This window comes from Phalacrocorax carbo, chromosome 1, assembly GCF_963921805.1.
Source record: "Phalacrocorax carbo chromosome 1, bPhaCar2.1, whole genome shotgun sequence".
In the NCBI taxonomy this organism is placed as follows: domain Eukaryota; kingdom Metazoa; phylum Chordata; class Aves; order Suliformes; family Phalacrocoracidae; genus Phalacrocorax; species Phalacrocorax carbo.
The window spans coordinates 118,096,782-118,374,827 of record NC_087513.1 but is presented as its reverse complement, the minus strand read 5'-3'; the positions used below and the strand labels follow the sequence as shown (position 1 = coordinate 118,374,827).

Sequence of the window (278,046 nt, the reverse complement as noted above, 5' to 3'; positions counted from 1 at the left end):
CACTGCTTTCAGCCTTGGTGTGTGACCAACATTTTCCTCCATTTTGGACACAATGGCAAAACAGTGTGTGACAAGTCACAGGCTATAGTATTAAGCTCTCAGTAGTATACTGTCTATAATTGCATTTTATGCTGAAAGCTCTTTCAGTCAGAGACTATCTTTTCATTCTGCCTCTGTGCTAGTTCTGCATTGATAAAAATATCAGAGTCATCATTCAGATTATATTTTTTTACTTTTCTGAGTAATGGAGATCAGAAACACTAAATACATATACCCGTCCTATCTCCTTGTCAATCCAAAAAAGATAACAGCAGCACACTAAATAACATCCAACTTAATTTAATAATACCCTTTAACAACATCTAATAAAATCATTATTATAACAGTGCACATTCATAACATCTTAATAACATCCAAAGAAATGACCTTCCCTTTCAAAGCCTTTTTTGTCAGAGGCTACTGACAGGCAAACGGGCCTCCCTACCACCATGTTTTCCTCACAGGCAACTTAAATTTTGCTTTAGGCCCTTCTGCCCCTTTCAGCCTCTCCCAGACACCTCACTGCCCCTTGCTTTTTGTAGGTTTCACCTTTGCAAAAGGCTCTGTCCCCTCCCTGGCACTGCCCATAGTTCTGCAAGTCAAGGTCCTGACATTTTTCCTCATAAACTATTACTCTGTCCCCTTTCTCTGTGCGTTGATATTTGTTGGGGTAGCCCTGCTGAGTACAAGTGAAGTTATGTGAAGTTTCCCCCTCTTTTTTTTTTTTTTTTTTTTTTTTTTTTTTTTTTTGTCCTGTATGATGGCATTTAAAGGCTTCCCCACACGAGGTTTGCTACATCTATGCCATCTTCTGGATGTTCAGTGAATCATCCTTATCCCAGAGTATGTCTGGTAGTTGCATGTTCTAAGGTGTAAATCTTTTTAACAAATGTTACCGCTTCCTGAGATCAGAAAAGGACAGACTAATTGTATTGGGAGGGGGACAAGGTTTTAGGGCCAAGGTCACAGCTTCAGATGTGTATCCTTTGTTTACTGTCTGTATGCAAGGAAAAGTGATCGCTCTGTTGCTCAGTGAACTGTCACTTCTATGCTAGGAAGAGTTACTGAATTTAGCAAAAAGTTCCTCTAAGAGGAAAGTTGCTTTCACTCATTTAAACATTATCAAATGCCTTTTTTTATGCATAGAACACCTGTTTAGAATTTTATCACTTTTTTGTTGTAAAATGTTTAAGTTATAATTTCCTTTCCACCTTTTATATCTGGGTTTCATATCACTTTTTCATCAACACCTATAGCTAGCCCTATTTCAAGTGTTCTAGAAACAATTGTATCTGAATGATGTACAATTAATTATTTCCCTGGGTGATGAAGGAACATCCTCATTTTGGTCATTCTTCTGCTATTAGTTATATATAAATTGAAATTAAAATAATACCCTGGTTTACTTTGATGAAAACTGGTTAGAGTCCTTCAACAGTCTCTCTTGTATGGAGCCCAGAATTAGTGATGACTTCAGTCAATAAACTAATTCTTTCTTGCATATTTAAATGTTAGCAACATGCTTAAATGACTTGCTAAATCACAGACTGGATAGCAAAGAGGCAGGGAGATAATTTCAGCTTTAGACAGAGAAGACGAATAATACCCATTACTTACAGTTTCCACTTAGTCTTCTCCATTGTCTAGAGAAGTGCAAATAATTCATTGGAAAAACAGAGAAACAATAGGCTATTCTATTATTTTTAATGCTGCTTTTAACAAGCAAGTAATTATAGACTGACCAGTGAGGCTGTCCTGCTGTATAACAATTTCTTGATTTCAAAGTCAAAAATGAAACTGTTTGGTTTTAGGAATTAATATCACAGTTACTACAAAGTGAGATTTCTTATGTAAGTTGCCTATCTTGGATATTAAAAAACAAACATATAAAGAAATCAAGTTTTCATTGCCAGAAAGCAATTACAGTAACTTACTGTTGAATGGTACTTTCATAGATTGATGATTCTTACAATCAGTTGAAAGAACATCATTTTCACTCAGTCATAGGTTCAGATTATGGCCAGGAATGAAAGTGTCGAAATTCCTCAATAAAAGTTAAGCTTTTTCCCAGATTATTGGAAGCACAGAGCATTGCAATATTACATTTCTGTCACTTTTTTGCAGATGAAGGACTTCAGCTATATATCAGAGACCTTAAACTTCTGACCTGCCAGGGACTGACAGCCAGAACAAACTTTGAAATCTTTTTGACTTCATGAATAGTGGTGAGTGGAAAATGCCAGCCTCACACAGCAACATGGGCTGTGTGATCTCGTTTGACGACTTAAGGAACTCCTGACACAGAGATGGCAGAACCCAGGCAGAGCTCTGGGACCACTGAAATAAGGACTACTGGGATGGTCCTGGCAAATTCTACGTGCACACCCTGGGTTACTAACTTGATTCCTCTTCTGCTTCTAGGAGGGTTTCTCCCTAAACACATATGTTTCAGTTTCACTTTCTTGTGAAACACATTCCAGAAATTAGAAAGATGATTCACATTCCAGCTCACATTCACTTGCAAAGACTCAGAATCCTATATCCTACTTATTCTACTCCACAGATGAAGGTAAAGATGTGGACATTAAAACATTCCTGGCTCAAGTCCTGGATCTCAAGTACAAGGCTGGACGACTACAAGCCTCAGAACGCTCAGAATGATCCTGCTGTTGTCCAGCTCGCTGTTATCTCAAGCCAAAGCCCAAACCTTCTCTTCAAGGAGCATTTGGACAGCAGGCTGACCTCTTACACATTGTGCTTATCCCTTTTAATAAGGAGCTTGACCAGGGTGAGATAAATCAGGAGTAAAAGATTCAGATATTCTGGCTGCCGCTCCCAACGTGCACAGCTCCCACCATGCTAAATCCCTCCTAGACCAAATGTTGATTATATCTTGTGGTATTAGGACCAGAACAATGTATTTTGCATGAGGTACATCACCTGCAAACAAGAGAGCTTGCTAAGTTGGGGTATATAACATAGTTAGTATACTTGACAGCACGGGACAGCAGTTTGTAGCTAGCAGACAGGAAGATAATAGAAACACAAAGATATGTGAGAATGAAGATGAAACTGCTTGGCTGTAGCACACATGTCCAGGATTTCAAAACACTTGACAAACTCCAATTTAGCTATCTGACAACTGTAGATGGAGAGAACAGATAGAGGTTAAGGGCAGCATTTCTGAAGCGTCTGCTTCTTTTTGTGCTCTCATTGCTTTTAGAGCTTACCTTTGGGTTCACATGCCAGGAACTTAGACTGAAGAGAAGAATTCAGACATTACACACCTAGTTTTCTAAGGGGCTGAGCATCAAGTCTTCATTTATAGAGTAGACCTCTGTTGCTGACTACCTCTGAATATCAGATAGCTCTCTGGGCATTTTGGAAAGGTGAAGCATGGGGATGTATCACCATCCTAGGAAAGTGCAAGCAAGGAGAGCGAAAAATTTCCCCTCACAGTCCACACCAGGGTGCAATTCATCTTACCCAATTAACTGCATAAATGGGTGATCTTTGCACTCTCCAGAGGCTGTGTGGACTGGGAACTCCAAGGGGCAACCCACTCCACCTAATTTAGACATCTACTTCAGCAGGAGTTTACCAGCCTAGTCTAGAAGCTTAACTGGTGGTTGGCAAAAGTTAGGTGGGATGAGACCTACCTTATATAAATTCACCTAGAGATTTTAATGGTTGGTAAAGATTAAATAGAGAAAATGAAAGAATAAATGTTGGTGCAGATTAAGAAAGTTATTACACTTAGAAAGCAGTCTGGAGAACTCAAAGATAGAAAAAGAGAGAGAGCCCCCATCTTCTCCCCTGTGAGAGAGAAATGGGGAAGGGGACAGACATAGCAGAAGGTTCATAAAACCAAGCCAGCTATACCTCTTAAAAGAATGCTAATCCCCCTGCTCTGAATTATATAATGTCTTTACCTAAAGTGAAACAGCTAACAATCCGTCATGATGGTTTGTGGTGCTCTAAGTGTAAGAATAATACATTTCACTCCAAAATGAGTCATAAACTTCTGGAAGGAGGATTGTAAACAGGACCACTCAATATTCAGCCCGTTGCATTTTTCTGTAAAGAACCATCTCTAATCTAATGATCTGATCTAGTATATTTATGGTGCTGCTCACAAATCCACTTTGTATGGCTAACAGATTATTTCTGTGTAAGTAATGGGGCTGTCTCTTGTTTGCTGTTTATTCATTATTCCTCAAGTAATTGGTGTTAAACCCACAGACTTTTGGATGAAAGCTCTGGTAGATTTGCTCTAGGTTTGCAAACAAGTGTTATAATCCCCTGAATACCCTTTTATTTTCAGTCTACATGAAAAAGCTGTGCGGCTAACTCATGTTATGCAGTAGAGATTCATGTTTTTAAGACCCATGCAGCAGGAATTAGTCTGGTCACAACTGACTAAACACAGAAAATCAAGTGTCTTGCCCAAGTTCCCACGCTAAGGGCTTGATCTTGTGAGGCGGTAGGCATGCCTTCACATGCACAGCAGTCAAATAAAGCACAAGATATCCTTAATAAAATCTCAACCCAATCTAGTCTTTCTCTTACCTTAAAATGCCCAGAGCACTAGTGGACTATGAAAGAGAGAAAAAGTGAAATATATATGAGTGAGGAGTGGAGATTCCCACTCATAGCAAGGTCTGTATTTGTATCTGGTTAACCAAAGAAATCAAAGTCACATTAAGCATTCACTGTTCTCTAAGAAACCCAAATGCTTTAAGAGGTTTCTTGCATTAGTGGGAAGGCAAGGTTTGGGCGTTGTGCAGGAAGACAGCTCCTGACTCATGTTCCTCATTGCTGTGTTCCTCAGGGAACAATTTCTACCAAGGCATGGAGGTTGGTAGGTCAGATGCCTCCTTTGTATCAAAATGTACTGGATTAAAGCAAATACACAAGACAGAGAAGCTGACCCAATGTTGGTTTACAGCCACCCTGATTAACAAAGAAGCCTTCATCGTCATGTGTGGAGCCAAATGGCAAGTGCAGTTCTACACAGAGCAAGTTTGGTAAAAAAATTGTCAATATTCGGGATTTTAAGTTAACAATCATACCGCCCTTATTTCCAGAAGGTCCATATATGTATATGCAAAACACTTGCTACCTCTGTGCTCATAAATTCAAAGTGCCCAGGACTGTTCTTTGGCACCGGGGCTAAAAGGCATGGAACAGCCGCATTTGTACTAATGAACTGTCAGCCTCTCTGTCAACTCTGCTACATGCAAACTATTTACTGGGAACTCCTGGGGCATGATAACTCCCAAACAGGGACTAAGAGATACTTGGGAAAGTCGTATCTGTCTGAGACTGAAACCTTATTATGGACTGCTCTAAAAGTTATACTGAACAGGAGACAGATTTACAGCAGCTGAGAATGTTTCCTGGCACTGTTTAATTTGCTGGTAGAGATGTAGCCTCTATAAAAAGACATGGTTAGCAATCTATATAAAATACACCCCACAAATTTAATGTTATAGAAGGTTTTAAAAAAGAGATAAATACGTAGTAGGAGTGACAGTCAAACTGGATTAGAAGGGATCGTTCTCTGCTTTATTTTTTAGCTTGAACAACTAGTGTAATTTCCTTTCAATGATTTATTCTTCACATGGAAGATGAGATTTTGGCTAGAAGCCTGTTGTAACTGGAAATGAATTTTACATGCTGCAGCACACCGAAACTCTCTGACTCTTCAGCACAGATAAAGAGAAAAAGAGATATACCTAACTCACCTTAGCAGCTTCCAGTGAGTTTCCCTCTGAGATTTGCAAACCTGGCTAGCTGGCCATAAATGCTGCACTGTGTCCCTCCTCATTACTCAGCACAGATGGAGTAGTTAACTACCTGGGTCTGCTGTGCTCCTGGATATATGGTTCCCAGCTTAAATTTCTATTGGTTTACTGGGATTTGGAATAAGGCCTGCAACAACAAAACCAAGAATCTACTGCTCCCCTTATCAGGGGCAGAATTCTATGCCATCGCAGAAAAAGGGTGGCATATTTTATGATGAAAGACTTATAATTCAGCATGCAAATATTCATACAGAGGTAAGGTTTTATTAACACCTTCAACCACTGGGTAAGATCCAGAGAAATTCCTGTTTAACAGCTACAGGACTAAGGCTCCTGAGGACTTCTGAAGAGGAAAGGCTCTTAAAGCACTGCTATTCCATTTTTGACATGGTAAACGGTGCCAATAATGACACAGTCTATACAGAACAGGGAAATGAAAGCAGCACCTAGACCTCCCAATGTCCTACTCCTTAGCTCTGCTGGCTCAGCAGGAATCAGAGCAAGTCCGATGAATGAAGTATTCCTATTATTTTTATTCTAAAAGCTAGCTACTGATTCATCTTTCTATAGCAAGTGTAAAATTCTGTGTGATCTTGTGGAGAGCTGAAAGATTCATATTTTAGTAAAAGTGGTTTTTTTCTTACCTTTTTAGTCAAATTATCTGGAGGCTGAAGAACCTGCTAGTTCCATAAATGCTCCCTCCTTCTCCATTGAGTCGTAGCTGGAGGATAAGATTACTTCTTGCATCCATTCTTAAGAATTCATTAAGGAAAAACCACATAGATATAGACATACACACAATATGCATTTTTTAATGCACAAACACACCCTGCAGTGGTCAGAAAGGGTACAGAAGTACCAATAGAACTGTTTGCAAGCTTCAGAACAGTTATTTCTTATGCAGCTTGACTGAGGTCAGGATATGGCCCTGAAGTGGCCCTATACAACAGCAGCCCATGCCAATGCAGTTCAGTGACTTTGTACACAACTACATGAAGTAGAGTTATGAAAAACTGTCAGACTCCAAATGAGGTACTGTCACTGTTTCTTTCCACCTTGAATTACACCTATGCAGTTGCACTGCACTCAGCAGGGACAGTAAAGGCTCATTACAGGCAGAAACTAAAAAGTCAGCAGACACCATCAGCCACACATCCATATGCAGGCAACAGTGTGTCCAGTGTTAAAAATTATTTTCATGCCTTTGCCATAGAAAACAGAACTTGGTTTTGAAGCCAATGGCATTTGGCGACAGTCCTCCGATAGTGCTGTTAACAAATCTGAAGCAAGCAAAGCAAAACTTGCAATTGTTTTCAGTAAAGTCTCACATTCCTTCTCCCCCTCAATCCTCTGCTCATTACAAATTGCTTTTCTTTCTGATAAATAAAATCAATTTACCATGTTTTCTTTCCAGCTTATTTACATACATGAAACAGACTGAGGATGAAAATATTATGCGCACCACCCAGCTGCTGTTTTGCTTGCTACTCAGGGCTGGCAGGATCTGAATTGCTGCTGTAACCACTGACAGAGCTCTTGCCAGACAGGAAAGATTACTTATATCAAAGCAGAATCCGTAAGGTAAGACAATCTACCCAGTGTGCTTAGATAGTACTGTTCATCTCTAGGAGAAAGCTTCAAAGGCAAGTTATGAGACCAGGCTGTGAGACTGAGGAAAAGAATTCAGTAGTTTTTGAAGTTTATATAAGCCACAGTGACTAGAAAACAAGCCTTAGCTAATCAGCTGTGGGTGTAAAAATGGATGGGGCACCGGTTGGTGAAGAGCATTACTCTTTGTCAGCATCATCATGAAATGCAGTGCAACAGGAGCAAAGCAGCTGTTGCTGAAAACTTCCAGATTCACGAAAATTTCAGCATCTGTGTACAGCTTCTGGTTCAAAGGATCCTGTTCTGACAGAGAATTCGCCAGTGTCTTACAGGTATTGTTATTATTGCTACTACTTTGCTCTTAGGGTCTTTTGATAAGGATTCAAAGCAATGGCTCATGGCAGCTCTTCCACCTAGTTATTGGCCCAGCTGGACATACTGGACAGAATCACACACATGACTTAGGCTGCAGAGGGTTTTGGCTTTGCAGTTGTTTTGCAAACTGAGGTGGTTTTGGGGGTTGGTTTTTTTTTTCCCATCAGCATCAGCTCAGGTTTGATTTCTATATTTTTTGAGCAATAACAGTAATAGTAATAATGAAAATTCCTCCCTTATATTTATACTCTAAAGTTTCCAGAGAGGAGGGAAAAAGCCAACATCCATTCCTTTTGCCTTTTATTTTTTCCCGTCTGTACACAAAGTGTTAATGACCAGTTCTTAAATAAATGACCTGAAAAATATCTTGGCAAGTTTATGGCCAGGCCAAGCATTGGTCCACTTCCAGCAGAGGAGGAAGAAGAAAGACCAAAAGAAATAGCTACAGAAGGAATAAAGAAAAGCTGCACTATTGCAAAAGCAAACAAAGCAGGCTGAGAGAAGCAGTCCTTGCTGTCCAGGCAAAGAGTGAAGTATAAATAATACCTCTGACACAGAACAAGTCTGCTGCAGAGTAAACTGCAGCAAGCACCGAGCAAAACAAAGCTCTTAACTGAGAACTGGGAAAAAAATAATCTATGTCTATCTGCTCTTGGAAAACAACCTACTACTGACAAGGATGTCAGCATCAGAAATCCTTCCTTTCCCCCAGTTTGAATAGCTCCCAACCATTTTCTTTTCAGCTGGTGTTGCCAGTGACTTGGCTGCTTGAGTCAGTGGGGCAGAAATAATTTCCACTACTATTACAAGAGACTTGCCTAGCAGAATAATACTTAGAACCCTTAAAACTTTTCGGTCTCCCTCACACTAATAGTTAAACTTTTCTTCCGTGCCAACGGTGGGGAAGCCAGTTGCTGACAACACATCAGCCACATGTCGTCCTGTGGTGCAGCTGGTTTCTGGAGTCTTGCTTGTACCATTGGTAACATAAGCTCAGCTACAGGAGATGACAGAAGAAACAGCCTTTGCCTGTAACCACCATCTTATGCAAAGGGGCATCTTGTTCATGCTCAGCAGACGTCTGGAGCATCATATGAAATAACAACACTCTCTCCTGCAGCCACGGGGGCAGCAGTTCACTTCCCTTAGGAGCTGTCTTTACCATGATGGAAAGGTTCTGGTGTGAGCAGCAATGGATGACTTGCAAAATTTCTTTAGCACAGATGGAACTCCAAGGAGTTGAGGAGCTCTTCCATCATCAAAATATGTTCACCTGCAGAGGTAATTAGAGACTTGATCAACCTGAGAACATAAGGGCCAAGTTCAACAAGAAACTTCACCATTCTGAAGACACAAAATGCCTTTAATGTTTTTAGTTTCTGACTCCCACAGGTGGGATCTATAATCCTGATTTTGGCATCAAGGCCCTCCTTACAGAGTGCTGGGAGGTAGAGTCTGGCTGAAATGGTCAGTTTCCAGTGTAATGATCTTACAGAAGAAGTCACATGGGACCCTCAGTCCTAGCACAAGGAGCCTGGAGATCTGCCTCTTGTGCAGAAAAGCAGAGCCAGATCCATTCCCCCACATCCAGGTCTTTCTGCAACTCAAGTCAGCACATTTAAGCTCTTGGAGGACAAAATGATTAGGCTTTGCTGCTAATAAGAAGAGATGCCCTAGCGCTGCTTCAGGACCAGGCACTTGAGTAACTATTTATAGATGAGAGAAGAGCAGCAACAGGGAAAAGGAAGGAAAAATGGAACTAGCTGAATGTGCGAGCAACATTTTTCATTTTTAAATTATATATCTGCTAAGTGATCTCAGGAGCTAGAAGCTCACATTCCATTCTCCAAATATCTGATTTCATCAAGAAGTTTTAAGGACTTTAGAATCACTTCATTTACAGTTGTGGATTAAGAAGAAAGAATAAATATATACATAATGGTCTGGACCTTCAAAGCCGTCAGTGGCTGCTGATGCAGTGACCCTTGCTATAGTCTTTTGATGTGGGAAGTGAACACTGGTACTGTTTAATGGTCAACAATCACATGGAGGCAGTCCTGTCCTCAAGACCAGCTTTCACACCTTGGGTTTCCAAGCAAAGTCCCTATGAATAATTCAGGGAAAAGACTGTGGTGCTCTAAACTGAAGTCAGTGAAGCAGCCTTCCGGAGACTGATCTGGAGTGGGGATTGTTGAGGAAAGAGCTGAACTCCAGGGCACTTTCTCAGAGCTCTAGAGCCACTCAGTGGCTCCTGCTATTTCACCTCACCCTCCCCACATCTCTGCTACCCATTGGTGTACAGTCGTGTATTCCCTCCTGCACCCTGACCAGTGCAGCACAATCAGGAGCTATATCCCTAACACTTATTATATGTAGATTAATTTGGTCTTGCAGGCATCACATGGTCAGCTATTAACATGCTTTGCAAAAAAAAATAGAAGTGCGATACTGAGATACTGATGTAAGGCTGAAATCAGTCCCCTCCACTTTAGGTTTGGAAGGTGGCTAATTCACAGCCAGCCTAAACATCTCCATATTTAAATCCATCTCATGGTATAGACCTTAACTGTCTATCATCTTTTCTCAGAAAATGGGCTACTCAGGGGTGGACACCGTTTCATTTGCTCCTATTGAACCTGTTTTGCTTGTCATCAGCCCAGAGGGATAAAGCAGGAGAGGGAGGAAGAGAATGACTCCCTGTGTCTGAGGCTGGACTTTCCCAGGACTTTCCACAGCGGGATTTCCCCTCCCAACCCCAGGCTTCAAGCATCCTGAGTATGGCTGGTTTCCAGTACAACTGTCAGCAGTTCGGGAATCAGGGCAAGCACAAATCACTTTTTTTTCCCCATCTTATTGAAGGCTTTGGCACTTGGCGACCTGGTCCGGTGTCACTGTATGTCCCCATCGCAGGCATGCGTGTGGCTCTGGGGCTCAGCTGTCGGCATCAGCTCATCGGCAGCATCGGCTGCGGTAGGAAGGGGACGGTGACTGCCCCCAGGGCGCCGTGAGGTGCCAGGACCGTCTCCTCCTGCAGAGGAATTCAGCAGCTCTTTCCACTAGATGGCATCTCCGTCCTGCAAACACCTCCGGCTCCCTTGGCGTTATCTAACCCTCCTGGATTTACACGGCTTATGGAACATCATTCTAGCATTTAGCAATTAAGGATGGGCAAACATTTCGTTAGTCTGAATCAATTTATATACCACACAAAAAGAACCACAGACTAGCGGCATTGGAGTGTTCTCCTTTCAAACATCCCTTCCAAAACACTGATACTGCTTTAAATGATCTCCTGGTGACAAAGAGTTTGTTATTTCAGTACATCAGCACATTTATTTCCAGAGATGCTTCCCGATTTGGGCCATATTTTCAATGTTGATAGCAAATTTTTTAGATTTGTCATACTTAGGGGCTAATCTGTCAGGTCAAACGGTAGCAGAACAAGGTGTTTATTCACACTGCAAAAATCCATCTGTGGATTGCACTATAACATGTCCAAGCTATATAGTTTGAGCTGTGACTAGTTTCGTGAACAAAAGATCAGCTGTAAAAGACCCCTCTAAGTCTCCTGCATTATGGCCTCATCAGAACCTGTGTTGTCTGAAACTTGTAATAAATGCCCAAGCTGATGTGTCTGGAGCAACAAGGGTAGGTCATTGAAACTGGGTCTGCAATAACTGGTCTGTTTGCTGCACCAGGAGGGCTAAAGGGCCTTCCTTTGGTTAACTGGGTTTGTCAAAGTACCTGCAGCTCTGCTGCAACCGACAGCACTATCCTGGAGCCAAAGGAAGATGTTTTGATGAACACTCTTAAGGACACCAACGCACTATGTGCTTCCCCTCTCCTCTACCACATTATTTATATACTTTGGGTACCAGTGAAGTACACCTAGACTAACAGAAGAGAAGCAGGTCCAAAGAAACTTGAAACAGATTCATTAAAATTACCTGTCAAGGTAGGATATATAAACTAAACACGAGGAATAGTGCAGATGCCATAGTAACGTTAATCAAAAAAGAGTTTAAGCTGTAACTTTCCTCATGACTATATTATGGCTAGAAGAGCAAGGAAGCGATATAGATGCAGTAATACAACACTGTGGTCATGGTTGGGTGGGCACAGGTTATAAACTATAGAACTGAAATACAGGATAAAGTAATTTGATATCATAGCATTTCCAGTGATTTAAGGATTGCATACTATGCAGGAACCCTGGTACCCCCACCCTCCTCATTCTTGCAGATCATAATGAGAGTGACAACAGAAATATTGTGATGAGAAACAAATGCTATCCAAACCTCATATGCCAGGTGACAGCCTAACGAAGCATCACAGGTGAGTTACTGAAACATCAGGCTGGAAGCCTCAGGGCCTACACTTAAGTTTTCACGTGCCTCTGGCAGATCTTATCCCTTGAGGCACCTCTTTGTACACCTCCATGCTTCGATTTCCACCAGCATCCGGGATGTTGGGCAATTCTTAAGCCCTAAGTGTGACCCTCACCTGATGGGCACCTCTCACACAAGTGAGGGTGTCCTCCTGCAATTTCTTGCTACATGAGGTACCTGTGGTTTCAAGTACAGAGGGGGCAAAGCTCCCACAGCAACAAGTCATTTTCCAATTGCAATCTCAAGGCCACAACAGGTATGGAGGATGTTACTATTCCTTCCCCCAGGCTCACATCCTTGGGAGGAGGGGAAGATTATTCTGCCAGCTTAGTGCTAAAATTTTTCATCACTTTTACTGCCTCCAGCAGGGATCCAATGGATTAGGTATGAAGAGAAAAATACTTCCATTGAGTTTACAACCTTGAGGGTCTATCTGAATTTGAAATCCTCTCAAGTCTGCTCTGTGCTAGCATATCACTAAAAACATTGCTCAAAGAAAATTTGCTTCAAAAAAACTCTTTCTTTCTGTGGGGATCTCTATTGTGATGGTAATGCTGATTTGATATGGTTAACAGCATAAGCACTTATTCATTCATATACCTAGTTCTAAATAAACAATATGTCAGATTTCAGGTATGTTCTTCTGTGAGAAAAAATTGTGCCCCAAGCCCACTGTAATTGGTTTGACTTTTTCACTTGGGTAGACAATTCCTTAGAAAAATTAGGAGTATAATGAAGGAAAATGTCACCATCTGTCTGAAACTGGCATACAGAGTGAAATGCTTTAAAAATGCATATTATTCCCAAAAGCAATTTATCATTTTGACCCAAAGATAAAGAAAAATTACTATGAACCCAGCATTATACTAGTCACAAAATCTGTCTGCTTAGAGGCTTTGAACCATTTTTATTTCTTCTAGGCATTTGCCAGCACCTGCTGATGTCAGAGCCAGTAGGAAAGCACTGCAGGTGGAGAAAGCAACAGATAAATCAGAAAAGGCAAAACAGAACATGGGGAGCCTGAAACTTCTGACTCTTAGCACAACACTGGTAATTCCCCTGGAATGCTTTCCCATATAAGCAAGGTCTGTATGCATCCTGCTGTGGGATGATTTGTGTGGCCCGCTATGCCCAAGCAAGCTGCAAGACTGAGGCACTACTTTTGAAGTTAAATCATTACTGTAGGTAGGGAAGACAAACAAGTCCTGATCAAATAAGAAGAAGTAAGAGCACTTCATAACTCTCCTGCCTTGTCTTTCCTTTTCAATGCAGTAGGCTTTGTGCTTTCCCTTTGGTTTTTTTTTTTTCCCCTTCTTTTGATTACAGCCTAGCTGAAATAATAAACCTCTGTGTGGGAAAACATTGGTAGGAATTTTATGTCCTGTCCCTAGCGGCACAACATGTTGCCAAAGTTGTAAAGCATTATGTGGGAACTTTTGGATTCAGTGAAGTCCATGGCGGTCTTCCTGATAATTCTTAGGATTACCCTTGATTTCTTCAACATGCCAGACCTCCATATCTCTGACTCTAGAGGCCATTTCTAAGGACAATGCCTTAGAAAACTGTCTCATTTCAAGATGTGGCTTCTTTAGGAGAAAGAGTCACCGTTCCTGGTGCGAGACACGTAGCGAACAGTTGTATCACAAGAAGCTGTACTTGTATTTGCCACGTGTCACCACTGTATGTTATGACCAGTCCTCTGATTTTGTCAGCTCTACTGAAGCTATAGACAACAAGCAAGTAACTTCAGGGCTGTCTGGAACATCTTGATTCCATGGGGACCCTGCTTGAATTTCTTCCCTCTGTTTACTTCCATATTCTGAAGTTAGAGTGAAATACATACATAGAAAGGAAGAAAAATGTGAAAAAGAAGAAACATAAAACGGATATTAATATTTTCTCACACAAATGCCTGTCCATCCACAAATCCCACATTGAAATAGAGATAACACTGGGAGTCTCAAGAACTGTAGCATTCATATATGACTTTTGATATTCATAAAATCTCACTGAGCTTTACAAAGGAGGTAAATTCAATCTGCAGTGTTTTATACATGAAGAAAGTATGGAAGAGAAATAACTTACTCAAGAATACACAGCAAGTACACAGCAGGACTGAGACTAGGGCACAGATACCCCATGGCATTTCCCACCAACTCAGTCCTGACAATGTATTGCACTTCCACAGAGATCCCATTGAGCTCCAACCACCTTCAGAGCCCAAAGATGATTCAGGGCAGTTATTATAAGTTATCACTGCCTGAACATTTTCATTATGACGATAAGTTTTTGGTCACTGATAACTCTTTAGTGATTCATCCTTTGTGTCCATTTCTTCACAGCTCTGGTTCTGATTTCTATCACAGCGGTCACATTTTGTATCAGTGTACATCTGTCATCCATCAGGAATTTTGCCAGAGACTACATAATTCACAGTTCACAAATCAAGCCTTTGGGCTCTTCCTAAAAGTGCGGAAGCTGAGAGGTTTCCCAGCCAGCAGGTGGGAAGGGTTGTTTGGCACATAATGTTACTGCAGCCGCCTCCAGTCTGCCCTGAGGAGACCCCATCAGACAGGCTGAATGGCCCACGGTGACCCCAAGATGTCACTGGGAGCCTGAGAGTCTGGCCCAGATAGCAGAGAATGAACAGTACCAAGTAAGAGATGATCAGACCCGTAAGCATTTCTGATGCAGTGGTCTACCTAAATCTGCAGGAAGCTGGTCTTTGCCACTGCTCAGACCTGAAGCTCAGTCCTGATACAAGACAGAACTGTGCCTTTATGATCAGCTACTTCCCTTGCACTCTCTTGGCTTGCTGCTTTGCTGCCAGGATGCTGAATTGCTTTAATCAGATGTGTAACAAAGACTGGATATCCTCCCAGAGCACTCCAGGCTTGTCCTGCCCTAGAGCAATCACCTACAATCACAGCAGTCAGGCACTTTAGAAGCAGAACTGGGAGTAAATGGCTTTTCCTGGCAGTTTGTTAAGGGAATAAGGGAACAGGCATGGAGTAGAAAGCAGGACTGCACAGCCCAGAAGGAAGCAGCAGAGGAAGAGAAGATGCACTCCTGTCATTTTCCTGGGCAGAAATTTTAGAGGTTGAGAAGAGCAAAGGAGCATGAGCTCTGGATTCAAAGCCAGTTCAAGCTGTTTACAACTGCAACAAATCTCTGCTAGCAAGCGAGGGAGTGGCAGAAGCTCCCAGAGCATAGCTGAACCCAGTATGAATCAGGAGAGTCGTGCTGGCTTCTGGCCAGGCTGCATCACATCACAATCTGCCTGTGAAATGGGGCCCACAGAACTGGGACTGCACACTGCACTGGGGGCGATTAGTGTTTCCTCCACCTTTTCACCTTACTGCTGTGCCTGCATGTGGCCACTTAAGGTAGAGTCGAAGCAGGAACAATCATATTAGAAAGCAAGCAGGTTTTCCATCAGATTTACACTGGGAGGTGTAAAGAAAGCTAGCTCAGGCAGATTATTGCAAGCCTTCACTGCTCACAACATCATTCTCTTTCTCATTTGCTCCTCAGCTGCTGAAATCTCTCTCCTGTTTTACTTTCTCATCACTCTTTTAAGAAACTCCATCTCTCCCCTGCAATGAGTTTAGTATTACTCGGGACAGATCTATGAAACCTGCAGACAATCCTCCTCTTTCCCTCCACTTTCACATTTGATCTAAAATCATAGCTGCTAGGTGGTGGCAACAACGTAGGGTTTGCCATTGCCCTTTCACTGTCGTGCAGCGACTTTGCACAGCTCAGGCTCCTGCCTTAAAATCTCACCTCAGCATATAATAAACAAAAATAACAAAATTAATTAGCAAGGGTATCTTTGAAGTTGGCTCCTGGGATGTTGAGATTATTTCTACATCATTTTATTTCAAAAAAAGGATCGACAGCAATTAAGTATGGAATGAAAAATAAAAAAAAATATCAAAAGCAGTTTACAGAAGGGAATTCTTTTGTCTCACATACATGACTCTTTTATGAGCACAAAGGATTTCCTTTGTTAAAAATCAGATTTGATCCCTAGATTAATGTAGTAAAAGCCATCTTTACATGCACAACTCCAGAGGGGTGTAACCATATACAGACTCGGAGAAGGGGACTTGTAGGGGATTAAGTTTCTTTATTGTTTGGCAGGCTGAAATAGGTTTGGCAAGAAGAGTCTTACAGACTTTGCATAGCTTCTGGGGATGAAAGAGGGGAAATCAAAACAAATGGGAGAGAAGACGAGTCCAAACTCATCAGTTACGCAAGAACATTGGAAAGGTATTTCACAGGCAGAACAATCACCTGTTGTGGTGGTTGACCTTGTCCAGCTGCCAGTCACCCACCCAGCTGCTCTCCCATTCCCCCTCCTCCTTCTCTGCCCTTGGTGCTGCAGGATTGCTTCCCACATATTTTTATCCTCACTCCTTTCTCTCACAGCTGCCACACAGTGGTTTTTTACCTTTTCTTAAATATATTTGCACAGAGGTGCCACCAGCTTGGCAGGTAGGCTCAGCTTTGGTGAGTGGTGGGTCAATTTTGGAGCTACTGGGAATGGGCTGCGTGTGACACAGGGCAGCCCCTAGCCTCATGTCACAGAGGTCACCCCTGCAGCACCCCTCACTACCAAAACTTATCACCTGTAAACTTGGCAAATCTTGGAGAAAGTCAGCAAGAGCTGAATGGGTTTCCAATATTGGCTATCATGGATCTGTTTTCTTCTACATATGTCTTGTATCATATATCTCTCCAAGTCCCCTTTCAGAGAAACAAACCCTTTACTTCCAGCCCTATGCCGGGGTGCAGTACATCGCCCTCCAGCAGCCAGCCAAGAAGCAGGCTCACTGTTAACCAGATGAATATTTGGATTGCTGTGCTTTGCAGAGTCTCTGTGTGTACATTTGTACACATTCATCAGCTGTCTTCAAGAAAGCCTAGAGTTTCTAAACCCAAGGGGAGATAATTCCTACAACTGGGGGTTACTCTGCATTATGAAATGGAACAGATTGCTGGAGAGGGCAGCAACTCTCCAAGTCCAGCCATGTAAGAGATGCTGTAGTGGAATTCCCACTCAGATTGTTGATTTACAAGCTGGTCCTACGTTCAAGTAAAATGAATCCAGAGTTCATTTTAAGGGCAACTAACCTCATTGAGCAAGCAATGTACAATAAAGCAAAAAGAGCAAAGGCAATCAAAAGTCATTTGCCCTTGTGTTCAGCAATCTTTTTCTGATCTACTGAGATGTATTGACCAAACCTGTGCATGAGCATGGACAGGTCCCAGGGGATAAGCTACCCTGCACAACCTGTTACAGATGGTTCATTGATCAGACAATCAGGGATGATTAGCCAGATTTCTTATGAGCATATCACTCTTAGTTCAGAGGTTAAAATGAAAACCATGCAACATGAAACAAAAGGCTACAGTCAGTCTGGTTTTTTGGCAAAAAAATAGAGTCAGATGAATGTGCTTGGAAAGGGGGAGCTGTGAAACACATGGGATTTCAGACTCTCACTGGTGTTTAGCAGCCTTTTCTAGTGCAGCAGAGTCCAAGACCTGCCCCTGTCTGAAGGGCAAAGTGGGACCAGAATGGTGGGAGAAGAAAGATGTGACTTGTCCAAAGGCCACCCAGCTCTTGGCTGTGTTGGGTCAAGCTTGCAGCCTCTGCTGGTAGGTTCTCTCCACATGGTCCCTCCTGTGCTCTGACTCCTGTGCTTAGAAAGGGGGAAAGGTGGATGGGGTTACATTATTATTGAACTCCTATTTCAGTCAAGTGTGACTTTCTGTTAACATCATATATATTACCAGGATCTAAGCCAGATAGCTCTGAAATAACTTGTGAAATAAATTCTCACACTGGACCAGAACGTTTGGATGTAATGTAAAAGATTTTAGGAGGAAATGAGGTGATTCCCTAGACAGCAGATCCGGATTTGAACAGCTTAAGGAAGTTCAGGATTACAATTGTTTTCTTACTTTTTATTTCTGGCAAGTTCGAAGAAAAAGAAGAGACTCGTTTTGGGTGGAGGGAGAGCTTTGCAGAACTGTTTAAAGAAATATGTATAATCATCTGAAAATTAATACAATTAAATTGTATTGCAGGCTTTCATGGTTCTTATCTTTCATTGGTCCCATTCCAAATTTGCCAGCTTTCCCAGTAGAGAGTGTGGTTTTTTTCTTCTTTCATTCTCTGTACAAAATAAAACCAACCAACTAAGCTGACAAATCCAAACAACACTTGAGTAGAAGAAAACTCTGAAGTCAGCTAGGAAACTTCTGCCCTTCCACAAGCCCCAGGCTAAAACTCCTGCAATTGCTGCTGTGAGAAATGAAACAGAGGGTTCTCTAACATAGCTTGTTTTCTGTACAGAGGTTACCCTGTTTTCTAGAAAGGCTGGGCTTACTGTCTCCTATTGCCCTGGAAAACGGTTACTATTCCTAGAAAACTAAAGATAAGGCCACAAATGGGAAACCTGACACAGAAATTTATAGATGCCAGGAAACAGAATTTAAAATTCAGTATTTTAGCTGACTATAAATGGGGGGGAAACAGCAGAAAACCTTGCCTGTCAACATTTTAAAACAAGGTTTTAAACAGCAGCTGAGCAGGGAGGGGTTACAATAACATTGTCCTAAAAATTGGTGCATCTTCTACCCCTGACCCACACAGAAGGAAAGCCCCAGTTTATTTGAAATTAAAACCAAGCCCTTCATGCCTGTGTCTGGCAGAGCTCCCACGATAATGTCCCAGTGCTCACAGCCCTGGTCCAGCTCAGACCCTGCTTGGGGGTGCTCCTTTGTATGGCTGGTTGGACAAAGGGGACTAGAGCTCTTGGGCTAATAAGAAATAGTTCTAGTAACACCTCCAGTTTCAGGGCTAGGAAATACACCTGCTGTCATTAGACAGGTAGAAATGGCTTTAGAGTGAGATTCATCTCATCTGTTTTTAATTTAAAGACGGGAGGAAATCCCACAGGAAATGCCAATTTCTCTCTCATGGAAGAAACTCAGATAATTGCCTTACATGAGACACCTACCTTGCAATTGGGCAAGATAATCCCACAGACAATTATGATCTTAAGAAGCCTCACAGAAAATCTCCCCTGTTATTGGATCTCCAGGTGTAATTAAAACAATTCCCTGTGGTTGTGGGAACAAACTCTTTATCTTGCAGAGAAAAGACACTCAAGAGGCACAGCTTATAGATGTTTGTAAACTGGTCGCACGCCATGGCCAAACCAATTCAGTGCATGAGCCCTTGCACTGACAGCAAAGATTTTCATTAAGGACTTGTTTAAACAAGAAGATCTCTGTGAAATCAAATATGGGATGAAGAACAGAAGCTACATATAGAAACTATTTGCATGTAGGCACTCTTCAGTTTCCCTACATTTTCAAACATTTAAAAGATGGTCATATTTTAAGCCCTAATTTTTTGCATTCCCCAGGGACTATGAACACATTTTCTACCAGTTTTTGGGGAACAAAAATGTCAAGGCACTTGAGTCAATTTCAAACTTCAGTTGATGTTCACTTAACCCAGTGTTCAGCTGTGAAGTCTCAGCTTCTTAGCATAGCTGGAGGGAAAGTTGAAAGTAGTTGAAGGCTACAGTTATATTCCTGCTGACCTTAGGGCAGCTGAACTGTGGGCTGTTTCTATCAGTGTCATAGTCACTCGCCAAACTCCAAGTCCCTTTTGTGAAGAGGCTAGATTTTTTAGCTGTGTGACTCTTTTGTGTCACCAAAGTGGTGTAAAGAAGTGAAAGGATATCATAGTGCTGGCTCAGAGCTTCTGTGGAAGGTGGGTGCAAAGGTGTCTCTCCTAAATCCACAGTCTTCTGGGGACCCCAGAACAAACATGGCAGCGGCTCAGATTTATCCAGAGGACAGCCTCTAGTCTCAGTGCAAATGTATAGATTTGCACAAGATATTATAGTGTGGACAGACCTTAAACCTGCATGCTACAAACCCAGAAAGTCTTTTTTTTGCCTTGAGCAGACAGCTAAAATATAAATTTTTTTCTTTCACTTCCTAAACAGAAAGACCACGGTAGCAATGAGTAATTTGCTTAAAAACAGCCTGAATCACCCAGAGAAATATGGTACAGTGGAGGAACATCACAGTACACAGCACAGCAAGCAGGTAGCATGCAGAGACGCAGCTTCTACTGAAAAAATACAACCCACTGCAGCAAGTTGCAATAGCCAAAAGAGGGAGAGCGGTCTTCTCTTGCATTGCTCACAGCAAGAGCTGTGTACAGAGGACTGATTTTTTCCCTTCAAGTCTGAGCACCTTAACAGGCCAACACTGTTAACCACTTCACAGCTGGCAGCACGTTAAGTAAAGATGACTGAAGGCTTCACCAAGGGTAGGACTCATCTCAGCAGGTGAAGCATCCTGGGGAAACAGCTAGTCTAAACTGGCACCTGCTGTAGTCAGTAGGGCAGGATCAACAGCAGAGGTGTGTACTGGCACCATTGGCAGAGACAAACCTGACTTATTTCTCCTTAAAATCAAGTTGCTACACCAGGCAGAGGGTCTGGGGGAAAGGGGATGCCAAGCTCGGTGAATGTGGCAGATTTTTTACGAACGCTGTTTAGCCCATTGGAAATTGTTATCCCTTTTTTTAGCCAAGGGAAGTGGGACATAGCTTGATTTTAAATGTCAGATAGATAGATAGATGTATAGATAAAGATATGTGTTGAATGAGGAAGATGAGACAAAAAATGTATTACTTTTTATCTGCTTGATTTAATCCTGGCCCAGGAGCAACCAAGAGGGAGAAAACATCATGCTTTTCTGCAGCAGAGCCTAGCAGAAACAAGCCCCGAGTGCTCTTTCAGCCTGAAAGCTAGAGGAAAACTGAACATGTTTTCTCTGAAGTACCTGCATTGCCAACAGTGGAAAATGCTCAGGGTTTCTGAAAGTTACTACTGTGGATAGTTTGGCCAAAGCTGGCACTTGAAAGACAAATTACCCAGAATAAACAGACACTGTCCTGAACCTTCAGGCTAGTTTATCACAGGAAGCTGATGGATAAGCTGAACATCAGAGCAATAAAGGAAAGGTAAAACTGAGTCTTTAACCGAAGTTTTGCACAGGGGTTGTGTGACACAGCCTGAAAACAGGGATTAGGCAGGGCTTAAGAAATCCATGAACTTGATGCTGTGTGTCTAGCTCTGTTTAAACCAACGAAACAAAGCCATATATGTATTACCAAGCTGATAACTAAAGTGACCTATCTCCCTTGTGTGACCCAGTGTTCATCTTTTGTAGAAGTTTAGTAATACATAAGTGGATTTAATGGATACAACCCTTGTGCTGACAACCTGCTTAAATCAGTACAGAAGTATATATACCTGTCTAGCTACTGCAATCATCTACAGCTGTGCAAGTGTATTCACCCCCCCCAGAGCTGCACTAGTTTCACTGTATTTTTATAAAACATATATCCATATATAGTAACAAAAAACATTAATGATTTATGAAGAACTATCATTATGGTGTAGCTAAACTTAGGCTAAACTAATTGAAGTGAACATTCAAGGATAACATGTAAATTCAGAAGTGTAAAGGCTACACCAGTGTTTCATTTCTACAGCACTCGAATAATCTTTTCTTCCCACCATCTTCAGTTCTCTGTCTTTTCCCCTCTCCAATTTTTGTACAACCTCCTGTGCCATCTGAGTAGCTCCTGGTCTCCCCTGAAATCTCTCTTAGAGTTCCTTCATTGTTCTTTATGTCTAGGTACTCCAGAAAGCCATGCAAAGTGTTTTTATTCATGAAGAGGGGTGGGAAGGTCTACACCAATTAAATCAACTCTAACCCTACAATTTCACAACAGGCAGGAAGAAAAGCATGAAAAACAGAGTCTAGAGATGAGGGGAGGTCCCAATCTTACAGTAGCACTGGTTCAGTCATGTTGTCTAAGACAATCAGTCAAACCCTCAATTATGACAAGTAAATATGCATCTTAATGTGCCATACTTATGCAGTTGACTTTTGAATTATCAACCATCAGTTCTTAAAGTTAATAACACTTTCCTGCAGATTACTGTAGCTCAAGTTTTGAAATTTGGTTTGTCTTAAATATCAGTGTTTGTTTCCCTGCATAGTCCATATTTTTTATGGTTTTCAAATACCCTTCTACTTCCTTTATAACACTCTTTCTTTTGGAGAAGTATGTTGCTTTGATGTACCCCTATACTATAATCTGGGTGTTACTCAATCTTTATTTCAAGGCAAAAAGGTATGGATATTGATGCTATTGTTTGTCTACCAAGAAGCCATTTAATTAGAACCAAAACCACAAACAAGATCAGCTGGGAACCATAATATATCACACAAACTGCTCCTTCAGGAACATTGCCATATTTGATGCGATTCCAAGCAACTGGGCATTTAGACCAGGAGGGCAGATGGGTTTTCTTAGAAAATATACAGAGATCTTAAGTGTATACCTAAATCCATGTTCTTCAGTCATCCTCATGGCCTTCATGTGTTCACTCTGACTTTAGTCAAAAGAAAACCCGTGGGTTTTTCAAGCCAAGCTGCCCAGCTATGGGGAGGTCTGGGGTTGAGCAGGGCTTGTAGCTAAGCCCATAAAGAGCATGGTTATAGATATCTTGAGTCATAGAAGTCTCAGAAATTAAATTAAAATTTTCCCAAAGACAATATAAGTGTAGTCTCAAGGGACTATATAGGACACACATCAAAGATCAATCTGTCTCTCAGTGGCAAAAACACAGAGAAACCCTTTTTTTCTGGCAAACCAAGTCCCTCTCTCCCCCTCTGTCTCTTCAAACTCCCTCCATACAGCTTTGAACAGCGAGGTGAGATGGAGGATGGGCAGCACACGTGTGTTTGCACTATCCAGAGCAGGCATGTTCTCCCTAGGGAGGCAGAGCCAGCTGAGCTCAGGTTAGAGCAATCCCCAGGCTGCTGCAACCAGACACAAATCCTTCATAATTGGCTTCCTGGCAACCCCAGCCCTAGCAGACCTTGGCTACAGCAGAGACTCTGACCCCAAATGCCCTGTAATTCCCAAAGTATTTCTGCATCTGAAAAGTTTCAGGTCACATTTTCTACCATTAACCCTTTCTCACAGAAGGAATTGCTGTCCAGGACAGAGAGAAGTGTATTTGCTACCCAAAACCTGTCATTTCTTTCAAATAATACTGCAAAAGAAGTCTATAGTCTGTTGTGATTGATGAAATTCATGCTGCCTGTGCTGTGACAGAATCAGCCATGAGAAAACAACCAAACAAAATCTGAAGGCTGATGGAACCTGTGGACACTACTTTGTTTTCCTGGTGGTGTAATACCTGAGAGAGAGCTAGTAGCAGAGAGTTGCAAGAAGGAGAGTTAAGAGATGAAAATGAACCAGTTCCAACCTCTAGGACAGATAATAGCTATGCTCAGTAAACGTTTCTGATAAATGAGGGAGTGAAAGCAAACCAAATATTGCAGCAACGTGAGCTCTTCTTTCCTCAGTAAGAGATGCCTAACATTTTTTTTGCCAAGCCCACAGGCTCCTCAGCAGCATACAGTGTGGTTCTTCTTGTTCATTCATGTGGACAAGCATCGATTATTGACAATTAACATCTCTCTTGATGAAGGCAAATTAAGTGCTGTGAAAAACCCAAATGCCATGCTAAAAAAAAAGAGGGAAGAAAGGAAAGAAAGTGCACACTGGCTAAGCTAGCATGCATGTTGTTTAGGCATTTTGTAATTGGAAAGCTATGTGGGTTTTGCTTTCTGACTTATTCAACAAAACCCCATTAAATGAGGCTGCAGGTGAAATACAGCAGTGATTAACGCAATGTCCCACTGTGACAAAATGTGGTACTGTAGGGAGGTAGGGAATTAGTAGGTAGAAGCCACATTCACAACACTAATATCCAAGTTCAAAATAAGAATTCTCTGATTCATACACACAATGTTCCAAAGGAAACCAGTCAGTAGCCCATACCTTTGGCTACTTTACAGTGCTCTAGCATTCAGGGAAAACAAAATCACAAAGTAGTACAGATGTATTGCCACTGTATTACACTGATCATCACGGTTTCTGGGCAGCTTTCTAGTGTTAGGCTAAATGTTAGGGCGAGATGCGCATGGAGTAAGGAAGAGCAAGGGGAGCCAGCTGTGCTTGAAAGTGAAGACATCGTTGTGGCAGCCAGCCCGAGTACTCAGTCCTCCTTGGCAGTGTCGCTAACTGGGCTCCACTTGCAAGGTCACACAGAGGCTGAAAGGTAGAGGGGAAGGCAGAAGGGGGAAGGCACACGCACATTTCTCATGCATCAGGAGGACGACATGGCATACACCTGAAGCCAGGGGATGGGTACTTTCCAAGACAGTTTCTTTAAATGCAGGTCCTGCTAGGAGGTGCAAGCATGCAGGTGCTCAGCAGGGCCATGGCTTCCCATTTTGCTGCACTGTGACCTGCAGAGAAGTAGTAGCCCCTCTTCTAGAAACATGTGAGCTGGCAGCACCACAGCAGAGAACGGGGAGATGGATACAATTCCCAAAAGTTCACAGACCAGTGTCTGACACTATGCCCCTGGCCAGAAAGTTGTTAGATGTTTTTCCTGCCCAAAATTCAGGACTCCATCTGCAGACCTTCTCAAGATCTTTGCTGTTTAGCCTTATTTGATCAGAGCTGACCAGCTCTATAGCCCACAAAGGAGAAAGGTTACCTAGTCCTTCTGGGTGAACTTATCTCACCCACAGTGTGCTGCCTAGGCACCAGGCAGAATGACAAAAAACATCCAGAAACTCAGGACATGAAGACTGGAGCTAGCAGCAAAGAAGTGGTGAGAAACAACCCCACATATGCAAAACCAAGTGCACTACAATCTGCTTAACTACCTTCAGCACTGGTTCATACCATCCAGGAGTGCTCACACAGTCAGCAGCTGCATCTCAACTGAAGTAGTAAACTAACAGACGACAATTTAAAGTGGTGCCTGAGTCTTGCCAATTGTCATATGGCTGCACTTTCCAGAATCAGGTTTTGGAACAAGATTACCAGTCATATACATGCTGGTGATTAAATCTGTTCTGAAATCTTCCTTCTTCTGTAGGGAACAGCTCACCAACTTCAGCTGTGCAAGTCTTGGCTTGGCTGTTCCTTGTGCATGTATATGGGTGGTCCAGACATAACAGCAGGTTTGGAGGCTTGCAGGGCTAAGGTTTATGGCCAAAGTATACAATGTAGACACACTTGTGAATTCTCACCTCTATCAAATCCTCATTAGGAACCACAAAAAGGACACTGTGTACTTAGAGGAAGGTAAAGGATGAAAGGTCCTACAGAAACCTATGAAAACCAGAGCACTAGCGCTGCCTGAAAGCTGAAGTGGTCACACTGGTTAGCTAGGGCATGTTCAATTGATAAGAACACTTAAGAGAAAAAAAAACCATTATCTGCTTCAAAACAGCAGAAGCACTCTTGTGGATGGACTCTGACCTGGAAGGAAATTTCGCTGACTGTGTGTGCCCAGCAATGAGAGGACATAGGTATCAGACTGCTGGCAGTGACAAAACATGGTGTCATGTACCATAAACACCAAGAGAACACAAGATGCCCAGTTTCCACAGAGCCACTGCGCTCTCTGCAGGCAGAATCTGCTTATCAAAACAGCTGCATCCTCTCAATGTGGTAACACAATCAAGAAAATCACGTTGTAGGGTGGTTAGCTTCACAGACCATGCTTTTTTATGTATGCCTAGAAAAGCATAGCCCATGCAAATGGAAGAAAGGACAGGTAGTAGGCTCCAGTGTCCCCACGTCCCTCTCCTCAGGCATCATTTCCTCTGTCATCCTGCTCACCAAAGGAAGGAATTCTGCTGAATGGGGGACTTCAGCAGTGTGAGCATAGCTCTGCCATAGGGCACTGCTGGGCGGATGCCACCAAGGTTAAACAGAGGGCAAGAGGAGATGCATCAACCTCCATTCAAGGTCTCAGGCTCTGGAGGCTCTTGAAATGTGTTCATGGGAAACAAGCTGAAAAATAAATCAGAAAATGCAAATGTTAGCAGAGCAAGAATCCTTGAACACAAACAACCCCCTCACACCACATGCTTCTTCCCCGCTGCCCAGACATTCCTGGCCCTGCTCCTTCTTTCCCCCATGGGCTCTATCCAGCTTTTTATGCCCAGTCTGCCCTCAACTAGCCCAGGCAGCAGCTGCACAGCCTTCAGACTTGGCCATATTTGCCCTCATTTTCTATAGATGAAAGGGTAGGTAGGTGCCCATCTCAGTCTCTGCTTGTCCAGATTCTTCAATGGTCATGCAGGCTTGCAAGGGCCAAGGTCACCTCCAGCAACCAGCACCCATGTCGTCAGCTCACAGTGGCAGGCACCAGTGACTACAGAACCTCAGTGTGATTCATGTGATTCATCAGACCTCCTCCCTCTCTACATATCTGGGTGTGCTGGTGTCATGCTAAACAATTGGAGTGAACAAATGGAGCAGGACAAAGTCACCATAGGTATCAATTATATTTGCTGTTGGGTCCTGGAGCAGTGGTAATGGTGGATAAAATCCTCTCTCCTACAGATTACTTTATAGAGGTCTCAGCGTGAGAAAAGGATCAAGGGAACCCCCCAGTACTGCTTGATCATTTGGCATGCAGTCTTTAAGTTAATTTCCTCCTTAGTGTTAGCTATATATTCCATAACAAAAATACAAAAAAGGCAGAATCAGCATGAAAAATGCCATGTTGAGTCAGAAAATGGATCCCCATTTTAATTAGGAAAAGAGAAATTACTAGATCTAGTAAAATGTAGTGATGGTTGTTATCAATTCAGTGTAACAAAATATCAGTTTCTTCTTAGGACATAACTAATGGGTTCATGCCCATATTTAATTCACACACTAATAATTGCCTCCTTAGTTATTCATAATAATTGAAGAATGGCTGCTGCCAAATTCAGAAAAAACTGCATCCCCAGGAGTTTAGGTTTCTTCATTTGGGGTTTTCCGAACACAGAGGATAGTCTTTTAACTAAGAGATGAGCTAAGTTCTTGACAAATCGGGGTCCTCACCAACCATGATTCTTATAATTTCTGAGAAAACTAGTGTCAGTCAGGTATCTAGGCAAATTCTTTCAGATCAAAATCCTGTTCCTTAGTTAGACTAAGTCCGTGTGGTGTTCATCGACAGCAAAAGCTTATAGAAGTTTATATAGCTTAGATCTGATATGCTGGGCCATATGGTATTATTCTTTTACAAAGAGAGGTCTTCACTAAAATGAAGTCCTGTCTCAAAACTGATGGCATGTATTTTGCATATTTCTGTACAGTAGCTGATGTTGCTGGAAAGCTTAAAATAACACCTTTAGTGCCTTGGGAAATAACAACAGGTGTATTGGGGAGTGTTCATTGTACCTAATTATAGGTACCTATCCTTGCCATCTGGTCTTCTCAGGCCAGTCTGGAGTTACTGGAGAAAGACAGGCTTCTTTCAGGCTGATCCAGAGTGATTAAGTTGGGTTTTGACTCGGACTCACTCCCTCAAAAAAATCTCTCTCACTTTGCAAAAGACAACCAACATCCAAAACTAAGTGCCCTTGCTTCTTTGGTTTGGCTTACTTGCTTCAGGGACAGCTTTCAAACCTGCCTAGAAATATCCCGCTACTTATAGTTGGCATGAAAATATTTGTTCTTCCTTTGAGAATGAGACAAGTCTCATTCTGCAGCAGAGTAAAACCAGGCTTCTTCAAAACTTTTGGGAAAGAGAAGAGAGACCAGGTCTGAGAAAGGCCAGCTATTCAGTGGCTGTGGGACACAGAATAACCAGGGTTGGCCTTTTCTACTGTATGTGCTCTGGAGTAGACACTACACTTCCCAGGTGACAGCCTGAGCCCTTCCTTTGGGATATTTTGGAAGGAAGAGGTGTATCTTGCTCTTGGTATCCTCCCTTTTACCTCTTGTCTTCTATCCCCCAGATTCCTTTCTGGACTGGAGATGCATAGGCTGATGAGCACATGTGTTTTCTGAAAAGAGTACATTTCTGAAAATGTCCCAGTTTTTTACACATTTGACAAAAACACTTCCAAAACCTGAAATACTCCAACCTGCTCAATTCTTACATCAATATTTAAATATTCAAGCCAGAATGTCCCACTTTTCAGAGGTAGTGAACAACCCAAAATTCAGGCCAAATAAAGTATCTAATATTCTTCATCTAAACACACCTAGGAAACTTAAGTCTGGTAGCTCATGTAATTGTCTTGGGAGAAAAAAAGGATATTTGAATGTTTTTAAATAGAAGAAATCACCAGGTACGGCAAACCATTGCAGACCTTATTTCCCTAAATAAGAGATCTTTCTTTTAGTTTACAAAAACAATAGCTTTAAAAGATAATGACTGTTTCTATTCAGTTCACATTAAGGTATTTGATACACTTTTACATCTCAAGACATTTAATACTATTTTTATTATGCCAGTATAGTGTTAATGTCATTAGCTTCATCTATTCCTATTTGCTACTCAAACCCCCTAGCTGACAGCTTAAACCCCTGTGAGTGGGAAAATGTAAGAGGCATTATATACGAAATGTCTAATAACCATGTCTACAGGGAGAGACAATAAATAGCATTTTGATGGAGAGTAAAAGAATATTTTGAAAAGACAGGCGTATGAAATGAGTGGGAGTGGAGGCTCACAATCATATTTGATTTTCCTGAGGTGATGACTGTGCATTCGTTTTTACTTTTAAAGAGGCAGGAGTAGTACTGCAGACTGTAAATTAATTAACTGCTGTAATCACTTCACTAATGGAAAATGCTGAGCAAGTTTGCTGTGATTTTATTCACTAGAATGGAACTAGTATGATATGTTAACAGGTCATCAATCTGTCATTTAAAATGAGCTGAACAATCACAAGTAATGAGGCTAAAATAAGGCCACAAAATTGCATTATTTCTCCATAGGGAGTAGGCATAAGCTATTCTGATGTCATAAGAAGATAAACTAAAAACATCTCTCCACCTCATATCCAAGCTGCTGGGCAGATTTATTGAGGTGCCAAAACAGTCCCTGGTAATGAACTGATAAACAATAATCTTCCATGCATCCCGATTAAAAGGTGAATCAATTAGTCTTCGTTAATGGGATTCTGCTTTACAACAAAACCACAGCTGGTTTATTTCCAAATAAGTGAGCATGGAACCTGAAAAACACTCTGAGCAGAATGACACACTGGCTGCCACATATTTATTTTTCAGTCCCAGGCCTACATCCTGGAATTAGAAAAGCAAAATGTACTGATACGAACAAATTCTAAGTCCTTGAAATATATGATTATTTGTATCACCAGAAAGTGTATTCCTAATACAATAGACCCACTGCACTCTTATAAGACAGTTAATAAGCTGGTGGGGAACACTCGCTCATTAAAAATATCATTTCCAAACCGTTAGGATCTGGACCTGTGAGTAAGGCCTGTTCAGCACATTCAGACAGAAAGGTTCAAATAAACAAGCTGCTTTTCTCTAATTTTTATGCTGCTATTTGTACTGGGAGTCACACTTTGCTTGCCTTGCTGTGCTGATTCTCAGCTTTGGATCAATAAGAGAGCTCCCTTCCTCCCTGTGGTACTATTGCGCGCAATAGCTAGGCTGACCCTTGGTGCTTCTTTCCATCCTCTCACAGCCTACTTTGCACCAGCTTACTCTTTTTTTCTCTCTAGTCTTTGTAAATGCAGTGTACATTTTCCTTAAGTTTGCTGCACACCCACTTCTGCCACTGCACATCAGAGAACGCCATGCACCCTTTGGGCTAGGCCTTCCCTAATGTAGACAGATACACTATTTCTATCTTATGTATACCACATGTATGCTTTATAATTACCCACATCTATAACAAATGCTCTTTCGCATGACTTAACTCCTCCATGTGAGGTTATTGACACGGTCTTCAGGAATAAAAAAATTTCAGTCTGCACCCATATATATGTATATACAAGCATTTGGTTTTGTATATAGAAGATGTTTGCATTAGTGCCACCATTGAGAGAAGGGGACATAAGAAAGGTTCGGTCCACCTTTATACCCACCAACAGATCACTCTAGAGTTGGATGGTTTTCTCTTCTGTTAGCACATTGCCCCTCCACCCGCCCTCCCCATTCTCAGAGTTGACTCACTGCCCACTGCTGCAGAAGACCAGTTTGATTTACACTAGCTTGCCCCTTGGCTCACTGTGCGTGGCAAGCGGTCTTGTTGGGCAGGACAAGCCCAAGGAGGGCCAGAATGGGGAAAAGATCCTACCAATCAGCTCTTTTTAGAGGCTTAGAAGAGTTTCACAGAAGCTGACAGGTAGAGACATCCTGGCTGATAAATGTGTTAGTATTAGTGAAGTAGTCAGTTAGTGCAGTCACAGCTAGCCCACAAACACTTCTTGAGACACTCACCCCCTTTCCCCACATGTTGGTAAGCTTCGTACTAGCAAGTCAAGTCTAGATACACCTTTTCCAAAACACTTTTAACTTTCAATTCTCTATAGATTTCTTATGTGGAATTTATGATGTTTTTTGACCTAGGATGTGACATATAAAATCATACTCTGATTTTAAGTTCCATATTCCAGTAATTTGTCTTGTATTTAAATGCACACCAAAGAAGTCCAGGTCACTCCATTGGCATTATCTGTGCAGTGAGGTACAATCTAATGCCACTTGGTTCCTTATCTTCTTACCTAATTTGTTCAAAGCCAAGCACTACTGCATGGAGCAAACACTGTGGGTAGCTATAAACCCACATATCTATGTGTGCTGCTTTTGATGATGAACACCATTAAAACAGAAAGAAATTAAAATACAAAATCATTTGCTCTTAAAGACAGGGACACCCACTGACAGAACGCTTCCTAAATAGAAAAAAAAAAGAAAAAAAATAAGTGGGTTAAAAAAGAACATAAAATTAGTGGCAACACAGCTTAAATTTTAATTACCAGGGATAAAATGTCATTTCCACATCAATATTGGAGTGTTACAGTAATATACCAGAAATGACACTGGCGGTGGAGGCTGTAGCTGTATGTTCACGTCAAAGAGGTACTAGATGTGCACACTGAAACCGAGCTCTCCCCAGCTCAAAGGAGGGCACAGGTCCAAGGCATGCTTTCCCAACTCAGTGAGTTGGTTGTTCTCCTTTGCCAAGTGGAATAGCTTCAAACAAAGGAAGAACTCCTTTCTTCTTAACCTGCCTTGCGGCTTGGGACAGCTCCAAAGGAGGAGCTGGAAGTCTGAATCCCTGAGCCTGGAACGCACACAAAGCTCCTGCTTCCTGGCTGTGTTCCCTATCCATGAGCAGTGGCATCACACCCATTGCTATCACTTCCAAGCATGGTCATGGCCTTGTTTTGTTCTCAAGGCAAAAAGCATCTGGACTTACGTTTCAGAGCCAGGAGAGAAGCATCTCTTAGTAGTGCTGGTTGAAACATCTGCGTCCCAGGTTTGAGACATACCTTTCTACTAAGCTTTTTTTGCTGAATACCTTGGGGTGATAGTGGTCTGTGTTATGACAGCCACAAATATCATCCTTCCCAGCTCTCTACGTTTGCAGTGCAAGGAGCTGCAGTGCCTCTCCCAGTCTGAGGGATTGTGCAAGAGTGGCCGAAAGCATGGGGCTTTGATTTTCCCCGGCACCACTCTCCCTCTTTCTCAGGGGTAGTGGCTGGCTGCCAGTGCCTTTTTTCGGTGAGCATGGCAGTTTCCTGATTTTGCTGCACCCTTGCTAGTATAAAAACACCCAATCTGCAATGGGGACAGGGAGAGTCATACATGCCATTGATGGAGAGTAATAACTACAGCATGGTATTTAATGGTGTAGAGATACGCATTCCTCTTCTTACTCTTTCTTTGAAATGCCTCCAGTTCCATCACCTGGGTCTATAAACTGGTTTTTGTACAGCTCCTGTACAGCTGGATCTGGCTTCAGGGCCTGGATACAACCAGCACAGTTGGTATTTCCTCTGCTATACAGTGTGCTCTCATAGAAGGAATGTTTCTTCTGCGCATGAATTTTTACAGAGCCACCTTCCATGGTTTATGCTATAAGTACTGTTTTACTTCATCTCTGGGAGAAATACAACCTTTCTGATACTGATATGTGGCTATTAGCCTTGTTACATAAATAATATTTCTTGTATACACAAAAGACAAAACTTTGGCAGCTGAGTCACAGGGTCTGTGCATGCCATCTTATTTTTTTTGTAACAGCCAGCCCTTTGAGAAAACAATGCCTTTTGTGACAGGTCCCTGAAAACACTGGGCCAGAGACATCCTAACACGTACTTTGTTCAGGCTAGCCATTAACTTTTATAGTAAATAATTGGCCATTTCTTTCTGGTGTAGCTGCCACCAGCACGCACTCAGCGCAGGAGAGGGGAGGGAAAGTCCTATATGCTAAGATTTAGTCTGAATTTGGTGCAATATAGAACTGTGTCAGGGCTATGCAAAATGGCACTCCGTTCCCCTAAAATGGACTATCTAACATTGATGGTCACCCTTACCAGAATATCTGTTCCTTGGAGCTGCTGAAGTCACACAAGGAAGCAGAGGACAGAGTCAAGTGAAGCAATTCTTCTCAGTAAGTTATTTTAGAACAAATGAACTTTGGAGAATAATGTGCTTCCATATCCCCACCTCCCAGCAAGCATTCATGAGTCATAGGTAGAAATTAAAAAAAAAAAAAAAAAAAAGAATCAAACCTAGGTTGGAAGGTTACTAGAACAATTTCTAGGATTTATCAGCTACAGAAGATACCATCATAGGTTTCTGAAAGATTTTATTCTCAGCTGGTGAAGACTTACTGAAGCATAAGCTAGGAGTCCCTTCCATTGTGTACACTTAAACATGGTTTAAGAATCTAGCTATGAGGACATAAGAAAGGTAGGCTAATTGCAAGAAGCATTGAGGTTGCTTGGCATGGGGTTCGTTCAAAAGCTTTGTCAGAAAAATCACTGTAAGGGTATTTTCAACCCTTGTTTCAATGACTACTCACACCTCCATTTAAAACTACAATTACAGATGATATGAAACCCCTGTACATTTCACCCAGCTTGTCTGTAACATGTTACAGAACAAATATTAGCACCAAAATTGCAATGTGACTACAATTTCTTTCACCAGATCTATTAATACACCTCAAGAAGATTACAGTCAGTCTTTACAGTTTGGTTTTCACTAGCACTACTTTAACTTCAATGACTGATTAACCTTTCTGCAGAAAACCAGCCCTCTTTAAAGATGTAACACTCTCCCCCTAAAGTGAGATCAAATCCCTTCAACACTCCCACTCACACTGCTCTTGAGAAGAACCAGGGAAGAGAAGAAAAAATATAGTTTAAAAACATGCCCAGACATTTCTTAAACAAAGTAAGGTGACATAAAAAGCCAAATCTTTCAAAAATACTTTGCATATCACTTTTAATAACAGCTTTCTTCTTTGTATGTGTTCTCCATTCAGATCTGTTCTTTCCAGGGCAGGAGAGGAATCACTGATCTTCTGTCTTGATGGATGCCCACTCAGATGTGCTAAGGTCCACAGTGGGTGGATATTAGGATAAATCCCCCCGAAACAGGGGTCCAGAGCAAAACAGAGAGAGGTAGAGTTGAGGTTGAAACAGAAACCAGGGCGGGAGTCCTGAGGCGCAGCTGGAGAAGGGAGTTGGATCAGGAGGCTCACATGGGGGAATGCCCCATCCTCCAGGAGACCTCCAGGAGGAAGGGCCAGGGAGCACTTCTCCTCATAAGGCACCACTTCTGCACTGTGAGCGTTTAGGCTTGACAACAGCACTAGTGACAGCTGCTCTGGGGTCAGGGCACCAGCTGTAAGTGTTAAAAAGCAGGATCTCCTGTATTTCTGATTGGTAGCTGGGAAGGTGACTGGTTACTGTCTCTGGGGTTCTTGCTGCCCCTCAGACCAAAGCCCCACACAAGGAGATGGATGCAGTGCATAGCACAATTTCTTGCTGGTATCAGCATAACAAAACTACAGTGCAATATTACAAACCTGGAAGTCATGGATTGCCAGATACTGAGCAAAGTAGATCAGCAGGTAATACCACATGGAATGGGACATCAACCTTTAACAGAAGTTTGCCTTCAAAGGCACAGCATCCCCGCTACCCTCCACATTACTGTATAACAGCCAAAGGCCACTTCATGTTTCCATCCCTAGCATGAATGTAAATTCAGTTGTAAGCATTCATTTAAGCCACTTCTGGTCACCAAAAGGCAAATTTTCTGATCAGCCAGTGGCACTGCATTGCTCTGACATGCACAACACCTCATGATGCTGCAGGTGACTTAAGCTCCCCTCATGCAGACTGGGGTCCCCGGGGCTGCGTGAGGCATGATGCTGAGAAGGGGGTAACCGTTGCCCTCTCTTCTGCTGCCTGCAGCCAGCATGCCTCTGACCCAGAGCTGCTTTCTCCTCCTCCCACTCACGCTCCTTCCCCTCTGTTCAAAACAGGCAGGACCAAAATCCCTGGCTTTCCCCTCTAGCTCCCACACAGCCACACGGCAATGCCATGGCACCCAGTGCCAGAGACTAACAGCATGGTAGGGATGGCACTCAGTTTGCCCGCCTCTAGGTTCACAGGAGTGTCTGAAAGAAATGATCTCCAGAGGAAGACTTGCAAAAAGCAAAAAGCCTCTTTGATGTTCAGAATGAGATACAGAGTGAGAACAATAAATAATGCAATTTTGTATTCATACAGTGAAGGGGAGGGAAATAATATCTTAAAAAATTTATTTTAATGTCTCTTTCCAGATTTTTAGACAAATAGATTGGCAAGATATTTTAAATAGCCCCTGAAAATTAACTTGAGCATCAACTACCCATTAAAAAGAAGCAAAGCAAGAGTCAGCACAAGCCTTTCCTCGGGTATCTCGTTCAGCGTGCTCTCGTCGTTGCCCTGACAACCAGCTGGCTCTTCACTCTTCAGCAATTGCTGTGGATGCAACAACTTTTAGATTTCTCATTATAATGTTATTATTGTTATAAGGCATACAAAAAAAAAAAAAAAAAGCTGAAGGAACAGTCGTGTCAAATTTAGCCTATGTGCCCAGGTAAGGAACACTTAGAAAGTCTGACTTTTAAATAGCTCCTAATGACTGGGCACAGCCTAATTTTAGAGCACTGTCAATCATCAAAAATGTCTATAGGTGCCATGATTCCTCAATGGTGAGAACCCTCTAACTACCTAGACAGTCAGATGTTGAGGTGTGAACTCCCTGGCTGGATTTCTGAGCCTGGGACATATCCTTCTCTTCTGAGACTAAACCCCTTTATTTTCTGAAGAGGTAGGCTGGTATTTTTGCTAGTGATCCCAGTGGCTACATTTACTAGTTCTGCAGACCTTAAAAAATTCTTTGTGATCTAATGTTTTGACCATAACAATCCTGTCCCAAGAATCCAGAAGAGATTTTTAAAACTGTGAGACTTGAACCAAGATGAAAGCCTGGATTTTTCCAAGGTACTAATACACTTAATTTCAGTCTTCATGCTTTCCTTTCCCCATCAACAAGCTTTCCCATTAAATTAGAAGTCTGGCCATTGTCATCTTCTGGCCATCTAGGAAAACATCATTATTTTAAGGATTTATCCCAGGTGGAAATGTTTCCAGCAATACACATAATAATCTAAATATAGTCTGAAAGCAGCCCAAAGCAGTGCTGCTTGCATTTCTTTGACTGTCACCCAGCCCCCACTACTGTCTCCCCCATCCATGAGAAAGGACAAGCCAGTAATTGAAATGCTTCTGGGACATGTTATGCTCCCAACTGCTCTGATGTAAACCTGGAGCTGTTCCATCAATTTCCCATTTTAGATAACTCCACATTTTAACCGCTGCACAAGAACATATTTTGGCTTTCTGTGTTCTTCTATCCAGCTCTGTCCAAATATATTCGAAAGCACAGTCCCTTCATCAGTCTGACACATTACCAGATACTGATTTATAATGTGCATTATAGACTCTTGGCCAGAAAAAGCAGACATGAATCAGCTGTGACAGCATGTCTTCTGTTAGCACAAGATCATCCACAGACCATTGGCATAGGCAGCTAGCAGCTGCCATTTACATCTTTGCAGGTTTTAAAGTGTAGATGCCATGTATGGAGAAGGTTTTATTTCACTTTCACCCTCTCCTAAGTAATTCAGTTATCCACACAGTCCATGCTCATTAGCATGCAAGCAAACATATCATCCTGTCATTCTTCTCACTCCTATTTATATTCATTACATTATTAACAGCTGTACTGTTTATCAAATAAAGGCTTTCGCAGATCGTACAACAGAAAAGACAGATAAGTAATCAACCGTAACTTTTAAGCTCCATTGTTACACACCTGATTTAGAACCTAATGGGTTTATTAAATACAGCAGAACAAACAAGACCAGAAACCTTCTGCCTTTTCAATTCAAAACAAACCTAACAAAACCTGTCCTTTGCATCATGCTCACCCAAACATATCCAGCTAAACACTATGCTATTGAAAGGCTTTTGGCCAAGAAACACAGGAGATGAAAAGTAGCCTTCTGGTAAGTTTTAGTTAGGCAGACATTGCAAAAAGAGTACACTTCAGAGTTCAGTCTGCAATCTGTCCCTTATATGAAGTCAAATTTTTGTAGGATCCTAGGAGGAGTTACAGAGGGAAGAAATGTATTCAATAGCTATCCAAGTTGTTATACAGCCTCTAGTATCACCACTGCACTCTGAAGATGGCCAGACTGATTACAGCCTCTTTGCACCTTCTGTGCAGAACAGGTTTGGAGCCACAGGATCCACACACTCGTGGGTCTTCGGGATGCCGCCTATCTCTCTGGGGCATGGGATCCCATCACAAAATCAAAAGAATAACTCAGTCTCAAGGCAATAATTGCAAGGATCAGCAGAAGAATGTTGGGGTGAAGAAGAAATAATCACATCTTTGTTCTTATGTTAATAAAGCTAATACACGATACTGCAAATTCTCATGCCTCTGTCCAAACTGATCATGGTCAAGAAGGCATGAGGCATCCAGCTACCCAGACAAGAACTGCCTCCTCACTGGCTTCTAGGAAAGCAAAATCTGAAAATGAAATACTGGACAACCAGTATGTTACACATATTTTTTAATTAAGTGCTACAAAAATGCTGCCCTGCCCTTATTGTAAAATGAAGTGATAGAATTACTCCTGTTGGCAGTCTATTTCTGGACTTAGTACAATATGCTAAGAATGAACACATTAAAATTCCTTCAAAGCTTAATTTCCCAGTGCATTATAAAATGATAGAAGATAGTAGTGCCTGGATGTGCATGTTCACTGCTACAAAAAAGTAGTAGTGAGAGGTACTTTTCCTCAAAGATAAAAACACTATATGGGGTAGAAAAAAGGGTCCCCAGTGCCCTGAGAACAGATCATTGGAGGTTTTTACTGCACAGAAAACATCGTTAGAAAACCATGACTACTGTAGCAACTGCTTACAACACATGCCTCTGGATCACAGAGCCCCGTAAGCGCTCCTTACTGTTTGCAGGAAAAAAAGGATGGATGAGGACATGCTTCCATGAGGAACTATTTCCAGGCTCCTCCTTGAGCAGAGTCCACCAGTGAACTGACACTGCCTTACTTGTCTAGATGATGGTGTAACCTGGGGACAGAGGCTTTGTGCCTGTCCATTTGTACCACTGCCCCAGCACATGAGCAAGAGGCCTTCTGCTTTTGTGCATCCCCAGCTAGCACAGCATGCTGCAGATCCTCTCCTGACAGGGTACTTTGGGCACATCCAACTTGCCCTGGGCTTTCTCCACTGGCAAGCCATTGAAATGTTGGTAAAATTAAAAATCTTGGTCCTCTCTGTAAAGGGGTACTCAGTCATCTGCATTCAGCACCTCTAAGTTAGTCTGTAACATGCAGATGAAGCTTCCAGTAAGTCATTCTGCTCCCCTAGCTCAATGGCATTTCCTTCATAAAGATGAAGATGCGGTACATTTCTTCCACCTTTTATTCACAACTATGTACAGACAGAAACAGAGACCTTCAAAGTTAATTTTTTTAACCATTTGCTACCAAAGTACTGTACAAAGGAGACAGTCGGAATGAATCAAGGAAAGCATCAGATCACTGTGGTAGTGAAGGATGGTGTAAGAACTTTAACAGAGTAGCCTAGTAAAAATAAATGGATATACTAAGAAAAAGCAAGAGATGAATCTTCAGGTTCAGATAATTCAAATAAAGCTTCTTCTGAATGGCAAACGACCAAATCTGTTGAGCACATGCTTTCTTTTAAGTTTAAAACTTAAAGCACGACCTTAAAGTTAGACACAAAATTAATTACTTTGCTCAGACAGAACCCTTGAGAGCTGTTCACCCAAATGTGAAGTGTAAAACAGAGTTTAATAGACACATTTTCAGGCTCTCTTAATTGTCACTGCCATAATTCAGTTTTCCCTTAATAACATGCAATGACATTTTCATATCAACACTGCATCCTACAGCTTTCAAGAAAAGCAGAGACTAGCAACAAAATACCTTAAAAATCACTGTCCTGTTGAAAGCAAGGTGTAGTTTGGAGGCAGAGTTATTATTGCCACCACCATCATGATTGTTATTTTTATTAATTAGACAGCAGATATAATCAGAAAAAAAATCCTTTCAGGCATAAATTCTCCTTCCTAAAACTATCATTTCCAATGCAAGGACAGAGACATTGCAGTTCATTGCAGGAGAAACACCGGCCAGTGACAGGACTGTCTTGGATCAACCAAGACCACCTGAAAAGACAGCACAAAGTAAAATGCCAGCACAGATAGATGAGCCGGGCAGCACACTACCTCTGTCTCTGGCTGTTGAAGAAGCTGCATGTTGCAGCTAACGCAAATGCAGCAAGTGGGGTGTTCATCTGCTTTGCTTAATGTTTGGGGGCAGAGGGTGTAAAAGCAAAGTCCCACCTTGCAGTACTTAGATGGATGACCAAATCATGGTTATTTGTAACCAGGTCTTGTCCTCCATGTCCCTGTGTCCCTTTTCCCCACAGCCAGCACCCACCCTGAGGGACAAAAGACGCAACCCTGAGCACAGGGTGAGTGAGGGGGAGGCGTTACAGTGGGCATCCAGAGGCAATGTGCGTGGAGCCAGGGGCTGCAGACCCTCAGCATGCACCAGGAGACAGTGTGCCGGCGCACCAACTGCTCCATCCCAGGCAGCCACATCTTCCCAGTGCAGCACAGCCTCCCCAAAGTCACGCCAAGCAAGGGCAGTCCCTCACTGGCCTGATCCTGCCCCTCCTCACCAACTAGTCCTACACACCTAGGATTTTGCAGATGCAGCTTTCAAGGCCAGTGCAGACTGTGGTGTGCATATTGGGTGTTACAGCAAGTCTTCACTAAGCTCAGTTATCACAGATTATTGAATATTAGCCTTGTTCTCTATCACATTCTCCACTTCAGTCCCCAGAAGGCAGAATATAAGGATGAATACCAAGAATATATAATAGAGACAAAAATATAATGTGTAAAAACATGTCCCTCACACAAATTGATCCCCCTCTGTGTGGTATCCCTCATTTACCCTTGTGCATTTTCATGCTAGTAATAGTTTATACCCAGCCCAGATTTCCCTCACATCCTAAATTTTTCTGTTCTTTTTCAGCTAGAGATGCCACAGTTCATAAAATCAGAGCTCTCTATAGTTAACCACTGTATGAGCACAAACCTCTGTACTGCTTTGCTTACTGCCCAAACCTCCCAATCAAAGCAATGATCACTAAGGTAAAGCAAAAGAGAGACTATAAATACTGCACACGTGTGCATGTACATCTTTGTACACACGAGGTGATAAGAACTGTGCTCATCTTATTCTGTGGAGGCAGACAAAGAGAGAAGTTAAGAACAGGACCTCAACAAAGTCACGCTCAGTGGTGGGTTCCTAACAGAACCCCAAGACCAGTCACTGCCTGGCACATTCATCATCAGCTCAGCCTTTTAGCCAGCACACTTCTTTGCCGTCTCTGAACGCAGCGACTCCCGTTCTGCTTGGCACAACTTCTGTGAGATGCTCTCAGTTGGCCCAGCTGATACCGCTGAGCCCTTCTCAGACCACTTCTACCTGAGGATGCTAAGTGCATACATCGTTTCTGAGGTTTGGACAAAATCTATCAGGGACTTTCTGGTACTGTGTTTGTCTCAATGAGGTTATGAACACCTGTGTGGTCTCTTCATTCACATGAGGAAATAGCTGCCTGCCAAAAGAAAATCCTCTCACACACAAAAGAGCTGTAACCTCCAAGCTTAGAAACTCTTTCCTTTTTCTTTTGTGCACTCTTAATTTTCTTTTGGATAGCATATTTGCAGCAACCAGCTCTAGTTTTCTCTAGGCAAGGATAAAATAACTCTCTTCTATTTCAGAGTTAGCAGTACTCTAGCTGCTTGAAGGGACAGGGACATGCACTGGGTAACTACAGTCTTTATATATATGCACAGAAGTACAGTTAAACTGAATCACTAAAACATATGCTGGTGACTTAATCAGATGAAAAAATACTTCTCCAGCTCCACTAAAGTCAAGGGAGACACCAACTCATACTTCCTCATAGGCATCCTAGGACATATCACATTATACATTTGCAAGTTTCCACTGTCATGCAATGACACCGAACATCAGTTGAGGATCTCTCCCTGGCTGTCCTGGTCTTGCACAGCATAAGTTGTTAATGACTGTGATTCAAGTCAAGAACCCACAGAGGGTATTTAGACATCAGGAAGTTCAGGTTAAGCCAAGGCTATATTCCTGTCCTCACGCACTTGCTGTAGCACTTGGAAAGATTCTGTTGAGTCTCTACAATCAAGTCTATGCCTTGTGTGATCTTTTGCAGAAAAGATATTCAAACAAATCCCAAACTGGCATATTTTGCACTGCTCTCCCCAGTTGACAAAGATGAAATTTAATTTGCACTAATTAGTCTGAAGTGATGGGAGCCTGAAATTAACTTCACACTGTAATTTAGAACCTGATAGAGTTTTGTGTCTAACCCACACATTAGATACTGAGAGCTATATTCAGATGTCTCCTTTTAGACACCTAAGTGTAGCATTGCAGCACCTAAAATTTAGGCTTCTCACCCCACCAGGGTGATTCAGATTATCTAAATTAGATGCTTATGTGATCTCGGAAAAACAGGGAGTCAGGTGCTTCTAAAAGCCTTCAGAGGGCAGTTCAGTAGTCATAGATTGATAGTGCAGAGTCCGCACTTTCTTCTAAGTTGATTCAGTGGCCCCACAGTCTAAGCCTTGCAATTCAAAATGCTGACTTCTCTTTTGGCCTCTTGCATGAAGGAAGCAGATGCCCTTTATGAGTTAGATTATTAGTCACTTTAATTGCCAGAAGAGGACACTGGGTCTGCCAGCCCCCCTCAGCCTAAGTCCAGGACTTCCACTGACATAGGAGTTTTTTTCTCCAAGCAGGGCATTGGCTGCTGATCCTTTTGTGCTAGTGGTAGGGTCAGTCCTTTGTCATGCAGCCTGGCATCCAGGGAACATCGACCTTGGCTGTACTGGGTATTTGGGGCTGGGAGACCAGGGCATTGCCTCTGCAAGAGGGATTTCACCTGCTTTTTGCACTTGCTGATTGAGGGCCAATGCCGTGATCATCAGGTAGCTGCCCTGGATCCCTGGATTCCCTTCCACTGACTTCACAGAGTACACTCCGGGAGTCTACCAACACTGCTGAATCCTGGTGGATAAACACCCTTTCCTTTCTGTCTTCAGTTTCAATCAGTGTTCCTATTTTTTACACCAGTTTGAGGAAAACACAATTATTTGGCTGTTATACGCAATGCATAACATTTTGACTCAGTTTTGATTATCACTGGGCCCTGTCTGCTGCACAGGTCCTCAGCTCTGGATTGCCCAGGGCCTCAGTAAGTCTATCCAACTCTTTTTATCAAGACTCATGCTTAGCTTTATAAAAAAAAGTTCAGTCCCGTCAACTCCAGTGAAAGTGCTTAACTAACAGGAATGGAGATAAACACATGCTTAAATCCTTGCTAAATTAGTGTTCCCAGAGAGGAAGGGGATTAAGACTCCTGTTCATTGATTGCATGTGATTTTAAACTATTGTAACTTCTACCAAACTTTCTCATTAGAAAGCACAGCAGGCCATTCACTTTGAACACCACTGTTCATTTTATTTCATTATATCAGAATACAGTTTTATTTTTTTAGTTAGTCCATGAAGTTGAGCCTGAACCTTTATATAGCTTTCTCCATCTATAGAATCAGCAGTTTTCCATTTACTTCAGGGGTAAATAAACCACTCAACTCCAACCTGGAGTGAAATTTTAGAAATTAGGAACCTTCCCAGGCCTCAGCTGAGCCAGTTTGTCTTCACACTCCTGGCCATGCAGCGGGAAGCAGCGTGTGATATCCTGAGCTGTCCAAGGTATTTCAGGACTATAGCACTGAGCATAATTGCAACGGTTAAAATGCCTACTTAGCCACTCCTAATTGAATATGCAAATTGCAAAACCCACATTAACATCTCAGAAATGTGTGATTCTGTACCCACTAGTGTTTATTTGCAGTTTGAACAGTTTGTTTCTGGAAGAAGAAGAAGAAGAAAAAAGCTTTCAAGCTTGTCCATTAAATTATTCTACCAGCTGTCACCCTATTAAAAAGTCTGCAGTTATTAATAAAACTACTTTAAACCACTCACCAGAAATTGCAAATTTAAGAACAAGCTCCCTTCCCCCAAGGCTTCCTTGGAAAGGTTCTCAGATTCACTGACAACCTCAAATACGTATCTCTCATCCTGCCAATATTCCTGTATGCAGTACAGCAGAACCTAACAAGAATATGAATGCAGATTTTCAGATCTGAAGGTGAGGGGGAACAGGATGGATTTGTTCTGTGGTAAAAACTGCCAAAACACAGATCAGAAATTCTGACAAAAGATGAAATTTGAAGTAAACCTTTGCCTTTTTGCATATTTATAAAAAAAAAAAAAAAAAAAAAAGCTGTAAATTAAGAAATAAACCAGGAAGAAATAGAGCACATGATTTGTAGGAGATGGGAAGAAAAATGAAAGAGAATTGTATGGGAGAAGATGTAACCCTCTCTTGTGCACTATAGAGCAAAATATCAAGATTTATCTGAAAATGTAATCTTAGGTCAACAGGAGTCAAGAAAGTAAAAATTTATTACCAGCCTCAGTCATCACAGTTCCTCAGCTGAAGAAAGAGACTTCTAAAATACAAATGACAGTAGAAATCCCCTTTCACACATAGGCAGACAAAAATAAACTCAGAAATAAATTATTATGTTAAGTTCATCAATCCTGCATCACACAAAAAAACCATGAATTGTGACATTAGGGTAATAAGATGATACAATTAAAGATATTCGGCTGTTGTCAAAGCCCTGCTTGTGTGGATTTTCCTAATTCTGCACCTCTAGCTTATTGGGTTGCTATCTAGAGCTCATCCAGCTGGAACTGGCACAGTTTGTCCATTTGTTCTGAGCAGGAAATGAAAATACTTCTGGATTTGAGCAACGACCATCTCAAGTGTGGGGCAAATGAGGTAAACACCAGAGACCCAGAACATAAGTGCTAGTGAAAGCCTGGAAATGGGGAAAGAAGACAAACTTTCACTTCGTAGCACTGCTATCAGCAAGAAGGAAGGGGCAAAGCTGCTATGCTTCTCATATTTCTGAACTGGGAAAGCAGATCACTGTGATTACAGTCACTGTGTTTATCTCCAGTTTTGTTTTTTTGTTTTCTTTTTTTTTTTAAACCCAAACATTTCCTTTCAGGGAGAAAGACAGAAAGAAAGGAGAGGGAACAGAGGGAGCTAGCACAGATAAAGGGTTTTGAGATGCCTCTGTGATTTTTGCTGGTGAGGACGAAAATCACTTACCTCATGCAAAATGAGCAGTTCATTCCTATCCATGTGGAAATACGATCAGTCAGTAGTTCAACTGTCAGCATGTAGGCTAGTCAGACCTCCTGCTTATATATGTTTTCCACTAGACAGTGACAAATTTTTATTTGGATTTCTTTCAGCATCTTGGTCATTCTTCATTTCTTACTAAACTCATCAGAAAGTTCAAATGGTATTCAGCTGGTGCTGAACAGGATTAACAGTATTTCCGATCTTGTAAAACTTGACAGTATTCTTGTTCCAGCTGATCAGCCCTCTGTGATGGCACTTCCATCATGTTCCATAAAGAAAAGTAACACGACCAGACTGGCACCAGAAAGGGGTCTTCTATGTGAATAACCAAAAAGGAACAAAGGCATTACATCCCACAAGGTATGCCTCTGTCTTTCCATTTTGGAACCACCCCCAGACTTGTCATCCATCTACTTGGATGCTCAAGAGAACCATCCCACCATCCTTCTTCCAGTCTTATGTCAGTTCAACTTCTTTGCTCTCTATTAAAATCAAACCAAATCCCATCAAAACTCCCAGTGTATTGCTCTCAAACTGTAGCCTATCTCATCACTCCAATTTATTTCAGTGCTTTTGGAAACCATGAGTGTTCTGTGTATCCTAATGCCAGTATATTCACAAAAGGTCAAGTCTGGCCTTTTCTGAGATTCCTACTGACTGTCATGGGAACATGGACAGGCAGATGGAATAGCACTCCTTTTCCTCACACTCAGTTGTGAGATTGATAACATTTGCAAGAAGTATTTAAAAGTAACCACAAGGCTTGGAACAGAATGAAGATTAATACAAATCTATATTTTTATAGTAATGAGGATATTAAAAATATCTCATTTGTAGGGTCACCAGCATCTTCCGACTCCACCTTAACCAACAAGGCTTCATCCAGTGGCGTGTTCAGTCCTGGGGAATTTGAAAAATAAAACCTCGTATACATCTTTGGATGTTGCAAATTCTTATCTTGATACACTGGAAATGTTTGAGATTAATTAACTCTACTTTCTTTACATGGTAATTCTGCTTATTTGTCTCCAGCCGCTTCCTTCAATTTTAAATAGATTGTCTGATAAATGTACAGGGTGATGTCTGACAACCACTAAGCACTAATCGCTCTTTTGCAGCATAGATCAACAACATTCAAATTTAGTCAAATCAGAGGGTGAAAGAGCTGCCAAGAAAATTCAACAATAAAAGAACAAAGAGTGAAAAAATAAAATTAGATCACCAGTTATGCAGAGAACTACACTGTGAGATGCCTTCTCTACAGGACATTGTCATGGACCTGAGTATCCCATCAGGCCTGACAGCCAACCTCAGCCAGGACGCTCACCAACAGGCCTGGGAGCCCCATTTCAGCTCAGCCTGGAGAAATTGTCTGCCCCAGCAATGCCATAGTGGGATCCCCAGGCCCTGCCTCCTGGGTGGACCTCAGCCCTATGCTGTGGTAGTTCATCTCCTGGGTGGATCCCTAGGACAGACATTGTAGCTGGTCCTCTACTCTGTCTCTGGCCCTGTCATCCTCACATCCTCATCTTGTCTCCAGCCCTGGCCCCGGCCCCATCCCCTTACTGGACCCCCAGGATGGTCCCTGGCCCTGGTTCATCCCCTCACTGCATTAGGACCAGTCAGTGGACCCTGTTGCCCCTCGGCTCTGCCTGCTGAGCTTGGACCCTGCAGGACAGTGCCCTTTGGTGAGGGCACTGGGGTCACTTTGGCCCTTCAAGAGCAGCCAGCCCTTGCTGTGCCCTGACAGACTTCTCTAGACGTGAATGTACTAACTCTGAGCTACACAACTTTCCTGAACAGTTGTGATGATCCATTTAGAAACCATGTCGTATTACTCTTTTTGTTTCTTTTTCCCAGTTAGGCTTTTGTAACATTTTGAAACACAGCAGCACCAAGACACTTTCCTCACTTCCTTTTAAGTTGTTCAGCATCTTGTTTGTAGCAACAGGCTGAAGTTTGGGTACAATACCTGTAGCAACTAATTCCTCCAAGTGTGCAATATATGGACTTGAGGCTCACATGAAAACTGGAACAATAACAACAAAAATCAAAACTGGAAAGAGGAGAAAAATTCTCTAAAAACTCTTTACAAAATAAGGCATTTGGAGAGTTCCTTCCAAAACCACCTGCACCAAAATCTTCTGTGTCTCCAGAACTTCCCTGAATAAACTTACCAGCTATCTCTCCTTGTTCTTCAGCCCACTCATTTTTTCAACCTCCTTCACTGTCTCCAGCACAGTCACATTCCCCTCGCTGCTCAGAGAGGCAGCTTGTAGGGTTCTACGGTCCACAGCCCGGAGTAAGGAGGTGTTGCTCATACTCGCAGTGAGTCCCAAAGCAGGGTGAATTGCCACAAAGCACTGGAAGATGCAGAAAGAAGACTGTTGTGTTTTGCTGGCTGCCCTGTATTCCTTCCTTGTAGTCCCTGCTAACAGCAGCATCTTGAAATGCAAAACAGCTTGGGAATTTATTTACCATTCTCTTTTCATTACTCACCGAGGTCACACAGACCCTATAGAGGGAAATGGGATATTTGGGCTGTTGTGACTTTAGACTAAAATGTTTATGTAACAAACCTATATTTTTATTTTAATGCTGCTACCAGCAAGAGATTGCATGGTAATGTCACGGTACTATTGAAAGCGAAACCCAGATTACAGTTAAGGCTGTTAGCCTACAAACTCTTAACAGAACATATAGCTTTACTCACGTTCACTACTATTTTACTAGAAATTAAGATGATAAATATGTGAATCAAAGAAAAGTATCTATTTTCCAACTAAACCTTTTTAGTGTCACAGAATCTGTCACTGTGAAAAAGAGAAATGATAAGGCTTTCAATAGAATAATAGAGCGCCTAGACTTCTTAATACACACAGACTATAATTTTCAAAATGACAAATCTAAAATTAGGCTTTTAAGCTTGCATACATGGGATTTTCAAAAATACTAGTATGATTTCAGAAAGTCACTAAATTCAAAATACACTTCCTAATTAAGAAGTGCAGTTTGCTTAGCCCTCATGACTTGCCAAAGTTATTAGAAAATGTTTCCAGGCAGGTATGGACAATGGATGGACAAATATGGACAATGTTTATCAATTTCCATTTTTTAAGATGTTTTATTCTTCCCTGTCTTTTCATGGCAAGCATGGAACTAAGCAGTAAAACAATTTATATCAAAGCAGAAATTGTACTAGTTATTACAAATGTAACAGAACAGGTACAAGAAAAAGAACATTTGTAACTTACAATTTCAAAGTATGATTAAAAACCTATCCATATATATTAAAACTGATTTTTCAAAAGTATATGTACAGTCATGGAGGTTCTACCAAATGCCTACGATGAGGCAGTGGAAGAACAGTTTGCTAAAATGTTTTCCATTGTTCTAGGTACATTTTCTGTGTACTGATACAAAACTAAGTCATCCTAAATAAAAATATATCCATTATCAAAGCAAGCTCCAACATGATACATTTTTGTGCAGGTAGGTTATCATAAAAACTATTAACTGAAAAAGTGAATATCCAGTGTAACCAGATATCTGTGAACTAACAATGCACTCCCTGTGATCCAGGAAATCTTGTTCTCCAAAAATGGATGCTGACACGGCAGGTATTGAGCCCGTGCAGATCCAAATCTCACCTGCTTCTGAAGGGCTGCGTAAATGCTCCATGCTGGGACCACCCAGCTGGGATTCAGCTATTTCATGACACATCCAATCTGTGCTGATAAAAGAAACAGTTCTAATTTAAGATGCTTACACAACAAGGCTGGATAGAAAATAGGCTGTAGAGAAGATACAGCGTATCTCTGATAGCTAGATAGGTGGTTTCTTCATGAGGAAACTTTCCATTTATGAAAACAGTATAGAAATTATGCAGCCTTTGCAATCACCAAGACTTTATCAGAACAGAAATATTTGCATTCTGGTGGAAAACATAAACTGTGAGTAATTTCTGGGTCTGGTGGGCTCAGTTCTTCACTGTTGTCAAACTGAATTAGCCTCAAAGGATCTACCTGAATAAATATGCCTCAAAGGTAAACCACAGGCTTCCCAGTGTATTTGCACAGGGGATAAAACCCCTGGGTTTTTTTCCCCCGTTCACGTCATCCTATTTCTTTAGTCTACACAGCTAACATTTTCCTGCTTCCCAGTCTAATATACTGCAAAAATTTATTTCTAAGCCCACTTCGCTGCACATGAAGACTGACCAGATGGGAAAGTCCTCAAGTATACTCCTGTTTGAAAATTTTATATTAAAAGCAAAGAGTGTGACTATAGAACAGCTTCTCTGTATTTTCTCCTCGATGACTTTTCACAAGGGAAATTCTCAAATGTTTCCTTGACAGTCTCAAACAAGAGTGCCCTGCCTTGTTCTGTGACTAGGCCTGGCTAGCTTCTGACGAGGGTATCATCTAACTCGTCTGATGTCTAGATGTAAAGCTACTTGTTCACATTCTCTCCAAAGTCAACACAAAGCTAGTCACTACCCTAAGGCAATTCATCCCATCCTCAAACAAGTGTGTAAAACAGGTTGGCTGCATCACCGCCTGCAGCTGTCTCCGTGGGCAGCGTAGACAGTGGGACTCCACCAGGCACCTGCAGTGTGAAACACTTGTCTAACCTAGGTCTCCAGTGCCAGCTGAAATCGGCTGTCATGTCCTGCCTGAATGCCTCTCCAGAAGGTCCCTGCCCCTCCTACAGCTCCTGTGTCTTTTCTGCCAGCCTCCTGTGGATGCCTCAGATATCCTACTGTGTCTCAAACCGCATTACATACCTATACGTTGGCAACTGAATCATCCTCTGCTTAGATGCCACATGTTTAATGTTTGGCATAATCTATTACATGTGCATACATCAAAATTATGTCCACTCTGCATCATTCCCATTGACAGAACTACCACGACACATTTTGTTTTAATTAGGGGTTGTCATAATATTCTGGCCAGCAATCCAGCTGAGCGTGCACAAATACACTTTGCAAACAGATTTTGGGGTTTCTGTCCCCTATCCTCTCCTCATTCCCAGTCTTTAGGCAATCTCATAACCAAACTCACACCCAGGCTGTCTCCTTCTCCTTCATTTCTTCCAGCAGCTCTTCACTTCTCTTGAATTTCTTGCCATTAGAAGCAGCGGTAGTAGTACCCTCATGGTTCTCACTGACATCATCACTGCTTTTGTTGCTATGGTAATGAAGTCATCATTGTCGTTGTCACTGCTTATTTGTACTAATGCCTAGAAACTTCAGTTCAAAACAGTAACCTTGCTCTGCTAGTTTCAAGAAACAGTACCTGTCCTGGAGAGCCCAAATTCTAAACAGATAAGGAGACAGAAAGTAGGAGAAAAAAAAATTGAACGCAGACATCCATCCTTATAAGCAGTGCCCTGATCATAATTTTCACTGAGGTAATTTCTCTTGAAAAGTCAGCAAGGCTGTACATGGCATTAACTGTGCTAATATATGTCCTCCAGTGTACACCCTTACCGTCAGAGCCCCTGCATGAGATTTCCAGCAGCAGGGGGGACTCTATTGCTAGACCTGCCAGGTGGCTCTGGATCGACCTATCCCTAATGCATCTCAGTTTAAGGTCAAGCTGTGATAGATTCTTTAAAAAATGAACCAACAAACAAAACTCTATATGTATCCTGAGAAATTCTTTACCCACGGCAGGATTTAATACAGTTCACAAGATAAAATAATTGATCAACATTATAAGACATTAATAATGTAATACAGAGATAAGCATACCCATCACCTAAGTATTTTTAATTTAGTGGCTTAATTTAATATTTTAGGAAACTAATTTAATTTTCTTTGCTTCTGTTTTGTGGATGCATCAGCATGTTTTAATCATTCTGTTTGATTTTCCATTTTCCATTAATTTCTGTCACAGTAGCACTGTTCTAAGATTTCAATAATCTAATCTGCTTTTTTTTTCTTGTTGATTATAATTTAAATTTAAAATTTGGTTTGGCCTTTGTTAACTTAATCTTGCTCTTAAATATAGCAATATACAGTACTGGAGTCAGATCTCTGTAACAGGAGACAATAATCTTCCTCTCTTTAAAGAGATCATCTTTCAACCCTCTCAAAAACTTTACGAAAATGAATAGGCTGAGGATAACTTGTTTATTCTGAAATGAGCTCTTTGAACATCCACAGAGGAAAGGAGGGTTCCTCCTGACACATTGCTGACTCCTGCAAGGATTACAGAACTACTTCACGGTGGATCTTAAAGTCACAAGTCTTCAGCAACCTCATATACAATTGTTATCTTACTCCATGTTTTACGTGACATACATGAACACGCTCACAAAAACATCACAAGCATAACAGAATCCCTGTGTCAGCTGATGTCAACTAAATAAAAAGGATATAAATACATTAACTATCTAAAAATTTAGATTCTTAGATAAAGACGCTATTACAAAGCAAGAAGCAGATGAACAGGAAAGTTTTGGTTTGTTACAATTAAAATGGACTGGACCATTGTGAGAAGACCTAATTTACTACGTTTGTTCATATTTACCTCCATAGGATTCTCCAGCAAGATATAAATTGTTGTAATGACTGAATATATCAATCTTGCTGAGGCTCAATGTTTAGTGAATATAACATTAGAGGAGAGCAGGAAAAGGAGCGCTTTCCACAAGATTTTGGTAGGGGCAGGGAGTTAAAGTGTAAAAGCCTTATGGTAATTTTTGTTTCACCTATTTGCAGACAACAGAGCGGACCTCTACTTTCAAATCAGGGCCAAACCACTGAGTTAAAAACAAAGTCAATCTCTTGGAAAGGCTGCGCAGGACATTTTGACATGCACCATTACAAAGTGGGAAGGCTGAATAACAACATAGAGGCACCTAGTGACAAACAAAGATTTCGGAGCAGTGTGAGATAATTTAGACAGCCAGTGAATTTCAGTGGTATCTGAGATAATTTAGCCTGCATACAAAGCTTCAGATAGTTCATTATTCCACATCACAACAGTACAATTTGGAGTGTTTCCGTTTCTTTTATGTCATAGTAAAATCCATGTCTGGAAAATTTCAGTATTTTTACTATAATGCTAATGGTTTGCATTGCAGTCCCATGACTTGTCCCATCAAGGATCCCTAGTCATCTCCCCTCACTCACTTCCCATGCCTGCTTCCAGTCCAAGTACATTTGCCTAAGCAACATCTGTGGCTGCTGAGTCCTGGTATCATCCACCAGGCTCCTTTCCCAGGCTCTTTCTCCAGTTTCTGTTGTCCTTTTCACTGTATTTTAATCTGTTTTCAGCAGTGGAAAATAGGATCTAGGTTTTAAATTCAGTTACAGAGCCACTGAGAACATTTCCATTCTCTCCCCAAAGAAGCATGAACCCTGAGTAGCCTGCAGGTGTCTGAAGTTGTAGTTACAGGAAAGATCCTGCTCAGCTGAGCTCTCAGCTGAAAATGCTAATGGACATGAAATTGCAAGAGGATACCTCTTGCTAAAATCCATGTTTAAGTTCCAAGCACATGGGGTGAAGATTTACTTCAAGAAAAGATTACAAAATGTTTCACTGGAGAGAAAAGCATATGTATTTTCCTTGAGCTTCTTACTGAAAACAAATTAATTATTTGAGTTGAGGTCTGTCCCCTTCAGATATATCCACCTAAGGATTATCACTTGTCTGGAAAAGTTTCATCCAAATTAAATTCAAGTTCAGTATGCAGGTAAGAATTAAATACATGCTTTTATGTGGGAAGTATTAAACAACCTGAATAACACTGAATTGTTCCTCCTCCACTAATAACACCAATTTACTTTCAGTTGCGCAAGGAACTATACTAACCCCAGCAGTTTCTCAGCAATATCAGGCTTTTATCAATGTTATATTCTTTATTTTTTTCAAACGAAGAAATAGCTGAGAAACAACTGTGAATGATTCATTTGCTTATGAAAAATAATGAGGGTCTGTCTCCATAAATTGTGTGGCCATATTACCTTTGTGAACCAATATTGTGCTGTATACTTGGATCCAAAAATGAAGCACAGTGCCACACTTCCTGCAGCATTTACATAGGACAGTCATTATGTGCTACTTCATGATCATTTAAATGAGAAGATAAATGTGAGTTTATACTTGATGTGTGTTAAGATTAACAGTTTGTTAACTCCTATACTTAAGATACTTTCTGTTGAAGTGCTTATGTGACACAAATTCTCTTGGAAGTTAACAGTGCCTTTTACAAACTCAGTGAGACTAAATTGCAATATAAATTAGCTAATTAAGAACTTAATTACTAATTCTTTAAACTCAAACACCTAATAGAAAAAAAAGGAAGAACAAAAGTGACTACTACCTAGCCCTTCTGTGAAAAAAAATCCTCAACGCTGTATAAATAAATACAAAACCAAATCAAGTAGAAAGGCAATGTTATTCCTTAAAATGCAAAGTACATCCACTGCAAATTCACAGATACCTATGCAGTTTAATCAAAGGTAAAAACACCAATACCATAAACTGCAATAAACATATAATTCTGAAGAATATATAATACTCACGGCCCAAGAGATGTATTAGTACAGTTTCTCGATACTTCACAGTCAACATGACTTCAGTAGCTCCACGTGGCATATTTTTCTAAGGCATCATTAGATAGATAAATACCTTTCAAGAATCCTGGCCCCCCTCTCTGGGAGTATAACTCACAAGGCTAAATAGAAAACAGTATTCAATGAGTACTAAAATTCAGTGTTTGGAACCTTTCAGAAATACCTTTGCGGACTGAAGTAAATCACTCAGCACACAAAGAAAAGTATTTACTTTTCAGAGGAATGAAGGCAAGTGCAAAATAAGTGCTCTGACCCTAATCTCAACCAATGCAAACATATGCAGTGTTTAAACAGCCACTTGGTTCTAAGGAACTATAAATGAACCTTTTTATGGTCAGTTTGGCTACTGTCCTTCAAGGGGAACTCAAGCCAGCTGTGGAGATACTTGCCCTCTTTCACCTCTCCATCACAATGCTTCCCATTCAGCCTCCCTGGGCTCCCCAAGCAGAACATAGTCGTTTATTTTGGAGACTGCATCCCAGCTCTTCCCTCAGTGAAAGTTAAGGGCAGGGGGATCTCTCCAGCCATGAACAGTGGTCTTAGCCCACCAGCACCTCAATCCCTATCCTATTCTCCAGTGATGTCACTCCTCAGTTTTCAACTAGCTGGTGTACATAAATCTCTGCTATTTAGAAAAAAATTATTTCATTTTTCAGTCCCCTCTTCAGCCACAGAAGTTAAATAAAGGAGGGAAAGGCAGGTTGCTTCTTTGCTCCTCAAGTTGTATACAAACCCAAACAACTTGCACAGGATGTTACCATACTTAAATAATATGTGTGAAACACTATGAATGAGGCTGGAGAGTATAAACACAATTTGCTTGCATTATCATATGTCCTATCCTGAAGGCTTTTCAGGTTTAGATGCTACAGGTGCCATCTAATGCCACCATTCCCACAGATGCACCTGATCCTTCTACAGACTCCTCAAGCCAGTGCAATCCCAAAACATGAGATACACACATGGGGCCACAGGCTGGGAGATGTCCAGTCACATAATGGGAGAGCATATCTGCTACACGAGCAAGGAAGGCCACAGCTTGCCTTGCTTTGGCTGCCAGAGGGAAGCACAGGGATGTATGGAACACAGTGCCACAGCTCCTCCAGCCCTTGTGCACCAGGCACAGTTGGGGAACAGACTGCAGAGCTGTCAGTGTCAGACAAGAGTGTCGCAGCAGCTGCACTAATGTGAGAGATGTGGCATGGCAGTAGGCAAGTGTGAGGAGACAGGTACTAAAGGATCTTGTACTCAGCACAGGAGACTTAGCAGGCCTGTTTGACATCTGCACAGTATGGAGGAATAGCAGAAGGAGCAATAAATGCATCTTGGAGCCTTAGTGCAATCAAGAGTTATAGATCAGGTACGAAGTGTCACAGAAAGGTCCAATTCCTCGAATTCCAACAGGCTGAGAATCCACAACTTTCACCATATCAACAGGACAAAACAGGAGTGGGGCAAGAGCCATGCCCAGCTGTCTGCTCCATACACCTCCCACCACCAGACACCCCATGCAGTTGTTGGCAGGTATAGAAGACTACCGCTACAATGAGCTACAGTAATTGCCACTAATCTACATGCACTACAGGTTTTGCACAGCTTTATTTCTGGCTGGCTCAAGTAGGTAAAGAAAAACTTTGCTTTCTTCTGTTTTACAGCGACCTGCAAGGAGATCATAAACTGATTCCAAAAACAATTCTAGGATGTCTCTATACAGCCTATGCATCCTTTCAGACCTTCCCACAAACCTGCACACTGTCTGGTGGCTTCTAACCATTGCAAATTATCCCATACATATTTAATTATCTCCCCCCAAACTGTTCAGCAAGAGGTTGAGTTGTAACAGAGATCCACGTCCCTTTGCTTTGCCTTCCTGTTTGACATAATCTGAAAAGTATTGGATTATGGATATAGCTTCTATTTACACAGCAATGCTGCCTCTGTTCTGGAATCAAATGTTGTTTCCAAAACAGAGTTCATTAAAGGTGTTTCTACAGATGATGCCTGCTCTTTCTGTATAGAATAATAGAATTGTTTAGGTTGCAAAAGGCCTTTAAGATTGTCAAGTCCAAACATTAACCTAGCACTGCCCAGTCCACCACTAAACCATGTCCCTGAGCACCACATCTACACATGTCTTTTAAATACCTCCAGGCATGTGACTCAACCACTTCCCTCAGCAGCCTGTTCCAGTGCTTGACAGCCCTTTTGCTGAAGAAATTTTTCCTAATATCCAATCCAAACCTCTCCTGGTGCAACTTGAGGCCATTTTCTCTCATCCTATTGCTTGCTACTTGGGAAAAGAGACCGACACCCACCTTGCTACAACCTCCTTTCAAGTGGTTGTAGAGGGCGATAAGGTCTCCCCTCAGCCTCCTCTTCTCCAGGCTAAACAACCCCAGCTCCCTCAGCCGCTCCTCATGAGACTTGTGCTCCAGGCCTTTCACCAGTTTCATTGCCCTTCTTTGGATGTGATATATGTAATACACAAAAACCCTCACAACGATCCCTATGGAATCGTGTACATGCATAGGTGGGTGTTGGTTGCAAGAGCATTTTAATGAAGCTGTTCCCAAGCTCAGTGGAAAAAATCCAAGGGTAGCTTATGTTTAGAGGAAGGCACCTCTGAATTACCCATTTATGGAAAGGTCAGTCTTGTTGTTGCAGAGATACAGAAGTGTTATTACTTCTAAAATGTGGAATAATGATTTTTCCACAAATGCCCACTATCGTGTACCTGGGGACACCCCAGGACAACTGAAATAAAACTATGCTCTACAGGAACAAGCCATCACTCACTATTAAATGACTGTGAAAGGCAGAACATTTTTAGCATATTAAGAATTCCTAAAGCTCTAGTATAGCTAATATTTGACAGAAAAAGCAAGCTATAGGAAAAGGTAACGTATCCTCTTAAGTGAGCATGTGGAGTTTCTTTAGAAGGCTATGTTCCTTTACACTTGAGAGGAGCATTTTTTGATTACAAAACTATGAAGTAGCAAGGATCAGTAAGAATTAAGAAACTGTTTGAAGAATCATTTACTTTCAGCTGAGCGCAGGAAAGGAAAAGTCACTTTGGCTTGGAGGGGAAGAGAAAACCAGAGGAAGTGAATAAAACTAGAAAACAGAAAAACATTGTGTCACTGAAGATAAAAGTTTAGTTTCTGGCATCTCATTTATCTTGATAACTCGATAAAGGAATATAACGGATATTTATTTCCAAATATAATTCATACATATTTGTTGATAAGGATGTGGTCTTTTGACTTTTTCATAACCTACTGGAGATAAAAATCCTTAAAATAGACCCTCCAGCACTTTCAGAAGCCAGCCTTCTATCTATAATTAACAGTGTTTTCTTCTTCTCAGAGTTTTGACCTATCTTCCATATGGATTTCAATGATACTGTTTATTAGCCTCTTTATTATGTCTAATATGTCAGACAGTCTGTCATAAACATGGCTTAAAATGCAATAATCAGGAAAAGAAAGTTGCTAGCTTTATCAAGAAATAATAACTCCCCAGTCACAGCCTGATCTGAGCGTACATTATTTCATCATGCAATCCAGAACAACAAGATTGGCAAGGAGAAGCATAAGAACTTGTCAAATAGTGCCAGAAACACCTTAACAGATATGAGAATACAGGACACTAATTAGTGTTTAAAGCTTGCCAAAGACTTAAATGAGTGAGAACTGGTAAGGTCGCAAATTAAGGGTAAGATGGATATGAGAATTACATACCTGAATGTTATTTTTCCCCTGGTGGAGCAGAAGGGGAGATGGCTTCTGTGGACTCAAAGACCATTTTTGGTGCTTGTGGTGAATCCTACGTTCTGAATTTTTCCATGTGAAGAAAAACTAATTAATGTAATTTCCTAGTGATATGTGTCTTTCTTCTCCTGGTCATTGTCATAGTCTCTCATTCTGGTAATCCCTGGTTCTTGTATGACACATCTCTTATATGGGAACACAAGAATAAGTGTGGATGGTACAAGTACAAGTCACAGTTCAAGATGTGGTCAGTTAGTTACAAATATTTTGCGTATCATGAACACCTGTTAGCAATTAATAGACTAACAGTGCAGACATGCTGAGTCATGACACACTGGGGCAATAGTGTGCATCTCTCACACAGACTGAAACTGCTTTTCACCAAAGTTACAAAATTTTAGTTATCTTAATGATTTACAGGTCGATTTGCTCAAAAGATTTAAAAGATATGAGAGAGACAGTTTGACTGACAGATGGGTCATACCAGACTCATATATTTTGGAAACCAGGCTAAGAAAAATAAATGCAACTGCTTCTAGTGGAATATATTAGTAGGATTCTGATATCTGATTTATGTATTTGATAGAAGTTCAAGGAAAAGAAGGGGGAAGAGAGAGAATTGGTACAAATGATTGGTGATCTAATACCATGACCCAGCAGCTGCTCTCTTCAGCTGGCAACGCTCTAATGCACAAATTTAGGTGTGATCTGTTGGGTTCATACCAGCTGCTGAATTTTGTCTACTTAGCCATTTGTTGCACACAGGATGTTGAGACAAGCTTATACTTCAAAGCTTTATTAGCTGACAAGCCCATAGTTGATGGCATACACCGGTTCCTACAAAAGCCCACCATAACAGCAGTATCTGGCCTTGCAGGGCCCTCGAGGCTTATGCCATGAGGGCAACAGCATGAGACCCATGAGGGAAAGGTTACTGCCACCAAGGCTCTGGAAAAAACTGCCGAAGAAGCTTAGCTGAAAGTGTACAGAGCTGCAAGCAGAGGGCAGGCTGCAAGATAGCAAGTGGAAAGCATTTAGTGCTACAGGGATTAATTCACCCAAGGAACTGTGCCACACATTGAACTGTTAACATTTAACTTGCCATTTGTAGAGGTTGCTCAGAGCACTTCTGAGAATGAAAGTCAGTGAACAAAACCAAATGTTATTATTGCATTTTGTGACATGGTCTGCTCCCCAGCAGCATAAATCAGCATCAGGAAACAGACAGGCAGTGCACCCACAGCTAAAAGAGCTTAAGAGCACAGGACTTTCTCCTTCCTCAAGCACTGACTTCAAGGCACCAAACTCACCAGTTCAAGCATCTTCGAGATTATGAGTGCCCTGACAGCACTACAGCTATATCTATACAATGACTCTGCAGGCTCACACCCTCTCTCAGCCCCTTCAGTTTCAGCTCTATCCCTGGGATGAGGTCACAGCTGTGGGGCAGCATCTAATTCAGTGTCTGATTGCCAGGTGGCAACAAAGCCCTTTATACATGAACCATGAAGAAAAACATAGTGTAACTCAAAAGAGGCACAAACTCAGGGAAAAAATGCTGCCTTTTCTACAGGTGAACCATTCACTGTTTTGCTGCCTGTGAATGTGAACATGAGATGTGGACTGCTGAAGGCACTCCTTGACCGGAGATATAAGAGCATATAATACCAGCCATGTATGTGATGAACACATGGCAAATGAGCAAGTGTTGTGCCAAAGGTCTGCATGTCCCACCTCCCTTCTCATATGTACAGGACTTGGTGGGTTTAAACCTAAGATATGCTGTGGTGAAGTCATTAAAATTCATGTAATATGAAACCAAATCCCCAACTCATTTACAACAGATGGAATTATTCTAGTTCAGCGTAGTTAAGGACCTGGTCACGTTGCAGAATAAACGAGAGCAGATGACTTTAGGTTGTCAGTCCAAGGGACCCCTCAGCTCAGTTTGGTCACCTCCTAGGATATATGCTGTTTGGTCTTGGCTATACGAGAGCAGGCAGTCCTCTGGTGCAAATATCTCCTTCATCTATGTGGGTTACGTGACTTTCATGCCCAGAACATGCCCCCAGAGCCTCTGCACCTGAAATCTGGGTAGCTGCAGGGCAGGACACAGCCACAGTCTCTGTCCAGACTAGAAAAATCAGGTGGTCCTACTGAAGGGCTAGACTACTAATGTGCCTCCTTATTAAATTCACCTGCATTTATTTCCCAATTAGGCTAGTACTTTCCTCTGCCAGGTCAATAGGACACCTGCAATATTTCACTTATGACAAGAAAAATACCTGGAAATGCTGAAAGTGTGGATGATAAATTTCTAATGAGTAAAGATCCTTATGCAGGATAAGGGGGTCATTTTTGATGAACAGGAATATGAAATTCCTGACAGATCAGTTAATCTGAGGGAAAGCTAGAGAAAAAAAAAAAAGGAAAAGCTGAAATCTTTAGCAATTTGACAACCAGAAAATGTTAAGAGTGCATTTTCTTATATTTGAAGCAAAAGGAAAAAGGTAAATTCTGCCTACCTTTTCCGCTGGCTAACCTTTCTGTCTCCATTACCCACAGTTTCCACTGTGCAGGAGGCATCTGGCAGATGCCACACACTGCCCTGCCACACCACCAGGATCTACAAGCCATGCAGTTCCCTGATCCCTCTCCCGCTCAGGTTCCCTATATGTTGGATACTGGTCTGTGACCCACAAAAAATCTCTTGACATGAAGCAAGAGAAAGTCTAGAGAACGGCACACATCTGTGGTGCTTATGTCTCTGACACTGTCCCTTGCCCAAGGCACCCTTGCTAGAAGGAGACTTCTTGCTGCAGCATGGTGCAGCAGTTTCTTGCCCACAATGTGATCCTGCAAGCATGCATGTGCCAGTATACACACTTCCCTCCCAGGCACTGGGGGAACAGAAAGCTCCAAGTCTGGCTCAATGCAATATTTCTTACTGAAAGAAAATCCTAAAAAGGAAGGCAAAGCAAAGTAATTTTCCTAGCCTATGAACCCTGCAATCCTCCATAATCCTCCACATAGCCCCCAGAAGAGACCCAGTTCTCAGTCTCATCTTGAATCAGATATTGGTCAGGCTCTTATTTGTAACAGAAAATAGTTGGTTGTGTGCCAGTGGGACCAGACAGAAAGATTGCTGTCAGTCCCGTCCCTTGAAATACAGACTGACCTTACCTCAGTCCTGATTCCTCCACACACCAGCAATATGATGTGTTATCCTGGAAACAGTCATCTTGGAAGAAAAAGTGCTGTAAAACATTAATTTCAGCTAAAACTCTTGAAAGTCTGGGCAGGGGAGAAGCAGCTTTAGGGCCGTGTAGGGAAATAGTTACAAATGCTGGAAACAGCTGACATGGTCCTTTTGGAAGTGGTTTGGTCTGATTCTGTAGAAACCAGAGCTGGTTCCCAAGATATACATCAAGAAGTGGCTTGTACTGGCTTCATTGCCCTCACTATTGTTTCCTTCCACAGTAGCTGCCTGTGTTTGGTTCAATGGGCAACTCTACCTCTTGCTGCCCCCTGCTTGGGCACAGACCCCAAGTCCTATCTGATCTGCAGCAGGCAGTCCTTGCTGAGATCCTGGCCTCACACCTCAGCTGGTGTCAAGCTCCCTTTTTCCACCTCTCCACTCAGGTGAGAGCAATTTGGCAGGAGGATACTCCTGAGACACTGCAGAAACTCATGTCCAGCTGTGTCACGGAAGGAAGGAAGCATGCTGTTCCAGCCAACAGAAATGGGCTAGGGGGAGGGGGGCTATGGCCCTCTCAGCCCTCCACCTTTTCTGTTGTTTTGTTCTTGAGAAGATAGACTGTCCTTCTTTCCATGGCTGGCATCCCTTACCACTGTAGGTAGGAGAGCCATGATGGACAGGTATTTAACTCTGCACAGTGTGGATGGGTGAAATCATTACAGAGCGCAGAAGATAAAAACTGTGCCCATGCTGTGTATGGTGGTGGTGTGAAGAGGCACCTAAGCTACTGGTGTCATTTATCCCATTGAGCTGCCTCCACATGGTCAGCACAGACCAAATCAGTCTGTTTCTCCTTCTTCAGATTTGTATCTCTGTATTTCTCTCTGGCACCATCTTCTGAGTGTGTCAACATAACGTGAGAGGGGCAAAACCAAACCTTTTTTTCCCCTCAAACATCTCCATTTGCTAGCTCACCCAGATAGGTGCTGAGGCAATACGATAATGATGCCCTCCGTGTTGGCTTGTGCTATGGGCTGTGGCCACTTGTAGTGACCTCAGTGGCCAGGGCGAGACTGCTGTCACTCTACGGGACATTGTGATTTGTGAAGTCTCAAGAGAAATTCCTCTGCAGTCACCTGCCAATTTACAGGGATAATCAGCAATTCATCACTCACAACAGTCCTCTGTATCTATATCCCATCTAATGGTTTCCCATTCTGCTCTGTTTTATTAATCCCTAAGACTGCTTCAAGAATTTGTCTTGGATCCTTTCCCGAAGAAGGATGCTGGCTGCCAAGAGGATCTCCTCACATATGGGCCTCCAGTCCCCTTACACTCACACATGCATGTTCCCACATGTCCGATGAATCAAAAAGCCTAGAAAAGAGTGGGCAGATTCTGTTGAGGTTACTGTACTCAGCTGCACTTGTTGAAGTTAGAATTACAGATTTATTTAAAAAGCACCTACAGTTGAATTTAAATTTTATTTCCTCTGGCAGGAAAGTTAATGGGGTATTTTTTTTTTTTCCTCACAAAGCTATAGGTTTCTTACCCTTAATACTTAGCAAACACGAGATTAGTTGCCAGGTAAATTGCTTCCTCACTCATTCTCCAGCTCTCCCTCGGCATCACATTCCTGCAGCCCTCAGGCCCCAGGACGGAAGAGGGTAGAATTTGTCAGTGGATCCCCTTTGAGGCACTTTGAACCTCTCAGAAACAGCAAAGCCATGTTAGTGCCCCCAGATCTACTGCACAGATTATTTAAGGGCATTATCTAAGCTGCTGCTAAATTCCTGCATATAAATCTATAACTCCGTCCACGGGCAGTACCCCTTCCGTCACTGCGAGAAGCAGCGTGCGGAAGAGGATTGCACCGTGCGAGGGCAGGATGTGTGCGGCTTATGCTATGTGATGCCCACAACGCTTATGGGCTTCTGCCTGTGAGGCTGCAAGGCTTGTTAATGTTTGAGCATGCCTGGGCTTCACATCGCAGTGTGGTTTTTAAAGAAGTTTGCTAATTTTTTTCTTCATAACAAGACCAGCTTCACCTCCAGCCTTGGTTAGTAATTCCTAGTATTGTTTTTATTGTGCAAGGAGGTTTTGTGATGATATTTTCACTGTTTTAGTCCAGGACTGATGTTGAATTATTCTACAGTTACTCAAAGACAAACATACACAAGGATCATTATTCATTCCATTTGCTCCTGGCAATCAAAAATTCTGAAGGAGCAACTGAGGAGCTGAATAGACTTGAGTGATTTCTTTAGGGACATTTTAGTATGAAATATTTTCTAATTAAATCTATCATATTCAAGCTTGGAATGAGAGGAAAGTGTTTTCCCTGCACCACAAGAATTTTTGATACTTTAAAAATTCTGTCTGGCCTGTGTCAAGACACAGTGTAGAAACACAAAAACCAGCTCCAAAAATGGAAAAAAAAGGTTGACTCACATTGTGTAGTTTCTGGGTTATTAGAATGGGGTTTTTTTCTGAATCTTATTGCCTTTCGGTTTTTTTAGTTAGTGATTTAAACTTTTGGGGAAAAAAATCAGAATAGTCACTATGATTGCAAAAATGAAGTTTTCTGGATATAAACAGTCAAATATGGCGCTGATAATTTTGAAAGTTTTTTCCAAAACATTAACAGCTGCGCTACTCATAACCACCATATCTGTTTTCAAAAGGGTTTGGAGTTTTGTGTGTTTTTTTTTTTTTTTTAAGAAAAAGCCCAAAATAAACAAAAATGAAAAAGGAAAAAGAGTTGTTCAATGAATTGCTGACAAGCCCTATTCAAGATATCCAAAGCACAACATCTGATTCCATTCTGCATCATATCACATCAATATTCTGCAGCCAAATCTGCCTATTTCTACAGAGTGCCACAAAGAGTGTATTTCCATGAGAGTCAGTTGGACTGTGGGACATATAGGAACCAGATGAAAAATGCAAAAAATACGGCATGCAAACAGCCAAGCCAGTAGAAGATAACTCTGCAAGTTGAAACATTTTCAAAAAGATGTCAGGAAAGTATGTTTGTCTCAGCAGTCTTTGTAAGAAATAATCTGTCCCCCAGACCCAGGCTGAATCTAGCACAAATCCACATCATATGCTCAGTCTAATTTGAGGAAATGCACTTTGTTGCTCATCCCTGATCCAGCTGAAATTGAAGCTGCAAGTTAGTGGTCTGTCCAGTATAAAGAGCTTGAATGGCTATTTCAGGATGAGACACTCAAAATGTAAGGCAATATCACACGCACACTGCCTCACTGCAAAGCATATGATTTTAATAAAATGCATCCAGTGTTCCAGCACGCTGTCAAATCCCAAGCTGAAAATTTGGAAGTACCTGTCTAATGATTGAACACAGAAAAGAATTTACAAGTTCTGTGCCTAGCACTGCAGAAAAAAATACCACCTAGTGTGGATGGCTGATAAAAATATTCCCATAGCCCCTTTGCAACAAACGGGTAGTGAAGGCTGCAAAAACCTTCCTTCCTCTGTTCGTTCCTAGAATGTGAAATGGCAATGGAAGATTTTTACATCCATGCACCAGAGGATTTAAAAAAGAAAGTCTGCATGTTTCCCATGGGAGAGAACACACCACTTCCATTCAGACTGCATTCGCACAGGCCAGGAGACTCTGGGAGTGGGGGACATAAGCACAAGGTTAGAAAACAAAATTCAAGTAAAATGCAAAGTGTGAAAAAGACAGAGGAGGCAGAAGGAAAGCCAGTATAAGTAAGGAATGTGGTTCCAAAACCAAGCTGTGCCTTCTGCTTTATGGCTGTGTGGCAGAGAGGCAGCTGCTTTCCTTCCCCTCTTGACTGCAGCGGGCTGAAGGTGGTGCAGGAGGAATGCTGAACCCCAGGAGCTGGCAAGTATCTCCAGGTCTTTGCAACACAAAGCTAAAGGAATGGGTCACTAAACGCCATTCAGAATTGTCACCGATGCAAAAGAAAGCATTTTTGTGTTTGGTGTTCTTGCAGGGGTGCAGCTCCACATCAGAGATAAGGTGCAGAAGGTTACCAAAATCCTGTGTCTCTGACACTGGTGCCTGATATGAGAAAATACATGACACTATGACAAGGGGAATAGGTGATAGAGTGAGAGCCATTTAAGCATCTCTCTGTAAATCAGTGCCTAGCTAAGATATATCTATCTGTCTATCCCACGTCTGTAGCACAGCTAAATGTCATCATGTTCTTTGCAATGTATGGATACAGTTTTGATAGGGTCCTATGGATATTTTGCATGTAAAGTCAATAAATAAATAAATAAATAGACTGATGGGGGAAAAACAGTTTTGCTAACGACTGCTAGGGTTTTCCCATAGCTTCCTAGTAAAACGAGGTTTATGCAATCGTGCAGTCTGTCTGCCCTTCTCCTCCCTCCCTCCAATCTCTTTTGAACCTTTTGCAGGAGACCGTCCATATTTGGTAGCATGGACAGCCAAACAGTGCATCTGTGCTGGTGGGACAGCCACCGTATCCCTAGCTGCAAGAGAAGGAAATTAGAGGCATCTGTAACACGCACCTGTCGGGAAGTGAGTTTCATCAGGTGAGACTTGACTACAGTTTTGCTATATCAAAACTCTGAACGCCTTCACATCAAGTGTGCAGTCTCTTGGTCACCTCTCAGCCCATGTATACCTGCAAAGTACTCTACCAATATATTGCCAGCATACAACCAGCATTGCATCCTCTAACCAGCAACACTATTCTGGAAGGCTGGAAAAAAACCCTGAGATTACTTCTGGCACTTTGAGCTGAAAATGACAAGAAATTTAACATTTGCTTCTTATATGCTCTTGTATGGGTCCCAGAGGAGAGCCAGGCCAAGAGGTACATGGTGGCTAATCGACTCTGGAAAGGTCAGAAGCTGTTCTGCAGCATTTGGCCTCTCGGTCAGGGATTGCTCCCTGGATCACTGAAGAAGAGCTGACTTCAGGAGCAAGGAACTGAATGGACAGACTTGAGACCTGTGTTTACAATATGAGAAAAAATATGCAGTGAATGTATTAACCACAGAGTTGCAACAGTCAAATGCTGTAGATTATAATGGAGTCCATAAGAGAAGAAAAGGTGAATGGCAGGTCATTTTCAGGTGCTCTGACAAGACTGAATTGCTACTGCAGACTTCATTGGAGGCATTCTGAGGTTAGAGTTTAGCCTTAAGTTTTGCCATCCTCATACTTTTTACATACTACTTTCACAAACAGAACAAACCATGTTAATCAGCTTTTGCAAGAAAAGATGATCTGTGCAAGAGCTAAATGGGACTCTCATAAGGTCCCAAAATACACTATTACACAATTTGTCAAACAATAGTTAGCTCAGTGGCTACTGAAACAAAGTAAATGGTGGACTCTTGACTTAGTGAAATTAGTTATTATTTCCTATTTGTATCTCCATAATAATTTCTTGAGAGAGGTTTCCAGCAGAGACGTCCCATTGAGCAGGTGTGAGCTAAAGGTTTTGCTTCCAAGAGCCTATGCCGGAGGGAAGAGGTGGTGGGATTTGACTCATCTGCCCAAGAGAGTGTACAAACGTGCAGCCCCCCAGGGGATTTTTTTCCTGCCAGCCTGCAATCTGTGTTAATTTCTTTAAGTGTGATATAAAAAAATACAGCAAATATGTACTATCTGCTGGAGTGATGGTAGGACTAAGCAGGAGACCTGCTGGAATTTACAAATTGTCTGTGACAAGTGAACACAGCACCATGTTTCATGGAAACAGTGAATTGGACACTTGCCTGATTCAGCAAAGAAGCTGCCTTTATAATTTGCACTTCACCTAAATGTTATCTGTCCCCTAGTTTTATTTCCAAGAATTTGGCTTTCAATAGACTGGGGGTTTTTCACTCTCTCCAAACTTCATTTCCCTTGAAATAATTTTTTTAATTAGAATTTTTATTTATCAGTTGTCAAGTGTAAAACCTAATAATTCAACATGTGAAACATAGTTGTGATACAGAACAAAGCTGAAGGATTGAATTGATAGTGAAAGCTGAACTGCTAGTCTTCAATTCACATTTAAAAAAATGGAATTTTGCAGTCTATTGAAAGTAGAGCTGGCATGTGGGCAATGAAAGGCATGCAAGTAAGGTCCTATTTTTAAAAGAAATTATCAGGACTCCAAATCTTAAAAAGAAATAAAATAAAATATTGCTTGTGAAAGTCAAATCCACAGAAAACAAATCCAAGACCAAGATGTACGCCATCTGGGGATCCTCAAAAGGAAGAAGGGGTGGTGGGCAGGGGCAAACGTTGTGAACATGCTTCCAACTGTTGGCCAAACTCTCTTTACACAGGTGGCCTCTGTCTCCATGTTTCTCCATCATTAGGGCCAAATGTGATTGTATGCAATCACTGGGTTGCATATTCCAGAGGTATTAATCTAATGTAAGTGTCTGGTAAAGTTTTGTGGCTGCTTTTCATTGCTGGAACGTTGGCAGAGCTGAATTGGAGGACTGATAGACAGATGTTCTGTTCAGTCTCAGATTTATCTGGCTCTTTTGCTTAGCAATGCAAAAATGCATTGTTTATGATGCTCAGACACATCTGAAACCATGCAGAGCCCTTATGTATTCTGGTTTAATAAAATTGTTTAGAGGAAGAGATGAGCCATTGCACCTTAACCTTGTGTAGTACCACTTCTCCAATAGGGAATACAGCATCTCTCGCAACAGTTGTTCGGGAGAGAACAGAACCAGCTATGTGATGTCACTTCATAGTGTTTAAAAAGTGGTTATTATAAAAATTTGAGTGCATGCTTCTGATTCTTCACTGTACAGCAGGGAATACAGTACTTGGCAACACGGATACAAGATACAGTTGGGACTGATTAGATGTGGTTGAAAGGTTTCCTATTTGTTCCTAGAAAATCACTGTGGATTAGACCAGTAAATGAGAAAAAAAGAAAAAAAACTAAAACCAAGCCCCCCAAAATGCAAATCAACCTCCAGAAAAGTGTTAAAATGGCTGTGTTTGGCATGAAAAGGGGTTTTATTTAAATAATAATGAAAAGTCTTGATGGTTGGGCTAATCCTTTAAAATTATGTTTTGGGCTTCATGAAGTTGCAACTGAAGGAAAATTACAAGTATTTTTACTGCAGTAAGGGTAAAATGTATAGAGAGTTGACAGGCTAAGAAAGCATTGCACAATGCAATTTCTGGAATTCACTGAGTCTTAAGGAAAAAAATAGGAAAAAAAACCACTGAAAACAAAGAAGAAATTCTAAAACTAGATGGTGGACAAGGCTACTACACCATGTTGAGATGAATCACTTCTTAAAAAATGCATCTGTGGCAGATGAAGCTAAAACTACAAGACTGCTTGTTACAAATTACAAGCACAGAAGGTTTGAGAGCAACATGGGCCAGATATTTTAATCAAATAAGTAAAGTGTGCAACAGCCTGTAAAATCCATTCAACATGAGCCCTATTTAAACCCGGTTTTGATCACTGGAAAGATGACACTGGACTTTGCATCAGCGCCCAGGATGCCAGCATAGTAATTTGAAATATAGGCTGAGACGGTATTTGATACGTATGTTGTGTAAACCCAAGAATGACTGATAGCATCTCAATACAGCAGAGACTAGGCTACATTTGTGGAGTAGTGAGAAGGGAGTGCTTTTTCAGCTGCACCACATCACTAGTGTGCCTGCCTGCAGTGATCAGTGGGGATCCAGGGAAGAGAACCGATGACGTCATTGTGAAAGCAAAGTATTCAGCAAGGACATCACCACCTGCTGGGCACAGAGGGATTTCACTTTTATGCACAAAATAGAAACACTCTAGGTATATGTTAAATGAAAAATTATGGCAAGGTTACCTTTTACCTGACGCTGGAGGCCTTCAACGGAAGGTTTACACAAACTTCCTCCATGGGCAAGAAGCTAGGACCTCCAGCAGACATTAATTCAGGGGGAGATAATACGCTGCAAGAGCTACTGATATCAAATAAGGAAAAGACAAGAAAGCTTAGCAGCGATAGTATTAATCCTAGCTTTTCAGATCATTTGTTCACACTGTAACTCAGATGTGCTCTCTTAAAAATATACATTGTGGTCCTTGTTATTGTTGAAACCCATTTTTCTCTTTTAAATGGGGAGTCTTTTTGAACAATGGTGGAACTGAGGTTAAAAAACATCCTAGTGAATAATATTCTCTGGAGTTCCTGGGAAACAAACATCACAGGACTGTAACTAGGTAAAATGGTTATGCTACAACAAAAGAGAAGCTAACCATCCTGTATGCTGGTCCAGTATGTGTGTGCAGTATGTCCAGTGCCTGTGCTCACCCTGCCGTGACTGACCCTACCAGTTTGACAGGAGAGGCTTAAGCTAGGTTGTATGTATGTGTACATACAGTGTAATAAACTCTGTAAAGACAATCAGGCTCTTTTCTATCATCACCGAAGGCTCCAGAGGAAATCCCTAGGAATCATTTTCAAAGCAAGCTGTCCCATTCTATTTGTAAACACTGAAATAGCCAGTGTGCACTGAGAGGACTTCAGTTAGAAACACCCTTCATCAAGACCAGATGAATACCTGCACAAGCCAATAACAGACGGAAAACTTCTTCATATGAAAGACAAATCACAGGCTAATTTGAGATCTGTAACAGGTAATAAACTTGTGCAGGAGTCTACAGATCATGTACAGCTCCACCGATGGCCATCAGTACCATTTCTCCCACAAGCTCACCGATTCTCCTGCAAAGATCCAGCAGTAGGATTAGATCCTCCAGGCACTGCAAACCAATGTACAAGACAGACACAACAAAAGGCTTATAAACACATACCTCTCTTTTGCCATAGGCCCTTCCTAGGTGGGAGAAGATGAATTTCCAAGGTTTGTCCAAAGGCAGAGTGTCTTGTTAATGGTAACACTCAAGAACTGAAGGGCAGGGTTCATTCAGAAACACATTTGCCAGATTCTCGCTGTATCAGATAGTTTTACAAAATATCATTTCCCCTTTCTACAATTTACAGAAACAGTTGGTGACAAGTATCGAAAATAAATTGGTCCAACATTTGTTTGTTTTATTAAAATGATGTAAGAGCATTTCATGCCACTTTAATAGGAAAATCCTAAAACAACAGCAGGTTTCATAGAACATTAATTTTTCTAGGGTAGGAAGTAACTCTAGCTTTGTTGCATAAAGCCTAAACTGGTAGCACAGGAAAATCTTCATCAGGCTTAATGAGAGAAGTGATGCTTTCCTAATGCCTCTCACATTTTCCAAGTTTGCTGCCTGTCAGCCTTCAGGTTTACACATCTATTAGCAATTTTTGTCACTTTCTGGTAGAACATTTTATTCCAGGTACCTATGCATGTTTCTCGATCACTCTTTTTTTTTTTTCTCTGTGTTTACTCCCACACTCAAAGTATGACACCAGTTTCAACCTTTGGCATGATTACTGGCCAGCAGGAGGAGGGAAATGATCATGCCCCTATACTTGGCACCAGTGAGGCTGCACCTTGAATGCTGTGTTCAGTTTTGGGCCCATCACTACAAGAAAGACGTTGAGGTGCTGGACCATGACTGAAGAAGGGCAACAAAGCTGGTGAAGGGTCTAAATCACAGGTCTTATGATGAGAGGTTGAGGGAATTGGGGTTTTTTAGCCTGGAGAAGAGGAGGCTGAGGGGAGACCTTATCACTCTCTACAACTACCTGAAAGGAGGTTGTAGCGAGGTGGGTGTTGGTCTCTTCTCCCAAGTTACTAGTGATAGAATGAGAGGGAATGGCCTCAAGTTGCACCAGGGGAGGTTTAGACTGGATATTAGGAAAAATTCCTTTACTGAAAGAGTGGTCAGGCATTGGAACAGGATGCCCAGGGAGGTGGTGGAGTCTCCATCCCTGGTGGTGTTAAAAAAACATGTAGACGTGGCACTTCAGGACATGGTTTAGGAGGCATGGTGGTGTTGGGCAGATGGTTGGACTCGATGATCCTAGAGGTCTTTTCCAACCTTAATGATTCTACGATTCTATGATTCTAAGTCAGCCACCAAATCCGTTGCTACAACTCACATACTGTTGCCTGTAGCTCTTGATATTAAAGCCTTCCTAGGCACATGGAGAGTGAAAAAATAACATATTCCCATTAAAAAAGGGAGTGAGGTAGATACTGACATTGCAAAATAAGTCCTTATGTGCAAGGAAATATCAGAACTGTTGTTTTCTCTGGAATTCCAATTAAGCCTTTCTGTGTGCATGCATGATGATAAGTACCTGGTCATGTACTCCTTTTTTCCCCATGGGACACCTATTTAATTTCATGTACAAAAAGAATGACAATTACTCAAAGCATTGCTCTGCAATTTTTTTTTACTGCTGTAATCCAGTCTGTGACCCAGCTCACCTTGCAAAAACAGGACCAAAGACTAAATTGTTATCTTTCCTATTGGTTTATGTATGGAGCTCATGACAGGTGTATGGAAACCTCTCTCCTGCATGAAAAAAAACCTTCAGAGTGCTCCACTCTGATTAGGCTAGTATTATTCTTGCTTTACACCTGGACACCTGGAACAAATAGTTATCTGGAGGGGTATTTCTGTCTCCACTGAATAGAGAGGGAGCCTACATGACAAGTATAACTTTTAATAGCTTAACATTAGGTAAGATTTATTGATCTGACCAGCATCATTGTGCCCATTCTATGATGCAGATAGAGAGAAGCAGCAGCTCTCCGGGGCAGCATCCAACCCTTTACAAGAGAGACAAACCTCTCTTCAAACTCTCTCTATCATCATTCAACATGTAGCTCTCAACTTCGGCAGCGAGACAAGTGTCTCCCTTACAAAGGTCTTCTCTGTCCTTTACAACCTGCCAGCATCAATGACCAGGATCACTGGTCGATTAGGAGCTGATTCTCCCACTGCCTCTTCTTATAGTGTTCACTGTCAAATGCTCAGAAGTCTAAAATTAGTCAAGTATGTGTTAAAATGTGAAATTTCAGGTCCTAGCAAGCTGCAACACCAGCAATACCTCAGGATGCCGATCACCAGGACAGCCCTGTCAAGACAAATCTGTCAAGGCACTTCCTTTCATCATGGTCCCCAGTAAAGGATTTAAGCCACCTGCTTTAAATCCACTTACTTAATTTTGTAGTTTAGAAGACCATGACACTTAGCTGCTGTCACAAAGTCATTTCAAACTCTTGCTAAGGTGGCGCTGCAACAACTGCATGGGGAGAATAAATGGTAGCATTGCCACTAGCAACAGCTGCAGCAGTAGCTACCTGCTGACTGCGCCCCACACAACCAAAAAGCAGCGGAGGGACAAAGAGGGAGAGCAGCTAAATGTGGCACCTGGATCACATATACAATAGCTGCCTCTAAGACAAGGATGACAGATTTCTACCTTTATGTCCATCTCTACAACAAATTATAAGGTTATACCTCTTTCTCAGAGGGTATGGCTTTGCAAGAGGGCAGATTCTTTCAAATTCTGTGGCAGCATTTGCAATACTTTGTTGATCAACAAGTGCGGCATTTGCATTTGTGCAGAAGTCTTTATCATTACTTACTTGCTCAGGCAGAGCTTTACAGATGCTGTCTTCAGTTAGTATCATTTACTTATTGGCTAAAATCCACTATTGTGCAACTCTGTAAAAATCATAGGTACATCTTAGCGCATGTAAGCCTGGTGGTGAGGAGACATTGTACTTGTACTTTACACAAGAGCAAATGTCATCCCATAGGCATTAGCTGATGTGCCTTGAATGCTCAAAGCAGATGTTAACAGAACTCTCTTTTTCTAACAGTCTTTTCTGTATTTCAGCAAAAGGATGCAAATATTATATCCCTTTGGCTCAAAATGCTACTGAACTAACAGCAGAAATACTCCTTGTAATAATTCAGCGTTCCTCTCCTTGCTATCATAATCCTGATTTTAAATGAGGACCATAGTCAGGTGATGCAGTCCTTTGAGACTACTCTTTTCAAGCAAAAATGAGTCATTTTTTCCTGTTGCCATTCTTACAGCTGGCACTTTCTGGAGCAGACCCACTGCAAAAGATTGGAAAACACTTGAAGTGTTAACCTTCATATTTTAAAGAAAGTACTAGACTAATAATAAATGGCAAATAGGCTGTGTTTGTTTTGTCTATTTTAGAATCAAGATAGTCTTATAGGCCATGATAATATAAATGTGTTTACAGAGCAGGAAAGAATTCAGCAGCAAAGGAGGCAAAATATAACAACTCAAGCTGTAGTTGAGGCCTCATTCAATAACCCACTCAACATCAGAAAAACAATGACTTGGTTGATTTAATTGGGAAGAGAATAGGATACAGCAGACAAAGGTCCAGCACACAGCAGTGAACACAGAGCCTAAGTTTAATGGAAAATCTGCCAAGTCTGGAAAATCTGACCAAGCCTTGCTGATCTACGTGTGCTTTCCATTGTAATTAGATGCCTACATGTTGGACAGCTGATGGATCATAAGTACTTGTAGGAGTTGCGTGGCTGCAGCATCCGTCTTGTTGATCCCTTAAAATATATCACATAACAACTCCTTGATATTTTCCTATGTTTGGCATAGATACATAGACAGATACAGCAATCCCTGGCCCAACATCTCTGCCTTGTGGAGTAGTGGTTTTTCTCATTTTCAGCTACTACAGACTGCAGCCTGTTAAACTCGAAACAAGAAAACAGAGAAATGCATGTATGTGAAATGCTGTTCTCCCTCTCTGACCTTCAGGTAATTCAGCCATTGCACTGTGACCATCACTGCACACTTATCTTTAAGCACATGAGGAATCATGCTCATTTCAATGCATCTGTTTAGATGTTCTACCTTCCCTGTGTTTATATTGCATTGGCCAGTAGAAGCAACTTTAAGCTTCAGAGAGAGAGAGAAGAGCTTGAAATTTTCCCTGTATCCCCACATCCACCCAAGATACAAGGAACATAAATGCCTCTCAGGTCCTATGATGAAAACATAAAATCTGTCCTCCTGATGTGTTGGGCCAGGGGTTACCCACTGATCCCTGCAGCAGGACAGCTTTACCGCAGACAAGCTCTGTTTACAAAAGAGAGGAGCTTGCCTTTGAAAATCAGAAGAGTACGCTGTGTATTCAAAGTGCCTCTTGTATCTGAAGGGGACAGGATACAGTTTTACATACAGCCTCTGAGATTTTCTTTCAGGTAATCATGGACATGTTTCAGCAACCAAATGTGAATTCATTCTTTTTCCTTTTGACATTTGGATCTAGGAGCGTTTACTTAACAAAGATTGCTTATAAAAAGCTGTAAAAACCCAGGGAAACATGTTAAACCCATGTAACCTGGAGTGAAAGCATTTTGGCAGGAACAGATCTATATACACTGCTCTGGACAAGTGCAGTGCAATGGACACGGAGGTGAGTGCTCCTGCTCTGGAGGCAACCGTGCCAGAGAGTTGCACAGTTCCTGTGCAATTCCCTTTTCCCTCAGTTGTTTGCCTTGTTAAACAAGGACAAGGTCCAAGTCGACAAAAGCAGAAAAAGTGATCTTTGTTGCACAGTCCAAGAAACAGGGAAGCATCTCATGTAAATCTGAAAGAGGAGGGAAAACTTCTCTTGCTCTTTACAGAGGAAGGGAGGAGATCTGTTCTTTTCCTCCCACTCTCTCCTACCTTCACCTCTGAGGATTACAAAATGTTTACTCACAGTGCATTGGTTCTGCAAGGGTTAGTTAGCTAATATTTGTACAGTATTTTGCTCATGGGAACACCATGCAAGTATTATAATTATATGGAAAAGCTTACTGCAAGCGTTACCCACAGCAAGTGGAATAAACCAAAAACTTCAAGATGTGATGTGACTCATATGCCTATAATGATAGCCCTAGAGATTCAAACACAAGCATCAGATATCAGATCAAGATTAATAATTGTAGCCCTGTTCTAAGGAAGACAGAAAGGCAGTGTGACTTCTGTGTGCAAGTACAGAGGAATCAACTGTCAGCACTGTTATAGACATCCCCAAAATAATCCAAAATCATTAAGATTTTGCAATCACTTTCTACCAAGCATAAACAATTCACACAGTTAAAACAAATGTTACATAAACAAACAAATGTTGAGATTTTTTTTTAAAGATATAATGATGGGTTGTTCACAAACACATTCAGACTTTGCTAGAGGATAATGGCTGAGAATATAAAATAAGTTGCTTATTTACATAAAAGGACATTTTTAGCTTGAATTTTAAACCCGTTCAAGTCACTGGCAGCTGCCAATTTTAGAAACAGTCCAGTCAGGCCTACCAGAGAAGCAAACATTGCCTTGCCTGGGATATCAAGTAACAATCAAGAGCTCAAATACGCAAGCCTTACGATAGGATAAGAATTTAATATGCATCTGCTGATCTCCTGTAACTCTCCATGTACATTGCAGGCAGAAAAGGAAAGGTAATTTGAGTTAACTCAACCACCTTTCATTGAAGAAGCTACGCTTGCATAAATCACATCCTGTTTTCCAGGGGAAATATAAAGCACACATGAACTGCCATCATGTATCAGCTGTTGTATGAAAATCTGTTACCCTGTGATAACCTGTTTTGCTATGTCCTCTGTGAATATAGCACATCTGGGTTTAATTTGGTGTAAAATCTTTCTTCAGCTCCTTCACTTCTGCTCATAAACACTTATTTTTTATAAATATAAAACGTATTCCTATATAAAATAAAAAGGTAAGTTTGGAGCAGGTGTGTTTAGGTCTGTAAGCAGTAATCACAACCTACCAGCTCTACAGGATATTGTAGCATCTTTATATTTCACAACAATGAAAGAAAGATGACCTTTGTGGTCCTTTATGGAAAACCTGCGCCTGTTGTTCAGTGTCTCCGCATCCCCACTAAGAAGTAAAACATTGAAAATAAGAAACAAATCTGCTTATTTTGATCACTGCCATTTTCTGCTTCAGGATAAATGGAGAATTGCAAGGAACTTTTTTTCCATCATGGAGCAATTTGAGTGACTTGTTACACTTCTCTTCAACAATACCAATAAAAATTTATTGTTTGTGAGCCTGTCTCACAGCATCTAGCCACTCTCTTGAAAAGTATACAACAAGAAATCTTGTAACTGCAGCTATTCAGGTTGTCCATCAATGCTCTCAGGTCTACTAGGAGGAGCACTTTAGATGCCACAATCTGTTGGCAAGATAACATATACTAAAATCTGCCTTTTGTGTGGTATCCTCTATGAATGAGACTCATATCACATACTTTAAGCATCTCTTTAGTGTCAGGCAATTGTCTGTGCTCCATTTTCAGACAGAATATCAAGACAAATGTCTCCAAAATGTGATTTAGCTCTCTTCAGTGATGATAGACAGGTCCAGGAAACCGGCATAGACTAAACATGAACATGAACAGGTGAGCCAGCTGACAGTAGTGTAATTAAAACTTTCCTGACACAAAATTACCCAAACAGTTGTCTCTGCATAGAAGTCTGAGCTAATATATTGAGACTATTGTCTTACCCAATCAAGTCAATGTGCCGTAGAGTGACACCCACAGGAGAAAAAATCCTGAAGACAACATATACATCTGGTGAAGATGCAGACAGTTCTTCCAATAACCAAGAGATCCAGTACAGCATTTTACAGAAATATGTAAAGAAGCTGACCCAGCTTTATTTCACCAGGCAGCAATACGTAGCAGCTTTGAGGTTCTGTTGTACTGGCAGTGACCATGTCATAATTTACCAATTACTGTGTAGGACTGGGAGAAGGAAGGATAAATATATGTGTATATGCATGCACACATGTAACGGACACATTTGCCCTCCCCCATCATCCTGTCCTGTCCTCATTTTAACCGCTCTGAGAATCCCAGAACAGGTTGGATTTTTTCCTTTGTGGCATGGAGGCTGGGAAAGTAAACTGGATTCTTTCAGTCATCTCACAAACACAAGTGGTAGATGCCAATTTTTTCAATCCTTAAATTGCTTCTGTGCAGGTCTGTAGTATTTGTGGATGCATGTCTAATATGCAATGGTGAGTGCAAAGATCACTTTGCTACTGGGCAAAACATTAGTTGATTGGACACCTCAATGCTGAGCTAAGCCCCAGATTTAGGACTCAGCCTGCCTTTCAAAACAAACATGCAAAATGTAGTCCTTTTATAGCTTTATTTTGATAAGGCTTCGTTCTCCTAATCAGTCATATTGTTAGAGTGGCACTTAAAAGAATCTGGAGCTAGCAATCTAACAATAGCAAGATCCATATAGGTCACTGAATCACCAACTTTATATGAGTCACCAACAGTATAGCACACATTATCTAAAGGTAATGTTTAGTAAATTATTTTATTTTGACAGGGAGACATATGCTTCATTGTTGATTCACTAGGTGGTGTTTTAATTGTGAGGCGTTAGCCTAGTGTTTGCACATTGCCTTCTTCCAGCTCAGGCTCTGCTGAATGAGCTAAACAAAGTAAGCGGGGCTTCCAGTGATCAGCTCTCAGCCCATGGGCTGGTTATTTTTGAAATAAATCCTGTCTGCCTCCAGTTTTCTAATCCTATCAACAGACATAGGTCTCCTTTTCCTGTGTACACCCAAAGCTGGGGAATAAAAACTGGTAAATTTAATTTGAATGATGGTTTTGGACAGAACCTGGACAACAGGTGCCACAATTCTCAAACTAAGTTTTTCGAATTGGTTGGATAAAAACCTGCCATGAATTTGAGCTATTTTAACAGTAAACTGGCTTTTAAATGAAAATATTAAGGGTTGGACTCTGGAGGCACAGATGACAACTAAGTGACTAAATCCCACAGAAAATGCGCAGGAGTTGGGCACTTCATTGCCCTGTATGATATGAAAGATCTCCCACTAAATGTTTCTATTAAGCACCCAATAAAACCTTTTGTTTTCTGAACTTCATTGCCCTATCTGAGTCTTCTCTTACAAAATTAGTTGAAAATGTTGCTTCAAATGTTGGAGATTTTTCCCTGATTCTTCTTGCAATTAGTGAAAGGGAAAAAAAATCCACAAGAGCTTAATACGCAGCTGGTGGTTATCAGCCTGAGGTAAAACTTGTGGAGGGATGGATACCATCTGGATAGAAGTCAGGCCTGGTATTTTAATTTGTCTGTGGGTCAGTTACCTAGTATGCAGCCTGCAAGGCAGCTGATTCCCAGCCTCTTTGTCTTCTCATGAATGAGCCACGCTGGGATTGCTCAGTGAGTGCGACTTATTGTCACCCTCCCTCAACGAGTACTGAGCGTCCAAGTTACCCTCAAAGGCAAAGGGCATTCAAAGCACCCCATATTTTACACATTGAGCCCCACAAGTGTCAAAAAAACATACTTTGTAGCCATCCATACCTTTCTTGCCATATGTGTTAGCTCATCTGGTTAAGCTCATGTCCTGGAGCACATTGTAAAGGGTACTGTTTATCTTCCTGCACATGGGATATTGATAACACCCTTGGTAATATTGCAACAAGACTTTCTACTACAGTTGAGTTGTCCAGGAATAGAAAGAGTCTTCCACTCTGCTTTAAAGGTACACTGTGCATTCGTTCCAAATACACTTTTTACCCCTTGGAAATCACTCTTTTCCTCAATAAATCAGTGGAGTTCTGGCTTACTTATAAATGGGGGGAGAGAGAGGGGAGGGAAGTTGGCCACCTTGATTTAATTTCCTTTCTGAAGTGGAGCATATTTTGATTAAGGGAGCCACAAGGAGACATTCCCTATAGGGACTCAATATTTGAAATTTAATTTCCTTCTTACTGAGCTGTATGTTGTTGTTGTTGGAATCAACAGACAAAACAGCTGACCAAGTGATGAAAAGACCTACCTGAAGGTGCTGTGACTGCAATTTTAATTTGAAAATTCCTGCTAATGTTTAGTGGACTTTGTGACAAAGAGTTGCGGAATTTGTTATGCAGTGATTTTAAAATAAAATACATTAAGCCAATTTTGAAATGCATAAGATCAGCTACCCATACCGAGTAAATTGTCCAGCAGTGTAGGAATAGGAAAATTCCACATCTGGGTGTTTAACACTCATTTACTAATCGTTACTAAGTTGAATTTTGGAGCCACAGTTCATACTAATTGTAAATAGTGAAGTATTTTGACCGGTCAGTGTGCAATGGGTACATACGACCCTCTTTCCTTTGATCTAGCTCAGAAGGCTACATTTGACTTGTCTCTCTTCCTCTACATTCCCTGGGTGTTCAGCAGGTGTTATGTAGTGAAGTTAATTAAAAAAAAAAAAAGTATGCTAAGTCCACAAGAGCCGCCTCCCACAGCGGGGAGAAGGCTTATATCCCTCCAGATAATTTGGTACTCAGAGTACGATGAAATTTCTTCACAGCAAGAAAGACTCCATTGTGTGCACCACTGTAGGGGACCAGGCTATACTCTGAAGGGTAACAGCTCTCCCTCTGCTGTGAGGTTCTGTGAGGCTGTGCTTGACAATGACATATGTTGGGAGGTTTCATGTAAGCTTGAATTAACGAGAAGAATAGCATTTGCTATTTTGTACACACATATGCACACAGGATTATATATAATCAAGACACTTACTACCGATTTGGGATCATCTTGCTGTACATGATGCCATAAAATGTATATGATACCCAGGATCTAGAAGTAACTCACACAGTTAGTGGAATCAAAGTTTATTCTTTTAAGCCTTAATCAAATAAAGCATACAAGGTGTGCAAAAAATTTTAATTCAACGTCATTACTCTTACGCTTCAGGACAAGGACTAATATCAGTGCCATGCCAGGATGGAGCTGTAACACTTATAGTTGCATGACATTAGTTCCAATGGGGTCTAAGGGAAACACAGAAAATACCTTTCAGTAATATAACAGGAGGTTTGATATCTGTGCTATAACAAAGATTCCTCAGGTTTGCCCAAATTTACAGGACTATCAATAAAGCAGATGAAAAAACCAACACAAACTATAAAGTATGCAGTTACAAAATGAAGTATATTAAGTCAAGTAATGAATACAAAACTTAGTTGTTTAAATAATTGAGTGACTAGAAACAGGGGCTTATGTGGATAGCCATTTTTTTCAACACCAATAGGATTAGTTAATTGGTGCAAAGGAAGAACAGAGCTCTACCAACTTTTCCCTTTTGACAGCTGGATTGTACAACAATTCATCACTTTCTCCATATCTCCTTTCTTCTAGCAGTAAAAGTAAATGTAAAGGCAACTCTTGAACAGATTTTCCCTTAAGGCTCATAAAATAAAAACAATAACCAGGACAGATGCTAAGGTACATCCACAACTTTTATGTTTATCCTTTTTTCTACTGCTGTGCATAGTAGAGGCACGTATCAGACAATTGACTGTACAATGGCCTCTTTCACATCGCGAGCAAGTGCAGTAAACAGACATAATACATGCATGCAGCAGAATATCACTAATTCACACTAATCGCCGGCAGATGAATTGTGAGCTACCATAGATGCAAACTGATGAATAATCAAAGACAAGCAATAAGCAAGCATAAAGCTTCAAATAATATACTTTGTTCATTAGTGGTGATAGCCATTCTTAAGTTGTCTTAGTTATGTTAATAATTCAGAGAATTGTCCTGGTAAATGAAGTGTAGTAAATTTTGTACCAAACACCACTGTCCAAATAATAAGGCTTCATTACAACGTCTCACTCATGTACTTTACCTTGACATAAGGGAGACTGCCAGACTCTTGCTCAGTATCATCAAATGCACAGGTAACAAGGTAGTGTTTCACTTACATTTTAAAATCTTCTCCTTTTTTTTCCCTACCAGAGTTACAGGAAAACCTACTGCTCCACATCATCTCCTGACTAACCTTTTCCTCTCAGATCTGAATAGATGAGCCTAGAGGGTAAACCTGGTAGAAGCCTTTGCAATTTATAAAAAAATAAAACCCGGCCTAAAAATGTCAAGCAGGTCTATCACACATGTGTTTGCAGCAGCATGCTTGGGAAATGTGCTGTGCTACAGATGTTCGAAGGGTTTGAGTTTGGGGTTTTTTAATCACACGCTGAAAAATCACTTGGTTTCTCTCTAAGGGTTTCACATTGCACCACTGCACGCAAACTAGGGGTCTTTCCCTTACTTTCTTAAATATTAATTTTTTAACCTTTCCACCTGTCATCTCATAAACTGCATGGTCTGCCTCTTCTAGCCTGACCTGCCTTTCAGCATTATTAAAAACAGTAAGGATTTAAATTGGTTCTTCAGAAGATACTAGATTTCAGTTCAAATTCATAAAATAGGGCTTCCACCTTTGATCACAAAGATTAAAGGAAAAAAGGTTGTTCTGGGCTTTGCAATCTTATTCTTATGGCAAACAAGTACCAGTTGCATCTCAGCACTCTCCATAGTGACCAAGTGTTGAAAATGTCAATGTGCAATCATTCACATAGTTATTTTAAGGATGATACAATATAAACGGAAAACTCTCTTACGGGTCTAAATTCTTATCTTCTAAGCAAATATTTTATTAACTACTTCTATCGGACCAGAGATTCACCCAGCTTGTTTAGGTTATTTAATTTGCAATCCGTTTTATTGCTGTGTTATTGCTTCTCCTTAACTGTTAAAAGAGGATATAACAAATGCCATGTTTTAGTGTTTGTGAGTCTTGAGGTCTGGAAGGCCCTTTAATTGGTGGGGTTTTTTTTTGCTTTGCTTTGATTTTTATGGATTTTTAGAACACTTAAGTTGCCTTTTTTCATTCAGAGCCTGTCTTCACATTTGTTGAGCTATAGCTAGACCCGTAGTTTATCCAGAAGCCCATCACTGAAACTGAAATGAGGTGAGAAGCAACCAGCCTACACCAAGGGTCCACTGTTTAAAAAGGCTGTTTTCTGGCAAGTGACTGCTTTCCAGTCTGTGTCCTGGTGCATGCCATCCCCAGGTATTTTGTATAAGGAGTGCATTTCTTCTCCTGTCATTTCATATCAGCTCCTCTACCAACACCCTGATACCTTACTACTTACAGCCCCTAGAGTGGCAAAGGAATTAACATATGGGTGTGATGTGAATATGGATTACGTAGAAAGGGAAGATGTAAATTTGTGTCATTTGTTATCTGTATCTGTGTCCTCAAAAGCCAAAAGAAGCTGCACAGAGTATCCTGCACTTCCAATTTGTGTACATATTGGATTAAGAGACACAGCAGCTGGCATAATAACTAAACCTCCAGCACACACTATGGACCCATCAGATCTAGTTGCCAAACCAAGGAGACCCTGGTTTGAGTGGAAGTTCTTTGGGTGTCAGGATGATGGGGCCAGGCTCTTTTTAATAGTGAGCAGCGACAGGACAAGGGGCAACGGGCTCAAATTGGCACACAGGAAGTTCCAGCTAAACATGAGAAGAAACTCCTTTCCTGTGCAGGTGCCAGAGCAGGGGCACAGGCTGCCCAGGGAGGCTGTGGAGTCTCCTTCCCTGGAGACATTCAAAACCCACCCGACGCGTTCCTGTGCCCCCTGCTCTGGGTGTCCCTGCTCAAGCAGGGGGGTTGGACGAGGTGATCTCCAGAGGTCCCTTCCAACCGCTACCGTTATGTGATTCTGTGAAGAACTTGTCTACTGACAGCCCATCTTGTCTTTGCCAGTCTTTGCATGTCACCAAAAGATCCCATATAATTACACGTTAAAGCATTATCTTCCCTGCCTAGAAATAGTCTGATATTCCTACCATCTGGGAAAAAATAGTTCTGCTGGAAGCTTGTGCCATAGAACTACTATTCGAATTAGCCCTCCAAAGCTTTGAACTGAATAAATTATTGTTAACCATAGCAAACTTTTAACATATATTTCTGTTTGCTAGCCTAATTATTTTAATCCCCTTCTCTCAAGCTCTCCTCCTCTCTTAGCATTCCACAAACCTGAAGACAGTACAAACAGCTGTGAGAATACTTCTGCCTGAGAGAAAAGTGAAGAAATTCCCAAGAACAATCCCTGTGTCTACTATTTTAGTGCTTTCACTAAAGCAGAAGAAATGACAAATAACAATTATCAATACGCATGAGTTACTTAACAGCATGCAGTGAACAGTGTAGGTGGGGTTTAGACAGAAAAGGTCTAGGGCATCATTTATCTCATCCTAAGGCAGACATTTAAAATAGATTTAGAACAGCAGAATCCCTTCCAGAATATATGCAGCTGTCTTCACTGACTGCAAAAAGTCCCAGGTGAATAGTACAGATGTAGGTGCCTGTATTGGGTTTGTCTGAAGTTAGCTAAGGGGAATCCCACCCTAAGGGCTTACATTACTTTTAGATAAAATAATCGCATGAACTCTTTAAAAAGAAATTACAAAACCAAAGAAATTATTGTCACTCAGAGCTCTAAGGGTCATAATTCTTTGGAAAATTTCCAGGATTCATTTAAATTATAATGATCTAAACTATGCTATAAAATTGCAGCACCTCTGACCCTTACCTGGTGCTCAGGGACTGCAGGTTTCCTGTTCCCACACCTTTCCTTCACTGGTTACATTTCCAGAAGGAGCAAAATCCTCTCAAATATCTCTCTGCAACAAGCATTTGTTTCCATGACAGTGCTCACTGTCCTCTTTTCCCCTGCCAAGGTGCTCCCTTCCTTTCCAGGATGATCCCTTTTCTACCCTCCAACCTCTTATTCACGGGGCTGCTTCTTAAAAAAATTTCTGTCCCGTATCAGTCTCTGCTTGTACTCCTGCTTTTTTTCTCATATTTCCATAATCATTTGGAGCTACAAGTTACAAGAAAGCCTTCAAGTGCTTTGGGGCTTTCTGGATTTCAAATTTCTCTGGCACTATACTGCACCTTACAGCTTTTAAAAAGCAAGCAAACAAATTTTGTGTGCTTGGTTAGCCTGTCTCTGCTCCCTCCATTAGAGTCCATGTTGAGCAACTGTTGTCTAAATACAACAGGACCACAAACTTATAAAATGCCATCCTCTAATCACAGACTTGAGAAATCTGAGGCCCAAGATATTTGTTACCCAGCATTTCTTTCTAGTTCATCACAGTTTGGACAGGGGACCCACCTTAAAAAATGCGCCTTTTTTCCCCTCCATACCTTTACATGCTGTAGGTCATACTGCAGTTATTTTTAACAGCTTCCCCTAGTAAACTTCAAAATATATCTTTCAAATCGTTTTGATTTTTCCATAAATGATGATGTACACTGTGATTGAATATGAAATGGGCTCTAAAACTGATGCTGTGATGAATTCTTTTTCTTGCCTTAGGCCCTGGTACCTGTGGATACCAAACATTTAAATAGCAAACTGATGAAATCCCTGGTTGGAGTCTTTTCATGTCAGCTCTGCTGTAAATATTAGGCTTCTGCTGATGCTAAATAGTCTAAACCCTGAGTCAGCTATCAAAACTCCACAGCTCATAAGGGATCAGGATGTGCTTAATATCTCAACATTCATATCTGAATTGACTTACAGCTCACATTAAGTAAATATATTCTTAGCTCTGCCCATCAAACTCTGTTAAAAGGCATGGACGCAACGATGAAACCTGTGCAGTAACTTTAGCTTTGTTCATCATCTGACTTATTTACTGTTGCTAGGTAAAGTAATTTTCTGAAAGACTGAGTAAAAAATCACCCCTCAAAAACTGAAGGCAAAATGGCATGCATGAAAATGCAAAGGGACAGGATGAGTCAGGGTATCAGTGTGAAAATCTTTTGCAGCTGTGCCAGCAATGTACAACATTGTTCCCAGACCAACAGAGACTTTAAATTAATGCTAGTTCTTCAAATGATGCTGTAAAGCATGTTAGCAGTTTTGTTCAACTGTCATAGAAAAAGTAGCCTCCACATCACCCAGGTCACCATTCTGTCTAAGAAAAACAGCCAAGTTTACCTGCCATTAGCAAGAAAGAAAAAGGTTGAAACGAAGGTAGTGGACGACTTAGCCTTGCAAACACAAATGGTCCCTCTAAGTAACAACTGCCAGGAAAACATGGAAAGGCTGGATTTTTGCTCTTAATGCTTTGTATGTCCTGAAGACAAAAAAATAAAGTGGGGGGGAAGGGGTGAATCTGGGACTTATGCACCCAAACAGGCTCACATTTATGACATTCCCAGCTGAAGCTGAAAATCAGGCAAGAATTTCCATACCAACCTCTCATTTATACATTTGCATCAAGCCTGAGGAAAAACACCAAGAAGAAAAAAAGCCTTGTCTGTAGCCAAGATAATGAAATCTATCATGCATCTTTCATTTACATTTGGTGATATGAAGTTTAAAAAATACATCATTTTCAATTATTCTGCAGACAATATGGACACATAGAAATCCTACTCCCACACAACTCATTTGCGAGGCCAGCAATATTTATGACTAAAAAACCTCAGCAGAATTTAAACAAACATACGCTTTTCTGGGTGAAACTTTACATCTATTTTTATTTTCAGATAATTTAACCTCAACAGTAACAAGAACAGATTCAGTGAGCTGAGTCCTCAGCTGTTGAAAATGAAGTCCATGGGCATAAGGCAACTAGAATGACCTAACCGTATGGCTCAGAGAGGTAATCGCTTCAAATCAAGAGCCACTTCATACTTGTGAGATATAGCCAGATAAAGCCTACTCATATTTTGAAAAATCAAACTTCTTGTCTAATAAAGAGACCATTGCCTTTCAAGGTCAAGAATTTTATAGCATTAAGTCTAAGTACTTTTTCTTTTGCCACCTTAGTATCTTCTCTGAATCCATTAGAGCAGGAAAAAACTATCACTGCAGAGTATGAAAAGACCCTGCTTAGGCTTTCACCCTTCTTAGGAAAAAAAAAACAAACATCAGTCATGGATTCAAAGACTTTCTTTATTAGTAGAAGCATTCTATTTTTATTTCTAAGAAAGCTCTCTGTATTGTCTGTATACCCTGTCATGGGAAGAAAAATCACCACACATTCTTGTTTTTCTTGATATAGCCAATGACATATTGAGATTTTCTTAACAAGAGCAGTTATAACTCTCAGGGTATTCCCAGGTCCACTCTTCCTTGCTCATTGCTCTGTGGCCTCTGAAAGAATTGGTATTTTTCACTCTTTACTATTTTTCACTTTTACTCTATGTTTTACTACAGAAGGGCCAAAATCAATAGCCATTTCTTCCACTCTTGAATTCATAGTACAATTGTAATTTACTCTGCTTCAAAGCAGATGCCCTCCATTTGAAGATAGGAGTTGGATCTGTAGGAAGAGGGATAACTACGGAAGCGGAGGATGACCTGCTCAACTCCAAATAAGCAACTTCAGAAAGGTTGCCAGCAATTATAACTGACCATCATTTCAGCAAACTCTTACGCCAGTCATTGTCTGTCTATCTAGTCTAAAAGGACCTGTACACAAAGACAGAGAAAGCAAGTCACCTCTCAACAACTCGCAAAGTATTATTAAAATCAAAGCAAGTGATCAGCCTAGCATCCAGACTCATAGCGCTCAGCAGGCCCAAGGCATGTACCTCTCATTTCACCTCCTCCACACCACTCCACTAATCCCCTTTACACACAGGTATCTACAAGTGAATCTTAATTTTATTAAAAATAATTAACTAATTAATAAACCACCAAAAATCCCATCCCAATATGTTTTCCGATTATTTTATTTTTAGTTACATCTAATGTTTTTTGTTCTCAATAGCAGGCAGAAACAAGGAAAACAAACTGCATTCTTTATCAGAATCTCACTTGTAAACCTCACACATGAAAGCCTAAAGTGATAGGCGCTGTTCCAGTCTCTTTTAGTGAGGAAATCTGTTCCCTCACAAATGAAAATGCTGAAACAGATATTAACAATGACTCCTTCTACTAAATACTTAGAGCTGTGCTATCTGTCTCTGCATAAAATCCCTGCATGGTTAAGGTCTAACTCATAAAACCTAATTTTCTGTATTTCACATTAGCCTAATAAACTACGTACATTTAAGGTCAGGATTTTTTAATATATAGCAGAATATAATTTACATTACAGGTTTGAATAAATATGGAAAGTGAGCGTAGGGCTTCCTTATGATATTTATCTGGAGGTACGCTTGTACAAACGTACATGAATTTATGGAAAAAAATTACTAAACCCATTAATATGTTAGATGTCCAGCTTCTCTGTTAATCTTATGTTTAAATAATCTTCATGTGTTTACCCCATACACAGCTCTGTTCAAATTAAATAAATATGTGGAAATACAGGTGTTCCATATTTTGGTCACTTTGGTGACCCAGTCACTCACTTTTGCTCTTTTACTAGTAAATATCTGCACTCTGTCAGTGCGACAGGTAAAATGCTCAAAATGGATTGCATCATGACACTGTTGAAGATGCTACTGAGCAATAGTCATCTTGCTTTGGTTGACTTGCAACCAGCAATTGCTGAGGATAAACACAGGATGCATATGACAGAAACTGGCATATATGATTTTTAAGAATAACAGCAGGGTTGCACTGTGTTTCTGTTAAGAATATAGAAAAATACAAAAGTGAAAATTAAGCATATAGCTATTCATAACTGCTCAATACCCTTCTGTCCAAAATTCTGACAAGTTAAAGAAAATCCTTAGAAAATACAGGTTTCCAGATTCCAGTCTGATACCCCATGGGAAAATTTGGTTTAGAATAACATCAGGAAAATCTCATATGTTTTGAAGTGTAAATAGCAAGATAACAAGTGTATCCAGCATTATCTGTATGAGCACCTGTGTACCTTACTTATTTGGTTACTGAAGGACGTGAAGTAGAATACAATATTGCAAATTACAGCACCCATTATAAGCACCCTGAAGCCCAAAGTGTTTTGATCAATACCTTCAAACAACTTCTTTCCATTTATGAACTTCAAACTTTGTCTCTTCTGTACAAAATAATACTGTGTTTTACATATTATCATGTGTCAGGGATGATACTCAGTAGATACATCATTAAAATGAATGGGTTAAAAATAAAAGCTGCAAAGAGCATAGGAGGAAGGGAGGGAAGCAAGGAAGGAGGTTAGGAAGCTACATTTCAGGAATGATGCTCAAAGACATTCTGTTTTGGTCAATCCTTTATGGTTTCAATGAATACTGAATCACATTCCTAAAAGATGTATATACTATGAAATGTGTAGAGATATTTTTATAAGCGTACTGAAAAGGATTATTAATTTACATTCTAATCTTTACTAAGTATTTTAGTAATACAATCTAATGAATAACAGAAATGGCTGTGTTTTCACACCATAACTGCATTATGTGTAATTCACCCCTGTTGTCTCCTTACCAGATGGTGCAGTGGTAGAATTTAGTGGATATATAAATGATGGATTTGGACTGAAATAAAATCAACCTTCACTTGTGAAATCCATTTTACATTCCATTACTGATTTCAGGACAAAACTCCAAAATGTAAAAGCTGGAAAATCAGCAGAGGGAAATAACAAAGGAGCGTTATAGCACCATACAAATGATTCATTGTAACTCATGCCCTTCATAGACTATACTTTTCTGCATGCTCAGCTCTCACTGATGTAGCGAGAGTGGGAGACATAAAATTACTATTTATGAAATTTGTGGAGGACACAATAAGTAGTAAATAATATCTAGGACTGATCAGTTATACCAAGCAATCTGAATTGCTTGTTAAGCTGAACATATTGAAACATTATGCAGGTAAGGCGCGGAAAAATCAAAGTTATAGGAGCAAAACTTGCAATGTTTGACTAGTAAAACTTGTAAGACCTTGAGAATAGACACTGGAGTCTTGACTGGCAGAGTTTGCACAATGGTCTCAAAATCACAGGAGTCACATAGCTCAACAGAAAAGTATGTTAACATGATGTTTGTGTTCCCACAGGGAGGAGTAGCAAGAAGACGATTTTGCAATGGCAGTGGTAAGAATGATATGGGTTTGTTATGATGAGCTCTATGGTCCACATGACAGAAAGAATAAATGAAAAATGGGAGAGAGCTATAGGAAAAATAAATATACCCAATGGCTGGAGAAGCCACTGAACAGTTTGAGAGAAAGAATTTGACTAAATGAGGCAGGTATGGAGAAGAAGATACCACAGTGACCCAACTACTGCTTCTAAATATCTTGAAGATGAGAAAATAATTGATAATAAAGGAAACTTCCGTCTAGTGCAAATGGGTCTTATGAATGATGGATAAGTAAATTCACACCAGACTTAAGACACTTATTTTTAACAGGCATGTGATTAATCATGTGTGAAAAATACCATGATGCCTTTCTTTCACAAGAAAATGAGGGGGATTATTTGGAATATATGCTTTAATCAAAGATTCGAAATGTGGGCAAAATTCTTTGATAAAATAGATTTTTGTGTGATCTTTCTAAACCTCAAAAACTCAACATGGTATTCATGGACAATGCTCTTACAGAGACAGAAATCAAGGCAGAGATGCTACTTTTTAATTAAATGAAGTATATCACATTTTGCCCCCTGTAACAGCACAGATAGCAAATATATGGGTTTTTCCTGTTTTATTTTCTGATTTTTAAGATCCATTTTTTCAGTAAAAGAAAATATTAGGGACAATGTCTGTGGCGTTCCCTCCCTCAGTTATTATACCTACAATCACCTCCAGTGAAATGAATTTAATCATTGGTTAAATCACAGTACAAATGGTTTCACCACTGAAGCTGGGGTGTTCATGGGAATTAGGATTTTTAGTAGGATGCAGACCCATATTTCCCTTAACTCCTTAAGTGCAACAAAAGACTGGAGGATTTGGCTGTTAATCCTGAAAAAATGACAGCCATAAAAAATGTTGACTCATATCACCAATAGATCTATAAAACTACCATTAGGTTGTTACCACTAGGAACAACACTGTGTGGGTTGTGCATGTGCAAATGAGCACAAAATCACAGCTGGTACTTCTAATTCTGTCCAGCCCAAGAGATATATGATCTCCGAAGTATCTGAGATAATTACACAAACTAAATTAAACCCAAATACTGAATTCCCAAGTGAAAAAAAATCTTTAATGTGTCATATATAACTGTTGAACCATTTACTTTCCATCTGTGTCCTCTCTGATTTTTCTTGACACATATTCTAATTACGAATAATGCTCGTAACCAAACACGTGTTTACACCTCTTCCATCCACTGCTCCAAACCCTGCTGAGAGTATGCAAACTTGTTACTCCAGCATCCTGTCCAGAGCAATCACATAATAACTCAACCTGCAAATTCAGCAGGCATTAAAACAGAAAATGATTCTGTATTACAAAGAACACTGGCAAAAAGTATTTTGCATGAGCAGAGTGGATATCGCACAAGAAATTGTTTTTTGAAAAAATACTCTTTCTTTCACCATTTTGCCACCACATGAAGAAAAGCATCACTTTTCTCACATATTGCATTTCAGGATGGACGCCATTCAGATAGCATGCAAGGGTTATAATTACACCTTTAAATCCAGACTGGAGCTAGCCTTGTTACAGTGCATGTAATTCACAAGAATTTTGACAATAGAGACAGCGAGAAAACCTCTTTTCTAACGTAACAACCCCTACAGCAGCATTTCATCTTTCCACAATGCAGATCGCAGAGGCTTTTCAGAAAGAGAGGGACTTGGAGATTTCTGTAAAACCTTACGCCTGTGAGAAGAAGAATCCAATGCTGGGGAGATGGAAAGAAAGGGTAAAATGTTGTGGCAGTCTGCATGAATTCAATTGCTAGAGCTCTGTTTATATTAAATGTAACCCTGCAAGCAATTGACTCATGAGCAGTTCTCATGTTATATGCAAAACAGTAAACAAAATTAACAGAAAAAGCAGGCTGTGCATAAATTCTTCCATAATTCCAGTTGTGAAAATATCAAGATTAATGCTGAACAGAATTAATACAGTTTATTTTGCTTACAACTGTCATTCAGTTTATTTCTTTAAAACTGTTTTTTGAAATATTTTGAAATCGCATATCAAGCAGCCTGTTCTATGAAGTTATATATAATAGGATGGGGCATAGATTCTGCAAATACCTTTGAAATACTTGTATCATCTATGATATCTGTGATACACACATACTCTTCAAATACCACTGCATATTATACACCTATATTTACATACAGGTTTGTAAAAACAAATTCATCATTTTGTCTTGTTTTCTCCAAGTCATAGTCAGAAGATGTACTATCACAGAGTGAACTAAAGTCCAACCTCCAAATGACTCACTCCAACTGCTGCTGTTTAATCAATATTAGCCATAGTCAGGGCACAATTCTGCCTCAAGATATTCATGAAGGTTGTCTTCTAAAAGCATTAGGAGTCACTAAGAACGATGGACTGTATTTGTAACTAAACCTGAGAACTGAAATTATTCCATGGGTTAGATTGCTTACATTTTCTCTCCATGTGTGTTCCACTAGGCAGGGAGAAGTCTCTTGTTTAGCACCTCTAAATAAAGATGCTGAATAAGTGACAGTTTATTTATGAAATATTGTATCATTTGGTATAACTACAGCTGGCACAAAAATCTCTTAAACATATGTGATTGTTTGCAAACGTGTCCAGTGAAGGTGAAAACAATAATATGTTTTTTCTTTAACCTTTTGCACCTGAAAGTGTTGGATGTAAATTACAAAGTATTACAAGTGACATTATTTCATATACTCTACTTAAAATATGCATATAAAATATACGTTATATTATAAGCACACGCAGAAGCAGTTTTCACAGTATTGCCTGTTTTGTAAATGGGAGTTGTTCATACAAGGACTTAGGATGCATTTTCATAAAGCAGCAGGACTCCATCTCCGCGGTTACTTAAGTGGCTTTAGGGCTAATCTGAAAGGCAAATTGGTAAACCACAAATAAACCATTTGCTCTTAGAAATGTATTCAGGGACCAGTTAAGTGCAAACCAGTCAGGAAGGCTGAGAGGCAAACTCCAACTCCACCCAGTGCTGGCGGGGTGGGGGGCAGCCAAATGTGCTCTTCCCTGCAGAGCAGACAAGCTCCACTCTGCTTTGCTTAACCCAGCTATCTGCAGTACATCCCATCTGCTGTCCCAACTTTCTCACATACAAGCCTGACACTGGGCAAACAAGAGGGTTGGTGTCCCTCCCGCGTGGCTGCTAGTATCACCTGCTGGCAGAGCAGATGGGATTTGCTGACAGCTTGAACCTACGTAGACTACCTGCCTGACAAAGTTGGGTCTGAGGGGGTTCATGAGCTATCTGAGCGTAAAGCCGCACTTTAGCCTGCAGCGCTGTGTACGGAGACTTTTTTCCGACTGAGCAGTTCCTTTGCAGAAGATACGATTTTCCCATGGTCACATATAAAATGAGTGACAGAGCTGGAAACAGAATCCAGGAGTCCCAGATCAAAGTATCCTAATTTATAACTAATAGAGACAGAAAACCACAATGGGAGGATGGGGGTGCCTCTGTCAGCCTTCAGGGAAAGAGTCTGGCTGACAAGGAGCGGTATTTCACTACTCAGTGTAAGTAAGAATTTGGTTTCTAAACAAACACACACTCTGAGAAATTATTACTTCAGGCTCCTTTAATATTTGCATGTCTTCTGTCTCCACATCCCCAGCAGTTCAGCACGTCATTAGAGCACTGCTGATTTTAATGACTGGTTGACAGAAAATGGTACAACTGAGAGAAAATGGGGAGCTGGTGGTGCTGAGTAAGATACTGTTATTTACTCACAGGGTGGACACAGAGTCACAAGCTCAGAATGTGCACAAGTTCAGGCTGTCTTTCTTCCTTCATCTGACAAGCCAGTGCTTCATTTTTAACATTATTCAGACACCTCCAGTCTCAGCAGTAAGTCTGAAACAGAAAACTGTCAGCCTTTCCAGGGAACAAAAGCCAAAGTCCATGTAGGAAACAAAGTGTCTTCCACTGAAATAAAAATGATGCTGCGAACTATAGCAGCACTAATTCAGAGCAGGGAGAACTTAAAGTTTGTATCAAACCTACAAAGTTTCATAAAGAATCAAGAGCTAACTACTTACATAAACAGGGGGCATGGATTTTATATATCTATACATCAGTATGCAAGTGCATGCAGCGATTATAATTTTATGCATACTAACATTTAATAAACTGTGTTATTTAGTTTATGTTCATAAACCATATCGCACTATAGTACCATATTCTCATGACATCCCCATATTAAGCAGCTCCTCCTTCCTTTGCCATGAATGGAGACATAAAGTACAGATGGACTTCTGAACCTGTTTTACTGCAGAGTGCATCACGACTGTTAGGTTACAGAGGGAAAAAAACTTATGGTCAGTCAAGACCCAGTGGGCTTAGAAGCTGCCCCCATCAACAAGCAAGAGAGCACTTTGGCGATGATAGAAGACTAAATAAGTCTTTCAAGAAACAGATAAGAAAATGAGCAAGGTCATAAATCCTTAATATTTAATTCCTCCCAAGCCCACTGAAGAAATGCTTTTTCAAAAAGAGTTTAATACAACCAACAGGTAAAATGAATTAATATAAGCTGTAAAAGACATGACTATGTAAGGGGCGAGGGGATATTCTGACAGTGCAAAAAAAAGAGCCAGAGAAAACTGAGAACTGCAAAGTCCTGCCAATCTCCCCAGGTAGATGAGATGGTCTCTTGTAACAGGTGACATGGTTTTTTATCCCCAGATAATTCAGAGGGTTAATATATTTCTATCTATACATGTGGGTTGAAAAATAAAGTCCATAAATTGACAATCAGCCTTTTTTCCTACTGAGTGCAAAAAAAGTTGTCTTGTGTGGTACAAATGACACCACAGAGCATGTCATGCAACTGTATCCAAACATTTCCTAATTATAATCAGCCATTAACCTTCAGGCAGTGGATCACTGAGGTCAGGACTGGGGATTTACAATCTAGCCAATTTACAACTGTCTCCCCGCAGAGGCAGGACTGCAGAGGGGCCTCTAATCAGAAGTGTTTCCTATGCAATCACAGAACCTTTTACAAAGTCATTAGGCCCAATTAAAATTCAACTCAAACTGTACAGTTGGCCAGTCCATAGACTAAGCTAAGACTCCTAGTCAGCTGGAGGTACACTAAAGCTTCCTGACCATGTTTCAATCAGTGCGGGTTTTCAACAGGAAATTTGGGTTTGGCTAAGCAAAATTTCATTAAAGCTATCTGCTGCAAGCAGAAATGAATCTGCTTTTGTCAAAAGCTGACTACTACAGAAGTTTTTATTTTTCCAGTAGGGGAGTCACGGAATCACAGAATCACAGGCTGGAAGTGACCTCAGGGATCATCTAGTCCAACCTTTCTAGGAGGAGCACAGTCTAGACAAGACGGCCCAGCACCCTGTCCAGATGACTCTTGAAGGTGTCCAACGTGGCCGAGTCAGCCACTTCCTTGGGGAGATTATTCCAATGGGTGACTGTCCTCACTGTGAAAAATTTCCCTCTGGTGTCTAATCAGAATCTCCCCAAGAGCAACTTGCGTCCATTCCCCCTTGTCCTCTCCATGTGACTCCTTGTAAAAAGGGAGTCTCCGTCTTCTTTGTAGCTACCCCTTAAGTACTGGTACATGGTGATGAGATCCCCTCTGAGCCTCCTTTTCTCAAGGCTGAACAAACCCAGCTCTCACAGCCTATCCCTGTATGGCAGGCTTCCCAGTCCTTTGATCATCTTGGTGGTCCTTCCCTGGAGCCTTCCAGCCTGTCCACATCCTTTTTGTATAGAGGGGACCGGAACTGTACACAAGCGGGGACCAGAACTGTACACAGGACCAGAACTGTACACAAACTGAAAACTACTTGAAAATTTCAAAATTTCATCATGAAAATCCAGTTGTTCCAATATTCCTGTGCCCCTCTTCTGGACTATGAGCTGGGCCACTGAAATCTCCCAAGTTGTGGCACAGACCCAGGGTGCACAACAGGGGCTCAGTGAAAAACTGCAGTGCACCAGAGAATGAGTACTGTGGTCTATTAGCCCATCCAGAGAACGGTGGTGACAGGAGACAACTGAGCTGTAACATCTACTACGTACAAATATGCCTCTTTTCAGCCAAAGTTTTTACACAGAACAAATAACATCTCCTCAAAAAATCTTATCAATGAGTAAAGCAAGATGGTCAAAGACACAAGACATGCTGTTGAGGCAGAAGAATGCAAAATTCACTCTCAAAAACATCAGTACTCTCAAAGGACCTGATCAAAACCTATTAAGTCAGTGAGGCTCCTTCTATTAGAACCAACTAGCTTTCTATCTGATCACACACAGCAAGATGGAAATTTTATTCCTTTAAAAAAACCAGCGTGGATTAAAGAGCATTTCCAGTGAAAAGACCTTCATATTCTCATATTACAGAAGTTGTGCTTCTGCTATTCAACGAGAAATTCTGATAGTTTAGCTCAATGTAGTGCATTTCACTCCACGCTAAATTTTTTAAAGGTTTTGATGTGCAGAGGGGAGCGCGGAAGCTGGCGCTACCACAGAACAAGTGGTAGTTCCCTCTTTGCTTGAAAACAAACTATTTGCTTTTCAGTGCTTGAGCTGCAGTAGATGGAAAGTAATTTAGACCCTGGAAAATCAGGAAGAATCCAACAAATTACTGTCAGCTTAAACTTCAGAAAAGTTCTAGCACTTCCCTGAACACTTCAGGCTACTGCCCACCCTTTGGCAGGGCTACCAAAGGACTGCGAACTTATAGCTATCCTATTTCATTTTATAAGACCTTCTTATAGACTTCTTACTGAAGAATAAGGGTGTCAGGAAGCAGAGCAAAGCCAGGAAGACACACAGATTAACGTCAGAGAGAGAACGGCCAACAGAGGCAGGGGCAGGAGTGAAGGTAGGGAACAAAAACAGTAACAAAAGAATACCAAAGAAAAAATAACCAGCTGCCCTGGCAGCCTCTGGATGCCACTCCAGGAGCCCTGGCCAGAGTTTTACATTAATGCGTGCCCAGGGAATAGGCCCATGAATACCCAGAGGCAAAGTCTTTTCTGCCTTGCTTCTTCCTGGGCAGGAGGACAGAAGTCCACACCAGAAACAGGCTGACCAAGGTATGTACAATAGGAGCTTCCCCATGCAGGTCATATCACTGAAAACAGCCCGCACGTGACTTCACAAATCTAATTAGGCATGGCACAGAGGAATGCGAAGGTATTTCTGCGTCTAAGTTCATCGCAGCCTTTGGCTTCTCTCCGGAGGCTACCAGCAAGGTTACCAGCAACTGCCAAGTGTAGTGATGGTGTCATTATGGAAACACCTGTCCACAGGACCACAGCGATACAGCTCACCCACAAAGGCCGCCAAACAACAGATGGTAGCAACTTTTCATCGCTACCAGCATGGACTGGATTTGAACCAGTGAGTTAGAAGTAAAAATATTTTCAGCTTGCTTCTTATTCTCTTCAGCTATTTTTTCCCCTGCTAACATTATATATTATGTATTACCTTATATTAAGTCATGGGAAGGGCTTGATTAAAGAAAAAAAAACAAAAACCTTCTCCTTACTGTATAACACAAAATAGAACTGGCAAACTTGGATGTCTACTGTTTACATTTTACAGTAAGAGGCCAATTTCACACTGCCTACTACTGATGCTGCAATATTTCCATACCCACTTTTTGTTTGTTTGTTTGTCTTAACTCAGTTCATGCCAGAATTAAAATGAGAACACTCATCAAGAATTTCATGCCTTTTCCATTATGAGGAGTTTGTGTCTGCCCTCTGTCTGCATTTTTACTGTGTTATAACATTGATCTGTTTACAGAACCAGGTCAGCTCTGTGTCTGGCCTAGATTAAGCAGCAGGGATCCATCCCTCACCCGGTCCCTGCTGCCCATCAGCCAACCTGCCACTGTGCCCCTGCCCAGGTGACTTCTTACTCCACAGGTGGTTGTAGGTCTGGCCCTACTAACCCAGCCGTTTCCACTGAAACCACACAAGGCATGGATTTTCTTTATAACTAAAATCATCCGGGCCACTCTCATCCAAACATCTTTTGCTGTCCGCAGAAAGTCAATGAACCAAAGGCGAAGCAGGAAAGCTAAAAGTTAAAAGCATCCAAGCAGATTGCTGAAAGCATACGTCGTACGGCAGGCATGCTGCAGCGATGTGTGGGTGGCAGGCTGCTTGTCTGGCTGCCTGCCCGCCGCTCTTCGCACGCCGGCGGTACACCTCCAGGATGCTGCCATACCATAATCAGCCTCAGTGGCACAGGCTGCACAAGTTTCAGGAGACGTGCACAGACTTCTTGGGTTTGGAAAGATTTTGGATCTGCGGTTATTTAGGCTTCTATTTATGAGCCTGTTGTGTAATAAAGAAGTGTGCTAGGGGAAGGAGAGTGGCTTTTCCGTATCTCTGACATTATTACTTTGACAGAAATTAAATTATAAGCCCTTATCACCACTTAGGAGTGGAACGCACTGGAGGCTATAAACCTCCTGGGTTAAATCTTAACCCTGTGGAAAGCAAGGGTAAAATTACTATTGATATTAATAAAGCCAGGATCTCACTCTATGTATTTGTGTGTGTGCGTGTGGTTTGCATTTTCAGAGAGAATCGGGATTAATGTATTAACTGACATGCAGAGACTGCAGCAAAGACTGCCCACAGTATCATCAAAGCTTATGGAAATGCTCCTAAGATTCTCACTTCCTTTGAAACTGCCTGTAAAAGCCAAATAAAATCTCCTAAACTCAGTATGTGTTTTGGTTTAGATATAATTTATTTGTAAAATAGCATGCTTGAGTGATTACAAGCTTTTTTGTTGTTTTCTGAGATTAATATTCATTTGGGAAAATGAAAGTAGGAGTGCATTATTTTGTGTTTTATTAAATCACATTAGTTACTGAGCCTTAAGTGGCCTTCTCAGTTGGGAATAAACCTCACAACACTGGCTAGTAAGTTTCAACTCTAGGTACCATACAAAAGCAGACTGGCAGTGAATGCACTATTTCTAATGCAGTATTTATTATTTTGCATCTGTAACTTCTGACTTTTCCAAAAGCAAGATGTACATAGTTTTTTGTTGTTTTTCAAGCAAAAAATAAGAATGTAAATTTTGTGCTATAATCATTCCTAACTCATTCATTTGCTTATTGTGACATCTCTATGGAACTAGATCTGTGAATTTTATGAAATTCAGCTGTCTGGGTTTTTTTGCCTAAGCACTTTCTGGCAAAGGCAGATCCTCCAGTGACGCTAATGACTATGGATCCTTTGGCATACATGGAAATATAACAAGTAACTCCACTGGAAATCTCCTCCAGGTAACCAAAATACTGTTTTTCTAAACACCTGCTAAGTTTCATATTAAGTTGTACCTGGGTGCGAAACAATTATAGAGAACTGATAGGGTTTTTTTTTAATACAAGCTCTGAATTTAGACCTTCACATTTCTCTTTGTCATTTATGTCTGAATAAACACAATATTGCTTTAGAACAGACATCCCCTGTAATCGTTTTTCTTGTCCTGGCCAGAAACATCTTCTACTAGATTTCTTCAAGCTGAGTGCTGTCCTTGCACTGACTTTTCTCAGTTTTTCTCATGCAGCCGCCCTTGTGCTCCCACAGAAGTCCCCGGTGACCTCCTTCTGACTGAATGGAAATGGATCCCTTTTTCCAGGTTTGCCCTCTCAGCCGTCTCAAGAAGCCATGCCACTCAGTCATCTTTCAGTCTTCACAGTTCACTGTATCGCAGGACAGGGTTCAAGTCAGCTAATTCCAACTGTTCCAGCATAGGTCTCTGATCTACACTGATTGTGAAAGCCCCCAGAGAGCCCCCACAGAGGCAATTACGAGCAGGGGATAATTCATCTCATTGTTACTGCAGCCAGATCCTGAGCTGCCCAAGTTGCTGAGGTTTATGTGCCTGTACCTTTTCCTCATGTCAAACTCCACAAAAATGTTGAGATGCTTTTAAACTTCAGAAGGCAAGGATGTAGTTGACTATGTGCTAGGGTGACGGACTTTTAGATGGAGAAAGCTGTTACGTGGCAAAGGAAGAGAGAACAGAAATAGAAAGGATTTAGTCACTGCTTTTACCCCCTGCTCTTCTCCTTGTTTCCATAGAGGGGCCTCAGCCAACCCAGGGAGTGGTGGCAGACATTGCCTTATGCTGCTGCTCCTGCACCACTCTTCCTTCTGCCTCTCATCCCCATGGCACATGTCCTTCCTGATCCTCCCAGCAGTTTCTCAAGCTCTCCTGGAACAGCAAGCCCTGAGCACCATGACAGGAATTTCTCCCTGCTTCTTCTGCTTCCCCCACTCAGTGGTTTCTGGCACCCGCTCCCCTGAGAAGGCTTTGCAGCTTCCCTTGAGTAGGGACAATCTCCCCTCCCTAGAAGGGTTCCTCCTCATCTGCTTTCCTTAGACGAACACCACACCACTGGGAAAAAATTTTTTTAAAAAAACCCACGCACTTTACCTCAAACTAGGATATGTCTACGACATGAAGAAGAGAATGGCTCTCCTCCACTGTTCACAGAGAAAGCCTATTTCATTGTGCACCTAAATTTTAATGAACATTAACCCAATGGCCAAAGATACCATTACAAAGCAGGTACATAAAATATCTTACTCATAAGATGACAGGAAGGATAACAGCTTTAGCTGTATCTATTTTTGTAGATACAAGTGCTGGTACAATGCCCAGAGCACTGGGAAAAACAAGGTTTCTGCTTTGTAGGAGAGGTTAGAGCAGAAACTATTTCACAATAACTAGGCCTGGATTCTTTAAAACCTATCTGAAAGCACAGATGATTTAGGAACACCTTTAATTTATCAACACTATTGTCACCTTCCATTTGCTGACAATGAAAACCATTGACTACGTAATAGAAATACTAGATAGGCCACAGGAAAACTGGATATTGCACTGTCCTTCGTTTATAACATAGCCTGCCACTAAGTTTTTTTTTTTTTTTAAGTCTTTAATACTCTAGATCTCACTGTTGGATGTCAGAAGTCCAGTGGGCCAGAGAGCCAAGATCTAGCACCTTTACACCGGCCCAATCCTACACTGCCTCAGAGGTTTTAAAGGCCTCTTCAGCTTAGATATTTTTTTGTGGATTTGTCAAGTTATGACAGTCACAGCACTGAACTTGATAAGCTTCAGCGCTAACCCAAATCTTGCCTAGAACTGGCATATTGAGCCTGCTCCTACATGCCCCACCTATCCCAGACCATGAGGGGATGGGAACAGAAGCATATGTCCTTGTGGGTCAGATTTAGGGCAAACCCCTCAGGAGATGTTCCAGGCGAGGAACCCCAGGAGCGCATCCAAAACTTTCAATACCACTTTGCACCATACGAAAGAGCTGAAAGAGGGACAGATCTCACAATCTAACCTGCTGCTATGAGTAACCAGTTCACCTCCAATTTTTCAGCAGCACATGATTTGGACTAGTTCTTTTAGCTGGACTTCAGAAGGGACAATCACCCAATTGCTTCTTCCTCTTTTAATGCATTATCCACAAACTATGAACAGCCTCATGAAACAAGAAGTGGTAGCGGTATGTGTATTTCCATTACATTTAATTTCTCATGAGGCAAGAGAGAAGAGAGACACCAACACCACAGCTGGTGTGTCTATGATCTCACAGAGTTGGACAAAAAAATTAGGAGGTTAATACAATTCATTTCTTTCACTTTGTTCAGAATTTACAGATCAAAATCAAAATGTAGTTACAACTGTAGGAAGAATGGTATCAGCTTGTAATTAAATCATCGGGGTTTACAACTGCTAGCGCTGAGCTATGCAGCAATGGTTTATGAGTGGCATGAAACAGCAAGTTCCTTTTACATTAGTCCAACTTGCCTAGTTTTTAAAATTAAACCATCCATATTTGTGTTCATGCTTTAAAGAGACCATATATTTTAAATTAAACTCCTTTTAGAACCAGTAGGTTTCTGTAGTCAGACATAGCACTTCTGTTCACTTCACCAGACCTGGTGCCTATGTTTATATGAGGACACCATCCAAAGGGGGATCTACACACTGACTACCGAGTTCAGCCTCCTTGGGAATTGTCTGTAAACAATGGGTGGATGGAATCCATCTTCCTTAAAAGCCCCTCTGCAGAATTGTCCTCTGTGGATGTCTTTCAATGACAGGGTGTCTATTTGTGATTGATATGATCAGTCTGTAATAGTTTAACTCACTACCATGTTCTACCTTAAAACTAGGGCAGGAGCCAAAAAAATTAGGGTAGCTGTTTCTTACATGCCTAAATCCAAAGAAATAAGACTTGCTTTCTGATTTTCCTTTTTCTTTCTTTTTCTTTTTTTTCCTTTTATTTTTCCCTTTTTTTTTTCTTTATACCTCAGATGATGGCAATGTATCCATTACAATTTATGGGGCCTTTTTTCTATATTGCCACTAGCTTCTTTGGTTTGTTTCCTATCCACAGATTTGCTTTTATCGATATAGATCTTTTATAACCTTAAACTCGATGCCAGCTTACCTGTGGTCTTTGGAGAAGATACCTGTAGTGACAGAAATGGCAGCTGTCTGGCCAAGAGCTAGCATATTGGTACATATCTTAAGCCCCTTTAACACCACAAGAGGTACAGAACAAATAAAGGCAATATAAGCTTTCAAATATCTTTCAAATAGGGCAAGGGGATCCTTGCTTACCATGCTGAGTCAGTCTGAAATGTACCTTGTTTCAAAATATTATTATTTTGTAGGAGCATAAGGCTTTTAAACTAGTTATTATATACTTTGGAGCCTTACCAAAGACTCCAACCCCCAGATAAAATTGTAATAAATAGTGGTAGGGAGAAAAGTAGGTACTGCAAAGCCTAATTAAGTATTTTGATTAGTTCATACTTGCTGCATTTTGGCTGCTGTTTGTAATTAATTTTATTATCTGATGTCTGTCAGTGCTGGTTTTTCAGCTGCTTCTTTGTTTACTTGATTGGACAGTTTATAATCATTACTTTGGAAAAAATGAATTTTCCTCTTTGCTTTTGTAACTGGTCATAGTCTCTAAGCCTGTTTGCCCTTTCAGTTTCAGTACTGTTCATAACGCTGGCAGGATTAACCCCAAGCAACAAACCAGCTTTCCAGCCACAATGGCAGGGTGCTGAGCATTGTTTCTTACCCACAGTCAAACACAGACCTTCCTTTACCTTCAGCCACCTTTTCACGCAATGTGCAACCTATTCCCCTCTAACACCAATTTGCTATTTGAGTCTGTAGTAATGAATTAGTGCACCTATGGAGAGGCCCATGACAGTGGAGTGTCTTGTGGACACCATCAGTCTACCCTGCCAAGAAACGACTGCAGAATCAGGGCCAGTAACACAAAATCACACCGAACTTGCAGCAGGAAGGAGCCACCATCATTTTTAATACCCTACTTTAGACTTTGAACAAGGAGACCCGCACTTTTTACTTTTGACTTTTGAAGTCAGTTATTTCCTTTCTTCTATTTGGGCAAGGGACTAATTCAGTAAGAAAAGGAGGGGGCACATAGCCGAAATTATTTTATATTGCGAAGTAGGAAAGTGCCAGTGAAATGTGAAATTGAGGCACAGCTATCCATAAAAGAGGAAGACTGGGAATATCGCAGTGTCCTGTAGGACCTTGAAAACTAGAGTAATAGGTATGGAATGAGATTTAATAGTAGAAAGAGTGCAAAATCATGAATTAAACAGAAATTCCTGCCCTCAGTTATGAACATGATTGGACTGACAAGGAAAAAGGAAGACTGTACTGTACCATCCTCAGTCAGAGAATAACAGAGCCATGAGTGCAATAGAACTGTAAAGAAGTAAATGTGATCCTACATCCCATCAGCTAGGACATTTCCTGTAGGGAAAGAGTAATATTGTTTCTGTTGTACATGACACTGATGAGCCCTTTGCAGTAATACTGTCACAATTCTGGTTCCTCCTACATCAGTAAGATGAATTTAAACTGATACTGTACAGAGGAGGACCAGCAGGCTGATAAGGAGAATGGAGAGCTTATGGTACAAGAGAAAACTAGCAAGAATTCATCTAGTTCAACCTAGGAAAACAGACTAGGAGGACATTAAGTTACTCATTATAAATACATTGGATCAGGTGAAGGGAAGGGAGGAAAGAGGGTAAGCATGGTTTTAAATTAGTGGAAAATTCTCTACCTGAACAAAATGATTTCAACTAGATAAATTCTGAAGTACAATGTCAAAGTAGATTTCTAACCATCAGAGGAGTGAGTAATGCTTCAGGAGTTGTAGCAGGAATACTACTACTAATAATAACAATAAACAGTTTGGTTTTAGAGTAAACAGCAATCACTGGAAGAAAGGAACTGTAAGGCACAGTGCAGACACAATCCAATGACCCTGCACATTGTTTCTAGACCTCTAGTCCTAAACCAGAACAGCATAACAGAGCTGAGAAGTTTTTATTAATCAAATTTCAGGAAATGGGAGACTTAAGTCGAAAAGGGAGGCAGAGGAAACAGAGATGAAGACTAGACGCAGTGACAGAGAAGCAGTGATGGACTGCCCTATAATATATATATAAGGAAGACCACAAATGCAGTATTTAACCTCCGTAACTAAAATTCATCTGTTGAAAATTAAGATTCATAATTGATCAAGAAATCCCAGCCAAACTAGAGCACTGAACAGAGTCACCTGAGACCTAAAGAGTTGAAATAATTACTGATAAAAGGAGTAGAAGGGGATTAAAAATGAACAAGCCTTATTAATTAAATTTGCTTGTTGGTGGGGAAAAAATTTTCGTATGATTGGTATGTGTCCTGCAGTTTGCAGAGAGAGAAGAATACTCAGAAAGATATTTGTTTTCAAAGCATGAAGCTACATTACCAGGGAAGACAGTCTGCACATCAAGAGGGATACTGTGGGAAACATGGGGAGATTGTGCTTCTGCGTGCTGCAAAATTCCAAGCTTGCCATCGCATCTCTGTGATGGTTGCAAAACAGCTTTACATAAGCAGCTTTTATAATGCTCCATGAAGATCAATAGCTTTAGGTTGTCGTATTTGTCTTCTTTTGTTCCCCTGTTACAAAAGTACTTGATCGCAGAGAGGAAAGTTGTTTGTTGGGTCAGGTACTATCCAAAACCATCAGGAAAGATAAACTTTACCCTGCAGAATACAGAAGACAGATAAAGGGCAAAGGGGAGAAGGTTACTGCAAACCTCTCCTTAATAAATCTTTGCAATTGTGACACCTAACTCCATATTTATAGCCATTCCCTATCTTGACATCCAGAAATGGGAAGGCTAGCAAGTGAAATAGGAGCTTTTGCACAGTAAAGCAATCTTAAATATCAGGCAGGTTTTCAAAACAGCTGTGCTAGGTTTACCACATTGCATTATGGAAATGTTAGACACCAAAAAATCACGCACTGATGTGTAAATAAAGAAAAAATGGGGGTGGTAGGTTGGGAAAGAGAATTCCCTTTGGTATTCTTCCTGCCAGAAAACAAAATCAGACAGCTTCCACCCACTAGTCTCTCCTTATCTCCCCTTCAGTTTCCAATGGCTTGCTCTGCAAAATTTCCCCCACTCTAACAAGCCATAAAAACTCCTGAGGATTTAAAATTACTGTTAAATTAGCAAATTTTGACCCTTCGTCAATATTATCAAGTTGTGTGAACCAAAACTGTTTTAGCTGGTCTTTAAGCAGACATTTCTAACCATAGCTTTACTTACTGTTGTGCAAAAAAGCTCTCAGTGTTGCCATATGGTCTGAAGCAATATCTGGACTTATAACGCCTAGGCCAGTGAGAAAAAGTGTAATAACGAGAGGAGGAGCAAAGGAAGCTCTAGGCAAGGCAGCTCTTCCAAAGCTGCCAGATGATTTCTTCTCTTTGGATACACCCAGGCCCGGTCTTCATCTGGGATGGTGTCTAAGAGCCATGGGTCAGGATCAGCTAGCCATATAACTGTCAAAGCATACATCTTAGTCACAAAAACTGATGATTTTTGACGCATTCAGGAGTGATTTTGATATCTCCAGGTAAGTGCCATAATTTTGAGAAGAACATTGGACAAACTTTGTCTTACAGCTAAACAGCAATCCTTTAATGAGATAGATTAAAACCGCTGACTCTTTAAAATAGCTAAAACTCAGAGTGTGTGCATGAAACACTGTTATGTGGCCAAAATTCTTCCACAGACACATTTTTGATTCCTCTACTCGCCCCGTCCGGAGGAAAAGAGGGACAAATACCAAGAAAAGTAAACACTTCAGAACGTGAAGGGAAGAACCAATCGCTCTGGCTCAATTTCATCAGACTTCAAACATGTAATGCTGTCTGTCGTGCATGAGACTGCATTTGCAGGATGCACACAGCAAGGAAAGCCCATATACGCAGGATTGGCATAGGCGATTCAGCATATCAGAAACTACAGTGTAGGTAGGAAGCTGATGGCATTGCATACACTTACGGATGTGAACTAAATGAAGCTGTTGTCTTGAGTTCACAGGATAAGGTCATGGGAATAACACATGCATTTACATTTTGTCCTGGGAGCTGTAGCTTCACTGAAATACAAGTATCTCCAGTTGGCAAGCATACATCAAAATCACTCCTAGAGAGGTGCTGGCAAGTGGTTTCTCTACGTGTAAATGCCGTGTTACATTGGCAAAATGAAAACTGGAGGGGGATAATCATGCATCAGATCCTACATTAGGCAGCTAGTCTTCATATAATCTCTCCACAACCTCTACACAGTCCCTATACAGAAGGCGAGGGAAAAAAAAACCTCCAGAGGGCAGTTCAGAACTGATGTTTATTTTAGGTGCACTGAGTAGCCCTCCACAGGCTTCCTTCTCTCTTCAATGGCCTAAGTAGAGCAGCCTCCTAATGTAAAGCCCTAAGGTTAGGCATCTAAAGTAGGATGCCTCTTCTACCTTTTATCCTTATCAACCCATGCCTCTACCTATTGTTTGAAAAATGTACTTTCCAAAACCAATTCCAAAAACCTCAAGCTGATATAAACTTTGGTTCCTGACATAAACTGTTCCCTCAGGCAAAGCACAAGTCCAGTGAAGCCAAGTTGTTTCTGGGACTACCCATCCAAAGGGAGGCGGGAGGGATCTCTGAGTCAAAGCCCATTAACTGAAATCACCCTGAACAAGCAATACAGATTTAGGGACTGCCAGTTCAAGTACTGCTTTGGCCTTCAACTGAAACACAAAGGGAAAAGAAATCTCAGCAATGTACTGGTCGAGCATTTGCCTGGGACCTTAAGAAAATAGCAGGCATCTTTTCTGTGTGTGCTAGCGTAAATATTAATAGACTCTGAGAGGTTCTGCAGTGAGATTAATGGAGCTGGCTTAGAGAAAACTGCAACCGGTACCAAATGGATTGAAGGGGGACAGTAGGCTAAGTATAAAACAATTATTTGTGCACCTGTTCAAGAGCCATTTTAGTCTGTGTGCCCCAAGAGAAAAAGTGCCATTTGGAAGGCACAAGGGTTTGTGCAATTTAATGATGCTATTATGGTTCCAAGCTCAATGTAACCATCCATATGCTGCTCCTCCTGAAATATTTAACAATTAATAGAGATAAAAGGCCCTGTCACTCATCACATTGTGTCAGGATTGTGAAGTCAGGACACACAAGCTCACACATATCCTTGTTCCACAGAAGCCCTTTCTCAGTCTTGAATATGCCCACTTTTCCTGCTGTGTTGGCAAATTAAAGCACGAAAAATGAGTAACAAGTGGAGCAGGCTCTAGAAAAGCAGCTTCAGCTTGGAGAACAGATACTGTTCCAGTAGATATGCTCCTAGCAAAAGGGAAGAGACTTAAAGAACAGTAGTTTGCAAGAAGAAACTGAGAGTTGTGCAAATCTCCAAGGAAGAGGAGGCCTCATATTGCTCTTTTCAGTGAGGTTCCCTTTTATGGAAAAAACTTAAGAAACTAGAACACAGCCATTTTTTTTAGACTAGCATGATATAATACATCCACAACACAAAGGCATGGACTCAGATGAGATTAGACAGAGAAAAAAAAAGATTCCCAGAAAGTACATTAGGAAATGTAGGAAGGTGTGAAGAGGAAGGGTGAGGTGAGAAAGGAAATACAAATAAGGAGATTTTACAAGCTAAAGCAGTGCTGGTTTAAAATACTACTTTTGTCTCAGAAGGAGAAAAAAATAAGGTCACTGGTGATCCATGGTCACACAGCACAGATGAGCTCTAGAGCTGGTCTTGCGGCTAATCTTAGAAGAAAACCAAACCAAACAAACAAACAAAATAAAAAAAAACAACCACAGAAACTGATATGACTAGTGAAAGTGCAGATTGTTGTTATTATTTGTGTTACCTGAAGAGCCACAGACCCATTCTGCTTCCCACTGAATAGGTGCATTAGCTTGGAATATGGGTAATTTAACAAAATGTAGACACAAAAGGTGGAGCAGTCTGGAAAGGATGCGTCCTACAAGAAAAATGATCAGGATGACATCTGGCAAATGTCTTCTTAGTTCTGCTTTTCAGCTAGGTTTTCTAAGAAAAGGAGGCTTAAGTAAAGTGTCTGTTAGTGTCGGAACGTGTGCACCTGCCTGTTCGTCTGGCAGCTGCCCTTCCTTCCCAGGAACGTGGTGTCTTGTGGCCAATTTCAACAAACCTGAGAATGGGAAAGTAGTGTCAAAGATAGTACTTTCCACCAGACTCAGCCAGCGAGGAGGGTGGGTGAAGACGCAGCGAAGTGCCCTAAAGGAGGTGGAGGCTTGCTCGCAGTGCGAGACCAGCCCTTACTGTGCACCAGAGGGAGTCCCGCGGGACACAAACTTGGGCCTCCGCCGGTCACCTGGATACCCCCGTGGTTCCTTCGGAGCCCCCCGGGGCGGGCGCACCTGAGGAAGGCGGGACGGTCCCGATGCAGACGGCTGGGCGAGAGGCTGCCGGAGCCCGCGTCCGCACTCCCGGGGGGATGAGAGCCGGGGCCTCGTCCCCTCCCGCGCCACCCACCGCCCCCACGGGAGGCGACGGACCTCTCTGGCGTGGGCTGCTCCCCTCTCCGCGCCGTCACACCCCCGCCGCGCGCCGCTCCGGGGCCCGGCCCCCCAGCAGCAGCCTGCCCGCCCCGCTGAGGGGCCGGGAGGCGGCGCAGGCAGCGGGCAAGGCCGCCCCCGCGGAAGGAGCGCGCCGCCGCCGCCGCCCCCGCCGCCCCGCGCTGCCCGCAGGTGGCGCTGCCGCCAGCCGCGCTCCGAACCCCCGCCGCCGCCGCCGCCGCCGCGCCGGCCGGGCTAGCGCAGCCCCCCGGCGCCGGCCGCAGCCCCTGGGCCCGCCCGCGGCTGCCTCCGCGGGGCCGCGCCTCCCCCGCCCGCCCGCCTCCGCGGGGCCGCGCCTCCCCCGCCCGCCGCGCTCCGCGCCGCCTCCCTCCTTTCCCCGCACACGCACACACACACACACACGCAGACACGCGCGGCGCCGCCGCGGCCGTCCGGTCGGTCGCCCCCCTCCGCTCTCGCTGCGGCCCGGAGCGGAGCCCCGCAGCCGGCGCGTTGCCGCTGCCCCGGCGTGCCCGTCTGCGCGGTGGCGGAGCGGCGCGGCGCGGGAAGTGGGCGAACGGCGTGGGGAATGGAGACGCCCGACAGCATCCTCGGGGCCGTGTGACGGCGAGCGGCGCTCACAGACGCGCACGCACCCACCGGCTCGGAGCCGGAGCCGGAGCCGGTGCAGAGCCGGGCAGCGCCGTCCTGCCCCGTCCCGCGGGGAGCCGGCATGGAGTGAGAGCAGCGTGCCGCCGCCAGGTAAGGCGGGGAGGGTTACACGAAGGGAGGACGTGCTGCTCCGGGGCTTGCGTTTAGTGCCTGTGCCCTTACGGCTCGTTGCCGCCGCGTTTCTCCAGCCGCCCCCCCCCCCCCCCCGCACCCCCCAGAAACGCCCTTCCTCAAGCCCCCGGGCAGCCACCGCCGCAGCACCGGGAGGTGCGGGGCGCGCTCCTTATGTAACCGGGGGGGCGAGCAGCCGCGGCCGCTTTCCGCTGGGCAAGCGGGGGTGTGGGGGGTGGGGGGGTGCGCGGCGGATGGGGGTACAAGGCGGGGGGCCGGGCAGGCCCCGGGGGAGGGCGGGGGGATGTCCGTTTGCAGCTGCCGTCGCGGGAGCCTCCCGCTTGGGAGCCCCGGCCCCGCGCCCTCGCACAGAGCGGTGCCGCCGCGACGGGGCCGGGACTGCGCCGGCCTCCCCTCCCCTCGGGGCTCGACAGCGGGCACCCGCGGGCAGGGGCGATCGGGGACGTCCCGCCTGGCCGCCCCCTCCCCAGCGGCGCTCCAGGGGCAGAGCCGAAACCGGGAAGAACTTCAAAGCGCGGGGGGGGTGGGGTGGTGGGGGCGATGCTGTTTTCGCTGCTCCCATCTCACTCCTCCTCTGGGAGGGCAGCGGGGGGCGGCCGCGCTGCGGGGAACTGGGGTCGTACTGGGCCGATGCAGGCAGCGCTTAGGGCAGCCGGGGAGAGGCTGAGGGGAGCCGGGGCAGCGCTGAGGGCAGCCGGAGCCAGGCTGAAAGGAGACCGACCCAGGTTGGGGAGGGCGGCGAGGCCCTGGCCCCGCTGGGCGGGCAGGGACGGGGGAGCCTCCGCCGGCGGAGAGGGGCAGCGGGAGCGGAGGGGATGGGGGATGCTCCCGAAGGGGTGCCTGTCTCCTCTTGATCGGAGGGAGAGCGAGCTCGGTATCACCATGGCGACCTGAGGGAGGGAAAAGCTAAATAAATAAATAAGTAGGAGATAACTCCCCCCTTCCCCTCCCCCGGCCCCTGCCACCGCCCCTTCCCGGGCAGGTCTGGTCCCAAACGTGGGGAGGAAAATGCCACAGACAAAACTTTCCTCTCGTGTTAAAAAGGGAGCGGCAAGGGCTGGGGGACCGTGGTGGGGAAGGGGCCCGACCCACACAGCTCAGCGAGCCGCGGTTGTGGGGAGCCAGCTGCACCCGGCTCGCCGTGCCCGGAGCTTCTTCTCCGGCCGCGGCGGGAAGCAGACGCTGCTTCGGGGCTCGGTCCTCACGGCTGCTTATTACAGTGCCAGCCATGCCCCCCGGCCGCCCTCTGCCCCGCTCCCCGGCCGCGCCCCGCCCCGCCAGCCGCCGGGCGCTTTGCGGGGGCTGCGGGACCGGACGGGCCCCGCTTCAGCACCGCGGACAGCGGCGGCGGCAGCAGCGCCCCGGTCAGCGCCCGGGAGCGCGGCGGGAGCGCGGCGGGAGCGCGGCTCCCCACGGCGGGCAGGGAGCCGGCCGGCGGCTTCGGATCGGGCCCCTGCGCCGGGAGGACCGGGGGAACCCCCCCGCCGGTGTCCCCACGCCAGGAACGGCTGCCTTACTCTGCTAGAGCCAGCACCGAGCACAGTGCCGCTCCCCGCCGGGTGCCAGGAGCCAGCGGAAGCCTCACCTCGGGCCACTAAACTTCCCTGAGCCAAATGCGCGCAGGAGCTGCGGGCAAACGCGTTAACAAATGGCATCTTTTAAACGAACTTGCTCGAGGTTGTTTCTTCTGACTCTTTGGCAGTGGTTCTCAGTAACTTGTTATGGCTCCCTGGCTCCCTGGCAGGACCGTTCACATGCACGACATCCATAAAATGAGTCTTTCAGAAACTGTGAAAAATACGTGTTCTCAACTTGTTTTCCTTAAGAAAGCTTGTTGAGAAATTACACTTGAAGAAATTGCACTCTTAGCTTAGGGAGCTATCCCACTGCTGAGGTGCACAGTTACACAGGTGGAGTTTGTGCCAGTCAGAAAGACACAATCAACTAATCAAAGAAACACCTCCTGGTCAAGAGCTGTTCTCCTCAGACATTTGGTGACCAGTTTAAAGAAATATACAAAGTGGGGTGAATAAAGCATTTAGGATGGTGATATTTCATTAGAAGCCAAGAGTTATTTATTGCACTGATAGGTTGTAAATTACTGACTCAGTTTTCCTATACATATCTCATGCTAGTAGTTACATATGCAATTATTGTTTAAGACTAAGAAAAAATATTCTAGAAAAACAAACAAAGTAATGAATAATATTCACTGGGGAAGATAGAGATGGATTAGTCACTTTTGTGCTGTTCACTGTGTCAGGATGTTCTTTTTTCATTAAGCAAACAAGATTTATTTAACCTTGCCTCAGTCCTGATAGGCAGTAAACTATAGATACATGTATAATTATTGGTTTTGAATCCAAATCCCCAGCCTCTTGAGGTTATGCTTTACCTATAATCAAGCTGTCAAATCACACCAGCTACTAGGTTCCTTCTTTGCCTGCGTTCCTTCTTTGTCATAAATTGTCTGTTTCAAATAAGTCCTAGCCTAGCAGAGACAATCACATAGGTGAGTCTTATTCATGCATGGGAGATAGTCAGGTTCTGTACTTATGCAGGGAATCCAAGCAAATTCATCTCTGAGAATAACAAGTTGAAGTAAAGTCTTTTTAACTGTAGATCCACATTTTGCCCTAACTACACTTCTTGAGAAGCCAAGTGAACTACTGAGTTAAGCCTTTATGGAAATGGAGACCTGACTTTCTTAATGATGGGCCTCACATTTTCAGAGCTGTCTCACAGCGAGTATGGAAATAAAGGGCTGAACTGTAACTGTGGGCTTGGGAACTCATTACTGTCCTGTGGGAAAATGAGGAGACATAATAGAATACAGCTCTTCGGGGCAGTTACCTGATCATTTATAATACTTCAAGCTATTTATTTTGTTATGTAAGGCAATACTCCTGCAGTGTCAGAATAATTTTATCAGATAATTACAAAATGGTTTTGCCTTATAAACAACATAAGAAAAAAATTAATTATAGCAACATCAACAGAAAATCCCATAACCACAACCTTAATCAGTTTAGTAAAAGACAGAATTCATTGTGGAGTTTCTGCCAGTGCATTTACATCACATTCAATATGAGCTTCCCAAGATACATAATTTCACTGCAGAAATAACTTACCTGTTTTTCATAAGCATGTATTTGTAGCCTTGAAAACACCATTTTATTGAAACACGGTATTTTGGAAGGAAGACAAGTTGCCTCCTTCAAACCATGCAAGAGAAATAGAATTTCATTTATATTTTCATAGAATATCCATAACAAAGGATTTAGTCAAATATTTCACAGGTATAAGCTTTATGTTGTTCTTTCTTTCACCGGTAAAGTATCAGGAACTCTGGACACTGTTGGTATAAGGCTACTGTATTTGTCATGATCTTCTCATGGTATTTTCACGTGTACAAATAGATTTTTATTCAGGAGTTGTTTATATGCTTCTACCAAAGCAAAAAGTGAAAGAATTGATATTAGCATTCTCCCAAATAAATTAAAATGTGTCTTAAGTAATAGTGGTTGAAGCATTGTAGAGAACACATTCCTATTGTATTTTTTTCTTTTTATTTTCATTGTTGTTAAAAGCTTGGGAGCTCTGTTCAGTGTTTTCATCATCTGCTTGCTACAGAATGTTGCTTTTTAATTGGGACAATTAAACACTGGCAGTTTTAAGAAGAGATATGGCTTAGGTTAATGTGTTCGTTACGTTTATGTGAATGTACGACATATACAACAATATTCCTAGCATATTAAATATCAACATCTAAATACTGATCATGCAGAAAGAGACTGATGCTTCTTAAACAATCAATGCTAACTTTACTGAACCATAAACCCAAGAAAAGAGTTTTAATCTCCTTCCTACTTAATAGTGACTTCCTAGAAGATTTTTTGTTTTCTCCCCCAAAACTGTGCATCAGATGCTTTACTGGAATGCTATTGATATTAGAAATACATTTTTATTATATGTGTGTTAGGAATAGCTGGAATAAAAGTATCAAACAATAGAAGTTTACTAACTCCACTTTTTCATACACTGCTGCAATTTTTAATTACGCCTGAGGACACTGGCTGTCATGGAAGCTTGAAGCCTTCTGAAGGAGCCTCATGACAGTGTTGTGGAGTCTCTGTCAGAAGGACAGCCTACACCAGGCTACCCCAGCCCAGTGTGCTGGAGGAGGTGAATGGCAGCAGTGCTGGTGATGCAGGGGCTGGAGGAGGAGAACCTCTGTGGTCAAAAGTCATGTGCAGAGAATGGAATTTTTCAGTCATATACATTAGTATGGCAGCTGCAAAGACACTGTGCTGCAGATATGAATCATGTCCATAAGGAGGCTCAGCGCACCACCCTCATTTAACTCATCACCCGTGGCCTGCCTGGTAGGATATCACACAGGGCCAAAGGAATTTGACAACACAGGAAAAACATCTTGTTTATATTTTAAAGGCTCATTAAAATGGATTTTTGCTAGCTAGTAACATGCGCTCTGTTCACGAACTTTTACATATGGCCAGCAGAACATTCTGTCTTCAGATAGAGGACAAAAAAAAAAAAAGTAAATTTTAAAGTTTTTAAAAGATATGCAATTTCTACCAGCAGTTCATGCAAATGTACCCTCAGGGATACTCAATGCCCAGTAAAATCAGTGAAGATCTGCATGACTGCAAGGACTGTGCACAGTCCTGATTGCAGAAGCCCCAGTTCATGCCAGAGGTTGCAGAAGGAGCTCTAACATAAATGAGAAGGACCTCTAATAGAAGTTTGCTTTGGAGTGTTAGCCAATAGAGTTTTGGAATTAAAAAATAGCTTAAAAAAAGGTGAAAGCCCATTGATTCCCTGCTTCTATTTGCCAGTTACAACTTCAGGTCAGCCATTAGTGGTATCTGGTTATGAGGTGCAGCATGATATTCCTGGTATAGGCATCCACAAGAATAGGAGTCATACTATTTCTGTAGGTCTAACTGACAATAAGATCAGAAAAGCCCCCAGAAGACACATTGCCCAATTATGATAGTAAATATCACCTTCATGTTAGAAAATAAAAAACTCATTCTATCAGGCTTGGCTTACTTCAAAATGAATGCAAGTATATAGCTGGAAGTGTATATTCACGGTATGCACCATTCTTCAGTTTGATATTATTTACTTCCTAGAAGCATTTACTTTCTTGTCTCACTTTGGTAGGAAAATAATGTAGTATATCCAAGGGCAGAACTAGCCTTGCAGTCAGAAAACTCTAACATTTTCACTTATAGCTTGAAATTCACAGGAGTAAATTAAAATTCCGCAGAGATTTAGGTTTGTTAAAGCGTTTGCATTAACAGCACTGGGTGTGTTAATGCAGACAGTGAAGGCTTATCCAAATATTTAAGCCAGAGAGCCTGCTCTTAATCCTGACTGCCAATGACCTACCCTTTCTGTCATGTGCAAAGTGAGTGGTTCATACTGAGGGAGCTCAGCTTCAGATTTCGACATGTATGTGAACATCTGAGCCTTCAGAAAAGCCTCCCAACTAGAGGAAGTATCTGATTTATCCTAACACAGAGACTTTAAGATGCTGGCATGAATGTAAATATGATCTTTGCCATTTGGTCTTGAGGCAGTGCTACCTGATCCTCATGTGCCCAATGGCTAAAGGCAGTGGTTGGAGACAGTATGGATGGGGCGAAGAGCTTCAGCACAAGCTTGGATATGCTCCTACATCCCATCACAGGCCTGCAGACACAGCCTTACCCTTCACTTTGATTTTACATCATATCCTTTGACCTGACTGTGGTGGGTCTTTAAGTTCAACCATGCCTTTAGAAAGAGGAGTCCTAGGTCTGATTGCTACTGTCATAGCAGTGATGGCATTTCATAGGCAAATAAACACTAAAGATCATAAGTTTATACAGCTGTTATGATTTATTCCACATTTATTTAATCTACATAGGCTGTTGGAGCCTGACCTGAAGAAGCCACCATGTGCAGGATTTGTTGGGACTCACTAGAGCAGAACACTGGGGCTTGTTTTCTGATGAGAGCCAAGTGCTGGCATTTGTGCTGAATTCTCAGAAAAACTTCTGGACAAGAAAACAATAATGTGCAGGTTGAAAGGGTGAAATAGAAGGCTGAAAGAACGAACAAGATGATGAGGGAGAGAGAGCACGAGAGCATTGTTAATTCAATGTTCTAATCAACTGTGTTCTGCAGTGCTTTATCACAAGCATCCCTGCATTAGGCTCACCAGCTCAGAGCACTTTGCAGCATTGCAGGAAATCCTCTGCTTTTTGCTTCCCATTAACAAAAATATCTCACTGTGTCTTGTCAATACAGACAACTTTGTCAGTGAAAGCAAAGGAGAAATTATCATACAATTTAGTATTTATCATAATCAAGAGCACGGGTTCATTACAACAATGAGCAATTGCCAAATTATTCCTCAAAGTATTAATTTGAAGAATGAGAAAATAATATTTCCTACCTTCCTGCTTTTTCTCCCCCCCTCTCCTGTTGACACACACAGTCTGCAGTTTCTATCAGCTTGTCAGATCAATTTCCCATTCTTGAAAAGCAGCATTTATGCTAAATGATTGTAATTAAGAACCACCTTCTTCCAGCCCAAAAGCTGTCTGGACATGGAGAGGTAATTCCCCATTGATTTCCATGGGTCCAGGTTTTCACAGAAAAAGCTTCAATAGGCAATGCCTGCTTTGGAAGTATAGCTCCCTGGGCTCCCTATAGCATCAGTGAAAAGAGCTGGGCAACTCTAAAGGGCACTCTAAAGAGTTTAGTCCACCAAAGATCTCAACAGGCCTCTAGAGATGTCACATTTCGGTGCCTCAGGTTTCACAGGATGCATCTCAAGTAATTAAATCGATGTGGCAATCTACAGTTGCAGGAGCTGTGATGATTCCCTGTCTTCAGAGCTCCCATACAGAATGGTACTCACTAAACTTCTTCACTTGCATGGTCCTACATCAATGTCTTCCTGGCTGGCGTACAAAAATCTCAATATTATGTAGAACTAGGGCTTATTTTTTTCCCCAATTGTTTCTGACTCTCTCCAGCTGCAGCATGATGTATCTCAGTGCTTCCTGCTCTCAGAGGTGGCTTTGGACTATCAGAGCTGGAACCAACAGCAGAAGTAGGGAGAACAGAGTTCTGCAAGGAAATGGAAGGAAACCTTTTTTAGTAATTAAAACCAGTGGCTGTTTAAGGATATCAAGGTTGTCGTCAGTTGCAGTGGGCTCTGATCCATGGCCTTTGTGCCAATACAGAGAGGAAGGGAGGTTGAGCGGGAAGGAAAGTAAAGGAAACTGCCAGCTTTGGTACAGCCCTAATGCTGTACTCTCCTCAGTATGCCACTGGCTTTCTCTGGTACCAACGCAGGAAATCATATCAGTTAGCTGGGAAATAAATAAAAAGCCTCATTTAATTCTTTACTGAATGGAAACGGGATTATCAAGTCTTCACCCAGCATCATTTTTACGGAGGACGAGGGGAAAGGAGGCTATTGGATCGCAGCCCATTAGCATTACCCAGTGTAGTGTGTACATCAAACTGGGGCTGTCTCAAAAAATGCAGTGTGTCTCTGGTACTCTTACAATCCATGGCTGTTGTGAATTACTGTATAAGAATTCTAATACTTCAGGTGGTTAATCATATTAAATAAACTAGATACATGTTTATCCCAGCCAAGTATCCAGCAGGGGTATGAACAATCTTTATGAAGCTGCTGTATTCCATCTATTAAACATAATTACATTAAAGCATAAAGTGCATCTGAAGTCTTTCAGGGTTACAAACAAAGTAACATCAATCTACTTTCCAGAAATATACCAAAGTTACCATTAAAATCAGAAAGATAAACATGGAAACAGAAGATCATAGTTACTGAGAAAATATTCCGACAATATCTGCAATAGCCTAGTGATGGTGACTGTAATTGTATGTAGGATATTTACAACCTGATTTTGTGGTAGTTGTTGGCAAGCGTTGACTTTGCACTTGTGAATGTTATGCAGTATGTAAGAGCACAGTTCCCATGTAACTGTTCTCCAGACATTCATTGCCATTACTTTTTTCTCTACAACTGGACTGAAACTGTAAACAGGTGACCACAAACTTCTGTTGCACCTCAGTGCCAAATTCTGGGCCTGCCTGAGTTCTTCCTTGCCAGTCAGAGTTTGCAAAGCTATGTAAAAATTTAAGAAGGTCAAAATTTGGAAAAGATGGGAAGGAGAAGGGCTCAAGAGAGAAGGAATAAAAACACAAACAAGGGAAAGGAAAAAGCCCTAGAACTGGATCATAAAGACTGCCATATTTGGAACAGTCCATTCCACAGTTCTGGGATGGCTCGCTGCAGATGTAGGCCTGTTTGCAACATCTGGATGTTGCTGATCACTATTCCCCTTCTCTCTACCTCTTGCAACTAGCAAATTTATGGTTTTAATTGGAATCAATCTCTTACCAGATCACAGGGCTCAGAAATGCATTTCACAAGGAGCTAAAGCAGTTAATACACTGACTTAACGCTACCAAGACTTTTGCCTTCTGGATATATAAAAAAATAATTACAAAGGTATTCTAAACTGCTATCCAGCAAAGAAATAGTACCCACTGTGTATAAACAGCAAATGTCTATTGTTGTCACACTGCATTCCAGCAGTGTTTTCTGCAAGAAATAGCTTTGCTCTTTCATGAAGTAAGAGGTAACGACAGCAGATACGAAGGCAATATATCTCCAACCAGAATTTAAACTGAAATACTGCATAAAGTCAAAGAATTTTAAAAATAAGAAGACAGACAGAATTAGGAAGAAGTTCTGGCTTGGACTATTTGCTAAGAACAGAACTCATGGTTTGTTTGTTGTTTTGTTTTTAATTACAGCTGCATGCAGAAGCCAAACTGGTGGGTTTGGGGAGTCACACACAACTCACATCTTAGAAGATAATTAAGCTGCTGGCTGGTAGGAAACTCAGGTAGGCCCTTAGAGATGCTGAAGAGAAAAGATGCATGATATTGTCATGAGGGGAAATAATAATAACAAAAGAAACTGGAGGAAACCTTGCTGGAAATGTATAGGAATTGTAAATCCTACCAAGCTGTTACAGAAATAGAATCACAGAAAATATGTGATCTTGTATATGCATTTTAGTCAAAGAGCATTAAAGTCTTTCCATTAACTTCAGTGGGTTATCGTATCAGACCTTAAATGTAAATTTATTTTAAAAAACCTAGTATACAGGGGAGAGAGGTCTGACATGCAGCTTCCTTAGCACATCTCAGGATGACTTCATTACTTAAAACTGTCATCAGAAATCTGTGTATAATCCAGCCTAAACTTTGTTCCTATTTGTTCTGCGTAATTCTAAGTGTGCAACCAGCAGATAGAGGGAAAGCAATCAGCTAACTTATTCTAGAAATGTCTACAAGTATTGCAAATCCCTTTCATTTATGATGATTTTAAGATGCAGTTTCTCACATTTTGCCATAGTGCAAGCACACGGCACTCATATGGGAGTTTTGTGGCTCCCCAGGAGTAAACATAGTGCATTTTCAACAGACATGGCAGTGTATCAACCCAAACTTTTACCAGGAGTTGGAGCCTGAATATTTCTGCTTAACCTATAGTAAAGATCAGCCTGCTTTAGGGCCGAAGCATGGATTTAGGAGTAAATATGGAGATATATTTCAAAGCAGATTATTTTAAAAGCAATGGCTCTTGCAACTTGGATGGAATGTCAGTCAACAGTGGTCAGGGTGAGCACATCTGAAGTGGTCAAGTCGGAGGCATAAAAAATGTCATCTGTTATATCTCCTTACACCAACTAATGAAATATCATAATTATTTTTAAAAATTCAGAATAAAGTCAGATTTATGCAATTATTACTTTCCCTTAATTAAGTTTTCCATAAGCAAGTAGTGCAGGATCAGACCCATATCAATTTATGGCAATAAGTCTAACCATTCCATCAGCTTAAAAGCAAAGCAAAAATAGCTTAGATCAGCTGTTTATACAGACCACTATGATGAAGGAAAAACCGAGACAGGAGAAACTCCATTATTCCTGAAACAGCTATCATGGCTTGTAATTGTGCAGGACTAGATCCTGTGTAAAGAGGACCTTTCAGTAGTAAGCAAACATTAGACCAAGCCTGATGAAGGATTCTTTTCTTGAATACAAGGCCCATTTAAATGCCACATGACATTTTAACTATATCAAGTGTGTATGCAGGGCAACCCCATATGGTTCAAGTCAAAGACAGGCTAAGGAATTGGGCTGTGCAATTGGGAAAGGTGAGTGCAAACACTGGCAACTGAAAAGACAAGAGATCTTCATTTTGTTCTTGAAAACAAGGCCTCAGGCATGCCCCTTATGAGCAGCAGAGGGAGAATATTCAGGCTTCACTTTTCGCAAAGCACACAGAAGAACAACTTTAACTTTCTATAGGAATTAGGTTTCTGGCTTCAGGCTAGCTTTTCATTTCAGTGAAACCTAAACTTGGGTGAGATTGGACCCAAAACATATATTCCACAGTTCAGCATAGTCACATAAAGACTGGATTTTGTGGGTTAGCTTCATAATAAGTTGAGCTTAATTGGTAAAGATGTGCCATGAGAAAAAAGAAAAAAAATAATCCCAAAAATAAAACCAACAAAAAGCACACCACAAACAAAACAAACCCCCCCCCCAACCCCAAAACCCAAAGCTAAACCTCAAACCTTACTCTTCAGTTATAACTGTAATCATCAAAGCCATACTCAATAACCTAGAATTAGCACTTCTACTTAATCCTACACACTGACGTGGGAGGCAAAGAGGAGGAGAACAGTGTCGTTCTGATGCAGCTAGATAAACATTTATTAATGATTAGTACAGAGGTCAAAATTAGAACTATTAGAACTATAAGTTAAAACAACTTTTTAAAAAGCTTCCCCCCAAATAAAAACATTTATACAAGTAACTGGAAAATGAAATGCTTTACCTTTATCTTGCCTGTGAATATTTCCCCTGTGACAATAGTCAAGGACCTTATCTTGTATGTCCTACCAACTTTCAGACTTTGGTCCATGTGAAAAGATTCTTGTTTGCTGTATGTCTAGTTATTACTCTAACTTAACCCCTATCACAGACCTCTAATGAACTCAAAACACAACCTAATGAACATTACCGAATATAAGAATTATGAAATCATTTCACAGAATTATAGAAAAAATAGGTAAGAAGGGACCTCTGGAGGTCTCTAGTCAAACCTCACCAGTGCCAAGCAAAAGGGAATAATCCCTTCCCCCACCCTGCTTGCTAATTCGTTATTAATGCATCCCAGTATACACTCAGCCTTCATCGCTGTCTGTGGAACCCACGGGTCCTATCCTGTGGTGTTGCTACCCAGTGAGTTGGTCCCCAGCATGTATTGAATCATGGCACGCTCTTCCCCAGGTACAGGACTTTGCATTTGTCTTTGTTCAACTTCAAGAGGCCATTCCTCTTGCTTGTCTAGATCCCGCTGAGTAACATCCCCACCCTTCCTGTGCATCAGCTGCTCTTTCCAGTTCGGGGTCAGCTGGAGGCTGGCTGAGATGCCTTCAGTCCTGCTGTTGAAGTCACTGCTGAAGGCATTAGCACCGGCCCCAGCTGGTATCAAGCCCCAAGGAACTCCATGAACTGTTAGGCTGGAAACTGTAGACCCTTCAAGTTCAAAGGCCCAGCCCATTTTCCACCCCTCCTTATAGTCTACCCATCCAGTCCAGTTGTCCTTGTTTGGCTAGCAGAAGTTTTGGGATAGTGTCGGAAGTCTTGTTAAAGACTTGCTACTCTCTCCTGATCCACAGACACAATCATCTCATTGTAGAAGGCTGTCAGATTGGTCAAGCTTGATTTGCCAAGGAAAAATCCAAGCTGACTCTTCCTGCTCATGTTCTTGTCTTTCATGTGTCTGGAAATAGCTTTTTTGAGAATTTCCTCCATAGTTTTCCCAAGGACTGAAGAAAGGCTAATCAGCCTGTAGCTCCCTAAATCCACCTTCCTGCCGTTCTTAATAGGAAGTTATGTCATTTTCCTGTTTACAGTCATCGTGGAACTCCTTATGTATTTTTGATTTTTAGTATTATCATGCTCATTATTCTCATTTTAAAATTTTATAATTCCTTCCACTTTGAGTATCCTTGTCCCTTACTGCTGACTTGGCTGATTCTCAGTGTATAACGTGATTTTCTGTGTGAATAGTCTATGATCAAGTGATTACTTGGCAATCATTTCCAAATGTGTGTCATATTTCTAGAAGGTTTGTCTTTCATTTGTAAATCTTTCTCCTGCAGAAAGTAGGTGTACAGCATCCCAGCCCAGAAGTGGATTTGGAATTCTCCTTTATACATTTTTACCATTATAAAATTCTTACCTTCACCAAATACTTCATCTATATTCTTTTTGTATGCATGTACACTGGAATAGGAAGCTACATAATTTGGAGAAACTTTTAAACCATTTGCAGCAAAACAAAGGTAAATGTTAAAAGTGTTTAATCATTTGCTTGGCAAATGTTTGTTGTGTGAGTATCTCTCACTACTGAAGTTCATAGAGTTGTCTGGGCATATACAGTTATACATAGGAGTACAAGAGGTTTGGTTCAGTTACTTTTGAGTCCTTAACACAAGCTTGTTTTCTTCTGATATTTTCAACTGTGTATTTTTGATACTAGTCATACATAAAAGGTAGGAGCTGCTTTGAAGTGAATGAAAGTTTTCCTACTCATTTCAGTGGGAATAAATTGAAACCCTTAATTAAATTTTGTCACCTATATCAATCTTCATGGAAGAACTTTAGCATAGTAATATTTTCCTCATAGACATATCCTTGTGGGATAACAATTGAAAACGTGAATTAACTGCGTTAACTCTCACATAATCAGGGTTTTTTTCTAAGACAGTCAAATCTCTGATCGACTTACACTGCTACAGTAGTGACTTGAATTAAACTACTGCCATTTCAGTCCACTAATAAAAGCACAGTGAGAGCATTACAAGGAATTCTGAAACAAATATACCCCTGCTCTGCTTTACTTTTTATCAAACTGTTTCTCCAGCTTCTTTCTTAGCTCCATGAATGTAAGTGTCTCCAGACTGTACCCTAGGCCACCACAGCTGTTTCAGGTACTGAAATAAACTAAATACTAATTATTTACTCCCCCTCAAGTGGCTGATCTTTCCCTCGCCTTCTTTTCCCATTGCTCCTTCTACTGCTCCTTCTATCTGTAGGAGAAAAAAAAAAGAAGCATTTTTTCTTAATTCTGTTCATCAAGGCTGCTGAACAAAGCCTTTTATCCCCACTGGGCCTCTGAAAATGTACTATGGTTACCCTCCACACTTGGAGGGACTTCCCACATCTCTCCTGAAGGTGTTCTCTTTTTCTCAATGTATATTAAAAAGAAAGCTCATGGGTAAAACGGTCTATTGAAAAGTGGACCAATTATCCTGTTGTTAGGAGTAGGATAAGTCTAATTTGCCCAGATTAGAAGGGAGTAAGCTCCATCCTCTAGTACATGCCCTCACCTATACTGAAATGGTTTTCATTTCCCCACTGGAATGTTACGTGTTTTGTCCCCAAGAGCATGCAAGGGTGAGGTGTTAAGAAGTGTTAAGAAAAACTTCAGAGCACTAACCACAGGCAGACAGAGTACTCCATTTCCTAAACAAAAAGCAGTTATAGCCCTTATTAACCTGTACCCCTTCTACAGGCAATGGGACAAGATCAAAGAACACAGTCCTTACTAAAAAAAACACAAAGGAGAGTTTCAGTTTAGGAAACAAACCAGCAGCATCAGGACAATGACTGGGAGAGCAATGTTGCAGGGCTTTGTTTTCTCTCAGTCATCAAAGACTCTAAGTATTCAGATGACACACATTCAGTTAAAGTCAAATAATGGTTTCTCCTAATTACTAGCACTTTGAACTTTTAAGTAGTATCTCAAAGTGAAGCTCTCCTGCCTCTAGCAACTCCCACAGACAGAACATTCCAGGCTTAGCATCCATACAGTAGATGCATCATGCAGCACCTTACTGCTCTACGTTATTTGCAGTGCCATAAAAAGAAGATGTGATGGAAAGAGATGCAGGCCAAAGTAACCCCTGATTTGCATGCCATGCAGTCTCACTGCGGTTTTATGGAATGGATCATATACCGGAGGACAAAAACTCAGAGGCTTGCTGAATACAGCAATCCCACACCAGGCAGAAATTGTATCCCTGCAGAACTAGTTCCTCAGCATGGGTGGGCACACGTATGGCAAGCTGACTCACAGGTGAAGTAGAGTGTTTTCCCAGTCTCGGTTGGGTTCTTTGCTGACATAGACCATATAGCTGCTCTGTACTGTACTGGCTGGCTCTTAGTGCCTTCAGTCTAGTGCTGTGGAAGGGGAACATCAGATTCCACAAGCTTCCAGCATGGTCTCCACATGCTACCTATGATCATACACCTACACCCACTTGGGGATTTCTGAATGATGAAAGAATGCCATTGTCAATTATTGCAAATGGTCAACTATTCACACCAAACTGGAGCTTCAGGAATCTAGTACTAAGTACACAATTATGCATGCTTTTTATCAGGTCACTGAATTAAATCGTGGCTTAAAGCACTTTATTATGTGTGTGGAGAGGTGGACATTTTGCCTGGTACAATGATCCTCTAATCCAAATAATGTCTGTTAAAAAACTTCATTTTCTTAGCTGTCACAAACTGAAGTTGTTCACCTTTATAATGAAATTCAGTGCTCCATTCCACTGTCACTTTCCTCATCAAGTAATTCTTGTCTTTCCATGCTGCTGCAGTATTATATAACCAGCCATGTGCAAAAGCTGGATTCAAACCCAGCTTAAGAGCCAAGCTCAACACAGCACAGCCACGTCCAGTTATCAGTTTGGAGAAAGATACAGACTCTCAGTTGACCAGTTCCAATTACAAAGTAATAGTGTTCAAGTGCCATAAGCGTGAATCTCCCCTGCCTTGAACTCCAGAGTGCCACATATATACCTGTGAAAATCAGGATGGAAAAATCTGACATCCACTTTGCAAGAGTGTGAACAGCATGCAGAAACACTAGAGCAGATTTCCAAAACAGCATATTGGCATTAACATGAGGTAAAATAAGTCCTCTCTCTCAGTAGGACTAATTCTCCAAGGTGCAACATTTGTATGTGCAAAATTTGCACATACAGATCATGATAGACTGCAGAATCAGGTCTGCTGTTGATAAAAGATAGTAAAATTACAATGAGTACAAGGAGAGTGGTGGGATGGAGAGAGCAGAAAATTATGTTTTAAGAGCAGAGTCCAAGAGAAGACATTAACTTTGTAAACTTGTTATACTTCAGTGAAGGAGTTTTAGTGTTTCCTTCAGCAAGGGTGTGAATTACGTCCAGTGACCTGGATGATGGGACAGAGTGTAACCTCAGCAAGTTTGCTGATGACACCAAGCTGGGAGGAGTGGCTGATACACCAGAAGGCTGTGCTGCCATCCAGCGAGACCTGGACAGGCTGGAGAGCCGGGCCGAGGGGAACCTCATGAAATTCAACAAGGGCAAGTGCAGATTCCTGCACCTGGGGAGGAACAACCCCATGCACCAGTACGGGCTGGGGGCTGAACTGCTGGAAATCAGCTCTGTTGAGAAGGACCTGGGAGTGCTGGTGGACAGCAAGGTGACCGTGAGCCAGCGATGTGACCTTGTGGCCAAGAAGGCCAATGGTATCCTGGGGTGCATTAAAAGGAGTGTGTCCAGCAGGTCAAAAGAGGTTATCCTCCCCCTCTACTCTGCCCTGGTGAGGCCACATCTGGAGTACTGTGTCCAGTTTTGGGTTCCCCAGTTTAAGAAGGATGTGGAACTGCCTGAGCAAGTCCAGCAGAGAGCTACCAAGATGATCAGGGGACTGGAGCATCTCCCTTATGAGGAAAGGCTGAGAGACATAGGTTTGTTCGGCTTGGAGAAGAGACGGGGGGGATCTTACCAATACCTATAAATATCTGAAGGGTAGTTGTCAAGAGGATGGGGCCAGGCTCTTTTTAATAGTGTGCAGTGGCAGGACAAGGGGCAACGGGCACAAGTTGGCACACGGGAAGTTCCAGCTAAACATGAGGAATAACTTCTTTCCTGTGAGGGTGACAGAGCAGTGGCACAGGCTGCCCTGGGAGGCTGTGGAGTCTCCTTCCCTGGAGACATTCAAAACCCACCTGGACGCGGTGCTGTGCCCCCTGCCCTGGGTGTGCCTGCTCAAGCAGGGGGGTTGGACGAGATGATCTCCAGAGGTCCCTTCCAACCCCTACCACTCTGTGATTCTGTGAATTTCTCCTGATGTGCCTGAACTGAGATTAAAAGAAAACTAAGGTTTTAGTTATATTGACCTTTAATAAAGGTCAAATATCGTGAGTAGCAATACTGATTACTTATTAAAATCCCACTATTCAAGATGCGCATAAGGCCTTAAGCTCCATTTTGGGCATATAAAGCATGACACAAAATGCAGTGCAGAGACTGAACTGTGGCTGAGCTACTTTCAGATCCAAAAGTTCAGTGTGGTGCTGCTCCCTGGAGAATTATTTCTATTAGGAGGCAGGACTTCTTTAGATACAGGCACACCCTTATGTTAACACTGCTATACAGCTTTTAGAAACCAAGTTAGCAATTCCATACAACAAAATGTCCCACCATTAATTCACCACAGGATTCAGTTTCTCCCTTATGACAAAGCAGCAGAATTAATCTAGGCCAACAGGTTGGTAAGCCACGAGCCCAGCAGCTTTCAAGAACTATTAAATAAAAATTTCAGGATGGAGTTTTAAATATAAGGTGTTAACAAGTATCACAGTATATATAACAGAGAGTAATGAATGCAGGCAGTTCCACAAGAAGTAGCTTGTCTCTCAGTTATTTGTCAACCTGCATCACTAAGAATGGTGACAAATGACGTCAATGCTTCATCCCAAGCCAACATTTGCAAGGGCTGTATTTCCATTTCCATGAAGGTCAAGAAGGAAAAGATATTCAGCAGCAGACATGCCACTTAACAGAATTTCATGAGACTCATGAAGGAAAGCTGTGAGATCGGGCCATTAGATGAAACAATGATCGTAAACATTTTAACAAAGGAAACCTCAAAAGACAGAGATAAGAGATGATTGTATAGATTTTGCCACAGTACCAGTAACAGAATAGGAGGAAGAGGAGGGATAAAGTTGGCTACATCCATATTTGGAGACAGACAGTTTCCAGCTCCTGAGTAATCATCTGCTGAGATCAGGAACAGACACATCGACCTGGTAGGCAGAAAAAAAATCTATTCTAAATCTATTATGAAAGAACTCCTCAAGAATCCAGAGGATGCATTACTGCCAAGCAGCTGAGTCTGAACTGACTAACTGAAAAGTTACTCAGGCTTACCTGTACCACTAACCACACTTCTTACTCCACTGATACTACCTTGAATGAACAAATCAAAATTAATTAGAAAGCTCAGAGAGCTGGAGAAAAGGACGTAGGGAAACACAGGGAACATCATCAGGAACATGGTCTTGGCCAGTTCTTTCAGTGAAGAGCCAAGCTCATGAAAGGATAAGAACTAGGGTTCAGCCCCCCCTGCTCAGATGGTATAACTGGGATGGAATGTGGCTTCTTTGACTGCAGAATGGTGTTCCATGAGCTAGTGATAAGAGGAGTGCCACCTCCTGACAAAGACAAAGGAAGACCAGTTTTGCTTATAAACTTCCTCCTGGAGGAGGATTTTAACTGCATTTGAAGGGAAGGATGACAGAAACTTTCAGGAAAAACTTCTTCACCAAAAGGGTTGTCAAATATTGGAACAGGCTGCTGAGAGAAGTGGTTGAGTCAACATCCCTGGAGGTATTCAAAAGACGTGTAGACGTGGCACTTAGGGACATGGTTTAGTGGTGGACTTGGCAGCATTAGGTTAACAGCTGGACTCGATATTAAAGGTCTTTTCTAACCTAAATGGTTCTATGATTCTATGTATGTGTAAACACCAGTGACTTTGATAAGGACCTAAAATGAAAGGCACGCATAAGGCCATTCATGAAAAGGTCATAAAAGGGATGAAGTGAATGAGTGAGTCAATCCATTGAACAAGTTGAATTATTTCCCTTTTATTTCTTGTCTTTCTTGCATTAGCACAGACATCCTACTAGATGATCAAGATAACAAGTTAACCAGTGCAACAGAGGCTTGAAGAGGTGACTGATAAAGTAGGTTTGTTCAGTGCCTATCCAGCCATATTATGTATTGGGAAGGACTAGATACAAGTGTCCAGGTAATGATAGAAGAGGAAAGGAAGAAGGTGCTGATATATTGGGGATTTAAAACAAGTCACTGAACTAGAAGAATCAGTAGGTGAATTCTTTTGTGGGTAATTAGAAGAATCACCCACATTGCAGGAGCTGTTGATCATAGGGATTTGAGGGATTTTTGTAGAAAACTACAGCAGTTAAGGAAGGCTGTCCTTCAGAGAAAGGGCACACACCCACACGTGCGCGCACACACACACAGAGGAATCCAGATGATGTATAAGAAATGTAGTAAGAGATCAGCTGAGCTAAACTGTGAATTTCACATTAACCTTACAAGAAGAATGCATACACAAGCTATGTCATAGCAGCGAAGACAATCACTGGAGGAGATAGGGGGTAACTCTGGAAGCTATGAAACAAAAAGAAATCCAGCTTGCAAAAGGCATCAGTGATAGCAAGAAATTAATCTGCTCACAGGTTAGTAGTATGAGGAAGCACTGGGAGAGTCTTGGCCCACTTCTTAACAGGAAAGAAAGCTACAGGTGATACTTAGTAGGATAAAGATTATTTTATGCATTTTTTTGCATCAGCTTTCACTGGAAAGACCTGTGGTTAGCAAGGGACTAGTACTGTTCAAGCCAAATGGGAAGATCTTACTCTATAACTGGGAAGGTACAGGCTACAGTGCATAAACCTAGATGTTTTCAAATCAATTAAGCTTGAAGAATACATTAAAGGTCTGTCTGAGAGTACATCCAAGCTACCTGAGAATTCACGGAGAATGAGGGAAATTCTAGCACATTGGAAAGAGCAAGTGTGGTTCCTGTCTTAAACAAGAAGGGTGTTTGGCAGAAAAAGGAAGAGAAACTGGTGAATTATGGACCACTCACCTTAACTTAAGCTCTTTAAAAAATAAAAACTGATGTAGGTACCAGAAAATATATGCTGAAATCTGCCAAAATGGTTTTATCAACAGCACATTGCATGAAGCCGTCTAATTTCATTCCACAGTAGATCAACACAGGCTAAGAAAAATGTTGAGAAGGTCATATATTTTGATTTTATTAAGACATTACACCATCTGCCACAGTATTCTAATAAAGAAGCAGTGAAACTTGGTCTAGAAGAAGTTACCTAGTCATGGTTACAAAACTAGTTGCAAAAGCATGCCAGGGAAGAGTTATCAGTTGTTCACTGCCTGTATGGAAGGATGTGTCAAGTTAAGTCTGTAGAGTGTCCAATTCTGTCTTACAATACATTGATGCATTTATAAAGTATGTAGGTATTTTAGAGGATAAGATTAGCATTCAAAATGATCTTGACAAAGTGAAGAAAAGGTCTGAAAGACCAGATTAGAATTCAATAGCAACACCGCTATTCCCCTAAAACAAGAATAATTGGTTACAAAAACAAAGGACTGGAAACAACCAGAGAACAATATACCTTCCCAAGCATGCAGGATCAGGCATATTCCATCCTGAATCATCTGATTCTCTCTTACTCTAGGGAGTTAGGCACAAGGTAAGCAGTGCATCCTGCTCCTGAGAGCTAGCATCTAACAGCTAGATTTGATCATGCCTGGTGACATTTCACATTCTTTCTTATGCTTTGCCATCACAGAGCCTCCTCTTTAAATGGCTTCAAAGTTGATTTACGTTGCTTTTAGCCAAATGTTCTTCAAGGTGTTCAGCGCTTCAGAAATGTAGGACAGCTGTTTTATCACATTGCCTGTAAATTACAACAGACTGGTTGTGTCTGCCAGGAGCATCCTGCCCTCTGAGCGGATGCTGAGAAAGGATTAAGCATGCTTGGCTGCCTCACTGAGACATTTGGTGGAGAAGGAGGTGCGAAGAGGCCTTTACCAAGAGAGGCTCCAGAACACCAACTGAGTCACGCTGGACTCAGGACTCCATGAGCAGCTATGAATGGGGAGGAGCCTTGATGCCAGTCCTAAAATGTCATTGTCTTGAAGTCCTTACAACATGTGGGCTGCATAGGAGGACAGACTGAGAAAAGCATCAGTGCAGAAAAGCATATTCTGATAAAGAGGATTCTAAAAATTCTATGTCCTTTTCAGACATGCATATTGAAGCAACTGAATGTTCCTTTCTCATTTTTGGGTGGCAATCACAAAAAACAGATGTTACGCTATGTTAATTTTTGTCACTGGCATCTAGCCCCCTGGCAAGATTAAAACAACCATTGGCATCTTTGGAGCAGCTGGGCAGCAGAGCTGCTTTCTTTACTTACACAATACCATTCTGAATAATCTTTGAGCCTAAGGTTTTGTTGCTTTGTAATCCATGTTTTGGCAGTCTTCTCTTCCACTCCCCCTGTTCAAAGATGGTGTTCCCCAATCCTTGCAGGGTCTAGTATGTATCTTTATTACACCATATGCTTTGATGAAAAACAGATATAAAATCCATGACATCTATGACACCCATTTAACTTCCACCGCAGAAAGAAGGACATTTTCAGGGTTATCTTTGCACTTTAACTTCTTAGTGTCTTTTTGAATTCATGCTTCATCAGTAAATCAGGATAAACCTATTTCAAAACTGTGTCACACATTTCACCTGGATGTCTAACACAAGTACATAATTTTACATAAAACATTGAATACTTCTGACATTAGATATACTGAAAATGGCAGTCATTGGCAAAACTCATTTGAAGAATGAGCACCATTAATTCCAACATTGATAGGAGCAATAAGAAAAATTATTTCTTCACAGTTCTTTTGCTAGGAGCTAGAGACCTGTTACTCAAGGGACAGAGCAAGTTGCTGCTAGAATTAAGGGGTTCCTGACTTTTAGACTTTGTTCAGTATGCTGGATCTTGCCAGCAGGGAGAAGCTTCTACATTCTAAAGGAGTAGATATTTTAATGGGAGAATGGTGTGACAAAAGAGTTTTTTAAAAATAGTTTGGGGAATACATTCAATGTAGCTTTATGAATCATTTGTGAAATATCTGCCTATACTACTCCTAAGGTTTTCAGGCAGCATTGTGCTTTATGGAATGAACTTGAAGTAAAATGGTCCTGATACGAGGATATGCTGTAACAAAACCTTTTTCAAATTTCACTGGACATATGTGGGATGGAGATTAGCTACTGAACATAAATACCAAAATTGAATATTCTTTTAATAAATATAGAAAAATTCTACTGGATTTATCATATAGCTGTTTATGTCTCTTTGGGAAACATAGACAAAACCCTGCAGATATATTTTTAGATTACTGCACGATTTCACGTGACTTGAATCTAAATTTAATCCAAAATTAAAATGAGTAAGTACATTATTTCAAGCCCCCAGAAGCTGGAGACCATTCCAATAGATAATTCAATGCCAAATGAAAGAATTTGTAATTCAATGGGTACAAATGTAAAAATATATCTTTAAATAACAAAAGAGGTGAAAAACTAGCTGAAAAAACAACACAGTATGTCAGCCAGGGACACAGAAGGAACTACTATCTAATGAAGAGAAAGCCCATTGCGTTAAACATTCCTACAGTTATACACTTTAGAACACTCATTAAAATAAGGTGATTCAAAGGCAACTTAAGTAATTTATTTAGATTTCTTGTCCCTTCTGGGTTGAATGTGGATCTATAGAAAGATGCTAAACTGTTGGCAGAGAGGACCAAGGTCCCTAGGACATCTGATGATACAAGCCCCTGGTTTCCCATGAATATGTGCAGTCAAACCCCATGCATTAATAGCAGCCAGTGCTTTATTCTGTTGAGCCTTCAGCTGAAATTCTACTTTTTGGGGGGCAGAGCCTATAAACCAAGGGAAGCACATGACTCACAGATACCCTTTTCTGTTGTTTTTAAGAGTAGGTTTACCATTAGTTCATTTGCTCTTACTCCTGTAAAAAGCAGATCATACCACACAACCCTAGCCTAGTAGCTTGTCTTTGGCAAAAGCCTATTTTTCCAGGTTATGTTCAGGTCTTGTCATGAGAACTCAAAAAGTGGTGAATCCACATCATACCTGGCAACTGCACACACAGGTTATTATACAAACATTACTAAACATTTGCACCTGTCTTTTTCTTTCTTTATTTTTCTGGCTTTAACTTCCCTCCATTGCTTCTCATTACACGTACCTTCCTCCACTGCATCAGAAATACTTACAGCACTAACTGAACTGTGATTAATTACAGGACTAGAATTAAATTGTCAAATAATTCCATAAAGACAAAATATGGCAGTAACTTCCAGGACACACTGGCTTAAGCTCAGTATAAACTACAGGCTTAAAAGGAAAATGTGTTATCACTTCTTCCAACCTATACGACCTATTAGTCCATACCCAGGCACATGCCCTTTGTAACAGTCTCCCATTCCTTCCAGTGTTTCCTAGCTGACTGTATCCACCTTCAGGTAGGCTGCATTGAAGCCTTTTTAAGCCACAATATATTCAGTTATTAGTAAGTACAGAGAAATGCCAACTCATAATAAGCCAAGGTGAAATATTTAAATATCCCCTACTTTTGTCAGGTCTGAAAATGATGAAAGCTTCCCAATTCCATTATATATGCAGTTCTATGTCTTCGCTTCAACACTGCAAATCTACAAGAAACTGTTTTAAACTGTTTTTCTATATTAAAGGTTATGTAGTCAGAAGTCTGTGGAGGACTTTGTTTGACTGTAAATAGAAAATTTTCCTCACCAATTTTCACTGTGAATCACTCTTATATTCTCCACTGGTTCTGTCAGAATAACATCCCTTGCAAGTACACTGGAGGTACCACAATTATCAGTAAATGCAGCAGAAATGTACATTGTTGTCTGGAGAAAAGGACTTCCCTCAGATTTTTTCTCCATATATTGTCTTTTCTATTCATTTGCTATGGAAGAGAATTCAGGAATCAACAAGGAGGGAAGAAAGGAGTCCATTAAGACCACTGGCAGGAATTACAAGGAAAATAAGTGTAGTAAAATTAAAATGCAAATTAACAATATATGTGTTTGTGCCCACACACTTGTGTACATGAGCGCATGCAGAGCTATGTCTGTACATTCATGGACTAGGGTGTATAAATTCAAAGGGACAGCTAATTCGATAGCTTGACTGTAAATCAATTTGCAATAGTCACCTTTCTTGTGACAGTCAGCACAGAGGTATGCAAAGATGCACAGGCAGGTCCTAGAAATAGCAGTTGAGATACTGGCAGCAGAACAGGTCATCCACCTAGCATTCTTCAAAAGGAAATTAGCCCATGTGTGGCTGGGCATGATACACTTCTAACGTGCATGCTTCACAAGATGAATGAGTCCATCAACAGTGTGCCTCTAGAAGAAAGGGCAATGATGTGAGATACAGAGCTAAATCAGAAGAAATAACCTTAGTGACTCAAAGTCTCACAGGATCCCTCCAGCACGCCAGACTGCCAGATTCAGAACTTCCCTGCCCTGATTGATTTCTCACTCCTTGGAGCAATTAGAGTGAATTTGAGGAAAGGGAATGCCCTCATCATGTTCTCCTAAACAGATAATCCTCCTACCTCCTCAATTAAAAAGCAAGCAATGCATCTCTGAGGCACAAATATTGTAAAATCTTTGAATTTTTAGAAATCTAACTGGGTTAAAGCAAATCTAATAAGTCCAGTTGATGACTAAGAATTTTTTTCTGCTTTTAAAAAGAAAGTGTGTTTTGTTCTTGTAGAATGTTGAACCCTTGTGTGCTGCTGCCATCAAACGTGCATTATAATGGAAGTGTAGAAGATGCCAAGCCCCAGCATGTGTTTCCAATTAAGATTCTTCATTTTCTGCTCAGATGTTAGAGTATGACCTGATTAGCTCTGCCAATTATTAGCGCTCAGCTTCTGTGACTTCTTATCTTATTCAACAACAAGCGCCTGACTTTGCATATTTGGAGAGGAAAGAACCATATCCCTCAAAGTTCAGGGCAATTTTCTGAAGTCCATTGACATCATGGAAAATTTAGCGTGGGTTGGGGGAAACACTTCCAGCCTGTTTTCTGTCCTTGAGTCTCCCATGCCTGCTCATACACTGTAATAAGAAGCAATTAGCACAGCTCAAACTGCAACTTACAAGCTAACAGTGCAGGTAGATGTCTATTTTGCAGGTACAACAATTTCACATAGTAGAATTTATTGCAGTAGAATTGCCTGCAAATTGTTAAAGCTTAACACAATAGGAAAAGTTATTTATTTCTATCTAGGATTCCTCAGTGATGTTATCAAATAAGGAGAACAAGAAAGTCCTTTCTTAAGAACTACTGTCCTTTGTCAGCAAGAAAAGAGCAGTGTATTATTTATGGAAAGCAAATGATATGGAAACAGAGTGAAAGTAACTGACACGAAGGGTGGTAGATGAAGTGCCAGATTATGTCTGAGCTCTGAAAATGCATTATATGTCACACATAAAAAATACTTCAGTATCCGTGTTAGCTAAATTGTGTACAATTATCAGAAGCTACCTTTTTGTGTAAGTTTTACTTTAGGTTTTAATTTCACCTAGTGGTCACTCATGTTCAGACAGGGTCATAAAAATTCTTTTTAAAGCACTTCTGCATCCTACAAAGGATCCTGCAGCTTCCTCTCCTCATCTTCCCCAAAGACATACACGTACATATTATGCAGCCGTTTTCAGTGCCTTTTTCTGCACCAGCAACATGAAAGAATAGCTACAGAGATGGGGGAAGCAGGAGCAGGTTCTCCAGCTGAGAAAGGGAATGTTTTTAGAACAGAGCTGCATACGCAAAGACTTAGCCTGGAGGTGGGTGTTAACGTAACTTTTTAAAAGTGACAGTAAAAATGCAGTGCCCGTAAATGGTGGGCCAGATGGTTTTCTCTCTGCTTTCACGGGTTATGCCTCAAATACCGTGATGCATATGTATTTGGTGTGTGAGGTGATTTTCCTTCTGGGTGAAATGTACTCCTAGTCATTGCACCCAAAGCTTTCAGTATTGATAACGCCATAGATAGACTGGGAGTTTTCCAGGCATTGAGATGACAGGTTTACACTTTATTGACAAAGGTGTCTGTTATCTTGTTATCTCTACTTTTGTCCTTATGTTTCACCCAGACAGCCTGCAATACACTTTCCCATACTGAACTGTACCGTCAGTGTGAACAAGCCCATGTCAAACAGAACTGAGAAGACTCTGTACTTTGGGCTCATGGAGAACATATTTACTGCACCAATGAAAGGGAGGAGGACTTATCCTACAGAGATGTTAAACCTCTAGGTTCAGCCTCTTGCCTGGGTACCTCTCTAAGCAATCAAAGCAGATGGATACCTCCAGAGGACGATTCCCATGCCATCTTTAGGAGGGAACAAAACAGTGCCTTTTCTTCCTGATAGCCTGTAGTGACAGACAGGATGACCCTCAGAAGTAGAAGTTTAATTTGCAGGTGGCTGAAGCGAGGCGAGGTGAATGCTGTCCTGAGTGTCTTCACACAGTGCATTAGTGCAGGGTAGCAAGCCTCATACAAATGCTTGCCCAAGCATATCACACAGTAAATTCCCCACAGAGACCAGTCTATTCTAACACAATCTGATCCTCTGGGAGTCCAACAGATGAGAAGGAAAACAAAACAAAAAAATAATCCCATCAGCCCATATATTACTAAGTGTATATCTGGAATTATTAATGTTTATTTGTTTCAGTGCAGTTTAGGATGTCTTCACCTCTGCTTTTCCAAACCTCTTTCAAACATATTCTTACTCCTAGCTTTGCAGAGTTGTGTGGGATTGCAGTGATGCAGATTGTATTCTGCTAGAACTTTCTAGCCTGAGTTGCACTCCAAACTCCCACAGACTTGCACTAGAAATTTTAGGCTCATAAAGTCTCAATGTAACTTTTCAAAGTAGGATAACAGAACCTATATCACTCAGATGCTTTTATATATTAAACTTCTTTTTGCTTAAGCCTGGATCCTGAAGTCTCTCTCGTTACCAGACCTTTCCAGTAATGTTACTGCAACTGAAAGTAGAAAGGCTTAAGGAGAAGGTAATTAGTGTGCTTACCATGAGAGGGAACAAACAAAAGAAAAACAAAAGGAACTATAGATTTCTGTGTAAACGGGGGGGGGGGAACAAACCCCTTTTTACTGTACCTTAGGGAGCTTTGTCACATCATGTTTCAATTACAGGACTGTTCTCAAGGAAAAAAGAGACAAGCATGTACAAGGTTGTGCCTTCAGACTCCTGCTGAGCAATAATGGAAGTATAACTAATTAAGGGCCTGATCAAGGGCCCATCGAAGCCAAGTGAAAGCCTCCCACTGATTTCAATAGGCTTTGGATCAGCTCTAAGAATGTGGAGTATAAATATGACTGCGTTAAAAACATGATGAGCCAATGTCTGCTTTCAATCAGAGTTGGCTGCATTATGCTGTGCCACATCCAGAGCTGGCTCAGAGCTTCTCAGGAGCATCACACGGTCAAAGGTTATTACTCCAAATGGAGAGCTTGAGCAAAGCTACTCTTGATCTGAGAAGGATAGATGGGCAAAGCTGGTAGAGAGAGGCCTTGGGGAAAGCTGTGGTAAGACAAGCTTGCTGGTGCTCCTGCCACTGGGTGGACGAAATAGAAGAAATTGGTACCTCTGCAAGAATTTCCCTCTACTCAGACGTGGTGAGACCATACCTGGAGTACAGTGTCCAGTTCTAGGCTCCTCAGTAAAGAGAGACATGGATATACTGGAGAGAGTCCAATGAAGGGCCACAAAGATGATTAAGGGACTCGAGCATCACTTCTATGAGGAAAGGCTGGGAGAGCTGGGTCTGTGTAGCCTAGAGAATAGAAGGCTCAGGGAGGCATCTTATCAATGTATATAAATACCTGAAGAGAGGGTCCAAAGAAGATAGAACCAGGTTCTTTTCAGTGCTGGCCAGTGACGGGGCACAATCTGAAACACAGTGTGCTTTGTCTGAACATCAGGAAACACTTTTTTTTACTGTGAGGGTAACAGAACTGGCACAGGTTGCCCATGGAGATTGTTGAGTCTTTCCTCCCTGGAGATATTTAAAAGCCATCTGGACACAGTCCTGGGCAGCCAGCTCTAGGTGGTCCTGCTTGAGCAGGGAGTTGGACCAGACGACCTCCAGAGATGCCATCCAGCCTCAGCCATTCTGTGATTCTGTGAATTTGTCCACATCCCCTCAGGCATACCCATCTCAACTCAGCAGCCTGAATTTTCAGAGCTCTGGCTAGACCAAGCTGCAAGACAACAGTGATTTTGAAATTCCCAGTAGTCCTGCTCTCACTGATGACACTGATCTTTCTACCACACTGTTCAGGTAGCCCTTGTTAATTTGTAAGAACTGAAAGCTAATGACTCTATAAGGGAATGGCACTTATTTTATAATTTATTTTAACAAAGAGTCCTGACTAGTTTGGTGCTAAACTGTTTGTAGAGAATAGAACATCTGTAATTGCATTATGGATTAGTCCTCAGATTCCACAAATGCTTCTTTTATACCCTTTGGCCATTTATAGTGTATTAGCTTAGTTCTTAGTGAACAAATATCGTCTCCAGTTTCCTACTGTGCGCTGACCTACAGCACAGTCTTCATATGCCTGTTCCTGAGGTCACTCTCTAAAGTCAGCACACAGCTGACTACAAAAGTTGACACATCAATATCATAGGAAAAAAAAAAAACAAAACTAGTTTGAAAGACTATTTGCAGTCCACACAGGAACATGGAGAACCAAGCCTTTGCTTTCCAGTTCTCTATGGTGTGTTACTTCACTTTTTCATGTCTCGTTAAAAGTGTAAGTTCAAACTGTCTGGGGGGCTTCCTACATGCATGGCTTTGGAGCAGCCACACCTTTTCCCTACCCCAAAACATAAATAAATAAAAGCCTACCCATGCAACATCTGTTTACTCCCTTGTATTCTGAGTCAGTAGATTAGACTTAGAGAAGAAACATAATGTAATATGTTAACACCCAAGAAAAACAAACAAACAAACAAAAAGACTTGCTCATCCATAAGCAAAAAGCACAGAATACAGTTCATTCTGGTCTTAATTCTGCAATCAGCAAGAAAAGTGCCACGTGAGAAACTATCCAGACTGGAAAAAAATGTATCTTCTTTCCATTACTATAGTAATTCTAAGCTGTAAAATACATGTTCTTTTCCCACAAAATGGGGATTAGTAGGCAGAGAACAAGAATTTGTCAAAATAATTTATCAAGCCAGGTCTGTTATTACCCAAGTTAGTTTAAAGTCATGGACTCTGCCAACTTTTAACACCCTTTTCAGACTACTAGAAGAAGAAAGCTAAATTAGTAGACTCTGGTGCAATGGCAAATATTTTAAACATCTGAAATGCTGGAAGTCCACATGCCAGGCAAGTCAGATGTAATCCTCTGTTCTCTAGTTCTAATCAAAATAAAAGCATATCCTCAGTTCCAGCCAGAAAACAGAAATGCAAGCAAACACACAAGAGCACACATTATGCAAGCTGGGAAAAAAATGTCAGCCTTCCCAATGACCAATAAAAAAGGAAAAACATAACCAGGAGTCAATCTGTATCCTTTTTTTCCTATTCTTTAATCTATCAGTTGGTTAAGGAATGGTATGGCTGAATGCAAAACCTGCCTTATAAACAGGCAGTACATGCAGAAGACTAAACTGACCCTGACAGGAAAATATATATGATCAGTAATAGCTGATCTTTAAAGGATGGGTTCTAGGTAGAGGAAACAACTAATTTCAGATTGTTGTTGATTTTGTGGGTGTCTCCTTCAGCTTAACTCATAGCACTGCCTTAAATTTATTCAGATTGACTCCTTAGGTACTGTTGTACATATATTTTTAATCAATGATCTATTGATAACTAATTTTGATAATCAACCCTTTTTTCTTGAAAAAGAGAAGTAAACATGGGGGGCGGGGAAGATGCAAAATCAAGAAAAGTCATAGAGAGTAAAAGATCTTTAAAAAGAAAAAACAGCAGAAGTCTCTAGAGCAAAAAAGAAGAGTTTTTTTCCCCTTTGCAGGCAAGGAGCAATTTGTGTTCTGAGGTTATGCATTATAATGTTGACAAAAGGAAAATAATCATCTCACTTGGCAAAGTGATTTACCATCACAGGCTTAAAAAATCTGCACATAAAGCACTTTGAAACATGATGCCACCATTACCATTACTTTGCTACCACCCAATGGCAATCCAGCCTTGTCTAATAATTAATAAATCAATCATACCATTGCTCTGCACAAAGTGACAATGCAGTTTGGGTCTTTATATTATTAAGTAGGCATTCACATCACAGAAATGATAGATAGGTAGATAGATAGATAGATAGATAGATAGATAGATAGATAGATAGATAGATAGATAGATAGATAGATAGATAGATAGACAGAGAGACAGACAGACAGACAGACAGAGAGACAGACAGACAGACAGACAGACCGACCGACCGACCGACTGACCGACGGGTAGACAAACACATTCATATATTATTCATATATATTCATATATTCATATATTCATATTATTCATATATATTCATATATATACACACATACATATCTCTCTCGTTGTGAAGAAGCATGTAACAAGAATCCTTATGCTAGACCTGTGCTGCAGATGGTGGTTTTAGATACCACAAGCAAACCTCTCCTCTGTGTTTAGGTAGATCCATTCAAGCTGAACATGGTCAATGCAAACTTCTCTCCTGAGCTTAGCTTCCATGGGAAAGTAAAAAGAGAACCATAGCCACAAAGGAAGAGATGCTAGCAAAAAAGATTCAGAGACCTGCATTTTTAAAGTGTTCCCCCGAAAGACACAGAGAAATTCTTCACTGTGAAGAAAATTAACTCTCTCAGACAAGACCAGCACACATGGCAACTCCTCTCTTCAAGACTTTTCAAAAAATGTTCATAAAGCACCAAGAGTTCTTATAAAATAGGTTCATTTAAAAAGAGGTCTCCCCAAACCAAAGATGGGAAAACTGCAATTAGGTAGTTTTTCAGATTCTCTTCGGATGCTTGTGCAATCTATTTGTTTAAAACAAAATCAAACAAACTTCTCTAGATGAGTTCCAGCACTGTGCTCCTGACTGCATCCAAAAAAGTAAAATAAACAGTACCTTTCATACCATTATTTTCCCTTTTCCTGGTTAGAAGACTGAAGTAAGTTTTTTGGGATAGAAGGCAGGTCTCAGTGCAATGGTCTTTGGACTAGGGTTCATAAAAAACCAAAGACTTGGAAAACGGAATGTCCTTATTTTATCCAAATTGAATGATTTGTCCATAATCCAAATCAGCCCATTTTTCCAGTGCCTTAGGGCACTCATGGAAAAACTGTATAGATTGGTTTCTATTCAAGCCAGTTTAGATATCTGGCCCAGAGCCTAAAGAGATTACTTCTGGCCAAAAATAAACTGGATATTTAAAAAGTCCATTTTACTTCTGAAATTTTTGCTTAGTAGGAAGTATTGCTGACATTTGCTACTATTAAATTTTAATATGTCCAACTTGAAAAAAAAATCAACATTTTAACCTAATGATTTTTCAACAAGCAAGAAAAATACAGAACATGCTGGTTAGGCAATTAATAAGGAATGATAAACACAGGAATTCAGAATACGTTTTGGTAATACACGCCAAAGAGTAACAGCAAACAACATTTGCTGAGACTATATAATCATCTGTATTGGCTATTTTCACACTGGTTAGAGATGTGACAATTTGTTGACATAGCTGTCCTGACAGGATATCCTGGGTCAGACACATCCACTCTAGCAAGAATATAGTTCTATAAGAGCATACCTCATTTCACTTGGGACACATGAAGTTGTCACAGAGATGATAGCTCTTACTACAACTCCAGAAGCTATTTTCCACTGAAATGTGAAGGCTTTCTCATAGCAGTAGAGAGATCTTCATATAAATAATAAAGAATAAAAAAAGTAACGCATACAGTGCAACAACATCCTAATAACATCTAAAAATATATTTTAAAACCATTTTCAACATTGCCAGTACACATTTGGTGTTACTTGCAGCGTAGATTACAGCTCCCCTTTTGAAGAATTAGTATTTGTAGTACTAACAAGAGTAGCAATGCAACACTTGCATGTTACTTATACATTATCATTTGGAGTAGTTTAACCAACATGTCTTTACTGTTTTCCAGGGGAAAAAAAAAAAAAAAAAGAGGGCCAGGTTTTTTTAAGCTGTATAGGTGCCAAAATAAGTAGATGTGTCCCACAAAGTACTTCCAGAACTCGCTAGACATCTACTCTCACCCATTTCTCAGTGTCAGCACCTGTCTAGATACTTCTGAAATTTCCACCAGTCACCCTATGTGCACTGGACAGACCAATGTTCTTTATAATTTGGCACAGTGCTTCCCAGGATGGCAGGGAGTGAAAGAACAGTGAAAAGAGACTACAAATAGAAGGTAATAGGAGGTGCCTTTTCTGATCAGTGCAGCCTGCACGGTTAAACCAAAGTAATACCCTTCTGAGCAGCCCTGAAGGAGTTAAATAATTTACAAGGACTGCCAGGCAGATGAATGAATTCCCTGCAGGGAGCTCAGAAATTCAATGTGGGGTACTCCTAAAAGGAGATTGGGTATCTTCATGGCTTACAGTCCATTGGAAGAAAGTGATAAATGGCAATAGAGGCCACAAAATCTCCTCTGTGCCACCTCCCCCTTTCAATTCCACTCCTGATAGACTGTACACATGTTAACAGCTTTCTGTGTCTTTCAAGGGCATGTATTTCTGGCAAGGACATATACTTTTCTGACAAGGTTTACAGAACATTTTGTTCTGCACCATGCATACACATGCTGCTGGATCCTGTTCCTATTATATATTCAAACACCGCACATAAGATTGCCATCTCACAATCTGTCTTGAGCTGTCCCAATGAGCAGAAAAAGTTCAAACAGTGATGTAAAAAAATAATCACCCTTTACTTAATTCTTATCCAGAATCAGGTGGTCTGATCTTTCTGTACTGATAGGCACACCGTGGGAGAAAACCACTAAGGTACCTGTTCCCCACGTCTCCTCATTTATTCAGTCATTCATTCATCCATCTGCACCTGCTCTTAATAACTTCATGGAGGATTGTCATTTCAGGAACATCTATCCATAATTGTATTCTATCAATACAAGTCCTCATGCCCTTCTCCATTATGCTACTACGAAACAATTTCAGTGGCATTTAACCATCTGCTTAAACAGGTGTGCAATTGCTTTCCTGACTGGAGAGGTTTTGCAGTATTACTACCTTAATCCATGATGAAGGCTGGCAAGCAAAGGAATAGACTTTGTCAAGGATTCTAGACCACCAATAATTTTCAGCTTAGCCAAAAATACAACAGCACTAATTGTACTTTGTACAGTCAGCAGGAGGTCATCTCAGAAAGTACCGGAACAAAGGAACTTACACTATTGCAGAAGAAGGAAGAAAACAGTGTTAAATTAATTTGTAAAAGGGATTAAATAATGCATATTTTACATTAATCTGGTACTCCTACTGAACAACTTTGCTTTGGTATGGATAAAATGAAAGATCAAACTCATTTTTCATGGGTGATATAAAAATCTAAGAGGCATCCATTAAAGAAAAAAAAAAAGACAATCGTTCTAGTCAGGAGAATTACACAGAAAGTTATTCTCCAAGTCCTATGACATCCAGAGTAAGGAGATAACTTTATACTCTTTTTAGAAGACAGAGGGCTGTAGCAAAATGAGAAATACAAAGAGCTGCACAGCAACAGAAATTTGCGCAAGCAAGGCTCTGTGCAATACTTTTAAATATAAATCGTTCCCCGATTAAAATTTTTATCCCATACCTCGATACTTGTAGCTTAACCAAATACACCAAAGACAACTATTACTCTGGAGCTGAAATTGTGCCCCAGGGGTAAACATACTGACTGTTGTGGCTTACCAAGGCTTTCAGGGAAGCTGCTTAAGCTTAATGAATCACAGAACTGTTACCATTTGAGGCCCTCAAGGTGTATGTTCTGCACCATCTGTGGGTAATTCTTTGAGCAGCAGAAGGCACAAATTCCTGTGGAACTGTCCCATGTGCATTCTCCACTGCCTAGCAGTAAGTTCAGTCCAGTCAATGGCTCCTTCTCAGCTGCCAATTTTCAAAGAATTTCCAATAAATTAATGCGATTGAAACCTCTAACCGCTCTGAAAAATGTGGTTGAAACTCATCTCAAAACTGTTGAAATGTTGTTAGAAGAGGACAAAAAAAGTCACTGTAGTCACAACAGTATGAAATCAGAGTGAAAAAGAATGATAGCCCTCGGGTCATTTATAAATATATTTTATTTTAAGATGGCAGGATTAAAAAAAGAAACCAGAGAGTTGGCATAGAAAAAGGTATTAACATCAATGTCTCTGTACAGAAGAAATTAGGCATTTTTTTCAGTGACATAAAATACCAATATTTGCTGTAGCATTTCCATTAAAGTGCAAAGAAGTCACCAATTTAAGTTTTCCTTTGGTACTGCCAGAAAAGACTAGTGATTCATCTGTTGAACTGCCATTGTTCTGGCTGGGGGAAAAAAAAAAAGGAAAAAAAAATTGACCTGGATGCACATGTCCACATAATCTATTTGAAACTGAAGATTGTCTCATTTCTGGAGTGATTTTATTCAGCTCTCCTCCCTATTAAGCTGTTTTCATAATCTTCTGTAAAACAAGTGGAAGCTTCTTGGACCTTCAAGGTCTGAAGCTAAACTCCAAACGCTCATTCCTTCACCTTTCCTCAAACATCGTGCACTAACCCATCAAACAGCGTCCAGTCTCCTGAGGTAGATCTGAATTGGCTGATACCCCTCACACAACACATCTTACATGAATAGTTGTTCAAGACCTGAACACAGAACAGCTGTGTTAGCACAGCACTATATCCAAGCTAATAAACTCTGCTTCTTAGCAGACTGACTGGCTCCTCTAGGAGATCCTGCCATGCTGACACAGCTGTTCTGCCTCCAGTCTCCAAATGGGAGCTCTGCTCTACTGTGCAACCCTCCCCTCTTTGAATAACTCATGTGGGTTTCTCCTGCCTTTCCATGCCTTTGAGCTCCTTCAGTCATTTCTACCCCTATACAATATTTCCTCTCCCCTGTCTGGCATTATCCCTCTGTTTTCCCCCTCTCCCCTACTTATGCAGTATGAGCTGGCTCTGCTGAAGGCAGGTGATTTCCTTAGGACTAAATACAGAAAGCCAAATTCTGATGTTTCTTCCCACAGAAAGCATCCCTGCTAATCTCTTGAGCAGTAAAGCACCACTCAGTATGGCTATGGTTGGTAGAACAGGCCCTGAAGAAGGAGTTCAAGATTTTAACTCACTAAAATCAGCAGCAGCAGCAAGAAGGAAAGGGGTAGCGAGGGAAAAGCCGTGTATTTCAAATACAGCATATTCTGTAGATCAGAGACCTTCAGATTCAGAAAATACCGCGGAAATCAGGGTTAAATCATTATATATTTCAACAAAATAGACAACCAAAACATGGACAGATCCATACTGGCTGTGCATCTACCAAGAAAGACGCCAGAGGTGAGACAAGGCAAGGAGTGGGTAAATGGTTTGTGGCTCTTTTCAATTTCTCTAATCTAGCTCAGATTGCTATCATGACTTTCACTAACAGAGATACTGCATGTAACTTCTGTAATAAAGAATGTACTGAATTGTGCTAGACAGAATAAAGAAAGGATTTAAAATCATAAAAGTTATGCTGAAGAATACAGCCCAGGGGTCTCGAAGTAGTAAGAGAGATTCTATTCACTGAAGAGTTGTAGTGAGGTGTTTCTCTTTTCAAATAAGGAATTATAAGATAAAGTGCTAGGGTTAAGTATTCTGTACACATTTCCTGGAAGTGGAGCTGTGATGTGACAAATCCAGTAGTTCTTGACTACTGTTAATGATGTGTTTGGGTGTGTCAATGTAATTTTCTGGACCAGTTTAGTAATAAGGTAATAATTTCTTTCTCCTTGAATCTAAAATTCCCCTAAAATCACAAAAGAAGTAATTTTTGGAAATGATGTGACCTTGTGGATAAGGTCAAATAAAGCCCATAAACAAACAAACAAAAAACCCCAAACTCAAAAAAACCCAACCAAAAGAACCCTCCTAAGCAGAAAATTAAAAGTGATCCAAAGGTGCTAGGGGGTCTCATGCCTGTCTGATAATGTGAGAAAAACTTCTCCTTTGGAGACCTGAGTAGCAGAAAACAAAACGTAATTACCATCTGACAGCTTTCTCTATATACAAAGAATTGGTAGCTCCTAATGGGCAGGTGCCCACATTAGAAAAAACATTAATTAGTACCCTTGTTGGCAGGCTCAGCTGAGAAAAACATGACTAAATGAGCATGGAAACTGAAGTGCCTTCTGTGATGATAATTGCATGTACCCACATTAATTGTAATTTGGGATGTGATTTTCCATTTGGATCTGAATCACTGAAAGGGTCTAGTTGTTGTGACAACATACGGGGATAATGACTCTATTAAAACACTCAGGGCCTAATTTCCAAAGGTATTCGTCACCTACACCTTCAATGGGATCAGAAAACTCTTGGTAGCTTTGAAAATTTGGACACTCATCATAATTTCAGTGCAAAATCTGCCAAGTAAGAATCATGAGAAAGGCACAAAGTAGCAGTGACTGTCAACACAATGAAAAGCAACAAATTTTGTAAAAATGAGGACGACAGAGAACTGTGAGAGGGAAAATGTTTTGTTTTCTTTTCTTTCATTTTACATGAAGGAAAAAAAAGCAGTAATATAAATGTTGGACCTGCAAATTACACACATCAGCAACTTTCTTCAGTAGCAGAAACACAAATTCAATTAGTATATTAAAACTTAATTATTAGTTTCTAGAACAGCTGAAGGTATTTTTCACAAGGATAGACTCTAAGCAAGTACAGAATGATATGGAAAAGGCAGGTGTGATTTGACCAGATCCTCGGAAGTACTGGATGAAGCCTTTCACAAGAGGCTGGTTCCCAAGGCTGTAACACAGAAATGCCATTCTGGGCTCCAACATACTGTGGGCCTTTCTGCAAAAAAGACCGACAGTATAATCTGGAAAGATACGGGTCGTTCTGGTGATGTTCCATAAACCTGATTCACCTGACCAGTTGCAGAATCAATTACGCACCATCTCATAAAGTCCAACCAAGTAATTTTCCCCTCATTTAAGTGTTTGGAGTGCCTGCTTTAAATTTTCCAATTGTTATTATAATCACTATGATAAACATCATGTTCTTTTAACTTGCTTGATATGAAACCCTTTGTAGCCATGATTCATACCAGCTTGCATCAAATTAGTGGTTATATAGCAATCAATTTAGCAAAGTGAAAATCATTCTGATCTGAGGAATTGCATCGTCAGGGCTGATTTCAGAGGGTGGACAGAAAAATGAAGATACCTTGTTACTACTGTACACTCAGAAGAAGAAAAGAAGACTTGATTTCTCTTCAGTAGAATGCAAACCAAGGTAGTCACTTTAATTCTGGGCTTTTCAAATACCACAGAAGAGCCTGGAAAGAAATGAGAGCCTTAAGCCCTGACCCTGCACTGGGACATCTCTGCCTAGACTGAGCGAACCTGCGGTCTGACCACATCCACCAGAGCTTCCTGAAGATGCATAACAGGTCTGCCTGCACTTGATTTCACAATCAGGGCATATATGCCTATGTTGGGTAGCATTCTGCAGGCTTCTGCAGCTGAAATTGCTCTGGAAAGAAAGAAAACCAGAAAGAGATGAAAAATAGTCCAAAAAGTTGCATGTCAAGGCTTTGCAAAGCAGAACAAGTGGTTCCATTGAATGTTTAGGAAAGCCTGGAACTGCTCTGTTGTAGTACAAATGACTAGGAGTAGATCTGTATTTTTTCTCAAAATAAAAAAAAAAAGAGGAATTTTAACCAAAAGATATCAAGAAATGACAAAACATCTTACTTAAATCTTGTTCCCATTTTCTGTGAGTAAAGATTAATTTAGCCTTAAATTATCTGAAGTTTTCTGAAGTGTTAAGTATTTGAGAATTATACAGCAGACATAAAAATCAATTCAAGCTGCAAAAATCAGAAGATTTTTATGTATCTCATCTATTTTGCACAGTGGTAGAATGCTTATGTCAATAGGACAGTACGGGAACTGTCATGTGCTTATCTGTTTATTAACCAGGTTTGCACATAACTGAATAAATGTTGGGCATAACCTAGAATTGGGGGAGGAGAAAAGATACCATTAAAATAGGAGCAAAGGATGTTTTAAAAATTGGAGAAAAAAATATTTAAATACTTCTTCTGACTACATTTTTCTTGATTAAGATTTCACAAAAGAGCTCTTAGGAAATATATTTGTAATTCTGAGTAATAATGAACTTCCTCATAATTTTAAAATGCAGGAGCCAATGGAGTTAAAAAAGATAACTGTAACGTTTTTTCTCAAAAAGTTAACATTGTTAACCACAAATAATAAATAAATAATATAACCGAGAAAACCCCGAACTGGAATAAATAATATAACCACTAAATTCACAAAACGGCCATAGAGACTTCTGACTTCTGTACCGTCCAGTGCAGCATGGTGCAGCTATATCCAACTTATCAGAAATTGTCCTGCCTCTTAAAATGGAGACACTGCAGCCATGTCAGCGGGTCCCAAGGCCAAGCTGATGAGCTCCACCCAGTGCCGCAGTGATGCCGCGTGCCAGGCTAGCCCCTCCGCAGGCATGTGGCTGCATTAGCTCGCGTGTGCGGCAGGCAGGAGGTCTCTGCACAGGGACTGGTGTACTGAGGAGACTCATCCTAAGTTTACAGGTAAATGCACTCAAGGTGACAAAAACCAAGAAGGATTCTCAGCTGATAATCAATTTGTGCTTGATGTGCGGTAAAGCTCTGATGCTCTTGCGAGTCTGCTGCTTGGCATTGCCCTCTCTGAGTGCTGGCTGTGCTAGTGCAGCTCTGGGGCAAGGTGAGCACCTCACTTTTTCATACACAGGCTGGGCCTGAACATACTCCTGCTCTCTGCTCTCTCTGTACCATTGTACAAGGTGTTCATCCACACCAGGAGCCTTCAGCCTTCACATAGGACATAGGCCCACCAGCAGCTCCAGAGGCTCCTCTCTAACCTACTGCTGCTTCTACTTTAAGCGTGGAGGCATCTCAGACAAGAGGCAAGAGTGGTTAAAACAATTTAAAAAGGTGGAGGAAAAGGCAGAGCTTTGTAATGTTGAAGGAGCAGGGACTCCTTTGGAACAATAGTGAGGGACAGGTGTATGTTACAGCAGCTTAGATGGCTGAGGGAAGAACAATCACATAGGAAAGTGATGGAGGCCTTCTTAGAGACATCAAGGTACAGCAGAGGAGACTATCTGCTAGTGGCACTATCATTACGGTTTGAGATCTTTGTAACAGAATAAAACGCTTTATCCCATCCCATCTCGATTAGAGCACTTATTTTTTCCCTTTAGAAGCTAATAGCTATTAATATTTTATTACTATTAACAATTAGATTAAAAGCAACAGAAATGTCTAGCTTCATGAGCTGACCATTTATCACGAGCATCATATATATTATTTTGGGGGTGGTTAAACCTAGAGAGAACTCAAGCTAGTACATTTTCAAACCTCTCCATTATATGGCACTGTATATAAAGTGCAATCAGCTGTACTATCTGAGGAACACGGATTTGCTGTGTCTGACTTGTAAATCTTTAGTCTGATTCACACAGAGTTTGTCCAGATATTCCACATAAAATGTATTCAAATACCCGAGATGGAATACAGATGTCTACGTAGCACAACACAAAACATGTCTAGGTAAAAAGCTAACTCAAGTACTTGCAGCGCAGTTATATTAGTGCAGGGCTCTTGTAGACTAATTTACTAGTTGACAGTTATTGTTCTTTCAGAGGCCGCTTGGGGATCTCTAGGCGGCATTGCAATGTGCCGAGATGGCATTCCCTCACAGAAAACAGCCTTTTTTTGAAACAATAAATGTGAATGCTATCTCTAGCCTCAGCCGACAATGAGCACGAGTCTCCTAGGGCAGTCAGAACCCTTTGTCAGCTTGGTCTAAGTACTGGGAGAACGGTGAGAGCAACAGTGCAATGATTTTCACTGTTCTGCATTTTTATTAATGAACATTTTATACTTCTCTGTCATTTATGATCATGTATATTGTAATACATTGTACACATTATTAAAACAAGAATATCTCCAGAGTCTAAAGACTTGAGGTGACGCTATGATTGAGCCGGTGCAGTTCAGGCAGTAGACAGTCCCTGCCTCAAAGATGTACAGTCTGTTTAGCTTAGATAGATAGTACGTGTGGGTTTGAGGGGTAGAGAGGGAGGCGTGTGCAGTGTGATGGCAACAAACAGCGTGCTAGTTTCACAACCGTTCTTTTTGGAAGTGTGGGAAAGTGTGAAAAGAGGGAGAAGGAAGGTTAGTTATAAAGTTAGATGGAGAGAAAAGGGAAGGGAGAGAGCATTTTAGGAAAGGTGATGGGCTGAATAAGACAAGAGAGAACAAGAAGAAACCATATGTGAGGGTGAGGAGAGTGGGAGGTGAAGGGTAGGAGCAAACCTTTAGCACAGCAGAAAGGCAATAGTCAATACTACAGGAATTTCAGAGAGATGGGGCTTCATACACCCTGTCTTTAGCCATATAACAAGTATTTATTTTGATTTAGTCATGTCAGCTGTATTTCTAATGAGTTGAGCACTTCCACCAGTGATTTTTCTACTTGAGACACCTGGCTAGCTTGCCTTTGGAGGTGCTGATTTCCCTCTGTTGATGCTACAGGAAGTCTGAATAACTTGCTTAGACTGTATATTCAAATTTTTAGTGGGTTGAACCTAGGTGACATGAGCCTCAAGCCCTATGTCCAAAAGTCTCTGTTTGACTGTTTCTGATGCAGCTCCTATTATTTTTTACACTAACTCTGAAAAGCTGGCAGATTAAAGGCCAGGGTTGTGACTTTGTGCAACTGGGGAAAGATGGAGCTTCACCTTAAGGTGGGAAGTTCACTGATAAGAAAGTAATCATCTGTGGAAGACACAAACTTGAGAATGAAGTCTGTGTTCTTAAATTCAGAAAGGCTGGTTTACCTCCGCGTTTCTTTTTTTTAATGCTTTTGCAGTTTCACTGAAAAATGTCTATGTAAGCCTGCCTGAATATCAGCATAAGCAACCAAAAGTTCAGTTTTCTCTCAGGGAGTAGTAAGTGGGAGGCATTTTCAGGCATTTTTCAGTAGGACAGGGAGGTACTTTCATTATTAGCATTTTTGCATCATCACACATTACTTGTTCTTTTTCAACTCATCTGCTTTTGAAGATTTTTTTAAAGAAATTTAACAACAAAAGGCTGCTAAAATTGGAAACTGTGTGAGATACTTTAGTATTTTTCAATTGGAACCAATTCTGACACTGAAGAAATTCTTGTTTAAGAACTTTCAACGAATGAACAAGATCAGAGCACAAAACCAAGAAAAATGTCAGTTCCCCTGTTGTATACTCATCATTTAAGTCTCACAAGGCACCTGAGGAAGTAAGTTCACTTTTGAAATGGTTGATCTCTTCTATTCAGTTATGAGTTGTTTTAACAATGCATCAAGTCAAGTAATAAACAAAGCATACTTTATTAGATCATTATCCTCTTAAAGAGTTTAAATAATGGTTTCTAGATTAGTTCAGGCATGCTTCTACCTATAATTTTTCATGTGAAATCCCCAGTCTATAAATATTCTTTAAAGTGATTCTAATTGAAATCTGGACTTTAATGCTACAAGAATACAAACCAGTTGAGATTTTCTATTTGGGGGGCACAGAAGAAATTAGTTCATTAAAAACTAAATGTACACATTATTAACAGCTGAAAAGACTGGATTTTAAAGCCTCCTTTTTATAGTGAATCCCCTCTTTTGTGTTTCTACCATCTTTTCCAAATAAGGTAGCTGCTGCTATCTCAAGGTAACTTACATTTCACAGAATCACAGAATCACAGAATGGTAGGGCTTGGAAGGGACCTCTGGAGATCATCTCGTCCAACCCCCCTGCTTGAGCAGGCTCACCCAGAGCAGGGGGCACAGGAACGCGTCCAGGTGGGTTTTGAATGTCTCCAGGGAAGGAGACTCCACAGCCTCCCTGGGCAGCCTGTGCCCCTGCTCTGGCACCCTCACAGGAAAGAAGTTTTTCCTGATATTGAGGTGGAACTTCCTGTGTGCCAACTTGTGCCCATCGCCCCTTGTCCTGTCACTGGGCACTATTGAAAAGAGCCTAGTCCCATCATCCTGACACCCACCCTTTAGCTATTTATAAGCATTGTCAAGGTCCCCCCTCAGTCTTCTCTTCTCCAGGCTGAACAAAACCAAGTCTCTCAGCCTTTCCTTATAAGAGGGATGCTCCAGTCCCCTGATCATCTTGGTAGCTCTCTGCTGGACTCTCTCCAGTAGTTCCCTGTCTGTCTCAGACTGGGGGACCCAAAACTGGACACAGTACTCCAGATGTGGCCTCACCAGGGCAGAGGAGAGGGGGAGGATAACCTCCCTCGACCTGCTGGCCACACTCCTTTTAATCCATCCCAGGATACCCTTGGCCTTCTTGGCCACAAGGGCACATTGCTGGCTAATGATTCACTTGCTGTCCACCAGCACTCCCAGGTCCTTCTCAGTAGATCTGCTTTCCAGTAGTTCAGCCCCCAGCCTGTACCAGTGCATGGGGTTTTTCCTCCCCAGGTGAGGGACCTTAAATTTGCTTTTGTTCTATTATGATTCTTTTCCTTCTATCTCGATTTTTCTTCTGTTACGATTCAGAATATATTCATGAATTATGTCCTAAAAAGGAAAATAGCAGTTTCTTAAGAGTTTGATCCAAAGGTTTTTGAATTGGTAAGAACTTTTCCACTGATTATAGAGCTTTTCACCATGCATTAATTATACACAGCGACCCTATCTGCAGTCAGGAAATTTAGATGACAAAGCATATGTAAGATTATCCACTCTGTCTTGAAGACCGTTTGCTGAGTTGTAATTTATGCTGTTTTGTCCAATGGGGTTTCAACAGCCCTAAGTAAAAAGCTTTCCAACCTTTTTAGTATAGCATCACTACATCATTTTTTTTGCAAGGATATTTTTCTCGATTTTCAGCTCACACTTACACTTGCTTAGTTTCACAATGCAGGCTAGACTTGTTGTATGTAAGACTTAAATACTCCATTGCAATTACCTTCATCCAGAATTTGTTAGAACACCCAAGCTGAGCTTCTCAAAAGCAAGCAGTACATATAGTTTGTTGGCTGTAAAAGTACAGAAGTGGAAGCTGCCCTAGTGTTTAGTCTCATTAGACTGATTGTCTTAGAAGAAATGTATTTTAATTGGAATCTGAGGCAATCAAATAGATCTTCAGACATTCTGTAGGGTCTTTGTAATGGGAGATGAAAATTAAGCTGATATACTTCACCCTCTAGAGCAATGAAACTAAGAAACTGCCTTTAATCATGTAATAATACCACACCATTACTTAACTCCCACCTTTGGTCTCTTAGATACCCAAAATATTTCTTTATTAACTATCACTGTGTAATGTTCCCATTAGTTCCTTAATGGCCATTTCATATTAATGCTTAAGTGACTATTCTACAGTTGACAGCAGAAGCAACAAGAATTTAACAGCATAAAAATGTAAAACAGAGTTGTTCATAAAATAATCTACATCTTCTGGCACCGTTACCACAATAAATTAAGGATACTTAAATGCCTGTAGTGCTGAGGTTTGCTGCCAAAGGTAGGATATTTTAACATTTTTTTAGATTCATGTTCTCTGCAATCACTTTTAATAGTTTAAAAATGTGAAGTTCTTTAGTTTTTTAAGAAAAACTGAAAACCTGAAACTTACTACAGCTTAGATCTTAAAATGCCAAAAACATAAAGCCTTTCTCTCTCTCCTCTCTCCTTTTTTTTTTTTTTTTTTGTTTCCTAGATAAGTACTCTCCTACAAACTCATAGATTATTTTTTCTCTTTATCTTGTTCAAACTTCGTTTTTTAAATTTGTGTTCTGGTAGATGCAAGTACATTTAAAAGTGTTCACACATGCTCAACAGCAGTCAGTAATATTTATTTATGCTGCTTCTGTTCCCAGATCGATTTCCTACCCTCAAAGCCACCACACACCATTCCCACTGTTTAATATATGAATATTTGTTCCTCCTAGTTAGAGAATGACAATGTATTTGCAATGGACTTAATACATGATTCTGTGAGCTTTGTATCTTGAGTCTGAGGGAAGCTGACAAGCTTCTCTAGAATTGCTGCTTGATTTTTCTGCCTGGAAAAAACCCAGAGATTCTTCCATACATATTTCACAGACCAAGTGTGAATGATGAGTAAGATAGTTAACTAAAAACTATGAGAAATGAAAAAAAAAAACTATATTCTAGAACCCGGAGAAATAAATTCAGTTCCTCCTGCTGTTAATGCAAATTTCCTCCATATAAGTCATCTTACATCAGAGCTACTGAGAGTGCTTTATGACATCTAAACACATTAATGAGCCATACTCACCCCTACTGCTCAATAACTCTAGTGAACCCAGCTAAGGTACACTCTCAGTGAAGCCTGCTCACTCCATCTATTCAAATACTGTATTTTAAGCTCATTCCAACTGATGCAAATTGAAACCACCTCTTGTGCCAAGGACAGGATAGTCCTCTAAAATGTATTCTTAGCCATTCAAATGCTGGGATCACTGCAGAGGAATGCAGATTACTTGCTAGTATTCTCACCTTTAAAGCTGAGGATGAAGCCAATTTGCTTGAGATCACACTGTGCTGGGTCCTGCACAAAAACAGTCATTACGGTCTCTACTCCAAGAGTTAATTCTAGAAAACAAGCAAAAACAGGTGGTTGGGACCAACCACCTTTCTTGGTATAGGCAACACAGAATAATAAAAATAAACATGATATACACTATTTTTTAGCTTTGGGGCAAGGAGGCATGAAAAGCAACTCACATAAAACTAGGCAGATCTTACAAACAGCTTTAGTTTTGGTAATAGTAAAATAATGCAATAACACAGTGCATCTCATTGCTAGAGGTCCTAAAGATGGGCTATTAAGCTATATTATTCCTGTGTTGGATATGTGTCCAGATAGAAGTGAAAGTTCCTACAGTGTTTTTCAAAAGGAAGAGCTCCAACTCCTTCCAACAATCCCTCTCCCCCTAAAATAAGCTATGCTTTCAAGAGCTGAGTGTAGGCTATTGCTAAAATGAATAACACATAATGAGTGCTGCATTTGCCTACACACCATTGCCTAACAACCAGTATCTAATTCATTACTGCAAAGCATTTGAGGATGACATGGGTATGAAAGACACTATGTTAAAATGAAATTCTATTATTCTCGTTTAATAGTGTTTCAAACATAACACCATTTCCATGTAGTTTGAAAAGTAATTTAAGATATCCCAAGATAGATTACTCTAAGCTAAAATTTCAGAAAAGGTTCTTCTTTGCTTCTTGCTCATTGAATTTACATTTAGTGATTGAATAGCTATTGCCTTAAAGGATACATCAATGAAATTACTAGGGATTTGCCACTGAATTACTTTCAAAAGCAACAAAGCTTCACAAAAAGTATGTGTAATGGATATAATGTATTTGAGTTCTCATCCATAGCTCAGCCAGTACAGGACTGATGAAGTACTCTTAGAAATTTTAACCAAAGTTCTACTATTACTTCAATAGATTCCTAACATGTCGGCACACCTCTGCACTTGTGAACTGGCAAAAGTACAAGAGAAGTTTCAGCCACGCAGTAAACAAACAAAACAAAGATAATTATCTCATTAATTTTTGCCAGCTGAAGCTAACAGCCATTGAAGAGGAAGTTACAGGGTGTGCCCATGCCCTTCTATCAGAAAAATTACAGGAAGATTATGCCCAGTAATTTTTCCTTACAAGACAAGTGGCCTAGGTACTTTTGATTCCCATCTGGAATTTGATGCAATCCTCACTCTCTGCTCATGTATGACACTGAAAACATTAAGCCTGAGCTGCCTTGTTGGCATTATTGACATCATCTTGTGTGCCCTCTGACAGGACCCTATGGCAGATGATGCAGCATGGGCAGTCAAGCAAGGAGAGCTTTACACAAAGGTGCCTGATTTTCTTTGGCTGAGAAGAGAGAGAGTGATGTGAAGGCCACACTTTCTGTGTTGGCACTTAGAGCATCACATCAAATCCATGAATGTTGTAACAGCATGATAATAATTTGAGATTAAAATCAGTGCAAGACAGCACACCATAGTCTCGAGACATTGTAGGATTGGGCAACTGTTCACTTGCCTTAAGGAAGCTTATATAAAGGACATACCTTTAAATCTGACTATTCAATTAGAAAAGGCACCAAGAGTTGATAATAATGCTTAAATTTCACAGCAGTGTCAAACAAACTCTTCAAAATAAACTAAGGCTGGGCACACAGCTGAAAAAAAAAAAGCTCCACTAGAAAAGGAGAGTTTGCAGCTTCTTTCTTACACCCTCAGCTGAATGAAAGACCTCAGCAGCAGTGCAAAAAGTATAAAGAAGCATTTTAAATACCCATTTTTACTAGTTGAAGTTAGCATGCTTCACATATGAATTTACATTTCACACATCCCTTCTTGCGTCACAATCATATCATCTACCACTTGCACTTTACATGTGTATAATTTAAAATACAAGAGCAGGATTTCTTACTTTTTATACACCCAGGAAGATGGTAGCCATCTCACACAGGTATGCACACACAATCCAGTCTCTTACAAAGGCAGATTCTGTCTCTGCTGCTCCTCTGGGGCTGCGGAAGATTGGGGTTCTTGGCCCCGGAACAGGTACACTGTCAGCAACAGCCCGTGGATTCAAGCCCCTGCAGAAATCACTCCATGCTGACGACACAGCTACAGAAAAAGAGATGAGCATCACTGTGTTAGGAGAGACAAAATAATAAGGCCTGCTTTTCTTGATGTGCTTTCTGAAGTGGCAATTCTTGTTTACCAAGTAATCTCAAGAGGGAATACTACCACAGTCTGCCCTTAAAAAGGAGTTCTATCCTGACATGAAACACTGTGTTGTTTGGGTTTTGTTTTGTTGGTTTGTTTTTTTTTTAAAAAAAAAAGAAGGCAAGTCTTACTGTGCTGTCAGCCTATATTCAAAATCACATCTGCCAAATTCAGGACCAAAAGTATGTTTTAATGGTTTTTTTATCCCCAAGCTAATCTGTTAGAATTCGTTCTGTCATATAGGATGGAATTCTATCTTTATCTGCTATCAAAGTCCATATTTCTTAGAGGTGTTCAAATTTTCTTAAGATATGCCATTTTGATAAAACATACGAATGGAAACATTTGCTGTAGAATGACAGATCACACAGAATCACAGAATTTCCAGAACTTCATAGTGTGTACATGTGCACGTACTAGCGATCATTACAGAAAGGAAAAAATGCAAAACTTGAGAGAATAATTTCATACAGATTCTAAACTTTAGTGGTAACAGTAAAAAGAGATTCTTTTTTTTCAATCAAATACATGGAAAATGGGATGTCATTTTTTAACCTGTCCTATTGAGAAATGACGTTCGTACAAGAGTACCTTTATCTTCTAAAGAAGGAAGATCAGAACTTCAGTAGTCCTGGTTATTTCTCCTACAAAGAGTAAACCAATCTTTTTCAATATTTTTCAAATGCAGCAATTAGTTGAATCTTGTTAGCCATTTAATGTTGTCTCTTTAACAGGGAAATTCACACAGGTGACAGTATCAGAAGCCCTAGAACCGTAGCTTTCTTCTTCAACATGCTATACTCTAACAGCTGCAGGGAAGATATGCAGTCTTTTTACATGTAGATGTTTCTGTGCTTACCTGTCAAGTTCTCAGGCCATTACTGGAGGAAAAAGTCCATTCTGTTAGCGCTTGCCTTTACCAGCTTCCTCAGAACAAATATTTGATCATTAGCAGAACTCAAAAACTTGTAACTTTCCCCCTATATATTATATTTAATACTTTCACTTTAAAAGGAAGGACATTGTAGTCTCCTATGTCCTTATGATAGACCTCATCATTAGTAAAAAGTATATAAAAATATGCAAGAGCAAAGTATTAATATTTAAATCCGCAGCTTGTTATTAGTCTAATAAATCCAGCCTTTCATCTCCAGCCTTCAACATTGATCTTCCCCAACCATTCCTGATAAACTATAAGTTCTCTAGTGGAAGGAGGTGTTTTAAGGTCACATTATAAAACAACATGGACACAAATTACTGATGATTTTCACAGTGTTGTGCTTTCCTTTGATGATTAATACCATGCAAGAAATTGCCATACAGGACCATTTTTTTTTTTTAACTGGCACTCTTGTGCTATTTCTTTATTCTTTTTTTCTTTCATAGTAATGCGTGAATCTGATGCTGAATGCTACATTATCAGCATGGCTTAGTGCATTGACCGCACCACAGATTCAGGACATAATCATAAACCTTTGTCTTAATATGAAATGTTCTAAGGGGTATGAATACAGTTGTGAAGCATTGTCTACTCATTTCATGCATTCCAATGTTTTCTATTGCTATAAAATGTGAGCTTTTTATTAGCAGAAGTCTAGCTTTCTGAAGAGCAAGCAGTAGCATATTTGGTGTAGAAAATATTTCTTTTAGATTTTTTGCACCAGGTAGAAGCCAGTACTGTGACAAAACAGAGACAGACAGACCTCATTTCCTCTCAAGTCATGGGATGATCCTCCTCTTTTAAATAAAGCAGGAGGGGTAGCTTTTGTGACAGCCTGGCACCTCTGTAACACGGTCTGCCCATGTCGTAGCCAAACAGCATCAGAAGACTACATCTATACCGCCAAATAACACCTGCCAGAGACCATTCTCACACCATTCTCAGCTCATGGCTTGTCCTGGTGCTGTTTGTTAGTACAGACCCAGCCAGAGATGCTGCCATGCTGAATCCTGTTCCAACCTTTTCAGCAGCTACTGCAGGCCACCCTGCCCAGAAACCCACACCTAGTCCCAAAGCTGAGAAAGGGGGCAGGGGACATTTGCTCCACATTGCTGCCCATTGAAGTCATATTAGGAGGAAATTCTTGCTCCTGCTGAGGTTTTGGGAAAAAAATGCTGCTTGGATCAAGAGCTGACATCTGCACACCAATGGCCCATGACACTCACTCCGGCAGCCTCCACAGAGGTGGAGCCAGGCTCCCACACCCTTTATTAATAAGTGTTGACACCCAGCCCTCTTCCCTTTGGCTTTTCCAGCTGGACTTGTCAGCTGTGGTTATGACTAGCAAACATCTGGGCTGTTTGCATTTTGAAGACAGCTGTGGGATAAGGGACAGGTAACCATTAGCTCAGCTTACCTACAGGGCTGAGACTCAGTCACCGAAGATGCTTGTAGAGTTTCAGGGATCATAAGAGTGAGAGCAGCCCCACCACATCTTCTCAAAACCAACTAAGTAGAGATTAAAGGGCTTTGAAGGGCTGAATGTTTTAATTCAGGCCAAACTCTGGCTCTGAAATCAGGAGATTGGACCCAGCCTCCATTGCTTTGGCTGAGGCATGCTTTGGGGCATTGGTCCCTGTTAAGGGAAATTCCACCAAATCCAAGGGCTCTTGATTGACCAAGCCTTCTGTCAAAACAGGCTTGGTTACAACAGCTACGACCACTATCTGAAACAGGAAAACAAAATTAGATTTTAAAAATTATGACAAAAACAAGTGACAAAGACAAGCAGGTTTGATTGGGAGTCCCTCATGTATGGAAGAAATAAACAAAGCAGTACTTCAGTTAGTTCATTTCAGTGTCAGACCCAATATCATAACATTCACTCCGGCTTCCATCTGAAATTTATTTCTAAATAAGTGCTTTCTTTCCTTCAGTATATCTGTTTGTGGGATGTTTCATATCTTTTGTCAGGAAGTCCTAACACACTTGCAAATTTTAGTACAGAGGACAAAACAGAGGAGGGTTTCCTCCTCCAGTATCACTTTGATTGAATAACTTCAATTACTCCAACTAGATACACACAGACAAACAGAGAAATAAATACAAGTTTCACACTTCATAGCTGACACCATCCAGAGACTATAAGAAAAAGCCCCTAGAGGTGTGGACTATTTAGGAGTACATTCTAAATCCCTAAACACAATAGAAATAGATAAAGGATTAATGTTCTTCCCTCACATTACCACTTGCACTCAAGTGTATTTATATTTATATATATATTATATATATTTGTTTGTTTTTTATTTTGTCTGTTCCCCCAGGAGAAGCCCAAAAGAGAAACAGAGATGGCCAAATTGACAGAGTCGATGAGTGAGTACAAATAGGAAGTTCAACCACTTTTTTTTTTCCATCTGTCCCCCTCCCTTACATGATGCCACAAAACAAGAAAATAGTGCTTGCATTCAGGGATCTCATTCATCCCTGTCTTCCCTCCTAACTTCATCACAAATCATTCCACTCCCCCCCCAAAAAAAAAGAAATCCCCAAAACAAGGACTGCTATTTTCTTCTTGTACTGTTTAAACCACCTGTATTTGGACCTAAACCCAGCAAAGGAGCTACTGTGTGTTTGACTTCATGAGCCTGAGGTTTACTTAAATAAAATGTAACTACTTGCAGAGTTAATGAGCGCCTAAGTTACTTGATTCAAGTTAGTGCGTGCCTTTCTTCACAAGCTTACAAAAGGTCACACTAAATCCAGTGCAATTATTCAGGATTGTCTACCTATGCCAGATTCATCCAACAGGAATTATGCCCAGAGATATGTATGGAAAGCTTTCCATTAACTTCACTGGTCTCTAAGAGGTGTGCGTTGTCTTAAATATATAACCAACAAGAGGTAGTTTGTACTTCTGCCATAACATGGGATCTAGATGATGGAGTAGTGCCTATAAACACTTGCAGCTGAGAGACACAGACTGGATAATCTATTTCTGGACAAAATTTTGAGACAATTTAAGACAAAATACTGGCAAACCAATGTCTCTTTCCCAAAACTTACCTAGCTCCACAACCTATGCAAGCTTAAATACATTGGCTTTGAAAGGGAGAAATCTTTTACTCTGCTTAACCAGAGACTATAGAAAGACAGAAATACAGACATGCATAAGACTCATTTGCAGAAGAAAGTTGCCTCCAGTTAATTTTTTCTGGTTTTGTACAGAACGAATATTCCTAGGGCAGCACTTCCCTGCCTTTTTGCTTTCCCAGGTCATTTGGCTTCTTTCTGAAATCTTTCAATGTATCTCCTTACATATGCCATTGCAGGGCAGAGTCACCACTACTAGCTATAAAAAATTATTTCAGTGTCAGAAAGAACCTATCCCACAAAACGGTGCTGCAGACCTAGGAGATGCAATAGAGGCAACAGAACATCCATGTAGCAGAGGCCCTATTCCTAAAGCTTCATGCACAGATACAGGACACAAGTCAACCTGAGAGTTCCTCTCCCCATGGGGAGAGCCTTGCTAATCAGTAGCCGACTACAGGCAATGGTATAAGATACATGACAACCTGCTGATGGGTAGTTAAACTCTCATTAAAGCACTGAATGGCGTTCTTGCCATGGAGGTGTGTGTTTTTATCTGAATGCTGTTCTGTCTGCTTCTTCTTCTCCCCCTCCTCTCTGCATCCCATAAGACCTGGCAAATTCAAGTTTCTAAGAGGTTCATAGACAAGATTTTAAATTTTTTGAGCTACCAACAGGATCCACATTCCTGTACTTTCTGCAGTATTCATAAGTAGAAAGAAGTATTTCTCCATGGTGCAGCAAAGCCTAGGTGGTACCAGTGGAAAGGTCAACATTGCAGTTTAGCAAGGCTCAAAAGGACAATGATACCAGACTCCAGAGAAACTCTCCACCATGAGGAATGGTACTTCTGCTCCATCAACCTCTGTGGATGTACAATGAAATTCTTAGAAACATCCTGCAACCCCATCACGTCTCTGGCATTACTGGATGCTGGACAACTGTATAATTGTGTCTTGATGGATGGTGGGAGATGGATGGAACAATGGAGGAACCTGTTATCAAAGGTGGAAGCAGATAACTAGTATCTGCCCTATGTGTTAGGTATTTGCTGGGCTTTGCACAATCTTTTTGAAACAAGGTGAAGGAATCTCACCAAAAAGTGTTAGCGGAAAGCAAGCAGAGTTTCTGAGTGGTCTAAAGAGGCAGAGGAGCAGCCTCTGTAAAACTTTATAACTGATCAGAAACACAAGCTCAAAAATACACATTGAGTTCCTTTAGGATTCATGTTTGTCTTGTGAATTACTTTTATTTGACTTCTTTAGGATGGCATGCTTCTTAAAATTATTTACTTCTGCTTTATATGAGGTTTTCTTCATACTTCATGCATTATGAAATTTTCAGATTGTTTCATGACAGTTTAAAATATTTTTAATAAATCATAAACTGCGTTGCAAGCTGGAAAGAAAATTCTTAGTGAACGTACCACGGTGCTCATTTTAAAGCTAGGGCAGATTAAAAGAAAAGAAATGGAATGGGGAAGCAACAAGCTGGCATAGGGTGGGCCTCTGGTTTGGACTGCAGGGCCTTTTTCTTGGAACTGAGAAAATAAAGAAATGCCTTTGAGGCCTTAGAGGATTTCAAAGGCCTCAAGAAATGGGTTGATCATGATACCAATATAACAAAATTACTATTTGCCTTTCAGTTTCACCCACAAGCTCTGCCTCTTGTCTCTTTCTTCTGCTCACATCTTTGCACAGTTCCAGAAAAAAATCAGTCACCTTCCCTTAACTGCTCTATATTTTTCTCTATCAAAATGCTCTGATAAAATTACCCAGCACTGCTCTCTGCTTCTTCTTCTCCATGGCGATTCTCTGGATGCTTCTGCAGTAAGAAAATCCCCGTACCTGCGATTCACGTCACATTGTGTGCTAAGGGGAAGACAGAGAGAACACTGATCCAAGTCCGTTATCTTCATCAGCAGGGATAACAGTCTGTATTTTTGTCACATTTTGTATTTCCATTCTCAGAGGATCTGTCACATTGTAGGGAAGATCGGTAAGGAAAAAACATGTTCTAATACTTTCTGTCCTATTTCTGTAGGACCTCTGTGATGATGGAAAGATATGAGGTATCATGACAGAGCCCTTTACTTGCGTGTGTTGAGAGAACTGTCTGCCTTGAAAGCTAAAAAAAAATGTGAGAGGGAAAATCATTTTAATACAACAGCTAAAGTGTAAACTAGAAAGAAATGTTGTGCTAAATTTTTTGGGATAGTCCCTTAGAGCTGATATAGAAGCAGAAATGCATACCAAATAGGACCACTTTTTGCCCCAAGTTATTATTTTACACTTGCACTTGCACTTGCACAGAATTAGTGGCAAGCCACCATAATTACACTGAGCCCCAGGGAGCTGTCCAAGAATTCCTTTAAAATGCCTTAAAATCCATATGCATTTTGAAATTTCTTTATAGCCTGAGTTGGGCAATTTACCTCATAGAATCTCAGAATACTTAAAAGCTGAGCATATAAATGAAACCAGGAACCAAATTATTTTCCCTATGGTTTTTATTTTCTTTTGTCCCTGTTGTTCTCATGCTTTCCATGCACTGCTGGTCATTTTTAACCCAAATAATGCCATCATCTTGCCTGAAAATAGCTAAAGCACAGCAAGCAGGGTAGGAAAGCAAATATTAAGCAATATAGGAACATATCAGATGTGCAGCCTGATGTACGTGGCCAATATAAAAAATTACATATTCAAAGAAACATTCTGTACACTATTCAGTCCTCAGGAATGATGACCATTTTTAATAGATTGGGGAATGAGAATTATTACAAGACATTTAGTGAGTAGCCAACTATGGTGATGCTTTGATAGTACCTTAGAAAAGTCCTTTTAGGGTCCAGTGTCATGATATAAAAGGAATTTCCTCTCTGGTTCCATCAGTTTCTCCTTCTGCTATCCAGCTAGTCCTGAGTTACCTTGGGTGAAAGCAAGCTGCGTACATCACAACCCCTAATTGGCATCAGTGGGATGTCTACCTTATGTCAGGGGCCAGCTGGTTGCTTCTTTTGCAACATGATAGCTCGCCAGCTTGAATAGCACATGCAAAGCTCTCCTCAGGGCCCTGATATTTCTAAAAGCCCTGCCAGATATGTGCTCTTTGCTGAAGACCAAGTGAGAATATGAGTATGTCCCTTCTCTTTCACCCAGACTAAGCTCTAAGGTGTCCAGGACAATGGTGTACAGACAAGTTTGTACAAACTCTTCTCCCTAAGGTAATGAGGAAGTCCACAGTTTCAGCTCCAAAGTATGCAGAAGCATGGATCTAGTGTGCCATGTGATGGCTGCAGCATAATCAATGTGTGACATGAGCAGTGCGAACTTGCTACAGGCTAGAATCAAAAACGGGCATGGTTGGCTGCCTTAAAGCATTTAAACAGAGAAGTGACATCCAATTAATATGTTCTCCGGCAGTAGGGGCACACCAGTAAACAGTCATGTTTGTTCTGCTACCCAGTTAAGCCATGTGATACACCTGCAGGAGGACAGCCAGAGGCAGAACTGTTGGTTTAAAATAAGGATGTTCCTTCATTTCTTACAAAAATGTATACTCCAAATGTCTGTAAATTTACTTCCAAAGACAGTGAAATAATTAATACTGAGACCTTAGATGACTCCAGACAAAACCTTCCGAATTATGGATGCCATGAATTTTACTGGGGGTGTGTGTGTGTGGGTGTGTGTGTGTAAAAAAATAAAATCAAGCTAACCTGAAAGAATTTAAGGAGCAGACAAACTCTAGAAGAGATCCAGTTTCTGATGGAGTGCTTTTCCCAAAGGCTTTCTTTTTCTTGTCTCCAGTGCCTGAATCTGAAGTGTCACAGAATCACAGAGTGGTAGGGGTTGGAAGGGACCTCTGGAGATCATCTCGTCCAACCCCCCTGCTTGAGCAGCGACACCCAGGGCAGGGGGCACAGCACCGCGTCCAGGTGGGTTTTGAATGTCTCCAGGGAAGGAGACTCCACAGCCTCCCTGGGCAGCCTGTGCCCCTGCTCTGGCACCCTCACAGGAAACAAGTTTTTCCTCATATTGAGGTGGAACTTCCTGTGTTCCAACTTGTGCCCATCGCCCCTTGTCCTGTCACTGGGCACTATTGAAAAGAGCCTAGTCCCATCGTCCTGACACCCACCCTTTAGGTATTTATAGGTATTGATGAAATCCCCCCTCAGTCTTCTCTTCTCCAGGCTAAACAAACCCAAGTCTCTCAGCCTTTCCTCATAAGGGAGATGCTCCAGTCCCCTGATATCTTGGTAGCTCTCTGCTGGACTTGCTCAGGCAGTTCCACATCCTTCTCAGACTGGGGGACCCAAAACTGGACACAGTACTCCAGATGTGGCCTCACCAGGACAGAGTAGAGGAGCAGGATAACCTCTTTCAATCTGCTGGCCACACTCTTTTTAATGCAGCCCAGGATACCCTTGGCCTTCTTGGCCACAAGGGCACATTGCCAGCTCAGGGTCAGCTTGTTGTCAACCAGCACTCCCAGGTCCTTCTCAACACAGCTGCTAAATGTCCCTATTGCTCTCTCATACTTGTAGAGAGGGTTTATAAAAAGAAAAATGTTTCTGCTTTGTGTTACTTAAAAGTCACAGTATTTTCAGATTTACATGTGCCAGGGTAGTCCGGAATTTTTTGAGCCGTTCTAATTATTTTGAATTATTGTCTTATGACATGTAAGAAAAATGTGTGGTACGTTACAGCAAATATATACTCTCTTTTGCTATAGGACATGGTGACCTTTCTACTTCAACTTTTTAATCCCAGTACTACACCTTTTATCTTTGTCTTTTGTTCAGAAATCTAACTGTTATGCTATCACGTCGTGAGTTGGCGGTACATGCACAAATGCTGTCTTGTGTGCACACACCACCAGTTGTGCATACACAGAATAAAGACTTTGAAGAACTGATCCTAAAGCCAGAGTTTCCATCTTGTCAGTCTAGAATACTGATTCTTCAGTCTCAGAAAACATTTCTAAGTAGAAAAATCCAGTTCAACATTTTCCATTTATATCAAGTACCATCAATTTGTTAGGAAGAGCAGAGCCTTACAATGCAAAATTCAAGTGCAAAAGCTCCAAAGCATTCACAAAACTCATTCAAGGAAGACATTTGTCCATGCTTGGGGAAGTTAAAGTGATTTATTTTCAAGATACCCAGTTATCCTTTTATGGTTAGTCTTTTTATGAGGGAGTGCCAAGAGTAGAGTAGGAAGGCTGGTTTTCCCACAATATGTATCTCCATCATCTCTTACTTTTCAGTAAGAAAAGAGTTCTACTGTGATAGTTATTTTTGGACAAGTAGTTTTGTAGCAAGTAAGTCATAGAGATAAATATTTGATTAAGTGGAATATCTAATTACTGTTGATTCGATACTGTATATATAGGTGGACAACACTTATTTCAAAATTAACTCCTTAAATCTTTGGTCAAATTTAAATTGCCAGTAACCAGAATGTATATTATTTTATTATTATTATTAATATTGTTATTATTTCAGCAGAAATTAGCTGATGCATATAATGAAGAGAACAGAAAGAACAATGCTATCATCATTAAGTGATAATACAGTCTATTCTTTGTGGGAAAGGTCAGGTTTTGAGAGGAGAATGAAATTCTAAAACAGGAGTTCATTGTGCAAGAAAGCAAGTTCTATTGTTTTAATGATGCACTAGCAGGGGCTTAGAAGAACTGTGAACTTATATTGCAATAAGAAACAAAAGAAACTTGTTTTAATCAGGAAGCTGATTGACAGTATTTCTAGTCCTCAGTATACAACAATGTGAAGAGTATTTGCTTGGCATTCTCTGAGCTTTCAATTTCTCTTGCCTTTAATTCCTATTTGCAAGTGTGAGGGGCCAAAATGTTTTTTTCCTAAGTGAAAACCATATAGTAATATGATTCTAGAAGCTTAGATTTTTCAAAAACATATTAAACTTTGACAGCTCTGATAATATTATTTTGCTAAGACAGAATCTTTAGTGAAAATTAAACTCAAAATATTGGGGATGAGATAAGCAAGTGCTGAATTATGAATTAAGTAAAAAATTCTGGTTTTCTAGTTAGGAACAATGATTACATATAAGCTACATTGTACCACATCTTATTGAAACACAGTATTTCCTTTCACTTACACCTTTAAGAACATTTATTCTATTGATGTTGTAATTTTCCATGGTAAGTGTGTGCTTCAATACTTCCCTTACTTTTATTAGCTCAGGATCACCCGTTTCTAAAACAGAGGCTACAGTTAGTCTGAAATTATTTAAGAATTCTTAGTGCCTTTCCTTCGCATTGCTATGGTCCGTGGCACAGCAAAGCTGGGTGTTTCAGTCACATGCTTCCCAGAGCAAACTCTCATTTTCCATCCTAAATCTAAGTGGTCTAGACACAAATCTGTTAGATAAAACACCTTCACAGCTTCCACAGCCCTGCTTTCTACAGAACCCAATCCACAGACATATTGTAATAACATCTTCTGATCAGCAGTAGGGCATAACTATGAATCCATGTGAGATTTGGTATGAGATACGTTTAGGTATAAGACAGTCTTTAGACAGGAAATACATGCCCAGTGTTTCTGGGCATGACCATAATTAGTTTAAGCATGTGCAGAAATTTAATATTGAAAGCAGAATTCACTTCAGATTATAAGTAGCAGTTTTTGAGGACCCTGGTATGGGACTGAGTTGCCAAAAACATCAGTTAGGTGGCTAAAGCCTTTTTTGAGACAACATTTTCTCATTATACCCTGAATAACATGGGTATGTTCACATCTGGGCCAGTGGGCACTGCACTCTCAGCTGTCTATTTCCAGCTATTTGGGGCTTAGCTTCACAATTTTAATGCTCTTCTAATGCAGGGCTTTTGCTATATTTACTTAATGTGCACTTAAACCTTCCAAAGGTGCTAACCAACAATGGATTTCAGTTGGAGAAGCGAGCAGTGTGCAGTGCTGAAAAAAAAGCCCACATAAAGAGCAGAAAGTTCACATTCACTCAGGATGAAGGAGTCATTAAAATGTCTAATCTGTTGTCTTCACATAGAGCAGATGAGTTGAATTAAATGGTGAAAAACAGGATCAATGTTTCTGAAAGCTGTAGAAAACTGTCTGACCGGGATCAGGCTTATTGAGCTATCAAGCAGATAAGAGACCATAATGGATTTTAGTTCTAGGAAATAAGCATAGCATGATGAATAGCAAAGAATGCTGGTCAACAGTTAAGGGGAAAAAAAACAGAAAAAAAATGGTATCTGAGATGCACAAGAACAGCTGTTAAACAGGTAGTACCATAAATGTATTGGATTTTGAAACCCTTAGACTTTGACAATGAGTTGCAAAGGTGTCCAGAACCAACGAATGGAAAATATCATAGAACATGGTAGGATAAACTATTTCATATGAAAGAGAAATACCCCACTTCTTTGGATAAAGGACCCAGTTGCATTATTCAATATAAACAATGAGAGAAAGGTCTTATCATGGTATTTCTGACAGATGTCTCTTAAAAGCCTTATAATAGGGTATTAAATTAATCCCTAAAGCTAGACTATATTCTCCCTGTATTTTTCACCTGCCTCCATTGATTTTCAAACATTTGACAGGGGATAACAGGCACCATATTAACCATATTATAGGCAAAACAATGCCTACAAGTCAAACTCTGTCTTCTGTACACAGCACACTACTTCAAAGTGTGTTGTTTCTGAACCACTGCCTGCACTCATAGCTCAGGCTCTTCTAACTTTTTTTACCACTAGTCCTTTTACCATAAAATATCTTGAACTACATGGAGGAGAAAACCAAAAAGACTCCAGTGAGAGTCATTGCCAACACTACGAGAGCTGTTAAAATATAAACCAACAAGAAGAAAGAGACCTGTAAGATCTGTCCTCCTTTTAGTCAGTGCAGTACTGTTTCCAGGCATATGGATAGCAGTGATTGTGCAATGGGGCTGTTCTGCACCCCAACATCAGTCTATCCTAGACTCCAGCATTGCCCCCTTTGCTGCCTCAGCCCAGCTGCAGTTGCACAGGCATATCTTTCTGCAGGAAGGGGAGGAACCAGCTGGGTACACCTGCTGATCGTCACTGTTAATACAGCATGAGATTCTGCCATATAATGAGAGTTTGCTCCTTCTTCCTAATATCATCCCTCCTGTAAATAATTCCCCTATCTACCCTCTTCAAAAATTTGCCAGCTTGCAGAACTCCCCACTAATCACCTTGTAATTAAAACACAGATTTTATAGTCCACTTCAGCATTCACGGCCTCCAGTCCTGGCAGTTCTTTGCTGAGCTCCCTCCACTTTGTCATCATCATACTTCATAAGCACATTTCTTAATCCAAATACCTATAAGTGAAATACTGGAAAACAGAAAGGCTTGCATGAAAGAAAAAGAATACTGGAAGCAGCAAAAGCAGCTTTTACTCACCTAACTGGCAATTAAAAGGGAACACTTAAGAAATGTGTTTCTCTCACTCTCAACACAGAAGTAGCAGCAACAAAGTTACTTTGAGAAGCCTAGCTCTTGCATTGGCATATCTGCTTGCATCTGGAAGTCTTCCAATGGATATTGGAGTCAGAGCCCAAATGCGACTTTCTGTTCTTAGTTGGCTTAATGACCTACATCCTCACCAAAAAAACCAAATAATATGGCTATAGCTGGCCATTGTTGTGCTAAGTTAACTCATCAAAATCAGTATTCATCCAAAATAAAATCCTGTGTTTCCTCAGGACAGAGACAGGTAATTTCAGCCCAACTGATAGAATAGTGCCTTAGATAAATGCATTTCTCTCTATGCTTCCTGACAGCACTGACTTGTGAAGAGGGGAGATGGAAAAAGACAGATGTCAGAAAACGTTAATGCCATCACACCTGAGGAAATACTTTTCATAGAGCATGCAGCCTATGAAACACTTTGCCACAAAGTACTATAGAGTAGATAAAGAGTTTAAAAGAATCCTGGTAGAGGTGGGCTGGTGGGCTACAAACATGCAGTTTAGTAATTCAGATATTAAAATACAAGGAGTTAGAAGGAGATGATCCACTAGGAGGAAGGTTGGAAGGAAGTGATCCACTAACCAGTAAAGACTAGACAAAAAGTTCTTCTGTGGATGGTTCCAGAGAACTTCGCATCAGTCTCCTTTAGAGATTGGTTCCTATCTCCCTCTTCATCACCTATTAATACCACCTATTACCATCACCACCACCAGTCCCACATTAGGAGTATCACTCAACAGTTATAAGATAACTTCTCCTGTCTTCCAATAGTTTTAAGGCCAGGGACCCTTTTAATCCAGTGTTGCTATAGGCCACCTGTGTCCATCTGAGCAGTAGTAAGAACTCTAAGCATGGCTACAAAACTATTCCAGTTTGGTCCCAAGACCGTAGAGATCCTATTGAATTCCCAAAGGCACGGTAGCAGCTTACAAAGAGAGAGAAAACCCATGACGTTTCTGAAGCTGAGAAGAGTCACTGGCCACGATTACAAGGGCTTTCAGGGAGCCCTGTCCTTCCCCAGCTGCGTTCTTCCTCACCCCACTAGCATGGGGACTAAGAACGGCATAGCCAGAGAGACTCAAGAAAAAACCCACAATATATTTGACTTGTATAAACACATACTTTCTGCCTCATCTCCATCAAGTCAGGCAAATTTCAGTGGTATGTAAGTGACTGTGCTCAGTCCTTGGGTGAAATTTAATCGGTTGTTTTATCTAAGAGGTCAGATGTGATCCTTCTGTCTGACTCCAAATCCGTATCCATATGTCTTCACACAGCTCACACTTTATGCATGGAACAATATCAGGCTCCATTCTACTACAACTGATTGTGAATGAGTGATACAGAGATGATTATGCTTCCAAATCATGGCACTTTAAATTACCATTTTTGTTCATTCACAAGAACTAAATTCACAGAATGATTGTCATCATCTGACATTTTTATCATTGTCAAGCTGAGCCTGCTATCTCTACATCGCAGGTTTCCTCTGTTGCTCCTAGGAACTTACACAATGGAGTCATGTCACGCGTCATGAAGCATTTGCTAACCTAGCTGCAAATCAAAAGAACAGCAAATAGCATGATTACTTGTCCTTAAAAGTGGCACATTTTTGTTGAGTTTGGAAAACCTATACTTTCACTTGACAGATTTGGGAGGCAGTTTAAATATCTGTTCTGCTCTGTTTTCTAGTATTGTTTGAATAGTTATTTTAATGATAGGCAGAGGATAATTTCCTCTAAAACCTACTGAAACATAGGATGGTGTATTGGCACACATTTTCTTATCTTTTTTTTTTAAAATAAGACAGAAAAGAACATAGACCTCCTGCTAAGTCAGTTTGTTTCTTATGGCATATTGCTCTTGCATGTGGCTGAGTGTCTTTTTGGTGATAACACTATTATTTAGGGGAGTATTACTATTTAAAGCGCAAGTAACTCATGCTGTTGTACTAATTTGTGGGTGAATGCTGCATATTTTTAGTATCCATTCAATCATATGTGCTGGGCTGTGATGTTTAAAAATGAATTCATGAAAAGCATGATACAAAACCCATTAAAATGAACAGAAAAACTCCTACTGTTTTTCTGCCTCCCTAATTTTATAAGATGCCCATGATGTTAACATGAAAAGGAAGGAGACTCATTAATTCATTTAAATTATTTCTTTATGTCAGTAACTCTGAACAGGTAGATCCCTGCATTAAGGTATGACCCCACTGACTGCTGGTCAGGTAAAACAGTCCACACAATGGAAAGACTGCCAGGGTCAAGGTCTTAAATATCGTTGTGTTGCCATGTCTTGAGCATGTGATAGGTTTTTAAAACCCAGTGTTGTCTTGGTTCGTTCTGTGTCCCTACTGCAAGAGATTATGCTCTGGGTTTCTCCACACTGTTGACTGACATTTGCAGAACTCCCAAAGGCTGCTGGGAAAAAAAAAAAAAAGCTTTCCAAGTGTAAGGGCAACATTTAAAATTACTACATTTCAAAACAGCTTGAAATGGCCTAATTTTAAAGTACATTTCTCCAAATTGGTACAGTTTACCCTTCCGTCTCTTTTGGGGTAGATCTGAAAAAACCACACAGAAATCTGTTGGCAAATAGGTGGACTGGTAGCAAAGCCTGAGTCAGACTGTTGGCACAACTCTGTTGTTCATTGTTCAAAAACATCTGCAGAGCTTTGTGCAAATGCCCATGAAGAACATTCAGGGGTCCATAACTGAGAGTCCCTCCCTCTGAGATGCAAAGCCACAAGGAGAAGGAGGCAGTGGTCTCTATGGCCACTTTCACAGCTTGAATGGATAAGTCCAAATGGTGAACCTCCTGGCCATGAGGAGCCTGATTTGAAGCCCTGGAGAAACTTCGCTGGTGGGCACAATTAACAGTGGCATTTAGGCTTCATTCTGTAGAAGTGATTTATGAGAGTTGGTGCGTCAAACTATTTACAGGTGGGCCATCTCCAGGAGGTGCCTGTTCCATCCCCAAACACTCCAGTGTTTAGGAGCAGCCAGTTGTCTCCCTCTGCCTCACTAGGAAAGTCCAGTTCTCCATGAAACATTTCACTCCTGCATGCTCCTATTTTGGACAACCCAACTGTAATCAAACCTTTCTCTTCTTCCTCCCTCCCACCTCCACTTCCAAATCCTTGACAAAAGATCTTGCAGATCTACATCTTCCCACTCAACAGCAGAAGGCCTGGAAATGCTTCTTAAATGCTATTGAAATTGGTCAGTGGATTTTTTTTTTTTTACATTGTCACATTGAATGAATGATAAACAGATTCCATAATAGTATATGTCTAAGAAAACCAGGGTATAAATCCAAGACCTATCATTAAACACGATAAAGGCCTTTCCAGTAACCATTGCACGTGTTGTTGGTTTAAATACAGTTATTCTTTTTTCATGGCATTAAACAAACAGCCGTAGCAAAATAATTTAATAATTTAAGAATAAAAGGAGGCCAAAAAGCAACCAAATTATACAAAATTCATAATGTCCAAGGAAAATGAGTGCTGAGAACATGTACGTTTAGCTTCAGCAGTGCTGTTAGATAATGGTTTTTAATTTGAAGGAACTCTTTTCAAACTTCCTTTGGAACAGAAGAGAGGTATACCACTGTGGCAAAGCCAATTTTTTCTTTTTTTTTTTTTTTTAAGAAAATACATTGAGAAGGGAGCTGGGGGAATCTCATCTTTATCAAGAGATTATAATTTCAAATTAAGTCTGCATTGTGTGTTACTATAGAAACTCCCATTTTGTGGCATGTTTGTGCGGAAAAAGTCAAAAGTTTCATTTTAATGAAGGCAGATCACACATTGGCTCCCCCTGTAAAGCAAAATAAAACAGAAACTTTCCATCAGAAATTTAATAATTACACAAAATAAGGTGAGCTAATTAAGGTTATGGGGAAGGGATATTAAATCCTGAAGTGACAATATGTCATGTTCATTTTTCAAAACTAGTGCCCGCCTTACAGATTATGTATTAGATACTGCAGGAGTCTGATGGATTGAGAGGCTTGTTGCCATGGCAATATTTGCTGCTTTGCTGGTATTCCCTACAGAAAGTAAAGGATTTTTTTCCTACTCAGTTAGACAAACTGGCTATATATAGCAAGAGATGTTGGAGAACTGAAACAGCAGAATCTGGTGGGGGGAGGCTGGGGGAAGGACTGACATTTATAAGACTTCAGGAATCACAATAGACCACATATTGGTGAGGAGAGAGGGGGGCTGCTGAAACAGGGATAGGAAGGAAGGGAGGGAGGAAGGCAGGAAGGCAGGAAGGCAGGAAGGGAGGAAGGGAGGAAGGGAGGAAGGGAGGAAGGGAGGAAGGGAGGAAGGGAGGAAGGAAGGAAGGAAGGAAGGAAGGAAGGAAGGAAGGAAGGAAGGAAGGAAGGAAGGAAGGAAGGAAGGAAGGAAGGAAGGAAGGAAGGAAGGAAGGAAGGAAGGAAGGAAGGAAGGAAGGAAGGAAGGAAGGAAGGAAGGAAGGAAGGAAGGAAGGAAGGAAGGAAGGAAGGAAGGAAGGAAGGAAGGAAGGAAGGAAGGAAGGAAGGAAGGAAGGAAGGAAGGAAGGAAGGAAGGGAGGGAGGAAGGGAGGAAGGGAGGGAGGGAGGAAGGAAGGGAGGGAGGAAGGGAGGGAGGGAGGAAGGGAGGGAGGGAGGGAGGGAGGAAGGAAGGGAGGGAGGGAGGGAGGGAGGGAGGGAGGGAGGGAGGGAGGGATGTTTATATCATACATTCATAAGATATCTTGTTTTTAAGGGCAGGGAGGCCAGGAAAAGAGAACAGGTAGTGTTGCCTAAGAGAAAGCTACAACTGCTGTTGGTTTACTATGCTTGAAGTGGTTTATAGTTTCAGGGACACGAAAGAGGTAAAAAACTTTAAAATGGAGGAAAAAAAACCCAGTGGAATTGCCTACCACTGAAATTGTCAGTGTAAATCACAATCTGAGCTCCAAATATAAGCCACCTTCTTCTGTTGTTTTTTTGTTTTGTTTTGTTTTGGGTTTTTTGTTTTTTAAAATCTTTGCTCACAGCATTTTTCAAGCAAGGTGTTGATACCATTTCCATCCTCCTCTTGGCACAGTGAAAGCAAATGTGCTTCAGTCAGATGTTAGGGAGTACTGTCTCTTATGTATAGTTCAGTCTGTTGCTTGGAGGTGTGGGAAGAGTGTGACAATGTGCTTTCATTTTAATATTAGCCCATCTCAGCCAAGCATCTATGGATTACTGCAGAGGGAAAAAAGGATTGTTTTGTTTCTTCCTCTCTTCCACTCCTATCCCTTTTATATGCAGAAATGCACCAAGCAATCTATGGTATTTTCCCTGAGGCTTAGAAATACACTATTCCAATAAGACCGACCAGGCAGCTTTAGGTGTCCACAGTGCTAATTCACTTGCCATACCACTATTCACTGTTTCTTCCACTTTTCATGCCAGTCATCCATCACAGTTTTTAATTTTTAGAGCATCAGACACATACACTGACCTGTACAAAAGACAATATCTGGCAAATCATTAATACAGGCCTTTGCACCAGATTGTTTACACGTACAAGAAAGAAGAGTGCAATGAGGAATATTTACTTCAGTGACCACAGCTGCCTGGCAATTTCATGATTATGGGACATCCTGAGGAAAGGCACTTTTAAAGGATGCAGGGTGAATAGACAGAGGAGAGAAGAGCAGGTCTATAAGCAGGATCTGATTTCCTGTGCTTTCTGAAAGGCAGAAAAAGCTGCAATTTAGTAATAGAAAGAAAAAGTGCTAACAGAGAGATGGAAAAAATGGGAACACAATTGTAACAGTGAACAGCGGAGTGGGGACTGTGAGAGTATATGTGTGCAGAGGGGATGAAGGGGAAATCTTAGCAGCAGATTTACAGACTGTGTTTCAGTCTATGTGTAATATACAGAGTGTGTATTACAGAAGTTTTAGTGCTGTGATTAGAGAGAAAAGCCATACAAGATCATTATAACACTTAACCAAGTAGTCAAGAAGTGAGGGAGAACCAGGGGAATTAAAGATGATACTGAAATGCTATGGAGACAGAAATAACAGAGCCCTCTGTTCACACCAATAACTAGAACTGGGAATGAAGACAAGAGAGGTTTTTTTGGAAGGGAGGAGGAGAGTAAGAAATCCTTTCTGAGATATATTAACATTCAGCTGTCAGATAGACCTTAAGAAAATTAAACTAGAAATCGTAGAATTAATAAAATTCAATAGAAACAGAGAAAAGTTGGGAGGGGGGAGGAGAAAGGAGAGAATTTAACACCCATTTTCACCTGCATAACCTCATAAAATCCACACCTCTCTGAAAGTACAGGTACTAGAAGACAAATCCTCACATAACCACCATGCAGAGGGGTGAGAGACAATGAACAGGGATCAGGAGTAGTGACTATTGGTACAGAGGGATTGGGCCAATGGGAGTGGGGCTAAGTGAGCGGTGATGGCAGGGATGGAGGTAAGCTTTCACTCCTCTCACCAGCAGATGTATATAAACCACACAGTTGTTGAATCAGAGATTGCTGGGGAAGGAGGTGTTGACTTTGGGTTTTTCGGTTGGGTTTGGTTTGTTTGGGGTGTTTTGGTTTGTTTTGTTTGTTTTGTTTTTCTGAGGGGCAGGCTATCTCCTTACCAATAACCCGCACAAAATAAATGAGAAAAAATGCAGCATGTCATGGAAGAAGGCATAGTGGAATCATCAGGAATGAATAAGGGTTTGTAAAACAAGGAAGAAAATTAAAGGAGCTCAAAAATGGCCGAGATCCAAGAAGAAAGCAAGCGACCTGAGAGTCAGAAAGATAAGGGTACAGAAAATTCATTACAGACCTACAGAAGCATAGAAAGGATTGATGAACCCTTTACTACAACAAACAATTGAAAGAGGCTGTTAGCAGACTAAGCAGGAGCACTTTTGGAGTAGCTCAAGCAAATGTTTTATAGGCAAGACAGAAGAAGACAGAGAATTAGGGTTGTCTGAGGTGGACTGTGTCCCTTTGGAAATCCTTAGCATGTCTCTCCATGATCAACACTTAACATTTCAGAAGTATTAACTACCTAGTCATCATTATGTTGCTGAGACTTACCACTGGAGACAAAACTATGTGTCCCACAAAACCATACTGTCTCATTCCTGACATCTGGCTACAAAGCCAATGGAACATTGTACTTAAATAAATGCCAGCTGTACACCTGTATATACAAGTTTGATTTCCTTAGGCACAAACAGTGAGGATCTTAAGTTTCCACACGGGGGTGTAGGTTACCCTGCCAAGATTTTCAATAGAAAATGTAAAGAAATTGACAAGAGCAAAGATCTGGATGGGATATGTAGTATCAGGCATTCCCAAGGTGGCAACAGAAAAACAGATGTGGTATTTCAGCTTTTGTCTCCCAGCAGCAGTGGGAAAGCTATTAGAGAAGCATCTGTTATTGATTCACACTGCTTAGAATCCATTTATACTGGCTGGTTTTGGAGCCATTATAATTTGCAGTCTGTCATGTAAATTGTTCTTGGTCTGTGAAATATTGATCTATTAGATAGACATGCCATGCATGCACACTGAACACATGGACTCAAAATCCTTGGGGACTTTGCTTTCTAAACAACAGATTATTGCCCACGTTCACTAGCTACTTCTACAAACAGCTCAGTAATTTCAGGCTTTAATATCCTTCTCTACTCTCTTCCCACATAACTAGAGGTAATATTTGATGTACTAGGGATTAAAGACCTGACTTTTTTTTTTCATTTAAAATAAAGTAATTTTCACGTGCACAGAGTATTTCTTAAATATCTTAAATGGATATATATACACACCCCTAGATTTGTGTGCATATAAATGTATATGTATCTTACACAACCTTTTATTGATTGGAGGAGCTCCTGGTGGACTAATTTCTTGGCTAAGAATTTGTTTTGGCTTTAAACCCTACACTGCCAGTAACATAAAAGAGAAACTTCATACAGCTGATCTGTAAATGACAGCGACATATGAGAGTAGCAGGGAAAAAGCAGTTGTGTCTATACACATTCTGTGCCCATCAGTCTGCAGTGAAAGTCATGAAGTAGATGTGGTTTCAGAGCATCCCTCAAGCTCAGAATTGCCCAGGTCACACCACTTGCTCACACAATTCCTCCTGGTTTGTCCTGCGGGACTTTCTACATGGTGTCCAAGTAGTCTACAGACAATAAAGGAAGTTATTTCTGTCTCCATCTTGCAGACAGAAACTGAGATGGGAGCTTGGACTTACCTACCAAAGGTCACTAGAGGAACAAGAGCCAAGGGCTACAACTAAAGAGCCCCAGTCCGTTTGCATCCCAGTAGGCCTTCTGCCAAGGTGCTAAGCCACAGCCATGTCAGGTGCAAAGGCTTGGTAACAAAGATTAAAACCAGAATCTCCAGGTCTCAGCTGAGCACCCAGGAAATGAGGAATGCATGGTTCTAATCAAAGCCAAACACAACTTTAATTAGGTATTTCTGTAAGCTTTCAAAAAGTACAACTAAACAAGAGTTAGGGATCAAGAACTAAATGGCCATCTAATTAGAAGGTCATTATTTATAAGCCTGTGAATTTTATGACTGAAAAAGAAATTAGATGTACAACCAGACACCTTTTTCACTGCATATCCCTGATGCACACACTAAACATCACTCCTTCTGCAGATGGAGATTTCCAAAGAAAAAGCAAAATGCAATTAGACACCATATTATAAGTACTCACATCCTAATTTTGCTAACATTATGGCTTTAAAAAGATCCTTTAATACAGTTTTTTTTTAATACCAGCTATTCTTTTTCAAAGGAAGAGGAAGCTACCTGTCATCATACAATGATGGGATACAGATGGGATACATGTGTATGTTCCAGCAGCAGCAGATTAAAATACAGATCCCACACTACTGCAGCAGACTCCCTCCCCCATCCCGTGGCACAGAAATAACTGCTTAAGTGGCAGAAGGCAGCTCTCATCCTGCTTGAACCAAGCACTAGAGAACTAAAGTACACTGAAATAGCAGTAGGTGTGTTGTTACCCGTGCACCAGTAGCTGTGCTACGCAATCAGGATACTCAAGAGGAAAGAGACACAGTTTGCTCTGAGATGCTGCTGAACCCATGATCTGAGTCTGCTGCCAACTCTGCCCCATCCCATGAAAGGCAAGGTCTATCTTTCATTAATGAAGATCCCTTTTTGATAAACAACTAATGCCAGACCCCTGAAGAATGCACTTCCTTCTTGGCTCTTCTGGCAGAAGAAAGCATGGTAGTCATGACCAGACATCCCCACTGTATCTATTTCTCATCAGACTGTTCAGACTGTTTTAAAAGAAGAGAGGTGCTGGAGTAATGCACCCAGTGCTATAAACCACTGATGGACTTGGAGAAATGCTGCCTTTTTGTATGGCATAGGCAGAAAGTGACAACCAGAAGTCATTTACTGTGACAATGCTAGGGAGATTAATATCAGGCCAGAACAAGGTGCTCATAGCCTCCAGTCAAACATAAATAATCACAGAATCACAGAGTAGTAGGTGTTGGAAGGGACCTCTGGAGATCATCTCGTCCAACCCCCCTGCTTGAGCAGGCACACCCAGAGCAGGGGGCACAGGAACGCGTCCAGGTGGGTTTTGAATGTCTCCAGGGAAGGCGACTCCACAGCCTCCCTGGGCAGCCTGTGCCCCTGCTCTGGCACCCTCACAGGAAAGAATTTTTTTCTCATGTTTAGCTGGAACTTCCTGTGTTCCAACTTGTGCCCATTGCCCCTTGTCCTGTCACTGGGCACCACTGTGCATTTTCAAAGACATTTTTTTCAAAGACAGTTTCAAATGTCTTTGAAAAGAAGTAGCAGATAGTATAACTTTTCAAAGAAATTCCCCCATCCAAGAAAAAAAAAAAAGAAGAGGAAAAAGAAAAAGAAAGGAAGGAATGCAAGTAGAGAGCATTAAGCTACTTCAGCATGACAGCTACCTGAACTTGCTGTAGGGGTGGAGAAGGCTGTCACAGCACTCTGCACTTTCTATGGTGGTGGATGTTCACTGCACTACCATTGTATTCAGAGAAAATGCAAGTTCTCTTCTTACATTTTTTGGATAAAATTTCTGGGCTACCTCTGCCCATTATTCTTATAAGAATAAAGAAACTAATCTTCATAAACTGAAATAAATCTATGTGGCACGTGATTGTTTTTTAAATGCCTGTTGGAGCTTTAACGTCAAAGAAAGGTGAACTGGCAATGTATTTGCCTTGGCACATCGTATGAAAAGTAATCTGAGAATCACTGGGGTTATGTTCTCACAGATAGTGAAGAAGCACTTTAATTTTTCATCTTTCATGGCATACAAGACAAATAACACATCACTTGGTTCTCAAACCAAGGTGAGCAACACAAGTTACAACTATGTGTAATAACAAGCACTAACACAACACCTGAAATAATCACATATAGAAAAGGGATGTGATTTATCAAGCATTTCACATTCACTTCCAAAAAACTTAACAGCAGTAAACCAGTTTACTATTTAATTGAGAGAAACAGATACAAATTTCCTCAAACTGGCGAAACCAGTTTCAAGAGCTGAGGATCCGCCCTCTACATGGGTTCTCCCAAGTGTGGTGCAACAGAAAGCCCCTGCCTTTAGAATTACAAGCTCTCAGTGCTACTAATATCCACAGCATTCATGGTATAATTCAGCAACTATTCAAAGATTATGACTTTGTACTGTGTTTCCATTAAAAATCAAGAATATTGATATGTTTTTATCTCAGACTTGAATTAATGGAGCAGGCTTCCCTATATATTATGAAGAGAGCCATAAGAATTTCATTTTAACATTAACCTGAAATACGGTCACACAATGGACTAAGAAAACTATCTGTTTGGAAGCTGGATTTCAATGTAAGGAAAGTTTATTTAACAAAGCCAATGGATCTGGAGAGTCACTCTAAGCACACATTACATATACATGTTTTAAAATAAAAAGGAATCAATTAGTTCTTCCATAGTATCAAGTCATACTAAACAAATTCAAGAGGTTTTGTTGTTCCCCCCCCAAACTGAAAGTATTTAAATGGATTACAGTCCTTTAGCACCATCTTGAGAATAAAGTGACAAAGCTAACATAGTATTATTTAACTGCAGCAGTCATTTCATCTATAGTAGTGTAGAAGACTGATGGGGTAACTCCCTTCTCTTTCTTCCTGTAGTTATTACTTCACATTATTTTATATTCACCTCACTAAATGCATCCCAAGAGCAGAAACCAAACTGTCACCAAAGATCATTATTTGCTATCTTTATTATATAAGCAATATAGTTCAGAAAATGATAGAAAGCTCTGCAGCTACATTGGCAACACATTAATGAATTGTCATTTTAAGATATATTCTAGCTAGTTTTGATGGAAGGCAGTAGAGGAAAGTTATCACTTAAGTTTTTAAAAGTGATAGATATTATGAAGACTGTAAAAACATGACAAGTAGGAATTGCTACTCTGTATAGTATGCAATTACTTATTCCAGCTTTACAATATGAATAAAATGCTCCATAAAAAATCCCTCTTCAATATTATTTTAAAGCTTTTTCCTATAAATAGCTAGTGAAAAAATTAATTTCCATTCCCTTAATGTATTAGGAACAAAAGGTCACCAAACAGGAACTAAACAGTCAAAAGAAAAATTTGATACAAATCTTTCCATCTCCAATGCACACCAAGACTGAACATTAAGCAGTACTTACAAAAGCCCAGAGTCACATTCACGTGACACACGCATAGGTGTGTCCACAGGCAGATACATGCATACACACACTTCAGAAAAATTTTCTAATTATCCACGTTCAATACTCCATATATCTCAGGCTACTAGAGACGTGGCATTACCAAAATTAATAATGTATTAGCTGAAATTCATTTCATGCATATTTCAGCAAAGTTGTATAGGCAGCACTTCAAACCACTGCTGTCTGAGGGATTCCGAACTTTGGGTTTGATTTAGTGTTTATGCAAATGCAAATGCAATGGATAAAGCCAGGAGCAGTTGAATAAGATGCCTTGCAAGCTTCCCCTGACAAATTTGCCAGTACACCTCATCCTCGTGTTCCCATATACCTCCTGGTCCTGCAGAGTCTGTTTCTCTCAAACATGTGGCAAAGAGCAGTTCATTTTTCCAGCTTCACATCTATGCAGGTCCACTTGCAGGCCCCCCTGCAAGATTCATTTCAGCATTTACAGACTGTCATTATTTCCTAGTTGTGCAACCAAGCAGAACATAAGCAGCATGGCGGCAGGCAGAGTTTGTGCTTCTCGGAGCCGACAGCTGTAAATGCGAGAACCACCAAAGAGCTTCGACTTGTCTCAGTGTGTGTTCATAGGAAGTTGTGTGCACATATTTTTTGCTCAGCCTAAAAAGCCCATCATGATACTTTATGGAGACAAACAAGGTGAACAAGTGCCTGCCTTCCCATCACGCCTCCCTGCCTTATTCTGCTCCCGGGGTAGCATTACTCATATCACAGGATAGATGGAAAGTATGGCACCAATGCTCTAACAACTGAGATTTCTCAGGAAAAACAAGTCCTCTCTGATAGCTTTCCATCTGTCTGTGTTCCCTCACTGGTTTCTGCACCAAGGAAGCCCACAGAGTTGTATTATATGCCCACACTATTTTCTAAGGACAAGTGCAGAAATTACAGTTTGCTTATGATGCATTTTGCTTTCAGCTGGGAACATACAAATTGAATCATCACCTTTTTCCTCTTTCAGTGCTTTCCACACGGGAGATGGTCACATCTCCCACCACCATTCAGAACATGGCATGAACGTTTCAGCCTCTGTGGAGAGTCACCGCTCTCCTGGGGCTTGTTCTTGGTTCACTTGCTGAGAGCTCCCTACCATACCACAGACAAGACTGGAGGTGAAAGGGCCAGAATACTCTATTTCGCCATCACAAGGATATCAGGTTTTCCAAAGAAGATGGAAGATTCTGGTGACAGCACTGTTGACGTCAGCAGTAAGCAAAAACCTAGAGTTGTTCCAAAAATAAAACAAACTGCCTGAAAATAAACCCAAGACAAAACTTAAAAATAAGCATTCACTTCAGCTGAAGTTACATAGCAGATAAAAGGTGCTTCTTAAATCAAAGGTTCTTCAGTAACTGTTGCAAGGTCTATAAGGAAAGAGCTACAGGTCTATCAAAAGCCTCGTTGATCCCGTTCTTCCCATAGGGATCTTGGCTTCAGAGCTCACTGCTATGAAGGTTATCAGCAGGTTTCTGGGGCCAGCAGTGGCAGTCACTGATGCTGAAGCCAGTGCAACAATGTGTCAGAATCTGTGATGCTTTATATTTCAAGGACAGAGCTATAACCTATGAATGAATTAACAGACAGAAAATAAAATTATGTATAAATAAAACAAAAAAAATCAAAGCACATTCTCATTTGAATGGTTCCCCTGGATTTAGTATCCCCCAGTAGCACTACATGTCAAGTCCTTAGTCTAGAAGGCCAAAATTTCCCCTGCAAGGCAAAAAAAATACAACCCTGTGCCTCCAACACTGTGCCATCTACAATACTGACAACTATTTGGAGCAGTGATGCTTCCTGGGTGCAACAGAAGTTGATGCACACAGGCATCTTTGCCTATTGACCCTGTCCAGAGATGGCTTCAATCCAGCCTATAAACCAAGCACATTCAAGGCAATTGTTATGGTTGAACAGTACTTGCACATACTACACTCAGTGTGTAGGAAGCACCAAGAAAAGAAAAAAAGGGAATGTTTCTTCTTACAATCCATTATATAAACAAGAACAAAGCAAATTGGAATATATCACAATGTTTGTGCAAACAAACAACATGCATAAACTGAGTACCATAACATTTCACATTACAACTGTAATGGCTCTGGGTAGCCTGACATTTTGCTTTGAAAATGCATTTGTATTTTCCCCTAGGTTAAAATATCCAACTGCAAGCTGGATTTTGGTATTCCAGCTTTTGTCTAAGCTCTAATAGACCCTCAGGATAGCATAAATTCACCTGTTTATGAGATGCTTAATGGTATTTCATCGGTCATAATTTTGTCGTTGCTTTAAACTGTGTCAGTAGTCACCTAGTTTAAACTAATTGCTACATTCCTAATAAAACAGTCTGATACAGAGGTTTAGAACTGATAGCCCTCCTAGCCAAACTGACAGATGTCCATGTTCCTGCTGCAATAGACTCTTGAGCATCTTAGAATCACAGAAAGTTGGAAAAGACCCTTAAGATCATCGAGTCCAACCACTAACCTATCACTGCCAAGTAAACCATATCCTCAAGCACCACGTCTACCCTTCTTTTAAATACCTCCAGGGATGGAGACTCCACCACCTCCCTGGGCAGCCTGTTCCAATGTTTGACAACCCTTTTGGTGAAGAAGTTTTTCCTAATATCCAAACTAAACTTCCCCTGGCGCAGCTTGAAGGCCATTTCCTCCCATCCTATCGCTTGTTACTAGGGAGAACAGACCGACCCCCGCCTCGCTACAACCTCCTTTCAGGTAGTTGAGGAGAGCGATAAGGTCTTCCCTCAGCCTCCTCTTCTCCACACTAAACAACCCCAGCTCCTTCAGCCGCTCCTCAAAAGACTTGTGCTCTAGACCGTTCACCATCTAAGTTGCCCTTCTCTGGACACGCTCCAGCACCTCGATGTCCTTGTAGTGAGGTGCCCAAAACTGAACACAGTACTCGAGGTGTGGCTTCACCAGTGCCGAGTACAGGGGCATGATCACCTCCCTGCTCCTGCTGGCCACTCATCTTTTTGCATTGGATTGTTGAAAATGGAAGCAGAATCGAAAATGTCAGGATCACTTTGACATAAGAAAGAAAGCTTTTACAGTAAGAAGAATCACTCACTAGAACAACCTCCCCAGGGACACGGTCGAGTCCCCATTGCTGGGGATTTTCCAGATGTGATTGGACAGGATGCTAGGTAATCTCATCAGGGTTCCTTCCCTACAAAAATTTAGACCAAGCAGTCCTTCGAGGTCCCTTCCAATCTGAGCTATTCTATGCTTCTGTGAATAATATTTGAAACCTAACTCTGCACTGGAAATAAAATAAATCATCAGTTGTAGAATTTCATGGAGGGAAGTGAGACAGATGTTGCCTATGTGAAGTAACACACCATCCTATTAAGGCTATCTATTTACCCTTGCCCCTTTTTACACAGTACCTATATTTAACCTTCATTTATAACTGTTCATATAATTACATTACTTTCATCTGAAATGTAGTCCTCTTGGACAGAAGAGCCTCCTTTCTGCAGAAATGAAGGTCATATAAGATCACAGCTCTGTTTATCAGAAATTAGCCAAGAAAGCATCAATACAATTTTTATCTTATTAGCCATTACAGGCATATACTGTTTCCAGTATTCCAGGACAGACTCCAAGGTCCTAATCAGGCAACAAGCTTAAATGGTGTGGGTGGACCATTGCACTTTGTTGCTGAACTGGAGCCTCAGGATATATCTGCAGTGCAGTCCCTGCTGTGGCCATAACTTTTGCAAGCATTCCCTGTTAGTTTTAAACCAGCTGGTTTAAACCTGGCTCACAGTAAAAAAGCAGCAGCCTGGAAGTTCACACCAGGCACAAAATCTGCCTGATAAAGTGACAGATCTGGCAGAAGGTGGTAAAGGCTTGTCTTGGGAAAGCTAAGGATGCTCCCAGACATTGCTATGGAGGTCACCCTCAGGGGGTCTGCCCAGGGCTCTGAGCTGCCCAGCAGGCAGCTCTCCAATCGCTACAGTTCACAGCATGGCAAATAATCAGCCATCTCCATGACATTTCAGACTCAGTCGTACACCATCATCAATTAAGAAACTGAATAATTATTCAAGTGGTTAGTCTGAGCTAAGTAGCGTTACCTCTTTTCCCTTTCAGTGGCAGTAAATGTAGCTCAGCATGTGGGGTTTTGTGGATTCTCCTGTGAAGGTACAACACTCTCTTCACTGACCCACTGGGGCCCTGAGCACCTCTTCCAGATCCTTCAGGTCCCTTTCCTGGGACCATCTACCTGACTTAATGCTGTATCAGACCAGTGTTGGAGATACCCTTATGGTTGCGTGATGTCTTAGGAAAGACATCTCAAATGCGGCTCAAGGAACATACATACATTTTTAAGTGCAGTGTCTTAAGTAAACTCACCATTCTGAGAAGTTCACACTCTCACAGCTTTGACAAAATCACAAGCAACAATATAACTTGTTTGTAAAGCTGTCTTATATGAAACATGGTATTCTGCATACTCTACAGAAATTGAAAATACAGTCCTGCCCTGGGGCACAGGATCAGAGAAACTAAAATCACTAATGCAGCTCAGAGCAAGAGATAATTTAGCAATGAAGTACTGGAGCTTTATTTGTTATACTATTTATTGATTATTAACTCACTTTTTGTAGACATTCCAAATTTTCTGTGTATTTTACACTGAAGTTACAGATCCAGGGAAATTATTTTGTTCCCATCGACTGCAAATTCCTAAGCAGGACTACAGTAAGAAGACAGTCAGCTGACCTGGGAAAAAGAAATCATATCTGCTTCAAGAATGAGTCAAAGGTATCTAACCTGCTTGTTCCATTAACTGATCCTCCACCCAATCACAGGCCAGTTTTACCAATTAGTAGCATAAAATGGAAGGATGGGCGCTATGATCACAGACAGCAGCAACTGTCTAAAGCTCTCCTGGCTAGTGACCAGCAATAGCAGCATTTTATATACCAGCTACTATCCACCTTTGGAGAGGTCAACCAATTAATCGCTGCAGCAGTCCCAGGGCATACGTATTATTTTCACCTGTGTTATCAAAGCTCAAAAAAAAAATCACAAGATCTCACAGGGAGTCTGAACTTGATATCTGTTTTGTTCTGTCACTTTTCAAAAATCTCATTACCAGTGCCTCCCTGTCTCTCCCAGTGACTCCATTTCCACAGGTATAAGGATGGGTAACAACACTAATTTGTCGTTAAAGAACTTTATTAAACACATGATATATTATATATTTTTTCAAGAAGAGTATTTACAAATATTTAAAGAGGAGTTCAATGACCAAATGCCTTCCACATATCTGAAAATCAATCCAACTGTATCAGTGTATCGTGTGCATAGTTTCTAGGTATTGCTAATGTGAAAGCTCCCCAAGCCAAGGAATTCAGTGACTAAAGCCAAAAAAAAAGACATAAATACAGAAACAAAAGAGTAGAGAGCCTACAGTTTGAAGCTTCTGATAACACCTCAAGTTTTAGTTAAGCGTGAAGGGGTAAAATAATAAGTTTGCATATTCCATAAGCAACCTGAACTTGCCTTTCTGTTTATCATCTATATAGCAATAAGATGTCTTGCAATAATCAGGTAATAATAATGACATTTGTAAATGCTCTTTTAAAAGCCAACTCAGAGTGCAATGAGAAGCTCAATGCATGTTGCAGTGAAAATATGCCCGGGCCAGTTTGTTCTGCTGTCCAAGGAGGACATAAGCAGTCTATTAGACTTCTGGCATGACAACCGATGTTACCACAGGGCACTCAGAGCGGATTAAGGACAGAATTATTTCCAGCTTTAACTCTGAGTCTGAGTCAAGCTCTTCATATTACTTAGCATTTGTATTTGCTTAGGTTTGATAATACTTTTTTAGCTGTTTGAGGGCAAAAAGAAAATAACCAATTTACTAAGAATGTTTGGCAATAGGAATTCTTTTTTGTTGTTGTTGTTATATAAAAGCACTCCCATATTATTTGAGCTCCTCAGAAACATTAGCTTTACCTTTCCATAGGACTGCAGGGTAAGGCAGTGTTGCTCCCTGAGGTGCAAACATAGGCTTATATTTTAAAAAAATCTGAACTGAGCTGTGGTGCACTGCAGCAGAAATGTGTGTGTCTGAAGGGGGCAACAAAATCCAAAACGCCCAATTTCAATAAACATGTGCCAGGAAAAAAAAATTTACTGATAAGACTTGCTAGAGATCCCAAAGGGTGTTTATGGAAATGTGGGGAACAGATTTCCTGGGTTCTGTGCCTTGGGCACAAGCACAGTCTTCTTCTGGGACACATTGCAATATAAATGTAACTAAGGCTGTTAATAGAAATACCTCAGGCCACCTCAAATGCTCGTTGCTAACTCCCCAAATAATGTAAATATGCCAGTTAGCCTGAGAGGAAATCTAGTTCTCGTATACACACTCTGCATAGGTTACCAATACAGTATTAATCACTTGAGCCTAATCCTGTTATTCAGCTCACGAGTAAGGAATGCACTGCTATGTTTTACCTTCATCAGCAGCTATGTTTCATCTCGTTTGGAAAGATGGAGTAGGAACAGGGCGCTGGTAGAATTACATTATGCCTGCAAAAATGGTACCTTTTCCATATGTATTACCCAGTGGCAAATACGCTTTTTCAGGTTGACAAGCAAAACTGCTTTTTGTTTTACAAAGTCTGGTTCCCCGGTGCTATAGTTCACATGCTGTTTAGAGCCTGGGTGTGATCACCTCTCCACTGAATTGCAAGTAGCCTGGTGTCCATTTGACCTCTAAGCTGGGAATGAAAATCACCAGTAAACACACAGTTCAGAAGCTTAATTTTACTTTCCATGATTAGTGCATGCACACCAACTGTTCCCTTGTTTGCGTGCATGCTCAGTTCAAACAAATATTCCAAGCGGGTAGGTTTCTATGCATATTTGCAACAGAGGCAGATCTCAAACAGAAGGGTAAAGGCAAAGAGGAATCACAGTTCCCAAGCACAAAATGTGCTAACCAGCTTCCTCACACAGAATGAGAGGGTCCAAGGCACCTTATAAGCCTGGCAGATCCCCTCCGGCCAGAGATGCAGAATTCTGTATTTGTGCTAGAAAAGGCCCTCAGGGATGTGCCAAACTGCCATTAACTAATCACTGAGCAGCAAATACAGAGTAGCAGCTCTGACTGCCTTCCGTCAGAAATGCCCCGGAGTGATTCTTTCATTGAATTCCCAAAGACTGCTTAGGTACAGGGAGGATTTTTTAGAGTGCTGTGAATCCCTTTGCAGAGAGTAACTATTCTGAAGGCAACTCAGCAATAGCGCTTAGTCTCAGGGTGCAGACAGTACAGCTCCATGTCAGCTGGCAGTCACTCTGACAAGCAGATGATATGTCGGGCGGATTCAGAATTTCTCTTTTTCTCCCCCAGGCATGCGCACACAAAAAGCGTAACCACCCTTACTCTACAGTGCTGGAAGAACAACACAGTATTTTAAGAGCCCACGATTGTCTGTTACTGCCATAGCAATAAATATTTCTGAAAGAAAGCAGAGGTTTTTTTTCTTCTAGATGGAACCGTATGCTTGGCAGCTGGGTGAAATGTGTCACTCATACAAGCAGAGATATCAGTCTCTTGAAGTACCACACCAGCACTAAGGCATAGACGAGACTCAGATCAAACCTTGCCCTGAAGCACCTTAGGATGTTTGGCAGAGAAGCTCCAGCAATGGAACTGGTGGCCATGAAATGCAAATAAAACTGAGCTCTGAAGTACAGTACCAAATATACCAAAGAACCTGCTGATTCCAATAAAGTGGACATAAAATCCAGCACACGCTCTTGTTTATCATCAATAGTAATATTAATATATGCCCTTTTATTTTATTTCAGTATTCCAAACTGTTGAATTAACAGCATCTTGTACCTGTTTTTACTAGGAAAAAGTAATACATATATGCACATGAACAAATAGATGCAGGTATAGAGATACATGGACAGATATGCATGAAGTGTCCCCAGCTGGTTAACACAGAGCTAGAAACAGATGCCAGATGCCTGAAAACCACTCCCTCCAAAAGAATAGCCAGAAAGAGCCCGGCACTCTCAAATTTCCCCGACAGAGATATTAAGAGGACCTCAGATCCCTGGGAGTCTTATCTGCTGGTTATTACTGAAGCACTAAGAATGATTCAGCCAATCAGAAAAAGGCCTTAGAAACTAAATGCAATCATCACATTCTGTAGGAGGGTTTATTTGTCTGTCATTTTTGTGACACTGTTCAGCTCTTTGTCTGCTGGTTAAAAAACAACAACTGTGTCATATAATCATTAGATTTCTTTCTTCCTTTGTTCACCTTCCAAAATACAATTATTCCTTTTTAGAGGTAGATTATCTTAATCTATTTCCATGTCATATGATACTTGTATGCAGATCAGTAATTTGCAGGGGTTTTTGGTGTCTTGTTTTCATAACTATCACTGAAATCCTTTCCAAGCCTGCCACATCAAAATACACTATCTTTCATTAAATGTCATTTGTATTGTGTCATCAAGAGGCACGTCTATTAATTTGCATTTTAGAGCTAAAGCATCCTTGTGAATATATTCCTTCTTCCTTCCACTTACATTCCTCATGGTCTTGCAAGCTATAACTTGACCTGAAAGCTTCTCGTGCTCTCTTACCAACTACTGAACTGGGAACACTGGAGCTCAGACTGGACCTCAGTCATTAGTAATTGCTTCATGAAATTATCTAACTCTTACCCAAGATGATACAGAAGCCAGCCAATGAGAACTGAATCTGTAGTCCCTTAGGCCCATCAGTCCTTTACAAGAATCAGTTCTTCCTATTTTCCTGACCCCATAAAATAAGGACAATCAGGAAACTTTACTGTAGCTCCATCAAACACTGACTAGTTGGAAAATCCACTTGTTTTTCTTACCAAGCAATTTAATTTTATCATTTTCTTGAAGTTTGCAAGCTGTTTCCTTTTACCTGACATAGTCCAGGGGGGCATTTTATGAAACATCAGAATAAACAGTGACACCATGCAACTTCCAGTGCTGTGTCAGAAAGCTTCTCTTCCAAGGTTTGTGCATAGGTTAGTTTAAGTGCCCATTTCAGATACTCTGAATTAGGAGGAGATCCTCTCCCTCCACTGTCTACAGAAAGAATCTGGGGAGATTGGCATCCAAGCTGATGAAGCCTAGGGCTATATGTATCCATTTCAACTGTAAGTTTCCATATCCACATTACAAACCCAAGCCAATAACCTTTACCTCAGCATGCATAATTCTTACAAATGAACATGCTTCATATGACAATTTGTGAAGGAAAACATGGATTTACTAAAATAGAGAGTGATCCTTTATTTCCTGTAATTTTTCACAGAAATTCCTCCTTCTTAAAAAACTGTAATAAAAGTGCAAGGGGCAGCAATGTTTCAATGACCCGAGCAGGTCATCCACTCAAGCCAGCTGGGATTTAGGAGAGTATGCTTCTGTCCTCATACACCGTAAAGGTTAGCTGTAGGTTTGCTTTTGCCTCTGTCACCCTTACAGGTGAAAATAAAAGCTTTTAAAAATCATCTTAGCCTTCCAAATCAAAACCAGCAAATTTTGAAAACAGTGGACAAACAAAAAAACCCCGATAGTTTACACCTTCCTAGGTAAGACATTCAGAGGTATGTCTGCATGCTGTAGTTGTCCAGTCACTCATTTATTGTGACAGAAAAAGAAGCTGAATGTGGGAAGACAGTAAAAGAAAGAAATCAAGTAGTTACATCTAATATATTGTTGAGGGCAACCAGGTTCCTTTACTAAATTTCATCCAAAAACTTCAATTATTAGGTTTCCTTCTAAGGGCCTTAGTAAGTATTCAGAATAGAGTTTGTTTTAGTGGAATCATAACAGTTATGTGCTCTGCCAAATGACACTCCTGTTCTTGCCCTCTTGGCTTAAAAACCCACTATCTAGGCTTTTAGTTCTTGATAAATGTGTTTAGACTTTCCATTGGTCTTCCCCCAGCTTTTATTGCTGTTCATGACATCATAGTGTATGTGATATCCTTTTGGTCAGATGGGGTCAGTTATCCCAGCTGTGTCCCCTCCCAACTCATGCACCCCCAGCCCACTCGCTGGTGGGGCCGTGCGAGAAACAGGAGAGGCCTTGACACTGTGCAAGCACTGCTCAGCAATAGCTGAAACATCCCTGTCTTATCAACACTGGTTTGGTTACAAATCCAACACACAGCACCATACGAGCTACTATGAAGAAAATTAACTCTATCCCAGTCAAAAGCAGTACACAGAGTCATTGGCCTCTACCATCACTGTGTCTGGCTACAGACCAATCAGAGGAGTGAAAAGGAAGCCCACGAGAGGAATCCTGACTCTTGGAGGAAACTTGTGGGAGAAAGAAATGTAGTGGTGGAACAGAGAGAGTCTATTGCACTCAGCCAAAGGGATCTTCACAAATCTTCTAGTGGTGCTGCATATGGAATATAATAGAACAGCCTTAAAAAATGTCTGAAACATACTTCTGTTAAAAGCCTTTTGGTTACTTATAATGTTTTACAAATGCAATGTGCCACATACTATATGCTGGGTCTTTGTACCATAGTGAGATAAGAAGCATTTCTATTCCAGTTAATATAAAACATCCCCCTCCACATAAAGCCTCCACTTGTGAGGAAAGATTTGTGGTGATAGTTTACCTAAATAATACAGAGGAAGATATACCAGTTGCTAAGACTCCAACACCACGAGCCAAGAAAGGCCCCTGTATGTCATTTTCCTAGTAGTCTTGATCTGACAAGCCCTTTAAAATGGCTCTTAAGAGTTTTGCAGCCTACTGGCTAAATCCTTCATCAGTCATTAGGATTGGCCTCTTTCATGTGAAAACACATCAGAAATTCATTGTAGCTCTAACTATTTCAGGGAGGAGAATGCAATGTGACATTCTTCGGGTGACATACATTGAATCAGGACATAGCTGTCTTGACTCATACAGTTAGGGATTCAATTTTAATATCACAGGTTGCATCACAGCTTGATGCAGAGTTCTCAGGGTGAAGGAAGAAGACACAGAACTGAGGGGCAACACTGATTCCCTGAATTATCTTCCCCTTTTGACACAGAAGAAGATAAGTGTATTTTGCCTTTTCATCATATTTCTGTTACACTGTGATTTCAGAAGAGTCCCCTCCTCCATGTTTGTGACCCACCCACTTTATGCTAAGGCTGTTGCTTCCATGCGAGAGGCACATTTAATGAGTGAAAGGTTAAATGTCTGATTTCTGTGCACATGAGCTTAGCCTGAAGTCCATGTGATAGCTGAGTAAGTGAGCAGAACATTAATATCAGCAAAGTATTTCCTTTAGTGTCCAAGCCTGAAGGAGGGTTTGTTCAATCAGGCAAAGCAAAGGGCTGGGCAAAAGGAAAAGGTGCTGATTTCTGAGCTAGTCAGCTGTTTGGCAACTGATATTCTTGTTCAAGGAAAATTAAATCTCTCCATTAGGAAAACCCATGGCCCTGATCCTATGCAAGCAGCCGTGCTCTCAGGCTGGAGCTACCTTGAGTCTGGTAGGCTCCCTCTTCCCTTCACTGATCACTAACAGAAGATGGAAGCTAAGACCATACCCTACATCCTCACAGTATTTATTATCAGAAGAGGAGCATGCTTTTCTGCATTCTCCATGTTTAAGATAATTGAGACAAGGATGCTTAAACTTGGAGAAGATGGCTGGCTTATCCTTTGCGCTAGTCATATCAGTGCCAAACCACAGCAGCTTGCTCAGAGTCTCACGAGTCCTTCAGGGAGCACAAGCAAACCCAAGAGTTAAAGTCAGGAGGATATAATCAGTTTTGCAAGCTGACTGAAAAGGTAAACAGGATTGTCCGTTGATTGACACCAGACAAATTTGGCTTACCAGCACAGTGAAAGAATCTTCTGGCCATTTAAGTTACTGCTCTGCTGTCCAAGAGGGAGCTCTGGGAACAGGAACATTTGCAGTCTCTGGAACCAACCAGCTGTTTGACTACCTCAAAGCAGTTATTTTGGACAGATGCTTCCGTGTTTTGAATTACATGTTACAGCATAGGAAAAGTGCAGAAGGAAGAAGACTGACATCTGTTCCCAGGGCTTTGTTTTTTCTTTTTACCTTCACTCAATCACATGTGATCATTCACATCCATCATATAATCTCTGTGTTCCAAGTAATGGGACCACTGAAGAGCAGAAAGGAATAGTGAAGACCAGGAGTTAAACCCCAGGGTCTGGACTCCCGTGAAGGAACAGAAGATCTTTTAAAGTATTGTTCCCTCTGTTGCCACCCCTAGTCCCATTACTGGAGAGGAAGTAAGTTTTGACTCAAGACTCTAAGTGTGGATGCAAAATCAGTCCAAAGTGGTATGTGCTCTGTCACCACCTAGGAGCGGCTCTCTCATGCAGATTCTGGCTTCCTGCAGCAAGAAACCTTTCTTTTCCCCCAAGAGTCCTGAGTCTAGAATGTTTAGTGCAATGAAAGGGCTTCCATTTGTTCTGTTTCAGGATTACTAGTGAATTGAGGCTGTACATGATTTAAAAGCATAATCTACAAAAAATGTTTAACTCTGAAAGTGTTAAGTGCTGACCTGGGAGATAATCAGTCATTTTGCTCTTGCATGCTGTTGTCTTGTTTGTTCCAAACTCTGCTCTATAAATAGGAAAGTTAGTTCAGTTGCCTTTGAAATTAAACAGCTATATCAGACTTAGCAGTTTGGAACCACCGGAAAGCATCAGTCAAATGGCTTTAATTGTTCACATTCTATCCTTGCTCCCTTCGTGCTCCCTCTTGATTTACCTCCAAGTGATCAAAAGTTCTAAGTTGTTGTTAGTGTCACGGAATATCAAGTAAATTTTCTTACGTTCTGCAGATATCAGTCGTGATGTCATACATCAGAGCAGCATGAAAATGACTGCTGCAATGTGTTCTAAGCTGCTCCAGATAATTGACTGATGACAAATAGACGACATGGGTGCATTGGGTGCAACAGTGCACACTTCTGACAATGCTCTGAGATGACTGTGAAAGTCTTCATAAGATGAGAGATTACTTTTTCCTCAGTGTGGAGCTAAAGCCCCCTAGGCCTGACAGATTTTTCCTTCCTGCACCATCCCTTGTCACCATCCAGTAAGTCCACCCAGAGTAGGCCAAGCTACCTGCACATCACATCTTCATCTCCTTTCACTTGACCATCAGAGGAAGTAACTCAAATGTCCCGTAGGTACGCATGTAAACAATAAACAACTTCACAGGAAACCATGGTACACCAGAGCACATTGCTTGTGCTACTAGCCTGGGTTTTCATTACATGTAGAAGCTTAGTTATCATTATTATTGTCAACAAAGTGGTTCTTTTTGTTGTTAACCAAAATATATTTCAACAGTTGTCACTGCAGATGAGAAACTGATAATTGACAGAAAATCTTCTCAAGAAGCCTGAGAACAAAACTCTTGCAATAATGTTTCTGTCCTCAGAAACAAGAAAAACTAATATCTGAATTCCTATATAATCCACCAACATGATAATGAACTGTCAATGTAACACAAACCAAAATCGTATTAAAGAAATAGGAGCCATGAATGACAACTGCTCATTGATGGTAGAATCATCAAATGAGCAGAGGGATATTTCTGCCAGGCACAATATGGCAGAAGAGGGATCAGGAAGCTTTCTAAGGAAATCAGATCACACTTGACATACAGCAGGTGTGAAATCCACAGCAGTGCTTCCTCTCCTCCCCAGCACAGTCTTGCTGAGCATATTCCTTTCCATGCAGCTGGGTCCCTATAAAGCCCTGTGAGGACAATTCAGCAAAAACTTTTTAAAAACTCCTGAAAGTATGCAAGATTCATCCTCTTGCTTGGAATGGTGATAATATCCTGTGTTAAGTTAACATGTAATGGTATGGTATCTTCTGCTATAACCATGAACATACATCAAAAATAGAAAATTCAGATTCATATAGGATGCCTGACCAGGAACATCCACACATTATAGAACTTTCAAATACTTTTTTATCAAAAGTGGAATGTATCAAAACCCCTTTTCCATAACAGCAGTATATTTTTCAGTCTGAATCTTCTGCCCACCACCTTATTCCCAAGGTCTTCCAGTCCTTCTTCCTTCATCATTCCCAATTCTTTGGACAGCCTTCCCCCAGGTACCAGAAAGACGTGCAGGCAAACAAATTGGTGCTTGACTCAGTTCCATTTCCTCTTGCACTACCACAGATTTCCATCAATGTAGAGCCACTAAGCAAGGGGGGAAACGTCTTGCCTTGCCCCTTCTCATACTTTACAGCAGGGTAGCTTGAGAAGGGCAGGGTTGCTGCAGGATACTATGTGATACTCTCTGTTCAGTGCACGTTACCTGATATTCATGCTATACTCCATTTGAGTAGGGTGAATTTAAAAAGGAGAGCAAGAGCTACACCCCTCTCTACATTCGGCAATAACTGGCCTAAAACAACCTGGTAGAAAAAGTCACATGATGCTCTGAGTTGCAGCTTCCCTGAAAAAAAAAGGATACAGCTTCCTTTCTCCCTTTTTTTTTTTTTTTTTTTGCATTGTTAAATAGGGAAGAGTTACTTTTTCTAAGAAAAGCAAATGACTCTGCATATTGGCAGTTTAGATTAGCACACTTTCATTTTCATTTTCTGCCACCTACATTTCATTTGGCCTGTCGGCAACCCCAAAAGCGAAAAAGGAGATTGCAAAGATCTCACCAGCATGCAGTCATGAGACTGCACTCCCTGGCTGACAGCACTGTGGGAAGCCTGGAAGCACAGGAGCAGCCTAGATCTCTTGCACATTTTGAAGAGGTGCTATAATTTGAGCTGCTTCATTACAAAAGGGCAACCATTAGGAAAGCCAAGAGACACTAATGAAGCCTTGGGCATTATCATGCATTGATTAAATACTGTTTAATGTCTCAAAATGACAGGAAAAAAGGAGCTCAGGGAAGCCCAAAGGAGCAGAGCAAGTCAGCAAGACAAATAAATCTGCAGTGATTCTTGCATACTAACAGAGTTATTTTGATAGGAAAATGACAAGGAACAATGTGCAGCACCATTAGGAATTTTCTAGCATCTGCCCATCCATCCTAAATAAAAATTCAGATGCATTCATCATGTGGAACAATAGCTTTATTATCTTAATTTCCCATTCCTGTAGGAGAAAAGAAAGATCACATCTTATGACAACTTATATTCTAACTCTCCCATTGCATGAAGTTCTCCACTTAATCCTTTTCCTGCGTTTCCTGCATATTAGCTGTATTTACATATCAATCACACCTTGCACATCAAAACCTCATTTTCTTCCTTCAAAATCATTCATATCAGACAAAAGCAATTAGTATACAAGTAAATAGAATGAAATGCAAAGCTAATGGCAAACTTACCTATTAATCTGCTACCTTTGTTTTCAGTAGGCATCTTGAGGATAAATGCAGTGTGACTACTCATTTGAATACTCTTTGTGAGTTATATCTTTGAAGATTTGAATTCTGGATTTTGCACATTGTCTAGATTGAACTCATTGTTTAGAACAACAGGTTTTAGAACGTTAATCCTGCTCTGAATAAGCTGAATAATAAAACACCCACACAAGTGTTAAGAAAGTCAGCTGTACCGACAGCGCCTTTCCTCACTGAGGAAGAGCTCATTGCATATCCAGAAGGCCTGGTTATAAGAGTCCACTCTCAGCTAGTCCCTATCAAAAGGCAGCTCCATGGATCATGAAAGAAAGTTTGGGGTCAGTTAATCTCAGAGCATAGTGCAGGCATGGTACTTGTATTTTTCCACTCTAACCTGGTGATTTCTTCATACTTTGAAATAGTTGAGTTTTTAAATCTATGAAGATACTAGAAGGGATGATATTTATCAGTATTAGGTCTTTAATTAATGCTAGATTACAAGTTAGGTGAAATTCCCATGGAGCAGGAGGATGGAGCCTGAACTGCATCACCCCTCTGAACTGTGCGTACTTCAGGATTCTCCACTTTCAGTGAACATGACATTGCTACTTGTCCAGGGGCAAGCAAATATTGTGGTTCCCCATCCTAAGCCCTAACCTAACTACTAGGCAGGCACAAGGGGTTATGGACATCTATTCAGCTTCACAATGGATTTAAACATGGCCAAATTAACCTAAATGAAATTCCTAGCTGAATCACCTATTGTTAAAGCTGCCTTGAAATTCCCATTACAGCAACATTTTCAGCTTGTCAGAATAACTGCTTGGGCTGAAGTTTTCCATGCTGAGGATCAACTTCAGTCAAAGCATTTTACTGGATGTGGCAGGGAGAAAAAGAAGAGAAACTAAGAAATGTGCGTAACCAGAAGGTCCAGGAAAACTTCACATTCCAACCCACTTGAGCACATACATTATGGAAGAGCATTTAATTACACAACACCACCGCCTCTTGTTTCCATGGGTCCTGTCTCATTCAGTGCACAAATATGCATAGTGCTCACTTGACTGGAAGATATTCAGTATTTCATTTTATTCTTGTTATTCAATGTGTCTTTACACTCTCTTTCTTGCAGACCATTTACTCACAGCTCAGCAGACAGAATTACTGACTTCCTCATGGGCTTTGCTACAGAGCCACAGTAAGACAAAAGAAAACTGACAGAAATTTGCACTGTGTTGCAGAGGCTGACCTTAGTAATAGACTATGTGGAATAATAGATAATTGAGCTAGGCTTGAAAGCATGGCAGCAAAAAGCGAAATGGCAGTAGATAATTATATTACCAAAGAATATCCCTCTCCCCGTTAACACCCACGTCCAATTAATGGCTCAATTATATTCTGAAATAATTGGTTACATTACACTAAAACCATGTATTTTTTGCATCCTCTTGCCTCCTCCCTCTTAATATCTTTTTCCTCCCCATATCAAGAAGAATTTGGGTTGTGACCCTGGAAATTGTTCTGTTCATGTTGTCCCCTGCATTCATGTCAACCCCTGCTGAATTCAACAAGGCAAGATAGAGTGGAAGTAAAGGAGAGCAATCTACTTATGCAGTGTAGATTTAAAATCAGAGCTCTCAGACCTGTTTTCATCATACATAGCTTTAGGTACTTATCAGAGGGGGGCTGCATTAGAAGAAGCACAACCATCTTTTGTAGACAAAGGAAAGGAGATAAGACATTGAAGGATTATCCAGACATATCGACCAAATCATCCCCAGATGGTGCTGAACATTCTCCTTTGACCATACGGACAACCTGTTGATGCTAAGCTCTAATCATGGAATCATAGAATCATTTATGTTGTAAAAGACCCTTAAGATCGTTGAGCCCAACTGTAAACCTAACACTGCCAGTCCACCATTAAACCATGTCCATAAGCACCACATCTACACATCTTTTAAATACCTCCAGGCATGGTGACTCAACCACTTCCCTCGGCAGCCTGTTCCAGTGCTTGACAACCCGTTTTCAGTGAAGGAACATTTCCTAATACCCAGTCTAAACCTCCCCGGATGCAACCTGAGGCCATTTCCTCTCGTCTTATCGCTTGCTACTTGGGAGAAGAGACCAACACCCACCTCGCTACAACCTCCTTTCAGGTAGTTGAGGAGAGCAACAAGGTCTCCCCTCAGCCTCCTCTTCTCCAGGCTAAACAACCCCAGTTCCCTCAGCTGCTCCTCATAAGATTTGTGCTTTAGACCCTCCACCAGCTTCATTGCCCTTCTTTGGACATGGTCCAGCACCTCAACATCTGTCTTGTAGTGAGGGGCCCAAAACCGAACACAGGATTTGAGGTACGGCCTCACTGGTGCCGAGTACAGGAGCACGATCACTTCCCTACTCCTGTTGGCCACACTGTTCCTGATACAAGCCAGGATGCTGTTGGCCTTCTCGGCCACCTGGGCACACTGCCGGCTCATGTTCAAGTGGCGGGCAAACAACACCCCCGGGTCCTTTTCTGCCAGGCAGCTCTCCAGCTACTCTTCCCCAAGCCTGTTGCATTGCATGGGGTTGTTGTGACCCAAGTGCAGGACCCAGCACTTGGCCTTGTTGTACCTCATACAGTTGGCTTGGTCCTTTGATCCATCCCACTTAGACATATTAGCTGTGGTATCCATACTCAGGCAAGATCCAAGCAAGCAGTAGTCAAGAAAATCAAAAAGGTGAGCTATACTTATACTGACATGTATTTCTGCACTGTAGACATGGACAGTCTGAAGTCTTATTCCAAATTCAGTCAGGGTGTATTTGGCCATGACTCTGCTCTGCACATCCTGTCCTTCAGCCAGCATGCATTATCTTCATACCAAGTATGTCACATGAAGCATCAGGAGGATGCTATGTGTGTCATCATATGGCCAGCAATCCATATGAGAAAAATCACATGGCGAAACCAAAGTGTAGGCATCTCCTCCTTGATCAAGCGTATGGTAAAGGAATAAGCATAAACTAAGGCTTGAAAAACTACAGCTTTTCGGCTGAAAGCATGAGCCGTAAGACATTAAGAACCTGCAGAAGTCACTCCATCCCTCTCCTCTTTCACCACGAGACAATTTTCACAAACTGGTTTCCTGTATCTTACAGACCCATGCAGGCTGTTACTTGCACTATAGCACTTTAAGCAGACAACTGAGGACTGGTAAAAAGGATTGCAAAGAAAAGAACAGAATTAGAAGGCTTCATGTGACTCACACCACACAAGCAAAATAAAACAATTTCAGAGACACCCACCTCCAGCCATTAAAGGAAACTCCCCAACAATCCTGGAAAAAGCAAAACAAACAAAAACTGGCTACAGAAAGGGGAGGCAATTGTGTAATTTTGAAGATCTGCATCATTCAGGCACAGGTAGGGGCTGGGTGCAGCCCCAGTGGTGTCAAGGGGAAGGAGAGAGGGATCTTCTTGTGCAACAAGACCAGCTTGAAAGCACATGTGCTGCGCAGAACATGCTACAGCTCTGCTGTGCTTACCCTTCTCAATAAATCCATACCTTCATATCAGCAAGGAATAAAGGAATACAGGCTCTTTTGTGCTGAAAGGTGGATTTTTTTCCTACTTTCTTTACTGCTTTTAAGGTCAGAAAAGACAAAAATTCTCTATAACACTTGCAAAAGTATTTAATCCAGTTCTCCTTGTAGAGAGGTTATTACTTTGTTAATGCATTCCTCCTACACTCTATTTCCAAGCTGAAAAAGAATCTTCTGCCTAAAAGCATGTTTGTTTATTTGTTTGTTTTCTACCCCAGTTATATGAGTTGATCTATTAGAAGATATAATTACCTTCTACAGGCAGTGTGGAGTCACCTTACCTCCCATGTGAGAGCAACTTCAGGAATGATTTCCCACCCTGTTAAAAATAAGTTATTCCTTTCTTATTTAGGTTTCTATTACGGCTCCCAGCCTTTGCAGTCCCATAATTTCTTCCTGTTTCTGATTCTGATTTCTATGCAAATCCAGAAGAAAGTTGCCAGTATTATTAACAAAGAAGAAATACATCTGAGTACTATCTCAGAATGGAGGAGACACAAAAAAGCAACAAAACCCCAGAATAGAAAGCCAGCTCTTCTGCTGAACAGTTTCTTTTTGCACCCACGTGTACCATAGCTCCTAAATTGCCCATGCATCTCATCCTTCCTTGCACCTGTCTCAGCTTTCAAACCCAGCACTTCACGCAAAAGATATGCCTAACAGCATATTTGTAAGTGCTGCGAGATAAGGGGAAAAGCTGCCTCTGATGTCAGACTTGGAGGCAGGGTGTCTGCAGACTGCATTTTTCCGTATAGGAACCATCCACTGCTTGGCATGCACCACAGGCTTTGTCATCGTTACCACACACTCCCTACAGCCGTCCTTGTAAAGCAGTTCAGACAGAGGGCAATGAGCTATTTTCAGCAGGGAGGGAGGGGGATCATGTACAATATCTGTCTAAGGAAACAAATGGGCAGGATGTGGAATAGATCCCAAGAGAATCGTAATCAAGTCGGTATCAAACAAACCCTCCATATGCTGAAAGAACGTAACACTAAACTCATTCTGAAGTAAGAAGTAGTACAGTCCTTTTCTGTTAATGCACAAATAATAAGGCTACATCTTAGTGTGGGTTCTGCTGGGTTTTGTTTTTTCTTCCACACACCAATATTTGAAGCACTTCTTAAAAATAACAAAAGTGGGGAAATGACATTCATGGTTTTCTGTTTCAAATATTTATATATTTTTGCAAAAATGGGGGGACGAGTGCAGGGATGTACATATACATGCAAATAAACATCTGGGAGCTGATCAAACCATTGAATGCAGAAAAGTTTTGGCAATCAAAGTATATGCATGCAGATCTGGGCACAAAAGAAGAGAAGAATATATCTTTCATAGGAGAAGACATGAGGGAAGGCAAGCGGGCAGCCAGCAAGCAAAGGATGGAGTTGTGTTATTCAGCAAGCCGTTCTCCATGTCAAAGGGAAGCCTGCTTGTGCGTTCAGACAGTTTGCACAAGGAGGAAAACCAGAACAACAAAACCCAGAAAGGTGTTCAGGCACTGGCTTATGGAGGGGGATTTCACTCCTCACCACCACAATACAGCATGCTTACCCCATATAATGCAATCTTGCTGGGGTAGGGGCCCTCCCTCTCTCACCAGTCCCAGTGCTGCCCTGGCCCGCAGGTCACAGAACCCAAATCTTGTTTGTAAGCGTCCACAGCCCTCTCTCCACTCATGAAAAGGAGCTAAAAGCCATGAGAGGTGTATCTGCACTAGGTAGATCCACTGAGTGAATGTCTTGGTTTGCAGCTGCTGTCACGGCTACCTGGCTGGAAAGCATTTTGCTGTTAGCTGTCTGCTACCTGCAGGCTTGTACAGCTGGTGAAGGAGGTACCATTCAGTGGCAAACAAGCTAAGTGTAGCCATCTTACATCAAACGTGTGCGCGAGTGCACGTAGCCTGTGAGGGGTGACTTCCACTGTGGAAACTGTGCAGTGCGGCCCAGGCCCAAGACAAAGAGACGGATCAGAGGCACATTTCAGAAATCAGGATATCAAGCAGCAACAAGAGGCTGAGTCAGCACCTCAGCAAGGAAGACTCAGAACAGCTGCTGAAAGAGAGTCACTTTTTACCACAATTCAAAATTCCCCTGATATCACCAAGCAAGCAATGTTCAGACTACACCCCAAAGAGTTACCGAGCAATGGCTGACTTTTACCTCTGGAAACATGCTCCTTGTAACCATCCTTGCTGAAATTAAAGAAAGAGCATTCAAGATGCTGTTGGTCTGTTGTGCTCTTGAGTATCATAATGGCAGTGGCTAATACCTGGAGGCTATCATCATGGAAGATGAGAATTTTACTTTAATTTTCTTTTCAGTCTTGGCACCACCAAGAGGCAAAAAATCTGAGCAATCCATGAAAACATTTCAAGGGGGTTTCTTCTGGCAGGCAGATGTTATATTGTTTGCTGAGGTGAGGTACATAAGGATCTGATCATTTGTGATAAAAAGCAAGTTTTTCTTGCCCATTTCCAAAACACAGGCGAGCTTCCAACAAAATCAAGCTACTTCTTCAAACAATGCAACATCCTTTCTCAATTAAACAAAGTACATATTTCATGATAGCATCTGGCAGGTGTGGAATTACAAATTACTACCACATTACTTTTTGCTACAAACATTGTTCATGCCACAGACTTAATTATTTTGTCAGCTTATTTGAAGGCAAGGTGAGACAAGGGACACCTTGCCCTTAGGATGGACACTCAAAATACCACTTTTGCAGGGAAATCTTGTTTTATCCTCCTTTATCAAACAGAAGAAGAGAATATATATGTGTGTGTGTGTATATATATATTTGTTCTAATCCAGGCAATATTTAAAGCTGGTGCTGACAGATTTGGAAAGGCAAACAAACAAAGGTGCATGCCAGATAGTACCTAAAAGGAACCAATTTTCCTATTGGATGTCTATTTTTTAAATTTTGATTCAAAGGCACCTTCAGCTCAGCAACCTACTGTACAACAAAGGCAGCAAATCTGTCAGTGCAGGAACTTGCACACAGTTTAGTAGGAAAGAGCAGGGCATTTCAGCAAGTTTCTGGTCCCAATGTGAATTGCTGTTCAATTGAAATAGCTTCTGATTATCTGGCATAGGCCTTAATGATTCTGTTATCATTTTATTCTCTGACTTTCTATTATGACTGCAGACTTCTTCCCCAGCTTTATTTAAGGCTATTATGCTGATGGGCCACAGGAATTTTGATCTAGCCAACTTTAAGAATCAGAAAAAATTAGGATTAGTAAAAGCATATGCAGCTGATTATTTAAATTAAAAGCATGGATCTCTCTCCTTACTTGAAATCTGATTTTCTTTTTCACACAGTACTCTTAGCTACACACCTTGCATGAGTTCTCTAGCTAACATAAATCAACAGGACTCTAGTGATGACACACTATCTACCAGGCAGAGATTCATCCCTTGCACTATTTCATTTTCTCAGCCTTTTTAAGAATTACAGACTTTGTTGCACACTTACCTTACATTAATATCACTTTATCACCAAGAGGGAATTACTTATATCTTACTCCATTATTAACTTAGGTCTGATGGTTCAAAGGTTGGTGTGTTATTGTCATACTTTCATGACAATGTGGGGATTTGTGTTCATTGCACTATGCTCTAACCATGGTGAAGAGGAGGCCTTTAATGCAGCCCATACAACAGGTCTGCATGAGGGCAGCTGATATGGTTGGTAACCCCCAGCCTATGAAGTGCACCCTCAGCCATGTAGGTCTCACACTACGGCTGTGGCCCTCTTGGCCTCAGCAGCAGGGCAGGGTGCCTCTGACACTCCCTCAGGTGCTCAAACACCATATGCACCTTCAGCAGAAAGGACAGCTGTGAGTTTGCTGTCAGCAGTGTCCACGTGTGGAAGTAAAGGACCTGCAATTAGACCCTTACCACCATATCTCCTAAGGGAGGTCCCACCTACAGGAGCTCAGTGCTTCCTCTCACATCAGTTTTCCTCACTCTCAGCTGTCTATCTGGGGCTTCCCATCCCCTAGCAGTCTGCAAATCCTCATGCAGCAGGAGAGTGCTAAGACCTGCTTGATGCCAGTGGTTACAGAGACGTAGGAAATGCACAACTCCAGCAGTCATTATAACCCTTTCATTTGCCAAAGGTCCTCCAGCTGTACAATGAACTACCCGTGTGCACAAGAAAAGATTTCCTCTAAAGAGCACGCAATGGCTAGGAGACCTAAAAGTTTAAAATATCTGTCTTGCAATATAGCATGATAGAAGTTCATTTGTGTTTTTGAAGAGGCTTTTTTAAAAGCTGAGGAGTCTGTTGGAAACCCCAATAAATTTGGATACAGGCTGGTTTTGCTGCAAATGAAAGAGGTATGTTCTTTTATTTGTATTTCCTTTAGGAAGCCCTAAGATTGGAAATTCAGGAAGAAAGAAAGCATCTACTTAATTTCTCTACTCTCCTGACTCTCAGAATGGTTTTCTTTTATTGTCCTACATTCTTTTGGGGCTTCTTCTCTTGTATGTTCTTTGAGCCTGTCAGTAAGAGCCTGAATGACTGTTACATATGATTACAGGGATTGTACAGATTTGATCAGAACTTGAGTCCACCAGAAGTTTGAAATTCTAGATTAATAGCTTTAAACGCAGGAAATTTCTGAGGCTTGCGTGAATGCACTTAAAATTTATTGAGTGTTTCAGACCCTCCATTTTCTTCCTCAGTTGACTAGAAAACATCAACACACGTGCTTATCTGGATTCCAGAAAACACTAGTGTTCAAAATTATACCTGCTTCTCACTAGAGAAGCCAAAAATTGAAAATCTTTCACCAACTGCATCATTTCTATGCATGGTCTTGTTCAGAAGAGGAATGTCATTTATAAGTCTTATTTAGGAGTCTTATTTGCCATCCAGAGGGACCTGGACAAGCATGTGAACCTTGTGAGGTTCAACAAGGCCAATGCAAGGTCCTGTACCTGGGTTAGGGCAACCGCCAGTATCAATACAGGTTAGAGGATGAAGGGATTGAGAGCAGCCCTGCAGAGAAGGACTTGGGGGTACTGGTGGATAAAAAGCTGGACATGAGCCAACAATATGTGCTCACAGCACAGAAAGCCAACTGTGTCCTGGGCTGCATCAAAAGAAGTGTGTCCAGCAGGTCAAGGGAGGTGATTCTTCCCCTCCACTCTGCTCTGGTGACACCCCACTAGGACTACTGGAGCTCTGGAGTCCTCAGTGCAGGAAAGACGTGGAACTGTTGGAGCAGGTCCAGAGGAGGGCCACAAAAATGGTCAGACGGATGGACACCTTTCCTATGAGACCAGGCTGAGAGAGTTGGGGTTGTTCAACCTGAAGAGAAGGCTCCAGGTAGACCTTATTGCAGCCTTTTACTTCTTAAAGGGGGCTTGTAAGAAAGATGGGGCCGAACTTTTTAGGAGGGCCAGATGCAATAGGAAAAGAGGTAAAGGTTTTAAACTAAAAGAGGGTAGATTTAGACCAGATATAAGAAAGACATTTTTTACGAGGGTGGTGAAACACTGGCACAGGTTTCCCAGAGATGTAGTAGATGCCCCATCCCTGGAAACATTCAGGGTCAGGCTGGACAGGGCTCTGAGCAACCTGATCTAGATAATGAATGATTTAGCTCATTGCAGGGGGTGCTGGACTCAATGAACTTTAAAGGTCCCTTCCAACCCAAACTGTTCTATGATTCTATGATTTATACCTGGAGTATGAGACTGGAAGTCAAGAGTCAGGACTATACTGGTTATAAGGTTACTGCTTTCCTGGTTAACATTATGTCTTTTTAATTCCTTCCATGAATTACAGAATACAGTCCTAACTGCCTTGGATCTCAGCAGCACATAAACTGCATATACAAATGTGGCACTAAACTGAAATAACCTTTAAGTCAATCTTTCATGTGGACCTGTGGAAGATCTTAATTTAGTTTTGCAAACAGTTTTAACCATGGATGGCTGGTGAGATTTAGTTAACATGTTGCCAAGCAGTATCCAAAGGAAATTAAAATAAATCATAAAATATTTTGGGTTGGAATGGACCTGCAAAGGTGCTCTAGTCCAACCCCCCTGCCATGGTCAGGGACACTTCTCACTGGATGAGACTGCTCAGAGTCACCCTAACCTTGAACATTTCCAATGATGGGACATCCACAACTTCTCTGGGCAACGTGTTCCAGTGTCTCACCACCCTCACCATAAAAAATTTATTTCTTTTGTCCAACCTAAATCTACCCTTTTTCCGTTTAAAACCATTGTGCCTTGTCCTGTCACTGCAGACTTTCGTAAAAAGTCTCTCTCCATCTTTCCTATAAGCCCCCTTTATATCTTGAAAGGCCTCAATAAAGTCTGCCAAGAGCCTTTTCTTCTTCAGGCTAAATGTGAAAGATAGATCCAGTTTTGGCCTTGGGCAACTGGAGTCAGAGTCAGAACTGGTATTTAACACAAAACTTAGAAACAGAAGCTCTGGTCTTTATTTACTTGCTCTTCTTTAAGTAGGAAAATGTCTGCTTAAGAAGCTGGGGGAGAGGAGAGTTTAATATGTTCTCCATGAGCCCTGTGGATTGCAGACAGACTCATCGTTATATCACCAAATGTTAATGCATTTACTGAGTATTGCTTTTTAATAATTTTCTGTTGCAGCAAGTGAAAATCACAAGTGATTTTCATTGTGCCAGCATTAGATATTAGTCTGTGTTAGATAAAAATCAATGCTGTCACTGAAGTATCCATTCCTTTCATTACTCTAAATAGCATTTTGTCCTAATACATTGAGTCATTGCAGTACAAGCAATAAAAATCAGTAAATACTTCTGGTTTATTTCAGGGTATAAACAAGCCTTAATTCATCCCCTCTTCACAGAAGGGTAGGTCCAAACAGAACAATTCTGCATAGGCTTTATTTAGCACAACTGCTATATTTTTCCTAGGAGCAAAAAAGGGGCTGTTTTGGGGAGAGGAAAGGTGAACAGGACCAGGAGAGACGGAGGAGGCAGCACAGTGGGATCATGCCCATTTGGGTATCTGCCAAGAGAGAACAGGTCAACCCATCTGAATTTTGTCAGGGATGAGGTGACAGGTGCCAGCAGGTCTTGGACTGAATGGATTGAAAGGGTGGATGTGACAAAAGGGGAGTGGTAGTGCTCCAGCTAGAACAAAAAAGACACTGATCTATACTTCACGTGCCATCCAACAGCATATATTTTCTGCTTTCAATCATGCCTAAAGTGCTGCACACCATAATTGTCCAGGTAGCCTCCAGGACAACCAGGTAATCAGGCCCAGTCTATGAAAGGCAGATCCTGCTTAACTAACCTGATCCCCTTCTATGACAAGGTGACCCACCTATTGGTTGAGGCTAGGGTGTAGGCGTTGTCTACCTAGAATTTAGTAAAGCCATTGACACTGTTTCCAACAGCATCCTCCTGGAGAAACTGGTTGCTCATGGATTGGACATTGTACTTTTCACTGGATAAAAAACTGTCTGGATGGCCAAGCCCAGAGCATTGTGAGGAACAAAGGTAAATCCAGTTGGCAGCCAGTGACAAGTGGTATTCCCCAGGCTCAGTATTGGGGCCAGTTCTCTTTAATATCTTTATCAATGATCTGGACAAGGAGTTCAAGTGCATCCTCAGTACGTTTCCAGATGACAACAAGTTGAGCAGGAGGGTTGATCTCTGCTGGAGGTTAGAAAGGCTCTGCAGAGGGATCTGAACAGGTTGGCTGGATCAAAGGACCAAACCAACTGTATGAGGTACAACAAGGCCAAGTGCTGGGTCCTGCACTTGGGTCACAACAACCCCATGCAATGCAACAGGCTTGGGGAAGAGTAGCTGGAGAGCTGCCTGGCAGAAAAGGACCCGGGGGTGTTGTTTGCCCGCCACTTGAACATGAGCCGGCAGTGTGCCCAGGTGGCCGAGAAGGCCAACAGCATCCTGGCTTGTATCAGGAACAGTGTGGCCAACAGGAGTAGGGAAGTGATCGTGCTCCTGTACTCGGCACCAGTGAGGCCGTACCTCAAATCCTGTGTTCGGTTTTGGGCCCCTCACTACAAGACAGATGTTGAGGTGCTGGACCATGTCCAAAGAAGGGCAATGAAGCTGGTGGAGGGTCTAAAGCACAAATCTTATGAGGAGCAGCTGAGGGAACTGGGGTTGTTTAGCCTGGAGAAGAGGAGGCTGAGGGGAGACCTTGTTGCTCTCCTCAACTACCTGAAAGGAGGTTGTAGCGAGGTGGGTGTTGGTCTCTTCTCCCAAGTAGCAAGCGATAAGACGAGAGGAAATGGCCTCAGGTTGCATCCGGGGAGGTTTAGACCGGGTATTAGGAAATGTTCCTTCACTGAAAACGGGTTGTCAAGCACTGGAACAGGCTGCCAAGGGAAGTGGTTGAGTCATCATGCCTGGAGGTATTTAAAAGATGTGTAGATGTGGTGCTTATGGACATGGTTTAATGGTGGACTGGCAGAGTTAGGTTTACAGTTGGGCTCAATGATCTTAAGGGTCTTTTACAACATAAATGATTCTATGATTCTGTGATAGCAAATTAGATTGACAAATGCATCTATTGTCAATAAACATCTGGAATTTTACAAAGTTCTCAGTCTTTGTTAAGGCACCTATCTTGTGTCCACTTAACAGATTGCAACCAGTCGCACACCCCTGGGAAAGCAGATCATCAGACCAGAGTCTGCCCTGGGGATCAAAGAGGAGCAGACGTGCCCTCATTGGGCCAAGAATACTGAATGACTAATTCACAGATCAAAGGCTGCTCAGTGCTTAATAGTCACATTTGTGCCTTCTCACATCAGAAGTAACCCAGAAATCCTCAGCTCTCTGACTGATTAGCCTGTTCGTCCCAGAAAATTTCTTTCTTCAGTCCCTTGCTCCCCAAGGACTGGTTCAGTCTTGATGTAGGGCACAACAGTTGGCAGTTCCTGAATAGAAGACAGTGTTCCAAGTACAACTCTGTCTCATATAGACCTTGGCTATTTCTCAAAACTATGACATAATATGCTACTTCTCACGTGAAAAGACGAAGCAGTTTGATGTTAGTAACAGTTTGGTTAAATATGAGATAGAAAAGGCATAGGAATGGTAAAGCTATGGAAACATTTTGCACTTCTCTCGATCATGTGTCTTGTTCCTCCTCACCTCACAGATTTCTCCTTAGGCTCCCAGAGCCCAGGCTAGCTCACCAGAGACTTCAGCACTTTCTACACAGTTTGCACAAAATCTTCATCCCACTCTATATTTCCTATGGTGGCTTCATGCTCCAAGTAAATGGACAAAAGGAGAGTCAGAGTGAAGTCCTAAGCCCATCAAGTCCCTATATCTTATGTTGTTTCTACACATAGCTTGATATGGGAGCAGGGACCGGATGCCTATGGAAGTTGAATTTGTTGGAATAGTTCTGACAAAAAAAAATTATTGAAAAACATTTTTTTTTGAACCAAAATGCTTAGCAAGGTGAGTTCCAGTTTCAGGAAATTCAGCACTGGAGGGGTTTCTAAGGCTTTGAACTGAGCTATCAGGTCAAAGGAACTGCAGAAAGGAATCTGGGTTGAAAAATCTGATCCTGCCAAGACAGAAACGGATGTTTTGCAGAGATCCATTTCATAAAAAGCATTCTTAAGGTTTTGGTTTTCCTTCAGTGCAGAAGAAAAACTTCACAACCTCAGAAGCTGTCACAAAAACTGCAGAAGCTGTCATGAAACACAAATTGTTCCCTGGCCAGCTTAACCTGCAAGTCTTTAAATAGCCATAGGTTGAAGTTTAGGTTGCAAAAGTCCTCAAGTGTCTTGTACATAGAGATTTCATATGATACATCTAATACATCTAGATCTAGACTACTTCTTTTGGGCAATCTGAAATGAAAGCACTTTATGGGAAAGCCAGGTGGTTTTCAGAGTTTTTCTGACCCACCATGGAAGAGTGCTTAACCCATAACAAATCGGAGCAAGGCCTGTTAACTCCCACTGCAGCTGTAGTAAATTCCATGTGCAGTGCCGGATTGCAGGACTGTGCCCCTGCAATCAGAAAAAGCAAAACATTTAGTGATTTCTGTGTTGGCAGGTAGCAGATGAACAGCGACAACCCTACTACTACTATAGTCAGGATCAGGCAATCATTTCTATATTGCAAAGACAGGCACAACAGAAACAAGAGCTTCAACCATTTTCAGCAATTTTTTTAAAAATTCTCATTCTCTTGGAGGTGTTTTGCTTTGGTTCTTAAACCTTGTCAATTGTACCTAATTTACAGGCTTCCGAAGACAGCAGGTATAACCTCAGTTGCTCAGGCAATTACTTGCAAGGGACAATCAAAACGAGGAAATGTACATTTGACTTTACATCTCTGTCGACTCAGGTACTTTTGGTTTCCATGGAATCTGTGGCTTCTAGCTTTGTTAACCCTGTTAATTTACGGCTTTGAAAACAACCATCTTATTTTAAATGTGTATGTTGATAGCAGTCCTAAGTGTATTACACCTGCCTGCCAAGTCCCAATGCATGATAAAACATACTACGGAGGTTTCCTGAATTTTGTAGGCAACTGGGTAGAAAAACCAAAGATGTCATTAAAAGCATTTAATCTCACTTCTGTAGATTAGCGATTTCAAGGTTCTCCTACCATGTTTTTATAATGAGCTTATGCTAAAATTTAAGAATGCATTTTGGTGGTGACTGGATACCCATTAAGCATTTCTTATTTCAGATGCAAGCCAACCATGCTTAGAAACAAAACTTCATGAGGTGTCTCTACTAATTTTTGCAATCATCCACCTAATCCATATTACAGAATGAAAATTAAAGTCTAAGTGGGGACATCAGGCAGAGATATATTCAGGTTTCTATGACTCAGCCCAGCATGGGAGCCTGAACAGGCAATGAAAGCAGGCAAAATACTCCTGAAAAGTTATTTTCACTGTACTGCCTACAGGTCTTTGAACACTACGGGTGTCTTCTGGAATCATGCATTATGTGAGAATCTCAATACAAAAGTGGAGTTTCTTCTCTGTCGTGATTGTAGAGGCAGGTTCAAAATCCAAAATGCAAAGAGCAGAAAAAACTAAATGTAATGGCTTTTTCCTTTTAAAGTTCATCAAAGTGGAAAATCATGTTGGTATTTGTCCAGTATTCAGGACAGACATAATTTCATTATTTTTTTCAATCATTAAGAGAAAAAAAAATTCTAAAACTTACAGAAATCTGCAGAAACAGAGCAAATCAACTTAATTTCTTTTGTCTTTCTATGTTTCTCTACATTTTCAGATTTTTATATGCTAGGCAAAATTCCATTGTTAAGATGCTTTGATAAAGTTCTGCAACCGAAAGATAATATTGTTTGAATTAAGCTTTGAATTCACTTGTTAGATTTCACCTGCAATACTCCACCCATAGTTTAGGGAGGTAGACAACATGATCCTCAAGCAGTCTAGAGGTGAACACAAGTCTACAGAACATAGTCAGCTGCTATGTTTATTCATAAAACTAATGTACAAGTACTAATGTACTTGGTCCTGTAGAGCTTGCAACAGCTGGACAAAAATCTTTGATGTAATTTATTTAACACATTTTATCTTCCCAAGATGAGGAAGCACAGAAATGCAGCAAGGTATGACTGAGCACTGAATAATCCACTTGAAAGTGAGTTGTGCAAGCTTTTCTTAACCACTGGTTACTACCAGTTAATGGCTGGTTTGTTGTTCCTTTTAACAGCCTGTAAGCATTAGCTTCCGGTATTATTTTAGTAAGATTTTTTTTCTTCTAAAGAACATCCTGAGGTTAATATATGTTAAGAGAAAATGAAATAAATCTTTAAATAAAAAGACTTAGCAGACACTTGTCAGAAGGGGCTTCACTAAGTGTCAAGTGACTTGAATATCTCTGCCAGGAAAGCTGTATTGGGTGAGCTGTATTGGCTCACTACAGCTGTGAGAGGGTATTCTCAAAACCCTTCCTAGAGGATGAGACCTCATCCTTCCTAAAAATGGCAAACAGAGCAAGAGTAAGGCTAACCCTGCAGCAGCGTGAGCATCTTGCATTAACCCAGCCTCTCTCAGAACAACGCCAACACTCAGAAACAAAGCTTTTTAACAAAAATCCCTCTCTGCCTTTCTCCTTCTGACTGTGCTATTCCTCACAGGCACATCCATGCTAGCGGACTACCTTTCAGGCAGCTCCAAGGCCAGAGGCAGGTTAACCCCGTTGGAGAGCGGTGCTCCAACGCACCCTCAGGGGATGCCCAGGCACAGCATCGCACAGCATTACACAGGTGTAAGGCAAGATTTCCACGAGCAGGAGGTGGCCTCACTGGGTTAGGAGTTCAGGCACAGCACTGCACTGGTACACCAACAGCTCATTTAGGAGCCAGGCTGATGTCCCCATGCAGCAGGGCACCGCTGCTACACTGCATGAATGCATGAGCTTCAGGCTCTCAGATGCACTGACGGCCCCAGTGACAAATTCAGGACTTCCATGTGTTCTCCAACCCATCCAACCAGGGAACGGCAACAATGTCATGGGATTTATGTGACTAGTCCCATCTGGAGAACCAAGCCCAGATTTCAAAGGCAACATACTGAATATTTGCAGCAAACTTTCTAGGACCAGTTCAGCCAGGGAAAGTAGAAAGGGAAGAAAGTCCCAGAAATATTTAGCAAATGCTTTCCAGCATGAGTTCCAAGAAAACATAAGATGTTTGTGATTAGAAAATGAAGAAAATATTATCAAATTCTAATCCAGAAGATATTTTCTGCACTCTCTGTGATGTAGTTTCAGAGGAAATGTAGCTCCTTGCTGAATAAAAATCACCCCATATGACATATAATCTCTTGCTGAGCTGCATATTAATTTCCCAGTTGGGGCTTTCCTTACCAGCTGTAAGAAGTCCACAAATGGGCAAAAAGCCCAAGCAAATATCCAACATAAGAAGTTTACTCCAAAAACTAGGAAAGAAAACATCACAGATAGGGTGGCATTTTTCACTGTCCAGCCACTAGAGGGGACAGGAGACACTTAACCAGAGCAGTACATGAATAAACGAGCAGAAGACAGTGGGCAGTGTATGTAATCCATTCTAATAAAACTGTTTATAAAAGAGCTCTTGGAAGGGCAGAATGGAAAACACAGAGACCATACAGAAATGCTCTGCCTTAAAAGTAAGTACCTGCACATAACCTTCAGATTGTCCTTCTCAGTGATGCAGTTTTAACCTTCAAATGTGCAAGCCAGGGAAGTGTAAACTCTTGGTTTAAAAAAAGAAAAGAAAGAAAGAAAAGGGCCTGCCTTGCTGTTCTGCAGAGAGAATGCTCCTGGGAGCAGAGTGTGATAATTAAATTCACACTGAAACTCAATTTTCTGGGCGGAGGAAGCTCTGCATTTTCCTCAGGCAGGAGAAACCATAATTTGGCTGCCTCCTTCTCCCAAGTGCTTCCCTCCAATTCAAGCAATAAAAGAAATGAATACGAAGTGATAGGATGATGTTTTGGTTTAACAATAAAAACATACATTTATTCCCAAGAATAATCTTACCATTGCCCTGAAAATTGCAGTTCACGTTCTGTCTTCTGCAGTGAATGTGTTTACAGACATACACAACTAACTAGGTCTGGTAGCGCTGGAAGTTGTAACAGAAGAAGAGCACTGGATGTGCTTAAAAACACAAAAATTCAAGGAAAATTCTGCAAAAGTAGTAATACGAAATTGAAGTACAAATAGTCACAGTTAATAAAGCTGTAGCAATATGAAAACGTTTAACTGTTTAATTTAACAATAGGAAAGTTTACGTTTCTTTGGGGTTACCTGAGACAAAGCTCAAAAAACGTAAAATGCTATCTGAGAAGGAGGAAACATCAGTGATGTAATAGAAAAATCAGTAACTCTTCAGTGAACCTTCAGTTTAGGGTGAAAATTTTCAGATCACAGGACTTCCTCCCTTGCCCCAGAAACGCAGCTTTTGACAGACAATGTCCCAATAGCAGCTACGTGGCCAAGTGCAATTTTGAATATGCCCTCTGTTCACAGATGAAGCAGCAGAACTCTTACCCTTTGCAAGGCATAAGCCACGTGTTTCCATTCTTAGTAACTTCTCTGAAGACAGTTTTTTGAGTTTTCCTAAATCCCGTCTTTCTGTACAACAGGCTTCACAACTGCAAAATATATCACAAGTCCTGCGTTGCATTGAACCCTTTACCACAGAATGCAATCTCAACAAAAACAAAAATACGTGTGTTTCAGCTTTCCATTCCTTCAGTGAGATTTTCAGGTTTTTGATTCCTGGTAGTTTTGCATTCAGACCTTTTCTCCCCTGGTACCCACCCTCCCTCTGAAATGGACCATTGCACGTCCACCTGAGTACAATGTCTTGTTTAACTTCAGTCCAAAGGGCATCCTTAATATTGGAGCTTTTGGGAGGAGGGGTCAGTCTAAAAAATATTATTTACAGCGAAAAAAAAAGATGGAGCTTGTATGAGGGAAACTGTTTTTTAACTGAAAAAACAGTGACTTAGAAGGGTACGACTGGTGACTGGATTTATAGCTTGTGTGCACACTAGGCTAGTGCTTGACATAAAGCTGCCAACTGCCTCATCTGAAATGCTATAACAGGCTGACAGATTCCACACTAGAAAATAGAGGTAATATTGATAGTCTTAATAACCACATTGGGGTGAATAATTACTTTAAAGCTAGGAACTGAATGCTGAAAGACATTGTTTAGACAGAGCCTCGGTAGTAAACTGTGTTTGAAAAGGCAGGCCAACATCTCTGCTGAGGCTTGCCTGATTTCTTATTGGCTGTTATTCATTTTCCCTCCATGATTAACACTGTCTAAAACCCAAAGATTTAAGACTCTTTCAAAGCTCTGCTTTTCTACCCACAAGTATGAATCTCAATAGCTGCTGCGTAATATAGCATATCTGGTGAGAAGAGTTTGATAACTGATAACTTGAAGTGGTCAAGGTGCTTGTACTAATAAATTACATTAGCCAGACTGGCACCCTGACAAATCCTTTGAAAACATGTGAGAATAGTACACAATTCAAAAAGACCATGAGAACACGAGGTATTAAGATGGTATTGATTTCCACCATTTTTGTAACCAAAACCTGTGCTACAAAGCCCCAAAAATCAGAAGGAGCTATAAAAATGCAAAGAAAAATGGCAAGAGAAAAAGAAAACAGAACATCCGAATGGCTTTTACATTCAGAGACATCCCAGTGCAACTTGGAAATCAATTGTATTCCTCTTTTATTTTAGACAGAAAAGTTATTGAGGATGAAAAGTTTCATGAAAAGAAATAAAAAACAAATCCCAACACACAACCTAAGTCTTGTTTGCTGCTTTATTCCATTGCAACTAACATGTTATTATCTCCACATCTATTGAACTCTACTTACTTTTCCCCCTCTTTGAATCCCTTCATTTATAGCAACAGATTATCTCAATTTTCAGAGCATCTCACTTTTCCATTCCAAAGAGTTACCATACATCCACCACTTCATACAGAGCAGAAACTATGAAGTGTAAGCAAATGCTAATAATGTCCCTTGTCAACAGAGTGATCATCCTGCTTCTTTTATACTGATGCTTGCAAGGGTCAGGAGGAAAATGAAATGTTTTCAATACTTCTAACATTTCTTTAGAATTTGCAATTAGCTGGAAGTTTGATTGTCCTCATCAAGGTGGACCTATTAAAACTAAATATCAGCATGTCCATTAAAATTAGTGAATAGGTTACTTTTATATGATTTTTAAAAATTGTTTAGGAGTCTACAAACCCCAAGCTGGAAGGTGTGCTCCAAGTGTCCAATTCTGCAAAACCTTTCACACAGGAACAAACACTACTCAAATTGGTTCCTGCTGGAGCACTGCTGCAATAGGAGACAGAGACCCTGGAGAATCAGGACACAGTGATGATAATAACGGGATCTTTTTACTTGTCTCCATAATAGGATAGGATGTTGCAAATTTTCATTCCTCTTAAAATATTATAATATTTACATCAACAGGAGGCTATCCTTCCTCAGTTGTATTCCTCTTGGTTTTGCACCATGAAACTAATTGGAAGTTTCTTCACAGTCTTTGAAGAGAGCCAATGAGCAGAAAATAGACATGGATACTTCTTAGTCTGTATAACAGCAGTGAAGGGTCTCTATGGGGTACACATGCTACAGATGTCTGAGAGTACAGCCTTTCATATCCAGGCATAGGAACATTTGGAGCCAAGCCACAGCCCAGTGCAGGAGTTTCTTACTTGTCACCCAGCTTCCCATTAGGCTAATGCTATCAAAGACAGGGAAGGCTAAACCCACCTCTGAACTCCCATCAGAACCCTCCTTCAGAGCACAACAGCTCTAGGATGGCTGAAGTATGTCAGGCTATCAGGAATCAGCAATCCCTTCACAATGAAACCAAGCAGATTTGCCAGTAATCCCACAAAGCATACTAGCAAGCATAAATCCAAAGCAGGCACCTACATTATCTTGTCAGATTAAAGCCAATGGGCAGAGAAGTTTCAGGTGCCAACTCACCTAGAGGACCCCAGAAAACATATTGCAGGTTCCTTTCCTTCTCTATTGTCCTCATTTGTAAGCAAGCTAACTGGGTACAGGAAAGTTACTCTCACTGTTTAACAACAAATTTGCATATGGTTTCCTTCTTTTGTTTTCCTTATCCAAGTGAGTTGGGTATGGAGCTATAAAATACTTCTAGGCTAAGGCCTACAAAAATGAAGACTCACCACCCTGTAAGCAGGCTGGTCTGCACCGCCAGTGCAAAGAGCTGTAACATGCCTTTCCTCTGTCCTCCCATCTGTACATATGACTCAGAACAGACATAGAGAAAACAGATAAACCCAAGATCCCTTCACCAAGATGGTTATTTTTTCCTACTTACCGTTCTCCCCTTGTGCATTATGGGCAGATCTTCTGTTTCAGCACCCAGGTACTAATGGAAAACTGTCTCCCACTGAGTCTCCCCACTATGCAAACTCCCTGTATCCATTACTCCGATGGGCAAGCAGCTGGAGAAGCAGCTTCCCACACCTCCTTCCCCGCAACCCTCTCTGCCCTGTGCATGCACTGCTTGAAGTTAGCAGGCACAGACTACCTGGGAGTCCTCACCAGCACCCAGATACAGCAGGGAGCTTGGCAGAGCCTCAGTCATAGGAAATAATCTGTCCTAGAGTTCAGTCCATTACAGAGACAGCGTTTACATTCTTTCTCTTCTGCAGTTACATCTTATAAAAGGGAAGAAAAAATTGATGTCCCAAACCAGGAGTGTTACAGCTCAGAGCTGGCTACCTGTTTCTGACAGTTGCTGGGTCCCAGTTGTCATTGCCAAACCCCACCACATTACAGCAGTATATCTTCTCTGTAGCCCCCTGTGAAAGCACCAGGCCCACTTCAGTAACAGCCACTTGGACAAAAGCATGTAGGTGCCAGGAGTACAAAGTGTCCGGGGCAGGTTTATCCTGTGCTTTTGGATCTGACAAGAATTTGAGCACTTAATCAAGTAAAATAGAATTTGAGGTCAATACTGTGTCCAGCCTTAACTGGTTTGCCAGGTCAGAGATCCCATGCTGCAAAATTGCTGGTCCCCTACTTTATCCACTGGTTCTGGCTTTACGTAGGAAAACAGAGTGTAGGTGTTCCCTCCTATGGTTACAGGCTTGTTCTCCAGCTCAAAGTCACTTGACCAGAGGCCAAGAGTTTCATTTTATTTTAAGTAGGAAGAGAATGGAACAGAAAGACTAAAAACAGTGACAGCTTTATGAGGAGGTGGAGGAGAACAAATGCTGGGAGTCTTTTTAATCAAAAGGTCCAAAAGGACCTTTAAAATCGCTAAATCTTATGCCTGGCATAGTACAAGCCCTGAAATTTCACCCTGCAATTCCTGACTAAGCTTTGACTTCTCTCAGAGGAGATTCCAGGCCACCCTTACTTGCGTTAATGTTCCTAGGATAACATCACAGAAGATTAAATGTGTTCAGCCTGCCAAACAAAGGGAGTGTTTTGTGAACAGCACTGAGCGCTGCTTTTCCCCTGCCAATGTGGAGATAACATAATATATTGCTGCCTCCTACAAACATACTTACCAGTGTGCCCAACTGCATTTTTTAGCTCCTGTTATTAACATTGTCTGGACCCAATAACATCAGCACACTTAAACAGCACTGAGAGGATGAGCAGGGTGGGTGAGGAAGCACTGTTCCTTATTGATTTGACAAGAAGGCTTTACCAGAGACAAGGCATACTAATGCTAAATATAAAAACAAATAGTCCAGGTAATTGCAAGAGAGGGAAGGTGAATGGAAGCAAGTCAGGCAATTTGTTAAAACTGATCACAGGTGAAAATCAAGAGGTTGCCCATTTAGCCACAGCATCCCTGCAACAGGAACTTGTGCTTAATTTACATGTGAATAGTATTACAGTTTGATTGTCTACGCTCAGGCCAGCCATGAACCGTTGAAATCAGTTTAACTAATAGACATTTATCACAGTCAGCTGTTATTAATGTCTTGCCAGATGTTGCTAGCAGAGCTTGCTCCGCATAAGACAGTGATAATAAATACATTAACATGGTGAAGGTGCAGTGCCTGTCATGTCATGCACTGGAGGCAAACCTGTATCAGTTCAGGGCATCAGCTCCTTGTACAGATCAGAGCTCAGGCTTAAGACTAACTTAGAAATGGGGTTACAGCTTCTTTGGTAGCTACATAAGTAACACCCAGTGTGGGTCATTATACATTTCCTTGCACTTTCTGAAGGTCCATAAATGACATTCTCTCATTTTAGGGGTGATGACTGGGTCCCTGGAACGCTTAGATGACAGTGCAGCAGCAAGTCTCTTTCTTCCCAATCCTCTGTTCACCAAACCTCAAGGAAGCTTGCCTGGGACCCTCCCATAACGCTCTCTTTAAGGTCCCTATACATACACAAAAATGAGAAATGTGAGATGAAAAACTCTTATTACACAACGGTCCACAGAAAGTACTTACACCATTACCTTTTTTATTCCAACATTAACAGAGGTGTCAAGAGAGTGAATGTCTCACTGCATTACTATAACACCCTTATCCAGGCTGCCTTCCCAGTGTTGTGTATGTGAGCAGGTAAATCTTGCTGACTACCTCTGACACCCTCCGCCAAGAAAGAGGCAGTCTGTGGCTAGAGAAAGCAGTGCTTTTCCCACTTCACTTTAGTGCTGCTGATCATTTCTGGTTCCTCTGGGATTGCTGATTTACAAACTCACTGCTCTCTTGGGCTTCAGAGGAGAACAGTAGGTCTGGGGCTATCTCTGGCAGCCAAACACATCAGGCAGAAGGAAATGCTTGCTCTGCTACTGCTCCCTGTTGCCTGCTTGAGGAAGTGTCAGATAAAAATGTCTCTGATGCAGCTTCATGTACAAAATACCAGTCGCACAGGCTGGAGGAGGAGTAACAGCCCCAAAATAAAGAGTTTAGACATCACTTCAGAGCTCAGTATCCAATGTGAAAAAAATGTGCTTGTATACAGATATGAAAGAGGTTCCTGTGTGTCTCCCCCACTCTTCCTGAATGCATACTCATTGTTTTGTATTCCATGTATCTCAGGTCCTCATTATCCATTTTACACACGACTCCCACATATTTTGTCTAGATGGAAATAAATATGCATTTGTTAACACAAATAAGGTCCGTATTGGGATATATGGGAGGTGTGAAAGTCAGACACAAGCTCAAAATCTTAATGCAGCCCTTATAAAAACTGTAGTAATAATAATTATAAGACTTCCCAAAGTGACAAGGCCAGAGTAAATTGGCAGATTTTCCACTTTTTACCCACAGGTTTTGTCTGGGTAACTCTCAGCCACGCTGCCCCCTCCACAGCTGATATCACAAAGGACTTCTCTTCTAAAGCTTAACTTTTAGCATTATCCTAGATGTGCCTAAAAGTTACATCGAGACACATGCTATTAAGCATTTTAATGGCAAATAGCTTATTTACTGAACAAATTATGCTTTAAGTATTCTAGCTTTAAATCTGCACATTTGGGTCAAACTAGGTAAATATTTTTCAACTAACTATTTTTTTATTTTTTTCCTAAGGAGGACAATGTAGCTATTATTTCTAGAAACAGTATGATATTTGTGGGTTAGATTAATAGAGAAAAAATAAATAAAGAAAAAACGGTTAAGATACTTCTTACCTCTCCTTCACCCTTCCTCATTCCCAACACCCATGGTAAGCATCAGACATAAAGGACAGCCCAAGCTCCAATCTTGTCTTTGCCTTACTCAAAGGCAAGTCCAAGACTTCTCACCCCATGTAACGGCCAAGTCTGTGTAGCATCAAAAGCGGAACATTCTTTAAGAATGACACCTGCCTTTGCTCCTCCCTGCCCTATGATGCTATCATTTTTCTGAAGACTGAGTTATAAATCCAAACTATTAATATTTAGAGGCAGGCAGAATAATTTGTTGGATCCTATTTTTAATTGCTAGAGATTCTGAAAAAAAAATCCCATCCAAATAAATCTGAGGTCATTTTTCTGTTCCACCACCAATCTGAAAGGCAGCTGTTTACGAAACCATACTGTGAAGGCAAATGAGGATGTCTGTTCAAAGAGTGAAAAGAACTGATCAGATTGCTTCTGCATACTAGCCATTGAAAGAAAGAACTGCTTTGAAATGTTTATTTTTGCCAAGAAGTTCTTTGTGTCCATCTTGTTCATTGCTGGCTAATTACCACCTTTGCAGACAATCTACATGACTAGATCTCCTTGGAAACTAGCAAGGCTAGGAAAAAATAAGTCTAAGACTATATTTTAACTGAAAAATCGTTTTATAGCAGTGAAGTAAGGTCCAATCACCTCTGATGTCAACCCATCACAATATTTACATGAACAACAAAGTTATCCTAACAGAATAGAGATCTTTCTTAGCATCTATCCACTTTTTCTTAGCATCTGTCCACTTCTTATGAACTCTTCCATTAACTCCAGAGGACATGTCAATGACTTCAAAAAAAGTAACATGTATGTTATACAGCTGGGACAATATAAGAAGAAAAGTGCTCCACCATCCCATGAAAGAGGGAGAACGTAAACTTGGTGGTCCATTTCCCACCAACACCCCTGCAACCCTACCTCCTGCATTAGCCTTCTTTGAGGGAGCATCCCTGCCCCATCCTTTCACTGTCTATTCAAAGACCTCTTGTCTATGGGCTTGCCAAACCACTTTTGAACTTTCTGATATTGTCCAACTCCACAGCATCCCAGGGCAGCAAGCTTTCAAAAACTACCTGCTGTTAAAGGAATACTTTCTTGTAACTGTTTTAAAACCTATCTTCTACTAGTTGTGAGAGATCCATGATACTGTGAGACTCTCCATTCTCCACCTCCATGCCATCCCTCTCAGCCTTCACCCTCTTTAGACTGAAGAGCCCAGGCTTTTCTTACCATCTCTTTGAGTGCCAGAACTCCTCCACCCCTTTGGCTGCCCATCTCCATTAACTTCTCCATTTCTTCCATGGCCTCCTGAGGTCCAGGGACCATGCACACACATGCAGTACAATATGAAGTTACCTGGTTTTAGAAGGTGGCTCATGGCCCTGAGAACAAATGAAGCTGTGACTATCATCTTTTTTTTTTTTCTTTTTGGAAGCCAAGCAGCCCTTGGGCCTCAGGTCTTAGATAGGAAATAAGGAATATAAAGATTCATCTTGGCCATCCATGGGATGCCAGGGGAGCTGTGCAAGTACTCTATCCTCATAGATGCTACATGCAAATCCTGAGGCATCCAGCACCAGCTGAGACCCCCAGATGAGAGTCAAAGAGTTGAGTAAGACTTTGCGCAAGTCACTGAAAGGAATTGTCACCTGCTTTTCCTAATTCATCCCATCACCATTTGTCCTGGGCAAAGAGAAGGAAGCTACAGCTTAATCATAAAGGGGCTGTTTTGCAACCAGAATTGAAAGGAATAAGACAAAGGTACTCTCTATAACTCCACAAATTAATCTCATCCTATGCACAAACACAGACCAGTCTGAACACTGCAAACCCTTTCTTTCCCATCACTGTCTCAGACACAAATCTGGACCCTTATCTCTGTTACCATAGAGCCTCCTTCCTCCTTTCTCACCAGCTGCCTGCCTGCACGTTCTGTTTCTCCCTCTTCAGACATACCCATGCCAGTGCCCAGTTATTTCACTCTGCCAACCTACCACCCCCCCACATCTCTGACATCCCGGGGTCCTCATTTCTTTCCCACACATCCATGTCCTCTGATGCTCCCATCAGGATAGCATAATCAAACTTCTAGGGAAGGCCCTTTAAAGCTTTTGTCATTTCATTAAAAATGAATCCATGTGCATTTCTGCCACTTCACCTGCTCTGATCTCAAAGCACTCTCTTGTAACTGCTGTCCCTATTCAGAAAGCCTAGGCGTCTACAAAGCCACTGGTCACATCCTTTAGACCAGCCAGGTGGGCTGCCATGGTGCTTGAGCTGCTGGGGGACTCAGGCACCAGGGAAGGCAGCTGAAATCCTGCATCATTCCTGGCAAAGCATTACCTTTCTGCTGCTGGCCTCAGCCTCAAAAGCAGTTTGAATTAGTTTAAAACAGAAGAAAACCAGAAACCTACCCAATACACAAGCTAATTTGTTTGCAAATGTTCCACTCTTATTTCATGCATGGAAAGCCAATCTGAAGCAGCCAAATTCTATTTTTACCATCTCAGTTTTCCATTTAATTTTGCTTTTGGATGCACAAGATTTGTGTTCTTGTTACCAGTCTATTCATTTATCAAAAGCTCTCCTCTGTAGGTTCAATACTTTTGTTTATTGCATGGAACTGATTTCTCTTTAGAAGGTCAGCTCCTTTATCAACTATTTCTTTTAGTGAGTCCAACTACAGGTACCTGACTAAAGAAAGATATAGAATTCACATTTCATTACAGCCTAATTATTGTTTCACGTAGTAGCTCTAACAAGAGCAACCTGTATTTCTGATGCCTATGAACAAATCCCTGAAAGATAGCTCATACATTTCTGCGCTAGATCTCATCCCTATACAAATTAGGAGATGGGTGAAAAGCAAACCTACTCTTTTCTCTCAAAATATCTAAAGGCTACAAAAGCTTTGAACTGTTTGCGCTCATGCTGAGCTTTGCTAGCTCCAATAAAGATAGATGGGCTTTGCTAGCTGAAGGCTAATGTACCATCTAAAATGCCAATTGTTTAGAAAACTTAATACCAGTTCAGCCTGTTCTGGTAAGATCCATACATGCTGTAGAAAGAAAATTTAAATCCACACTAGTATTTTAATTTCGTATTAAACTCTACATTCAGCCACCCAGAAACAAATGTCATCAAGACTGCTTAACAGATTTGCAGAAACTGGATGTTGCAATCTAGCCAGCTGGGATAGCCTGAGAGCCCAGCACCATCAAGTCTTTCAGAAGGGTTCCAGTTACCTCTCAAAGTACTTTATTTTTAGAGAGGAAAGCAGTGATCTAGTGACTCGTGCATGGGACAATCCTGGTGAATGATGGGTTATTTTCAGTCAGACTGGAAAAAACTATAGGAAAAATTAAGAGCCAATCAAAAAGACTTTTACATATCTTTTCAACAAAGTAAGACAAACAAAGAAAAGCTCTACCTCCCCCAAAATAGGCATTACAAAGTCTTTCATATAATCCCTCCATTTTGAGGTTATTTATCCTTTTGAACAACTTTGTTTCTTAAAGCTAGGTAAAATTTTACTGTGAAAAGAAGTGAAAATTCGAATTCTGAAACCGTTGCTAAAAGCTCCTGGTCTTCAGTATTTCACAGGCAAAATACTGCATGTTTGAAAGTCTGAAATTAAATGTCTTTTCCTTCATAAAATATTTGGAAAATCCTGTTGGTCAAACTGCTTCCAATTTACAAAATATTTCAGTGCTTACAATTCTTTCTTGCTACCCATTTCCCTATAGAAAAGGATAATAGCAATTATAGCCATAATGGCAATTTCACAGCAACTACTTTGATTCTTTTTTTCAAAGAAGTTTATAGCCCTATTAACTTTATTATGTAGCTTAAGTGAAATAACATAGTAAATGGTAGTTTAGACACCATTGAATTGTTTATTTCAAGATAAAAAGTTGCTATTTGTTGACATGGAAACATTTTGTGTGTGTGTGGTTTTGACTTATATTTTCAGTCATGTTGGGTCTGGCATTTTACTTGCCTAAATACATCTTTTTATAAATTCTTATGTAGATGGGTATAAAATCCAGTATAGCTGATGCTCATTGCAGAAAGGGTATATGGTTTTTCATTTAAATAAAACAAAGGTAAGAAAATATCTGGATTGAAACCAGACATACATTCATTCAATCTTTTGCTCTGATTCAACTAAAAATTTATTTTAAAGAAAATTAGTTGAGTCAGTTTTATTTTCTTGCACTCAATTTGATTTGTAGACAAAGCCACAAAGTCTGACCTAAACAAACCTGTTGTTGAGTGGGGAAGCCCTTCTATTGAATATGAGCATCAGGCAGATCCAGCCTGTGGCTGCACTCTTACTGCCTGAAAATAAAAGCATCCAACCCTTCAGGCTCCACACAAAGCAGGAGCAATTTTTCTGAAGATACTTCACAGGGACATTGAGTGGAATAGCTATTTGAAAAAATATTTGACTGTAGCTTTGGAAGCAGCAGCCCGCATGGAAAAGAAACATTTCTTGTAGTGCGCTCTTATCTAGATTCCTTGGCATCTGATAGTGTGGTCAACTCAGTCTGTTTTTATGACCCTGGTAGGGATTTAGTATTTCTGAGACCTCCACACACTGTCAAGTGCTGCTATGTCTACCTCTCAGCATCAAACTGAAGAACTGAAAGAAACCTAAAAGCCTAAATATCAGCCAAAGTTTCAAAAGGAGGCCAGGCAGGGTGATGGTTAAGGCTCATTTCCTTAGGAAACAAGGCTAAAGTACTGTTCTGTACTTACCATTTCCAGGTTATCAAAATACCACAACCTGAAACAAAACATTGACCCAGCTGAAATTATGGAGTTTGTTTTTAATTTCTTTTTCTAAATGTTTTTTAAATGTCACTTCCAACCTTATTTCTCAGGTATTCTTTCTCTGCAGTCTATAAACAGCACAAAGTAGAAACAAGAAGTCAGTAGCAAGAAACTAGGTCTTTGTATTTCACTGTGACTTCTTTTGGCAGGGAAAGGGGATGAAGCTGGTGATGGCCTAATTATTTAGCTTAAAGAAAACAGCCGGAATCCCAGTATCAACTGCAGTAAGGAAGTTGAGGGAGATGAGGAAGAGGAGGGGGATGGAAAGAACATTGCAGCTGTTCAGATGAACTAAGTAAGAGGAGTAACTGCCTGGTCTCTGAGAAAATGTTATTTGTGAGGCAACGTTTGGATGCAAGAATTTGATTTTGTATGTTAGGCCAAACAAACTATGTCATTCACCTCAACTGACAGAAAACTGCATACATCCACCAAGTCACCACCACAAGAGACAGTAGTAGTCACAGCAATATTGTTTCCCCAGCATATATGAGAAAAAAAATTAGGAATTTTTCTTCTCAAGCATGTGAAAAAGTTAAATTAAAATCCTGTCTGATTTTTGTAAGGGAGGAGCACCTTGCTCTTCTGAAATATGATGCCTAGAAGCAAAAGCCACCAAAATCCTCATTTGACTGCAAAGAAGTTATCAAGAAAGAAATCTCCATTACCAGATGGAAAAAAAAAGTTCGTGGCTGTTTCAATCTTCCCAGTCTTTCCGGCCCGTTCTGTAACACCATATACAGTAATAACAGAAGGAAAACCAATATGCTTAAGCAATGTCTGTGACCTGGGGGCAGCCTGTCTAGGGTGCAGCTCAATGTAAACTGAGGGGGGCAAATACAATTTAAAGAAGGAAATTTGTGACAATTTTCTCTTTTCCTTCAAGGAACGGGTAGGAGGAGTCAGGTATCTGTACTTTGAAGTCACTCTGTACCCTGTAGTCCATATTTCTTGAAAAAGCAGACATAGCAAGTAACAGTTCTTTCTAGCTCAAACACTTCATCTTTACCAATCGCATTCAAACAGCTCTCCCAAAGCCTTGCTTCACTAGGAAGCTGCTGCTGGGCAAAATCAGCTGCAAAGAAGCAGTCAGTGGGGTGTGTGTGTATGATATTTTGCATCATAGCACGCACATGCACACACACACACACTACCCAGGGTGCTATTGCCAGGTGGTTTCCGCAGTGAATGATCATCTTGACCTAGGAAAAGTTTATTCAGTGTAGGCGATGTTTTGCAGAGAAAAATTAAACACTCTCAAAGTCATCCCAGATCCCCTAACCCTAAGCTGGTCAGGTCCAAGACCTGTATCTATAGGCAGCATCTTCTGCCCATTTCTGTAAGAAAGTACTAGAAGTTCTTGAGCTTGGTCTGCAGGCTTACTTCGCTGCATAAGTTATTGGCTTCAGTCAACTGGTACAGTATATTGATTGAATCAGTTCCTTTCTTTCTGACAAAAAGATTCTTCTCCATTCTTCTTATGCCTTATATTTATGATAGTTCATTGATCAAAGCAAAGCAAGCTGTCGGAGTATGTCTGCAGCAGTCAAGATGGTTCCAACACCTGCCCAAGGAGCTCTGTGAATTTTCAGGCACAAAGCTGTCTCAAGGTTGTTCAGCAATGCAGGAAAAAAATGTGTTTGACTATCCCAAGGACAAAGATTCATGTAAAGCCACCTTTACTTCAGGAAGGGGAAGAAAAAACCACAAGAATAGAGTTGGGATAGAAAACAGCCAACATGAAAGTGGGAAAACCATTTGTATCAACTTCTGTGAGGGTCTATTTCTCTCCTCTCTAGTGACCTAACTGGACAGATAGACTTTGACAAGGGCAACAACTGCCTGCCTTGATTGCTAAACTTTTCACATACTGTAATATGCACCAGGCTCATCACGAATCTGACTAAATCTATAATCCTAAATGAAACCAGGCCAGGAGTTGTTCTGCAGTTTTGAGAGCAAGTGACACAGGATGTCCATGCCATGCTACAGAGCACTTGGCTCTAGGTCTTGTGTGAACTTTATGTGTCTTGTTTTTGAGGCATAATTAGTATATTAACAGTGGGGGGTTTTTTCCACTTCAAATTACCTGAAATAGAATGAGGTCTGTGTTTCAGACCGAGGTTATATGTTGCTTAACTCAGAGGTAGCGTGAGGGCCTGTGGAGATGTCTGAGGGAGCAAAGCCTGCTGGGACAGTGTTGGCAGATGAGATGTTACCTGATCTAATCTCATCCATGCTGTCTAATGGGAGCAGTCCCTGGCACATACTGTCTCCCAAACCATTCCCATGTATTCTCTCAGAGCACTAGTCGGCATGGGCCAAAGCCAAGACAGGTAGCTTGCTGACATTTAGCAGAACAGATAATCAGCATTGGACAGGCAAGCCAAGCCCCTATTTACTTTTCAGCTTCCAGAAACAACCAGGACCACGCCCCAGATATCAGTGGCATTGCAGGTGCAGAATTAAATGAGTCAGAATTACCTATAGGAAATGTTTGGCTGATCAGCTAATTTTTGTCTCTAGAGTCTTCAGCTGGGCAAATTTTAATGGGAAAGAATCATGAGAAGAAGAAACTAATTCTTCCCACCTCTTCTCACAAAATTTTAGAATGCTTTTTTCCATGTAATCAGTAAGGAAAATATGTGGTGAAACCTCACACAACTTCCCTGGACGGCTGAGCTGTGAATCTATAGCTCAGACGCAAAAGACAAGCTGCAGAGAATATGAAGTCATGTTCTTCTCAGAGGTGCACAGGGGAAAACAAGGAGCAATGGGCACAAGCTGTAGTGATGGAAATTCCAATAGGATATAAAGGAAAAAAAAAGGTTCTGTGATGGGACCTGGGACAAGGCCAAGAAAGGCCGTGGAAACTCCCATCCTTGGCCCTGAGCAATGTAATCTAACTTTGAAGTTAGTCCTGCGTTGAGCAGGGCATTGGTCAAGAGTCCTTTAGAGGTCCCTTCTGATCCAAAATATTATATAATTTTTAACAGGTTTTAGGGGGTTTTTTTATTTCTAGCAGTTAGAGTGTGTAAACACAAACAGTTTAAAACTAATAAAACACAGACAGTTTAAAACTTATAATAGTCAGAACAGTAATCTTCCTTTATGCTTTCTCCTTTTCCTGGTACACCCCACAGAGGTGAAAAGTTTAGTTTTAGTAAATCTCTGAAGAAATAGTGCAAGTGACAAATAAAAATTTTGACATTAGTACACGTGATAGTAACTGGCAGAAATAGCTGGAGTTGAGTAACTGCAAAAAAATCTCTCAGGGGGCATGTCAGACAATGACAGGTTACAGCAACTCAGGGAGACATACATCTGATGCAGTGGCATCAGAAAGAAAGCATGTGTCCAGTATTTGCAGCTATTAAGGCCTGTCAGCACTGTGAATCATTAATGATCCCTATTATCCCTACTACAGCAGTTGTCAGCAGTTTTGCCACGTGGAAATACTAGACATGAGCCAAGGTCTGATGTTGCCAGGTGGCATGACTTAGGATGGGACACCTGGGCTGTCTCTGCCACTAATCTTACCCTGCTGCTTGCAGCAGCAGTGACAATAGTAAGCATTTTCCAAGTGAAAAAAAAATGCATGCTTTCTATCTTTCTCACCTTCTCAGAAGAAACATTGCTTCTGAAGAAGCTGTTTTCTGCATTGGTTGTGGATAGGACAAGAACGCTGTAGCAAAGGAGGCTGGGGCCTGATTTTGTCAAAAGAGGCAGAGTACCACTCTGACCTCTTTGTACATTGCTATGGGCGATTGCATGCAAGAGTCTCTGATTTTAATGCCAGCCTTGCACACTTATTGTGGCTAGGAATCTTCACTCTGCTTTCCTGGTATTCCTCCATTGTCTGGTCTTACATTCATAGGCCATGATTTTCAGAGTAACCGCTCTTCTGTCCATCATGTTAAGCTTAATCTCCATTGTTCAACATTCTCTAAAATTGCATGGGACACTTATTTGTCTCCCTTTTGTTTCTCTATGGGTTTGTCATTCTCAGACTTTCCTATTTATTACCTGCTTAAGGTGAAAACATCTTTGCTTTTGCCTTTTTGTTGAGAGCAAGGGAACAAAAGTGGGGAGGTTGAGCGTGAAGGAGTAGTGAGCACTAGACAAGTGTGATAGACCATCTGCCATAAAGGATAAGAAGGAGTTGTTAATTTAGCATATAGCTTGTGGCAGAGATTACTTGTACCATCCAGGGGAATATGATGAATAAGAACATGGCACAAGGCAGAGCAAATGTGCGATATCAGCTACAGCCCATATATATGCTGAGTCTGCTCAGAAGAATAGCATACAGTCACCACATACATAAGGAGGTCAATGGCCAGCATGTATGCTGACATCAAAAAAAAAAAGTTAATCTGTGTAGGTTCACAGGTTTTCAGGAGAACCCTTACCCACCCTGAACCTCTAGGTCAAGCTTTTCTAGAAGACGACAGTCTGGAAAAAGTCATGTATGGCTAGACTAATCAGGCAGGAGCAGAGATATGTAACAGCAAACTCTCCTCATTGCAGAAATCTGTTTTCAATGCCAGGCATTTGCACTAGAGATGGCTCTGAATTAACATTGACGGCAAGCAATCAGACTTCAGGTAGTAAACAATTTCATAATCCAATTTGGGATCCCCAGCCTGGTGAAAGGCAGAAGATGTTGACAATCAACTGTCTCCACACATCCTTGCAAGCTCGGAATGTGTAGCTTTTTTACACTGCCCCATTTATGTAACAAAGCCAAGATTGTTAGGCTTCCCTGTGCTTCAAATGAAGCTACATTTAGAAAAACAGTCATAAAATCAGCATTCTGGAACCTTTAGTGGTAAATTCTGTAAGGAATGGTTAGAATCCAAGATGAAAACTACAAGGTCAAATGACTACCAAAAACGGAGTTGTGGTTTTTTAAATTTACATATCAGCTTCATTTTCCATCCTCCATAATAAAAGGGCCAATAATCAGAAATGAATGGAAATGTGTGTACTGCATAGAGGCAAACTCTTACTCAGGCTGATTTTTTTTGCAGCTGTACAGGCTTAAAAGAAATGAAAATAGTAGAACATTATTTTTATCAAGTTGAATTAGAAGGCAACGATAGAGCAGGTAGTGCAAAAAACCAAGGTATCATCCTTACAGCCTCTTTTCTAATCATAAATACACTTCAATTTGCATTTCTTTTCTAGTGAAAGCTGCTGCTGAAATAGATTTAAGTCATACGCATGCTCTCTCTGAAATTATATTTATGATTCTATGGGTACAAATAAGTAATTTGGTTCTTGAAGAAATTTGCCAAGTCAGTGTTTATTGAATATTTCAACATTTCAAAATGAGGACTAGACAATGTTCCCAGCCGAGTGAATAGACAATCTTGCATTGATTTCACCAGCACAGGACCAGATTCTAATTCCCTTTTTTTTTTTCAGAAGAAAATCTGCATTTTGTGATAATGACTGCTGACAATTGTTAGCTGATCATAAAAATCTGCATTTTTTTCTGTAAACAAGACACTTTATCCTCATATCTAGTGGTAGTACACAGTGTCTTGCAGTACAGATTACCTGGTCTCACTGAGAGCGATACAGGCTGAGTTCATCAAACAGGCAAAACCCCCTCTATTCTGAGAATATCTGTTCCTGTGTGCTCAGTGCTCATCAGATCTGAGATTTTACAAAGCTCTGAAACAGTGACTAAAACCAGCCAGAGATCAGGCAAAGCATTTCAATTTCAATGCCCATCTGCTTCCTCTCTCTGACTTCTTGCATCACAGGCAAGAAAAGAGACAGAAAGACACAGACTTAGAGCAGAATATTGAACATTGCAGAAAATGTCTTGTGCTTGCTGTGCAGTGCTACACCTTCTTCTCCTGATGTCAAAGCCTAACAACCTCACAGAGGCAGTGAGGAACAGCAATAGCCACATGGTACTGTCAAATATTCCACAGCTGAGGTCAGTGTCAGGGAGGTTTATGATAACAGAAAATGAGAGATGAATACTGAAAAATGCTCACAAAAGGCAAGCTCGGGCCTTACAAATACAAACACCTGCTTAACTTAAAAGTTGCCCTCGTCCTATTAGGGAAGTGGGGAATGACTAACATGCAGGCAGAAATCACAGTCAAAATTATGTCTGCCTGACATTTGTATACGTGCAATAAAACCCATGAGAACAATTTATAGATTATAAATGATTTTTTGAAAATAGTGACTTTTCAATAGATTTGAATACAAACCATTCAAAACTCTGTTAAAAAGGTTAAAATTAGTCTATTAAATTACAGTGAAATGTTCACTAAACTCTCTATATCAGTTTCTGTTACAAAAAGGTCAGTTATAATTTGTAATATTCTCTGTTGAAACTCCTAATTATCTTGCAGGTCATCCTACTCTAATATAGTATATGATCAAAATATGATCAAAATCCTTTTGCTTTGTATTTGTACAGTACCATGACAAGATCTCTGAAGCACTACCAAAGTACAAAAAAAAAAAATCACATTGCTAATGATAAACTGATTGGTTAAGGATTATAGTAATATGTTACATTTACAGCCATAGAGGTTGTAAGAGTATCTCCCATACAGCTCACAGTTTGCTGCTGACACTGGATTCTTGTTATTCTACAGACTCAGAATAAAAATATGTGCTTGGAAACACTGGTTTGTGCCTTTCCAGTGCTGTTCTGGAATAGGCACTATCAGGACATGAACACTGGTTATATCTTTACTAGAAAATAAAATGTTCCCAAGCACTGGCACCCAATTCCTTTTATGGTAAATTTCCTAGAAAAGCCCCTGGCATCATTTTGACCAGTGCAGAACTGAGTACACACAATTCCTGGCTACATTTCAGGTGTTAGCATGAGACACAGTCTACTCCTAATAAGCAGATTGTGTGAGACTACTCTGCTCTGAAATCAACAGGCGTTCAATAATACAAGTGTGGGCTGTACCACTCCATTTAGCCTCCATGCTGAAGAATAGGCCTGGGCACATTTAATTTACTGATAGCCATAGCCAGTACATACTACTGCGATAAAACACAAGTGAACTATTCAGGGACTTATTTAGGAGAACTCCTTGTCATTTGCTGGAAAATTAAAGAAGTCACCGAAATCTCATACATGTTGTATGCATTTGCCTAAGGGACTCATTGAAACAAATCCTTTGAACAGAATACTCTGAATTGGCCTAAATTGGCACGGTATTACTAGCTGGCCATTGTGTCCAAGCAAACATAATATTTACTGGGAGAGAGGGAAGCATTCAGAAGTTCGGTTTGTTTTTTTTTTTTGCAGTGCAGATTAATAATATGTATGTATTTTTGTCATGAAGAAAAGTGGAGAGAGTAAAAATAGCTCTCAAGTGAGAGAGCTGCTATTCACTCCTCTGTTCCTGGAACCATGACAGCCATTATATAACCAAAAGGAAAATTAAATGAAATAAACAGCATAAGCTAATTGGGTTGATATCAAGTAAAAATATAATTAGTCAAAGTGTTTTGTGGCAAAGGCGCTGACAATATGTGGCTGTACCTCAGCCTTAGTGGTGAACAGGGATCCTGCCATGTGTTCCAAACTTATTCATCAAGCATTTCCATGGAAACACACAGATGCACAATCCTTGGATCACTTATTTCAGGAATCGCTGCACTCAAGATTCACTCTTGAGATTGGGATTGAGAACTCAGACCAGGAGAGGATGATGGGCTCTGATTCTGATCTAGAAACCTCCCCATACAAGCATTCATTTGGTCTCTCAGTAGGAGAATTTGGGTGAGGGAAAGAGTAAAAGGACATCTTGCATAAAAAGACTAAAAACTTGACCTTAATTTTTCCTCTAGACACTGCCTGAGAGTTGAGAAATGACAGCCCTGGAAAGAGCCTGAAGAGTTTACAAAATGGCCAGATGCCCCCAGGGAGATCAAAATGTCCACAAGCATGTTAGTGAGATGCTATACTGAGAGAGACGGGCTAAATGCAGTCACGGGGTTTGGTTGTCCAAAGCTGCCCTCTTACATACCAGATGGGAGTCAGCTCTGGTGTGAACTCTCAAGGTTAAGAAAAGTTCTCCTATGTTGGAAGGGGCAGGTCTCTGAAGCCCACTTACAGTGACAATGACAGCCCACCACCATGTGTTGGGGAGCACAGAGGCTCCTTGCTCCTGCTACAAAACCTACAGCGACTTGAGAAATTGTGGCCCTTACCTCTCTTTGCAGGTCAGCTTATGTACTGTAAAAGACAGGAAAGGCTGGTTATGATGCACAAGGGCTTAATCAACACAAAGCGTTTTGAAAGCATCACGAAATTTGTTGTATGAATAAAAGGTGGTTTATTGCTAGCAAGTACTTCTGTAGGAAGTAAACATGGTATGCAAAGCAGGCTAGATGGGTGCAGCATATGACTGGTAGGCATCCCTGGATGGGGTCATGTCCTCAGATTTCTCCAGATGTCTCTAATAAAACCATCACGTGTGTCCCCTCCCAACCCTGTTATGGTTTTTAGCATGCTACGCCATTTGTGGTAAGATATGCTCGGGCAGGGAGGTCTAGGACATGGTTGCTTCTAATAGCAAGGTCAAAAGTAGGTATATTCTCAAAGACAAGAGGCAACACCTGCACCCTGTCTCTGTGTTCATGCCAGGCTCCTGCTGGGAGGAGAAAGCAAAATATTCATAATGCCTTAAAGATAATGTATGACATTAAACCAGCATTACTAGTCTAACATACATTGCATTAAAGCCTCGAAAGCCAGAGCCTTCGTAGGCTGTTCATAAGCATTTGTGGGGTGCATTCCTGCAGTGATGTGATAGCTCCTGTGGACTGAAATTTCCTTAGGCACAATAGAGTTAAATGTAAAGCCTTAACTTCAAATTTTCTAGCTTTGGCTTAAGCCTGCCTCACAAAGTTCCTGCAATGCTTTTTTATTGTGTTGATTTCATCATACACCACACAGCATTAATGATAATGCAAGTAGACACACCGTCACCAACTGGGGTAAGTTCATACAGAACTGACTGCCTTGTGACAAGACTCCCAGTGCTGTCACTAACATCAGCCTGAATAATGCTCTCTTTGGACACAGTAGCAAGTTGCAAAAGTGACACAGGATGGAGCACACAGTCTTTAAACACAGAACTGCTATCAGGTTTCCATGCTATAGTTGGCCTTTGAGCCTCTCTTTTAACACAGGAAAGGATATAGGACTGAACAGAAGCTTGGCTGGCAGTGGTGCTGGCCAGAAGGAGAGACAACCAGTCTCCAACTCTATTTTTTTTTTTCTGGGTATTTCAGTCAACTTCACAAGGGTCTGTGATCTTTTTCCACAGGGATGAGCCTGCACATCTTGAAAAAGCCACAGGTGCTGTGATACTCCACAGATGACCTGCTATGTAGCACATGTTTCTAAGAGTAAGACTCTTAGAAAATGCTTTATGAGCCATACTGACCCACCAAGAGAAGCCCCTTGTGCAACCCTCTCTCTGGACAAGAGCCCAAGATTCCCTGGTAGCTCCTCCACATGAAAGGGTTTGGGCCTACTGCCCAGGGCAGTGCCAGGTGGAGACACTTAAACCCATGGGGTGCCAGAGACAAGACTCCTGTGTCAAGCAGGAGCTTTGATGGGTTTCTGTCCCCATTTTCCACCAAGGCAAGAGGTACTCAGAGGCAAGCAGAGCCCACGGAAATTAAGTGCTTCCCAACCCAAGCTCCTTGTCCCCAGCTCTCTGCTTGAAGGTCACTACCCACAGCAGGACGGGGCAGCCCACACCTGAGCCTGCATAGCAGTTACCGCAGCACATTAATGTAAACTGTGGCCATTGCAGGGTGCACTGACAACACTGACTGTTCAGGAAAAGCGTCTCCATAAACTGATGGTACAAGATCACATCAGTGCTGCTACATTCAGAACCAAGCACCTAGGCAGAGCCAGCAGAAGCCTTTTCTCTTCACAGCCTGGCAGCAGAATGATAGTAGTTGGCCAGAAGGGAGAAAACTAAGAGTTCAAGAGCTGAAATTCCTGCAGGAACAAGCCCCAGAGTGCAGAAGGGTTTCCAGGAAAAAGACAACAGTTACCCCAGACCTCATGGGGTCCTCGGTTTAAAGCAAAACCCATTTGATTAAACCACTCTTCTCCTCAGTAAACTCTTCTTTCTTGCACAGAAACAAAATGAAGCTGTTTATCTCAGATGGCTGGGAAGCAAAAAAAAAAAAGAAAGAAAGAAAAAAGAGAAAAAGAAAGAAGGCAGTTACTGTCATTTCTGGTTTTTAAATTCCTGTAAGATACAGCGAAATGCTGTGTAGGCCCATACAGTTAGAGGAAAAGGCATACTTGAATTAAAGGCTACAGGCATACTGAATTAAAATGAAATAATGATCTAAAGTACTCTATGGTTTACATTACTGGGAGAAGGACATGTAATTCCCTGTCTCAGTATCAGCGAGACATTGATTTTCTATGGAAATGTGCTTGGATTGCTTTTGGTATATATTACACTGAAGCCTGCCTTTCCTTCAACAAGAGTAGGGCTAGTTCTTTCTAAAAAACGTTGGGTTTTTTGAAACTCCTTACACCTATTTAATACTTTTCCCATAGCAATACAATTCGTAGAAAAAGAATAGTTCAAAAATTGTTTATTTTCTCTGCTCATCTTGTTGACTGAAACCCCCAGGTGAACCCATTTCCTCATTTATACCTGTTATCTCCCAAGATCTTTCTTGGTGCATAAGAAACCTCATTTATTAAACTGCAAAGGGGGGAGGGGGCAGAAAGACCTCCTTGAACACATCCTGCAGAATTTAAATATGGGTGTAGGTAAGATGACCTGATAGATAGGAAACAAGAAAGAGTTTTCCTTCAAAGTATTTCTATTCAGCAATAAATTGAGTATGCTTGGCATCATCTGACTTTTGTGTTGTGCATCTAATAGGCGAGCAAAGAAGAAGGATGATAATTTTATTGATTAATAGCGATTTCATTCAGTAATACAGGAAGAAGTTGTGTGGTGACTTAGAGAAATAATAAGAAAAATAATGCCTGCCTTTTTCTTGTTTGTTTTTTTTTAATGGCAGCTAACGTACTGGAAGAAGACTCAATGGAGCAGGACATAGAGAGCCCTGTCACTATTCATCAGCCAAAGTTGCCCAAACAAGCTAGAGAGGATCTGCCAAAAAATATAAACAAAGAATGTGCCAAGAGAAAAATCCAGAGGTATGTTAGGAAAGATGGGAAATGCAACGTCCACCATGGGAATGTCAGAGAGACTTACCGTTACTTGACTGACATCTTCACTACCTTAGTCGATCTCAAGTGGAGGTTCAACCTGTTGATTTTTGTCATGGTTTACACTGTGACCTGGCTCTTCTTTGGAATGATCTGGTGGTTAATTGCCTACCTGCGAGGAGATATGGATCATATAGGGGACAGCACGTGGACCCCATGCGTCAGCAACCTCAATGGGTTTGTCTCAGCCTTTTTATTCTCAATCGAGACAGAAACCACCATTGGGTATGGTTACCGGGTCATCACGGACAAGTGTCCTGAGGGAATTATTCTGCTTTTAGTGCAGTCTGTTTTAGGTTCTATCGTCAACGCTTTCATGGTTGGCTGCATGTTTGTGAAAATATCCCAACCCAAGAAGAGGGCAGAAACCTTGGTTTTTTCTACAAACGCAGTTATTTCCATGCGGGATGGAAAGCTGTGTCTGATGTTCCGAGTAGGAGACCTTAGGAATTCACACATTGTAGAGGCATCAATACGAGCCAAGTTGATCAAATCCAAACAGACAAAGGAGGGGGAATTTATACCACTCAACCAGACAGATATCAACGTAGGTTATTACACAGGGGATGATCGTCTCTTTTTGGTTTCACCACTGATCATCAGCCATGAAATTAACCAGCAGAGTCCTTTCTGGGAGATTTCCAAAGCCCAGTTGCCCAAAGAGGAGCTAGAAATTGTTGTAATCCTAGAAGGAATGGTGGAGGCAACAGGTAACATTTCTTATACTTTGTATAAGGTAAATGCTTTAATTTTAGAAAGGAAAATCAGTGGTTTTGCTTCACGTTAAAGGAATCACTTCAATAGTCATTACATTTGAAAAAGGCATCAGTTATCTGGTTAGCTTCAAAATTAAAAGCATGCCCAGTTTAATTGTCTGTTCCACCTTGCCAAATGGAATTAGTGTTGTTTCTGCTCTGTTTGGAAAATGGGATAGCATTTCTCATTTTCTAAACTTTTCACAGCATGTCACCCAGTTATTTGTTGTTCTATTGCAGGAGCAACTCAACCACTAGGACCTTGTGGGATAAAATGATTTAGAAAAAAATATCCGTACAAAACTCTGTTTATGATTAACATGGAAGCACCATAGTTCTTGCTGCTCCCAGTCACACATGGGTAACTACAGAATAACTGCCTCACACGTGAAATTCCTAGCCTGCTTGGATCCAGTAGGAAGTGATAATGTGTTCAGTTTTCTCCTTTTGCTTGTTTGTTCACTTGGGTTTTTTTTAACTTGTAACGTGGGGCTTGTTCCACTTTAGTTCACAAATGATCTGTCTGATTTTGTATTTCACTGAAGCCCACTACATACTGCAGAAGTGTACAGAACACTTTAAGCTGGTATATATAAATAAGTCATGTTATGTCACCAGAGTCTGGTTGAGAGGCTTTTTGGTCATTACCTACAATTATACAGCAGAACATCGGATCTCACTTGTGTCATGGTTTAACCCTGGTCGGCAACCAAGCACCACACAGCCACTCGCTCACCCTCCCTGCCCTTGGTGGGGTCGGGGAGCGAATCTGAAGAGCAAAAATGAGAAAACTTGTGGGTTGAGATAAGAACAGTTTAATAATTTAATAAGAATAATAATGATGATAGTAATAAATTGTAATTACAGGGAAAACAACAAGAGAGAGAGAAACAAAACCCAGGGAAAAGTAGTGATACAACCACTCACCACCTGCTGACCAATGCCCAGCCAGTCCCCAAGCAGTGGTCACTGCCCCCAGGCCAACTCCCCCCAGTTTATATACTGAGCATGACATCATGTGGTACGGAATATCCCTTTGGCCAGTTGGGGTCAGCTGTCCTGGTTCTGCCCCCTCCCGGCTTCTTGTGCCCCTGGCAGAGCATGGGGAGCTGAAAAGTCCTTGACTCACTTGACTCAGTATAAGCACTGCTCAGCAACAACTAAACCATCAGTGTGTTATCAACATTATTCTCATGCTAAAGTCAAAACACAGCACTACACCAGTTAATAGGAGGAAAATTAACACTATCCCAGCCGAAATCAAGACAACTTGAGAGGGACAAAATAGTGCTTGGAATTCACAGCAAATGGACCAGTAAAGTTTCTTCTTTGCATTTAAGCCAGAATAGTAGAAGGATGCTTCCTCTAAAACTGCTGTACCTCCCACTGTCAGAGTGCTGGCATACTTCTTTTAGGAACTGGAGGGATTTTTTTTTCTTTCCTGTTACTGATAGCATCAGTCTCTGAAGTGAGTAAATATAATCAATACAAGGGAATGGTGATTATAAAATGAAGAAAAGATGCACTTGGGGAGGAGGAAACACTGAGTATAGAAATATTAAAAACAGATTTGCCATTTTACCCCACTACTGTAGCAAAAGCTAGGAAAGTTTGAGGATGCAGATTACACATCTCTGACAGAGGTACAACCTTTCTAACCCTGACTCATGTTTTGCAGCTGGAGCCAGGAAATAAAGAGCAGTCTCTTACTAGAACATGTGTGTGTGTTTCACACATCTATTATGTGGTGTCAGAAGAAAACTGCATTTGTCACCATATAATAAACGTGTGAGACAAAAATGGAGCAAAAAAAAAAATTGAAAGGAACTTGGCAGAGAATTTGAAGTGGTAAATGTAAGGCTTCCAAATTTTCCAGGAAGTAGGTGGTACTGAAGAGAAATCACGATGAAATATTTAGTGATTCTGATACGTGCAGTAGGCACAGAGGTTTCAAACATCCGCATCACCTTCAGGTGAGACGATGAGGAAATTGTTGTTTGTTAGCTGAAACCATTTTGAAATTTCTGAATTGCAACTAAATGAACTTGATATCCCAAAGAGCGATGGATATATTCAGGTTTACTGAACACCATGTTTTCCAGAAAAGTCATTGGCAAGTAGTAGAAGTATAAAAACCACCTCACCAAAAATACCTATAAGATCAAAAGACAGTATACTTCTGCAGTGCATCAAATGTAGCTTTATTGTCTAAAGCCTCATCACTCTTCATTGCTCTAACCATCCCTCCCTTACCTGATCTTCACCCCTGCACGCTCACATGGCTCTCTGGGCTGTCCTTTCCTGCTCTGATACTGATCATAGCTGCCACTCAGCCATTATCAGCCTTCACCAGAGAGGGCTACCTCTCAGACTGCTTGGGCTGGCAAATTCTAAGTTAAAATTGTAGAAGAGTCCATATTAACATAGAAACTGAATGCAGTGATTTGAAAACCCAATGAAACCATCCAGGATTAAGGTGTTACCCTGGCACTGGAGAGGAAACTACATTTACTATTTTAAGCTGTTCCATTTTGTTCTGTTTGGGTCAGCCCTCTAGCACACAGCTACATGAGATATGAGGGGAAGGCATCAAATAAAGCCGCTGAACTGTGGCATCAGAAAAATCAATGCTGTGATTACCAATACAATTTCTCAAATATGTTTGTGCAGAAGTAGCCATTGTTCTGTGCTTTGCCCACACATATTGGGTTATTTTTGTTGAAGGTGCAATCAGTCCAACTTTCCACCAAAACTAGACATTTTCCCTTTTTTAAATTACAAATATTTTCCAGTTACATCCTGGCAAACACTAAAAAAAAATTTAGGAAATATATTCGCTTTTCCTTCTTACACCCAATGTAGAGTGAGAGCAGCAAGGGAAGTTGCTTATAAATTGATCTCCAGCCCTGGAAAGCACGCAACACACTAACCATCACACCTGGCAACAGTCGAAGTCATGGGATATAAAAACATTAAGCTGAAGCTAAGAAATTGTGACCCCAGCTATAGCAGTATCATCGTTCAGTATCATTGCTCATAGGTCAAAACCAGATTGAGAACATTAGCTTATGTTATGCACCAGAAAAGCCACTCCCAAGTTTGATCAGTGAAAACAATCCTTTCTCTATTTTCAGCGCTTCCCCACTCTGACATTTATCCCTTTAATGAGAAGTTACACAGTGGTAAATGCTAAGTATAAACATTTGCTATTATTTTTGTTAATTATTGACACTTTTCTATTTCAAGTTTTACTGAGCAGGTGATATCATTTTTTATATATATAATACTTTCCACCTTAAGGGCTCCAAAAGCACATCTACCTCTAGTATGAAACACAACAGTTTATGTAGTGTCACGTGAACTCTGCATTGCATGTTAGGACAGGAAATGAAGAATAATGCATCTAATTAAATGAAACTGAAATAATTAACCAAACCGAAAAATCAGCAGAAAGATCAAATCAAGGACTCCGTAATTCTCCTTGGAAGCACCACCATATCTTTCTGAGATGCAAAAAGAAGTAGGTGTGCCTTTACCAAGACAGAAACCAAAATATCAGCTTAGGAAACATCACTACACCTTGACTATTCACATTCGTTCTACCATGAAGATTACTTTGAGGGCAGAATCTTCAACAGGGCACTTTCAACAAGACATGAAGTCAATCTGACTACTTCATACAGCATCAGCAAAAACCCAAAATAAGACTGTTTTTTAAAAGGTTTGTTATGGATCCTTCCAATATGCAATTTTCCTTATTTGAAATGACATTCAAAAACATCCCTTTGGGTTCAAAGGATAACACTCCTGCAAAGATTTACTCCTGTGGTTTTCCTGACACTGATGCACATCTCTCAAGTGTCCAAAAAACCCAGTCATGGTGTGAAGACCGTTAGGCTGCCATGAAGCAACCACTGAGCCTTCAGGATCAAAGGGCAAAAGTCCAACCAAGCATCACCATATCATCTGAAGGACACATCTGTTATTTCCACCTTTTGCAGCCCTTGTTCCATTTCCCACTATGCTAACAGCAGGTAGGAATGCCAGTGTGATGCAAGAATCGATACTAACTCTGCAAAAACTGAAGTAACATCCACCATTAATAGGGAAGCCGTTTCTGAGGCACTTAAGCTTTGTTTAGTGTCAGACTATAGCTGTGGCATTGACAGAATATCCCCATACCAGCAAAGGGTCTGGTCACGCACTTATGCAGCCTTAAAAAGCAGGATTCTGGCATCCCTCTGCTCCTTATGGGAGAGCTGTAACACTGAATGCAAATGAAAAGAACATGGCTAACACACTGATCTCAGTTCAGCAGTATTTGAGACTTGCCATTCAAAATAGTTGGTTTATATTAAAGTATTACTACTACTTTCATATTATTTTCTGGAGACCACTTAAGAGATTTGTTAGAAACCAGTTAAGACATTTGTTAAAGTATGCATATTTATAGTAATGGAATTTGAGAAAATTATTTTTTTTCCTTGAACCAACAAAAGAACCTAGGCTCAGAGATCCTGAACTCTGTCTCCGCTAAACAGCAGACACAAAAGCTTGGATCGGAAGAGCTTATTTATTACTTTACATTTTTTTAAAAAATCGACAATTAAGAATTCGTTATGATAATTTAATAGCCTCTTTGCAACAATAGGTTTAAAATTTTTAAGGTTTTTTTGCCCAGTTAAATCTATTGGAGGTCTTACCATCATAAGCAAACTAGTCATTTAAAAAAATTAAACAAGACTTCCAAATTCTGATATAGGAAAGAAACGAGGACCAAGAAAAGGAAAGTCTTTTAAATTTGTGGAGGTGAAGTGGGAAAGTAAGGTATGTTACACCAGCTAGAGAAATGGAGAGAGGAAGAAAGAAGCAGAAAGAGGGATTTACATTAAAAAAAAAAAAAAAAAAAAAAAAGGAAAGAGAGAAAGAGGAGTATCCTGAAAAGCCCGTAGCCTTGCTGGTAATGTGGTTCCCGAATCTTAAGCAGCCTGGTTCAAATCCCTCCTCTAAAACTTGCATTAATTTACAGAAAACAGCATTTTCTAACACAGGAAAGGAATACAAAGTATTAAGCCAGCAAGACCCTCAAACTTGGTGAAGTTATATCTGGCCAGTAGGGTGCACTAGATGACACTCTGGCAATTCCCTCTGCCTAAAAATAAAAACATGAAAATTGGAACAGTATTGAGGAAGGAAAGTTATTTGCATATTTATAACTGTCAAAAATTAAGCAACAAAGCTAGACAGAGAACTTTAGGTTCATATGGATAATTTTACAAATAAACTTGTAATAGGGTGCATTTATAATTCTGACACATGGGCAGCCTGAGAGCAATATTTGCAGAACAGTTTATAGATACATAAATAAACACACTTGCCAGCTGTGGAAAATGTGTGTGGAAAGCAATAAAAAGTTCACTTAGATGGTTATTTATATAGTAAATGACGCTATTGACTAGACAAACAATGTATAAAGCTGTTCCTGCTCTTCACTACAGCCCCTTTGACCAACTGATTTATTGTCTTTTTTATTTCTCCCTGATGAACTGCCATAGTTACACCTTATCCTTGCCCAGCCCTAACAAATATGTCCCTTTCATATGTATGTTAGCAGTTCCAACCTCTCAAAAGATCTCAGCAGACTTTGCTCTCTCTCCAAATAAGCCTTTCTCAGGTTACAGTTTTTTACTAGAATTTTTTACTGCTCTTCCAAGAATAGAAGTTTATGCTCTCAAATTGCTTCTTAAGGGGACTTAGGTGAAAAGAAGATAGGAACCAGGATTTCTCACACCCCAGTGTTTCTGCAAGGCAACCGGTGAAGGTAGATTTGTTGTAGTAGATTGCTGTGCCCTGGGATGTGACCAATGTAGATTGAAATGCAGTTTAAACAGGCTTAAGAATAAATGGCTTCTGCTCTAAGCTGAATCATCGCCATTTCAGGAATGGTCAGAATACAATGGCTCTCCAGTCTTCAGTTTTTCTTTCCTTCTAAGTGTTTTAATATCTCTTGAAGCTAAGCGCTAGGCTTGGACATCTAGGTTCACCTTCTCATATATCCACATTTCCCTAGTGCTTGCTAGCAACCCCTTTCCCTTATGTTCCTTGCTCACATTTTCATTTTATTAATTCTAACAAAATGTTTCATTGTTATTAATTTGACAGAGAAAATTAGGGATGTTAGCACAAGTGATTGCGGTCGTGAGCTGGAGTTCTGAATACCGGCAAAGAAAGGCACTCCAATTTCATTGCGATGGTTCTTTCAAGAAGCTTTCTCTAAAGGTAGAAAAGATTAGTCTGTTTGGTGAAGGAGGCTATAAGGCTTAAATGAGGCAATTACAATTTCACAATAGCCAAAACAATATGCAAAATAGCAAGAAGTCAGGGATCAAAGTTCCTGAGAAAAGTGATGTGCTGATTATGAGCATTTCAACCAAAAATTTTAGTGAGAGTCTGCATCACTTTCAGCGAAGGCAGGGAAAAAGGATTACATGTCTTAACAGTTTCATTCTCTGAATAGTGCTGTACTATACCAACATGTTACCTAGTATTTGATAATAGCCTATTGTCCATCTTTCACACCTTTCTCACCAATTAGTTGCTCAGCTCTTCACAACTACAGCTGCTCCTTCAACCATAAGTGTTCAGATATAATACTCAGATTCAGGCAGTAACTCATATGTTAAAAAGTAAGATTCCTAAAAAACAGGTGTGAGACCCCTCTGTATTAAAAACACTTCCTTAGAGCAAATTAGATATTATTAAATAATTCTGGTCTGAGCGTAAATAAAACTTGCAGAAGAAGAGGTTCATTTTGCACATCATGTCCTTGCAACTGGTAGTAAGTCACTCTGGGCAGAGAGAAAGGGCAGTTTCCAGTACTTTGCACACTTCTGTAGACCTCCATTGTCAGCATTGTTCCTTTCCTAGTGCAGTGGCAAGCAGAGAGACATGGTCTTTGCTCACCACTCCTTCTTACTCGAGAGCCTACTTGTTATCCCTTGCAGCGCTCATGATCTCCACTGCCAGAGAAATGACAGGATCACAAAGGTGTGCTTTAACTCTGGCCCTGCTGCAGTTTCCCTAGCAGAAGGGCACAACTGGAAGCTGTGCTGGCACCCTCCTCCTTGACCAGCCCAGACCTCACCACCACCACTGGCAGAGTCCCCCTAAAACCCTGCGGTGCCAGCCACGTAACAAACACTGCTGCCCCCAGCATAGCCTCAAGCAACTGTGTTTTCCAACAGTCTTAGCACAGAAGAAACGAGCCTGTGAAGGTGATACTGCGGAGTCTTTGGGACTCCAGACCCAGCTCAGACACCAAGGAATGACTGTGTATTACTTCATGGACCAAGAAAGTAGAGGCTGAGCTGCACTGAGCAGTGCTTTTGTCCCCTGTACCCACACAGTCTCCATCACAAAGATCTTCACTTTGCAAAACTAAAGGGATGATCCTCTGCAAAGGGCACAGCAGCTGTTACCCAGGCCGAAGGGTTCCCCAGGCAGAATTAGCTCACTGAACATTTTTCACCTGCTTGCAAAGTGGAGACATGATTTCTGAGCCCCCCCTGAGAAGTGCTTCAGGACAATGAAGTGCCTTCTTACATTCCCGAGCACTTTTAAAGACAACAGCTATGAACCTGAGCATGCTCAGTTTGTTCACTTGGTCTTGGAATGGTGTAAATGAAGGGTCAGCACTGAAACAGCTGATTTGGAAGAGGAAAAACATAGCTATCATTTCTAATTTTAGACTTTCACTTTTGGTCATCCAAGGTTGTTACCAACCTGGAGACGGAGGCTGCTGAGCACCTGCAGTGAAATCCCAGGCACACACTGATTTGAGTCAGGGCAGTGTCTCACCCCTGGAACTTTTGCCAAAATTAACTGATTCTTTCATGTTGATTATCTTGTTTGCTTGTGTTCGATCTCCAGATATGAAGCATACTTAACTAGCCTGCAGTTCAAAACCATGGGAAATAGTTTTGGCAAACTTTGTTCTTGCCCATATTTCTAAAAGATCTTTTTGCTTCTCCCTTTGGTGCTTATTCATTTCCAGATGTATAATGTTGTTTCCTCCTGTTCTGTCTTTCTGAGTTGTAATGAAGGATAAACCTGTTACGTTACACTCCTTGATAACAGTAAGACCTCTCTAAAGTTACAAATACTTACACTGGTTTCTAATGAATATAAGCAGATTATTCACCTTCAGCAGAAAGTTTTCACAAAATTGAATAGCGCAGGAACTGTAAAGTAAAAAGTGACTTAAAAGATTGAGGAATGAGCAAGCAAAGCTGTTAAGAAAACCAGAAATTCAAAATCAACATTTGACAGATTAAAAAGAACAAGACTATGGACAGCCACTGGCTACATAAAGTACATGAGAAAGACAGAAAAGACTTACAAGTATATGCTTGCTATCCTAGCAAGCTGCTGACAGCACTATAAACTCCCATTATGGCATAGCTTCTGGGTTTCATGAGGCCACTACAAAAAAGTCCTCAAGTGATTCCAGCAAAAACAGATCACAAAGAATTGCCGTGGTCTCAGTGGTCTCAACCATGGCATGTCAAAGAAAATCAAATGCAGGTTCAGACTCACAGGTGTGCTCTGCCTGTTTTTCACTACAAAGCAGCTGAGCTCTAGTTTATCTGTGTAGCCAAAGGGGGTTCAGAGGGCTGCTCGTTCGTGTCACTGGCGAGAAACAAACTAACACCATGCTGGTGAGCCCGAGCCCAAGTCCAAGCAGCAGCACAGGCACCTATTACAGTGTTCACAGAAGGACTGCTTATACTGAGCAGCCACGCATTTCTCAGGACTCCTACCTACAATTCATAGCAGTATTAATGTGTGCTGCACACCTGGAGGGAGGCTGGCCTGCTTTTTTCACTAAGTGAGGAGGACAATACAGAGCTTCAATGTGAGAATACGCTACCAAATAGCTATATCCAAAGCAGCATGCTCTCAGTTTACAGGTCAGATTAATTTAACAAGTCATTTACCGTTAAGCACTAATGTCCCAGCAAGTGATGCTGAACATCTATAGTTTATTATTACTAGTTGATTTTGATATAAAAAACATTTTATCCTGTAACAACCTGTATAGCCGCCAAGCAACCCACATCTCATTTTTCTGGTTGTACTCCACTCTTCACTTCTCCAAACATGCTGTATTGGCAGAAGAGATGGAAAGAGAGAGGATCTTCTGGGAACAATGAGGCAACTGCTGTGACAACAAATATGAAAGGCACAAAGATCTCATGTGATCAGCCTTGTGCTCTCACTTGCTCACCCTCTCACCTTCATTCCTGCCATTCCCAAGACAATTAGAGAAAAAAATTGAGCCACGAAGTTTTCCGAGATTTCTGTTCTTCCTGGTTTTGTAATTTTCATTTGTTGGGATTTCTGGGAAATAGAACAAAACTTTTGTTTAAAAAATAGGATTTTAATAAATATAGGATTGTTGAATTTGAGATATTACATTCTTACAACTTATCCAAATGAAGAAACTTGCTTTAAAGATACATTCCAAACATGAAAACAAAGCAAAAATTAAATAAATCAACAAAACCAGATTTTCAGGGGTTATCAGAAACCTGTTTGAGATTTCTAAGGAATGACAAAATTGTATTTAGAAAACTAATTCAGAAGGAATACTTGGATCAGCTCCACTGACTTCTCAGAAATAAATAGTGGGAAAGGTAAAACACACTCTAGGGGATTTTCTGCCCTGCAAAGGACACCAGGGTGTAGGCTCCCAGGCTCCTCCCAGCAGTTTAATTTTACAAAGCCATGGACTGTACAAATAGCTTCCCCGGACAGCGCTGATCAGGAGCTGACCTCACACCCTGAGCACTAGAGGAGGTCAGGGTGAGGTCAGGGTGAATCCAGGCCACCATCATAGCAAGGGAAGGGGAAAGGGCAGCCAAGACTGCTCCAGGACAGTTCATGGCACTGGCCAAGGCTCATAGGGGAGCCAAAGCCTCAGGGATTTGTCATTCAATTCATAGCTATTACTAAACGGAGTTGGAGGAGTCCAGCATGTCCCTCATGCCACCAAAGTGACAGTGAGAATAAAAGAGGAAAAAGACAAGATGAGGAAGAAAGCTGGCAAGCACCACTGCCTAACTCTGCCCTTAGGTACAGGCTTCCTGAGACAATGAATGAGCTCAGGTTCACGTGTACAATGAACATTGCTGTCCACACTAAATTAACTGGAGTAAAATGAGTAAAAATCTCTGCAAACACAGTCCTAAGCATTTCATTAAACCACAGCCCTTAGCACAAACTATTAAACAAGTGAATGATACACACCAAAATAAGTCCTTAGGGCGGATAAGGCCAGCTGCATCCTGGGCTGTGTTAGTAAAACTGTACCCGGCAGCTTGAGGCAAGTGACTGTTACTCTCTGTTTACCACTTGTGAGGCCACCTCCTGTGTGCTGTGTCCAGCTCAGGGCTCCCTGGTACAAGATAGACATGAACTTCTGGAGCAAGTCTTGCAGGGCCACAAAGATGGTCAAGGGCTGGAGCATAGGACGTGCACTAGGAGAGGAAGAGGGAGCTGGAGAAGAGACAGTGCAGGGGGATCTTATTGCTATGTGAACCTACCTAATGGGAGATTACAGATAAGTTGGAGGCAGGGTGGCAGGACAAGAGACAACACATACAAGTTGCAATGCAAGTAATTCTGATTAGACACACAGAAACCTTTGGGTTTTTTATCATAAAACTGGTAAGACCCTGAAACAGAGGCCCAGGGGGATAGGGGAATCTCCATCCCTGGAGACATCCATAACTTGATTGCACAAACCCTGAGCAACTCAAGCTATTTGGCTGTGCTTCGTGCAGTTGGTAGGGCCAGATGACTCCACAGGTCCCTTCCAGCCTAAATTAGTCTGTAATTATAAAACTCAAAGCCTGTTCCTCCTAGTATTTTATAGCTGTGAAGTATTGAATGCATTTGAAAAATGAATAGCCCAGTTAACAGACTGTGTTGTTCTCCCTTGTCACCACTTAAGAAACTGTGTTTTATATACTTGAAAGCTGTTCTGTGGCCAGCATTGAACCACGGGAGAGAGTAGTGCCTCAGAGAGGGGAGGCCGAACTAGGTAAGGAGCATGAGTTGATTGCTGTGGGCAGGCAGGCAGCCTGTGCAACCAAGCTTTGCTCCAGGAGGTCTGATGGAAGAGGAAATCTTAAACTTGTAAGGCTGTGCTCCAACAGACAACTAGGCTTTGAAAAGTCACCCAAAGATTGCACAAAGTCACAGCATTCCCTACTTGTCCTGGATTTTATCCCATTCCCCTGGCCACAGTCACCCTCTTTTGCATATTTCTGCCCCTCTAGACAGTGAGGGAGGTTGAGAAGGGCATCCAACATTGCTGTGATTGCCTGCTTCTCTCTCCATTGGACATGCTTTGTGTGATTCAAGCTGCCAACACAAAATCCAACAACAAACAATTGCTCAATTATCATTATTATTGTTATCATCATCATTGTCGTCATCATCATCACCATTACTGGTAGCCTTGTATCTAGTGACGGAGTCAAGATGTTTAGGATTTGTCTTTGGGGGAACTCCTAAGGCACATGAGGGTTGACAAGTTCTATTCCACATTTCTGACTATGTGTACTAATGTGAACTGAAGAGACAGGGGCTTACCACTAAAGGAGAAAAATCAGTCTGACTGTGGCAGAGTTGCCAGGCACTGCCATAACAAAAAAGATTTATTACTCAGCCAGTCCAATCAAATTGTGCTGCCTCTGTTTTTAACCAGCCATTAGGTTCAATTTTTTTCACACTCGCATAAGAACTATTAATTAATTATCCTTAGACCTCCAGGATGGGAAAAATCCCCCTTCCGTTTTCATAATTTTCAGATTCTTTTTCCATTAGTCTCTTTTTACAGTGAGAATACAACAAATTACCTACTTTTTCAGATAATAGGTGCAGCAATGAGTTTCTATCTGCCAATAGGGCCATGACGGATGCCATGAAAAAGTGTAGAAGAGTCCAAAGCCAAAGGTTTCAAGTCAGCCAAGGGTTCTTGTCTGGGCAAAAATCTGCTTCAAAAGCAGTAGCCACATCTACACAGCTGTGAGGTGGAGTAGGTTTAGCTTTGCAGTCTGAGGAATATGCCCTTCTCCTAGCATAGGTCAAGGGCAGGCTCTCTTGGGAAGACAGAGGCCAGCAGCTGTCTTCATAACACAACTGCCCCACAGTTTGCCAGCACCTGACTAATCAAGTTTGATGCTTTACGAGTGATTGCTCTGGCCTCATGTTGTGCGCCCGTATTACAGCAGCTCAAGCCTTTCCAGAGCATTTTTGCAGAGTAGTCATTTTAGAAATACAGGCTGTGAGTACCGTTACGGTTATGTGTCAGGACCGCAGCAAAGAGGTCACGCTCAGCGCTTCCACCATGATCTGCAGCGTGGGGCGGGGCAGGAAGGGGAGCCAACACCAAGAGTGAGGGGTTGCCATCAGCTCAAGGGAGGCATCACAGCAGCTAGTGCAGGGTGAGCACAAGCCCACTCTTCACAACTGGCCTTCTCCAACTATTCCCCGGAAGAGTAACAAATGATCTGTTCCCCTTTCAGATTTTACAATTAAACTGCTTTTGTTTTTCTTTCTGTAGCAAAGAATAATGAGGCAAAGATCTAAGTCCTTTCAAAAGACAGATCTTTCAAAATAGATCCAGTACTCATTTTTCAACTTTCAGATTAATTAGAAACAGTTGAATGAAAGCTGCCTGTCTTTGCTCCAGAACAGCTTATTCTATAACTGTGCTCAAACTCCTCTTTAAGACTCTCCCCTCAGGGCTTGAACACAACTACAACAGGGTTTTAAAACCCTGTTAAATTAGTCAAGATCCAGGTTTTAAGACACAAAACATGAATCTTTACCTTGCTACATCTGCCTTCCTTTACCCTCCAAAGGGATATGAAATACTCTTCCAGTATTCAAAAGCCATCAGTGGTAGAAACCCAGTCCGGAAACACCCTCTACCAATGTGTATCAAAGGTTTAATATACAACTTTGAGCCTGATCCAAAGCTCTCCCAAACCTGCGGAGTAGGTCTCAGTCTCTGGTAGCCTTTGAGTTAGGACCCTAAAGGAACAAACTGAGCTGTGCAATGCCTGTCAGCTCCCTAATGGCCTCAGAGAAGAAGCAATTAACACTCCAATTAAAAGGGAAATGGAAGATTAGAAGACAAATGTTTATAATCTAGATAAAGTGCCCTTACTGGAAATTTTGTCACTTAAAATGGGACTTCACGACATCTGAGGGGACTCCATACCTACGGGAGGAACGGTGGTATCAGGCAGGGTTTCTTTCCCTTGGGCACACTGTTGCAGCAGCCCTGCAGTCATTCTGTTCTCCACAGCCACTGTTCCTTCTGTGTACAGATGGAACAAGCTGTTCCACAAAGACAGCCCCAACAAATCTTAAATATTTCATCATACAAACTGTTCACATCAAATACAAACACCACTATGTACAAAAAAGTTTGGTCCATGAAAATACACCTTACTCTTTCTCCTCTTCTTATGTACTCAGTTCACTGCCTCCTTCCACGCTTTCCATCTGTCATATGTGGTTTAGTGCATAATCTGTTACAGAGAAAGGAACCGAGAGCCGAAATTTCACCAGGTATAGCAGGTCCATTACAAATATGTGCTAATGATTTCATTTAAATGCCAACAGAACCAGAGCAGAGAGCTAGGGATTCTTGTAAACACACACAGATCTCGAGGATGATCCTCTTTATGGCAGCCAAGACAGAGATCAGATCTCTCTGGAAAAACTTTCATTACACTATGTAAATATCACATCAAGCAGACCAGAAAAACACTTAGAGCAAAAAAAATTAAAATGTCTACAGGAGTTCCCCTGGAAATTTTTTCCAGATTGAGCCCTTCTCCCTTCAGAAGCAAGGAGTTTTCTTGAGCAAGAAAACCTCTTTATAATATGAGGTCTGGACATCGCTATTCTAGCATTGCCATGCTAGAACATCCTCATTTTTTTTGTATTCTCACTTCCTTTTAGGAGGACCCAATCAGCAGACAATCTTAATATTTCCAGGTAGTCTTCTGAAGAGGCCAACAGCCCAACCTGTGATGCTGAAAAGACAGCAGCCAAGTTTTACTGATGCAAAGCAACCAAAATAAAATGCATAGAAAGCAATAAACAATCATAGTATTTTCTATCCAGCAACTCATACAGCATCTTCCACCTGAGGACTGCAGAACAGCCAGGGCATGATAGGTTAGTGCTGTGAGTCTCTCATTCCCATGTTCTTCATACAGTTTTGATTTCCAGCTTCATACAATGCCCCACTGCGACATAGAAACTCATGTGGAGGGAACACAAAATGACCACATTCATCTTTTGGGGGCCAAAACAGTAATGTAAATCTCCAGTGATGTAATATCAGCAGCCAAGCTAGAGGTGAAAAATTATAGGCTGATTTGCACCGAGCTGAAACGGGATTTGTGTGCCTGAGGAAGGCTGGTATGAGGAACTGCAAGAAAGTGGAGGGATGGCTCATGGCACTTGAGAAGCGCTTAGGCATAGAGTAGGAGTGATGTCTTTAACTTACTATGGCAATACCACATCTTATACATTAGTAAGGGTAAAGTATATATGTGTGTGTGTGTACAAAACAGCTGGATGAAAATATATACAAAATATTTAAGTTAAATCATGGTATCTATCCACGAGGATGTAAGAGAGCTGCTCAGCTAAACTGGCTTCTGGTATGAGTAGTTTCTTCTGCCATCTCGGCAATTGTTTATGCTAAGCCTACCTTAGAGCCCCTGAACCTTGGAAAAATGAAGACATAGCAAAAAGTAACATCTAAAAACCAAATTAATAAATATCCAATGCACTTTGTGCCAAATGGGAACCACTGCTTTGAGTGTGTGATGGAAATGTGAGAGAGATTGTTCGGCAAATTGGTGCCAAAACACCCAGCTCACAGGATGGCTCTTTCCTTGCTGCAACGTGGTCACACAATGACTGATGGTTTGAGACCTGAGAGAAGGGAGCCTGGGGAGCTGAGCAAGGCAGAATGCAGCAGCCTCAACAGAACAGAAGCTCACATTTTCATCCTCTCCCAGGCAACATTTCTAGGTCTGGTTTGCCTCTCAGCAGTCTATTCAACAGATACTGAGAGTGACACTACACAACTTTTATGGATACCTTCTGTGTCAGCCAGACATTTGTCTCCCTCCTCACAGCCCAGACCCTCAGCAACCCACTACATTTCCCCCAGGCACCTGGGAGGATGTGAGGACACCAAAAACATATGCACTGTCCTGCAGGGATGCAGGCGATATCACACCTGTAGGACCCCATGGAGATCCAGGCAGTCCCAAGGCAGCTGGAGTCTGCCCTTGAGTAACACCCTTCACCCTCATTTCCCAAAAAAAGCCAGCACAGGGCTACCACTGGCCACTGGCAGAGTAGTGCACTTCAGCCAGGTACCCTCCACGTAAAAATAGCACAATACAGTACAGAATCCCTTATCTTCACTATTCCAGCTATGCAGGACTTGAGAAGATAAGGAAAAATCAATTTTAAAGCAATTTAATTTTTAATTTGAGCATGTACATAACTTACTTAAACTGACAAAATACATAACATACCTGTAGGTTGTTTAAACAAAAGGAGAAGAAAATAGCACTGAGCAGGAAGAACAGGTGTACTGGCAGAAGATTAGCACTCAGTGTACAACTGGTCCTGTGAAAGCAAAAAAATATGCAGGTTGGCTTATAAATCTGTACTGGCATTTATAATATGTGTTGTAATGTCTTTATCATAAGACCCTGTAGCATCACACTACAACTGGAAGCCATGTTGATATAAAGAGAATATTCCAAGCAGGTGGTGATAATACACATCAATTGTATTTTCCATCTACATCATGTAGTTACAGTAAGCTCAGTCTAGAAAATCTTGTAAAAGTAGTATTTGTACTGGGGTCTACCCTTCTGTTCTCCAGACTGTAAAATCTTGAACTTCTGTTATCGTGAGTCTGAAGGTCTGGTGCTTAAAGGACCCTGAAAACAGTTGTAATCTGCCAAGGAAGAAATATAATTTTTTCAATGAATTTTTAACTACAGATTGTTAAAAAACAGAGTTTATAAGATAAACTGCAATAAATACCAGGGAAAGTGTTTGGGCAGAGGCCACTTAAATATACATGGTCACTCAAATCCAAGGCAAAGTGACAAAGGAGTAACAGGGTCCTCTAATTTTGTGGTTATGGTGTTTACATATGTGGGAAGAAAAGCTAGAGAAAAGTAGAGAAATTTATACAAATCAAAATATACTTCCTAACATGGAACATCTTGTGGGCTCAGAGGCTGAGTTACACAGCAGTCGGTTGTCATCCTGGTTATAGTTCAGGGTCGGTTAGCTCCTTCAATGCAAACTCAGAGACCAGTAATTGTGTTAAGAAAATAGCTGCTTTCTACAATGTGGCATAAAGTATTTAGAGTGCAGGTTATGGTTCATCTAATTTTTCTACCCATTTGGAAGTTGTACAGGTTTGTCAAGGAGGAAAAAAGGAAATTTGCTTGTGGAGAAGTTTTGTTTATAGCACAAAACCATTTTGATAGTAAAACACAGCATTTTGAATGGTATTGTGCCCAGAGGGTACTTGTTTATATTAAAATGCTGAGACCCTAAGATGAAGCAGTTGCCTGTGTGTGTGAGAATACCCTGAGTTCACTGAAATCAACAGAAAGAATCCTATTGCATTGAGTTAGGTCTAACCCCATCATCATCAGGCCTTAATATACTTGTATAATCACTACACTGAGATTTTATTGCATCCAGACCATAAGATATTACACTAAATCTATCACAGATGCTGAATTTATTAGGTTTTCAGTGCAGGTTTTCTACTTCCCCCCTTCTCAGGTTAGAGTAATTGAAAGCAAGACTATTTGATTAGGAAAAAAAAAAGGCACCATGTGAGCAGTACTTCAAGCCTATATATCAATACTTCAAGCTCTAAATTTCAAATCCCAGACTGTGCACAATGCTCTTTGCTTCCACATTGGAAAAAGATGTGGGGAAAAAAATGCTCAGATCCAAGTCTTTTGGTCTTGTTTGGCTTTGCGTTTGTCTCACAGCGTGAAACCAGCAACAGGCCCAGTGAAGAAGCCACACTGCAAAAGCAAGACATCTTCAGTGGGCAGCAAAGAGAGGAGCAGAGGGTCTGAAGCTGCAGAGGTGAAACCTGCTTCAGAACAAGAATTAACCTTTCAGCATCAGCTGGCGCCCAGCTGCTGCAGTTCACATGCAGGAGCAGGCTTGCCCAGCGATGCTGCCTCTGCTCTTGCTGCACTGGGCTGCCTGCAGTGGTGCCAGCTTTGGGCACTGCTGCACATGGAAGTGCTGAGCACATCTTTAGTCAAGACATAAACTAAGCGGCTGTTTGCATACACCAAACAACAGCCTCTCTAAGGCTGCTGGGCTGCAGCTTCAGAGGCCAGTTTGAGACCCCACATGACTCTAAAGCCCAGGAACCCTGGAAGGGGCAAATTATCTGTGCTGGGGCAGCACTCTCCCCCTGAAAAAATGGGAATAGCATCACACAGCCTAGAGCTAGGGCTCAGGTCAGGCCAACAAGAATGAAACTGACCTTATGAACACATCAGAAAATAGATCCCTGGGCTGCCACATTACAGACAGACAGTCAGACACCGGAGTGTCCCAGATGACAGAGCAATTCCCTCTCACCTCACTCTCTGCCTCTTTGTTTCTACATCTGAAAAAGCGAGCACACAGTTCCTCTAGACTCCAACTGTACAACTCAGTAACAACCTAGACTCATTTTATAGGCAATTTGCATGGATGTGAACAATTACAGAGAATCAACAGAGAATCAAGCCCTGCATCTAATGCTGGTAATGCACTTAGTAATAACAACCCCACTTTCCTGGAAGAGAACATTAAACCTGTTCAAAATACAGTATTTTTTCCAAATGATAGTATTTCTTCCCTCCTACATCATATCTACCTTAATCATCTGACTCCCACATAACTGGCTCGACTTCAGTGACAGTCTCCTCTACTTGTTTAAAAGTCATGTTATTTCCACTGCCATCAAAAAGACATGATTTTCAAGTGAAGTTATTAAGTTTCCAATACAAGGAACAGTGCGTGGGTGCTACTGAAGTAGACTCGCAGGAATGAAAAAGAGATTCCCTTCCCTCTAACAGAGGATTGGGTCTTCCTTCTCCCTGGGGCCAGGAGACACCTTCAGTTATTACGATGTTTTGGCTCTCTCCAAAGAAGTGAAAGTCGTGTCGCACTGTCAGCCCAGTAATCTAACGCTGGCTCCATCAGAGAGAAACTGGAGCCCTTTCCTTTCCATGTCTTTCATGGTGCTGGAGGAACAGAAAACTACTCAGTTATTTTAACTAGCTTGCTTATATCCAAAGTCTTCTAGCCAAGACATTGCAGACGATGGGCAGTTTATGAACCCATAAGGCCACCCCATCTGCAAACCAGTGTCCAGCTGAACTTGATTCATTAAAGCTAAGAGCAATTAAGTCTGACCCACATGCCTGATTCCCACCCTGGTGCTAAGGCCCTCATACAGGACACAGGAGAACAATTTTTTACTACCTCCTGAGAAAGCACAGGTGAAAAAAAATCTATTCAATTCCGACCTTCAGCTTTTCACTTCAAGCTTGGTATCTGTGCTGACAGCATCGTGGACTTCAATCAAATTTGCTGAGTTTCAAGTAGTTTTATACCAGCCCCCATGTGTAATTATGGACTTTGTCAAGTGACACCAGTTTATTAAGTTTGCGGCACTGTTCTGAACTGAGACCTGAGAAATTAATCTCAAACCAATTCTGTGGTTTGTGAGAGTTTCAGCTTCTTTTCCACACAGCTCTCTCAGCAGCCATCAAATCACTGCAGCTCTTCATTTGCTGAATGCAACCTCCCTGAAGTTTCATTTCATTAGCTGCCCCTTTCACAAGATCTTTCAGCTCTGTTCAGTCCCTCTGAATTCAGCAGGATGAGCAGACAGAGGGATGTTCCAGCTGCTACAGTAATAAAGGTTTATGAAAACTGTATTATGCAGCACCTACACTATTAATGAATGAAATCCTCTGGGTTCGGTCTTAAAACACTGCCATTGTTTCAAAACCTGTCAGAGCCCCTTAATCAAATTACAGCCTTCATTCAGCTCAGAATTATACCTGATGGTGTGTCAGTTTGACACATTTGCCAAATGTCAGTTTGGCATCTGTCATTCTCTGACAATGAGATAAAAGGAAAGGAATTGACAAAAAGAAAAAGTAAAGAAAGTTTTTTTATCTCCCCCACTGCCCTCCCTTAAGACAGATCTGCCACACAGGCCAGATTTACATTCAACTCAGATTTACCTGAGTTGATCACCTCAAAATGCTGAACCGTACAACTGGTAGCAGGACCAGAATGGCTCACGACACAGAAAAAGCATGCACAGACTTGCTGAACATGTAACTTGCTCTGCTCTTGTAGGTCACATTGACATGCACAGTTCAAAACTTTTCCAGATATCATTATTCACATTCTAGGTTGTGTTCTGGTGCTGTCAGCCTACAGGTACACCCTGAGAGTTATGCTTCTTCATGTTGCCATAAAACATTGAGATTTAGGACTAACATCTTCTGGAATGAAAATGTCTTTCTGAAGTTCTCTATGACACGTTGTAAAGCCATACAAACCTAGAAGGCAGAAGCATGTCTGCTCCTATGCTGGCCACTTCTCTACAGCTTCAATTTTCCATCACACAGCATTTTTGCTCCGCCTGGGTGCTATCTGTGCTGCTCCTGCATGGGAGTCCTTCAGGGAAGTGCAGCATGGGAGTGGGTTAGCAGCACTCTTTGGGTTATCCTAGAGATTTTGTCCCCTCTAGAGTATCAAAGCCTAATGCAAAACAATCATCCCTCACCCCTACCTGCTTAGATGGTCATGACCTCTGAGGTTTTGTCCCACCGAGCCATCCACTCCACGCATAGGTGGCCCAGCTGATTGACTGTCTGCTTCCTCACACCTGGCACAAGAACAGAAAAGGAAGATTCAGACCTGTCCTTTAGTCTTGTCCACAGCAACTCTTGTACGCTGCGGGGGAAAAAAAAATGCTCTTGACCACTCAAGTTGCTATTCTGTACTTCAGATTTCTCAGTGCTGTATCCTTTTCCACAGCCCCTTCCTGACTGCCCCAAGAAACAACACTCCTTTCGTAAATGGTGCTTTTCACAGGAAGAAGTGATCCCTGTTGGTCTCATTACTGTCTACCCAGGGAGATCCTTTTTGTCCCATTCTCAGACAGATCCCTGCTGCTGCAGTGTCTAAAGACTATGCAGCACAACTGACATGTATCAGAAGTGGTCCATAGCCTCCCTGCACCAGAAGTGTGTGTCAGATGTGACGGTTGGCTCTTTTTTATCTTTGATCTATGCTATTCTGTGTTTGTATTAAAAAGACAAGGACAAAAAATGCCTGTCTGGCACTTCAGATGAAAACTACTGCGTTTCAGTTGTCATCGGAGTTTATTTCTCAGTCTCTTGCCTCTGTAAAAACAGAAAAGTTCCATTTTGTCCATCCTTACCCAAGATGCAAGCAGTTCACAGTTGTTCTGCTCTCAGGTAATGCACATCTTGAAAATAGGCACAGGTTTTTATTCTTGCTATAGAAATCAAACGACAGGTAAGATGAGTCTCTGGAAGTGCTTCAGCATTCGTCATGGATTGGACCTGTGGCTTTATGCCTTGCAAAAATGCATTGCAGTGCCCAGGTAGGAGATGAAGAAGGATTATTTAGACCCAAAGTCAGTCCATTTGCCTGAAATGGAGGACAACCATCAACTGTGCCCACATCTCTGGTTTCGGACTAATTCCAAAAAGATTGTTCCTTCAACTAAAAAACAGCAACAATAACATCAAGATCTTGCGTGGAAAACAACCAGTCTGAATTGGAAGAGCAGGAAACCTGTCTAGACATTTGGATGATGACAGAATTAAGCAGCAGAAAGTTTAAACTATTGCTATATGATGGCTCCAAGTTGTAACAGTGACCAGACTGATCACATATTCACTGCTGTTTCCTTTATTAGATGCCCTACTGATGTTGGTTTACTGCGGGCTTGTATTCTCATCACAATGACAAGAGTGGGGCTCAGGGCTCTCTCCATGCAGTCAGTCCCTCTTTCAGTGTCTCTCCCTGGCTTGGAGTCAGACTGTCTTAAGACAGCAGATTAAAACTGGCCAGCTAAATGTATTACTGCTCCCTGCCAGCCTCCTCTTTTTTCTGACAAACATTATCACAGTTGGTGCTGTTTTAATGGACACTATTGCTGCTGCACCCTGTGGTTTTCCAGGGTGTCTACAAAAACCTTCCAAAACCCCTGATTTGGATCATGGAAGTATGGAGTTACTAAGTGGGCGCATTGCAGGATTTGGGTAGACAGTGCAACTCAGCGCTAGGCTTTAGTTTATATTCCCCTTTGACTGCACAGTGGATATGTCAATGTCCCTCTAGGTCAGCATCCCCTCTCACGTCCCAGAGCAGTTGGTGCCTAACTCAGTGCAGTGTGCACTGACCACAGCAACCTGCCAGTAGGCATAACTCACACTAAAAAAAAGGAATTGGCTGTTTAGTCAGAACAGCTGAGGAAACAAGTTGCAAGGAATCATTTATCCCTCACTGTTTTTCACACCTTCTTCCAAGTATGCAGTCAAAAGTAGCAGGGACCCACATCTACTGATTGGGTGGAGGAGTGGTGGCAATGCAAAACACCATTTGGAGACTTTCAATGCTCCTCTAGTCTTGGGAATATTTGCTCTATCTGTAGCTTGTAAAATTATTTTTGCTGCCAGCCTACAGCCCTAAGGCAGTAGTCACTCAGAATCAGGATGTATGGTTACAACTTTCACCCAACATCTTCCCCAGAAGTTTTTGCTCCGGCTATATCAGGGCTCATGGAAGATCCCTTCCCGTATTGCCTGGCCGTTCCCTGGGACGGGGAAAACCTCCAGCGACAGGAGACTGCTTTAGTGCTCTTTTGCACCACTGAAGCAGTACAATGCAGCATGAGCACATTGAAGGATCTAGTTCATTAACTTTTAAAATTAGCTTACCAAGGGAGATGGCAGTGCTCGTGGGAAAACAAGATGTTCAAAGCTTCTTGCAAATCCAAACTGTCCTCCTCTAAAGCATCATACCTCATCAGTTATACTTGCAGCTTTCTCTCTTAAATATGACAGTGTAAAAAGGCTGGAAAGTGAATTTTCTTCTGCAGCTGCCATCTTAATCTCCATCTTTCTCCCGTTAGCAATAGAGCCATGAGCTACAGCATTATTCAGGAGTTTTGCAGTGTGAGGTCTCTGATTGTGCTCCTTCTTTTGAGATATTTGTTCACAGCAATTTAGTTCAGGGTACAACAATAACCCAGACAGCAGCAGGCCAGCCTGATCTGGCTTGAACATGGCACTGTATGTAGTGGAAAGCTGTTGTGGTATTGTTGCTAGGTATTGTAGAGTTCATGAAGCTGAATTATACCTTTTAAATATGAATAACCCAAGACATGACATCCTCATTACCTTGGGCTGATTTCCTTTGAATGAGTTCTTTTGCTGTCATTCCATATGTATTACCACACTTGGATTCAGAAACATTCATGTGATTCAGCAGTTACAGGCAAAACTGGAAAAATTCCCCATAGGTAAGGGATCCTGAGCAACCCCATTCCTGTAGAGACTTTTTCATCCCACTCTCATCCAGTCTTAAACCGCTCCTTTCCAAAAAACAAGAAATGCAGCAAAAAGATACTTTTGACTTTCGTGAATCTTGGATTGGGCCATCACCTAATGGGCTTTGGACCCATTAGCTGGCTGGTTGAAAGCTTGTAGAAATGGGATCACTGGTTGGCCCAAGTGGCACACATCACAGCTAGAGCAGTCAGTTCACAAGGGGACTCTTTCTCATTATCAATCAGGAAAGTAAATGAGATATTAAGCAGCTTCTCCTTCACTCGTGGACGGGGGGACACACACACATTGGCACACAAACAACCCGGCCAAGTTCACAAAGGGATTTGTTAAATGAAAAATCTTCATACTTGCCCAAACTCTGAGGAATGCTCCCTGAAATACTGGGCTTGAAACCTGTATTCAGTCATGGGAGCAGCGTATGATTAGCTGTGCTTTTATCCCTGCGCTGGCATCTGAGAAGATCACAGGTTTTTTTACATTAGTATGCCTGGTGAAATCAGAGCAAACCCTTTGCTCTGTGATTAATAATGTGTTAAGCCACAGTTCCAAATTATTTCAACTTTTCAATGGTTATGGGAACATTTACAAGACTGATGGCTGGACTGTATACTGCCAACAGGCTGAAAGAACTACTTTATTACAGTGCTTTCTTGTAGCCAAAATGTGTAATACTACCCTGGTAAACTGTGCAGAAAAATAATTAGGAGTTTTTGTGCAGCATTTTCCTAAATTAGGAATCAAGTGAAGCTTTCTGCACTACAAATGTTTTTGTGTGTGGAGAGAGGGAGGGAATACCATTAAACTCTCCCAAAAATGTAAAAACCAAACATTTCTGCACCGTGATGGTGCAACAGAGCTTTGCTCATTGTGTTGGCTGATTTAGTCCCATCATACCGTAGTATTTGGTGGTGATTTGTTGTTCTGTTTCACCGTATGCTTATAATAACCTGATCTATCCATCATTTCCCAGTTATGCTCTTGTAACAACACCTTGACTACCCCAGTGCCTCTCTGAAGTCTGTTAATTGTCTTCTCACTGCGGCCAGTTAAATTCTCTTCTCCCCCATCATACAACAGAAGTAATTTTCATTTGATGATAATCAACATATCTCATTAAGTATTTGAAGGGACTGAGCATTTCCAAGGCTCCCACATTAAAGGTTTGCTATTTTGGGTACAGGAGAACTGCAAAATCACTGACCTCGGTATCTCTTTACAGCTCTACATATCTGTGTGTACATGCCACAGCCTCATATTATCACAGCACCCGCAGGCAAAATCTCTATTATTCTGATAGTAGAAATTTTTCATTTGCGATTAAAAGACAGGGAGAGCTTCACTGCACAGAAAAGAGGAAAAGGCTGAGGAAGCACAACTGCAACTCCAGGAAAACATGTTCATGTTCCATGACGTGATCCATCTCATCTGCCTTCTGTTCCCAAAACAGCTCTCCAGTTTTGTCATCCAAACCCTGCTCTGCTTAAAGCAAAGGAGAGAAATGGTCTTAGAGGAAAGGTTTTGAGATCTGCTGAGACCCTGGTCATGAGAAACAGCTTGCCTTGTACTGAAATAACAGGATCTGGAAAAAATGCTGTTCCAAGACATTAGCTCTCCATGAAAACTGCATCAGTGCTTTAGGCCAAAAAAGCCTCCTGGCTCACATCAAAGGACAGCAGATAGCCAGCATGACCCCAAATGACTATCAAAATATATTTATCCTCACCACGGTAACCTTTCTTTACCACACACCTTCTATGAGGCCTCTGGGCAAGTCACCCTTCTCTGCCTCAATTTCCCCATTGGTAAAACAAAAATAATAGTATTTATCTTCCTTTGAGACTTTCAGATAAAATGTCACAGAAAATAAGAGCCAGACTTTACTAGTACTATCCTTTCTGAGCCTCAGTAACTTGTTCCCCACTGGGCTTCTGGATTCTGATATAAACTTACTGGCATAATACATTCTGCACTTGTATTGTTGTATTTGCTTTGAACTCCATTTCCAGCAAAATCAGAATAAAATGCCATTTATAAATTGACAGGAACCACAAGAAGCAAATAATCTGAGCTGTACTGAATGAGTAGCAGCTAATGCTCTATGCACATAGGGCCCAGCATGTGCCTTATTCAGTAGTTGCTTCTTAAAGCAATGTGCAAGTCAGTGTTTGGGCCTTTTGGGGTGTAGCTACATTTTTTCAATTCATTTCCAGTACTCACATCCATGCTGGGAATAAGCGATGGCAATTTTTTCTCCCTTTTCTTTTTAGAAACTTGTGATTAAAAAGAAAAAAGAGTCTTCATTCTTCAAGACAGCTCTGCCCGCACTGATCTCAGATTAGCCAGGCAGGAGTTCAGCCTCAGGGAGATGATGAACACTTACATCAGTGCCCAGATCCTCATTGGAGCTGAGAGGAGAAGCAAGGGGAAAAAGCCAAGATGGCCCTATTGGTCTGTCACCTGTCCCAGGAGCACCTCCCAGGTTTAGTTAGATACTAAAGTGCCTTGTGCAGATATTTTGCTTCTTTTAGCTCTCTGGTTAAAAAAAAATAAATCTCTGCCTGGGGTAAATACGAAATGAAGGCAGTGGTGGTCTATTTCATTTGGCAGCCAGGGAAAACTTTTTTCATGGTGGAGGAAAGAGAAGTGCTCACTGCATGGCACAGAGCTGGTTGGATTCGGCATTCTTCCGATGTCTTCTTGAATTCTTCCCAGACTCGCATCCCCTTTGTCAGCCTGCCTTGTCTCCAAACTCTTGTATTTTTCCTCCCAGGTGTTGTGATTTACACTGTTTGAAGGGAGCACAGCTAGCTTTAAAGCCATCATCCCTGAGCTCACCTACTACCCAAACCTGTTCCACTGCAAGCAAGGAGGAGAGGAAGGGTCAGCAAAATTTCAAGGAGAGCATGCTAAGTTTTATTTTTCTTTCCTACCCTGGAGGTTAAGCTTGTCTTAGGAACACAGCGGGAGCCAGGGGATGCTGCCTTACAAGCAGGCATCTGCTAAATTGCTTGGGACTTAGCAAGGACCCCATGGAGGTGCAAAACTGTGGAGATCTGAGTCAGGCCTACAGTCCTGAATAGCTCTATCTGGGTGGAAGATGGTCATATATCGGGATGGAAGATGGTTTGAACCGCTGCTGACTGAGACTAGAATCTGGTGCTGTGCTTTCCATTTGCTATGGCATACATTTTTTAAAACCTCATTTTAAACATTTGTAAGCAATGTTAGAGACTGATCTCTCTGGCCAGCAATGCCTGAGTTTATTTTTTTCCCCCATCTACCTCTGAAACTGGGAGCCTAGTCTAGTTTATTCTGAGAGGCACGATATCATCAGAGTGAAGGATGTCCAGTTTCAGCCAATTGCTCATTGTACAAAGCATATATCAACAAAGTGTTCTAAATTAGCAGTGGTCTGGCAGCAGTAATAAAAGCTGCAAGAAAGAGACTGTGTAATTGTGCTTGTCATGAAGAAGAATATAGTCTGCAGCTGGTCTACAGAAATGCCTCAAATCTGTACGGGAGTCAGAAGAAAATCAAGTAAGCTACTAACCTCTAGCTGAAAGAGTTCAGCAACGTACCTCCTTCAAATATTAGGTTGCTGCCACAAACACACAGCATCCTGGTGGTGTCTCATCTGCATGCCTGCCCAGATATTTTGAAAGTAACTTTTGCAATAATCTCTCAACAATATTTTCCTGGCATTGCTTCTTGTTTCTTAGTTTAGATATATGCACACTTCAAAATCTTTGTAAGTTATCTCTTCTGGTAGAATAGTGCCACCTCATGACTGATGCAGAGGAATAAAACAACCCACAGCGGTAAAGCTGAAAGCACTCAAGTGCCCACGGCTGGGGAAGACTGGAACAGCTCGGGCCCTGTGTACCCACCCAGCACCACAGCTCCCCGAGACAAATACTCCTTTGCCAAACAAGTGCTTTGTGATCATTGTTCGGGGAGAAAAACCTTCACATCTTTCCTGAACACCAAGCCCATCCTTAGTGTTGAGCGCAAATTCCTCATGAAAAACAGAAAACATTATTCAGGCTTTTATACATGACGCTTCTTGCTTCAAAAGCCCAGTTGTTTTCTTTCAGGACTCCTCTGCACTATCTTAGGTACCTCTCCTCTGGGAACTGCACAATTTTGACTGTGAGCATCCTCTTTTCCTGGCTTCCTCAGACAGCTTGTGATACACTTAGCCACCTCTTCTCAAGCTCATTATTTTTTCCTTACTAAAACAACTGATTTTTCTCACCAGCTGAGATAAATATTGTTAAACTAAGGAGAATTTTGGGGTGCTAAAAAGTCCTGATGACTCTGTGCATCTGTCAAAGAAACTCAGAATTTCTCTGCTCCACCACCAGTTGGAAATGTTTGGTGCAAAATCAGACGCACATTCTCATGGATGATCCTTTGTCTATGCTCCTCCCAGAAACAGTTAGTTTAAATATTTACAACACACAGAGAAGGAATAGAGTAAAATAGCTTTTTGCTGGTATTTTACTTCCTTTTTTTTTCCTTTTAAATGAATTCAGGCATTGAGGAAAGTGCTAGATTGAAAAGCTGAGAGCTTGAAATGTGTTGTTCCTATTTTTTCCCAGAATAGAACTATCAGGAGAGTAGTACTGAAGCTTTCCTAAAATCCCAACTCTACCACTGCTGTTCTCCTTTATTGGACTCATTGCTAAATGCTAGGCAGTAATTAAAGATCAGAATCAGCTTCATCCTCACCACCTCAAATAAAACCAAAGTAAATTAAAACCAAGTGGAATATTAATTTTTCTAAAATGGTCATTGATCTTCTAGCAGGTATATTAATAGCACCTATTATGAGACAAGATGCCAAGCAGCTAAAATACGGCTACAAATTTTGACATAACTTGAATATTAAATAGTGTTTCAGCAGCAAAAGACTTTGCATCTCATTCCCTGAGGCAGCCAGTTTTTGCTCAGTCCTGCATTTCGAAAATATGCTGCTAAAGTTGACAGATAGCCAATATTATTAACCTGAAAGCATCAACTTAATAAGTCTCATCCTATGAACTGAAAAAAAGAAAAAAATCAAAACCCATTTGCTATTCAGTGGGAGGATTTTAACAGCACAGATGATTTTCCTTGCATAACTGCTAGAAGGCCTGGAAAAGTTCATCAAAAATCAGAGCTGCGTGAAGTCTGGGATTGGCTGATTCTTTTGTTATGATAAAGATAACACTAGCTGAATCAGTAAACCTAATTTAAATTTTAATTAAAGATTATTGTTATGACAGATGAATTTGTAAGCTTAGTGTATTTAACAGTTTCCCTTTTTATAAAGGAGTTGACCAATCACACTAAATAATAGCATGAACAAATATTTGGTTGCTTAAACTCTCCCATTAGGAAGACGAAAGGGTGTAAGGGCTACTATCCATACCCACCATTTGAAATACTAGCAAAATTAGCCTAGGTATTCCTCCTCCTCCTCCCAGAGCAGGTGAGTTAGCTCTGGGCCATGTACAATGTGGGGCTCCCTCAGAAAGGATGGCAGCACTGAGCCCCTTCAGCTTTTACAGTGAACACATATAAAGCCAGGCGCATGCTTCAAAACATCTGAGCAAAATTTGCCCACCTCCCAGGGGCTATACTGCCAACAGGTCATAGCAAGTGGAACGGGGCTAGACGCAGGTCCGTGCTTAAGCCACCAGAAAGAAGAGAGGAGGTGCCAGCTGAATTAAGCACAGGTCCAACCACCATCACCAAAGGGCAACACCTTCTAGGAGCTGAACTTCATCCAAAATACCCAGAGAAAGGGCTGGTTGCTTGGTTAAAGAACCAGAAAGCAGCTGTGCTGTTATTAGCCAGTGCTACAGAGCTGGCCAATCCAGCTTTCACACATCCCAGTGCCCAGCTGCTTTTCATAGGCTGCCGTGTGATAATAACTGGACTTCTCAAACGGTAGCTGTGATGGTTTCAGTGATGTTGTCAGGATTTAGAGCTTTCTTCTGAAAACCACAGAACACCAGTCCTCTTGGGACACTTTGAGGTGAAATATGAATCAAAAATATAATCTCTGAAACTAAGATAACTTTAGAAAAACTGATTTTTTCAAGTCATCTTTTCTAAAAACATGTGTACCACCTACCAATGTTTAGCTTGTTTTTCAGCCCACCTGAAAGAATGCCCTGTTACGAAACTGCCCAGGCAACCCCATTGAAATGTTTTGTTGCTTACCAAAAATCCAAGTGATTTTGGACAGAACACAATTTCTCTTTATTTATGTTGCATTCCCAAAAATCACTTCTTACCAACATCTGCCTGGCAGAAACAAGTGCTTTATCCTGAACTCCCTTTCATCTCCTCCTCCAATTTCACAACAGCTAAAGCAGGCTTCAGCAATGTCATTAGCCACAAACCTAGAAACAACCACCAGAATACCTTGTGGGTGATTCAAAGGTTTTGTTGTCAAAAAGCTAGTGATCTTCCTAGTTTCCTGAATTTTACAGCACGCCAAGTTGCGTGTTCACACTGCTTTGTCTTTAATCCTGGGTTCAGAAGCATTTCCACAGTAAAATGTGATGTTTTTATAAAAAGCTCCAAGTCAGTAAAGTTCAGGATAGAGGAAACCTTGGATGCTTTGTTCTATTTGTAAGTAGCATTTTAAGAAGAGAAACAAAAGCCATCAAAACATGCAGACTCAAATTATGTGTTTAAGAAGTCGGCACAGCAAGAGGTGAAATAGATCACATATATATCTTAATTAAACATTTATCTCACAGTCACGACAGCACAAGTGTGCAGCAGCTACAAGCCGTTACAGAAAATGCTTCTTTCACAGCAAGCACCGTTCCATCTAAAGGGATTTTCTCCCGGCCATCCCTTGGCATCAGTGCTTATGTGGGGTTTCAGCAATGCCCAAACCTGTCTTGTTCTAGTCTCAGTCCCAGTTACTACTGTGTGCTAAGTACATGGTCCTCAAGAGGGTTGCATGTGCTATGCATTACGTAGCATAGCGCCACTATAGCAGTCAGATATGTTTTTCCACAAAAGATTCCATCTTGGAAGAGCACTCAGATAAGCAACGCTTCTACCCCTTTCCAAGGCCAAATGCATTTCGGGTCTGTATTCTCAGCAGTTAAGCAGGCAACCTGCAGAGCATCCAGCCCTACTAATGCTGTCCCTGGGCATTGCCCTGGGAGGCTTGCTGCAGGCATGTCTGAGCAATTGTGTCTTGCAATGTTAGCCTGAACATTTTGGAGAAGAAGCAGTTCCCATCCAAACTGCCCATCAAAGCTGGAGTTTTCAAAAAGACATAGGGTTTTATCGAACTGTGAAGCTTAGAAATGTTAGAGGATACATTTTTCTTTTCTTCATTTCCTACCTGCAATCTGTATCTGCCCCTTTCCCACCTTCTGCCCCCCCAGCAAGGAGTGGAGAGAAGGGAACCTGCTTCTGAGGTGCTGATCTCATTTAGCCTTTGGGTTTATGCAGAACAGAGACGAATAGGAGCTGTTCTACTCCTGTCTTCCCCAAGATGAGTAATGCAGCAGCTCAGGCAGCTCCTTCTGCACCCTTCTTTAATCCAAAACTATGTTTTCCTGTGGCCCTCTACCTCTTCATAAAAGATGAGGGAAAGGGCAGGGGACTCAGAGCCCCTGGAGGAAAAGGGACTCCCTTTAGCTTCTCTCAGCTGGAAATCATGCTGCAGGAAGCCAGCTGAGGCACGGCATCACTGCATACCGGTGTGCAGCTGGTATCGTCTCCTCTCCTGGTGCTTTTATGAGATGTTTTTTCCCCAGCAGCAGTGAATCTAGTGACTGGAGAGAGACCATAAAACAGACGGAGCCCAAAGTGCTTTCAAATGCCAAGGTAAATAAACTGGGATATTTGTGTGAACTATGTATTTCCTGAGGTTCTCTGGCATAAGAAATAAAGATGCTGCTTATGACTGTGAAGAAGAAGTAGGGAGCCAACAGGAACACATGCAAAGGCTGTGATTCTTTCTGGCTGGTCATCCTCTCTGTTATGGAAGCAACCGAGCAAGACAGCTGGAGAGGGCCAAAACCATGAACAGGACGGGGCCTTCATGTACTGCCAGGGGCCTTCCCCACACCCGCTGCCACCTAGGATCCTCTCTGCTCCATGCCGTACCCCAGCCCTGATGGGTCAGGTTGTGCTGCTTAGCGAAAAATCCTGCCAAGACCCTTCTCCAGTGAGGCAGCAGCCGGCTGCTCAGCTGGAGCCCGGTGCCTTTGCTGCCTGCTCCCAGCTGTTTATCCGGAAATTACAGAGCAGGCTGCCAGCGCACCGCACCGGAGGAGAGCGTCCCGTCTGCAGGCCAGGATTCAGGAGGAAGCCTGCAGATTAATAGCAACGTATTTTTAAAAGGTCAGGATAGGTCTTCTGTTTACTCAGCACTTCGCATCTTGAAAGCAGAGCTACTGAAGATACAACTGTGTACTGCAGCTTCTTTAAAACAAAATTCCACTATATCCTCCTGTGCAGGTATCTGCTAGGAGAAATAAAGTACTCGCAAGGCGCTGATTCGATGTCTGAGAAACCACCAAATCTATAAATGTATCTCAAGAGTCAAACACAGAGTAGGGTACAAAATCCTGGTACTTCATGTTCCAGCTCCACTGAATTGAGTCTCCCGTTTCCAAGGACTCCAAGTGCCAATTCTGGAACAAGCTTCTCTCTCTGGTCAGATGCTGTGTTATTTGATATATTAAATTTCTGCAGATTTGGTCAACGGAAAAATGTAATCACCATCCATTTAAAAAAGCACAGCTGAAAAAAAAAGATTAAAATTCATACACATCAGGCAGCCTGATTTGCTGGGCATGGCCTGAATATCAGGCTAAATAAAGGTTAAATATTGGCTGAACAGTAATTGTACTGTCTCTTTGAGAAGCTGTTTATTGAGAATGGATATGGCACTGTTATCTAAAAGTGGCAGTACATTTGAGATTGAATCAGACAAGCTTTTCTGCCTTACGCATGTGCCATTTCTCAGACTAAGCTCCATGCAGTTAAAAAGCAAGAAATTAGACACAAAATACCCAATGAAGTATATTTCATTCCTGATAGGAGAAAAATTAACCAAGTCAAACATTTCTAACAGCATTTTTGCATTGGAAAATATCATTTCACTGGCACTGAAATCTCCTACTGGGGGGAAAATGTGCATTTTTTTAATATTTTGGAAAAGACTAGAACATGGTCACCATCTTCTAATTCAGGTGCTGCATTATACAATACATCACATTTGAAGAAGTCAGAATGAAAACAGAACGTTTTGACTGATTCAAGTTACACTTTGTTTGGAATTTAACTTAATATCAATTCCAGTTTTTTATACTGGTATTTCATCATGTTTTCATCTTGTTTAGAAAGAAATAGATTTTGGAGTGTCAGAAAGTCCCCGACTTGAAATTATGGCTTCTCACCAGCTCAATTTCCTATGCATATTCACCTCTTGTGCAAATGTCACCTAATAATATATGCCTTCTCCCACGGGGGATGTGGTTTTATTACTGTTGGTGGTGGTCAAGCCAGCCACTCCAGCCCACTCCATGGCAACTTGCATTTTCTTACGTGGCACTTGTCCCCGGTCCTGTCATCAGCTGTGAGACGAAGACAGCAGCTACCACAAAGACCTCTGATCAGAATTTACAGATGGCATTAGATCAAAGCCATAAAATTTCAAACATAGTGATCAGCTTCTTGGTCTGATTAAGTAAGAAATACGAAAATAGAAATAGCAAATTACTCATGTCATTTACAGAAAAAAAAAAAAAAGATAAAAAAGCACCAGTTTTACCATTAAAAAAGGAAAAAGAAAACAAACCAAAGAAGCCAATGGAAATTAATTCCTTATATTCTTAGAGGCAAAAACACCTGTCCCCCCTCCTTTCCTCTCCCACTCACGCACACACACTCCTCTCTCCAGTCGCTGCATCAGAGCCAGGAGCGGCCATGCTGCCCTGTAGCTGGGACATGGAGAAGTCACGCACACTGTTCATAGCCCACAGCACGAGGATGTTGTGCACAGATTCCCAGGCATGTTGAAACACAGATACATGGAAACGCCCGCTGGCACCCTTCCAGTTTTTACTCCTTTCAAGAGCTTTAGACATTGCTCAGGATGAGATAAGCATCCAGCTTCCAGGTGTGTTCTGAATCAAATTATCAGAACCCCTGGGAATTACCCATTGCTAGCTCTGAATGAGAGGTTATGTATATATATATTTAAATTTTTTTATTCAAAACTGGAAAAAACACTGATTTCATGTCAGATGTACACAAATACAAAAAGGAGGGGGGAAATATCTTACCACAGCATAGTATTTGCAGCATTTTCCAGCAATGGCAACTGATGCTTCAGGCTTTGCATAAAGTGATGAATTCATGGTACAGCGTGACTTTTTTCTTTTTTTTAGCTTGATTAAAGAGAACAAATTAGCTCATATGGAATGTTTCTTCACAATAACTTGGTGGCTCCATGGAAATTTTATTCTAAATCTCTGTTCCTTTTTGAGGCAATCATTTTCACACCAGGGAGAATTGTTTAGTACAAATTTGACAGTGAAAGTCTAGATGAGGAAGAGAAGATACTGCAAGCGCATCTACTGCCTTTAAATCACAGCATGTCCCTTGCGGCACACCAATAAAACAAACCCAGCAAAGCTAGATAATTTGCCAAAACTCACACTATGTCTGCCGGAGAACCAAGGTATCAGTCAGGAGTTCTTGACTCCTAGCCTTTTGCTTGTTTTTAATAGCACACATTGCTTTCTCATTCTCCTTAACATCTAAAAATAATAGCAGACTGACAAATCTTGTACTGAATATATTTGAGACCAAAAGGTCATGCAGGCAGAGACCATCTCTCTGCCTTGTAGGACACTGTTTGGTCCTTAATGAACACGGGAGCAATGCTCAGATACAAACCTAGAAAGTCACTGTAGCTTTTTTGAGCACCATACTGGAGTTTCAGCCACTAGGTGCACATCATATAATTACCTCACTATTAGTGCTGTTATCGCAGTGTTTAAGTAAAATTCTTCCATCTTCTAATTCTTGCCTCAGGCAAGGTACAAAAGTCAGCTCTAATGCTATGGGTTGGCATCTCCCCTTCTTCATAACTCCTACAGTAAACTAGTTTCACCATGAGCACTGACACAGAGGCTGTAGGAATTAATCTCAAGGGGTAGAAATTTCCTACATGTTTGGGTTTGTTTTGAAGGAGTTCTTATTATACAAATAAACCTTTGACAAAATAGATGAAAATCTCTACAGTGATACCTCAGCAAAGGAAATTGTGAAAAGAGTGAAAGTAATTTAATAGGAGCATCACACGTGCAAAGGGAAGTCTCGGCTCCCAGCTAGAGACCCCAGACCAAATTCTGTACTCCTGTACCTTAGTGAAACTCCACTCGCTCCAGAAATGGGGAACACCACTCTTTTCTGTGTACATTTGAGTCCTCTGCTGCTCAGGTCTTACTCCAGGCTGAACTGTGAAGTGAAATTCCCATGCAGTGATTGAAAATGGGTCTTTTTTATGGGGTATCTCATTCAGTTTTGTGCAGCAGAAAGTCTGCCTCACTCTGGTAAGTCCCAGCAGAAAATCACCAAACCTCCGTATTAGCTTGACATTGTGGCTGTCAGCCGAACTTGCCCTCTTCATTTCATTTAGAGTCCTTTTTTAATCACAGGAGTGGAATTTGAAAATAGGAAGTCTTGTTGTAATAAGACTGCCCCAAGTAAAACAAAAGTTGAATAAGTCTGTTGCCATGTGTAATCTGCAGTAGGCTGATGTACAGCTGAAAATTGCTGTATTTTGCCCATAACATTTTTACAGCATTTTGGTTTTGATGGCTGCCATCACAAAGTGAAATAATATATGGTGAGAGTGCATGACACAACATATTATTGTGTGGGCTACCATAAAATCTTAAATTAAGTGCACTGTGAGGAAACGCATCAAGTCACTCTGGGTCACCACAACAAACCCTTGTAGCACTGTAAAACAGTGCAAAGCATAAGCCTAAATAGCAGTAGACAGCATGAACAAACTGTAACCTCAAAATAACTGCACAGAGCGACTTTTCAAGAGTAATGAATCTGGAGGTGGCATCAACTTTGTTATTAATTCTAATCAGTCAAAGGTGGGGTTGTAACCTTACCCGTATATCGGCAACAGCTTAAGGGAATTATTCTGTCATTTTCATATACAGCATGGTGCAAATATTAAGCTTGATAAAACCTTCCATTCTAGCTGCAAGAAAAATTGCTGATGGGGTACACTGGAATAGTGTCCATGCTCCAAGTCAGGCAGAGGGAGCCACCTCAGCCTGTGCTCTGGAGAGGAACAGCCAAGGAGGAGACAGAGCATGGTCCCAACTTCTTGTTGAAGCCAACAGGACATAATGTCATGGATATGACCAAGTTCTCTACAGCCTAACCCATGGGCAGACACCCAGCATCCCCACCCCAGCACGGGCACCTTGCAGCAGGAGCCCAGCTGTGTGTCAAACTCAATGCAGACAGAGAGTAGCTTAGCAGGCTGGCCCCTGCCTACAAGCCACTCTTCACTCTACAGCATTGCTCCAATTTCTGTGCAGTTAAGCTTCTTGCCTGTTGAACAGGAATAATAAGCATTTAGAAGATAAATTAAAGTTGTAATTAAACTAGTTGTATGGCAATGGGTCTATCCAAAGTAGTATCTAATTGTTGATTTCAGATACATGGAGCTAATCCCAGCACTGTCAGCAGGAGCTTTTCTGTTCCTGTTTGAAAGTGAAACAATAAAAATGTTGCCAGTTAGGATGGCTGCCTCTAAAAAAAAAAAAAAAACAAACCAAAAAAACCCATGCCAAAGTCTCCTTCACCTAATCCACATAATTTAGTTTGCCTTCTCCAATATAACAAGGACCAAAATTCAGCTTGCAACTCTGCCTGCATAGTTCTGAGCCAGGAACAGGGATGGGGAAGTGACAGGAACGGTATCCACCATGGTGGGTCTTTCACAGAGAAGTGGCCACTCGTGTGAGGCTGGTTACAGCCCACAGAGCTCTAACTGGACATTAAACATAATTAAAAAAAAAACCACAATGAAGTGAGATGATAATTAATTTTTCTTCTTAGGTAAGTTGCCCAGCAATCAAGTATTTGCACAACACACAGCCATCATTCCCTAGCCTGTGCAAGCATAAAATAAGCAGACCAAAACGCTGTCATTAAGACCTAGTGGAAAGCTGCAACATATACAAAGGCTCATTAACGCTCATTAAGAATGCTTCAAGTTTAAAGGAGTGAGGCAGCAGTTCAGGGCAACCATCAGAGGTCTCATCAGCTCACAGTGTATTTAAAATACGCTATGCAGCAAGGTGAACCAGGTGCAAGCGCAAGCCCACTGCAGGGCAACCTAATCCTGCCGCTGCCATTCCCCTGTGCCAGGCAGCAGGGACAGACGGTGCAGGGAGCTGCAGAGCTGCCACGCTGGGACACGCAGGGGCAAGCGGCTGCCCAGCCCAGCGGGAATGCTCCTCCGCCACCACCCGCTGCCCAGGCTTCACATCATGCCCATCACAGCAGGGCCTGAGAGACCGGCCTCGAAGTTTTCATTGGGCTCCAATGCTCCTTCTGAAATAGACCATTCCTTCCAGTTATAGTTTTAATTAATTTAGAATGAATTATTTGGGTCTTTTAATTTCCGGGCTTATTTTGAAAAAGGCCAATTAATGCTGAGCTACGTAGCTCCAAAGGCTCCCCAGCTCTCCTCTACCCTGAAGGGATCCAATTAAAATAAGACACTAGTCAAAATGTCAAACCACAAGCATTTTTAAAGGCATTGTGCAACAGATCTATGGCTACATATAAACCACACAATTACTGAATAAATCATGCAATACTTGGAAACTTAAAGCCTAAAGTGCCCTCACTCAAGATGCAGCCTCCCCTGAAGAGCATGTTAGGAACTTAGAGCAAATAATAAAGGTCACATTTCTTTTTACAGGACAATTAAAACCATGGAGTATAATGAAACATGTGTAAATTGGACCATAATATATGATAAGGGCTTAAATGCAGAAAGGACAGTCCAGAAGCTCTGCTGACTGTGGAGCTGAAGGACCTCTGAGCCAGCACAGGCAGAGGTTGGTAAAGCCGTACCACGCAGAACTGCAGAAATCACTCTGTTGTTCTTCCAGAGCCACACAGGCACTCTGGAAATCACTTCAAAGGTCTCCACAACTGTGGTACATTTTAAACTGGAATTCTCATGATCCACTTACAATTTCTTTCTGTAGTATCTTTCTCAAACCTTTACAGAGCATAATAAGGTCTCTTTCATACATACGTCCCTCGCTAGATAAAGTCTTTTTCTTGATTTCAACTTGCTTGCGTGAAAAATCCTGACTCTTTCATTCTAGCCTGAAAGCTTTTTGTCTAGCTGTGGAAAAGAAACAGGTACTAAATCATTGTTGAATGGGAGACTAAATTAAAAACTGAGACAGGTCAAAATTTCAGATGAAGGTTTCTTTTTAATGAGCTGTGACTCTAATGTAATCCAATTAATCTTCTTGACTTCTGCAGAAAATTGCCCTCTCTTTCCCACCAGTCAAATGAATTTTTCCAAGCAAAGCAGCAGGATCACTGAGTACTTGGTCTGAGCACAGGAAGGCAATACTCTTTCAAAGGGACTTCGAATTTTTTGTTTGTTTGTTTAATCTCATTGCCCTTGTAATGAAAATTCCAAATTTCCCACTCACTTCAAAGTTAAATTTCAGCAGCAGAGAAAGGGATTGGAAACACATGAGCCTTAGTAACGGCACACTCCTTTGGGGAAACCCATCCAGGGGTCAATGGTCGCGGCGTGCCACCAAGGAGCAGCAAAGGAGCTGGCAGGAGACCAGCCCAGAGGGGTGCCTGAGACAGCAGGGGAGACACCACACAGCACTGGTTGGTGCCAGCCCTTTCTGCCCCCAGCCTGCTGATGCCACCCTCCTGGGGCAGGGAGATCCTATCAAATACTGCACCCATGCTTCTGGGTCTGCCCAGAAGAGAACTGCAAAAAACAAATGACCATTTGGGGAAGGTGTTGCACGAGCGTGTTTCTCATATGTATAGTGCTCTGTGAACTGGCAAGTTCCTCTCCTGTCATTTTGTGGGAAAGAAGATCTCCTTTAGACTAAAAATTGCACAGGGAGTCTCACAAGATATTATTTTGTCACATGGTTTTGTGTTCTTCAGCCCTTCCCACCTGTGAAATGTACAGAAAAATGGTAAGATATTCATATTTCCATTTGTGCATTACTTGAGCATTGAAATACAAACGTGTCTTGTCCTGCAAAAATGAGAAAATTGAAGGCTTGAGTACTTGTGTCAGGCAAAAGGAAAGAGAAATTAAGATCAGTAAGCACAGTAGAAGTATGCTCCCATTTCTGCCTGGCTGTAGCAGGCAGGTACAGTGCAGCAGTTTCCCTGCATAAAGCTTTCCCCGACAGTCACCCCTCCACGGGGTCTGAGGTGATGCAGTAAGCAGAGGGAAATGATGGAGAAGTGCTGAAGTACCACAGTGTAGGAACAGCTGGTAAATGTCTTTCTAAACGTAACGTTATCAGTGAAAAAGACAGAGTACCAAAAACCAGCAATTTTCACCCATCAGGAGCAAGTTATCTGAGCTTGGAGAGGAAGCTCGAAAGAAAGAGGGCAGAATTATCTAGAGCAGTTTGCACAGCCCTGAAAAAGACCAGAGACATTAAGCTACCAATGTTTGCTCTTCTGAGACACTCCACGTGAATTTCTATGATGCCAGCAGCGCAGAGAAATGATGTGCATTTCTAGCCTGCCATTTGTGTGCCCAAAATTAAACTATTTTAATTGCTTATTATTACCTTCTAAATAACTGGTGTGGCAGGCAGGGGTTAGGTATCATTATTTACTAAGTATTTGACATATACCATTTAGCTGGCTTTTGCTTAGTAATACATAGTTAATAATGTGCAAGTAATTAAAGGAAAGCCATCACATTCTTTCTGTGTAATCCCATTTTGTCAGCAGCATGGTTTTGCCTCTTAAATTTACTTCTCCTGACCCTTTTCCTGGTCAGCTGGGTTTCTTTCCCCTTCCACTACTGAGCATTAACACTTTATTGCAGTGTTTCCCTGAGCTGTCTGTCTGAGATGGGAAGGTTCTCCAAGTCACAGGTCCCTGCTACGGCCAGGTGTTTCTTCACCCAGAGGACACGCTGGACTACATGTTTGAGCTTGGAACAGCTACCGCTGTCCATGCCTCTTAACAAAATATAGTGTCTTACAGATTTTTTTTGCCCTGTGGCAGCTCCCAGAGTGAGGTTCAGCAGAGCTGTGAAGGGAAGGTAACAAAGAAGTTAGTCCCAGTTATCTGAACTCAACACCACACAATCACAATGTCCGTCAGGAGTTTTGCTGATGTTTGTGCTTTGGCCACCAGCCCAAACCTCAAAGCAGCATAACTAAAAGGTGGCTCCAACCTTTAGGGGAACCAAGCCAACCCATGGATCACAGGCTCAGGGGTTAGCTCCAGCAGAGAAAAGCTTTTGCATCGGTTCCTCAGTTAGCCTGGGCAACTGCTGGATGCGGCAGCGCGGGTTCATTACGCACCAGGGAACCAAAGGATGGCACGATGCAAGTCACGTACTCTCTCAATAAGCCATCTGAGACTCGTCAGCGGGTGAGTTACTCATTGAAGAAATACAGGAAGAAGAACTGCATTTAATAAAGAAATGTTAATCGTTGTTCACAGGCTTGCCACTTGTTATATATACACGCACAGAAGGAAAGGGCATCAAATAAGTTACACATTGTAAAATTGCTTTCTAAGCTCAACTTCATATGATGTCAAACGTATTTCTTCTCTGGCATATGTTTTTTTAAACATACTTCTCTGCCTATATGAATAAATAATTAAGGATTTGGGAAAGCAGTGGGTCCTTATTACAGCACTTCTTCCTTCTCTGTTACAGGAATGACCTGCCAAGCTCGAAGTTCATACATTACTAGTGAGATCCTCTGGGGCTACCGTTTCACCCCTGTCCTCACTCTGGAGGACGGTTTTTATGAAGTTGACTACAACAGTTTTCATGAAACATATGAGACCAACACACCAGTTTACAGTGCCAAAGAGCTGGCAGAGATGGCCAGCCGAGCAGAACTGCCCCTGACATGGTCTGTTTCCAGCAAGCTGGACCAGCATGCCGAGCTGGAAACTGAAGAGGAAGAGAAGAATCAAGAAGACCAAAATGAAAGAAATGGTGATGTGGCCAACTTGGAGAATGAGTCCAAAGTGTAGGACCACAGGAAGCATCAGGGCCACACCACCTCCTTTATCTTCTCCCTCTTTGCTCCCCTTTTCTTTCCCTGACATGCCTTTTTTTCCTTCCTTCATATTCTTAATTCCAGGAAAAGAAATACTTAAGATGTGAAATATCTACCTGCCCAATTTAAACTCAAGAGGTTCACAGACAAAGCAAAGGCGTGGGTTAAAGCTGCAATACCCATTATCAATGGTGGAGTCTCGATCCCCACCCTGGTAACAACTGCTGGCTTCCTCGGCACCTCTCTGAGTTCAGACCTCCAGGTTTATTCACATCAACAACAACAACAAAAAAAAACACCCCGAAAGCAATGGGAATATACACAAGGGGTTTAACAGGAAAGACTAATTAATGTCCATCAAAGTAATGGGCCTTGGCTCCAGATTTTGTGTATTTCAGAACAGTTTCACATACTGAGTGACAAGCCTTTATAAATGGGCCTTGCAGCTTTAAGATGAAGGTGAGCAGAGGGATCTGCAGTCCAACACGATACTGTACATATGCCTTATGTAATTACTTTCTCTTTACATTTAGTAATAAATACCGCATGTACAAAAGTACTGTAGTAAAGAACTTCTAAATAATGTACATAGATGTGTAATTAATGTAGGTTTAGAAACAGAGTTTTAGAAATATTGGGATGCAAAAACTCACTACCCATTGAGTAGGCATTTCTCTTCTAATATTTGGATTGTAATATTGGGTTTTGCCCCTATATCTATGGCTCTTCTAGTGCATGCCATTTTCTTCAGTGTACCAGACTGGCAGCTATTTAGAGTACCTCACTGTTTGCCAAACAGATCATTTTACTAACTCTAAAAAGCCATAAGTCTGGGAGAGGGCAGGGTAGAGAAATTGTAACATAATTACTAATATACTGTGAAAATGTTTACAAATGAGGCAAACCGTTCCCCGGGGTTTTGGGGGGGGGTTCATTCTGGTATTTTTTTTTGCAATTCAACCTAAAATTTAGACTGTGGTAAACTCATGGCAAACCAGAATTTCCTGTATACTCTTAATATAGCGAGCATGTTTCATGTGGAGGTATGATCCTTTCTGTGCAATATCTAGGGAAACTGCTCCCTTCTCCCCACCCAAACCATGGGATTTCAGCAGAGTAGTTTGCTGCACAAACAGCACAAGCCATTGAAAACCGAATGTTGCACCTTAGCAAGTAGATTTCAGCTACTCAGATTGGAAAGAAACAGTTGAATTTCATCTGAAGCTGTAATCAATGAAATTCATTTGTTGACAGCGCCGATCCTGCAGAGTCATGGATGGTGCGACATCCCTGGGTATATGCTTCCACAGGGTTTCTCAGCTAAACACGCGGTTCCTGCCACCCGTGCTCAGGAGAGTGGTTCCCTAATGACTTTCTTCACCTTAGGTTTTCTCCCTGGCTGTTCTGAATCGGTGTAAATCCTGTACGTTCTGACCTGACAGCTTCAAAATTAACGGGGCAACAATAATTTGCGTAGCTTACACGGCAACACTCACGCGCGTAAGGGAGCCAATACGCACGGTCATGGTTTCACGGACATGCTCTGTAAGGGGCTGCTCACACGGTGCAGCATTGCCCAGTGCTAAGGACCCCTCAGTCAGGCCCAGCATGCATAAAATACTACCTGTTGAAAAGGGATTGCGTTGCTTTCCATGGGCTTTCACTCAGGCCCATCAAGAACAGCGTTTCTGTCAGCGAAGGAGAAGAAGCTGCAGCCTTAATTTTGTTTTTTATACCTGCCTACTCCAGAAAGGAAGAATACACTGAAGAGAATCTGAAGCATTTTTGTACAGAAACATTTACGTTAAAACAGAAGAGAAAAAAAATAACCTCAGGAGAAACTTAGTGGGCAGGTGGAAATTTTGCACTGTGATACAGCTTTCACATTAATTTCACAACTATTTTCAATTTTTTTGCTGAAACAACTGCCCCTTGCTAATTTTCACAGTGTGTGGCTGATCAGTGGGGTTTCTGCAGGTCCTCCAGCTGTGCTTCATGCTGAGGTGGGCAGAGTAGGGTGCGGGGTGAGGGTTGCACAGCAGGGACTGGCAGACCGGGCTGGATGGAAAGGGTGTTTTGTTTCAACTCTGAACTTTTTCCCTAGAAGGTTTTCACAAAGAAGCATGATGTAAGGAACAGTGCAGAATATGGATTTTTGTTCTCTCCACCCAGGATGGCTGATTCTGCCAACTCAGTAAAGGTTACTTACGCTTAACTTTTGTGAAATAACACTCGCTTTGCTACAGAACTTACAAAGCTCATTCTTCTGCCCCAGCATCAGCAGCTGCTGAGTGCTCCCGTTCATCCATCACAACCCTCCTGTAAGGCTATCTGTGAGAGGTACTGAGCATTTTTAAGGAAGGGTGGCTCCACAGCTCCACTGGACAACAGAAGCCTTATAGCAGAGGGTCCGGGGGGGAGCACAGCATCAGTAGCGACAAGCCGCCCACACATCTTAGTCCTAGCAAAAGACACACGAGCTGAAAGCAAACCATTCCTCTGAGGATAAACCTGCTTTTTGCTCTTGCAGTTTACTGGGCCACCCTATAATTCATTGCTGCGGTTTAACAAAAGTTTGCATTAATTAGAACAGCAGCTCAGGACCCTAATTAAACTTTTTTTTGTGTCCTTTAGCACAAAAAAATAGACTTTCTGCCACTGGGGCATGCGCATGTGTAAGCTATATTTTTGTGAATAGGGCACTTAAAGCTTAAGGTGTGTGTGTTCTTCTCTTTCTCTCTCTCTCCCTGTATTTTACTGTCTTTGGTATTAATGTAGTACGGACTGTAAAGTTTATGAAATCTCATTTTTGTAACATAAGCTTAAAAAAAAATAGAAGCCTCCAAAGCTTTCAACGGGGAAGCTTCACGTAAACTTTGTACTAGAACGTCCCTATCAAACACCTCTATTTTTCTACAATGATTGATTAAGCAGTTTAACAATGTATTTTGTGTCAATGATTTCAACTGAACTGGTAAAAATACAATTAAGAATTGAATGCTGTTAATTAACAATGGATTTTCAAGCCGTATATACTGAGTGGTGTTTTCATTAACAGCAAATAATTTAACCTGGGAACTTCATCTCCTAATCCTAAAGAATATACTATGAAATAACAGTTCCCTATGGGAATATTTTTGGCAAATCACAGTTAAGGAATAGGAATAATATGACATTTTAATATAATTGACTACCTAATTAATCAAGACCCATTACATCTCTATATGCTTCACTAATATATTTTGGTGTTTTTTTCTCAGAGTATCTTGTGATTTCCAGGAGCAAAAGAATTTAGAGACAAATGTGAGCCCTCAATAATCTACCACAGCTCTCAATTCCTTCTTTCAACGAACAGAAATGTTGCAGAGGTGCTTTGTACAGACTTCATGCACAGTGTGGCACACTTCCCTCTGGCTACTTCTCAGGTGTTCTCAGCTGATCTTTCAGGTGTTGATAATAGACACAGGCTTTTAATGGAGCAACACAAATATATACTGGGCAAGAATTTGACCTTCAGCAAATTATTGAGCAATAAATTCCATCTTACCAGCATTAAAATAGATTTCACAAATTATTTAAAAATAGGCATCAAAAAAAGCAAACATTCTCTTAGCAGTATACAGCTGTTATGGTCTAGATCTTTGCCCTGCAAAAACTGTCATTGGCATTGATGTAAGCCATCCCAACAAATTTAACTTCTATGATCAAAGCTGAATGTCTGCTTCTAAAAAAGGGCCTTGCTGCAAGTGTGCAGGTAGGGAGGATTGCACAGC

The 278,046-nt window shown here is 41.3% G+C and overlaps 1 protein-coding gene across 2 annotated transcripts; it reads left to right on the top strand.

The window, feature by feature from the left end:
- The first annotated feature begins 107,250 nt into the window (after positions 1–107,250).
- Positions 107,251–277,773, top strand: KCNJ6 (potassium inwardly rectifying channel subfamily J member 6). 2 transcript variants are annotated; one of them, XM_064471734.1, is made up of 4 exons: positions 107,251–107,359; positions 156,975–157,023; positions 233,191–234,111; positions 273,922–277,773. In XM_064471734.1, exons 2-4 carry the CDS (start codon positions 156,999–157,001, stop codon positions 274,245–274,247), a joined length of 1,272 nt encoding a protein of 423 aa, XP_064327804.1. In that variant the 5' UTR covers positions 107,251–107,359; positions 156,975–156,998; the 3' UTR covers positions 274,248–277,773. The 2 variants fall into 2 exon arrangements, with proteins under 2 accessions (XP_064327804.1, XP_064327814.1); XM_064471744.1 differs by lacking the exon at positions 156,975–157,023 and having other exon boundaries at positions 107,281–107,359.
- Positions 277,774–278,046: the final 273 nt, after the last annotated feature.

What these genes read in the sequence shown, in the direction of transcription:
- KCNJ6 (XM_064471734.1), top strand. Translation starts at nt 156,999, where the DNA reads ATGGCCAAATTGACAGAGTCGATGA. An exon ending in CAAATTGACAGAGTCGATGA is followed by an intron (nt 157,024 to 233,190) that starts GTGAGTACAAAT and finishes TTTTAATGGCAG; the next exon opens with CTAACGTACTGGAAGAAGAC. An exon ending in AGGAATGGTGGAGGCAACAG is followed by an intron (nt 234,112 to 273,921) that starts GTAACATTTCTT and finishes TCTCTGTTACAG; the next exon opens with GAATGACCTGCCAAGCTCGA.